The 288,358-nt window shown below is 46.8% G+C and overlaps 1 protein-coding gene and 2 long non-coding RNA genes across 4 annotated transcripts; all 3 read left to right on the top strand.

Moving 5' to 3' along the window:
* Positions 1 to 44,561: 44,561 nt before the first annotated feature.
* On the top strand, positions 44,562 to 46,433 carry LOC139054618 (uncharacterized). Its single transcript, XR_011511365.1, has 2 exons — positions 44,562 to 45,087; positions 45,152 to 46,433. It is a non-coding gene; the product is annotated as an uncharacterized lncRNA (long non-coding RNA).
* A 16,566-nt stretch (positions 46,434 to 62,999) lies between these two features.
* LOC139054619 (uncharacterized) lies at positions 63,000 to 63,962 on the top strand. The gene is made up of 2 exons (XR_011511366.1): positions 63,000 to 63,516; positions 63,581 to 63,962. It is a non-coding gene; the product is annotated as an uncharacterized lncRNA (long non-coding RNA).
* A 12,323-nt stretch (positions 63,963 to 76,285) lies between these two features.
* LOC139060026 (cysteine/serine-rich nuclear protein 3-like) lies at positions 76,286 to 214,485 on the top strand. 2 transcript variants are annotated; one of them, XM_070538729.1, is made up of 5 exons: positions 76,286 to 76,528; positions 117,442 to 117,733; positions 168,929 to 169,101; positions 180,748 to 181,017; positions 209,050 to 214,485. In XM_070538729.1, the coding sequence occupies exons 2-5, from the start codon at positions 117,490 to 117,492 to the stop codon at positions 209,707 to 209,709; spliced, it is 1,347 nt and encodes a 448-aa protein (XP_070394830.1). In that variant the 5' UTR covers positions 76,286 to 76,528; positions 117,442 to 117,489; the 3' UTR covers positions 209,710 to 214,485. The 2 variants fall into 2 exon arrangements, with proteins under 2 accessions (XP_070394830.1, XP_070394828.1); XM_070538727.1 differs by having other exon boundaries at positions 117,480 to 117,733.
* Positions 214,486 to 288,358: the final 73,873 nt, after the last annotated feature.

The raw sequence follows: 288,358 nt of genomic DNA on the forward strand, positions 1-288,358 counted from the left end.
AGAAAAAGCAACAAACACAGAAAACACACCTTAAAATGCAATGTGCAGAGTCTGAAACCAACAAAAAACCCGAGAAAGGTTTCACTAAGTCTTTCAACGATTAAAATTGTCAATCTGTCTCATCACTTCTTAATGAACCTGCACACCTGAAAAGGAAGGAAAGCCCAATAGCAGGGCTGCAGAAAATGCCACCGAATAAATATACTTTGCTTACCAACGGTACCTGTGGTTTAGTTGTGGTCTGTGTATAAACTTTTCTTGTTTAGAATGGTTTAGCGGATAGGGAAAATATGACCATAAGAGCACCAAGTGTATGCATAGTCTACGCACAAAAAGCCACTGCTTTCTTACTTTTTTCTCGCTACTACTATTCATGAGTAATTAAGTGCCTTAATAGCACTGCTAACATCCTACTGTAAAACACAAAATTGGGCAACTTGTGGCATAAAGAAAATTGCAGTTTCACTCATAATGTGAAACGATGCAGTAGCTGGTGAAATATGCAGTGTTTGTTGAAGTGAACACGTGCCAATGCAAGTCGGTAACCTCCTTAAGAAGTAAAATAAGTAAGAGTCGTATTTATTTGTGGGAGTTGTGCCTCCCAGTGTTGAAGTGGAAAGACTTGGCTTTTCTTCCTCCTCTTTCATATTCGGACTTGGGCACTGATCTACACCAAAACAACCCTTTAGCTTCTTACTGCTGAAATCGTTTTGGTTTTCTCAAATCTATATTTGGGCTACCCATTGCTAGATCTCGCGCTTTGCATGAGGAAAACAAGACACCAACAGCTCCATCCAGTAAATCTGAGAAGCCAAGCACTAGAAGATTAATGAAGCAGATGCACCCAATCATTGTAATCACATATAAGGAGAAAATTTAACATAGGACTGCCTTCACAAGTGGGAAGGTGATGTGTAAGAACTTGAAGGTGTGGATGCCAGCTCTATATACAGTACGCAGACATTAAGCAGGTGTTAGCAAAGCATGGCACCTGTTGGCTAGATCACGCTCTCCAGGATCAGTATTCACCACGACTGTACCTTCAGCAGAGTGGCTGAAATGTAGAATTGTGGACTGCCACTCTTGATCGTATGCTTGAATCCTCGCTGCACAATGAGAACCTTATTTGCAATATTCTAGCAAGAAATTTGGGAATTCCAGTGACAACACCAGTAGACATCAGAACAACCAGGGGAGTTAGCCCATAGCAGCTATTGCTGTAAAAAAGAAGACTGGCATAAGCCCAAGAATTGAGATGGGCATACTACATGCCTTTGTTCTGGCAGTGGTCTACTACTTTGGTGCTACAGTTAATGCTCTCCACTGTCACTGGACATAACAAGAGTTCCTTAATTATACACTCGTGCACCCGCCGCCTCTCAGGTCGCCTAAATGGACATACTATTGTCACGTGGTGGTGACGTTGAATAACACAGTAGCAATACTGTGAACAACAAAACTAACTTTTATTGGGCGAACCTGTGCCCACAAAACAGGCTACACTTATAGCACAACGATAGCGGCGAGCACAGTCGGCGATCGTCGAAAATCTGATCAGCGGGTCAAGCGCTACGGCTTTTATAGAGCAGTCATCGAATGTTCCAGACTAATCGTTCGGACCCGGGTGCCTTCCACAAAGTTCTACACCATTCGCGTCAGGTGATGAAATCAGATAACATAACGTTCGGCGACAACAGACAGCGGATAGAAGCATCGATAACGTTCCAGAAACTTCGGATACATACAGGCGCGTCCCACGCTGTGCGATTACATTTGTTAGGCTGCGAAACGTGGTTGCCCGATAAAGATAAGTAGACGTGTCAATACCCCCCTCTTAAAAAGCATCGTCCCGATGCTACAAATATAAGAGAGCGAAACACAAAAGGACAGTTATTAAACATAAGTAACAAAACAACGAAAAGAAACAAAGTCCAAAGGTCAGTTACGCGAAGCTCCAAAGTTCATTAACGCTGGTAGTACGGCTTGAGTCGCACAACGTGGACTATTTCAGGTCGTGAGCGGCGCCGCTGTGATAGCGAAATGCCGTCTGGCTCGACCTCATAGTCGACCGCGCCAATACGTCGGATGATCTTGTACGGTCCGAAATAGCGACGCAAAAGCTTCTCGCTCAGTCCTCGTCGGCGTATAGGGGTCCATACCCAAACACGGTCGCCGGGCTGGTACTCGACGAAGCGTCGTCGGAGGTTGTAGTGTCGGCTGTCGGTCCTCTGCTGGTTTTTGATCCGCAGGCGGGCGAGCTGTCGGGCTTCTTCGGCGCGCTGGAGATAGGCAGCGACGTCAAGATTCTCCTCGTCAGAGACGTGCGGCAGCATGGCGTCGAGCGTCGTCGTCGGGGTCCTGCCGTACACTAGCTTGAATGGCGTGATCTGTGTCGTTTCTTGCACCGCCGTGTTGTATGCAAAGGTTACGTACGGCAGGACCGCGTCTCACATCTTGTGTTCGACGTCAACGTACATTGCTAACATGTTGGCAAGCGTCTTGTTCAGGCGCTCCGTGAGACCATTCGTCTGCGGATGGTAGGCAGTTGTCCTCCTGTGGCTTGTCTGGCTGTACTGCAGAATGGCTTGGGTGAGCTCTGCTGTAAAAGCCGTTCCTCTGTCGGTGATGAGGACTTCTGGGGCACCATGTCGCAGCAGGATGTTCTCGACGAAAAATTTCGCCACTTCGGCTGCGCTGCCTTCTGGTAGAGCTTTAGTTTCAGCAAAACGGGTGAGATAGTCCGTCGCCACGACGATCCACTTATTCCCAGATGTTGATATCGGAAACGGCCCCAACAAATCCATCCCAATCTGCTGGAATGGTCGGCGAGGAGGTTCGATCGGCTGTAGTAATCCTGCTGGCCTTGTCGGTGGTGTCTTGCGTCGTTGACAGTCTCGGCATGTCTTGACGTAACGGGCGACGTCGGCGGTCAGACGCGGCCAGTAATACCTTTCCTGTATTCTCGACAGCGTCCGGGAGAATCCGAGGTGCCCAGCGGTTGGATCGGCGTGTAGGGCGTGCAGTATTTCTGGACGCAGCGCTGACGGTACAACAAGAAGGTAGCTGGCGCGGACTGGTGAGAAGTTCTTCACGAGCAGGTTGTTTTGTAGCGTGAACGAAGATAACCCGCGCTTAAATGCCCTACGGACAACGTCGGTGTTCCCTTCCAAATACTCTACGAGGCCTTTTAGCTCCGGGTCGGCTCGTTGCTGTTTAGTGAAGTCTTCCGCGCTTATTATCCCAAGGAAGGCGTCGTCGTCCTCGTCGTCTTGCGGCGGGGGATCGATGGGGACGCGCGATAAGCAGTCGGCGTCGGAGTGTTTTCTTCCGGACTTGTATATTACCGTGACGTCATATTCTTGTAGTCTGAGGCTCCACCGCGCCAGCCGTCCTGAAGGGTCGTTTAAGTTAGCTAGCCAACACAATGCGTGATGGTCACTGACGACTTTGAATGGCCTGCCATAGAGGTAAGGGCGGAATTTAGCTGTAGCCCAAATGATGGCGAGGCATTCCTTTTCAGTCGTACAATAGTTGCTTTCCGCTTTTGACAGCGACCGGCTAGCATACGAAATCACCCTTTCAAGTCCTTCTTTCCTCCAGACTAGGACGGCACCGAGGCCTAGGCTACTGGCGTCAGTGTGGATTTCGGTATCGGCGTCCTCGTCGAAGTGTGCAAGTACCGGCGGCGTCTGCATGCGTCGTTTGAGTTCTTGAAATGCCTTGGCCTGCGGCGTTTCTCACTTGAAGGCGACATCACATTTGGTTACATGTGTTAGCGGCTCCGCGATGCGTGAAAAGTCCTTGACAAAGCGCCTATAGTAGGCACAGATGCCAAGGAATCTGCGCACTGCCTTCTTGTCGGTTGGCTGCGGGAACTTTGCGATGGCAGCTGTCTTCTGTGGGTCGGGGCGTACTCCTGATTTGCTGATCACGTGGCCTAGGAACAAAAGCTCATCGTAAGCGAAACGGCACTTTTCTGGCTTCAGAGTGAGCCCTGATGACTTGATGACTTCTAACACTGTCGCAAGCCGCCTAAGGTGATCGTCGAAATTTCTGGCGAAGACAACGACGTCATCCAGGTAAACAAGGCACGTCTGCCACTTCAGTCCGGCTAACACCGTGTCCATGACGCGCTGAAACGTTGCAGGCGCCGAGCACAGTCCGAATGGCATGACCTTGAACTCGTAGAGCCCGTCTGGCGTGATGAAGGCAGTCTTTTCGCGATCTCTCTCGTCGACTTCTATTTGCCAGTAGCCAGACTTGAGGTCCATCGACGAGAAGTATTTAGCGTTGCAGAGCCGATCCAATGCGTCGTCTATCCGTGGAAGGGGGTACACATCCTTCTTCGTGATCTTGTTCAGTCGACGATAATCGACGCAGAAGCGTAGGGTTCCATCCTTTTTCTTTATCAGGACTACAGGAGAGGCCCATGCGCTTTTCGACGGCTGGATGATGTCGTCGCGCAGCATTTCGTCGACTTGTTGCCTAATAGCTTCACGCCTTCTACGTCAGCGGGTGTTTCAGTGCCGACGGAAATAATAATGCTGGAGCGCGGCGGGATGCTCACTTGATCTTCGAGCACACTCAACCCACTGGACCACAGATCTCCAGTGAATGTCCAAAGGACGTCCTACAAAGGATATTTTGATGTCCGTCGGACATCCCTAGAAGTCCCGATGATGTACTACGGATGTCCATAGGATCGTCCGACGCAAGAGAACTGCACATCCCACGAACGTCCATCGTACATCAAAATCAAATTTTCGGACGTCCGCAGGATTTTTGAAGATAATCCCATTGGAGCACCAGCGTCCTACAGATGCCCAGCAGAGATCGAAAACGGGACATTCGGACGTCCCTGGGATTGACGTTCATAGAAACGTCCCCCGAACGTCATAATGGGATATTCGGACGTACACGAGATGTTTAAATATGGATTATTCTTATTGCATAACCCGGAGTACATCCCAAGGACATTTTTGCGAGGATGTAGGACGCTTCTGGGACATTTGGTTGGGGATTGAGGATATCCACAGGGCGTCTATATTGATTACAAATTACCATAATTGGGACTTTCCTCAGAATGGGCCCTACAGTGCAGCAAGCCTGCTGCAGTTTACATACCATTAACAAAGTAAGCTGGTTTTGTGATGACTTGTAGGCAATGATGAAAAGGAACTGCATGGCTCTTGAAGATCCATCCCAGTGGTGAATTTCAATTCAAGTTTATTTTGCATCTATACATGTACAGATGACAGGAGTACAGACAAAAAGCCAAATGAATTCGGCTTCACAAGGTCTGTACCCCCTACAGAAATGGCACCGTACACGATAAAGAGAACACAAACATAACATAATGGATAAACGAGAAAAAAAAGGTGAACATTAGTGAACATTGTATAACAGAAATGTATAAGGGTAAAAAAATGAACAATAGAATGCTGCAAGAAATGATATTACAGAAAGTGAATAGTATAAAATGATACAAATAATACAGCCTTGAAATTCACATCTATAAATAGTAAGTTATATGCAAGCAGAGAAAATTGGTTAAGCATTCATGGCGTCAGTGTGTACCAGAGCAACACAAAAAATCCAGGAATCCAATAAGTCAACCAAATATTTTTGTCATGCAAAAGCTGAAGTACCAGGAGATAAGCCAGGAATGCAGCCCACCGCATCTCAAAGCACGTTAAATGAAGGCTGCAGTGCAACTAAGCATTGTGCACATGGTTCCCTGCTACGCTAAGCAAATACATTACATACAACTTGATAAAAATGCATTAATTGAAAACATATAGACATGCAACCTATACTTCTTTGTGCTAACAGGGACGAAGCTACAGAACTAAGTTCTGCAGGCTGCTGAATCATTTGACAATCTCATTAAAAATACTGCATTTATTTCAATAGAACAGTTGCAGGAAGATCACTCGTTGAACTCTAAAATGCACTAACAGTTTTTAGTAAAACCCATCAATGCAAATAAAACTCGATAATTTCATCATGCAAGTTCAGCTATTAGGAGTTATTTATACCGCACCATGGTTAGTAAACGTGCACATTATTCAAACTCTTTACAAATGCACTTTGGGTAGCAAGAAAATTTAAGAATTCGCAGTGGGGCCACTATGGAACTTATCACAAGGCTTGCTGTGGGCTCACTGTCGTGGTCGCAGGCACATCAATGAAACATTTGCTGAAATGTTTAGATATGTTAGCCACTTTAAGTTGCCAGAGCCTTTCCCTAGGCCATATTCAGTAGTTACATACACAAACACGAGGTATGCTAAATTAAGATGTCACAACTACATTAGGCAATTAACAAAATTACTCGAGGCTAGTTCAGTGGTCATCTATAGACAAACAGCTGCTGTATGATCATCCAGTTACGCTCTAAAAACAGCTGCACCCTTTGGGGTGTATATTTTCCACAGAACAATAATCGTCATCTGACTTGCCTGCATTTCCTTTCTTTAACACTGCAAGCCCAGTACTTCCATGTCACGAACGGCATGCGCATTATCAGCATGACAGAGCATTCTCGACAGGAAAGTAATGAGCGCAGGGTTTTCAAGAAAGGAAAGGCAAGACAGATGACAATTATTGTTCTGTCGCAAATTTACACCCCTAAGGGTGCAACTGTTCTTAGAGTGTAGAGCAAATGCACTGTGCATCCATAACAAGTTCTGGCAAAGGTAACCAGAGCAAACATCGACACTTTCGTGTGTAGTGACAAGACCATTTCAGTTGAGCTAATAATTCGCAGATGCACCTCGGCCAGTAAAAGAACTTCAAAAGCCCTATGCAAGGGTGGGGGGTACAAAGGAAGTTAGTAGGAGGGCTACTGTGGGCTGGCTCACTTCAACGGTCGCGGGCCCATAAATACAATATTTACTGGAAAGTTCAGAGGTGTCTTAGCCATGACGGAAGCTACTCCACTTTCTGCAGGCCTCCTTCAGCGGTTGCACACAGTAGAAGTACTACATATTTTATAGACACACTGGGCATTAAAAAAATTACTCAAGGATCACTTAAGCAGTTGCAAACACGAACATTACTGGAGAGTTCACAGATACAAAAGCAGTCACAAGACACTTGCTTCAACACAATACCAAACTGATGTAACAAGTACCAGTTACGACACTTGCTGCACTTGAGTGGTCACAAACATAAATTCACCATAAGTGAATTTGTGTTTCTGTTTCTTCTGCTTCTGTTTACTTGCTGAGAGGCTTGAAGGCCTCTAAGCAAGTAAACAGAAGTTGAATGTGACCTCTCCGTGGCCACAGCCAAATATTGCTGAAACGTCACAGGTACCCTGGCGACTACACAATTAACTAAAAACTTGCAGCATGATCGCTTCAGCATTATACGAGTTCACTCATATGAAAAGCTAATAGAGGATTTGTGTGGGCTGTCTTCAGCGGCCACACAAAAACACAATTTCATCCTAAAAATTCACGGGTGTCAGACAGCCTCGATGGAAGTTACCAGAGGCAGAGCGTGGCTGTTCTTCCATGGCAGCAGATACAAATACTTGTGAAAAGATTGCAGGTATCTTGGCGACTACCGTATTTTCCGGTGTATAAGACGCACCCTTGTATAAGACGCACTCGCCATATATGAAGGCTCTCATTGAAAAAGTTGGTATATAAGACGCACCCGTCTATAAGACGCACCCCAATTTACCCACTTAGGCTAGTCAGGGTTAATTAAACACGCTTGATCGACCATCGCGAAATGAACCATGGGTGGACTCATCTGATCGCATAAAAGCTCCGTAGAACTAAATAAAGTTATCCTACCCACCTACCTACCTATCTGTGAGAAGTTCTTGGTTTAAGGTTTATGGGGTTTAACGTCCCAAAGCGACTCAGGCTATGAGAGACGCCGTAGTGAAAAGCCCCGGAAATTTCGACCACCTGAGGTTCTTTAACGGGCACTGACATCGCACAGTACACGGGCCTCAATAATTTCTCCTTCAAAGAAATTCTAGCCGCCGCGGACGGGATTGAACCCGCGTCGTTTGGGTCAGCAGTCGAGCACCATAACCACTGAGCCACCGCGGCGGCCTGTGAGAAGTTCTTAAGCAACGCTAAGTGATCGCAAAAGGCAACACTCACGCCATACCCGCCCACGTTTTAGCAAAAAAGAAAGAAAAATACGACGAAAGAACTCTCCCATATGTCCATAACAACATTTTATTTTTACTTAAAACCATCGAAGTCTTCATCTTCGGATGCGCACTCAAAAAGCTCGCCCATTTCTGGAGGCAACGCGGCTGAAGCATTCTCTTCGTACTCAGAACCGCTGGTCTGATTGTCGTCGTGCTCGGTTGGCGATGAAGCTAGCAGGCCAGCCTTCCGGAACCCTGCAGTTATGGTTGCCACTCTAACAGCACTCCAGGCCTCATGGACCCACTTCGCAACTTCGCTGTAAGAAGCGCGCCTCATGCGTCCAGTTGCGGTGTAGCTGTGCTCGCCTTCCGTCATCCACGCCTCCCAAATACGTCGCAAAATAGCTTTAAAGCTGCGGTTGACGGAAATATCCAAAGGCTGTAGAACCTTCGTCAAACCACCGGGTATTATTGTAGGGGTACAGTTCTTCGCCTTGATTTGCCTCAGTGTCAAGTTAGTAATGTGCGCCCGCATGCTATCCATAACCAGAAGGCCTTTCCGGGAGTGAAAAAATCCATCCGGGCGCTTCGAAAAGCACTTTTCGAGCCAAACTCCCGTCATTTGCTCATCCATCCAGCCCTTCTGGTTAGTTGTGACAATACCACCAGGCGGAAAGCTTTCTTTTGGCATCGTTTTCCTTTTAAAAATTATCATCGGCGGCAGCTTTGTTCCGTCAGCACAGCACGCAAGTACGACAGTGAAGTGAGACTTTTCGTGCCCAGTTGTTCGTACTGTGACAGTCTTATCACCTTTCTGAGCGACACTTTTTGACATAGGGATGTCAAATGTTAGAGGCACTTCGTCCATGTTTACGATGTGGCTGTCGATGATGTTATTCTTTTCGACTTCCTTCTTCACAAATTCATTGAACTTCTCCACTTTCTCTCCGAAATCGTCTGGTAGTTGCTGAGACATTGTCGTTCGCGCTCTTATTGACAAGGCTTTGCGCTGCATAAATCTATAGCACCATGACGGCCCACCAACAAAATCAGCGGCACCGATTTCACTCGCCAAAGTGCGTGCTTTCAAGCGCAACTGCACGGTTGACAGAGCCCTACCTTGAGCCCGTTGTTCAAGAGCCCACTTGAGGAGCCGGTCTTCAAGTTCAGGCCACCGCGCCTTCTTCCCGCGGTCAGCCTTCTTTCCGCTCTTCATCGCCTGCAGTTTGGCGGACGACTGTCGCCACGTGCGAATCATCTTCTCGGTGACGTCGAAATGGCAGCCCGCAGCCCGATTTCCGTTTTCGGTAGCATACTCGACCGCAGATAATTTGAACTTTGCGGTGTAGCTCTTGCGCAACTTCGGTGGCATACTGTAGTAAGACCGAGCACGACAGGTGTAGGTAGTGGAAAACACACGCCGAAGTCACCAACACAGACGTAATACGTACACGGTTGCGAAGTTGCAAAGAATGACTAAAAAAGAATGCCGGCTTGGCTTGTCTTGACAATGTCGAGAAGCGCGACTGTCGCCATCTTTGGGAATTTCACATTATTTTTGCTTGCGCCTCCGAAACGACCGCGGTTTGCGATTCTGGAAGTCGTCATCCCCGCCGTTTCATGATAAAGTTCACCTAAAAAAAAGTTGCGCACGGCGGTCCCCGTATTGAAGTATTAACCGTGCTACTACCGCATCATTGGTAGTGATATTTTTTCGGTGAAAAAAGCTTGAGCATGAACCTGAGTCATTTCTGAACCCGCAAAAAAAAAACGAAAAATTCGCATATAAGACGCACCCTTGTATAGGACGCACCAGCAAGATTTTTGGAAAAAAACCGCGTCTTATACACCGGAAAATACGGTAAACATTTTACTAAGGCTCACTGCAGGCTGGCTCAGCGGTCGAAGACAACTACATTGCAGTTCACGTGTACTAAGAAATTTAGTAGGGCATTTCTGTGGGCTTGCTTGAACAGTCCCAGAGACAAAAAGTAACCCAGAGTTCACAGGTATATCAGCCCATAAGGAAGTCGCCACACGCTGCGTGAAGTCTTTCGTCCATAGTTTCAGATGCAGAACAGAAGAGATCCGGAGTACGCTACACAATTTACTAGTAATCCTGAAGGATCGGTTCCAGTGGTCGCAAAAAGAAAATACATTGCTGAGACCAGAGGTAATAAGAAGGTTAGCAGATTTCCGTGGGCTTGTTTCTGTGCTGGTCATCAACGAAGAATTATGTCGACTCAAAGTGACACCAGGCTCATGGCAGGAACACAGCATGGCTGTAAAGTATGCAATAAAAACGTGTTAGAAATGTTTACGAAAATTGCTATTTAACAACCTGCACATTTAACAGGTTCTGACAGCAACTTTGCTTCTTTGTGGCTTAATACAAACTCGTTTAGCGAACAGTTATCAGAAAAGTAATGATTTCATCTCTGTACAAAGATAAAAGGAATTCTCCTAGTCACTACGTCAGCATAGCATAGTTTCGTCCGAAAAGCGAAGCAGCGATTGGAACAGCAAATTACCAAACGGCTATACTTAAGCAGCTGTACGTGTTATCGCCACTTTAAGTTAGAGTAAACCTTCGCTTCCTTGTTAAATTAACCAACAGTGTCGTGCGCAAAGCCAAGCATGAACACATCTCCCTGACGGTAAACACGCTGTATGAACGCTGGTGTGAGGCGGTAGCAACACGCGATCGCTTCCTGCTGCTTCCAGCCACAATGCCTTTCCAGAGCCAAATTTACGCGAACTTCGACCTAAGCTGCGCGGGAACAGCGCCCACGAAGCCACTACCCATCGCGGCGCACGTCCGCGTCAGCGGAATTTCATCAGGAGTGTCCGTACAATTCCTATCGCAATAATAATACAAAAATTAGGCGATTGTCGACTATATAACTCCAGTAAATATACAATGACAACATGCGGATGCAACAGGCTCGTAATCTTGTCCAGCGCGTCGCGCACACACGTCAGCACAAACGCTGGCCCAAATGATAGCAAATGCGAGAAAACTGAAGCAGCACGGTTGGTCAACCGCCCTGTGTGCGAGGTGCTGCCATTGAAATACAAATGCCTACAATATAGTTCCGTTATTTGGAACTTCCACGATTGTATTGGTCTTGCAAACGCGATTATGCGAATAAAACTCCAACGTTAGACAAAACTTAGGCGACAGGGTAAATCACCTGACAGAGTGAGTGAACAAACTCTTATTGTGTCCAGCAAAACGCGATAAAACGCGCACCCGACAGAAATTTAATTAACAGTCAAATTAAATTATGGGGTTTTTACGTGCCAAAACCACTTTCTGATTATGAGGCACGCCGTAGTGGAGGACTCCGGAAATTTCGACCACCTGAGGTTCTTAACATGCACCTAAGTCTAAGTACACGGGTGTTTTCGCATATCGCCCTCATCAAAATGCGGGCGCCGCGGCCGGGACTCCATTACTAAAAATAGGACAACGTGCGAATTCGGAGCGATAGCCTAATAGGCGTAAACGATTCGATCGTTACAGACATCTGAGACGTAAGCTTGACCTCACCAGCATACTAGCATGCACCTGAGAACGTGTAAAAGATGTCGCCCAAAATTTCGCTATTCCCAGAAACAAACGTGTAGGGCATTGTATGACAGAAACGCGTGGGAAACTTCAGCAGCGCGGCAGGCCAACCATCACGTGCAACAAGTGCTGGGATCGCGGTAAAAATGCCCACAAATGTGTAGTTATTTCAACCGCATGCTATTTTACGATCGCTCTCGCAGTCGCAGTTACGCACAGAAAACTCAAACGGCAGACGAAGCTCAATTGGCGACACGGTTAATCAGTGAGGGCGGTGGCGTAACGCAAATTTAGCAGTCAACGAAGATCGACAAACGTTCCCCATTATTAATACGAAACAATAGGACCACGTGCGAACGAGCTATAGTATAAGTAGCGTAAATGTGTCAATCGTTACATGAAGCTGACGCCTAAGCCTGATCTTATTACCCTCATAATAGCATGCATCCGACCACATGCAAATAGGCAGCAGCCTAACAAGTTGTCCCAAAGTTTCGTTATTTCGAAAAATGGGCATGTCACAGTTTGGCACATATACGTATGCTGTACGTAATGGTGAAGTGGCCGGCCGCACTGCTGAACTTTATCACGCTTGTCTTTACGGTTGGTATACCAGCCGTAAAGACAAGCGTGGTAAAGTTCAGCAGTGCGGCCGGCCCAATTAGCCATCACGCGCAGCAAGTGCTCCGATCGTGATACAGATGCTTACATCTGCATTCCACGTCCCAAGTTCACGTACAAACGTGCACGGTTATTCCTTCTTCTGAGGTCAGCGACAAGCTGTCCCATCATACTTCAAAACCACGATTTCAACTTATTGTGTAGGATCCCACCCCTCTTTATAACGCCCTGCGTGACATTAAGAGTATTGAAATAAGTAAATTCAGTTGATCCATCCTTACGCAGTTTTTACGATTGCTATCGCGATCGTTAAGCAAACAAAACAGCAATGGCAGACGAAGCTTAAGCAACACGGTTACTCACTACGAGCGTGTGATGGAGTCAACCCTCACTAATTCTTATAATAAAGAAATTGCAACCACGTGCGAACGAGCTCATCAGCGCGCACTTTTCGTCGTTACAGAGCTGAGACGTGAATTTGACCGTAACACCATACTAGCATGCATCCGTTCTCGTGTAAATAAGCAGAAACCTAACAAGTCGCCCAGATGTCTCGTTATCGCGACAACGTGCACGACACTGTTAGCCAAAAAACAATACCAGCCGTAAATACACGAGCTGTTAAATTCAGCAGCGCGACCGGCCATCACGGGCTGCAAATTCTGAAATCGCGATACACGACAACAAAGTTCTATTATCCCGAACGAACGCAGTTTTACTATTACTTTGGAAATCCCTGTTACGCAAACAAAACGCCAACAGCACACGTACCGAAGTTTAAGCGACGCGGTTATCACTGCGAGCACGCGAAGGAATCAGTCAAGTAAGAAAAAGTTTCACTGTTACGTACTAAAAAATACGACCTCTTGCGAACAAGCCATTAAGTCTAACAGTCTAACAAGTCGCCCTAAAGTTTAGTTATTCCAAGAAAAGTGCATGCACTGTTAGTAAGAATAGAGCAGCCCTAAAGACAGGCGTATTAAAATTCAGCAGCACTGCCGGCCATAACGTGCAGAAATGTGCCCCGACCGAGATACAAATGCGTACAAAATTTCAGCTATTTCAAGCTTACGCACTTGTACGATTGATTGCTATCGCAATCACCGTTACGCAAAGAAAACGCAAACGAAGCTGAAGCAAAGCTATTCTGGACAGTGTGTGTCGGGAAGCTATTATAATTAATATTCATTTTCTTATTATTCGCCACTGCATGTTCAGTAAAAACAACGATAACTTTCGTGGGCTCATCCTGTGTCCTACAGGGGAGTTAACGGTTCTAAAGTTTCGAATTGATAATTTTTTTAGCGGATATCAGCGCTGCGCAGAAATATAGGACAAAGTAAGCTCAGAAGTTTGCGGAAAAGTAGTACGATGCGATCAAACGCAACACAATGCATGGTCAATCGCCGATTGATGTTACCGTCGCTGCAAAAGATGGGGATGTACTACAATGCCCGTCCTTCGATTATGCGCAGACACGACACTTGCGGGGCTGCTAATAGAAAAACATTGATTTCATAAACTGTCACTTACCTCTTGATAGGCGTAAGACGTACAGACGCCGCAGAAATGGAGCTCCAAAGCGCATGACAAAAACTTTCACCTGGAGCTGACCAACGCTCACCCTGGAACTCATGAGCACATGGCACAACGATACAACCACCACGTTCAAAGAGAGCGCGCGAACTGAGGGTGTGAGAGCGCGGAGCACACCAACCCAGCAACCTTTGCAAGCCTTCAGGCATTCCGAGCTTGCAAAGAAGGGTGAAGAGATCCAATAAGACCACGTCGTTAAGTCATGTGACCGACTACGCGCAAATCAGCGCAAAGCGTGCGTGTGCATGCAACAGACAGTGGTGATTCGACTGGGTAAAGACAGTCACTGCTCTGTACAACGGCAGGGGTTGCAGGCGTTGCAGAGCTTGCCGTACTCCTCTTTCTCGACATGTTCGGAGAGCGTGGGAGCATAGGACACGATTGATTCGGTTACGCGGGTTACGCTTTGCGGTAGGTGGTAATGCGCAGCTGTTCCGGCGTTCTACCTGCCGCTTTGTGACGTTTCCTCCCGATATGCTTGTGCAGTTTCGGTCGTTCATTTCAACTTCTCCATTTATCGTCTGCATTGGAAGTTTGATTATGAGTGCAGCAACTTCATATTGCTGGCTGACATGTCTTTTCGGCAGAGCGTGCGCTGAAGGCAGCCGTGGTAGAGATTTATATGCCGCGATATGATCACATAGTACGTGTTGGACTGTGTGTTGGTCCCACATAAGGCCGGTACAGGACATCCCGTTGAACACATCCTTCGGACATCCATAGGATTAAAGTTTTGGGATTTTGTTTAGATCCCAGAAGTTTAATCGTGTGGATGTCTGAAGGATGGCTTAAATACGACATCCCGAAATTAATGTCCACCTGTTATCCACTGGACCTCCTGACCGGGACATGGACGTTCGGATCTTATCGGGATGTCCAGAGGATATTCGTGGTCCAATGGGAAGGCGTGGTGACTACGACAGGTCTCCGGCGGTATCGCTCGATCTTGTGACAGCGTTATCGATTTCGACTTCAGGTCGATGACTGCACCATGTTGATTCAAGAAGTCCATGCCGAGGATGACGTCTCGTGAACACTGTTGGAGGACAATGAAGGTGGCAGGGTAAGTCCGGTCATGAACGGTAATTCTTGCCGTGCAGATGCCTGTCGGCGTAATCAGGTATCCTCCAGCGGTTCGAATTTGAGGGCCTTCCCATGTAGTCTTAACCTTCTTCAACTGGGCGGCGATGTGTCCACTCATGACGGAGTAATCAGCCCCTGTGTCGACTAAGGCGGTAACTGCGTGGCCGTCGAGAAGCACATCGAGGTCGGTGGTCCTTTGTCTGGCGTTGCAGTTAGGTCTTGGCGTCGGATCACGGCTGCGTCGTGTTGAACTGAAGTTGGAACGTCGTGTCGTCAAGTCGTCGTTCGTCGGTGTAGTCTTGCCTTCCTGACTTCGTCGGGACGGCGGCGTGTCGTTATGTCGTCGACGTCGTTTCTTCGTCGTCTTCGTCGGCGGCGGAGGATCTTCGTCAGTTCGACGAACAGCAACCGCACCTCCATCGGTTGCTGCTTTTAGTTTTCCGGATATGGGCTCGCAGAGCGGCCCCGGGCTGGGCCGGTGTATGCTCGGCGCTGCGGCGACAGATAGCGGCCTCGTGACGGCGAGCGGGACGGTCGTCGAGGGCTCCACTGAGTAGCGGCGAGGTAGTCGGCGATATCGCGAGGGCGTTCACCTTGCTGTGGGCGCGGAGCGTTGACGGCGAAACCTCGCAGTCCCATCTCCCGGTATGGGCATCGGCGATACACATGGCCGGCTTCTCCGCAGTGATAGCAGAGCGGGCGGTGGTCGGGGGCTCGCCAAATGTCCGTCTTCCTCGCGTAGGTGCGCTGGGCGACGGGTGGGCGTGCTGGCGGCGGCGGCGGCGGACGACGGAATTGCGTCGTTGCAGGGCCCTGGCGTGGTCGCGGAGGGGGACCTTGACGGCGTGCGACGGCGGCGTAGGTCATCGCTTCTGGCTGGGGCTGCGATAATTGAGGTTGCACCTCAGGAACCCGAAGCGATCTCTGAACCTCATCTTTCACGATGTCAGCGATGGAAGCTACTTGAGGCTGCGACGAAGGCAGGACCTTGCGCAGTTCTTCGCGCACAATGGCCCTGATGGTCTTTTGAAGGTCGTCCGAACCCAGTCCTTGGATGGCATACTGCGGCGTGTGCCCCTGGCGGTTATATTGCCGGGTGCGCATCTCCAGAGTTTTCTCGATCATCGATGCCTCTGCAGAAAACTCAGCCACAGTCTTCGGTGGGTTACGAATAAGTCCGGCGAAAAGTTCTTGCTTGACGCCCCGCATCAGGAAGCGAACTTTTTTCTCCTCCGACATTTCCGGATCGGCGTGCCGGAAAAGACGGGCCATCTCCTCCGTGAAGATAGCGATCGTCTCGTTTGGCAGCTGCACTCTGGTTTCTAGTAGAGCTTGGGCTCGCTCTTTTCGCACGACGCTTGTAAACGTTTGCAAGAAGCCGCTTCGGAACAGGTTCCACGTCGTTAAGGTGGCTTCCCGATTCTCGAACCACGTCCTGGCGGCGTCTTCCAATGCGAAATAGACATGCCGCAGCTTGTCGTCGCTGTCCCAACTGTTAAACTTAGCGACCCTCTCATACGTCTCCTGCCAACTTTCCGGGTCCTCAAATGTGGAACCGCGGAACGTCGGTGGCTCCCTGGGCTGCTGCAGAACTATTGGGGCTGCTCTGGCTGCCATTGGGGCTGTCTTCTTGGTCGTCTCTGGACGAACTTCTCTGACGCTGTTCTTGGTCGTCTCTGGTAGAATTCCGTGTTCCGGGGGCAGCTGCTGTAGCCGGCGGCTTGCTCGATGTTCCGGGACGGCGCTGGTATTGTCTTTGCGGTCCGGGCTTGAATTACGGCTTGTCGGGGGCGTCCTGTACATGAACGTAAAGCACCTCCACCAGATGTCACGTGGTGGTGACGTTGAATAACACAGTAACAATACTGTGAACAACAAAACTAACTTTTATTGGGCGAACCTGTGCCCACAAAACAGGCTACACTTATAGCACAACGATAGCGGCGAACACAGTCGGCGATCGTCGAAAATCTGATCAGCGGGTCAAGCGCGTCGGCTTTTATAGAGCAGTCATCGAATGTTCCAGACTAATCGTTCGGACCCGCGTGCCTTCCACAAAGTTCTACACCATTCGCGTCAGGTGATGAAATCAGATAACATAACGTTCGGCGACAACAGACAGCGGATAGAAGCATCGATAACGTTCCAGAAACTTCGGATACATACAGGCGCGTTCCACGCTGTGCGATTACATTTGTTAGGCTGCGAAACGTGGTTGCCCGATAAAGATAAGTAGGCGTGTCAATATGCTGGCTGATAGCGGCCCCCTCCCACTTTTAGTACGCTTCACCGCGTAACTAAATTGTACTGCGGCAAAGAAGCCGTACATTTGTATTGAGTGAATAAACAAATGGTTTTTACAACAGTACAGAAATGAACGCGCACCATGCATCATTCTACCACACGAAAGAGCGTCGCAACATACGGTAGCTGATTCACACAGGCCGTGTAGCCCACTTATTAGTCGTAAAGGGTATTATGGGTAATTCAATATTTCAGACACACATACGTGTTTATGTTTACGTTCGCACTCCTTGCTTAATAACACTCCCAGAACTTCCACAATAGAAAGTAATTTACAATACACAAACGCAAAGAACACAGAGATATGTCTCGCTTTCAACTCGGGCGTCATGCAAATGACATATAGCGCGGAAAAACGTGAACATGCTGTGTGTTGGCGTCGTAAACTTCATACTAGGCAAGGAGCTAGCACACCACAATCCCGCGTCAGCCGCAAATGAGACAAAAACGGGAGCACATGTCTTTGAACGCGCCAACGGAGCACCTAAGCCACTCTGCTCCTCCACCACCCCCGCTGCACGGCTGCACCACTCGTTTCAAGTACAGCACACCAAACACACATTCAACGCTGAACAGTGGGCGGCCGACGCAGTTGCATTTACATGACTTGCAGCGAGCAGCACATCCCTCGATGCCCGTTAAGCAAAGTCGGACACGGCGATGCCACATCACGGTTCGCAGAACTGCGCTGTCGAGGCGCTAGGCCACTTCGATACTTCAATTTTCACCACCGCCGGGTTCTCAAGAAAGCACGGGTCACACAACGCAGATTCTGTACTGCTGCAGCTCACCGAGGCCAAAGCCGCACTGCCGCACCACCACTACTCGCGGCTTTCCACCAAGTAACGCAGAACCTACAACCAACACACAAGCAACGCACGCACAATAACATAAGCAATGTTGAACAACGCGCGGTCCAGAGAAGGATCACGCCGAGTACAAACACGCCACGGCACGCTCGGCGCCAGCATCGCGCCTTCTCAAAAATCCCTAAACGATGCTGTCCCTAGGCACCTAGGATCAGGTCACGTGAGGGATTTTTATACGGAGAGCACCGGGAACGAGAGTTATCGCTTGGCGCCGTTGCTAGGAGTGACATCGCGGCGTCCCGCAGGCTCGTAAGCCAATAGCGTGGTGCTGCGGTTGCCATGTGTTGTACTTTCTGGATATTCCAAGTACGCCCCCCGGCGGAGGCAGCACACCTCTTTGGCCTCGGCTTCACTTAGACGGCACCCCCGGACTGACCCACCCGGGGGAAATCGGTAGTTGCCTTTTCCTGTCTCTCTCTCTCTCCCTACAACCTTCATCTTTCCCTTACTTTCCACTTTCCTGTCTTCTTCTGGCTTCCCTTTACTTCAGATTTTTTCAGGCAGCATGGGTTAACCTTGTGTGAATGGGCAACCTAGGTTATTTGATATTTGGTTATAGTGGTAATGTACAGCTGGCGTTTGCAGGCCGTGTTTCACAGGTCCTGCAGCGTCCCCTTGTACGACTCCACGGTGGGTGGCTGGCGTTACTACCGAAATCTCACATATCTCTATGGGTATCTCCTTCCCCCCACTCCCTGATCGCCCTCATAAAAGAGGGCGCACCGATGAAGTATTCCAATTTTTTGGTTGGTAAAAAGAATCTTTCCCTCGTTTCCACGTGATCCATTCTTAAAAACCAGCTGAACCAGTGCGAACAATCTCACCATTCCTTGTATCGGAGTCTCTTACCGAAGTTTTTGGTCCAGGCTATAAGGCGTCGTGGACGGCTAGCGGTGACCTCCTCTTGGAGCTCCGCGATCAGAAGCAATTTGAGAAACTGCCTAGACTAGTATCATTTGGGGAGACCCATGTATAGTAACCCCGCACCGCACGATGAATACCACCCGCGGCGTTGTCTCGGACGATGGTTTGCTGGAGGTCACTGAGGCTGACTCTTGGAGGGATTCAGTGAACAGAATGTTATAAATCTCAAAAGAATTAGGATGAGGCGAGATGGTAAAGAAATTGCGAACGAACACCTAATACTCGCCTTCAATTCAAGTGTCCTGCCCGAGTCAACCGAGGCCGGGTACATCTAGGGTGGTTGCTTGGGCTAGTTGGTAATTCATGATCAAAAATAACGTACAGCGCAAAGGACAAGGACAGTGATAGACGACATACACAGCGCTGTGTATGTCGTCTATCACTGTCCTTGTCCTTTGCGCTGTACGTTATTTTTGGTACATCAAGCTCCGTGTTAGACCGTATGTGCCAAATCCCCTCAGATGTTTCAAATGCCAACGTTTTGGCCACAGCTCGCAGAGCTGCCGAGGCCGCCAAACATGTGCGAAATGCAGTGCTCATGAACACACGTCTGAAGCTTGCGAGAACTCTTTGCATTGTGTACACCCCTGCAGGGGCGTCTGCGTCAGCAGGCGTTTGGTGTGTTGCGACACCACGTACCCGAGCACACGAGGATTGGACCCTCCCGCGTGTAGCCGTACGCGGCTTAGCCGTGTCTGGGGGAAGGGGGATCCTGGGGGTTGAGCTGATGCTGGGTGTTTGGACCTCTAAGTCCCCCCGGCAGAGGCAACACACCCTTTTGGCCTCTGCTTCACATAGACGGCACCCCCGGACTGATCCTCCCGGGGGAAAGCGGTAGTTGCCTTTTCCTGTCTCTTTCTCTCTCCAACCTTCGTCTTTCTCTCACTTTCCATCTTTTCTGTCTCCTTCTCATTTCTTTATTACTTCCGAGCTTCCTGGCAGCAAGGGTTAACCATGTGTGCTGCAATAAACTTTCGTTGTACATATTTGGTTATAGTGGAAACGTACAGTTGGCGTCCGCAGGACTTGTTTCTTTATAAAACCTGTGGCGTCCCCTTGTTGGGCTTCATGGTGGGCGGCTGCCGGTACTGCCGAAAACTGAACATCCCTTATGGATTATTCCTCTCCAAAACTTCCTGATCGCCCTCAGAAGCGAGGGCGCACCAAAGACGCATTCAAATTTTTTGGCCGACATACTGAAAACTTTTCCCGCTATCAAGTGATTCATTCTGAGAAACCAGGAAAGACAACGGGAATGATCTCGCCTTTCCTCGTATCCAAATGTCTCACTTAAACCATTGGCCCAGGATATAACGCATCTAGACTATCAAGTGGCGACCTCCTCAAGAACTGCATGACAAAAACCAGTACCAAAAACTAAGTAACCTTGTGTCTATTGGGGACACCCCTGTTTCACTTACCCCACACCGCACCATGAACACCATCCGCGGTGGGATCTCTGAGGACGACTTGATGAACCTGACTGAGGCTGAACTTTTGGAAGATTGGTTGGTTGGTTAGTTGGAGTTTATTGGCACAAAGGCAGCTAAGGCCATGGTGCGCCAGTGACAAGACAACATCTCTTGGACGTCCAAATATCAAATTATGACGTTCGGGGTACGTTTCTATGAACGTCAATCCCAGGGACGTCCGAATGTCTCGTTTTCGATCTCTGCTGGGCATCTGTAGGACGCTGGTGCTCCAATGGGTTATTTTCAAATGTCCTGCGGACGTCCGAATATTTGATTTTGATGTACGATTGACGTTAGTTGGATGTGCAATGCTCTTGCGTCGGACGATCCTATGGACGTTCGTAGTACACCATCGGGACTTCTAGGGATGTCCGACGGACATCAAGATATCCTTTGTAGGACGTCCTTTGGACATTCACTGGAGATGTGTGGTCCAATGGGTAGAACAGGACAACAAACTGCCTTTTCTCGATGTACTTGTGTGTCATTCAATAGTGGCCTGTCCTCCTCCGTTTACTGGAAAATGACCCACGCTGGCCATCACTTCGACTTTGTGTCCTGCAGCCCGATTGGGAACAAGATTTCTGTTGTCCGCATTTCGTCGTGCTATTCGCTTGTGTTCCTGTGAAGATGAACTTCAAGGAGAGCTTCTCAGGATACGGCAAGAGCTGTAAAAAAATGACTACTCCGTGGCTTTGTGCGAAGAATTGAAAAATGGGTGCTGAACCCTCAACAGTGGGAAAGCAAGCTTCTCAGAAACGGGCCAGCATTCCACGTGCCTTGCATCCGCGAAGGAACGTCAAAAATTGTTTTTCGTAAGATGAGCCACGCGTTGAACACTTGCCATCCAACAAACTCCGCAACCACATCGTGAAGGTGAACGATCGCCTAGAAGACAATAAGTTCCCGGGAGTCGCCTATATAACTTCTGTTATACTAGCAAAACGGGAAACTTCACACGACAACTGAAAGAGAGCAAATCCAATATGAAAAATGATAGCCATGTATTTGACGCATTTACAGAGCATGTGCAGAAAAGTCATCACCTCATCAGTTGGGACAATGCTGCAATCATAGCTTAAGAAAGAAACATGACGACTAGAATGCTCCTTGAATCTCTACTGATACAGATAACACCATACTATCAACCAGACAGACAGAAATTCACGCCACGTTTACGTCCACCCATTGCGTCACATACAATGCATTTAACCGAGCAACACCACTTTGCTGCATTGTAAACAAGGAAACCCTATGAGTTTTGAAATGTCACCTAACCCTTTTGGTCAGTGCAGGTGTGGTATCTTCATTTCTAATGTGCTACCTCACCAGGTAAGTGGATTTCGCCACAAATTTTATTAATTTAGCGCGACCAGCAGCCGCATGCATCTCCTGCGGTTGCCCCGCCGCCGACAAAGCGCGAATTGGCGTCATATCACGCTTGGCGCGCACGTATAGTATAGCCCCGGCGAGGCTTCCGCAGAGTGCCGTTGGCGCAGAGAATAGGGAGGGGGGACACTTGTCCACGAGTGTCTACACGCGCATTCAGGCACCCCCTGCATCCCTCGACCATTCTTGATGATAGTGATTTAAAGATGCGAAAGACGCTTGTTGAAATACAATCCCAGAAACCTCGAAACGCTTGTTTCATGCGAAGAAGAAAATGCGTTTTGAAGCGTCCGCGAATCTCTAGCGCAGTTCAAATCGCCCGCCTTCCGATCGAGGAGTGGTGACGTCATGGTCTCATAGTGACGTTGCGCCGTCGCTGACTAAAAAACTGCGCCCGCAGACGGCGCTACGGCTTTTCTCCGCAAAACGCAAACACGTGACCAGAAACAGCCAAGACAGAGCCGACAGCAGCGCGAAAGCGGAACTATGGTGGCTCGCGGAAGGGAAAGCGCGCGACGATAAGCTGGTTCTTTATTTTATGACGCCAACTTTGACGCTCGTTGCAATGGACGACCCTGACAACGACACATTGGCTCGCTATGCTGGGCTTGAAGCACTGATGAACGTGACCTGCTGCTGAGGACTCGCGCTGCAGGCGTCGTTGCGTACTAATACGATGGCAACTGTATGTCAGGGCTGTACATATTCGCACATTAGTAGCTTTTCCTTCGTGAAAACCAAATGCCGCACTCACCGCCCCGTCTTCGACCTGCAGTTATTCTTGTGCTTCGGAGAATGCAGGCAAGACCAACGGAACAGCGCTACGCGAAAGCATTGCTTTGAAAGGCACTCCACACGACTTCAGTAAGTCGGCGTTGAATTCATAAGGCTGTTTCACATGCTGCGACTGCAACGACGAAAATCGGTGCTGTCGCACGCGTCGCAATGCGATTTTTAGAGGGCTCATTTCACATGATTGCGATTTCAACAATGCGACTGGTGCGACGCTCAGGGTTGCTTACTGCCAGGTTTCGTGGCACACGCTGCATAATTCTTTTATTGTAGTGAATAAAACGTTTACACTATAATATTATTGACTTCTCTTAATTAGAAGCAAATAATATGTACGTTTACTAATTTCAAAACGTTAGTTAAGATCTGTCTTGGGGTGCGCGACGGCGGTTTCTGTAGTTCAGTGTGACATCGCGCACGGAAACAGCTGTTCGCGGGTGGTTCAGCGTTTATTTATTCTATGGTTCAGCGCTGTGTGTTGTGTTATCTACCTTCTATGGCCGTTTCGTTCTGCCTGCGCTACAACAATCTACAAGATGACCTATTGACAAGTTCATATAGCTACCCTCACCGTATGTGCAGTATTCGGAATTCGGCTGCCACGAAGTTGTCGTGTCAGCCCAACAAGGTCCTCGCGCTACCCGTGCTCGGCGTCAGCTTCTGGAGAAATGATGTCTGCATATTGCCCGTAATTGCGCATATGTGGTGCCTGCTCCTAGCCATATTCTTACGCCAAACGCAACAACAAGCACCAACCCGAACGCCCGCTTGTGCCTCTGAACGAAGCCTCAAACGATCTGTGTGATTACGACGTGGAATGAAAATTGTGTTGTGAAATTCAACCTTAGCGCTTGCCTGGTTCGTCCATCGCCGTGCTTGCGCTGCAAATATATATATGGGAGCCCTCGAGATATTTCTAAAGGCGCAAAAGCCGACGCATGAAATGTTTCGAGTAGTTACCGTCAGTTTTGTAGAAACCTGTACGTTCTAACACAGCATTCTAAAAGACACGCTTCTCGTCCACTTTGCTGTCCCGTGTCTCGCGCTGGTAGTATACTCGGAACTTCTAACAAGAAGACCATATCAATACGCGCTATTCATAATGCAGGATCGTAGGCCCACGGCAGGCGCACTTGCCGTAGAATTTTTCAGTTTTCTTCTCAGCCTCGCACGCCTCTCACGGTTAGCCTGTTTTGTGGAAATAGATATTATTATTATATTAATAATGTTATTAGATATTATAGTTTCTTCACTGTAATTCATAGCAATCATCCAGATTTCTTAAAGGGATAAAGACACAACATCTGAACATTTTACGATAATACAGAAAATGAGTCCTCAGTGTGCGAGTATACCGAAAACAAGTAGTCACTTCGCTCATTTTTCAGCGAATGGCTTTATTTTTGGCGTTTTTGTGAGCGCGCGCAACGCCGCCCGGCCCAAGCGAGTTGGAAGGCGTGACGTCACGACACCCCCGTCGGATAGCCAGCCGGCCGGCCGCGGTCATTCGAGGCGCTCCGCCGCCGCCATCGCGAGCATGGATTCGGGTTCTGGTGCTTCTACCAGCGATGAGTACACGTCTGTAGACGAGGACCGTTCCAACTTAGCAAGAAATATAACCGCTTACGGTTACGAGCCTTCCGCATCAAGCGGCGAAGAAGAGCAGGTGGCTTTGAACACAGGCAGGCAGGTCAGGCAGTCCGGGCCAGCAACATGGCAATTTCTTTTTCTAGTAAACTTGAAGTGCAGCGGCAACTGTTCGTAACGTTATGTTACGTAGGATTCAAAATGTCTAGTTTCGTGACCCGCGTTGAGGCGGAAAGGCAGCTATTAAGGCTGAATCGTAATAGCTACGGTAGCTCGTCGCTTTGTGCTTACCTACGCTGTCGGCTTTCGATCGCTGCACACTTCGTTTTTACGCGACGAGGCACGGCATGTGTAGAATTTTCCAGCCGTCTTATAGCCCTGTGTTTACGGTTACTATCACATTCACGCCATTAGAAGCCATTTACTGGTTGAACTCGTTGAGATGGGCGGCTGCGCTAGGGACCCGTCGACCAGATCACTTAGCTGCATCGATTCTGTGGCCATAGAGAAAGGAAAGTCTTTGGCTGTGACATTTACTAGGGAAATGCTGCTCGAACAACCAAGTCATGAAACCCGACGCATGATCATGCAGAGACCTGTGAAAATCCGTAATTTTTTGCTTGAGTTTGAAAAACAACGTGTGAAAAGGCAATGTAGATAAATGTGCTGCGCATTTTAGAAGACTACACATGTATGCTGTTGTCTGGCGTTCATTCACTGGCTGTGTTTTGTATATTTGATCAAATAAAATAGTGCTCGTATGCTGTCGTTCAATATTAGACGCAGCGAAAGTGTACGCAACATGACTATTTTGTTTTGCGACAAAAACATACATCCGCATCGTAAACAATTTCTGTCAAAAGCCGAGAATATCTGTGCTTGCACAGCCAATGAAAGGGCAATTTCCCTTCTTTCAGCAGGTGCTCCTGCGGTCACCGCTGCGGCTACATGCATACAGAAAGAGAGAGGGTCTGTTGTCAGAACTACAAAAGGTGGCGAGCGCAGCTAACAGTTACGAATGCATCACTAAGAGGCCGCTCTTTGAATTGTATTGCCTCAACAGGAGCCCTTTGAGCGGCATGCCAAGGCTTGTGAGCACAGCCGGGCTGGCCGCATAATCATCGTCGACGAAGTGGTCCGCGCAAATGAAGCCATTTTTAAGAAGTCTCCATGCTGGGCACGTATGCAAAGTTTACGCACCTTCTCGTCTCTGGGAAACGTGCGCGACGGCGTGTCACGACCGATAATGCTGTTGTAACAGCCATGGGAGCAGTAATGTCTGGGCATTTTCTTCCGCCGCGACGAATGCGTCAGTACCGATCGACGACCGTGCGAACACGCGTGTAAGACGCACCACCTGCATGGAGCGCTGACAGGGATAATGTTTCAGACGGACCACGTGCGAACATAGCCGACGGTGATAAACAAACGCTGCAAGGGACCGACACTCCGGAAAGACTGCGCCGGCTGTGGCTGACCTTGGCCACGCGCGCGGGCGCGCGGGGGTGTCATGACGTCAAATTTCAGCTTCTCCCGGCGGCCGCTTGGAGGAAAGGCGCAACAGAAAATCGCAAAAAAAGGTGTTTCTCATTCTTTTTTTCTAAGCAGCTTATTGTATTCGTCATTTTTAACAGTTCAACTTTTGCTCTGACGCAAAAAACCAGCCACCAATTTTTGTGTCCGTATCCCTTTAAGCTAGTCATGCATTCAACCTGTATTAGATCAACATTGTTACGACATGCTTATGGGAGTCATTTCAAACTAGACTGCTCAGCCATAGAAAGTACAAATGCAAGCCTCAATGTTTATTCCAATTTGGTATTCCTAAACAGATTATATTGGCAGAATTTTATGCCTGCTTGCATTTCCTGCAATTCAATGTTCAGAGCTGGAAAAACTGATTCCTTTTCTTGCTTTCGAATGGCTGCTTCAATGTCGATAGCAAGCTATAATTATTCATTTCGAAAGTGTTAAGCAATGACTACATGTCTAAGCTTATCAATGCGTTTTTGTTCCACGAACACAATTAAGTTTTCTCTCTCCCTCTCATTGACAGCCATGGAATGAAACCGTTCACTTTCATAAGTATCAGGATGCAAACATTCTGGAGTTTGTCCTGAGCATTTGTCTGCATCCTATAGTGTGCATGTTTGTATCATGTTCTCGTGTTACAATCGCAGTGATCTACGCATATTGTTATATTGCAACAAACAAATTTATTTCACTTTGTTTTCAAATCTACAATGTGGCCATGCAGTAACGACTGCATTAATAAGCAAAAAAGAAAACTGCAGATTTAGTGTACGTGTTGGAATCTATGCGAAGTGAAGTCAAGTGGTCAAATAAATGCTGTTAAAGTAACTGCGATATATACAATTTGTCTTATTTTCAACAATCCAACATGTCATCTTTTGCGAGGTTTGCTTATGCACCGCATAGGTCACAACATTAATGTCATGTAATCTTTATGCATTACACTGTTCACAAACCATACCGAAATGCAAACGGCAGTTAATGTAGATGCACGCTGCGAGACATCAACACAGTGACGTTTGTTGAGCAAGGAATGGTGCGAGGTGTATGCAGATGAATGAATGACGTGCTTATGTACTTATTTATTTATATACCTCGCAGGCTTCAAGTTTGGAGTATTATGCAAGGGGGAATAAAAAAGTTGTTACAAAAGGAAGAAGGGCACAACATTAAGAAAAAAACCGGCAAAAAACGCAGTACCAATACATTGCACCAACTAGCCCAACGTGTTTTACTGGCACAACATTATACAATACTTAACAAACAATAACAGATAAAGTTACTGCCCATGCACCCTGTACAGCTGTACAGACGCTAAGCCAGCGAAGCTGAAATGTGCAGCCCTGGTGTTTATCACTGGGTTAATTTCAATGGTTTATTCAAGTCTTTCTATATTATTGATTATGTCTGTGTTTCTTAATGAGGTTATTCACATGTTTGGCTTGGGTTTATCACATTGTTTGTTTGGAATGCCACACATTGCACTTTGCAAGATCACCATCGTGGAAAGTGCAATGATTGGTTCATTGTGTTAATCCAGCGGGTCCATCAAAGTCTTTCTGGATTATGTTACGCACTTGTGTTTTGTAATGGGTTAATCATAATGTTTTTGACTCAGTTATGCATTTTAGTTACGAAGTGACACACCGGGGCTGCACATTTCATTTAATTAAATACAGAGACACATTTTCGAACCTCTTGGGAAGTCGGAGAGAGACTGCTGCACGCGCACTCTGCTGCTAGAGAGAAACGACGTCACTATCGGTCTAGCCAATGGCCCACCACACCTTCGCTGCGAGATAATAATGACATCATGATCTTGTCTTAACCCCATCCCTCTCTGTGTCCCTTCCCTGCAATAATACGCAGATAAATGTATGTTTTAAATGCATAAGCATTTCTATGTCTACCCAACACGAAATGTCTCCGTCCATCATGCAAGACGAATGCAATGGCTCACATCCCCTTAAACAATGGCTCATACCCCTACACTAGGGTTTTTCGGATCGGACCATGAGTGTTTCGCCTAGGCATACACAGCTTCACTGTAAAAAGAATGAACACCTTTCTGCTAGAGACCAAGACAATCATGAGGTGTATTAACAAATGAAAGTTTATTGAACATGTCGAGTAAATGCTGTTCGACAAGGAAATCAAATTTACACAAAAAGCAGAAGCAAGATCTGATGTGTGTCCATACAGATCCCAACAGGAAACGCATCCATCTCTGACAGTGTAACAACGGCCATGCCGACACAAGATTCTCCCAGTGTATTTGCATCTACAGCATCCATAATTTCTCTAGGCAGCCGATGTCCACAGAATGCTAGCTTCTTCCTCAACAATGCACGCTCCACATCTGAGCGTGCATTGTAGAGGAAGAAGCTAGCATTCTGTGCAGATCGGCTGCCTAGAGAAATTACGGAAGCTGTAGATCTAAAAATGCTGTGTTAATCTTGTCATCAAGGCCTCCGTTAGAAATGGATGCATTTCGTGTCAGGAAACGCACATGAATTTTTGCTTCTCCTTTTTGTGTACGTTCAGTATATTGTTTTTCAGCGAGCGTTAACTCGGAGTGTACATTAAACTTTTGATTGTTAGGATCATTTCGGTTTTCTTGTTTGTCCTATGTGTTCTCTGGTGCCATTTGCAGCCAGGCTATTCGTTTTTTTTAGACTGCAACAAGTCACTTTAATGGCCCTCATGATACCTTATAAAATCTTTTATTTGGCCAATGTAGCAAGAACGTACAGTGTGAAGCAGCAGTAAGAACAGGCTATGCTAACTTCTAATTAAAAGGTTTATTGTGAAAATGCAATGATCTATAAAAGTTACCACAAAGTAGTACAACAATAAAACCTGATAAAGACTAGTGCTTGATGAAACCAAACATAAAAGCAGGAAAGGGAGAAAATACATATAGATATACATATAGATCACCAAGTGTGCATGTGGCTACCTTCCAGGAAACTCATTTTTTCCCAATGGCATGGAAATGGAAGAATGTGCTTGCATCAGCAAGCTGTCAGTCTGTCCATTGGAATAACAACAGTGTTTCTTGAAATGTGCTGGCATGCAGGATTGGCAATTGTAATGATTTTTTCCTGCACTTGGAATTTGTCTCTATTTTCTTTCTGTAGCATTTTTATTTATGTTTGGCTGCATCGAGCACCAATTTTCATCTATCTTTCAAAGATGTCTTTCTTTTTCTGGGGAAAACTCGGGGAAGGCAGGAGATGGAAATTCAAGACGATGAGCAACATGAGAACAAGGTGAAAGTAGGAGCCAACGTTTCCAAACGTGGACCTTGAAAAAGACAAGTCCACTAGTCGAGACGTTGGCTCCTGCTTTCACCTTGTTCTCGTTTTGCTCATCGTCCTTTTTTTTCTGGTAATTTGTATGACTCGCCACATTTCGCAAATGAACCTCAGTTGAAAGTTAGTCCTCATCCATATCTAGTGTCATCCTGTTGATAATGCTTCATGCTATGCACTCTTGCAACATTTGTGTGCGTGTGTGTGCACACGTGTGGATTTGGATGTGAGATCGGGCCCTTGGGCAGAGGTATCATTCTTCTCCTGTGCAGCCTTATGAATTCATTGACTATAGTGCAACAGAAATGCAATTGACAGGAACGAAGTGAACACACAGAGCACTTCGTTCTTGTCTGTTGTCTATCTGTTGCATTTTAGTTAATAATGAATACACACAAACTCATCTAGTTTTCAGTTATTATGTCAGGCTTATAAGCCCGCTTGTGTCTTGGAATATTTGCATGGCTATGTATCCTGTAATTTAATTTCTGGCGATGTGCTTGCAAGTCGCGTGTCATTCTCCTGATTTTCCTGACAATCTTGTGTGATGTGCAGGCCCAGACAGTTTCTGGTGAATCCATGCAGGGTGTTGTGCAGGGTGTAATCTGCACTACAAGTGCTGCTTTGATTGCTTTCAGTTCAGCTTTTCTAGGTGTAGGATGACCTGGAATGGTACTCACTTATATGGGGTTTAGTTTTATGTAGTGTCATACTACTGTTACACTGCTATTGCCAGATCAGTGTACTATATGTGCTGTTACGTTTCGCCTATGACGCGCGGTGTAGCCGTCGCGAATTCAACGGACGCCGGGGCTTCGTTCAAAGCGGCGGACATTTTGGCCCGTTCGGAGCGGCCGCGACGCATCCCCGCCGAGCGCGTCCCGGCATGTTTCAGTGCCACGTGTCTTCGTGTGTGCGCGTGTGTGTGTGTGCCCACGCTTGTCAAAGCGCGGCAGCCGGGGAGAGGAGCTCCCCCAGTGTGAAGCGAGGAGGTCTGACCGGCGCCGGCCCGGCTGATGCGTCACCTCCTTGTCCCAACGTGTCTCTCAGTCCGTCCGTCGCCGCTGTCACGTGGTGTCGTCCCATGACCTTCCTTCTTGCCCGCGACGCCAAGAGTATAAGAGCAGCTGCCCCCGGACGCCAGGAGAGAGGCTCCGATTTCTGCTGTTGAGTAACGTGCTCTCCCGTCTCTCTACTTCGGTCGACCTGACCGCCCGCTCTTTGCGATGCTAGAATAAACAAGTTGTTCTGTTAGCAGTCGCCTCATGCTCTGCTGGGACCTCCGGATGCTTCCAGTGTGTCCCAGGCCGCCAGGCCAACGCTACCCTTGGGGCTTGCGACCCATTTGCAACAACGGGCGCCAACGGTCCGGTTGCAACAACGGGTGTCAGCACTGAGGTTCCGACAGCTGGTGGCAGCGCTGAGATTCCAACAGCCGGTGCCATCGGTGCGGATCAAACAGTGCCTTATGTTTGCTTGCATCTTCATGATTAGCAACCTCCTCTGTGTGTTTGGCAGTTGCATATAGTCTCCTGGCCTAATCGTTTGCCCCCATATTCCACGGTATGGGCCTGTTGTGTTTCAAGTTCAGGTACTCCCGAGGTTGTGTTTCTGAAGGGAGGGGTAGTCGTCTTTGCATCTCATATTCTAGCTGGCATAGTATCTTGGGACGAGGTTCTGAGCTCTTTAGACAAAGAATTTGTGCTGCAGGCTGCTACTCTACTCTGTCTAGGTGCTTGTTCGTTCGCTCTTTCTCATAGAGGTCTTCAAGCATGGTACAGTTGGAAAGACCTGTTATTACTACCCGATGCCTGTATTCGATGAGTTGTCTTTCTTGTGTGCTGCTGGTAATTCATACCGTACCATACCTTGGACACAAGCACAGCATCTGAGATTTTCTATAGTATCCGCTCGCCTACCCCCATTATTTCGAGATTATTATTTTCATCAGGTGTGGAAGTTGCGTCCAGGCATTGCATAATTGCTTCACCCACGTGCTGGCTCTGCCGTCATGGGCTTACACTAGCTGAGGATATGTGGATGTTGACTTGCGGGCATATTTGTCCAGCTATGTGGATCACAATGTGCAATCTGGGGTAGTTCTTGATTCTAGTCTTTCGTTTTTTCCGACGTCGATATGAGCTGACTTATCAGAAAGCGAGAGGCCAGACTGGCCAAGAAAGTCTGCAGTGTTGTCGAGGGCTTGTTGCATCATTCTTGATTTCTGTATAAGATAGCTTTCACATAGACTGTAATACGCCATAGGCTGTAGTGTTTCTTGTAGTATGCCCGTGTTGTTGGTGTGTGTGGGTCAAATGTACCTCCAACTCTGACCTGGAATTTTCTGTCTTGCAGAAAGTTACTGTTTAAGTGCTGTACCAGAAATGTTTTTGCTCATCGTTCCTCTTATTAGAGCAGCATAAGGTACTGCTGTTAAAGGCCTCTTCACTCTTTCATAAGCGGTATTACACAATGTCCTGCGATAAAGTTTCTGCTGCTTATGGCCCACTCATAACTGCCAGAAGGGACAACTCTTGAAAAAGGTTTTCTTTGTGCTATGTGTGCGACGTAGTATGAGCATTCATGCCTTGACATTTATACATCTGTAGAACCAGCTTCCTGACAAAGTACTTGCTATACCTGATCATACTTATTTGTGCAGTGCTGTTGAACAATAAATATTGATGCAATGAATATTTACACACTCTAATTATCACGAAAGATGGTTGTTTTACAATTCTGCCCTCTGCTTGCTATTGCTTTTTTATTGGTGTTAGATTTTGCATAAGCATGCCCCCCCCTATGCAATAGTATTTTGAAGTCTAAGGGTTCAATAAAAGGTGATGAACTAAATCTAAGTGCAAGAGCTTTTTTTTTCACCGATGACTCCCATCGAAATGCGACTTCCATGGCGGGCAAATCAACCCCTCACCTTGTGTTAGCAGCAGAATGCTATAGACGCAGTGGCAGGTGAACGAATTGAAGAACAATATTTCTGTCTATCACTTTTTTCTTGCCTGTATGCAAGTAAAGTTTGGAATAAATTTGTCATTGCAAAAAAAAGCCCAGTTTGTGGTCCTTTATTGAATAAACCACATATTGTGTATTGTTGAAACGCAGAAATTTGTTCTAAGATCCTCGGGTGATATATGTTCTTGCAAGTAGCATGGTATTTCATTACTTATAAAGATAGTAATCGCAGCGGATATCGTTATATGGGTTTACACACTAATATATGTGATCACAAACTTATTAGAAACTTACTAGAAACATGTAAGGCATGAATGTTTCTGCACACTTGATCAGCTGTGAACGTGCAAGAACTGCTTGTACTGGCTGACTTCACTGCACAGTTTTGATTTACTTTTCTTCAGCGTGTCGTTTTATACTGTTTTATCCCCACAAGAACAGGCCGTTTGCCTGCTTTTTGCATTGTTGCACAAGTTCTACATGATTGTGCAGGAGGGTACGTTGTCACTGTGCCACTATAGCAAGCAATTTACTTAATCTACTAGCTGTACAGTTAATTACCTTGCAGAGCAAGTGTTCATACAGATGCAATAAGGATACAAAGTCCGCAACATAGTCGATGTTTATTGGTTGTTGTGCAAGAAAAAAAATTCTCCAGAAAAGAGGTGCAACTTAACGTGCATGTAATATTTTATTCGAGCCACGGATTTAATGCTATCGTAGCAAATTCATTACGATAGCCTACACTTTTGCTCTGTCAAATTTAATAAGAGGCAAGATGAGCTTTCAAGATGCATCAGGAAATTCATGCTTGAAAACCGACAAGAAAATGCAACTGAACGGTACCGCGTTCAGCGCAACACTGAAATGTCGGGTACTTTGCTGTCTTGTCATTTGCCCTTGCCGAGGTTGAAATAATTTAAGCTGCTCCGTAAGCGCGATTTTTCCATGCTACTCAACAAAACATTGTAGCGACCTCGTCGTCTGCTGGGGATCGAACATCTCTAGCTAGCACTGACAACTCGCAAAGGCGTACGAAGCAAACGTGAAAATGCACTTCATTTGCTGTGTAGCGTGCCAACAAACGCATAGAAATCGGAGAATGCAATCTGCGGTACAAGTTTTTTATTCTCCCTTCGCGTACGTACCGAATTCGACGATCCACGTCTCCGCGCATTGCACTTGTCGGGCGAGACGCCACTTTCCAAAACAAACCGGCGAAATAGCTCCGTTGACAGCTCTCCGCGCAATTTCGACGGAAAATCGCAGCGATCGGTGCGACGGTGCGACTGTGCGACCAACCGGTTGGTCGCAGCCGAAAATCGGGGGGTCGGCACTGCGACTGCGATTTTCATCGCAAACGACGGAAATCGCACTTCCGGTGCGACGAAAATCGCATCATGTGAAACAGGCTATATTCGTCTGGACGAAAGTGCAGCGAGCACACTATGCGATTTTTCAGCACTTTTCCAACGCGCTATGGCAGAGGTACGGCACCTAAACACTTCGAACGGAGAGGTTCACTCTTTGGCACACAGTGATAAGTAACGTTAGATTCGCCGATGCAACTGCCCTTGGCCAAGTTACGCGGACCGTTCGCGTATCCCACGACATCACATGGACGTGGCATTCTCGCTGGTTGTTCCAAATGTAAGTTTCGCGAGCCAGCAGAACCAGCGCAGCACGACGCGATAACGAAACAACTGAAACTCCAAAGCGCGCGCGGCGCAGAGTCGAGCGCGCAGAGTCGAATGAAAACGAAACCTTTCGACCACCCATACTACTGAAGGGTAAAGTCAAAATGTTTTTTCCTTAGAATGGAATAGTAGACAAGTAGCATTTCCTTCCGTCTTATAACCTAATGAAATGATCTTTTTATACAAGTAGTTGAGTACTAGTGACATAAATTATGATGAGGAGTGCCTTCGTCATCGGGCTAGTACCGGAATGTCGCTCGGGGGTCTCAAATCGTCTCGTGCATTTACCTCAATTTCTCGGTTACTAAAGCTCTGTTCACGATTATATTGACGCCTTAGACGTTCTAGATCATTGCTTCATCACTTTAACTTAACTTCATAGTAACCTTTAGTGTTCCTTTAAATAATGGTCATTTTCTCTATATATTTTTGCGCAATTCCAACACGACATTATTAAGGCCAGTTACCGACTGACGAAGCCAAACCTCGCCTCAAAAACTGCTCCACAGGGCTCGAATGAACTTTTCCGCGGATTTCGTCCAGTAGCGTGTTAGCCATCGTCTGCTACACCAGGGCCAGCATAAGCGGCGCCACTGTCGAGGCCAAGCTAAAACCCCTTGATAACTTGAAAGTAGCGACACTCTTTGGGAACTCTGCCGCCGCCGCGCGACCTCCTCGCCTCCTCCTCGCCCCTTGCGCGTTCCCTCGCGGCAACCAGTTTTGCCCCCGTTTTTCTGCACGACGATTGGTCTCCCTGAAATTGCCCTTGGAAACGCGTGGATCTTGAGTTTTGCTTGTGTTTTTCTTTTTCGTTCGCGCCATTTTCCTCCTGAGGACGGCTGGCTCGGCGCTTTAGCTCAGCGTAGCGAACGTTGTACGCTGTGTGTCCTGCTCTATGTGCTAGCACTATGCCGGGCTGTTCGGCATATATATAACTGCAGCAAAAAGCCTGAAGATGGTTATGCTGTTTTTATCATACCAAAGGAAAGCGTGACGGCTTGCGCAGGAAGCAGTGGCTGCATGACACTGGCCGAAAGAACTTTGTTCCGACAAAAAACAGCGTTGTTTACGAGCTGAGGCGTCCTTCTTAGAGCTCGTAGCAAAGCATCCCGTAATGCTGCATTTTTTTTTCATTCTCCCGGCCTGCTCACCAGCGTTTTTGTTGCGGTTGTCCTCAGTATGCTTAATATTCTGGGGCGGCTCCATCACCTCGCACGTCGCTAACTGTTGTTATTCAGTCGGAAGTGCGGCATTATAGATTCTGCCTTGCGCCCTGAAAAAATTAGTGACAAGTATACCCGTGGTATTGCAGGTGATGAGCGTTAGCTAGTCAACATTGAGTTTTTTTGTTTTAAGGCGAAAGCCTTTAGATCTGTTTCAAGGTCGCGCTGTAAACTGGACGTATCACGTGACCCAAGGAAGGCCAGAGGTGACCCAAAGCATGTCCACGATTACCCAAGTTAATTAATTAATCATTAGTGATTGACATAAGGTGGATTAGGGAGGATTAAGGTTGATTAGAGGGTATTAAGGAATATTAAGGTGGATTAGAGTGTATTAAGTGAGGATTAAGATGCATGAATAAAGATTTAGGTGAAGGAGGAGGATTAAGGTGAACTAGGGTTTATAAAGGAGGATTAAGACCGATTAGGGTGGATTAGGGACCATGGAGCTGGATTAGGTTTGATAGAGGTGTATTAGGGTGTATTAAGGTAGATTGGGACTGTTAAGCAGGATTAAGTTGGATTAAGGTTCATGAATAAGGATTAAAGTGGATGAAGGATGATTAAGGCGGATTGTGATGGGTTAGGGTTGATAAAGGAGGATTAAGACGATTAGGGTGGATTAGGTTTGATCGAAGTGTATTAGGGTGTATTAAGGTAGATTGGGACTGTTAAGCCGGATTAAGTTGGATTAAGGTTCATGAATAAAGATTAAGGTGGATGAAGGATGATTAAGGCGGATTGTGATGGATTAGGGTTCATAAAAGAGGATTAAGACCGTATAGTATAAGCGAAGGTGCATTAGGGTCGATGTAGGTTGATTAGGTTGTATTAAGGTGGATTAGGGTGGACTAAGGAGAGTTAGGGTTCATTGAGTATTAAGACCGATTAGTCTACCATAATCCTCCTAATGCACATTAATCCACCGAATCCACATTCAGCGACCTTAATATTTCTTCATTCACTTTAATCCACCATAATCCACGAAAGTCCTGCTTAACGCACCCTAATCTACCTTCATCGACCTTAATCTGCTCTAACCCTCCTTAATGCACTTTATTCCTCCTTACTCAACCCTAATGCTTCTGCATTCACTTTAATCCACCCTAATCCACTATATTTGTCCTTAATTCACCTTATTCCACCCTAGCACACCACAATCCTCCTAAATGCACATTAATTCTTCTTAATCCACCGTTATCCTTCATGCACATTAATCCACCCTAATCCACTATAATCGTCCTTAATGCACCTCAACGGACCTTCATCTACATTCATCGACCTTAATCAAACATAGTCCTTCTTTCAACTTAATGCACCTTCATCGACTTTATTCCACCTTAATACAACCGAATTCATCTTAATCCAATCCCTAATCAATCATTACTTTGTTAATCATTAATCATCTCTTATACGTGGCTGCACATGCTTTGGTTCGCTTCCCGCCTTCCTTCGGTCACGTGATATTTCTGTAGCTCACAACGGGACCTTGAAACAGAGGTCTAAGGCTTTCGCTTAATAAGCCACACACAAGGGGATGTGTCACAAGCAATGCTAGATCAGACGCACGAAGTAAAGCATCTGGTCATGTGGCAGAAAAATTGTCTAGAGTATAGAACTCGCCTCAAAGCTCCCTTTACATCGGTATACCCCGTTCATACGGCTTTAAGAAAAAACCAACCTCCTCATAAACTTTGCCTCCAGCATTATCGATGCTGTTATTAGAATTTCTCCAAATTTTCAACCCCACTGGGGCGCGCAAGTGGCCCAAAATAACACGCCTCCATAGAATCCTGCGGCCCATCCGCGGGAGCCCAGGAGGAAAAGCGCGCCGTGCGCACCGGCGGGCGAGGATAATCGAGGAGGAAAGCGCCGTGAGGAGGAGAGTGTCGCTACTTTCAAATTATCAAGGGGTTTTAGGCCGAGCCGAGCGCGGCTGCGGAGCGGAGGAGGAGGGAAGTGGTTGGCCCAACTTTTGGAGATTGATGGATTTCACTTCACAACCTTCCCATTCTAACCACCCTAACCTAGGCAAAGGCAAATTACAACACACAAAAACCCCCAAATTTCTTTTTCTCAACTGACGCATGCACACAAAGGTTGGGCACTTTCGAGAAAAATAGTCTCGTCTGATTAGGACGGCTCTTACAGAGTAAGAAAATCGAATCGAAGAGTCTGACCGTCCTCCACGTCCTCCTGGAGTGTCGGAAAGCCGAATCTGAAACACTTTCCCTTAGCATACCGGCTGCACATCCCCCTTCATCCTGGAATGTCCTTGGTGCATAACCGCTCTTTGACACCAACGCAGTCCTAGGTTTCGTGAAAGATGCTGTTATTAGCCCCATATCTTCGTAGCGCTTCCTCTCTTCATAGGATGCCGCTGTGATATATTGTTTCGTATAGCACATGCCTCTAGGCCCTTGTGTTTCAAGGGCTTTGGCGAGGCAGTTGTGGTTTAGGCAATTTTATCATTTCGCAAATTTTATGTATTGCATCATTCTTTCTTAATGCATTTTAGTGATCATAGTACACGTCATTAATCATTGCAATAATTTTATTACGTGTAGATCTTTTGCAATATACATCAGCTCTTTTAGGCCCCTTTACAGCCACGTCACATTAAATTCACAGAACCCATCAGACCACTACGAACACATTAACACTAGCATGGCGCTCTTTGGTCATACCTGGCCCTTGCGCCATTAAACATCAAACATCAATCAATCAATCAATCAACAAAATCCAATCTCGAAGGCAATGCTTTTCTGCTTTGCAGGCGCCAAAGCGATTGCAGTATAGTTGAGAACATTTCGTGCATAGAGTTCCTTACTGTAAGCAACGAACACGGCGCCATCACTACCAGGTCCTGTTATTCTCGGAAACCGAGCTGCCTCGAACGCATTGAGGAGACAATCCCGCAAGCGGCGGGCTGCATGCCTGCAGCCTCGCCGCCACCCCTGGTTCGACCCCCCCTTCGCTGACCGCAGGCATCTCCCTCCGCCTCGAGTCCCGCGTTTTACGACCCTGGCGGTGTACAGTAGCCTGTGTCACAGAGAGTAAAGTTGCATTTCAAAGAGAAAGGTTGTGTGTCTGCTTGCTCCCCCAAGTTCGCGAGGCGCCCTTGTTGCGTGGGAGCCGCTTGGGGCGAGTGTACGCGTGAGCTTTACTTTGCGTCGCGTTTTCTGGCCCACAGTGGCACATTCGCGGGCCGCTCTCGGCCAGAGCTAGTTTTGTAACCAAGTGCGCGGTTAGCTAGCTGAGTCAGCGGTAGAGAACCCCTTTTATGCGTTGCATATTGCAATCACTCAGTTCAGCCCTTGGGCGCGGCCGGGCAGCCACCATTGACCTTTAGCGCAACCACGTGACGTGACGTCACGACAGCCGGAGGAAAAGCTGGGCCCCAACTCGCGCAATATGCAACGCATTCTTGGCTTAAGCAAGCTAAGCCTGGCCATTTTTTTGTTTACACTCAGAAGTGGGATAATCCTAACAAGCCCGTCAAGATGAGCCAGGAAGGCGAACATCCGTACAACACACGTCTTACTGCCCAGTCACGCGCTGCTAAGGAGGTGACAAGCGCCACCGAGCTCCAACGAGACAGCAGGCAACGCAATGATCGCGGCGCACCAGACCAGCTCCATGAAAAAGTCGCCCAGCTTTCGCGACTGGAGGAGGAGATTCGGGAGCTCGGCGGCTCTACTCCTGCTTCCTCAACACCGTCGTTCCAGCCGGATTCAGGCCCGAGCAACGCCATCTTGGGACAGCTCACCGAGGCCTTCACTGCAATGGCCCGCATGATAGAGAGGATGAATGCGCCCTCGACAGCGACAACTGTTCATGTGAGTCCGGACCCCTCTACCGCAATCCCAAGCTTTAACGGAGACAGCGCCCAAATCAGTGCTGAATATTGGCTGGAAACATTTTCGCGCGTTGCGGACTTAGCCAACTGGTCTGAACAACAACGCCTAACTGCAATTCACCTCAAGCTGCAGGGCCCCGCTAAGGATTGGCTAATCTCGTCAGCAACAAGGCATCAGTCATGGCAAGAGTTCGAAACTGCATTTAAACCCGCCTTCGTGACTGAAGAAAGCTTGCCGGGCTTATGGAGGAGAATGGCCGAACGAGTTCAGAGTCGTGACGAGGAGGTGACGAAGTACGTCAGAGAAAAGGAACGAATGTGCACCAGGGTCAAGCTAAGTCTGCCGGACACAATTACCGAGATTGTCAGATGCCTCTGGTCGACTGAAATGAGTTTCGCGCTGAGGGACAAAAGCTGCAGAAGTGCGGACGAGTTGCTTCAAGCTATCAAAGCTTATGAAAATTTTACAGAAAGCCGCGAAAAGCAATTCCCATCGGCACAAAGATTCGGCAGCCGAAGCCGACCGAGCAGTGGCCACCAGCCATTTCCTTTGTCAACAGAAGTGGACGATGCTGTACGCAGCAGTACCGTGCGAGAAGGAGTGCGACACGCGTACGGAGTACGTTCTTGCAACTGCCAAAAAACGGGCCACCTGTCGCGTCAGTGTTCTGAGCCACGGCGCCCACTTCACTGCACGAAGTGCAATTACGATGGGCACAGCGCGAAATTTTGTCCGAATCAGGGCCGCTCAGAGAACGTGACGAATATTGTACGCACCACGCCTTCAAAAAGGGTGTACAAAAGCGTTTGCATTGACGGCGAATGGATGCCCGCTCTTCTCGATACGGGTGCCGATGTGAGCTTGATCAAGCTGACGCCTGCCGTGCAGCTGAACAGGGAGCTTATGGCACCTCCCGGAGCGGCCATACGCGGTGTGGGTGGACAGCGGTCATCCCTCGGCGAACTAGACTTAAGGGTGCGCGTCGATGATGTTGATCTTCCCGCCATCCACTTTTACATAGCCAGCGATGACGCCTTTGTTGGACCGGACGTCATCATTGGTACGGACGTGATTGACTTGCCCGATTTGCTTCTAGTCCGTAGTGGTGGGTGTGCCCATTTTCTAAACCAAAGGGAAGCACAAGAGCTGGCAGGTCTTGTTGCATAATTGGAAAGACCGAGTGTCGCGAAAGCGTTGAAGCTGCCCCTCGGACGGTTCTGTCTGTGTCGGGAACGCCTTCCCTTGATGAACCTGATGTTTTCAGTGACCCGGTTGCGAACTACAGCGACGTCAAGTTGCCCATAAAGCAAGGTCAAAGATTCAAGTGTACACCCGCTCCTTGCAACATGCCAGAGCAAGTTTTACTGACTGCCAATGAGGAGACCCATGCGCTGCAATTAATAAGCCGAAGTGATAGTAATGCTGGCTCGATCGTCTATGGAGAAGAGAAAACACAGCCCTGCGTGTTGTTGAACAAGCATAATAATTGTTGTGCAGTGCAAATCGAAGAACTGTGGTGCACCGGCATCGCTGAAATTAAAATCGTGGAGCTCCCTGGAAGCAAGCCGGTTTTCCAGCCACCATACCGCAGCTCTTACTATGAAAGGCGGGTACTGAAGGACATTACTGATAAGCTGAAATCATGTGGATTAATCCGTGACAGTAGTTCCCAGTACAGCAGCCCTGTTCTCGCACAGAAGAAAGGATTGCGCATACAAGAGCTAGGATGATCGACTACCGCCGCCTCCGTGGCCACAAACAGTTAAGGACACAGGACAGCCTACGAACACGCAACCTAAACACAGAGGCCCGTACATTGTTACCGAGGTGCTGCCTGCAGACACATATCGCGTCTCGAACCTACGAATATCGAAGGTGTCGACGCGGCCAGACCACGTCACGAGCGCCCATGTAAGCCAGATGAAACAGCTTAAATTGGCGTCGGACAGCGAGTGCGGAAGCGAGTGAGAATGATGAGACTCTCGGGACGAGATCGTGCAGGATGGTCGAGTGTAAGCAACGAACACGGCGCCATCACTACCAGGTCATGTTATTCTCGGAAACCGAGCTGAATCGAACACAATCCCGCAAGCAGCGGGCTGCATGCCTGCAGCCTCGCCGCCACCCCTGGTTCGACCCCCCTTCGCTGACCGCAGGCATCTCCCTCCGCCTCGAGTCCCGCGTTTTACGACCTTGGCGGTGTACAGTAGTGTTGTGTATAGGGGGCGCTGTCAATTATATCAAGTGTATATAAGCGATTGCCATGAGAATAAAGGCAGTTCCGTGGTTCCCCGTCAATGCATAGCCTTATCAGTTGGCGCTTCGCGTCACAACAATCTGGCGCAGTCGGCGAAGCTAGCAAGCTAGCGACGAACTGTTTTCCCTTACCTGGCTCCGTGCTGTTTCAAGGGGCGTCACCTACGAAATGGCAGCGTACGGACTACCGCCATTACCGCCTTTCCTGGAGACTCCTGGAGATGCCACAATTCCATGGGAGCAGTGGCGCGATGATTTCACAAATTTTCTTGAAGCGACGGGGACGGACGCGCAACCGCCACTACGGAAAAAGGCCATTCTGCTGCAATGTCTTGGGGTCGAGGGACGCCGTGTTTTTCGCACATTGGGCCCAGAGCCGGCATGAACGTCAGACACGACAAAAGCCGGGCCGGAGACAAGCAAACCAGCAGGAAAAGACAGGACGGAGGCAAGTGAAGGGGATAGTTACACGGAGGCGTTGAGCCTATTGGAGCGGCAGTTCTCAAGCACCGTCAACGTACTGGTCGAGCGACGTCGATTCATGTTACGTCGGCAACTGCCGAACGAGCCGATACGAGTGTACGTCAGTGCTCTCCGACAGTTAGCAAAGACGTGCGACTTCGGGCAATTCTTGGAAGCGGCTCTACGAGACAGGGTTGTTGACGGAGTACGGAGCACTGAGTTGCGACAGAAATTGCTCGTGAAGGGGTCACAACTTACGCTCGCAGAGGCAGTGGAAATGCTACACACGTACGAGCAGGCAGCGGAGGGGGCTGCGATCTATGACCAAGGGTCGTCACAAACGGACATAGTGCAGCATGTATCTCAAGGCAAAAGCCCAGACAGTGACGCGGCAATGACGCCGGTGCGCAAGTGTTACCGGTGCGGCTCTACAAGGCACCTAGCTAATTCACAGGAATGCAAAGCACGGGGGAAACGTTGCTCCCAGTGCCACAGAATGGGACATTTTCGAGCGGTCTGTGGCAGGTCGGCAGAGCGGGACGTGCGGACGGTCCGAAACGACGGCGCTAGCGAGGAGGACGTGCTCACTGTACTGGCGGTCAGACAAGTGGAACGAAGGACTTTGGTCGTTGACGTCGTTATTGAGAACGAGCCACTTCAGTTGCTGGTAGATACTGGGTCGTCGGTGTCTATTTTGCCAGACTACGTTTATCGAGCCAAGTTCGCCAACAGCTTTCCTTTGACTGCGGCTTCAGCGACGCTGCGGGATTTTTCACAGAAGAAAATTCCGGTCTTGGGATGGTTCACAGCCAGAGTTGTACGCGGGAACAACTCGGCTTGCCTTCGATTTTACGTTGTTCCCCAAGGCATGGCATTAGTAGGACTGGATGGGGTCCACCAGCTACAATTGCACATCATCGGTTCTACACTGGAGTGTTTGCAAATCACGGTCAGCCCCCAGTCGCTTCCTCCTGAATTATGTGAGTTTTCCTTTCTTTTCGCTGATAAGTTGGGATTAGCGAAAAACTTCGTACATTCTGTGGAGCGGCGTACATATGTAAAACCAGTAGCAGCGAAGGTTCGACGTTTGCCCCTGACGCTGCGAGAGAAAGTAGCGGCTGAACTGGCAAGATTGTTGGATGCAGGCATTATAGAAAAGGTCAGTGCTGCGGAATGGGTGTCTCCTATGGACACGTTGCAAGTGCTAGGCGGCGCCCTGTCTTTCCGACCCCTAGCGCCATCTGACGAATAGTTGGGCGAATTTGGTAGGATTGCTCACGGCGTCAGCAGCCCGCGCTGCGTGTTTGGCGTCCTGTCAAACGGTAGCGATGGCACGAAACAGCGTGCCGATATTAGTTTTAACCGGGTTTCGGGAATTACAAGATCTTCATAGCTTTTTTAGTGAAAAGATTTTAGGGAAAGGAAGTCATCTATTTGAAGTGGGGCACGTCTACGACGTGAGGGAAGTGTTGAACTCGCACTGATCGGAAGTGACTGCTAGGTTTATTCCGCAAACGAAAAATAATGCACCAGCGAGATGCGTGAAGTTCAGCGTAAGTTACTTCGTTATCTACGGTGTGGACGCATGAAATTGTAAGCGAAAGTGATTCTTGAAGATCGGCGACAGCAGACAAATCCTAGCGGGGAGCTGCGATTGCCGTGCTGGCATCGCAGGGAAGTGCAAGGACGCCGCGGTAGTTTCCCTGTACATACAGGACGGCAAATACGAATCCAAAACATCTCATCCAAGAACGTGGGGCGTACGAACGACTCGTAAGACCTACCAGAGGTATTCTAACGTTGCTCTCCCCAAACACAAAAAAAGGGATCAACTTACCAGTTGTGTTAGACTACGCTGGGAAAATATTTTCGCCCAAGTTACTGGAAGTGCGATACTTTTATGTTGCGATTTTTCAGTGCGTGCAAAGGTGAAAAGGTGACTTCGTGAAACCACGTTGTCAAAAACTTTGGTGATCTCATCTGCCCCTTCGTTGATATGCTGGGCGCAGAAGGGTGTATGCCAGCTCAGCCGGCTGCAACCCCTCCTCAAATCTCTCAGCAAGCCCTAGCGCTGTTTGAATGGGAGAGGATTGGGAAAGAGTTCCACAGCTTAACTGCGGTACAAAGTGGGAACAAACTACTTTGTTTGATGCATATCCTGGTACGCACTGCAGGCAGTGGCGTAGCAACCCAAGTAACCACGGATATCCGTGGGACGTCCGCCATAAGTCCCAACGTCCACCCATCCGGATATCCAACACGGACGTCCGTGGGACGTACAGGAGAAGTCCATATCCTGTATGGATGTCCGAAGGACATCCCACCGGGATGTCCATGGGACATCCCATTTTGAACGTCCGCTGGCTGTCCACAAATAGGCATGCCCAGGATATACACTAGTGAGTTATATATAAACTAGCATAAATATATTGCCGGAAATTTTAGTTTGTTCATATTATATTTGTTTATTTTTGTTCTCTATCGGACACAGTTCATTCTTTTTTCAAAGCAAAATAAATATATTTCCAACTTGATATAAATTCTGCCCACTTTAACATCGTAGTATTAAAATACGTTTTTTTTTCTATTGGTGGGTCATACAAACAATTTGTAGTTTGCTTTAAAAAAATACTTATGGATGACTAGCAGAATATATAAGCGCCTTTTTGAAGCCACTTAGTCGACCTAGAGCCAAGCACTCAAGTTACCCCTCATTATGAAAAGTTCCTGATCATAGAGTTTTGGTCCTGACCTCCGAACATGTAACTGGGACTTAAGCTATGTAGGTTCAGGTTTATCATTGAAACAGGAAGTAAAACACGTTGTTGGGCTAGTTGGTGCATTGTATTAAGAAAAAACCAGCAAAAAAAAAACAGACGGACACAGGAAAAATACAGAAGACAGGCCTCTTCCAGCCTCTTTCCTGTCTTCTCGTATGTTTCCTGTGTGCGCCTGTTTTTGGCTGGTTTCTTAAAACAGGAAGTAGTCTACAGTGTTCAATTGTGCATACAATAATATCATTATAGGTAACAAAAACAAATCTCAAAGGCTACGCTTTTGGTGGCTGCGTGCGTTGAAAGCGATAACGAAAGCTATAATGCGTCAGAGCCGCCATGCATTGACAGTAATCTCAAAGGCTATGTTTTTTCTGGCGCTGACAGCGTTAGCAGAAACTAAAAACTCGAAAATCAGATACCGAATATTCCCAGAATAAGTAAATATTTCACTGTGTAATAATACAATATTTTAAAAACCTATTTATGTTTGCGTAGATGCACGTGGAAGTGTTAGAACCTCGGCAAAGCAGAACGCTGCAGTCATCCAATCCAATCCAAGCTCTAGCCACCGTCGCCACGCCATTTTTCATTCTGCGATCGTTTTAAGGGTAGCGGAGCAGCGTTTGTCACCTACCGTGCCTACCGAAGTCTCCTACTCAGCTACCAAGGTATGACAGCTACATCGATTTCTTTTTTAATTGGTTTGGGTATTGAAATGTGTTTTCTTCACAGGTGCCAGACTGCGGGAGAAGCCGCACGCGCGAAAAAGATCGTCGGTGGAAACAAAGACGATGTTCGAGGACTTCGGATCTCGCACCGGCAGCCAGCAGTCAACAGCTCGAGAATTCGCAAGTCTAGAACTGTGCAGTGGCGCGTATACCCCGCACGCATGCATTAACATGTGCGGTCGGGCTGTCCCTGCAAACGTTTGTACGCCTTGTGATGCTGGTCGCTGCACCGAGGCGACATCGGAAGTTCAGGACGGTGGTTGTGACACTGCGCGCACTGAGGAAAATGTGCCTTGCTTCCCTGGTGGATATAGACACTACGTGACGCTTCGGATGGTTTACTTCGCTGTGAAAACGGAACAGGATCCCTTAGGAGAGGTGTACGCACAAGTCAATGCAGGTTCTCTGGTAAGCAGGACCCCGGAGTCTACATTTGCTTTAGCTACCGCGGACTCTTCATCGGCGCCCTTTGATTCTCCTGGCAAACAGCTTCTCCTGGCTAATGCGCTCATGATTAGAGCTGTAGCCGTGAGTAGCGGCAAGATCGCCTGCTGATCTCTACGAAAATAAAAAGCTCCTTTTAAAAAAGTGAAGAATATATTAGTTGTTTTTATCTACAAGTTTGTTTAATATCGTGAGAATATGGTCACTACGGCCACGGCGGGGACATTGTAAACGAGAGTACGCATTCGATGGCCAAGTGAGTTTTAATAATTGTAAGAACGCACTACGCCACGAGAAAGAGCTATTGTTTAAAGAAAGTGAAGAATATATTAATTGTTCTTCACTAATAGTTCGTTTAGCCACGTCACAATGTGGAGACATTGGGAACGAGTACGCATTTGACGGCAAGTTGACTTACGAGAACGCACTACGTCGCGAATAACATTTAAGCTGCAATACCATTAAGCATGTCCGTGTGGCACCCTGCGAATGACATTAAAGTTTAAGGCATTAGCCAGTTAATGTCATTTTTTGTGCCCGTGTGGCAGAGTGCTAGTGAAGTGATGTAGTCAAGATTAATTCCTTCATGTCATTTCTGTTGCTTTCGCTGCTTAATGCTAATTCTTTTTGCTCTTTCTTTTTATTCCATGCTGCAAACTCAAATGTCAAAGCAGGGTGGGCAATAAGAATTTTCGTTCTGCTGTTCTCTACCTTGTGTTGTGCTATGGGAATTGCAAGTTTTCTTCTTTATCCGTGTATTTATTCTTTGAACAGTATGCATATATCTGCTTATTGGTCTTTTTATGTATAAGGTGACAATAAAAGTTTAAGTGTATTTGGAAGTTGGTGTAAGTTCATTTCTCGTTTATTTAAAACAAGAATGCATTCAAGCATTAGACCAATGTAATATATATAATGGTCAGGTGCTTGAATGTGTCCCGGCCACTATTGTCGCTTCAAGGTATGTGTATATCTGGAATATCCCCGGGAAGACACACACACACACACACACACACACATATATATATATATATATATATATATATGTATATATATCCTGAACGTCCCCTGAATGTCCATGCTGGATGTCCGCTTCGGACGTACTACGGATGCCAAAGCGATTACCTTTGGATTTCCCAGGGACGTCCCTCGGACGTACGTCGGACATTCATGGATATCCCACGGACGTCCCGAATATCGAGAAAGGACGTCCGTCGGACGTCGCCCGGATATCCGTGGTTACTTGGGAAAGGGGTGGGGGTGGGGGGGGGGGCGTGGGCTACGGGTGCAAGAGGCCAGTGGGGTGGGGGGGTGGGGTGTCATATACGTCTGGAGACACACGGAAATTGTTGATATCCTCGCCTTCCTCCAATAAACCCGGGGGAGGGGCGGGAGCCAGAAGATCTATGGACCCCGGGTGCCAGACGACCTATAGCTACGCCACTGACTGTAGGTGTCCCATTGCTGCCATCATTGCTGTAAAAGCAAAGAATTCAGCGTTATAACGCACTTGGCATAACGCCGGAACATAAAACAGCTTATTTCGTCGGACGAGCGCTATCCAGTGTTGACGCCGTTCTGCTTGATACGGTCGGCTTGGAAACCTGTAAAACTTTGTTCCTCGTGAGTTGGTGTACGTGCTGTTGCAGCCCACTACTCAACAGCTCGGGTTGCAGTTCGGCATTTCCCAGAAAAGGCACCAGCTACGCGCGAAACAGTGCACATACAGGCTTTCCGAACGCAAGCGGGCCGGTCGTATCCTGCCGGTTCCGCGCTCGCCGCCGCGAGGGGCGCCCTAGTAGGCGCGGGAAGTACGTTCGCTACCTGCTTGTGCAGAAGAAGGATGGAACTATTCGTCTATGCGTCGATTTACGCGAGCCGAACAAAGCAGTAGTCATTGATGGGTTCCCTTTGCCGCACACTGAGGAACTGTTGCATGCGCTGAGCGGAGCAGCATGGTTCTCGAAACTGGATCTTGCTGCAGCCTACCATCAAGTGGAACTAGCCGAAGAGACATAGTTTAGTAGAACTTGTTGTTGGGCGAGTTGGTAGATATTAGCGAACATTGTTTAACTGCGCGAGCAAACGAACCACAAAGACAGCGAGCGTGTTTTTTACGGCCAAGACGCACAAAGAAGATATCCCTTTCCGGTCTATCGTGAGTGAAAGAGGAACTTGGCAGAACGAAGTAAGCAAGTTTTTGCAGAAATGTTTAGCGCACCTGAAAGTGTACGACCCGTTTGAAACAAGGAACTCGGAAGCTGTTACTAGCTTTATAGAGTCTAATGACGATATTGGCCATGCTTTTTCCATTGACATAGAAGATTTGTTTTATTCTATCCCTCACGCTGCATTGTTTCAGGCTGTTCAGAAATGTATTGAAGTTAATGGCGAAGTGTCTTTTCAGAATTCTACCGGCTTGACTGTTAATAGGTTTTTAGCGTTGCTTGAGTTTTACCTCAAATCTACCTTCATCCAGTTTAAAGAAGACTATTACGTACAGAAACAAGGTATATGTATAGGATCTTGCGTTGCTCCTATTTTGTGCAATATTTACTTATCGGAATTTGACAGAGCGGTAAACGAAGGGATCGATCGTGACCTGGTTGTTACCGTGTTCCGTTATGTTGACGATTTTCTTGTACTTTTAAAAAAGCAAGCCAGCTACACATATGACGACACCATCGCAGGTGTACTACACATTTTTCAGCGCCTTGGCAAAGGTTTAACATTCACCCATGAGCTAACAAAGGATAATAATATTCAGTTTTTAGACAACGCTATAAGCTTCTGTGACGACCATGTGTGCTGGAAATATAACCCAAGATCCCAAAAGAAATTGTTGCCCTACGATTCGGCTCATTCAAAAACGGTAAAGCGGGCAATAGCCACCCAGTGCATCATATCAGCCTTAAGGAAGTCCTGCACGCACAAAATACAAGAAAGCTTTGACAAGCAGATTGTAAGGCTGGAAGAAGCCGGTTTCCCGCAATCAGTCATTTCAGCAGTAGTGGAGGCAGTGCTTAAGAAGACAAAGACGGAAGGCAATGTTGCTGAAGACACAAGGGAGCGCAAAAATAAGAAACGGACAGTTGTACCTTATGTTCACAAGACTTCCCATAACTTAAAGAAGGTTGTGAAACGGTATGGAGTTGATATAGCGTTCTCGGCTCCCGGCAAGCTCACTGGGCTATGCTCGCGCATAGGAAGAAGTAAAAATAACTTCCAAGGGTGCGGAACTAAGCATTCCATTTCCCACGTAGTTTGCAGTGTTGGAGTAGTACACCCTTAGCTGGGTAACCCTTAGTATAGGTGCACAAATTCGCATTTATAAGGTACATTGTAACTAATATATTATAAGTTACATTGTAACTAATACAAAATATAAGGTACATTGTAACCAATATAAAATAAAAGGTACATTGTTAGCCTTGAAAAATATGCAGCTTTAGAGGTTACGCTGTAGTCCTTTATTTTCTAAAAGCAAATGTAACCTCTAAAGGATGTGTTCAATTTAGGGGTTACTTCAGCAACTTATACGGATATTTTCTTCTTGATTGCATTCTATTTTCATAGCCAAACTAGAAAATTTGCACTGTTCCACTACAAGATATTGCCATCTAGAATTGGGGCGATATTGTCATGCCTGCCAGCTGGCTATCTTCTCACCTCAGATTATAGTTATGCTGGTTTTTAAATGGTGGGACTACATAAGAAGAGACCTTCACTGTCAATGCATTTCATTAAAGCTTTAAAGAGAGCATGTAATTTTCTCGGATTGGTATCGACCCAAACATTTTTCTTTCAGTCCCATAATCCAAACTTCTACATGACAATCTGTGGAGAAAAGAAATCAGAGGCAACTGACAGGCATCACAATGTTGGCCCCATTCGAGATGCAGAACATTTTGAATTATGACGCCATGATAGATTTTATAGGTTAGCTATAACAATACAGCGCAATCACAATAAAGACATCTGAATAAATAGCCGAAGTAACCCCTAAATTTAACATAGCCTTTGAGGGACAGTTCCTGCTTGACTGCTAATATAACTCAGCTGTAAGTTTCTAACATGTACTGCCTCTAAGTTAATGTCCCTCTAAAATATGTGGAAGCCAAAAATACCTTCAGTTCCTATAGTATTACATACTTGTGCAGAAAAGCCACTATTTATTAAAAATCCATCTTCCAAAGGCACAAAATTACTTGAAGTACACTCAATGAAGAAAAACACTTGGGGAAGCAACATATGCATGAGTATTGCAGATTGGCCATAATAATTTAGTTCAGGTGAGCAAACGCATACTGCAAAGCGCTGCTGGCAATAATATTGTGACAATGAGTTGTTTTAATGTAGTTGAAGACAATGTCATTATTTCACTTCCTAACTATGCACCTAGGCTTTGTAATAAGCTGTTCCGTTTAATATTCTGTGAATGTTCTAGAAAAATAAGTTGGAGTACTCTCAGGTACGAAATTCTTTATTACAAGTTTTTTGTTCAACAAGGTCTGATACAAAAATACCATCCATGAGGCCTCCCATATACAGTCATTGAAGCACAACTGCGTGAAATGACAAACATAAGAATTGATGCTACTTAATAACTGCAATACTAGATTTCTGCACAGGCACAGAGATATATACCGATCTGCTCACTGAGCAAAGGGCAAATAGAGTGCATTACATATTGCAAAACAACCATCTACGTGGGTGAATTAAATGCTTAATCTATGTTTATAAGAAATTGTGAGGCCTATGAATACACAAATGTAATAAAATTAACCAGCCTTCACTACAAGGGAGAGGAACAGATGACTAGATCAAGTAAATGCACTGCTTCTGACTAGAAGTAAGCAATGTATGACGTGAAAAAAAACAGGTGCTTATGGTGTAATACCCCTGTCACACTGGGAGTTTTAATGTCATTCGAATCGAATGGCATTCGATGCAACGAATGTCATTCGCCCCCCGGAGCTGCTACACTCGAAAAATTAATGTCATTCGGTGGCGATATCAATGGCGATGATTACGAAAAAAACGTTCCAACTAAAATAGAACAAGGTAGGTATAAATTGCTTGCATAAGCATTCCATAACTTTAAATATATTTTTGGAACGTCACTTCACTGAAAAAAATATTTTAGTAATGCGTATAAAAAAAGTTGTTCTATTTCAGACTATGTGGCCACTATAAGCCAAAACAAGGCTTAGCCACCTGAGTAGCCGATAAATTGAAAACAAACAAAATGGCTGACATGTCGACGCTGGACGACGGCGCTAAGTTGCAGGAGGTGAAGCGATAAGTTGCGGCGTACTTTGCATTACGAGCAAGGCGTAATAATCAGAGGAAGCGATTAGACGTTCTATGACCGACGAGCAGAGTGGCGGCGCCATGGACGGCGGCATGGACGGCGGCCAGACGCTACTGAGCAGGAGAGTAACAACATTTTGCGACAGCCTGCCGCACAGATTTTGTCTCTTTAGAGTAACAAGTCCATTAAAACACGCAAACGTTATTGTTTCTATACGAGTACGGTTTTCAATTTGCAAATACTGTGTCCTGTTTTGCTTTGTTTCTGGGGTTGAGAGTACACATTCGCTCCGAGTGCGAAGCCGAATGAGTTTCTCGAACTCATTCGATTGCCGAAGTCATTCGGTGCTAATGACATTAAATATCGCTGTGTAGCAACCGCATAATGTCATTCGATGCTAATGCCATTCGGTTCGAATGACATTAAAACTCCCAGTGTGACAGGGGTATAAGCCTCTCCCACCTTTGGAGCTAACCAACCGCATTGAAGTAAATCCCACACTATATTGTTTTTTTCTTTCACTTCAGAGTTGGTGAAAAACATGGAAAGCAGCGCGAACAGCACTACACCCTAGATTACATTTTTACTGCTTAGGAGCGCGAAGAGACGTTTCGGACGGGTAGAAAGCAGTCCTTTCACTAGCTTGTCTCCTGGCAGCACAACTTTTTGCACGAGAGCAAGTATTTGGTTAAATGCAAATGGATATTCTAGGTTCTTAACATAATATGCCGAAAGGCAAAAAATAAGTGCCCGTTGTATTCCAGACGTGGAGACAGTGATGACTTCGGCTTGGCTGCCAGCAAAAATACATGTCTTGTCAGGAGCGCAGTGAATGTGAGGTGCTGTTACTTGGAGCTCATCAGCCGGCAATGCCATCTATGAAAAGAAATTAAAGATGACGTAAACCACTGCCCGAAATTTATTTATGTAGTTTAGAGCACGGCATGCATGTCGCATTTTCCCACATAATAAAACAAAGAGATGTACGAACAAGGGCAAAAGGAGAGAAGTCAGCTAGGAAAGCTGGCACTACTAAACCGGGCAGGTGTGTTACTCACAGTCAACATGCATTGACTGTGCCTTAGTAGTTTGGATTTCCTAACTCACTGAAAACAACTAACGCTCAAAACTCGCATCTGTAGCCTAATGTAGGTTGAGCCAGTTCCCCTGCGTTGTTCTCTTAAAAGTTCGTATCTCTTTACGCAAAACAATTACCACTGTCAAACGTTAAACACGAACGAGAGCACGGATACCTGTCCAGCTCAGCTGCATTGCACGGCTCCCGACGGCAGACGACGGGCGCGGCTGTGCTCGCATCACTGCCGACGGCGCCGCTAATATTAGCGTATTTTCTGCATTGTGTATAATTATTGCGAAGAGCGACAGCAACGGTATGAAATATTGCGGCTTGTGAGCGTAGGTGATTCATTCCGAAGCGCCATAAGCCTTCCCTTCGACGTGAACCGGAAATAGCCTAGCGACGATATCGGCGCCGCCGGGCGATGAGCGGCGGTAAGGCTGCCGACGTTGCCAGAACGACCACTCCTCGGTCGCTACTTCACTGTACGGATGCGACACAAATGGGTCCCCGTAACATCATATGATCGCATCCTATCTACGGCAAGTAAATCTCCCCGTTCGCGAGGAAAGCCGCGGTCGAACGGCGGCCCGCGAACGGCGCGCGGCCGCCTGCCGTGCCGGTAACGTGGACGAGCCCTAAAGTGTCGTTTTTGAGCGTGGAAGAAACACGGATGCATTTCCGCGCAAATCGCTGCTTACCCCTTTGCTTTCTCTCTCTCTCTTTTTTTTTGCACTTCCCTGACCTATAATGAAAGAAAAGCTGCAGCCTAGCTATATGCTGAATACAGACAAAGCAGTACAATGCAAGAACACTTACCAAGTTCGTCTATTTTCCCATGCGATCCGGGGCTGTGGTCGCAGTAGTCACAGCGAATGTTCGCCGAAATGAGGACACTGAAGCGTTCACAGTCACAAAATGGCTCTTTGCAGCGGCCGCGCATTATCCCAAACAAAGTCTCTGCTCGTCACTGCCATTGCCACTGACAAAATTGGCGCCGAAACTAGCAACAAAGTACACATACACAGCTCACAACGCCATGTTTGCAACTACTTCCCATCATGCAATGCTAAAGCTATATACGGAAACGCGGAGAGATGACATAAAACATGGCCGCTGCTTCTGTACTGAAGTACAGTAACTGAAGCACGATTCGGACATTCTGATCCGGCTGCACATATTCAAACGAAAACAGGTTCGTTGAGGGTAAAACAAAAACACAAGCTTATGGACATAGTTCGCTCTTGGAAACAATGCTGCTGCATTGAACATAATTATTCTTTATAGCTATCGTGGTGGTAGAACTTCAGCCAACTGTACTTTTCATCTGTCTACACGGCTCCGCGGTAATGGAGCGGCTGTATGCGGCTTTTCCGTGCTTGGTTTGCTGCGCTGACATGCATTGGCGCGTTGCATCAACCGTGTTGCTGCTGTACAATATTGGAAAATGTGGCGTGTTGCAGACGTTGGCTCGTACCGTTGCTGAGTGCACAAAAAATAATGGGAGAAACGTGCCAAGCGTTTTAATGATTGCATTTTGTTTGCTCCGAATTCGCACCTCGGCTGCAAAGATTGTTTGCTAAAATGCTCAGTTAATATATCTTCCGTTGGGGCAACACTCATTAAATTCTTTGGACGCTTTCTATGCAACGACGCATTGCGCTGGATGGCTGTAATATGAGGAAAATATTCGTACATCAGTCTGCGATTGAGCTTGCTCCTTGAATGCACCCAACCAAATTCGCACTGAGCAAACACGGCAAAAGGCCCTTCCAGGTTCCTACCATATAATAATAATAACCATGCTTCTTTTTTCTCCCCTCATGAAGAAGGCAGAAGTGTCAGAGGAGCATTATTTTATCATGTTATAAGCTAAACGTATGTCAAAAGGGCTCCCCAATCCGTGAATGTGAGACCCATAAGAAACAACAAAAAACACTTGCGGCGGCATGTGTCGGCAGCGGCATGCGACGGCAACGAGATAGATTTCTGCAGGACACATGTAGGGTCTGTGAAAAGCGCTAATTGTATATAATACTTGCTCAGTCAATGGTTGTTGAAAAAGTTGAAACAGCGCGTTAAGGAGCAGCAACAACGAACAAAAAAGTACACCGATGAAAAACGAGGTGCCAGAGCGTCTACCATTGAGCCAGGAGATTTCGTAAAAATAAAGCAAGGCGGACCAAAGACGAAACACAAGTTTTCTTTGCCGATCCAGGTGAAGAGACGAGTGGGCACGAATTCGTTTTTGCTGGCAAACGGTACGAAATGGAACGCATCAAAATTAACAGTAATTGGTAAAGTTGGAACAGGACAGGCACTAGCTGACGCGGTTACAGCGCAACGCAGTGCGGCCTCGGGGTTTTCCTGCGACCTGGATCTTCACATAGGGAAGATGGCGGAGCAAAATACCCCTACTACAGTCGAGAATCAATCTGAAATGGTGCCATCAGAAGACATCCAGAGAAGCGCCAGCCATTCTGACGGTGCACAGCCCACAGTAACGGAGTCTATTCTAGAGGTTCCCGATCAGCAAGACAATTCTCGATCGCAATTGGCCACAACCACAGCACCATCTCGCACCAGGCCGGAACGAACAAGAAGAGGGCCAGCGCGACATCAAGACCGGCTTACCAAGCTTACCTGACAGTAAGAACGTCGTTCGTGTCATGTGATGTGAAGTGAGTGCGCGAAAGTGGATTGATTTTCAGGAGAACATTCATTTGGGCTATATGGTGCATACTTGATCATAGTACCTTGCTGGTGAAGCAGCGCACAAACACGGACACAGTGAAGACAAGCAGGAATAGACGACACTCACCAGCAATTGGTACTATGATCACTCAGCAGCGAGTGTCGTCTATTCCTGCTTGTCTTCACTGTGCCCGTGTTTGTGCGCTGCTTCACCAGCAAGGTACTATGATCACTCACTAACTAGCCCAACTTTCCACGTTACTGAGGTGCATACTTGAATTAGGAAGGAACAGCGCCAACTAAGACGATCACAAGAGGGGAGAACGACGCATTACGTCCTGTGTCATTCTCACCTCTTGTGATCGTCTTAGTTGGCGCTGTTCCTTCCTAATTGAAGGATTGATTTTATTTCCTTTCTTTTCTTTATGAGGGGGAGTGTGTTGTGTATAGGGGGCGCTGTCAATTATATCAAGTGTCAATACAATACAATAGCTTACAATACAAGGCCACGAAATACCCCGAGTGGCCGAATACAAGTATCTCGGGGTATGGATAAACAAAGGGCAGATGTACACGGAAAAGCACGAACAGTCTCTAGTAGCAAAAGGGCGAAGAGATGCCGGGATAATGAAACATAAGGCATTGTGGGGTTACAACAGGTATGAGGTATCGAGGCATTTGGAAGGGAGTAATGGTGCCGGGGCTTACTTTCGGGAATGCTGTCCTGTGTTTAAGGGCAGAGGTTCAGTCGAGACTAGAAGTAAATCAGAGAGCTGTGGGAAGGTTAGCACTAGGTGCCCACGGGAAAACCACAAACGAAGCAGTACAGGGAGATATGGGCTGGGCATCATTCGAGGCACGGGAAGCTCAGAGTAAAATCCTATACGAAAAACGTCTGAGGAAATTGGATGATAACAGGTGGGCAGCTAAGGTGTTTAAATAGAAAGAGCGTTGACTCACAATGGCGGAAAAGAACTAGGAAGCTAACCAGTAAGTATGCCAGACACGAGGACGGAAAAGGACAGAGCATTAAACGACAGGTTAAAAATGCGGAAGGTAAAAATTGGATAAATTCAATGGAAAAGAAGCATATAGTAGAACTATATCGATACTGGAAACAGCAGATCAGGAAGGATGCGTTTTATGATAACTCAAGAGGCAGTGTCCTACTCTTTGAAGCTAGATCAGGATGTCTAATTAGAACGCGGAGCTATAAAAAGAAATTTAACGAAGAAGAAGACACATGTACTGTGTGTGGTAAATATGTAGAAACAATGGAACACCTCATACTAAAATGTGATGGTATCAATCCCGATGTCGATGCGGCCACAGTCACCCTTCCTGAGGCCCTAGGGTTCAGAGATAATGATAGTCATGTAAATAAAGGTGCGGTGGAAATTAGCAAAAGGCGATTGGAGGATTGGTGGCTCAAAAGCAGAGAGGTGACATAAGGTTAAAAGGGTAGAAAGACGTATTTAAAGAAAATCGAGAAATTCAATAACACACAACACAGATAAAAATAAAAGGCAAAATAAAAATCTGAGCATGGTGGCAGCCGCCATCGCCCCGTTTCAAAGGGGACGCTCCTACCTTCCATCCATAGAGTTAGTAGAATAACTCTAGAGGAAAAGCTGGGCCGGAAAAGTGGGAACCTATAGGGCGCCGCCCTGTTGCTACTGGTCAATGTGGCCAGCGCAGAAACTATTGAAAGAGCTGAAAACAAGTACAGGTCACCTTATGCTTTGTCATCTAAAACGCATACCTGATAGCTTTATGAAGGTGGTGCGTTAATATTAAGTTTACAGAAAACGATCGCTAAGTCCGTGAAATCACGATGTACGCATTCATGCAATAAAGAATGACGCGAATTTCGGTTTCGAATCTGTTTTTTGGATGCGTAGTAGTTTCGTATAGTTTAGGTTTGACATGCGATCGCGCGACGACATCGGACGCTATGGCACACTCGTGCCTTATGTGCCACCGAAGCCCCGAAGTGCTCTGGCATATACCTTCACATGTAAGTAAACGCATGTATCTATTGTTGAGCATATAACGCGAGTAGGCAGCTCTTGTGGTGCATCACAATCGTTTGAGAAGCGTCACAGTAGAGCATTTTTCTACATGCGGAGCGGTGTTTTTATTTGCAGGTTTCCCTTCAGTAGGAAATTGCTGGACAGACGGACCAGCGCACCGGAATTGTACTAGCGAAGCTACAAGCAGCTCAAAGAATCTGTTTAATTGTTGCACTTTGAACAGTCATGCTTCTACAAAGGCCACAGAAGAAAAACAGCCTGATGCCGAGTATTTCTGTGCCACGAAGTAATCAAGAGGCGAGTGCCTAATGCGGACGAAATCGAGTGCATCGAGACTTGGAACGACAGAAAGCTGAGCTAGTTGGTAAGCATTCATTATGCAAAACAGATGTGAGGCGTGCAGAGAGGACACAAGAGTAGAGAAGTGGGCGGCGCTCGTGTTGTTTGCTTGTAAATACTGTACTCTTGTGTCCTGTCTGCACGCCTCACCTCCGTTTTGCATAACGAGAGCATCAACCCACATATTAATAGCGTAGGCGTTTTGTTAACTGTGCAATATTTTCAACAGTTCGTTGCACGCCATTTCATGTGGAATATCTTTTCCGGTCACAAATTTGTGCAGCGAATCTATTTGCATGATCGACTCCGGGTCTGTGGGACCGTTCACTTGCACTTGATGCTGAGTCTTTTACATGTATCCATAAACTGCAGATGTGCACATCAGATCCCTGCGAGCATTTTCAAAATTCAATTATTTTAGACAACAGGCACATATGCAATACTGACATCATCTCAAATACCATTAAGCAGCTGGGACACATTTTTGTTGATCATACTCGCAGGTAAAATAAGAAGATCATGTGGACAGCTCCGGCTCATTTTCCTTAAATCAGTGTGTAAAAGGGGTATGCAAAAATAATTTTTTATCGCGCACCGATGATTTTGCTGTATAAGCAAGAGAATCCACCACGTTAGTGTAACGTATCTCGTACATCACACTAATATGTGCTTTAATTTACTAAGTGAGATGAGTTACTTTTATGGCTCATTCAGTCATATCACACTGCAAGCTGCATTCATCAATCCTCAATTGGATTTTGCAAATGTTTAATGAAACATGTTTCCCTTTTATGCAGATATGCAATGGCAAGCCCTTCCGTGTGTTCCCAAAGTAAAATTTAAGCTCTAAATTAAAGAAGATATTTCTAGTCAGAAACAAGCAAAAATGGTGACTGCAGAGTATCAGAAGCCCAAGGTACAGAAATTATGAGAAGTGTCGAATGATTTTAAGGAAAGAGTCGTATTTCAAAATGCAAGACCCTTTAGTGGAGGTCAAGCAAGTCAATATAGGTAGAATACTCTGCAAAATTATGCGAGTGAGGGGATGTCAAACAATAGGTCAGGAAATGCATTGTTTTTCTGCAAAACAAAAGCTGATTGCCATTACATAAGTCACTTCAGCATCATGATAACTTCAGAAATAAACCAAAAAACAAGACACGCAAAAATAAAAAAAACCATTTAATGATATTCCAGCAGAACTTTTTTTCGGGGGCTAGTTGGTGCATATTACTGAAGTACTATAGCGCCAAACAGACGATACAAGAAGAAGAGACACGGACCTAAGCGCTCGTCCGTGTCTCTTCTTCTTGTGTCGTCTGTTTGGCGCTATAGTACTTCAGCCATTTAATGATGCTCTCTCCACACTGGGATAAATAAAAACAAACACATCACATCTAATGTGGACATATCAGATGCCTTGTGAAACACTAAAGGAACAATTCAGTTTCGAGCTATGGCACTTGCCGCATAGATGTGGGGGGCCTTGCACCAATAGTGATAGTTACCACTGCATTTAGAAATTGAAAGCATTCGTGCAGACAAGGATGATTCTTTATATTTTTGGCTACCACTTCAAATGCCTCCACCAAGTGTTACAATGCTGCACGCAGCCATACTAAGGATCTCGCAGCAACACCTGCAGGTAAAAAGCAGAAGCAGTCAAAGTGCTGGCGTGTTCTGGTCACTATGTTTGAAAACGTTTAGGCAAGAAGAGTGCAAGAAGCAGACATAACAACTGCATTTATTTCCATAATTCCCCATTTAAATGGCCTTTTCTTTTTGCTTAGACAATGCCTACGCCTAGCCACAGCAGCTCCCTCATACAGACTCCGCAAGCCAAGAGGCCGTGGAGGCAAATGCAGGTAAGAGGCAATAAGCAATAGCACTGGTATTGACATTCATCTAATTTCTTTTTATTTCGTTTAGGCAGCCAGCACACCTCGAACAGCCACCTTGACTGCGGGTGTGTCACCCTAGTTGCCAAGGAAACATTTGAGGGAAAGTGACAGGCAATGTAAACAGCCACTTCTCCATGTAATCAATACTCTGTCTCTCGGATGACTCCTACGCCTCGCCACGCCAGCAAACTTGAGCACAAAGATGCCACAGAGGCACATGCAGGTCAGAGGCAAGAAGCAGTGGCACTGGTGTCGACATTTACCCAATTCCTTTTTCTTACACCGAGGCAGCCAGCACACCTCGAACAGCCACCTTGACTGCGGGTGTGTTAGTAGATTCCTGTTGTACATATGCTCATAATAAACTTTAGTAAACTTGAACTTCATAATAAACTTGAAGGCAAATGGGACATTGATGCATTGTATTTTTGAACATTTATTGTACACATACTGTACACATACAATATATGTTATACTTTGCAGTGCTACAGAGCGTATTTTGAAGCTTCCCCCTATATTTTGCACCTTTAATTACGTATGTGTTGTGTGGCCCTCAATGCAGTTCATGTTGTAGCAGCTGCTTTGTCTGTGTATCGCACATTGGCTTAAGCTCGTGAAAACCACATACTTCTCTCACATATACAAAATAAAGTTCTATGTAGTCCTCAGTGTTACAACAAAAAATGAAAGTAAACAATCCGATCGTGGAATTGTGTTTATTACAGTGATTCCTACGACAGTTACTGACAAGTTGACAACTTGAACTGGTCAATCGGTCCATAGCCTCCTCTATTTTTCAAAAATAAAGGAGGCTATGATCCGTCATGGCAAGGAATTGTATGTATACATAAAAAAGGGGGTATGTGTGTGTTTGTAGTGGGGGTATAGGATTAGGGCGGTACAAAAAAATGTACCAACACCGTCCTCTAGACCCATTCCGTTAAGGTACCGTAACAAAGCGTATTATGCATAAAGTTCATACAACCAACTCTGATATTACTACAGACGCCAGGCGACGCGAGCTACATTTGTCATGATGCATTCGCGACTGCACCGGATGCCCTCCACATTATTCTCGTTAATCGTGCTCACTGCGCCGAGGCAAAAGAAAGATCATGGGCGCAGGTGCCTTTAAGGTATCTCGACCTTGCGAGGCACTGCTGCGCGTGCCAGGGGAGCTGTCCGTGCGAACACTCCCTGGCACACACATGCCTCGGCGGCCCCAACCTACGTACCGTTCTGCTTCGAGCTTTGATCCCCCCACTGTCCCTCGGGTGCCCTGGAGTTCCTGCGCCGCCTGCTCTACTATCATCTCAGGTGCTCTCCTGATACTTCCGCTTGTCGGTTACATGTGCCCTACAGCTGGATCATTGCTTATAATAATAAAAAACGCGATCTATCGTCACGACGATAGATCGCGAAAGCGGCTTTTGCGACATAGCGCGCCCGTGCGAAGAGAATTACGGAACGCCAACGAGGAATCAGACCACAGCTTCGAGCTCGTAACGTCGTCGAGTGACACTCCTGCAACAGGCGTGACCGCTGAAAACCGCATACCGCCAGAAACTTGAACAGGATCATCCCTCGGTTGCATAACTGCCAGCTGTACGGCCAACATGGACCACACCCACACCATCCCGCAACAAAGAATAAAGAACCGACTTATAAAGCCCAAACACACGGCTGCACGCACACATCACAGCACTACAAGCGAGACGCCATGCTGCTACGCTGCTACTGTTGCCGGATTAAAACTGACTACTGTCACCAAGTATAGCAAGCGTCTCAGGAGCTGGCAACCTCGGCGCGTAGCAACATGGCGGCGCTCTTGCGGTTCCCGATTTTAATGCATGGGCCCTATGGGTAGCTTGTCCTCTAGAGTGGATGGATGGATGGAAGTTCCATCCATCCATCCAGTGTATATAAGCGATTGCCATGAGAATAACGGCACATAGAGTTAGTAGGGCAACTCTAGAGGAAAAGCTGGGCCGGAAAAGTGGGAACCTCTAGGGCGCCGCCCTGTTGCTACTGGTCAATGTGGCCAGCGCAATTACTATTGAAAGAGCTGAGAACAAGTACAGGTCACCTTATGCTTTGTCACCTAAACGCATACCTGATGGCTTTATGAAGGTGGTACGTTAATATTAAGTTTACAGAAAGCGATCGCTAAGTCCGTGACTTATGTAAATCACGATGTACGCATTCATGCAATAAAGGATGACGCGAATTTCGGTTTCGAATTTGTTTTTTGGATGCGTAGTAGTTTCGTTTGACATGCGATCGCGCGTCGACATCGGACGCTATGACACACTCGTGCCTTATGTGCCACCGAAGCCCCGAAGTGGTCTGGCATATACCTTCACATGTAAGTAAACGAATGTATCTCCTTGTTGAGAATATCACGCGAGTAGGCAGCTCTTGTGATACATCACAATCGTTCGAGAAGCGTCACAGTAGAGCATTTTTCTGCATGCGGAGCGGTGTTTTTATTTGCAGGTTTCCCTTCAGTAGGAAATTGCTGGACAGGCGGACCAGCGCACCGGAATTGTATTGGCGAAGCCACAAGCAACTCAAAGAATCTGTTTAATTGTTGCACTTTGAACAATCATGCTTCTACAAAGGCCACAGCAGAAAAACAGCCTGATGACCGAGTATTTCTGTGCCACGAAGTAATCAAGAGGCGAGTGCCTAATGCGGACGAAATAGAGTGCATGGAGACTTAGAACGACAGAAAGCTGAGCTAGTTCGTAAGGATTCATTATGCAAAACAGAGGTGAGGCGTGCAGACAGGACACAAGAGTAGAGAAGTGGGCGGCGCGCGTGTTGTTTGCTTGTAAATACTCTACTCTTGTTTCCTGTCTGCACGCCTCACCTCCGTTTTGCATAACGAGTGCATCAACCCACATATTAATAGCTTAGGCGTTTTATTAACTGTGGAATATTTTCAACACTTCCTTGCATGCCATTTCATGTCACAAATTTGTGCAGCGAATCTATTTGCATGATCGACTCCGGGCCTGTGGGACCGTTCACTTGCACTTGATGTTGAGTCTTTTACATGTATCCATAAACTGCAGATATGCACATCAGATCCCTGCGAGCACTTTCAAAATTCAATTATTTTCGACAACAGGCACATATGCAATACTGACATAATCTGGAATACCACTAAGCAGCTGGGACACATTTTTGTTGACCATACTCGCAGGTAAAATAAGTACGTCATGTGGACAGCTCCAGCTCATTTTCCTTAAGTCAGTGTGTACAAGGGTTATGCAAAAATAATTTTTTTCTCGCGCACCGATTATTTTGCTGTATAAGCAAGAGAACCCACCACGTTAGTGTAACGTATCTTGTGCATCACACTAATATGTGCTTTCATTTACCAAGTGAGATGAGTTACTTTTATGGCTCATTCAGTCATATCACACTGCAAGCTGCATTCATCAATATTCAATGGGATTTTGCAAATGTTTAATGAAACATGTTTCCCTTTTATGCAGACATGCAATGGCAAGCCCTTCCGTGTGTTCGAAAGGTAACATTTAAACTCTAAATTAAAGAAGACATTTCTAGTCAGAAACAAGCAAAAATAGTGAATGCAGAGTATCAGAAGCCCAAGGTACAGAAATTATGAGAAGTGTCAAATGATTTTAAGGAAAGAGTCGTATTTAAAAATGCAAGACCCTTTAGTGGAGGTCAAGCAAGTCAATATAGGTAGAATACTCTGCAAAATTATGCGAGTGAGGGGATGTCAAATAATGGGTCAGGAAATGCATTGTTTTTCTGCAAAACAAAAGCTGATTGCCATTACATAAGCCACTTTAGCATCATGATAAATTCAGAAATAAACCAAAAAACAAGACACGCAAAAATAAACAAAACATTTAATGATATTTCAGCAGAACTTTTTGTTGGGCTAGTTGGTGCATATTACTGAAGTACTATAGCGCCAAACAGACGACACAAGAAGAAGAGACACGGACATAAGCGCTCGTCCGTGTCTCTTCTTCTTGTGTCGTCTGTTTGGCGCTATAGTACTTCAGCCATTTAATGATGCTCTCTCAACACTGGGATAAATAAAAACAAACACATCACATCTAATGTGGACATATCAGATGCCTTGTGAAACACTAAAGGAACAATTCAGTTTCGAGCTATGGCACTTGCCGCATAGATGTGGGGGGGCCTTGCACCAATAGTGATAGTTACCACTGCATTTAGAAATTGAAAGCATTCGTGCAGACAAGGATGATTCTTTATATTTTTGGCTACCACTTCAAATGCCTCCACCAAGTGTTACAATGCTGCATGCAGCCATACTAAGGATCTCGCAACAACACCTGCAGGTAACAAGCAGAAGCAGTCAAAGTGCTGGTGTGTTCTGGACACTATGTTTGAAAACTTTTAGGCAAGAAGAGTGCAAGAAGCAGACATAACTGCATTTATTTCCATAATTCCCCATTTAAATGGCCTTTTCTTTTTGCTTAGACAATGCCTACGCCTAGCCACAGCAGCTCCCTCATACAGACTCCACAAACCAAGAGGCCGTGGAGGCAAATGCAGGTAAGAGACAATAAGCAATAGCACTGGTATCGACATTCATCTAATTTCTTTTTATTTCATTTAGGCAGCCAGCACACCTCGAACAGCCACCTTGACTGCGGGTGTGTCACCCTAGTCGCCAAGGAAACATTTGAGGGAAAGCGACAGGCAATGTGAACAGCCACTTCTCCATGTAAACAATACTCTTTCTCTCGGATGACTCCTACGCCTCACCACGCCAGCACACTTGTGCACAAAGATGCCGCAGAGGCACGTGCAGGTCAGAGGCAAGAAGCAGTGGCACTGGTGTCGACATTTACCCAATTTCTTTTTCTTACACTGAGGCAGCCAGCACACCTCGAACAGCCACCTTGACTGCGGGTGTGTTAGTTGATTCCTGTTGTACATATGCTCATAATAAACTTCAGTAAACTTGAACTTCATAATAAACTTGAAGGCAAATGGGACATTGATGCATTGTATTTTTGAACATTTATTGTACACATACAATATATGTTATACTTTGCAGTGCTACAGAGCGTATTTTGAAGCTTCCCCCTCTATTTTGCACCTTTAATTACGTAGGTGTTGTGTGGCCCTCAATGCAGTTCATGTTGTAGCAGCTGCTTTGTCTGTTTATCGCACATTGGCTTAAGCTCGTGATATCCACATACTTCTCTCACATATACAAAATAAAGTTCTATGTAGTCCTCAGTGTTACAACAAAAAATGAAAGTAAACAATCCGATCGTGGAATTATGTTTATTACAGTGATTCCTACGACAGTTACTGACAAGTTGACAACTTGAACTGGTCAATCGGTCCATAGCCGCCTCTATTTTTCAAAAATAAAGGAGGCTATGATCCGTCATGGCAAGGAATTGTATGTATACATAAAAAAAGGGGGTATGTGTGTGTGTTTGTAGTGGGGGTATAGGATTAGGGCGGTACGAAAAAATGTACCAACACCGTCCTCTAGACCCATTCCGTTGAGGTACCGTAACAAAACGTATTATGCATAAAGTTCATACAACCAACTCTGATATTACTACAGACGCCAGGCGACGCGAGCTACATTTGTCATGATGCATTCGCGCGACTGCACCGGATGCCCTCCACATTATTCTCGTTAATCGTGCTCACTGCGCCGAGGCAAAAGAAAGACAATGGGCGCAGGTGCCTTTAAAGTATCTCGACCTTGCGAGGCACGGCTGCGCGTGCCTGGGGAGCTGTCCGTGCGAACACTCCCTGGCACACACCTGCCTCGGCGGCCCCAACCTACGTACCGTTCTGCTTCGAGCTTTGATCCCCCCATTGTCCCTCGGGTGCCCTGGAGTTCCTGCGCCGCCTGCTCTACTATCATCTCAGGTGCTCTCCTGAGACTTCCGTTTGTCGGTTACATGTGCCCTACAGCTGGATCATTACTTATAATAATAAAAAACCCGATCTATCGTCACGACGATAGATCGCGAAAGCGGCTTTTGCAACATACCGCGCCCGTGCGAAGATAATTACGGAACGCCAACGAGGAATCTGACCACAGCTTCGAGCTCGTAACGTCGTCGAGTGACACTTCTGCAACAGGCGTGACCGCTGAAAACCGCATACCGCCAGAAACTTGAACAGGATCATCCCTCGGTTGCATAACTGCCAGCTGTACGGCCAACATGGACCACACCCACACCATCCCGCAACATAGAATAAAGAACCGACTTATAAAGCCCAAACACACGGCTGCACGCACACATCACAACATGACAAGCGAGACGCCATGCTGCTACGCTGCTACTGTTGCCGGATTAAAACTGACTACTGTCACCAAGTCTAGCAAGCGTCTCAGGAGCTGGCAACCTCGGCGCGTAGCAACATGGCGGCGCTCTTGAGGTTCCCGATTTTAATGCATGGGCCCTATGGGTCATAGAGTTAGTAGAACAACTCTAGAGGAAAAGCTGGGCCGGAAAAGTGGGAACCTCTAGGGCGCCGCCCTGTTGCTACTGGTCAATGTGGCCAGCGCAATTACTATTGAAAGAGCTGAGAACAAGTACAGGTCACCTTATGCTTTGTCATCTAAAAACGCATACCTGATGGCTTTATGAAGGTGGTACGTTAATATTAAGTTTACAGAAAGCGATCGCTAAGTCCGTTACTTATGTAAATCACGATGTACGCATTCATGCAATAAAGGATGACGCGAATTTCGGTTTCGAATCTGTTTTTTGGATGCGTAGTAGTTTCGTTTAGGTTTGACATGCGATCGCGCGTCGAGAGAGAGAGAGAGAAACAACTTTATGAGCCGAGCTCGACATCTTCTTAGACGCCGTCGATGGAAGTGGTTCCCTCTTCACGGGACCCATATGCTTCCCTAGCCGCCTGGCCCCTGGAGATCAGGACGAGCTGGTCTTCCAGGGCGGTGCTGGTTAGCAAGGTCTCCCATCGCTCGGTAAGGGTGGATGAGGCATGGGGTAGGGTAGTGGGGCAGTTAAGAGGTGGGGGGATCGCCTTGATGAAATTGCATACTCCAATGACGTGTTGGAGCGTGCCTAAATGAGTTTTGCAGAAGGTACAATCCTTCTCGTACCTTTCCGGGTACATCTTGTTTTGAAGGTAAGGGTGCGGGAAGGATCCTGCCTGTAATTGCCTGTAGATCACTTGCTGTTCTCTGCTAAGCGATTTGTGAGGATCGGGGTAACGGCGCCTCTCCGTCTTATAATGGTTCGTAATGTCTCTGTAAGTAAATATGGACTGTGGCTCATCTTCCTCAACCCGGTGTTCCATCTCTCGGGCGAACTGGTGGGCAAGTTCGTTGCCCTCCAGCCCAGAGTGAGCCGGTGTCCATATTAACTCAACTTTCCTTTCAGGTACGTCGCGTTTACTTTGGAGAATATCTAGTGCCGCAAGAGACACCCACCCCTTCCTGTAGTTGTTATACGCCTTTTGCGAGTCGGTGACAATTCTTCCCACCTTGGGCTGCGCGAGTGCTAGCGCTATAGCGGCCTCTTCTGCCACCTCTGGAAAAGACGTCTTGATGGAGGCGCAGGTTACGAGCACATCCCGCGTCGTAACTGCCAGCGTTGCTTTCGATGAATACTTGGGTAACGAAGCGTCTGTGAAGAGAGTGACCCCCTCTTCCTCTTCTACTATTTGACCCAAAGTCTCCGTCAAGGCCGCTATACGAGCTGCTCTGCGGCCGTCGTTACGACCCGACCTCATGTTTCTAGGCAGTGGCTTACTGTGGATTTTATGCACCCACAACCTGGGTAACGGCCCCGTTTCCTTCCGCTCTGCCTCTTGCCAGCCCAGCTTGGCAAGAACGCGACGTCCCGCCGACGTCTGACTGAGCCGAACGCTTTGATTAGATAGATGAGCTTCTATTAGCTCTTCGACGACGTTGTGCTTGGCCATGCCGAGAAGCTTGTCGGTCGAAGAATGCTTCGGAATGCCCAGCGCCATCTTGGTTGCCTTTCGTATAATGACGTTCAACTGGTCCCTGTCTTTTTTCAGCAACTTGAGGTACGGCGCCGCGTAAACGATGCGCGACGTCAAGAAGGCCTGGACGAGCGTCAGTAAATCGTCCTCCTTCAATCCCCTTTGTCTGTTTGTGACTCTTCTGATCATGTTCGAAATTTGTTCCGTTGAAACTTTGATTTTGTCGATCGACGCTCCCGCCTTGCCATTGTTCTGGAAGATGACACCCAGGATACGTGCTTGCGTGGTTGGTGTTATGGTCGTCCCGTCGATGGTGATGCGTACGTTCTCTTGGTCTCCTTTCTTTCTTCTTGGCTTGATGACGAGTAACTCGGACTTCTGTGGCGAGCAACTGAGGCCGCACGATTTAGCGAACTCGTGCACGGTCTTTGCCACTCTCTGAAGGGTCTCCTCCATCCAACTCTCCGACCCTGCCCTCGACGTCCACACAGTGATATCGTCTGCATAGAGAGCGTGATCTATGCCCTCTATGTCTTGAAGCAAAGTCGGGAGAGGGAGGAGTGCCAGGTTGAAGAGAAGCGGCGAAAGAACCGATCCTTGCGGAGTGCCTCTGTCTCCCAGGGCTATCGGTTCCGACTTCTCCTCTCCAATTTTGATGGTTGCCGTTCTATTGGTTAAGAAATCCTGCACATATTTGAATGTCCGCTTTCCGCATCCAGTTTGGTGCAGGTTACGAAGAATACTTTCGTGTGTGACGTTATCGAAGGCCCCCTTGAGATCGAGCGCCAGGATAGCTCTTGGCGTAGGGGTCTTCGCTTGCTTGATAACCAGCTCGTGTATTTGCACCAAGACGTCTTGCGTGCTCAGGTGCCTCCGGAATCCGTACATGGTCGGTGGCATCTGATCAGTGACATCCAAATGTCTCTGTAGTCTCTTGAACACCATACGCTCGACCACCTTCCCTACACATGACGTGAGGGAGATGGGGCGTAGATTGTCGACGTGGGGTGGTTTCCCCGGCTTGGGAATGAAATGCACCTCCGCTTCTTTCCATTCTTTTGGTAACGAACCCTTCTCCCAGGACGCGTTGACGAGGGTTAGCAGTTCTGCTCGGCTTTTGTCGCCCATATTTTTTAGCATCTTGTATGTAACGCCGTCAATTCCCGGTGCGCTGCCTTGATTACTTTCATCGATGGCCGCAACCAGCTCCAGTTCGGTGAAGGCTTCGTCCATCTCGACGTTGCTATCGCCTTCATACTCGTGAGTCGGGTTACCGCTCTTCTCGGTCTTGAGGTATTTACTTGTGAGTTCACGAATGAGCTTCTCCCCGTCACCGTCGTAACTGTTGATCGTTCTTGTGAGATCTCGGACGCATGCGCTCTTGCTTTTTAATGGATCTATGAGGTGTCGCAACAGCTTCCAAGTCTTCTTCGTAGACAGTGTGCCTTGCAGGTCATCACACATCTTCATCCAGTTTTCCCTGCATAGTTGTTCCGCATACTCGGACACTTGCTTGTTGAGCGCGTGTATACGTCTGCGAAGCTTCTTGTTATGTCTTTGCCTCTTCCACCTTCGAGTAAGACCGTGCCTGGCCGCCCACATGTGACTAAGCCTGCTGTCTACGAAGGGTATTTGCGTGGTAGTAGTAATCTTCTGCGTAAATTTCTTTACAAATTCGCGTTGCTTTTTGGCCCATGCCTCATACGTCTTGGTGTCTTGGTTTTCATCCTCGCCTTCACTGTCTGCGCTTCTACGTAAACGGTCCCAGTCTGTAATGTTGGCTTGACCCAGTTTCGCCTTGATGTCAGTCCCCCCGAGGGTTACACAAATTATATCGTGATCCGAGCCAAGATTTTCCCCCGTGTTACGCCAAGTTACGTCGAGGTTCCCCCGAACTAGCGTCAGATCAGGTGTGGTGTCTCTGACCGTGCTAGTGCCTGTCCTGGTTGGTACACCCGGTTCATTAACCACCTCCATGTCGTGGTCCTCTATAGCTTTAACCAATTGGTTTCCTCTTTTGGACGAATATTTATAACCCCACATCGTGTGGGCGGCGTTAAAATCTCCTAGCACTAAAATCGGTCTTGTTTTTGCTTCTTTAATGCAGTCCAATATGGTGCCTTCAAAGTCAATGACCCTGCTGGACGGTCGGCAATAAGCATTCAGGACGAAAAAGTTCTTGTCCCCCCCCACTCTTCTGCTGTGAATTTCGATGAGCGTATGCTCGCAGCCTCGCTGAGCGGTCACGTGTTGTGTGGCCGCCACGTTGCTGCGGACCAAGATCGCAGTACCCTTTTCGCTAGGGTCCGTATACGTAATGTATCCTGCGAGCTTGGCCCGGCCGTTGGTCTCTTGTAACGCTATGATATCCGGTTTTTGGTCCAATTTATCAACGAATAGTTGTAACTCCCCTATCTTGTTTCTAATACTCCTACAGTTCCATTGAAATAACATCGCAGTCTCTTTCTGCTTCCCTTTAGTCTTCGTCATTTTCTGCTTTTTGAGCGGTAGATTTGCGCACGGAACCAACTTTTCGCGGCCTGACCCGTAGATTAAGCCGTGGTGACTTCATCTTGGCAACGGTGAGATGCTTATTTTTCGCATCCATCGTCATGACTCTAACGGAGAGTTGGCTGCACTTGGCCTCCACATTATCTATTCTTACTGTTAGATTGTTCACTTGCGCAGACATTTGGGAAACTTGGCTGGAGATTTGCGTAAGCATTCTCATGACCGACTCCATTGTCGGAGCAACGGCGGCCTCAGCCTTCTCTTCCTCCATGGCAACCACTGCCGTCTGTGGAGTTTGAGTCACTGACTGTGTCAACGCCGGTGATGTGATCTGCGCCGATGACGTGATCAGCTTCGTCACCGCTGGAGTAGCGCTGGTGGTGTCTCTCTTGGGTACTTTCCTTTTAACTGCAATGACGTCATTATCACTGTTTTTTGTTCTACTGAGCGTCTCGATACGCTCCATCATTGCTTTTATCTGATTGTTTTGGTCCTTGATTTGATTGTTCTGCCTCTCTATCATCTCCTTGAGTTCCAAACAGTGTCTACACTCGTTGTCTTTGGAAGGGCGGGAGGAGGGGAGGGGAGGGAAATTGCTATTGTCGAGAGCGACGGGAGACCCCGCTGCCCAGCCCACCTGTTTCTCGGCGCCGTTGCTCCGCCGGGTCTTCGACTTGGACCTCGAACGAGATTCTCGCCTGCGAGCCCCAGCTGCCGATGGTGACCTGGTATCGCTCGTGCTTCTCCCTCGCCTGGTCTGGGAGCGGCTACGACGCCCGCTCGGTGGCTGCCACGCTGTCTGCTGCCACGCTGGCCCCCTCGGCTGCTGCTGCTGCTGCTGCACCTGTTCTCGTTGCTGACGTTCCCAACGCCGTTTACGAACGACGTATGGCGTCTTGAACCTCGCTGTACACTCCTTGTCCGCGGTGAAGTGGTTGCCCCCGCAGAGGCTGCACTTGGGGTTACTGCAAACATGGCTTTCTTCAGGATTCTTCATGCCGCAACCGCGGCATATCTTGTCTTCGGGGTTAGGACAAACGTCCATCCGGTGACCGAGGCGACCACAACGGTAGCACATATCGATCTGCTTGCGATACAACGAACACTCGACCAGCAGGTTGCCGTATCTGATGTAGTTCGGGACCTTGTCGCCGTCGAATGCGATGACCACCGTTGTCGTCTTGCCGATGCGGTTGGCTTGCATAGCAGTAGGGTTATACTCTTGAACGATGTAGTCGTTGATTTCTTGAATAGTGTCCGTCATCGGGACACCCCTGATGACGCCCTTAACGGTGCCGTGGGGGGCGGTCTCGTAGGCGCTGACTTCGTGTGCCGTGCCGTTGATAGTGATGCTTCTGACTGCCGAGTAGCGGTCCGCGTTCTCTCGCTTAGGCGTACTGATAACAACTATGTTTTGCTGTTTGTTCGGGCAAACAACATCTTGCGTCACCTCCTCGCCACTCACATTCGCAGCTGCGACGATGGCTCGGCTGATCTCGAATCTAGATACTTCCCCAATGTCCAGACCTCCCCTGGGACGCATGACGATCTTGATATCTTGCCTCGGCAACACAGGCATCCTCGCTGCCTTGAGTAGCTTGCTCTTGAAATTTTTCCGCTGCGGGCGACGATGCCCGGCAGCCGCCGGCCCCCCGTTGACCGGGGTTAGACTTAGCTTGCTCTCTTGCTCTTGGGTCTTCTTCTCACCGGCGACGCGCCAGCCAAACTTCTCGGAAACTTGCTCCGGCATTATTTCTTCACCGTCCACTTCCACACGCATAGCGGACGCCATTTTCTTGAAGCACGTCGCCTCTAAGTCCCCGGCAAGGTCGATGGCCCCGCCGGACCACGCCTATGCACGGCCGCTAGGTCCTGCTTTCTTCAGGCTTAGCTCGCAGTGACACTGTGTTCGTAGAAAAAATCCTCCTAAATCGGAGAGAAATGGTTTCGCACCTCAGATTTCGGTATCCACACGGTCCTTGTAACTTCACGGATGCCGCTGTGTGAGACCTTGCATGAGCTGGGGCGAATTACCGGGCCTTTTGCCGAAAAATCGAGGAGCACATGTGAGACACGTCAGCACACACCATGGCTCATACCCACTCCGCGCGTCGACATCGGACGCTATGGCACACCCGTCATATCACTCGTGCCTTATGTGCCACCGAAGCCCCGAAGTGGTCTGGCATATACCTTCACATGTAAGTAAACGAATGTATCTCCTTGTTGAGAATATCACGCGAGTAGGCAGCTCTTGTGGTACATCACAATCGTTTGAAAAGCGTCACAGTAGAGCATTTTTCTGCATGCGGAGCGGTGTTTTTATTTGCAGGTTTCCCTTCAGTAGGAAATTGCTGGACAGGCGGACCAGCGCACTGGAATTGTACTGGCGAAGCCACAAGCAACTCAAAGAATCTGTTTAATTGTAGCACTTTGAACAATCATGCTTCTACAAAGGCCACAGCAGAAAAACAGCCTGATGCCGAGTATTTCTGTGCCACGAAGTAATCAAGAGGCGAGTGCCTAATGTGGACGAAATCGAGTGCATCGAGACTTCGAACGACAGAAAGCTGAGCTAGTTCGTAAGGATTCATTATGCAAAACAGAGGTGAGGCGTGCAGACAGGACACAAGAGTAGAGAAGTGGGCGGCGCTTGTGTTGTTTACTTGTAAATACTCTACTCATGTGTCCTGTCTGCACGCCTTACCTCCGTTTTGCATAACGAGTGCATCAACCCACACATTAATAGCTTAGGCGTTTTATTAACTGTACAATATTTTCAACAGTTCCTTGCATGCCATTTCATGTGGAATATCGTTTCTGGTCACAAATTTGTGCAGCGAATCTATTTGCATGATCGACTCCGGGCCTGTGGGACCGTTCACTTACACTTGATGCTGAGTCTTTTACATGTATCCATAAACTGCCGATATGCACATCAGATCACTGCGAGCATTTTCAAAGTTCAATTATTTTCGACAACAGGCACAAATGCAATACTGACATAATCCCGAATACTACTAAGCAGCTGGGACACATTTTTGTTGACCATACTCGCACGTAAAATAAGTACATTATGTGGACAGCTCCAACTCATTTTCCTTAAGTCAGTGTGTACAAGGGTTATGCAAAAATAATTTTTTTCTCGCGCACCGATTATTTTGCTGTATAAGCAAGGGAACCCACCACGTTAATGTAACGTATCTTGTGCATCACACTAATATGTGCTTTCATTTACCAAGTGAGATTAGTTACTTTTATGGCTCATTCAGTCATATCACACTGCAAGCTGCATTCATCAATCTTCAATTGGATTTTGCAAATGTTTAATGAAACATGTTTCCCTTTTATGCAGATATGCAATGGCAAGCCCTTCCATGTGTTCCAAGAGTAAAATTTAAGCTCTAAATTAAAGAAGATATTTCTAGTCAGAAACAAGCAAAAATGGTGACTGCAGAGTATCAGAAGCCCAAGGTACAGAAATTATCAGAAGTGTTGAATGATTTTAAGGAAAGAGTCGTATTTGAAAATGCAAGACTCTTTAGTGGAGGTCAAGCAAGTCAATATAGGTAGAATACTCTGCAAAATTATGCGAGTGAGGGGATGTCAAAAAATGGGTCAGGAAATGCATTGTTTTTCTGCAAAACAAAAGCTGATTGCCATTACATAAGTCACTTTAGCATCATGATAAATTCAGAAATAAACCAAAAAACAAGACACGCAAAAATAAAAAACCATTTAATGATATTCCAGCAGAACTTTTTGTTGGGCTAGTTGGTGCATATTATACTGAAGTACTATAGCGCCAAACAGACGACACAAGAAGAAGAGACACGGACATAAGCACTCGTCCGTGTCTCTTCTTCTTGTGTCGTCTGTTTGGCGCTATAGTACCTCAGCCATTTAATGATGCTCTCTCCACACTGGGATAAATAAAAACAAACACATCACATCTAATGTGGACATATCAGATGCCTTGTGAAACACTAAAGGAACAATTCAGTTTCGAGCTATGGCACTTGCCGCATAGATGTGGGGGGCCTTGCACCAATAGTGATAGTTACCACTGCATTTAGAAATTGAAAGCATTCGTGCAGACAAGGATGATTCTTTATATTTTTGGCTACCACTTCAAATGCCTTCACCAAGTGTTACAATGCTGCACGCAGCCATACTAAGGATCTCGCAGCAACACCTGCAGGTAAAAAGCAGAAGCAGTCAAAGTGCTGGTGTGTTCTGGACACTATGTTTGAAAACTTTTAGGCAAGAAGAGTGCAAGAAGCAGACATAACAACTGCATTTATTTCCATAATTCCCCATTTAAATGGCCTTTTCTTTTAGCTTAGACAATGCCTACGCCTAGCCACAGCAGCTCCCTCATACAGACTCCGCAAGCCAAGAGGCCGTGGAGGCAAATGCAGGTAAGAGGCAATAAGCAATAGCACTGGTATCGACATTCATCTAATTTCTTTTTATTTCGTTTAGGCAGCCAGCACACCTCGAACAGCCACCTTGACTGCGGGTGTGTCACCCTAGTCGCCAAGGAAACATTTGAGGGAAAGTGACAGGCAATGTGAACAGCCACTTCTCCATGTAAACAATACTCTTTCTCTCGGATGACTCCTACGCCTCACCACGCCAGCACACTTTGCACAAAGATGCCGCAGAGGCACGTGCAGGTCAGAGGCAAGAAGCAGTGGCACTGGTGTCGACATTTACCCAATTTCTTTTTCTTACACTGAGGCAGCCAGCACACCTCGAACAGCCACCTTGACTGCGGATGTGTTAGTAGATTCCTGTTGTACATATGCTCATAATAAACTTCAGTGAACTTGAACTTCATAATAAACTTGAAGGCAAATGGGACATTGATGCATTGTATTTTTGAACATTTATTGTACACATACAATATATGTTATACTTTGCAGTGCTACACAGCGTATTTTGAAGCTTCCCCCTATATTTTGCACCTTTAATTACATATGTGTTGTGTGGCCCTCAATGCAGTTCATGTTGTAGCAGCTGCTTTGTCTGTGTATCGCACAGTGGCTTAAGCTCGTGATATCCACATACTTCTCTCACATATACAAAATAAATTTCTATGTAGTCCTCAGTGTTACAACAAAAAATGAAAGTAAACAATCCGATCGTGGAATTGTGTTTATTACAGTGATTCCTACGACAGTTACTGACAAGTTGACAACTTGAACTGGTCAATCGGTCCATAGCCTCCTCTATTTTTCAAAAATAAAGGAGGCTATGGTCCGTCATGGCAAGGAATTGAATGTATACACAAAAAAAGGGGGTATGTGTGTGTTTGTAGTGGGGGTATAGGATTAGGGCGGTACGAAAAAATGTACCAACACCGTCCTCTAGACCCATTCCGTTAAGGTACCGTAACAAAGCGTATTATGCATAAAGTTCATACAACCAACTCCGATATTACTACAGACTCCAGGCGACGCGAGCTACATTTGTCATGATGCATTCGCGACTGCACCGGATGCCCTCCACATTATTCTCGTTAATCGTGCTCACTGCGCCGAGGCAAAAGAAAGATCATGGGCGCAGGTGCCTTTAAAGTATCTCGACCTTGCGAGGCACTGCTGCGCGTGCCAGGGGAGCTGTCCGTGCGAACACTCCCTGGCACACACCTGCCTCGGCGGCCCCAATCTACGTACCGTTCTGCTTCGAGCTTTGATCCCCCCATTGTCCCTCGGGTGCCCTGGAGTTCCTGCGCCGCCTGCTCTACTATCATCTCAGGTGTTCTCCTGAGACTTCCGTTTGTCGGTTACATGTGCCCTACAGCTGGATCATTACTTATAATAATAAAAAACCCGATCTATCCTCACGACGATAGATCGCGAAAGCGGCTTTTGCAACATACCGCACCCGTGCGAAGAGCATTACGGAACGCCAACGAGGAATCTGACCACAGCTTCAAGCTCGTAACGTCGTCGAGTGACACTCCTGCAACAGGCGTGGCCGCTGAAAACCGCATACCACCGGAAACTCGAACAGGATCATCCCTCGGTTGCATAACTGCCAGCTGTACGGCCAACATGGACCACACCCACACCATCCCGCAACATAGAATAAAGATCCGACTTATAAAGCCCAAACCACGACCGGCAAAGCCGGTCGTGGCCCAAACACACGGCTGCACGCACATATCACAACAACACAAGCGAGACGCCATGCTGCTACACTGCTACTGTTGCCGGATTAAAACTGACTACTGTCACCAAGTCTAGCAAGCATCTCAGGAGCTGGCAACCTCGGCGCGTAGCAACATGGCGGCGCTCTTGCGGTTCCCGATTTTAATGCATGGGCCCTATGGGTAGCTTGTCCTCTAGAGTCAGTATAGTAACTCTATGCTATGGGTAGCTTGTCCTCTGGAGTCAGTATAGTAACTCTATGTAAAGGCAGTTCCGTTGTTCCCCGTCAATGCATGGTCTTGTTTTATCAGTTGGCGCTTCGCGTCACAACAAGTAGCCTGTGTCGAAGAGAGTAAAGTTGCTTTTCAAAGAGAAAGGTTGTGTGTCTGCTTGCTCCCCCAAGTTCGCGAGGCGCCCTGGTTTCGTGGGAGCCGCTTGGGGCGAGTGTACGCGCCTTATTTTGCGTCGCGTTTTCTGGCCCACAGTGGCACATTCGCGGGCCGCTCTCGGACAGAGCTAGTTTTGTAAGCAAGTGCGCGGTTAGCTAGCTGAGTCCGCGGTAGAGAACCCCTTTTTGTTTACATTACGGAATGATTTCGCGGCCATGATTGCCCCTTACGGCATCTATAGATGGCGCTACCATACACAGTGAATCTAGACGTAGCGATGGCTTCTGCTTATCCACAATATCTTTCCAGACTCTTCCAACGCGTTATAGCTTACGACAGTTCTGTTCCCTTTAGGTATGTGTTTTCTACTGGCGAACATTCGTGATTCGGTCGCCATTCATTCCCGTGGAAGCTTAAACCCGTGAGGTGTTAGTCGTGACCCATTTATGCGTCTACCAGTCTGATCACAACCTTTTTTCAATCTCATGATCCCATACATCGAGGCCACAACCAAGGTGCTGGGAAAGCCGAAGATGCACTTTTAGAAAGGTGAGTGGCTCCAACGTTTCGTGCCGTTTTCCAGCGGTCGCATTTTGGCCTCTAGGAACTGCTTTTCGTACGATTGAGTCTCGGGTGGCGCGAGCGCGGATCGTGTTGGCCTGTAGTTTGTCCACGCTGGTTTCGTGTAGGGTTCGAAAGGGAGTGGCTCGTGCGACGATCGACCAAGCCGAAGCGCTCCCTTCCCGCACACACGGGCGCGACCATAACAGTGGTGAGCTGTCGAACAGCCCAAGGAGGGCGAGGGGTGGCGGCGGATGTCGCAGCTTTCCGCTAACTTTTCGCACGCATGGCAATGAGGCCAGTATAACCGTGGCTATACGAGCCTCCTGTTTTCGTGCTGAAGGCGAGAATCGCGACGTCCCAGTTTTGATCGTACGCCTTGCGCGTTCGGAAGCAACGAGCTTGAGTTCGTGTACTGCTCGGCGAAGTCCATCGCCGAGGATGATTCGAACCGTTGTTCGAGCTCAGTCGTGATTTTCAAGTGTGCGATTGTATCACTACCCATGGAGCGCCAGCCGATTGCGACATTCTGACTGTGGAACGCTGATATCCTGGTCATCGGTCGGTTCTCCCATCGGTTGCCAGCCGATTGCAGTGAACTTGGGACGCTGATCCCAGCCAGCGGTTGGTCGCACTGATCGTACTGTGATGCCGGTATACCTAGAATCCCTAGGCATACCTGCCGATGCAGATGGTGAAATGTCATCGTATGCTGCGGGGTTCGTTGCAGCGAATGGCGGTGTAGTCGCTGACCAATCACTTTATTGAAGTGTCGGGACAGACGCATCGGCAGTCGGTTAGTGGCATCAGGGTGTGATCAGTAACAACAGACTATTTCGGGCGAAGGGCTACAAAGGTATTCATGCCTGTCTCCGTTGTACTCCTTGTTATCGAAGATCGTTGCTTAGAGCTCGTCCAGTTAGCGCTAAGGCATTGAGTTGCGATCACATTCTCTAGTTGCGGTCTCACATCCGGCCAGCTACTTTGAATCTCGCGATTTGGGTAGGACGGTGTAGATCACCCCGTTGATGCGGATTCAGTCGCGTGTTCGCGACCTCCTAGTACTGAGCATCTCTCGTAGCTGTCACTACTTCTGAGCCATATAAAGAATGATACATTTGTGTCGGAATACTACTGCACGCCGGTCAGCAACTAAAAGGTGTTGCTGACAACACAATGCTGCCGGCACCATCTTCTAGTGCGCCAGCAAGTAGCCGTTTTAGTGTGGCCAGTGCTGTCGTGTGCAGGGCACGTGTAACTGTCAGTTAACACGTGCCCTGGACCCGACGTTATGCTTTTTTCTGTTGTATTGCCATCAATTTTGTTATTGTTTTTATGACCAGCGGAGCCCAATGTTGATTTGCACACACAATTAAAACCAGAGAACAACTGCGAGAGAGCAGACCTCTCAGTTTATGTCAATCTAACCAAACATGCATATTCGTGAAACAAGTGTAGTACTTGCGTCAAAGGGCATTGTGCCGCTTCAACTTTTGAGCATGAGGAGATACTGCTGCAGAGCCTAGGCAAGTTTATAGGAAGCATGCATGGTATTTATGTATGCTACTGCCTTGGGCTGTAACACGAGCACTTCAGTTTTGGGTAATGTGATGCCAAATTATCATGTTCATGAAATGTTTATGCATATGTGCAACCATTTTTGTGCGCACAAGTCAACAGTGATACTGTATGTTGCAGGATTCATTTGCCCACTGTATTAAGAGTCCATGATGCCAGCGTTACATCTCCATGACATAACTTACATGGAAAAACTATCATTAACATTCACTGGCCTCCGCAGGGGCGTCTGCATCAGCAGGCGTTTGGTGTGTTGCGACATCACGTACCCGAGCACATGAATGTTGGCCCCTCCCGTGTATAGCTGTATGTGGCTTAGCCGTGTCCGGGGAAAGGGGGATCCTGGGGGTGTAGCCGATGCTGGGTGTTTGGACCTTTAAGGACCCCGAGCGGAGGCAACACACCCCTTTGGCCTCTGCTTCACATGGACGGCACCTCCAGGCACCTTGGGTATATTATATTAGGTTATAGTGGCTGTGTACAGCTGGCGTCTGCGTTTCATCCTGGACGTGTGACGTCCCCTTGTTGCGCTCGGTGGGGGGGTCAGTTGGCGTAGCTACCGAAATTAAATGAATTCTGCATGGCTAAGACATCATTCCCCCCCCCCCCCCCCCCTTTCTGATCGTCCTCTTTCAAAAAGAGGGCGCACCGAAGAAACTTTTCAACTATTCAGCCAGCTCAAAGAAACTTTCCCCCACTTCCATTTCCTCCATGTAATACACAGTCCAGATCCCGAAAAGACAGTCAGAACTATCTCACCTTTCATCGTAGCTAAATGCCTTACCGACACGCTAGGTGCTGACTACAAAGTGACGAAAATAAGCAGTGCCATCCTTCTTCTTGAGGTCCGCGACACTCTACAGCATGGCAAACTCTCAAGTCTCTTAGCATTCTGTAATGTGGCAATCACTGTTACCTTCCGTCGATCATTGAACACATGTAAAGGAGTCATCTCTGATGAAGATCTGTTGAGCCTAAGCGAGGAAGAACTCCTGGAGGGCTGGAAAGAACACAATGTTATTCAAGTGCAAAGAATAAAAATGAAGCGAGACAACCAAGATATCTCACCTAAACATCTCAGCCTAACCTTCGTGTCCAGCGTTCTACCAGAAACCTTAGAAACGAGATATACCAAAATTCGAGTCTGGCCTTACATCCCAAACACCCGAAGATGCTTCAAGTGTCAGATATATGACCATGGTTTGCAAAGCTGCCGTGGCCAACTGACCTGTGCAAAGCGTGGTGAACACGAACACGAATCCAACAACTGTAATGGCACACACCACTGTCCCAACTGTGACGGTAGACACGCAGCATACTCTCGAACCTGCCCCACATGGAAAAAAGAAAAAGACATAATCACAATGAAAATCAAAGAGAACAATTCATTTCAAGAAGCGCCGAAACATGTTTCCTTTTTCCATACCTCAGGGTATGCTGGTGCGGCGCACAAGGGGGCAACGCCGCAGCAGATTCTGGCTCTGGCCCAGCCCGCAAAGAGTGTGGTTGCGGCTTTGCCACCAGCCCCCCTGGCGTCAGCAGCCAGCGCTGCTGCGCTGTCGCTGAAGGAGGGCCCATTGACTTCTGGGTTGGTGGCCTCCAAGGCCCTGCTTTTCGAGGCATGGCCTACGGTGAAAACACCCTGCTCGTGTGAGCGGAAGTCCAGTGGCTCCCAAGAGTCGATGGACACAACCCCGAGCCAGAAGGCGCATCTAGCGCCTCGGGAGCGGCGCGAGTCTCGCGAACCCTCCAAAAAAGACAAAACCCGTATCATAATCACGGGGCCTGAAAAGGCTCCGTAAGTCATTTCTCTAACTTGACTCCTCTGGACACACAGCATAAAAACACGAACAATATGGCTACACAAATAATACACTGGAACATTAGAGGTCTTATCCACAACCTCGATGACATTAAAGAACTTTTACACAAATGAAACCCAAAGGTGCTGTGTGTTCAGGAGCCACATCTTAAAACGTACGCTAACAAACTTTCTTCATCAGTACACCATCTATCGTAAAGACTGCAACGAGGTGAATACCTCGTCTAGCGGTGTAGCAATTGTTGTGGACAAGTCCGTAGCTTGTCATCACGTCGCCCTTCAGATGCCTCTTGAGGCAGTATCAATTCGGGCAATTCTCTTTGATAAATTGATCACAGTATGTTGCTTATACGTACCCCATAATTATCATCTCATGAAAAGTGATTTTTATAAACTAATTGATCAGCTTCCGGACCCCTACATACTCGTAGGCGATTTTAATGCCCACACCACCATGTGGGGAGACTCGCGATGTAACATGAGAGGCCATTTCACTTAAAATTTTCTAGTGAACTCTGTCCCCGCAGGAGTGTCTGCGTCAGCAGGCATTTGGCGTGTTGCAACGCCACGCACCCGAGCACACGAGGGTTGGACTCTCCCGCGTCTAACCATGCGTGGCTTAGCCGTGTTCGGGGAAAAGGGGATCCTGGGGGTTGAGCCAATGCCGGGGGTTTGAACCTTTACGGCCCCTCGGCGGCGGCAACACACCCCTTCGGCCTCGGCTTCACGCAGACTGCACCCCCGGACTGAACCACCCGGGGGAAATCGGTAGTTGCCTTTCCCTGTCTCTCTCTCCCTCCAACCTTCGTCTTTTTCTCACTTTCCATCTTTCCTGTCTTCTCCTAGCTTTCCTTTACTTCCAAGTTTCCAGGCAGCAAGGGTTAACCTTGTGTGAATAGCCAACCTGGGTTATTTCATATTTGGTTATAGTGATGATGTACAGCTGGCGTTTGCAGGACCTGTTTTACAGCTCCTGTAGCGTCCCCTCGTAGGGCTCCACGGGGGCGTTATTGCCGAAAACTATTTTTTTTTTTATTTGAATATACTGCAGGCCCTTCACGGCCCGTGCAGGAGTGGTACAGAGATGCAATGAAAAAAAAAATCACGATGACAAGTCAATACATTGAATGCAGTTAATAAAAGAGTCGATGTTATTGCAACACACAATATCGTTAGTTAACTTGTTCCACTGGGAAATGGCTGACGGAAAAAGGGAATGCTTGTGAACATTAACGTGACTTGGGGGAAGATAGATTGTTTTGGAGTGATTAAGTCTGGTTGAACGTTTTGGAGGATCTTGGAGGTAATGAGAACGTGCTATTTGGAAATGACCATGGTATAATTGATAGATGAATTTTAGTCGCGAAATTACTCTTCTCTGCGAGAGGGGTTTTAGGTTAGCCCTTGCTAGCAGACCCGAGACGCTGGATTGCCTTTTGTAGTCCGAATATACAAACCTAACTGCTAATTTTTGTATGCGTTCTATTTTGTTTATAAGGAATTGTTGATGAGGGCTCCAGATTAGATCAGCGTATTCTAGGCATGGTCTTATTAGTGTTTTGTACGCGTTTAGTTTGAGGTGTGGTGGTGCTGCGCGCAGTCTCCTTTTTAAAAAGGTCAGTTTGCCTATGGCTTTTTGACACATGGTCGAAATATGAGGCTCCCAGTTAAGGTTAGGCGTGAGTTTAATGCCTAGGTATTTTACCTGGTTGCTTTTGTTGATTGTTGACCTTCCGATCGAATATGAAAAGTTAAGCGGGAGTTTCTTATTTGTGAAAGACATGTAATGTGTTTTTGATGTGTTTAGTTTCATGCCCCAAGTGTTGCACCAAGAGTAAATTGTTTGAAGTGAATTATGAAGTTCTATTTGGTCTTCTGGGTTGTGTACGACTGTGTACACGACACAGTCATCAGCAAACAGGCTCATCTGAATTGAGTTTTTAATGCAGAACTGGATGTCGTTTATGTACATCAAGAACAAAAGTGGTGCCAAAACTGATCCTTGAGGTACTCCGGAGTAGACTTCGAGTGGTTGTGAAAGATTGTTATCGATTGAAACGCTCTGTTTACGATTGGTTAGAAAACTATTGATCCAGGATATTATTTTATTACTAATACCGAAAGCCGATAATTTTGTGATTAAATCATGGTGCGGAACTACGTCAAACGCTTTAGAAAAGTCTAAAAAAACTGCATCTAATTGGCCATTATTATTAAGTACGTTAGCTATGTCATGAGTTAACTCTGCTAGTTGGGTTATGGTTGACAGGCTTGTTCTGAAACCATGTTGTTGTTTATATAGGAGTTCGTTTGTTTCTAGGTGAGTTATTATGGCCTTAAATATTACGTGTTCCATTATTTTGCAGCATGAGCTTGTTAATGACACTGGGCGGTAGTTATTTAAATCTAATTTCGAGCCCGATTTATGTATTGGAATTATTGCAGCCTTGCGCCAATCGTCTGGTAGCACTGATGTTTGAAGAGAAAGAGTGAATATTTTAAATAGATACTTTGATGTCCAACTTGCGTATCGACTTAAGAATGAGTTAGAAATTTGATCGGGGCCGGTAGATTTTTTACGATCGAGTTTATGCAATAGAGACAGTATACCCTCTTCACTTACAGTTATTTCTTCCATTGGTATTTTGACATCGTAAGGTGTTAAAGCTGCATTTGTAGCATGTTTCGTAAAAACTGTCTGAAAGAAGTTATTCATCTCTTTAGCAATGTGTTCAGGGTCCTGAATAACATGATCCGAGATTTTGATTTGCGTTATTTTTTCTCGTTCATCTGACAAATATCGCCAGAATTTGTGAGGGTTATGCGCCATAAACGAAGGTAATGTAGTGTTGAAGAAACGGGCTTTTGCTTCCGATATTTTTTGTTTGAATTTACCGATAAGATCGTCTAACGTGCACGTGATTCCCTTTTTCCGCCGTCGTTTTATTTTTCTTTTTAGTTGGATGATTTCACGTGATATCCACGGGTATTCTCGGTTAACGCGTTTATTTTTATTAGGAATGAAGGTGTTTTCGGAATAATTAACAATATTTTTAAAACGTGTCCAGAGTTCTTGTACATTTGTTAGTTCATTGAATGAATGAAACTGGAATTCTAGGAAACCTAGTACCTCAGGATCATTTGCGCGTGTGTAATCCTTAAAGTATATAGGTTGTGGTTTTTTGTGTTTTCGCGTCGTTGATTTTTCTATGGCAAGTTCCTTTCCTCCACTTCCTGATCGCCCTCAAAACGAGGGCGCACCGAAGATGTGTTCCAGTTCTTTGGACGTCAAAGGCTGAACTTTCAGCGATATCATGTTACCACTCAGAAAAATTTGATAAGCAAGGACGAAATATCCCATGTTCTAGTTTCCAAGTCCCTAACTGATGTCCTTGGTCCAGGCTAGAAGGTATCAAGGATGGCAAGTGGTGATCTCCTCTTAGAGCTGCATGATCAGAAACAACATGAAAAATTGCCCAGTCTAGTGTCATTTGGGGATGTTCCATTGACAGTAACCCCACACCGCGCTCTGAACACCACCCGCGGCGTTGTCTTGGATGATGATTTGCTCCAGCTGACAGAGGCTGAGCTCTTGGAGGGCTTCAGAGAGCAGAATTTTGTCAAGTCAGAAGAATTAAAATGAAAAAGGATGGCAAAGAAATTCAAACGAAGCACCTAATACTCGCATTCGGTTCAAGTGTTCTGCCTGAGTCTAGAGGCCGGGTACATCAAGCTCCGTGTCAGACCATATGTGCCAAATCCCCTAAGGTGTTTCAAATGCCAGCGTTTCGGCCAAAGTTCGCAGAGCTGCTGGGGCTGCCAAACATGTGCGAAATGCAGTGGCCATGAACACGCAACTGAAGCTTGTAAGAACGCCCTCCACTGTGTGACAATGAACATTCCTCCGAAACGTGCCAGAACACTGCACATTCTGTCAACTGTGATGGGGAGCACACCGCGTACTCGTGGTCGTGCCCATCCTGGAAAAAAGAAAAGGAAATTGTAACAATAAAAGTAAAGGAAAATACAAGTTTCAAGGAGGCACACAGGCGGGTATCTTACCTGCCCAAGAAAACCTTTGCCGATGTGGCGCCTCAGGGGGCAGCGCCACAACGGTCTCCGGCGGCTGTCTGACTCACACCCAGTGAGGCGGCAGTGACGCCATCCGCCCCCCCTGGCGGCTGCAGCTAGCACTGCTATGCCAACCGAGCAGACGGTGCCATCGAACCCGAAGGTGGGCGCAGCCTAGGCTGTTCCAACCTCCCCGGCCCCTTCCAGCGCTGGCAACAGCCGGCGCAGCCAAATCCCTCAGGGAGCCCCATCGACCTTCGGGCTGGTGGGCGCATGGGTCTTGCCCTCCAAGGTGGGACTCTCTCGGGTAACATCTCGCTCGCAACAACACGTGTTTGGCACCTCACAAGAGGCTATGGACACTACACCTATCCTCAAGGCGCACCAAGCGCCTAAGGAGCGGCGAGGCTCTCTCGAACGCTTCAGAAAGGGCAAAACCCCCATTACAGGGCCTTGAAAGAGCTCTGTAATCTAAGGCATCACTTCCGTTTCCGTACACACAGCACCGATTTTCTTTAAATATGGATACACAAATTATTCAATGGAATGTCAGAGTTTTTTGTAAATGTCAGTGTTTTTCGTAAAGATCGTGATGATGCGATCGGGTCATCTGGCGGTGTAGCCATTATACTCGACAAAGGTATAGCGTGTCAACATATACAACTACAAACGCCCTTAGAGGCAGTGGCCGTTCGAGTCGTACTTCTAAACAAACTTATTACCATCTGCTCTCTGTACATATCCCCGCATTATCAGCTCCATAAACATCAATTCCATACATTAAAAAGCAATTACCCCAACCCTATTTGGTTCTAGGAGATTTAAATGCACACAGAAACCTATGGGGTGACTCTCATTGCGATGTGCGAGGTCGACTGATTGAAGAGTTTCTCTTTTCTTCTGGTGCATGTCTTTTGAATAGTAAGGCACCTACATATTATAATACTGCACATAAAACCTATTCCTCTATAGACCTCAGTATTGCATCTCCCACCCTTTTACCTGATCTTAAATTGAAGTTATTAGAAATCCATATGGGAGTGACCATTTCCCGATAGTTCTGTCTACACCGAAGATTAATGAATGTCCCCCACAGTTTCCTCGGTAGAAAACTGATTCAGCCAACTGGGAACAGTTCCGAAAAATTACTCGCATATCATGGGCTGACATTTCTGCCCTAAGCCCGGACGCCGCAGTTGAATACTTCACCTTTTTTTTTATTGATGCCGCGACCAAATGTATCCCAGAAACAAAGGGATCATCTAAAAAGCGCTGTGTTCCGTGGTGGAACGAGGAGTGTCGTAACGCGTGTAAAAAGCAGAACAAAGCATGGGGGTTGCTCCGCGATTCTCCGACTGCAGAAAACCTTGTTAATTTCAAGCATGTCAAATCTCGGGGAAGGAGAACGTGCCGACAAGCTAGAAGAGAGAGTTGGCAAAAATATATATCAGGGATTAACTCTTACACGGATGAGACAAAGGTCTGGAATAGAGTGCACAGAATAAAAGGTCGACAACCTTACTCGCTACCCATAGTAAATACACAGGGAGATAGTATGGAAGACCAGGCGAACTTTCTAGGTGCACATTTTGAACACATACGCAGTTCGTCGCACTACTCTGACACATTTCAAAGACAAAAAACACGAATAGAACGGCAGCCATTAGTACGAAAAAGTGCAAAATGTGAGGTATACAATAGACCATTTGGCATAGCAGAGCTTCAAGCAGCACTAAACAGCTGCAACAAACCTGCCCCAGGCTCTGACCGCATAATATATGAAATGTTAAAGCACTTGCCATCTGAAACACAAAAAACCCTTCTTTTTCTTTACAATGGTATATGGTCTTCCGGCCAGATTCCCTCTGTCTGGAAAGAGGCCATTATAATTCCCATTTTGAAACGGGGTAAGGACCTTTCCTTGGCAAACAGTTATAGACCGATAGCGTTGACAAGCTGCCTATGCAAACTCTTTGAAAAGATGGTGAATAAACGCTTGCTCCACTATCTTGAAACCAACAAAATATTAGACCCATACCAATGCGGTTTCAGGGAAGGTAGGTCGACGACAGACCAGCTTGTCAGCTTGGAAATGTACATCCGTGAAGCCTTTATTCACAAACAGCTTGCCGTATCTGTATTCCTTGATATGGAAAAGGCATATGACACTACGTGGCGCTTTGGGATCCTTTGGGATCTTTCTGGAATGGGTATACGTGGCAACTTGCTGACCATTACTGAGAGCTACCTGTCTGACAGTACATTTCGCGTTAGAGTTGGCACTGTGCAGTCTCGATCATTCTCACAGGAGACTGGTGTACCGTAGGGTGGAGTGCTGAGCTGTACACTCTTTATTGTGAAAATGAACTCCTTACATACCACCATACCTCGCACACTCTTTTACTCGGTTTATGTGGACGATGTACAGATAGCTTTTAGGTCGTGCAATCTTAGCATCTGCGAGAGACAGCTACAGCTTGGCCTAAACAAACTCTCAAAGTGGTCAGAAGAAAATGGTTTTAAATTTAACCCCCAAAAAAGCACATGTGTTCTCTTCTCAAACAAGAGAGGCGTCACCGGAACCCACCATTGACCTTAACGGAGAACGACTATCGGTCAGCCTTGAACATAAATTCTTAGGTATTATTTTGGGCACAAAACTTAGTTTCATTCCCCACTTGAAATATGTTAAAGCGAAGTGCCTGAAGACTATGAACCTGCTGAAGCAACTTTCCCGAACAAACTGGGGCAGTGATAGGAGGTGCTTGCTTAGCCTTTATAAGAGCCTTGTACGATCACGCCTTGACTACGGTGCCGTGGTGTACCAATCCGCATCGGACACTGCTCTCAAAATTCTCGACCCAGTCCACAATCTAGGTATACGGCTGGCAACAGGCGCATTTAGGACAAGCCCCGTGGAAAGTCTGTATGTGGAGGCGAATTAATGGTCGTTACATCTGCGCAGAAGATATCTAAGCTTCTGCTACTTTTTAAAATATAAATTGAATAATGAACATCCGTGTTACTCAACTGTACTTGACTTGTCTTCTGCAAGACTTCACCGTAACCGCCCATCTGTTCGAGCTCCTCTGTCTGTGCGCTTAGAACAACTGGCTAATGAAACTGGCATTCAACATAGAGAAACAGTCCTAATGACTTCCACTAACCTTGCACCATCTTAGGAATGGCAGACTATCCAGTGTGATATGTCTTTCGTCGCAATAACAAAACATGCGCCTGAGGTGCATATACATTCACAGTTTCTCGAACTCCAGGCGAAGTACTCCTGCGCGGAGTTTTTTACAGACGCTTCAAAGTCTACTTATGGTGTAGCTTATGCAGCGCTCGCACCTTCATTTTCAACGTCCGGTGCATAGACCTCCTGTTCTTTTACAGTTTTCCTTACTTCCGCAAGTTCGAGGTTCTCTAGGAGACCTAGCTCACGATCTGCAGGAAGTATGGGCGCTGTACCCGAAGTTACAAAATGAGGGCTGCAGCCTAAAACCGTGGTGTATGATCTGTTGTGATGTTTCACAGCGGCCTCGAGACAGCACTTCCAGCCACCGGCAAAGTCTGGATACATCTTCAGATACTGTTTGATGTCTCGTATGGCACGTTCCGCTAGGCCGTTTGCTGCCGGGTGGTATGGAGAAGAATACTTTATCATTATGCCGTGCTCCTGTGCCCACTCTGATAATTTGGCACTCCGGAAAGCCGGCCCGTTGTCGCAGACGAGCGTCTTTGTGTGTTTAAAACATTCAGCTTTGAGGAGGTCTATTACGCTGTTTGCGTCTTCTTTGCCAGCTTTAGCCGCAATCGTCCTTGTGCACTCATCTATGGAGAGCAAGAAAGCTTGCGTTCGCTTGACTCCTTCCCCCTTCTTTTTGAGCTCCGCGAAGTCCAAATGAATTACTTCAAACGGGACGCTTGAATATTCAGGGTTTGTCATAACGTCTGTCGATTGCTTGAATTTAACTTTGTTCACCTGGCAGAGGTGGCATGTGCGGATGTAATGGCTGATGTCGTTTTTCATGCCCGGCCATGTGAATCTCATGAGCAATTTCTTATAAGTGCGCCAGAAGCCATCATGTCCACCCGATTCAGGGGTGTCGTGGTATAGATGAAGAATCCTTGGAATCATAGTTGGTGGTACGTGATACCTTTCATTGATAAACTGGAGCTCTTCTGTACCTTCCTATAGCTTAATATGATTGATTGTCTCTGGATTATTGCTTGATTCCTGTACAAGTAATCTTGATAGTGCGTCAGCGTCAGTGAGGAGTGGGCCAGGACGGTGCGAAATTACGAAATCCAATTGTTGCAGATAGTTCACCCATCTAGCAATGCGGCCTCTTGGCTGGGCCATGCTCAGAAGTTGAGTCAGTGCTTGATGGTCCGTGAAAAGTATGAATTTGGCACCTTCTAGGTAAGTACGAAAGTACTGCACAGCTTTTAAGACAACCAGAGCTTCCTTTTCCGTGGTACAGTAATTGATTTCGGCGGGTTTCAGGGTATAGCTGTAGTACCCCACAACGTAGTGTTTGGTTTGATCAGCTTGTTTGGATGGCTTCTGGTATAGAACTGCACCGGTAGCATAATGTGATGCATCCGTGTTCAGCACGAAAGGCAAAGAAAAATCTGGTATTCTCAAGATGGGGTCCGACGATATTACTTTTACAAGCTCACGATAGACAGCTTCGCACTTCTCGTCCCAATGAAAAGGCACGTCTTTCTGAGTTAAACGTGTGAGGCACCTTGTTCTCAGTGCGTAGTCTTTGATAAATGCCCGGAAGTGTCCTGCAAGGCCAAGAAAAACGCGCAGGGAGTGCACATCATAAGGCTTTACCAGCTTGGAGATTCTCTCTACCGATTCTTGCTTGGTGCTTTTAGTCTGTCCATCAAACACCCTGCCAAGAAATACTACGGTATCTTGAAAGAACGCACTTTTCTTGAAGTTGACTTTGAGTTGGGCAAGACTGAGGGCATGAAGAACTTTTGAAAGATGACTACGGTGTTCGTCCTTTGTCTTTGAGTAGATGATGATGTCGTCGATGTACACATTGCAAAACATGCCCACTTAAGGTTTCAGAATGTCCGTCATAATCTTCTGAAACCACGCAGGGGAGTTTTTCCAACCAAATGGTAGGCGGTTGTACTCAAGTCAAATGGGGTTATAAACGCGGTGTACTTCTTCGTTTCTTCACTTAGTGGAATCTGCCAAAAGCCCTTGCAGAGATCTATTCGTGAAAAACAATGGCAACCACCGGTTTCGTCAATGATGTCGTCGATTCTCGGCATTGGATAAGGTATCAATTCAGTTTGACGATTGAGAGCCCGGTAGTCTGTGCAGAGGCGGAATGTCCCGTCTTCTTTAGGTGCAATAGTTATAGGAGAAGCAAATGGTGATACAGAAGGCCGGATGATACCTGCGTCTAACATTTCTTGCAACTCCTTTTTCAGCCGCACCTTTTTATCTCTGGACATATTATAGGGCGTTCTACGAACCACTGTTTTATCTGCGAGCTCGAAAGGAACGACATGGGATTTCATTGCTGGAGGGTAGCTTCCCATGCATATAAGCTCTGGGTACTTATTCTTGATGTCTTCCTGGTGAAAAATTAGCCTTGATACACTAGGTTCTTCACCAGGATCTTCTGTTCTTATCGTGTCTTCGGCCATTACCTTGTCATCCCAATAGAGGTTCATCTTAAGTTTTTTCATGTCTGGACGGGACAAAAAAAAATCGTAGGTGACATTGGGAATTGCCAATACGTCACTGGTAATAGCATTTCCTTGAAATTGAATAGCCAGGGTTACCCATTTGCTATGCATGGTCACTGACCCATCGTAGGCTTGGACACGCAATGTTCTACCAGCGTGCAGACAACTGGCATCCACTCGAGTCTTGTTGATAATAGATACCGAAGCTCCACTGTCAACGAGAGCCTTCATTTCAATGCCATCTACCTTAATGGGGGCATACAATAAGCTTGACGACACCAAATACACTGTCTCACTGAAGCTCTTTTTCTGGGGCTTGTGATGCACGGTAGACAGATTATGTGGAAGTAGGTTGCCGTGAACTGCGGTAATTTGTTCTTCACCATCCTCACAGTCATGATTTACGCTTCCTAGAGATTTGTTTATGAAGCTGTGTTCACATTCAGTTGACGGCAACGACTCTAGATGCTCACTCAGCTCACGAGAATCAAGTTGTGCTGTTCTACCATCTGGCTGTCTTCTCGATGTAATTCTTGGCACTGAGGTCTGTAGAAAGTTCAGAAGGTCATCAAACGTTCTTGGACCTTTGAGCTGGACATGACTACAGATCTCGATACACAACCCTTGCGTTATCAAAGCTACAACAGCAGAAGACGACAGCTTCGGTTCTGCAGAAGACAATAGACGACGCTTCTCAAGACAGTACTCAAGCAGAGAGTCACCTGTATAACTGAACCGTAGAGCCGCATCCCATCTTTCTACTGCGTTGCCTTCGAAAGCCCCTAAAAAGTTGTTTTTCCACAGTTCCCAACATGTTGTTCCATGATCCATGAGTTGCATGTCATACCATTTTCTGGCTATACCACCCAAATAGCGGCGCATATGCAAAATCTTTGTGTCGTCGCAGTGCCACATATTCTTGTCACAGGCGTACTCGAAAAACCACAGCCAGTAGTGTGCATTTTGCGAGTTTCCTTCAAAAATATCTGGTTCAACAATGCTTCGTGCTGACTGGTCTCGACTAAGCGCTTGGATGAAAGTTCTCATTATTTCGATCTGTTGTATAATGTTCCTTTGCAGTTCCATAACAGTCAAGTCTAGGCTCACCTTCCCGGCAGGCGTTTCCTCTTTGAGGGTGCCACGTCGTATGGGTTCCAGAACGTGTTCGCTCAGTGTCTGCAGTTGTAGATTCACTGTCACCGATCCTGTTTGCACGAGGGCTTGGCGGCTGATTGCAGCTTGTTGCAGCACCACGTTGATCAGCGCGGTAGAACTAACTTCAAGAGGAAGGTCCGTCGCTGGCTCACCGTGCACTTGGTATCGGGTGAACACAACAGACTCCGATGACGCCTGGTCGACGAAAAACGTCACCCGCATGGCTGGTCTTCGAATCCTGTCGGCTGCACCAAAATGTAGCGTTCCTAACTAGAACGGCAACAGAAATGACATAATCTAAGTGAGACGGGTGTCGTCCGCCATTTTATTCCTACTTCTTCCTTCTCACTTCTCCCCTAGCCCATTCCTTCGTCTTCTTTCATGCGTCCAGCGCAGACCGCTTCAACTAATACCATAGAAATCATTTGGCCAGGCTATTTGTAGCACAGCCTCTGCTTAGAGGCTGTAGCTGCAATGAAATCACTTATAGAGCACATGCCTTGCAGCCCTTGCGGTGAAGGGCTCTGCAGAGGCACTGGTGCTGCTATAAATTAACACGTTCTAGTATCTCTGATTCACAACATACTTTTAGAACCATAGGACTCACTTCTCATTGACAATATCTTAATAGATACATATTTTACACCATTTACAGCGAATATTTTAGGCCAATATACAGCCATTTCATTACTGCCATATTCAACGATACTCATTGCCATTCATCACATGTCATGGCACTCTTTGGCCATTTCTGGCCCTTGCACCGAGAAACAATATCCATCCATCAATCAATCAATCTAGTGAACTTGGGTGCATGCCTCTTCAACAAGAAGTAGCGAACATATAATATTCATCATAATTCTGAAATAAATAAATAATTCATATTCATCAATAGACTTGTCGATTGGCTGTTCTTTCAATTTTCCCGGACCTGCAATGGCATGTCACGGCCGCTCAATGGAACGCACTTGGTGCGGCCCATCGCATCGGCCGAGAGAGGCGTGATGCGCCTAGTTCCCATCGCCACCGCCGCAGCGCCACTGCTCCGGGACAGTTGCGGGGGGAGAGCTGTGCTCTCCGCCTGCCGCGGCCGCGCGGTCAGCGCTTGATTTGTTCCGATAAAGAGCTGTGTAGCGGTGTTTCACAAAATATTGTTGCAGGAAGAAAGCAGGCCCACGAGTGTAAAATAACGTATATTTACAACTGGCATATATGGTGTTCAGGCAACTGCCAGACTTCATCTTCGTCTAGTCCAATCCAACTTCTTCGCTCCCTTCACCGTAACATCACCCTCCCAGTGGAGTAGCTCCGTCCCGGTGCAAATTATAGAGCCTCACTTAATGGGGGGACATAGGGCTTAAGCCTGGCGACGTGAACAACATCGCTGGTGACGTTGCGATGTTGAAAATGGTAGTCTCGGTGCCGAAGGTCGTAGCATCGCTTTTGAGAAGCTTGCGAGACTGTGAGGCGATGACGGGCGACATCTTGGGCCTGGGCGGCTAAGTCAATAGCATCGCGAGCGTAACCAGTGCTAGGTGATTGTACTGCGGAAGGTAGCAACGTGTAAAAGGATCAGGTGGGGTCGCGGCCATACTAAAGGTAAAATGGTGAACATCCGGCAGTGTCGTGATGGGATGAGTTGTATGCGAAAGTGATGTATGGTAAAGCGACGTCCCAGTCACGGTGATCGTCGGAAACGTACATAGCCAGCATTTCAGTTAGCGTGCGGTTGAGTCGCTCGGTGAGGCCGTTCGTTTGAGGGTGGTACGTGGTAGCAATCTGGTGTTCTGTTGCGCAGGAGCGGAGCAGGTCATCGACGACCTTCGATAAAAAGTAACGGCCGCGATCCGTCAGCAACTGGCGAGGGGCGCCGTGGTGCAGGATGACGTCGTATAGTAAGAAGTCTGCGACATCTGTAGCGCAGCTGGTTGGTAGCGCTCGCGCGATGGCATATCTCGTGGCATAATCGGTTGCTACAGCAATTCATTTGTTGCCTTTGATAGAAATTGGAAAGGGGCCCAGGAGGTCTAGGCCCTCACGAAAGAAAGGCTCTGTGGGAATATCGATTGGGTGAAGCAAACCAGCGGGAGGCGTAGCAGGCGTCTTGCGATGCTGACACAGGTCGCAAGAAGTGACATAACAGCGCACAGAGCGATAAATGCCAGGCCACAAGAAGCGGCGCCGCAGGCGGTCGTATGTAAGAGTGATGCCCAGATGTCCAGCAGTAGGAGCGTCGTGAAGTTGCTGGAGCACGGCTAGTCGAAGGTGCTTGGGAACGACTAGGAGGAGCTCCAGGCCGTCAGGACGAATGTACGACGGTATAAAGTTCCATCGCACAAGGTGAACATGCGGAGGGACGGGTCATTGGGCTTAGGCGTTCCATAAGTGTTCGAATAACAGGATCTTTGCGCTGCTCGTCGCCAATATGGAGGAAGTTGGAGATGGATAGAACACTGATGTCAGAGTCTGCATCGGTATCGTCCGGTTGATCCACGGGATTGCGGGACAGGCAGTCAGCGTCTTTATGCAGGCGCCCTGACTTACACATAATAGAAAATGTATATTCCTGTAGACGCAATGCCCAACGTGCAAGTCATCTAGTTGGGTCCTTCAAAGAGGAGAGCCAGCAGAGGGCGTGATGATCGGTTACGACGCAGAAGCTCCGACCGAAAAGGTACGGCCGGAATTTTGCGACCGCCCATACGAGCGCGAGACATTCTCTCTCGGTAATGGAGTAATTTCGCTCGAGCGTGGAAAGAAGGCGGCTAGCGTAAGCGATGACACGGTCGTGGCCCTGTTGACGCTGAGCGAGGACAGCGCCGATGCCATGACCACATGTGTCTGACCCTTCTGCGCCCACTGAAGTACGAACTAAGTGTGACAGAATTGGGGAAGTTGTAAGCTGCTCAATCAGGGTAGAAAAGGCTTTCCCCTGCAGAGGTCCCCAAGAGAAAGAGACGTCTTTCTTAAGAAGGTCAGTGAGAGGGTGAGCGATGTTGGCAAAATTTTTCACAAATCGCTGGAAATAAGAGCATAAGCCCAGAAAACTACGGACATCGTCTGTTGAACAAGGTACAGGAAAATTTCGCATGGCGTGAACTTTCTGTGGATCAGGTTGGATTCCAGCGGCGTTTACGAGGTGGCCGAGCATGTTAATTTCACGGCGACCGAAATGGCACTTGGAGGAGTTTAGCTGAAGGCCAGCCCTGCGAAACACGGAGAGTATGGTTGTGAGGCACCGCAGGTGGCTCTCAAAGTTCGGCGAAAACACAATCACATCATCGAGGTAACAGAGGCATGTAGACAACTTCAAGCCACGCAAGAGAGTCCATCATGCGCTCGAATGTAGCTGGCGCATTGCATAATCCAAACGGCATGACTTCAAATTGGTACAGACCGTCCGGTGTTACGAAGGCTGTTTTCTCGCGGTCCATCTCATCGACGCTAATCTGCCAATAGCCGGAGCGGAGGTCAATTGATGAAAAGTATTGGGATCCGTGAATCCAGTCAAGAGCATCGTGAATGCGCGGCAGGGGATAAACATCCTTCTTTGTTATCCTGTTGAGGTAACAGTAGTTAACGCAGAAGCGCCACGAGTTGTCTTTTTGCTTTACTAAGACAACCGGTGATGCTCACGGGCTACTGGAAGGTTCAATGATGTCCTCGTCCATCATCCTGTCTACTTCTTTCTGTATGATGGCCCTTTCTGTTGCGGAGACACGATATGGCCGCCTATGAATGGGGCTGGCGTCACCGGTGTTGATGCGATGCGTGACAACAGATGTCTGGCCAAGTGGACGGTCGTCCAAATCAAAGATGTCCTGAAAAGATGACAGGAGGTGACGAAGAGCTGTTGTTTGCTCGGAAGGAAGGTCGGGGGCGATCATCTTAGAAACATCGTCCGCAGGCGTCGAGTACGAAGGAGTGGATGACAAAGGTCCGTTCGTACTGAGGAAGGATTCAGAGGTCAAAAAAGAAATCTCAAATTCTTCCAAAGGAGTGATATGCGCTATGGCGATACTGTGTGGCAGCACATGCGACGAAAATCCAAAATTGAGGATGGGCACGCGAGCGCAGTTTTCGCGGATCCGGATTAAGGTGCTCGGTAGGGCAATATTGCGCGACAAAACCATGTCAGGAAACGGCGACACGACATACTCACCATCAGGTACGGGAGGACAGGACGTCAGGAGGACATTTGTAGCCGCTTGTGGAGACAGCCTTGCAAACTCAGCAGAACATAAGCGGTGTGAAACACAAGTTGTTGCGTCGGCAGGAAGCGGCAGATCCAACTGTACAACACCTGCGGTGCAGTCAATTCGGGCAGAGTGTTTCAAAAGGAAGTCGAGGCCGAGAATTAGGTCGTGTGGACAATGTTCAAGGACGATAAATAGAACAACGGCATAATGGCCTCCAATGGTCACACGTGCTGTGCACATTCCAAGGACAGGTGAAGTACTCCCATCGGCGACTCGCACAGTGCACGGTACGGCGGGTGTCAGAACCTTTTCGAGCCTTCGGCGGAGAGCATCGCTCATAACTGAAAGCTGCGCTCCTGTGTCAACGAGAGATCTAACAGGAACGCCATCAAGTTCAATGTCCAGTAGGTTTCCACATGTAGGCAAGGTCAACAGAGGATTTGTGGGCCGGGTCGGAGTTGCAGCTTCACCTCCGGGAGCTGCACCGCCTAGTTTCCCGAAGCGAAGCGACCGGTTGCAGAAGGGGACGAAGAGCGGTGAACGAGAGGCGAACAGGACCTACGACCTTGCGGAGACGGGGAGCGGCTGGATCTTGGTGGCGCACTGCCTGCGTTGATGTTCCTAGTCGGCGTATAGGGCAAGAAAGTACGATTGTCTGGTACTTGGCGGTAGTGACTCGGAGACGACCACTGAGGAGGCGACAACCAGTGGTTGCGGCAATGACGGGCGATGTGTCCAATACCGGAACAATTAAAACAGATAGGTTTATCATCCGCTGTGCGCCAGTCAGCTGGGTTGCGACGAGGGGGCGGAAAGCTTTGCATCTGGGAGCGAGCGGCCGGAGAAATCTGGTAGGTGTTTGTATGGCGGACCGAGCAGAGAGATGGAATGCCCAAACTTGCCATTTCCTCCTGAACGACCGCTTGTATAAAGGAGATAGCGGGCACGCTTTCCCGACAGTCAGAACGGACTGGAGCCGGAGCTATGGCCTCAAGCTCACGGCGAACGATGCGCGTGATTTCTTCCGGTCCTGTGGGCTGAACGAAGCACGGTGGGTCTTCGCAAGAAGATGTCGCGGCGGTATTGGGCAATCGGTCAAAAGTCTGAGTGATGCGGCGGCCCTTCGCTTGTTCGAAGCGCCGGCACTCCTTTATAATTGCATCCACAGTGGCACAATCCTTGCACATCAGGAGATTGAAGGCATCGTCTCCAATACCTTTCAATATGTGACCAATCTTGTCTGCCTCGGTCATGTTGTTATCAGCCTTGCGACAAGGGGCCAGCACATCCTGTATGTAGACGACATAGGATTCTGTGGACATTTGAGCACAACACGCAAGTTCTTTTTTTGCCGCCAGCTGACGACCGACAGGTCTGCCAAACAGGTCTCGCATTTTTTCTTTGCAGACATCCCAGCTCGTTAGGTCAGCTTCGTGTGTGTCGTACCATTGCCTCGCAGTTCCTCTTAGGTAAAATATGACGTTTGCTAGCATCATTGTTGGATCCCACCTGTTGTTGTCGCACACTCGTTCGTACATCGTAAGCCAGTCCTCGACATCGGCGTTGTCCGTGCCACAAAATGTCCCGGGGTCCCGCGGATGAGTGAGGATCACCGTTGGCACGGGCTGCTGAGGCTTTGTCGCTTGTGTCGGTTGATTTGCCATTGTGGAGGCAGGTAGATGACGTCCGCTGCGAAGTTCCGTGATTGTACCCAGCACCTCCGCCAAAATGTTGCAGGAAGAAAGCAGGCCCACGAGTGTAAAATAATGTATATTTACAACTGGCGTATATGGCGTTCAGGCAACTGCCAGACTTCGTCTTCGTCTAGTCCAATCCAACTTCTTCGTTCCCTTCACCATAACATCATGAATGGTAATGTCAACTGGCGATTTGCTACTGATAGCAGTACGTCAGCATCGCTGCAGTTGACAGCGATAGTTAGTTAGCATAAAAATGCTCGTTTTAAGAAGTCCGAACTCTGATCAGTCTGGTCCACAATTAGAGCCGATGATTAACACTGTTTTACGTTTCTGGGCATGCAGAAATGTACTGCATTATAGTTCAGCCGGTTCACGGGTATATGTGGGAAATATTTTGCAAATGGGCACTACTAGGCTACATCAATGGTCGGAAAGAAAACAATAAAGCCAGAAGTCAGTAGGTTGAGTCCAGTTTTTCTTTTCATTTCAAAGTTCATGTACACAGAATCTGAAAGTGTTACAAGCGCAGAACTTTCCTTGAGAGAGGTTTATGTGTAAGCAAAATTTTTTCCACTGTCGAATTCAGGCTGCTAACCCAGTTTGTCAACAATGGTCTTATGAGCTTGCTCAAAAATACTCTGCAGAGGTCCTCAGCATGGTTGTGATCCTCTTTTTCACAAGTCAGCGCCGGACATTGTGTGAAATGAGGAAGTAGTGCTGACATCAAGGTGTTGCATAGCCTGCTGGTTCGTCTCACGTCTGAGCACTTCATGACCTTGGTGACGAAGGTGCATACAAGCTTACACAGGCCAACTGCTTCTATTGTTGGGTACCTTAGCCATCCATCATCAACGTTGCGGGTCAATCTATAAATTGCTTCAGCTGGCCTCGCTGCTTGAAAAAGGAGTTTGCAGGAATTACAAGCCACCTGAAGACGAGCATTACAATTTAGCTTGAAAAACGGTACTAAAAGAACATAATCTATTATATTTGTAATTAAATCAACCCCAGACATATTTTAATATATGTATATATACATGTGTGTGTGCGTGTGCGAATTAGTCGCTTAAACAAAGGACAAAAGAATGCACGCCTAATCCAATTTTTCAAACTTGTAAAACAACTGTACCTTTTCCTCACATGCAATGTAGCTGGCCAGGTATGCAATTGGTGCTAACTCTATGTCAGCTACTAGCTCACTTCAAATAGTGATGAATTCATGCTCACTCGAGAGCTCACTGGCTGCAGATGAGATGGCAGCTGGCAAGACAAGTTTCACCATCCTGAATGGGAAGTTTAATGGCTGTTTTCGCCAAACATGGCAAAACCATGTTCTTCAACCATGCTGCCCGCCATTGAGGATCACACGGAAATTCATGATATCGGATCATCGGATCTTTCCTTGCATTGGTGCTGCACAGCGGCACACGGCAGTTGCGCGGCATGGCACTGTCTGTGCCAACGTCTTCTGTTCACACCGTTCACGATCACACGTGCGCAGATCCAGTAGGGCAGTCGTATATCATAAAGAAACGCGCTGCGATGCGTGAGACCCACTGGCTCTGCAGTGCTCGGGCGCTCTTCCTCCTGCTAAGCGTCCCGGAGCAGTGGCACCCCAACGGCGGAAACTGTAAACTCTCGCATCATGCCCTCGCCCAGTAAAACCGGTGCAACGCGCAGGCCGCACCAAGTGCATTTCCATTGAGTGGCCGTGGGCATGTAATCAAAAATCCCTATGGAAGTGACCACTTCCCTGTAATTTTAAATTCAATGCGTCAACATGAATGCCCCCTACATACACCCTGGTGGAAACTAACTAGCCTCCGCCGAATGGAATCATTTTAAGGAATCAACTTACTTATCACGGCATGTTATCACTGATTTTGGCATAGATGAAGCAGTGCCATATTTTACTGCTTTTATTCTTGACACAGAAGAAAAATTCATTCCACAAACACAAGGGCTCTCAAGTAAAAGACGGGTCCCCTGGTGGAATGAAGAGTGCTGACTCGCACGAAAGAAACAAAACAAAGCGTGGGGTTTGCTGCGTCGCTCCCCGACTGCAGAAAACCTCACAGAATTTAAACTGGCAAAATCACAAGGAAGGCACACACTGAGACAGGCAAGGAGGGCTAGCTGCGAGAGGTTTCTCTTGGGCATCACTTCCTACACCCAAGAGTTCAAAGCATGGAATGGTGTAAGAAAGCTAAAGGGGCAACAAATCCACCCTTTTCCCTTAGTGGACGACCAAGTGCTTACCCTGAAAGACCAGGCCAACGCTCTAGGCGAACACTTTGAACATGTATCAAGCTCCACACATTGCACAAAATCATTCTTCAAATATAAACAATTAGCTGAGCTTAAGGCACTGGATCGTAAATGCTGTCCGGATGAACCATATAACCGTCATTTTAATATTGCTGAGCTTAAAGCTGCATTGAGCATGTGTACAAGCTCTGCACCGCGAGGTGATAGAATCATGTATGACATGATTAAGAACTTACACAAAGACACACAAGTGACATTTCTGGCACTTTTCAACTCTATCTGGGCTGCCAAATACCTTCCATCTTCATGGAAGGAAGCTATTGTTATTCCTGTCTTGAAGCTGGGTAAAGACCGATCCTTGGCGGCAAGTTATCGCCCGATAGCTGTTACAAGTTGCCGGTGTAAGCTATTTGAAAAAAATGGTTAATCGTAGATTAATACACTTCCTTGAACTGAACAATATGCTTGATCCCTATCAGTGTGGCTTCAGAGAAGGGCGGTCCACGACTGATCATCTTGTTTGCGTTGAAGGAAATATCCGCAATGCGTTTATACATAAACAGTTCTTCTTATCGATATTTCTCTATATGGTAAAGGCATATGACACAACGTGGCGATGACGGCACCCCCGGACTGACCCATTTGGGAGAAATCGGTAGTTGCCTTTCCCTGTCTTTCTCTCCCTCCAACCTTTGTCTTTTTCTCACTTTCCATCTTTCCTGTCTTCTCCTAGCTTTCCTTTACTTCCAAGTTTCCAGGCAGCAAGGGTTAACCTTGTGTGAGTAGCCAACCTAAGTTATTTCATATTTGGTTATAGTGGTAATGTACAGCTGGCGTTTGCAGGCCGTGTTTCACAGGTCCTGCAGTGTCCCCTTGTAGGACTCCACGGTGGGTGGCTGTCATTACTGCCAAAATTACAATCTCTTCTGGCTTCTTCCTCCCATTACCTGATCGCTCCCTCAAGAGGGGGCACGCCGATGATGTCTTTGAGTTTTTTACCCGTCAAAAAGAAACTTTCCCTCGCTTCCATGTAGTCCACTCCGAAACACCAGACAAACCCGTGCGAACAATCTCACCATTTCAGTGTCCAAGTCTCTTACCCAAGTTTTTGATGCAGTTTATAAAGCATCCAGGATGGCAAGTGGCGTCTGTGGCGTCTGTGTCAGCAGGCGTTTGGTGTGTTGCGACACCACATAGCCGAGCACACGAGGGTTAGCCCCTCCCGCGTGTAGCTGTGCGCGTCTTAGCCATGTCTGGGGAAAGGGGTATACTGGGGGTTGAGCCGATGCTGTGTGTTTAGACCTTTAAGGCCCCCCGGCGGAGGCAACACACCTCTTCGGCCTCTGCTTCCTAAGATGGCACCTCCAGACTGACCCCACCTGGAGGAAATCGGCAGTCGCCTTTTCCTGTCCTCCTCTCCAATCTTCGTCTTTCTCTCCCACTTTTCCATCTTTCCTGTCTTCTCTTCACTTCTTATTACCTCCGTATTTCGTTGCGGCAAGGGTCAACCGAGCGTAATATATCCTGTATTGGGTATATATATATTAGGTTATAGCGGCGATGCATGGCTGGCGTCTGCAGGTATTCCAACCTTGTAGCATCCCCTTGTTGGGCTCGGTGGTGGGTGGCCACCATCGCCGCCGAAATTTCCAATGCTATATGGCAACCAACTTTCCTCCGCTACCTGATTGCTCCCTGAAGAGGGGGCGCACCGATGAAACATTCACTTTGTACCAAAGTACCACGTTGTACATAGTCAGCACGATAAGGAAACAGAATGATCTCGCCATTTATTGTAGAGAAATCTCTCACTGAAGCAATTGGCCCAGGCTATAAAGTAACGAAGATGGGAAGTGGTGATCTTCTCGAACTTCGCGACAAAGCGCAATATGACAAGCTCTCGAAACTTGTAGCATTTGGGGAAATTCCAGTCTCAATGGGCCCATACAGATCCATGAACACAATGCGCGGGGTCGTCTCGGAAGATGACCTTCTCGAACTGAGTGAAAGCGAACTACTAGAAGGATGCCAAGACCAGAAGGTAGTAAAAGTGCAAAGAATAACATTAAGGCGAGATGACAAACAAATACCGACCAAACACATAATCATTACTTTCGGAACCGGCAACCTGCCCGAAACAATAGAAACCGGTTACTACAAGCTTCGTGTTAGACCATACATCTCAAATCAGCGTCGATGCTTCAAGTGTCAGCGTTTTGGGCATAGGTCGCAAACCTGCAGAGGGCGTGATACTTGTGCTAAGTGTAGTTCTTCTGAACACGCTTCTGACATCCGTACTTCACCAAACCACTGTGCCAACTGTAAAGGAGATCACCCCGCCTAGTCGCGATCATGCCCCTCATGGAAAAAAGAGAAACAAATAATAGAACTGAAAGTGAAACTGAACCTATCTTTTCCAGAAGCACGTAAACGTTTCGCTCTCCACAACCAGTCTAGTCCTTCCTACACCGATGTGGCGCGCCGAAGGGCAACGCTACATCCTTCGGCGGCCGCCCAAGTAAGTCACACGGAGTGTGACGGCGGTCACGCCATCAGCCCCCCCGGCTGGAACAGCCAGCACCGTTCCAGCCCCCGCAAAGGAGGAACAGCAGACCCTTGGGCCTGTTGAACCCAGGGCCACTGCCCGTGCAGATATCCCATCACCCCTGCGAACGTGCCCGCTCCGCCGGCACTATCCACCGCCTCAGACGAAGTGATAGATAAGAGTACAAATCCGGCGTCTCAGACGCTCAAGGAACGGCGCAGCTCCCTCGAGCGCGTCCGGAAGATAGAGAGATTTCATTTCATGGAGCCTGGAAAGGTCTCGTGAGCTTATATAATCTATATTTCTTAGACACACAGCAAAACACACATTTATTATGGATACACAGATAATACAATGGAATGTCAGGGGTTTACTCCACAACCTAGACGACATTAAGGAACTCTTAAATACGTACTATCCAAAGGTGCTGTGTGTCCAAGAAACGCATCTCAATCCTTCACACACGAACTTTCTCCGGCAGTATGCCACTTACCGAAAAGACCGTAACAACGCCCTTGCCTCGTCTGGCGGTGTGGCAATAATTGTAGATAAGGGTGTTGCTTGCTGGCAATTACAGCTTAAAACACCCCTAGAGGCATTTGCAGTCCGTGCGATACTGTTTAATAAACTAGTAACAATTTCCTCACTATACATCCCCCCGAACTACCGTCTTTCAAAAACAGAATTCCAAAGTTTTATGAATGAACTGCCCGAACCTTATATTGTCATCGGAGATACTGATGCACACAACACCCTTTGGGGAGGTTGTCGTTGTGATGCCAGGGGACGCTTAGTAGAAAGCTTCCTCTACACTACAGGTGCCTGCTTACTAAATAATAAAGAGCCTACATTCTATAGCGTGGCAAACAAAACATATTCATCGATCGATTTAAGCATTGCATCTGGTACACTCGTACCGTATTTAGAGTGGAATGTGCTTAAAAATCCGTATGGGAGCGATCATTTTCCTATAGTCATAAAATCAACAAAACGTGATGAATGCTCTCCATGCATCCCCCACTGGAAAGTCGAGCCAGCCGATTGGAAACGTTATAAAGAACTCACCCGCATGACTTGGGAAGACATTTCTGCACTTTCTGTTGATGATGCCGGGGCATATCTGACAGCATTTATTGTTTATGCAGCGTCACTATGTATCCCTGAATCAAATAGATTGCCCTTCAAACGACGTGTTCCCTGGTGAAAATCAAAATAAGGCTTCGAGTCACCTTCGCGAATCTCCAACTGCCGAGAATCTTATCAATTTCAAGAAAATAAAGTCACTAGGTAGAAGAACACGCCGCCGGGCTAAATGGGAAAGTTGGCAAAAATACATCAGTAGCATCAATTCATATACAGATGAACGGAAAGCCTGAAATAGGGTCAACAAAATAAAAGGCCGCGAAACTCATCCTCTACCTTTAGTAAACATACAAGGAGACACTGTTGAGGACCAAGCTGATTCGCTAGGGGCACATTTTCAGTACATCTCGAGTTCATCCCATTACTCAGATACATTTCTAAGATATCAGCGACAAGCAGAACGACAGCCTCTGAACCAGAAAGGAAATAAAAATGAACCATACAACCGACCATTTAACATGGTGGAATTTCAGGCTGCACTGAAGTGTTGCAATAAATCAGCTCCTGGAGGCGATCGAATAGTTTATGAGATGATTGAACACCTACATGCCGAAACACACAAAACACTACTATCACTCTTTAATTCCATATTCTCTGCCAGTTACACTCCATCTGCCTGGAAGCAAGCAGTCGTAATTCCTATTCTCAAAGAGGGCAAGGATCCAACTTCGGTCTGCAGCTACAGGCCTGTAGCCCTGACAAGCTGCCTATGCAAACTCTTTGAGAAAATAGTTAACAGACGCCTAATTCATTTTCTTGAAAGCAACAAAATACTAGACCCCTTGCAGTGTGGTTTTATGGAGGGTAGATGTACGATAGATCACCTTGTCCGCATGGAGGCAAATATCCAAGATGCCTTCGTGCACAAGCAGTTTTTATTAGCCGTATTTTTAGATATGGAAAAGGTATACGACAACCTGGCGTTCTGGAATTCTTCGTGATCTGACTTGTATGGGTGTTAGAGGCAATCTCTTGAACCTGATTCAAAGCTACCTCGCTAATCGTATGTTCCGTGTGAGGGTTAGTAAAGTGCTATCTCGTCAATTTACGCAGGAAATGGGTGTGCCACAAGGTGGTGTGCTGAGCCGCACGCTCTTCGTAAAAATGGATTCCCTCCATTGCATCATACCACGAACAATGTTTTATTCAGTGTATGTAGACGACGTACAGATAGGATTTAAATCATGCAATATTTCTATCTGTGAGCGACATATACAGCTTTGCCTAAACAAAATATCTAAGTGGGCTGACGAGAATGGATTCAAGTTAACCCCCCCCAAAAAGCACATGCATTCTATTCTCTAAAAAGAGAGGTATATTACCTGCCTCTGTTAACCATCTTAATGGACAGCCACTATCTGTCAGCCATGAACATAAAATTTCAGGAATCATCTTAGACTCGAAACTAACATTTGTCCCTCACCTTAGGTATCTGAGAGCGAGATGTCTGACGACAATGAATTTACTAGAGCTCTTGCCCCGCACATCTTGGGGAAGTGACAGGAGATGCCTTTTGAGCCTCTACAAAAGCCTTATGCGGTCCCGCCTCGACTATGGAGCAATAGTATATAGCTCTGCTGCGCCTAGTGCTTTAAAGATGTTAGATCCCATTCACCACTTGGGTATACGCCTGGCTACAGACGCGTTTAGGACAAGTCCCGTACAAAGCCTATATGTGGAGTGTAATGAATGGTCATTACATCTCCAAAGGACATACTTAACTTTTTCCTAAGCTTTCAAGGTTAAATCAGACGTGCAGCATCCATGTCACTCATCTATTCGTGAAGTGTGTACAGGCAGATTATTTCGTAACCGCCCAGCTATTAGAGCTCCGTTGAACCTTCGTTTGATAACACTGGCAGAAGAAACAGGTGTCTTAGTCCGAGAGAATGTCCTCTCTCCCACTCTCCTGTTCCCACCATGGGAATGGCAGACCATTGAATGCGACGTCTCTTTCGTAGAAATATCTAAGAGGACGCCAGAAGGACATATACAATTCCATTTTCGTGAATTTCAGGAGAAGTACTCCTGTACAGAATACTATACAGACGCTTCCAAGTCCTCTAAAGGAGTTTCCTACGCAGCTCTGGGACCTTCATTTTCAGTATCCGGGGCACTAAATCCACACACAAGTATCTTTACAGCGGAAGCCTACGCTATACTATTGGCTGTTCAAAACAAAAGGCTCAGAAAACTTGCTAGGGCTATTGTGTTTACAGATTCGTTAAGTGTAGTCAGAGCCCTACTTAGTCCAAGAAAATATAAGAACTCAGATTTTAGTGAGTTGTACAGTCTGTTGTGCTCCCTATATATGTGCAATCAAGTGATTGTCATTTGCTGGGTACCTGGTCACAAAGGTATAAAAGGCAACGAAGCTGTTGACCAAATCGCTAGGTCAGTAACATTTAGCGATGCCCCGCAGGGGCGTCTGGGTAAGCAGGCGTTTGGTGTGTTGCGACACCACGGACCCGAACACACGAGGGTTGGACCCTCCCGCGTGTAGCCGTGCGCGGCTTAGCCGTGTCTGGGGAAAAGGGGATCCTGGGGGTTGAGCCGATGCTGGGTGTTTGGACCTTTAAGGCCCCCAGGCGGAGGCAACACACCTCTTCGGCCTCGGCTTCACATAGACGGCACCTGCAGACTGACCCACCTGGAGGAAATCGGTAGTCGCCTTTTCCTGTCCTCATCTCCATTCTTCGTCTTTCTCTCCCACTTTTCTATTTTTCCTGTCTTCTCTTAATTTCTTATTACTTCCGTATTTCCTGGCGGCAAGGGTTAACCTTGTGCATTATGCCCAGCCTCGGGTATAGGTATTTGGTTATACTGGGGATGTACTGCTGGCGTGCGCAGAACTGGATACTTACCGTCCTGTGTCGTCCCCTGGTTGGGCTCCATGGTGGGTGGCGGCCATCCCTGCCGAATATTATTATTACTTATGGAATCAAATTTCCCTCCACTCCCTGATCGCTCCTTCAAGAGGGGGCGCACCGATGATTCCTTCAACTTCTTCATGAGTCACAAAGAAACATTCCCAAAATACCATGTCATTCACAGTCAACATGAAAGCAAGACAGTCCGAACAATATCTCCTTTTGTTGTGGCAAAATCATTGGCAAACTCCATCGGCCCAGGTTACAAAGTAACTAAAATGGGAAGCGGCGACCTTCTTCTTGAACTTCGTGACAAGACACAGTACAGTAAATTGTCAAAACTAATTGCTTTTGGGGACATTCCAGTTTCAGTAGGCCCACACAGATCTTTGAACACTGTCCGCGGTGTCGTCTCTGAAGATGACCTGCTCGATCTTAGTGAAAGTGAGCTACTTGAGGGATGGCAAGATCAAAATGTAGTAAAGGTCCAGAGAATAACAATTAGGCGAGACGGCAAGCAAATCCCCACAAAACACATAATCTTAACTTTTGGAACTAGCAACTTACCAGACTCAATAGAAACAGGATACTGCAAACTCCGTGGAAGCATCGGCGTGGGTTAGGAATGTATGGCCTTAAAGTGTCAGCGGTTCGGGCACGGTTCACAAAGCTGCCGAGGGCGCACTAGTGCAAAATGTGCATCAAACGAGCACTCATCTGACACTTGCACTTCCACCACCCATTGTGCTAACTGTGACGGGGATCACCCAGCGTACTCCCGTTCTTGCCCATCCTGGAAAAAAGAAAAACAAATCATCGAAATCAAAATCAAACTGAACCTTTCCTTCCAAGAGGCGTGCAAGTGCTTCACGATGAACCAATCTAGCCCGTCCTACACCGATGTGGCGCGCCGGGGGGCAGCGCTACATCACTCGGCGGCCGCCCAAGTCACACAGAGTGTGACAGCGGTCACGCCATCAGCCCCCCCGGCCGGAACAGCCAGCGTTGTTCCAGCCCCCGCAAAGGAGGAACAGCAGACCCTCGGGCCTGTTGAACCCAGGGCCACTGCTCAGGCAGATCGGCCCACCACTCCCGCGAAAATACCCGCTCCGCGGGTAGTATTCACCGCCTCAGACGAGGTGATGGACACAAAAAATACAACTCCGGCGTCTCAGACGCCCAAGCAACGGCGTAGCTCTCTTGAGCGCGCCGGGAAAAAAGAAAAATTCCGTATCACGGGGCCTGGAAAGGCCTCATGAGCTAATCTAATCTACATCTCTTAGACACACAGCACAAAACATATATAATATGGATACACAGATATTACAGTGGAATGTGAGGAGTTTACTCCACAACCTAGACGACATTAAGGAACTTTTACATGGGTACACCCCAAAGGTGCTGTGTGTCCAAGAAACACATCTTAAACCTTCACAAACAAACTTTCTCCGACAGTATGCCATTTTCCGTAAAGACCGCAACGAGGCCCTTGCCTCGTCAGGCGGTGTGGCAATAATAGTAGATAAGAGTGTTGCTTGCCGGCAGGTACCCCTTAAAACGCCCCTAGAGGCAGTTGCAGTCAGAGCAGTGCTTTTTATTAAGCTGCTGACAATTGCATCATTATACATTCCTCCCAATTGTCAACTCTCCAAAACTGAATTTGATAGCTTTATTGCGCAACTCCCGGAACCCTACATTGTCGTTGGAGACTTAAATGCTCATCATACCTTATGGGGTGACTCTCGGTGTGATGCCAGAGGACGTCTGATTGAAAACTTCCTCTTCAATACAGGGGCATGTTTGCTAAGTAAGAAGGAGCCAACTTTCTACAGCGTTGCGCACAAGACATTTTCATCTATAGATTTATCCATTGTTTCAAGTACAGTCGTGCCGTACTTGGAGTGGAAGGTACATAAGAAACCATACGGGAGTGATCATTTCCCGATTTTATTAAAATTAAGGAAATGGGACGAATGTTATCCACATGTACCCCAGTGGAAAGCTGACTCGGCGAACTGGCAGCGATTTGGAGAGCTGACATATATGACCTGGGATGATATTCGTGCGCTTAGTATCGACGATGCAGTGTCATATTTAACCGCATTTATTGTCGACGTAGCGTCGATATGTATCCCGCAAACAAATGCATCGCCTAATAAACGATGTGTTCCCTGGTGGAATGATGAATGTAAAGAAGCACGAACGAAACAGAATAAGGCTTGGAATCAGCTCCGTGACTCTCCGACTATCGAAAACCTTATCAGCTTTAAGAAAATCAAATCAGAAGGCAGAAGAACACGCCGCCGTGCCAAAAGGGATAGCTGGCAAAAATACATTTCCGGAATAAACTCTTATACAGACGAAAGAAAAGCCTGGAACAGGGTAAACAAATTAAAAGGCCACGAAACTCATCCTCTACCATTAGTAAACACACAAGCAGACACTATTGAGGGCCAAGCTGATTGTCTAGGAGCACATTTTGAGCACATTTCCAGTACGTCTCATTACACAGAAACATTCCTAAAATACCAGCGACTAGCAGAACAGCTGCATTTCGGTTGGAAAAGCACATCAAATGGAACCATACAATCGTCCATTTAGTATGGCTGAGTTCCCGGCTTCACTGAACTGTTGCAACAAGTCTGCTCCAGGAAGTGACAGAATAGTGTATGAGATGATCAGACATACACCCTGAAACCCAAAATACACTGCTGTCACTCTTCAATTCCATGTTCTCTGCCGGTTACATTCCTTCTGCCTGGAAAGAAGCAATCGTAATCCCCATTCTAAAAGAGGGCAAGGACCCTTCCTCACCGAACAGTTATAGGCCTATAGCTCTGACAAGCTGTCTATGCATACTATTTGAGAAAATGATTAACCGTCGCCTCATCCATTTTCTTGAAAGCAACAAGATACTAGATCCCTTTCAATGCGGTTTTAGGGGGGGTAGATCCACAACAGATCACCTTGTCTGCATCGAGACAAATATCCGAGATGCCTTTGTCCACAAACAATTTTTTCTATCAGTATTTTTAGATATGGAAAAGGCATACGACACAACCTGGTGCTATGGAATCCTCCGTGACCTGTCTGAAATGGGAGTTCGAGGCAACTTGGTGAACGTGATTCAGAGTTACCTCTCCAATCGCACGTTGCGTGTTGGAGTTGGTAACGTTCTGTCTCGTCCATTTACGCAAGAGGCTGGTGTTCCGCAAGGTGGTGTGCTAAGCTGCACTCTTTTTATTGTCAAAATGAACTCGATCCAGACTGCCATACCACGTACTATGTTTTATTCTGTATATGTGGATGACATTTAGATAGGTTTCAAATCATGTAACCTAAGTATCTGTGAGCGGCAAGTACAGCTTTGCATAAATAAATTATTTATGTGGGCGGACTAAAACTGTTTAAAGCTAAACCCACCAAAAAGTACATGCGTCCTGTTTTCTAACAAGAGAGGTATACTTGCGGACCCCGCAATAGATCTAAATGGAGAGCGGCCATCTGTGAGCCATGAACACAAATTTTTAGGAATCATTTTAGACAGTAAGCTGAATTTTGTACCACACCTGAAGTATCTGAAATCAAAGTGCCTCAAGACTATGAATCTGCTGAAGCTCTTATCACGTACATCTTGGGGAAGCGACAGACGGTGCCTTCTAAAACTTTACAAAAGCCTAATATTAACCCGGCTTGACTACGGAGCAATAGTCTATAATTCTGCCGCACCTAGCGCTTTGAAAATGCTAGATCCTATTCACCACTTAGGTATCCGCCTTGCTACAGGCGCCTTTAGGACTAGCCCTGTGCAAAGCCTCTACGTCGAATCAAACGAATGGTCATTGCACTACCAAAGGACATATTTAACTTTGTCCTACGCCCTGAAAGTTAGCTCAGATGTTAAACATCCTTGTCATTCCACTATATGCGACTTGTCCACTGCTAGGCTGTTTCGTAACCGCCCGGCCACTAGGCCTCCTCTGTTTTTCCGGTTGGAAGCACTCTCAGAAAACACAGGGTCCCCTCTCTTACACAATGTCCTAATGGCTCCTACATGGCTTCCACCGCCTTGGGAGTGGCAGACTATAAGATGTGACATCTCTTTCTTAGAGATATCGAAACAAGCACCTGAAGCTCACATACAATCGCATTTTCTTGAACTTAAAGAAAAGTATTCCTGTGACGAATATTGCACAGATGCTTCGAAGTCTCACGCTGGTGTTGCTTACGCAGCTATCGGACCCTCATTTTAAACATCTGGGCCACTAAACCCACACACTAGTATCTTCACAGCAGAAGTGACGCTATACATTCGGCAATTAAAAACATAAGGCGCAGAAATGTCGCTAAGGCTGTTGTATTTACAGACTCATTAAGTGTCGTGAGAGCCCTAATTAGCTTACGAAAGCATAGTAATCCCATTTTGAATGAGCTGTATAGCTTGTTGTGCTTCGCATATATGTGCAACCAAGCGATTATACTATGCTGGGTGCCTGGCCATAAAGGTATAAAAGGCAACGTAGCTGCTGACGAAAACGCTGCGTCAGTGAGTTTTAGCGACACAGATGGAAATATCCCCATTCCTGCCACAGACCTAAAGCCCTTTCTGCGCCGCAGATTGAGGAACCATTGGCAAGCAGAGTGGGATACACAAACTTTGAATAAGTTACATGTTATAAAACCTAGATTGCGGAATTGGATAAGTGACAAAACAGCACGGTACAAAGAAGTACTTCTTTCCCGATTAAGAATAGGACACACTTACAGTACTCACTCCTACCTCTTGACTGGCGGGGATCCTCCTACTTGTAGTAGTAGGTGCGGCGATAGCCTGACAGTCCTCCATGTTATTGTCCAGTGCCCTGCAATAGAAACAGAGAGGAAAAAGTATTTCCCTTCTGCATATCGGGAAAACATACCACTTCACCCTGCATTTTTTCTTAGTGATGAACCGCTTTTTAAACTGCAAATAGTTTTAGATTTCTTAGCTGAAATTGACATTCTGAAAATAATTTGGCCAGGAAATTTTAACACGTCATTACCAGCCCTTGCATTCGAGGGCCGCCTTGATGATTTAGTGTAACTGTTGTCTCATTTTCATAAGTTTTTTATCAAAACACAACTGCCATCGTCCACGTCCATAACTAATCAGTGTCATTATTTTACTAGCTATATATTTACGTCATTTACAGCGAAAGTTTTTAGGCCCTTATACAGCCATGTCACACCTACCATAATAAATTCGCTGTCCACGCCATTCAGAATAAATCCTTTAAATTACCATTTGTCATGGCGCTCTTTGGCCATAACTGGCCCTTGCACCATTAAAAACCACATATCATCATCATCAACTTTTAGCGATGCAGATTCAAATATCCCCATCCTTGCCACAGACCTAAAGCCTTTTCTACGCAGTAAATTGAGGAATCATTGGTAAGGCGAGTGGGATTCACAAGCAATGAATAAGCTTCACATAATAAAACCATAACTGGGGAACTGGATAATTGGGAAAATAGCATGGTACAAGGAAGTACTTATTTGCCGATTAAGGAGAGGCCACACATACGGTACTCACTTTCATCTCTTGACTGGGGGCGATCCTCCAACTTGTGTTAAGTGGGGCAATAGTCTCACAGTCCTCCATGTTCTTATTCAGTGCCCTGCAATAGAACAGAGAGGAAAAAGTATTTCCCTGCTGCATATCGCGAGAACATACCCCTTCACCCTGCATTTTTCTTAGCGATGAACCGCTTTTTCATCTGCAAGCAGTCTTAGAGTTTTTAGCCGAAACGGACACCCTGAAAATCATTTGGCCAGCCAACTTTTAGCACACGACTAACGGCCCTGCATTCAAGGGCTCTCTTGAAACTCTGGTGTCAGTGTTATGTTTTATTGCATCATGTTTTAACGAAAGCCCATTGCCATAGCCCACATCACATCCTAGTCACCGTCATTATTTTAGCACCTATATATTCTATGCCTCTTACAGTGGAAGTTTTTCGGCCCTTTTACAGCCATATCACATCTACCATGATGAGTTCATTGTGCACGGCATCCACAATACATCGTCAACATTACCACTTGTCATGGCACTCTTTGGCCAAACCTGGCCCTTGTGCCATAAAACACCACACATCATCAGGATGGCAAGCGGTGATCTCCTCTTGGAGCTCCGCAACCAGAAACAATATGAAAAGCTACCCAATCTAGTTTCATTTGGTGACACCAAAGTAACAGTAACTCCACATCGTACCATGAATACCACCCGTGGCGTAATTTCCGATGATGATCTCTTGGAGCTGACTGAGGCTTAGCTCTTGGAGGGCTTCAGTGAGCAGAACGCCATCAACGTTAAGCGAATTAAGATGAGGCGTGATAATAAGGAAATACAGACCAAACACCTGATACTTACTTATGGCACAATTCCGCCCGAGTCCATCGAAGCCGAGTATATCAAGCTCCGTGTTCGCCCATATGTTCCTAATCCCCTGCGTTGTTTCAAATGCCAGCGTTTCGGTCACAGTTCACAGTGCTGCCAAGGCCGCCAAACCTGTGCGAAATGCAGTGCTCATGACCACACCTCTGAATCTTGTGAAAACTCTCTCCATTGTGTAAACTGTGAAGGGGAGCACGCTGCATACTCGCGGTCGTGCTCAACCTGGAAAAAAGAAAAATAAATTGTGACGATAAAAGTAAAGGAAAATATACGTTTCAAGGAGGCATGCAGGCGGCTATCCTACCTGCCCAAGAACACATTTGCCGAAGTGGCGCGTCAGGGGGCAGCGCCACAACGGTCTCCGGCGGCTGTCCGACTCACGCCCAGTGAGGCGGCAGTGATGCCGCCTCAGCTAGCGCTGCTACGCCAACCCAGCAGAAGAGGCCATCTACCTCCGGGCAGGTGACCTCAAAGGCCTCGTCCAACGTTCCGAGGCCTTCACGCCAAACAAAGCGCTCGGAAGAGCGCGCGTCCAGTGCCTCGCAAGAGGCGATGGACACAGCCACCAGCAAGACGGCACTACCAGTGCCACCAGCGCCACCAGCGCCTAAGGAGCGGCGAGGCACTCTCGATCGCTCCAAATAAGACAAAACTCCCGTCACGGTGCCTGAAAAAGGCCTGTGAGCTAATCCTCGTCTCTTCCACACACAGCTCCCAACACATATAGCATAATGGATACACAAATACTGCAGTGGAATGTTGGGGGACTTCTCCATAACCTCGATGACATTAGCGAACTACTACACAAACACAATCCCAAGTTGCTGTGTGTTCAAGAGACACATCTAAAACGCACACAAACAAACTTTCTTCGCCAATACACCATCTTCCGCAAGGACCTTGATGAGGCTAACACCTCATGCGGCGGTGTAGCAATCCTTGCAGACAAGTCTGTGGCTTGTCGCCAGGTAGCCTTGCAGACGCCCTTCAAGGCAGTGTCAATTAGAGGGATTATTTTCGATAAGTTGGTGACCGTCTGTTCCATTTATATACCTCCAAGCTATCACCTCCAAAAAACCGATTTCTATAACCTGATAAATCAGCTCCCGGAACCCTACATGTGGGTGATTTTAACGTCCACAACACGTTGTGTGGAGACACGCGTTGCGACGCAAGAGGCCGACCTATTGAAAATTTTATTTTGACCACTAGTGCCTGCCTATATATATTTAATAAGAGGGAACCAACATATTACAGCCTTCAACACAATTCATATTCATCCATGGACCTAGCAATAGGCTCTGCTTCCCTCCTGCTTCCTCTTGAATGGAATGTGATCAAGAATCCTTTTGGAAGTGACCACTTTCCTATAACTTTAAAATTAATAATGCAGCATGACAACCCTCCCCAGTTTCCCATTTGGAAATCAGCATCGGCTGACTGGAGCATTTTAAAGAATCTACTCATTTACCACTTGATTTTATAAACAATTTTAGTATAGATGAAGCTGTCGCATATTTTACCGCTTTTATTATTGATGCTGCTGAAAAGTTTATCCCGCAAACAAATGGGGGTTCATCTAAAAGACGTGTTCCCTGGTAGAATGATGACTGTAGAAATGCCCGAAAGAGGCAGAATAAGGCATGGGGAATATTGCATAGGTCGCCAAATGCAGAAAATCTTATTGAATTTAAGCACATAAAGTCACAGGGAAGGCGCATACAGCGTCAGGCGAAGAGAGAAAGCTGGGTGAGGTTCCTCTCAGGTGTCAGTTCTTACACACAGGAGGCGAAAGTTTGGAATGGTGAAGGAAGCTAAAAGGGCAGCAAATAAATCCGTTGCCTTTGCGGAACGATCAAGTAAATACCTTGGAAGAGCCCCCGCAGGGCCGTCTGCGTCGGCAGGCGCTTGGTGTGTTGCGACATCATGTACCCGAGCACACGAGAGTTGGCCCCTCCCGCGTGTAGCTGTGTGCGGCTTAGCCGTGTCTGGGGAAGGGGGGATCCTGGGGGTTGAGCCGATGCTGGGTGTTTGGACCACTAAGGCCCCCCAGTGGAGGCAACACACCCCTTTGGCTTCACGTAGACGGCACCTCCAGACTGACCCACCTGGAGGAAACCGGCAGTCGCCTTTTCCTGTCTCTCTCTACCCTCATCTTCGTCTTTCCCTCCCACTTTTAACGAGAAGATAGAGGGTTAACCGAGGGGCTCGATTTTTATTAGTCATATCAGAAGAAGCCAACAAACACTGACACCAAGGACAACATAGGGGAAATTACTTGTGCATAATAAATGAAATAAAGAAATGATAAATTAATGGAAATTAAAGTGGATGAAAAAACAACTTGCAGCAGGTGGGAACTAATATACTAATACTAATATTTGAGAAACATGACCTTTGAATATTGACTTGAATAACGAGTATTTTCTCGTTACTAAACAAAGGTAAATATGAATTTTGCATTGTAGTCCGTCTAGTTAAAAGAAGATTGTTCACATTATTCGTTGTATGCCAGTAATGTTCTTCACAGAAACTGGATGTGTCCAGAGCTATGGAGCTTGTATGTGATCTTTCAGTTATTTGGTGCACCGTAGCAGTGTAATTAAGCATGAGAACAGCATGCTCGCCCATTTTTGTACACTGTCAAGTTTGGCGAAGAATTGAACCGTGGGGTAAATTTCATCAAGTGGTAATTAAAGCTTATACATACTGCACGTCAGTTTAAATACTAGAATGAGATTGGTCATATAATGCTTTGGCCAAATCGACAACAAATTCATAGGATGCCTAAATGTGAAGCATTCTTATTGAGTGTCTGGTTGTACAAAAGTTGCTGCTCCATGTCTTCGCTGAGGACTTCTTGTAGGGACTGGTGGTTGGGGTCACACAGAGGGTTAATCTTAGCATATGCTGCTGGTACGTCTTGAAAACAGGTGGCTGGCCTACGCTGCTGAGGCACCACACAAAAGCAGGGCGGGGTGCATGATGACAGTTGCCGGCTTGGCAAGGCATATGAGGTTGTAAAGTTTCCCTACTTTCCACTGTGTGAACATGTTCACGTTGTGTTCCTTGTAAAAGCGAATATATAGTCGTAGCAAGAACTGCATTAAAAAATTTCAACGTTTTCCAGCTGAGGGAGAAGCAATCTAGCTATGACATGCCACAGGTAATATCAGATGAGTGACCTTATATGTGTTGGCATTCAGGGGTTAAAAACATTAATTTTCTCAGCTCATATGCATACATGTCACATACTTCGAAGCATGCACCTAATTGGCACCGCCATGATCTGTGCTAGACTGCTGATTGATTGATGTAGTTCCAGTAGTGACACAGCCGCAGTTGGGGCCTCCGAATCAATTTTAACCACCTGGGGTTCTTTGATGTATGCCCAGTGTTTGGTTCGAATCGAAATGCAGCTAAGTATCGAAGTCACAATCTGCTAGCATTTGCAGCTGTATGGTGCGCTCACCCCCACCTGCTTGTAGCACCTTTGCTGCTGCCGCTAGTCACAGCCCAGTGTGTTATCGTGTGCATGAACATGTTGCAGTAGTAATCATGTTCCAAAACGCGCCTTTCAGTCTCTAGTTGCAATGCTTGGCCCAGGTGCCCTCGTAGGTTACCCATGGAATGCCACGTGCCTGTAGCTGCCCATATGCAGCAGGAACATGCCTGTTGGTTGGGAGGACGCAGAGCAGCGCGTGCCATCGCTACTTGTTTCCGAGTAAACTTAGCCTCTCATATGCTTCCCAAACGTTAATTTGCAGCTGCTTCCGTGTGCCGTCGTATGACACAGGCCATATGCGATCCCATGTTGTGCAATCTAATGCATAACTGTGTAGAGAAAACCACAAACACAGAAGGCAGACAAATCTGTGACCCTCTATTTATTATTCTGCTCCATGCGTGACCTCCATACTTCGTCTGCACTCAGGTGATCTTTGTCATTGCCAGCACTGAGTTGTCACCACAGCTCCCCTGCCTGCCACTAAAGACTGAGTCATGCCATTGGACACTTTTGGATGACGCTGGCAATGGGAGTTGTTGGGAATGTGCCATTTCCAACTGCTCATGGAACCGACTTGTACAGGCTGAAACGTGGTTTTGGGTGCCAGGTTCCATAAAAGCAGGTTTCAGATGGTCGATGGAAACAACTCCGTCATGGCCATTAATTTGTAGCATAAAAGTATTTAGTTTAGGCCGTTTAGCACGGACTCGTATGGCCTGTAAACTTTTGCTGTCAACTGTACCTTGCACTGCAAACAATGGCTTTCCAATGCTTTCAGTGTTCAAGTTCATGAGGCCATGATAGAACATTGGAATCTACAGTATTGCCACTCTTTCAATTTTTGCATCGCAGCCATGCATTTCACAACACATGAAAGATATTCATACTTTGTGAAGACATACTTGAGGTAGCAGCCAAAAACAACAGTTGCATGACCAAAATGTAATAAGCCTGCAATCTTCTGAAAGAAGTGGGATGGTCACATGTTGCTGGCCATATAGGTGCTGAGGGAGCATGCTGCAAGTCTGAGGTATATACATTTCATTTACCTCACACTCTGAACTTGACTCTGAATTTGCAACAGATGATTTATTCATTATATTTATTGTACCTTAAACTTATAGGCGTGCACAGATGGCAGTATTTTGTGGGTCTAAATCTTGAAAAGTGACTGAAAGAATACAAACTTTTTGAACTGCAGCATAAATTCTGCTTTCAGAGCAGAATATTGCCGTGTGTGCATTGCTCTGTGCACCTAGTCTTTCACCACTAGAATGTCTTCTCTGTTGCATGCCAAGGGTGCAACAGCGGCCACTGGTTATGCTATTCATAGCACTGTCTGGTGCCATGAGGGCATGGTGTCTACTTCTATGACTTTCCGAGCAGAGGGTTGCCATGTGTGCATTGATTTATTTCTTTGCCAGTGAATAGATTCACAGAATAATCATTATGTTATTGCACTTGTGTTAAATGCAATTGTTGGACCAGAAACTTTGTTCATGTTTCCACCAATTCACTGGTGACACAGGCTTGACTACTTGACTCTATGAATGACATCACTAGTGTAGTGCAATCTCAAAGCTATGTAAGCACCATTGATTGCTCTAAGATGTATTATTGTGCTCAGTGCGAGCTACTATGCATGACCACTTTGCCAGACGCTTTTGCATTGTAGCTCATAGTGATCATGATAGTACAATGATGCATGCATTAATAGCAGACAGGCTCAAGCAGTGGGATTCAATTAGACAATGACTGATCAAGCCTGCCACTATTGTTGTCGCTTAAGTGTTGGTTTGTCTTCTTTGCACAAGTTTTCCTAATAAAGAGCTGCATCTCGAATTTATTATTTGTGCTAATGTTTCTGCTCTGGTTATCATTTCAGTGGTGTTGTCCTGATAGAGTGGTGCTGTTTGTGTCCAGGGGTGCCTCTATGTCTGAAGCCATCCTGGGTCTGGAGTTTGGAAAGCCACAGGCCCCTCCATCCATGAATGGGGGGGACAACCCTGACAACAATGAAGATCAAAGGCCAGAGGAGGCAGATGATGAGGATGGTCCACCCCCGAACAAGCGCAGCAGGCATCGAAAAACCGTCGGCTTTGACAGCGTCACTGTTTACTACTTTCAGCGCATGCAAGGCTTCACATGTGTGCCCAGCCAGGGTGGATCCACACTGGGTGAGCAGCTTAGGTTCTCATGGATGTTTTTGCAGACAGAAAGTCGCTCCGGGCCCAAATATAGTAACAATTTCTTATCAATTGGCCCTTCATTGCTTGCACACCTTTGTGCCATTATCATCACTGGCATGAGACACTCGTTGCTACAGCTGAGAAGGAAATAAGCGAAAATAATTCTTGCAAAATATGGCTCCAGAACATGTTAGTGCCAATGGAAGTGAATCACTGTGCTGTTACTAAGCTTGAAGGGGCACTGCAATACCTTCCCTTCAGCACTGAGAACACACTAGAATGAGTGAGAAGCTCTGCAGTGAAGATACAGTCATACCTTGTTATAACAAAATAATGGATATAATGACGTAAGTGAAATTCCCCTTGAAATTTCCGTATAGGTCTATGCATCTAACGTCTTGTTCTAACAAAATAAAATTGCCCTGCCAATGGATGTAAGTATATATTGAACTAGATTTGTCTGGGAAACTAAAAAATACTCGAGCCTTACACGCCAAATATATCGCTTTCAGCGGGGTTCGACACGCCTTCGGTGCAGAAGTTATAAAAGCTCCAGCGTCCAAGTGTTGAACATGCCGTTGAGCCACGCTGGTCTTTCTTACTGCTGCGCATAAGCATCAGCTCATTATGGCCATTGCACTTTGCTCTCTCACTGCAGTGCTGTGCAGGTTGGTGCAGCTAGGCACGGAGGCTGTCACGTCAGGTGCTATGAAGTCGTATGTTGCGCAGGCCAAATATTATTTTGCTATTTTGTTAAAACTTCATCACATGCGTGGTTGTGTAGCAGTTCTGCAGGATGCAAAGCCGTTTTCTGTGAATGTTTGAAGTTGTGCACCCCATTGGGCATATATTGCAGTAAAAGGCAGTAATGAATCTGTACCACCCCCGCAGCCATAAACAACTCGTGGGGCATCCCGCGGGCCTGCCGTGGACGGATTTTTGTGAGCGCTCACGCCAGGCACAAAGACACTATGGCTGTGCCGAACGTCGTTTAGTGTGTGAGCTCCCTTTTCCCATTACTTTAAATACTGCTTTCCTTCCACACTAGGTCTGCACACCATACTGCTCTCTGCTCCTCTTCCCTCTCCTTTCTCTCTAAAGCTCTTGCCACATCAATTCACTCTTTCTTGAACAGAAATAAACTAAACCTTGTCGCTGAAAAGACATGTGTCCGTCTTGTTCACCACGACTCCACAGATATAATAATCTTGGCTCCCTCTTCATATTCAATATAACTTGTGGACATCCTTGTGGACATCCTTGTGGACATCCAACGACGCCGTCTCATCGACTCCGTGACCCAGCTATCCGTTCCTGGCGTCCCATCATCAGGCACGTCGCCCATAGCGCCCATTTCTGCCATGTTGAACGAACCTTTCGCCGCGCTCCTACGAGAGTTTCCCACTTTGACGCGCCTACCAGACTGGACGCAACTGGTACAACTTGACGTGTGCCATCACATCGTCACCTCCGGCCCACCGGTCTATTTCCGACCCCGGCGTTTGTCCCTGGAGAAACTCAATATCGCTCGCGCGGAGTTCGAACACATGCTGCAACTTGGAATCATCCGCCCTTGCTCCAGTAACTGGGCATCACCACTTCACATGGTGCCTAAGAAGACGGGAGACTGGCGCCCATGCGGCGATTACCGGGCACTAAACAACATCACAGCTCCTAATCGCTACCCTCTACCGAACATTCAGGACTTCACGGTAGCGTTGCACGGTGCGACGATCTTTTCTAAGATCGATCTCGTTTGCGCCTACCATCAACTACCGGTCGCTGAAGAAGACATTCCCAAGACCGCCATCACCACACCCTTCGGTCTTTTCAAATTTCTCTGCATGCCTTTCGGTTTATGGAACGTGGGCCAATCCTTTCAGCGTTTCATCGATTCCGTCACCCGAGGTTTGCCTTTCGTTTTTGCATACATTGCCGACCTGTTGCAAGCTCTTCGGCAGAAGAACATCTTCACCACTTGCGGTTGTTGTTTTCACGCTTTGCCAGTAAAGGAATTGTCATCAACGCCGCCAAGAGTGAATTTGGTCAAACCGAACTCAAGTTCCTCGGTCATATCGTCGACGCTAACTGCATTCGACCAGTGCAGTCCAAGATTCGCGTCATCAAAAATCTTCCCCGACCGACCACACTCACCAAGCTTCGCCAATTTCACAGATTCGTTAATTTCTACCGCGGATTCATTCCCGAGTGTGCACGACTTATGGCTCCACTAGACGCTCTCCTGGTAAACAAACGCAAACAAGTGCTTCAGTGGAGTGAAGAGGCCACCGACGCTTTCACAGGAGTCAAGTCTGCCGTCGATGACGCCACGCTGCTTAGACACCCAAAGCCAGACGCAGCAACTGCCATCATGACCGATGCTTCGAACACTGCCGTTGGTGCCGTTCTGCAGCAATTCATCGACAATGCGTGGCATCCACTCGCTTTTTTCTCGAAGAAACTGAAGCCTGCGCAGTCCTGCTACAGCGTGTTCGGCCGTGAATTACTCGCTGTTTACCTGGCTATCAAGCATTTTCGCCATTTCCTCGAAGGCCGTGCATGCACTGTCTTGACTGACCACAAGCCCCTTGTGCACGCAACGAATCGCTCGGCGTCCTATTATTCGCCCCGTGAGATTCGACACCTTTCCTACATCTCTGAGTTTACAACAACATTCCGCCACATCAAGGGCACCGACAACGTTCCAGCCGACGTTCTGAGTTGTGTCAATGTTGTTTCCATGTTGACATCGGAACCTTTCATCATCGAGGCCGACTTACTCGCCAGTCAACAGCGTGACGACACTGAACTTCCTACACTCCGGAATTCGTCAACGTCCCTGAAATTGGAAGACATCGTTGTGACCCCAGATGGTACATCCGTCGTCTGCGACACTTCTAACAACACACCTAGACCATACATTCCGGCATCCCTTCTCAGACGTCTATTCGAAACCGTACACAACCTGTCGCACCCTGGCATACGCGCGACACAGAACCTTCTTTCCAGTCGTTTCGTTTGGCCCCGGCTAAACGCGCAAGTTCGCGATTGGGTTCGCTGCTGTTTGTCGTGTCAACGTTCGAAGATCCAGCGTCACCCGATTCCGCCTGCCAAGTCTTTTCTTCCACCGGATGCTCGTTTTGACACTGTACACCTCGACCTCATCGGCCCTCTCCCACCTTTGAAAGGTTACTGCTACATACTGACATGCATCGACCGTTATACACGGGGGCCAGAAGCTACACCTATATCTGACATCTCAGCGCCCACTGTTGCAGCAGCTTTCGTGTCTACGTGGATCGCAAGGTTTGGCTGCCCATCCACAATAATCACAGATCGCGGTCGGCCGTTTGACTCAGCACTCTTCAACGAGCTACTCAAACTACTCGGAACGACACGTTTTCGCACAACTGCTTACCACCCGCAGTCCAATGGACTAGTTGAACGTTTTCACTGGCATCTCAAGGCCTCCCTTATGGCACATGAATCGCCGGAGAAGTGGGTCCTACATTTGCCTCTCGTTTTACTTGGCATCAGAGCCGCACTCAAGAGCGACCTAAGTTGCTCCTGTGCTGAGCTAGTTTACGGCACTCACCTACCGTAAAAACCGGAATATAAGTCGAACTTTTTTCAAAAAACCACTGCGAAAAGTCGACGCTCGTCTTATATACCCGACATTGGCGGAAAAACTACGGAAGTCTTGCAACAAAGAGCCGCCTTTGCCATCACCATCAGCAGTAGCGCGGCGTGGCGACATTGTGGCACCGCAAATTTGCATTTACATTGTTGCAAAGTTATATTGGTTAAAGGCTGCTTTTTCACATTTTGTTTCAAAATGAGCGGAAGCTGACGGCAATTCACGGTCGCCTTCAAGAAAAAGGCGATTGAGTGCACGGAAGCCCACGGCAACCTCGCGGCACAGCACAAATTTGGAGTATTCGAAAAGAGCATTCGGTACTGGCGGAGGCAGAAGCAGCAAACCTACAGAAAACGTCATTCCATGGGCGGACCGCAGAACTGGAAGACAAGGTTGTGGAGTTCATCTGAGAGCTGCGTGTAAGATCGCTGCCTCTGACTGCCGAATGCATACGTTTTAAAGTGGTAGAGATCGCCACGCCTCTGGACTGGGCAGCGAGAAGCACTCGTCATCCGACTCTAGTTTGGACGACTCTGATCAAAGGCGTTGCTCTGATTCGGAGTAGCGCTTGCGCACTTCGTGCCCTTCTGCGTACTGTACACCCTGCCAATTTTTAACAGTATTTCGCCACCATCGACCCGCGTGTTTGTCAGCACCTTATCATCACGGCACAGAGAGGCGAAAAAGCAAAAGTAAGTGCACATGTACACAGGCGCTTATCTCGTTTATTTCGCTACTCAGCGCCATAATAAGGTGCTGACGAGCATGCGGGTCAATGGTCGCGCGATACTGTTAAAAATTGGCCGGGTGCACATGTGAGCAGCATTTAAATAAATAATGTCACTATTGTGCATGAGTCGTATTTGTTTCAAGGTAAGGGTGTGTGTCGGTACTTTTGCCATTGAAAAAGATTTTTTTCATTTTTAGAATTCGTTAGTTGGGGGACCGACCTATATTCCGGTCCGACCTATAGGGCGGTTTTTACGGTACGCCTTCCGTGCGATTTCTTTGTCGCCACCCCCAAAACGCTTATGCCATCACCTGCCGAATACGTCGCGGAACTGCAAGCCTTCTTCAGCCAGATATGCCCCGTGCCTACACGTTCACAAGAAGCAAGGTCCCCATACGTTTCTCCCGCACTCACCTCTGCTACCCACATTTTCGTGCGTGACTGTGCCGTGCGGAAGCCTTTGCAACCGCACTACTTCGGGCCATATTGTGTTCTAGAGCGTCGTCCGACGACGTTTGTTGTGAATGTCAATGGCCGATCAGACACGATTGCCCTGGAACGTCTCAAACCCGCCTACATCGAAACACCCGCGCCATCAGCTCCACCAGTATGCGACGCGATCTTGCTGCATCCTTCATCGCCCCCTGTGCACGGGACACCCAAGACCAACGCCAAGAGACGCCGCGTCACATGGGCTTTCCATCATTCGTCGAACTTTCCTCATCTCTAGGGGGGAGCCCTCTGTAGCGACAGCAGCATCAGCGTCGCACGAGAGATGACGTAGACGCTCGCGTCTACACGAGGCTCGAGCAGCTGGCACGCTCCGGCACGGGCTAGCGTTCCGAAGGAGATCATTAAAAGAATGCTACGCTAAGAGATTGAGTGTCGGTTCTTCCTCTTCTGCGAGAGCCCGAGACTTGACCGGTCTACGTGGTCGTTCGTCGCCACAATGGTTTTGCTTTATTCTAAAGGAAAGTTTTGAAAGGTACCCAATATGATTGAAGGTATAAAGAAGAGTGCAATGTTTGCCCATTCCGCCTCAAAACAGCATTTCCTCTTAGCAGCACAGATAGCGATGCCCTGCCTCTAGTGCTCCTTTCTTACTTTCTGCGGTGCCCTGATGGCGTCTGACCTAGGTACACGAGAGTGACCAAGGAGCAGTGACTGCACCAGTGGCTTTCTGTTTGCTATACTAGATGTAGATGATTGGAGGGGGTGTGCATGAGGGCTCATGGTCACAAACAATTGCCCAGTGCACAGCAAGGGGGGGGGGGAGGTGTCTTGGCATCATAGATGGGAGCGTAAGAGAGGGGATGCCGTGAGCGATCTTTTAATGTGTCTCTGCTGCATGGTAATATCCGGCTTTCCATGTTCATGACAGTATTTACTGTGTTGAAGGTGTGTTGCAGTGCGCCTTCAGTTTTCTGGTTTTGAAACCTCAAAAAAAAGGGGCACAGACATACTACTATCATTCTTGATGTAATAGTTCTGTGGAAACCTGCAAGGTGGAAGGAAGTAATTAAAAAGGAAAAATCAGACATCCACCCAAACATAGCTAAGTGCTACAAAGGACTATTTACTATCATTCTTGCACACACTTGTGCTTCTTGCTTTTCTATGATCTGATGTTTGCCTCACGATTGCGTTTTGAGGACCTGCTTCAGGTGCCTGCTATGGTGACTAGCATCTGCTAGTAGAGGGGCTGATGTGTTCAACTGTGGCGAGCATAGAAAATTGAACAGCACAAACCACATGGGACATTGAAAGAAGGTGCAACATGTGCTGCTGCACTTCATGAGTCAGCGCTTGTTGCAGCTATCTGAGTAACCGACACTTATAAGTAGTAGTGCTGTTTCCCATGCAGCATAGTTTGGAGCATAGGTTGCAGGAATTGGGTACAGCCAAACTTTAATTTAACACGGTCAGTAGGAGCTGAAAATTATTTCATTAAGTCGAGAAGTTCAATTAACAAAAATTTAAACACTTGTGCAAAGAAAATTTAATTCAAGAGCAAAAAAATTTTTAATTTTTGCCTGTATATGGACTTATTGTCAAAGAGCTAAGCTTGGAGCTAGTTGGTTGTACATGTTGAATGATTGCAGCATGCTACTGTGAACGATTTGGGCACAGAGAAAGGACGGCACTGGACAGGCAAAAACTAACTGTTTATTTCATGCAATCCTTGAGTATATATGAGCTGGTATCAGCAAGTCAATACATGGCACACATAAAAATTACAGGACATTCACTAAAGAACATAGACAGGAGAGGATCCATTCTGCGTCTCTACTCATATGCATGTTACTGATACCAACTATCGTCTTTTTCCCCAAATAAATGGGACCCCATCCTCCGTGAGTTGAATTGATAGCACACTGTTGCACATGTCGTCACCAATCTGCCACTTTGTGAAGGCTTCAATAATTTCCTTTTCTCTTGTGTCTCTTGATTGGGAAATTATACTTGTGCACTCAAAATTTGGTTTGCACTTGCATGTGCTGCAATGTATAGCTATGTTTCCAGTATGGCTGATTTGCTTACAGTTATGATTGATTATGTTGGCGCAGGCGTGTGTTAACGCATCTGACCGACAGCACAGGCATGGCATGGCACGCATATGTAAGTGTGTGCGTCCTGGCTCTCTGCGCAAAGTGCACCTAACGTAGAGGTGGAAGATTAGGAACCTGTGGACATTATGGACATTTTTGAAATTTTTGGACAGGAAAGTAAAAGCCATGCACTTTCAGAATACGTGACCAGGGGTGATAAATGCTTTTTTAAGCTACAACTTGGAACACTATAAGTTAATAAAGAGAGTAGCATAGTCAAGCATGCTGAACAGTTGCAAAAAGTCCTGTGGCCGTGCTGTGGCTTGTAGTTTAATGAACCAGATTGATAGACTGAAAAAAAGTGGGTACCCTGATGCCTTGATTGCATCCTTGGCTGAAAAGCTCTTAAAGAAAGTAAATAACAAACAGAATGCAGATAACGTTTCCAAGCAAAAACAAAAAAGTGGCCTGTCAAAATACCATATGCTCGTATAAAGCCAACAGACAATTAAGCCAAGGAAAGCATTGGGGAAGTTAACTGTAGCTGAAATTGAAATGTAGAAAATAATAAAGAGAAATGAAAGTGGACGAAAAGATAATGTGTCGCCGGTGGGAGCCTAACCCATATATTCCCTTTCTTTAGCTGTAATTGAAATTGAAATGTAGAAAATAATAGTAATAGTAGAAAATAATAATAATAATAATAATAATAATAATAAGTCCCCGATGGCTTCCTTGGCTTCAGTGTCTGTTGGCTTTATATGGTCATGATTAACAAAATCGAGCCCCTCGGTTCCCCTCCTTCTCTTGTTTGTTCAATGCCAGGGTCACGAATTTGGCAGCCTTAATGTGATTAGGTAGCATTTGAGGATTTATTTGCCATGCGCCTGCTCTCCTAAGGTCACGTGTTACGTGACGCCATTGGGCAAAAAAGGATGTTCGACAACTGTTCACTTTGGCTCTAAGTGGCGCTGGCTAACACTCCTACTAAACATAAATACCCAGTTAGTGGACGAATTCGGGGCCATCGCCATAGCACAATTGGTAGTGCATTGCACGTGTAATGTGGAGGTTCTGGGTTCCACTGGCGACACATTATTTTTTCATACAGTTAGATTTCCCATTTCTTTATTATTTTCTACATTTCAATTTCAACCATAGCTAATTTCCTCAATGCTTTCCTTGATTTCATTGTCTGTTGGCTTTATATGGTCATGATTAACAAAAGTGAGCACCTCAGTTCCCCTTCTTCTCTTGCATATGTTCATAATGTGTCTCATGGGCTAAAAAAGATCGCAAACAGACAGAATTCCTATGGTTTTCATGGCACCTAACAAATGAATTGTCCTTTGTCATGGAGTTAACAACGACAACCAGAAATCTAACCATGAAGAGCCCAATGTGAAGCACGTTAAACGATTTGGGGCATTCAATAAAGAAATTTAGTGTGTACCACTCTCCTGTGGTAACCAATACATTAGACAGACCAGGAGTTGCATCAACATGTGCCCGTGCCAGCATAATCATAACTGTAAGCAAATCAACCATCCCGGAAACGTAGCTACACATTGCAGTGACTGCAGGTCCAAACCAAATTTTGAGTGTGCAAGCATCGTTGCTCGATCAAAAGACACAAGAGAAAGGAAAATTATCAAAGCCTTCACAATATGGCAGATTGGTGACATGTGAATCAGTGTGCCATCAATTCAACTGACTGAGGATGGGGTTGCGTTTATTCGGGGAAAAAGACGATGGAAGGTATTGTAGTGCAGGACCCGAGCCCGGCTGAAAATCAGCAGAAAGAAGTGAGTGATGCGTCCCTGAAGAACAAGCAACAGCTGACTTTATTTTTGTGTTTGTTCAGCCTCTATGGCTCAGTTGCACAACCTCGCACCACTTCCCTTTCCCGCACACTCCACGATAATATTTTATCGAGTCAAAAGGGGAAAGGGTGTCTGGCTGCTGCTGTGCAACCGTGAGGCCGCCACATCACTTCCCCTCCTAGTGAGTTAGTGAGCATTCATAGGACGATTTAAATTGTTCACAAGTCCATACGATGGGGCGCGCGCGCTGGAGACTCGTCCACCGCGTGTCCTTGTGACTTGGTGTGTTTGGACGAGTAGAGCCTTGGAGGGTTGTCTCAGAGATGACAGCGCATGTGAAACGGTGTCTGCTTCTTCAATGTGCGCTGGCTTCAGCCGATCGAGTGATACCACTTCGTGACGACCGTGTGCGTCGATAGTGAACTGCTTCTCACCTTGACGCAGCTCTAGGAATGGCCTGTTATACGGTGGTTGGAGTGGCCGATGAACTGCGTCATGGCCCTCAAACACGTGTGTGCACAAAGCGAGTTCTGATGGTACGTACACCGTGCGTGGCGCTGCCCGTCGCGGTGGCGTAGTGCGAAGGTTTTCCGTTATGTCTCGTAGCCTAAGTGCGTAGGCTGCGGTGGCTATACAGCCGTCTTGCGGGCTGCCCGTGAAGAATTCTCCTGGAAGGCGCAATGTCGTTCCGTAGACCAGTTTGGCTGCGCTGCAGCCGATGTCTGTCTTGACAGCTGTCCGGATTTTCAATAGGATGAGTGGTAGTGCCTCCATCCAGCTGCGCTCTTCTGTTGTGGAGAGCGCAGACGAGCTGGCGGTAGAAAAGCTCTACCATGCTGTTGCTAATCGGGTGGTAGCATACCTGCCAACCCTCCTGATTCGCCCGGGACACTCCTGATTTTTTACTGAACTTTCCGATTGTACGATCACTGTCTTATATCTCCCGAAAAGTGGTCTCTGTTTGCACAATGTTTTTTGCGAAACCGGCACTGCCAAATTTAAAGCCACATCGTAATCGGCAGCATCACCAACAACGGCCGCACTAGCACCATCGGTATCATCGACTAAGCAGCCGACTACGGTGCCTAGTAAGCTGACCAAAGCCAGAGCCAATGTAGCTCTTGCATTTCATGCAGGCCTTCCTCCACGGTGCATCTTGTTGCTGCTGCTTGCAAGGCGTTGCTGCTTGTGTGTATGTTAGTGTTGGCCAGGCTGTGTGTATGCGGTGCACCGTGTAAAGTTACAATCCTCGTGTGCTTGATGCCATGGCATGCACTATCAAAGCCCAAGAAAAGGTATTTGCAGAAGTTTTGGCGAACTCTGAAACGCAACTCGGAAGAATGCGGAGGTGGCCAACCTGAAATTTATTTCACAGGCATCTTTCTCGAGTCTTCGTTTTTTTATTCAGAGGTGTCACCATCATGGCAGTGGCAGCTCGTGGAATGTGACATGTCGTTTATAGAAGTCAGTAAGCGGGCTCCTGAGATGTATATTCGAATGCACTTCCTTGAACTTCGGTCGAAGTACTGCTGCCCGGAGTATTACAGCAATGCATCTAAGTCACAAGCCAGCGTCTCTTATGCAGCAGTTGGTCCGTCCTTCTCTGTCTCTGGCATCTTGCATGCGCAGACAAGTATCCTTACGGCTGAGGAATATGCATTATTATCGGCTGTGAAACACATAAAACAACTAAAACTCGGAAAGTCAATTATATATACCGACTCTCTGAGCGTTGTTAAGGTGTTAGTATTGCTTAAAAAGCACAAAAACCCTGTAATTTATTTATTTATTTATTTATTTATTTATTTAGTCATACTGTTAACCCTCACTTGAGGGTCGTTACAGGGAGGGTCAGTAATACATAGAACAAATATTGAAGATCATTTGTAGTAGAACATTTGTAGAAAAAGAACACACAGCTACATGCAAGGAACAAATATAAGCTATACAGTGTGAGCGAAATACTTGTCAAGGCCAACCTCAAAATCACTCATAGCATTTTTTTGTACCACATCATTCGGTAATTCATTCCACATTTTAATAGCGTCAGGAAAGAAAGAAAAGCGGAATAAGTCTGTTCGAGCTAATATTGGTTGCACGAATGTACTGCGTGTTGTTCGTGGTAGCCTTTTGTGAAAGAGCGTCAGATAATCATCCTTGTTTATTTTCACATCTGCGTGTAGTATTTGAAAAAGCAATTTCAATCGCTGCTTCTGCCTTCTTTAATCTTTATATATATCTTTATATAATCTTTATAATCTTTATATAATCTTTATAATCTTTATACGCTCTTGTGCGCTGTTTATGCATGTAATCAATGTGTCATTATATGCTGAGTGCCAGGGCACAGAGGCATTGAGTAATGTGCTCGCTGACGAAATCGCCACATCCACAGCAAAAAAAAAATTTGAACTGTTCCATAGCTGTCTCCGCCATAGATTTGAGACCTTTTACTCTGAAAAAATTAAGAGATTATTGGCAACGCTTGTAGGACTCGCAAACCTCGAATAAACTTCACTTATTCAGGCCACATTTAGGCACCTTCCCATCTATAGTAGCATTACGAGAGACTGATGTCGCATTCTGTTGTCTAAGAATAGGGCAAGCATACAGTACACACAACTTCTTGCTGACTGGTGAGGAAGCCCCCGCAGGGGCGTCTGCGTCAGCAGGCGTTTGGTGTGTTGCGACACCACGTACCCGAGCACACGAGGGTTGGACCCTCCCGCGTGTAGCCGTGCGCGGCTTAGCCATGTCTGGGGAAAGGGGGATCCTGGAGGTTGAGCCGATGCTGGGTGTTTGGACCTTTAAGGCAGAGGCAACACACCTCTTTGGCCTCGGCTTCACATAGACGGCACCTTCAGACTGACCCTCTTGAAGGAAATCGGCAGTCGCCTTTTCCTGTCCTCCTCTCCAATCTTCGTCTTTCTCTCCCACTTTTCCATCTTTCCTGTCTTTTCTTCACGTCTTATTACCTCCGTATTTCCTGGCGGCAAGGGTTAACCGTGTGTAATATATCCTGATATATATTAGCTTATAGCGGCGATGCATGGCTGGCGTCTGCAGGTATTCTTCCAACCTTGTAGCGTCCCCTTGTTGGGCTCGGTGGTGGGTGGCCACCATCGCCGCCGAATTTCCCTGCTCTATATGGCAAATAACTTTCCACCATTACCTGATCGCTCCCTCAAGAGGGGGCGCACCGATGAAACTTTCACGTTTTTCATGCAAACAAAGCTATCTGTTCCTAAATACCACGTTGTACATAGTCGGAACGATAGCAAAACAGTCAGAATGATCTCACCATTTGTTGTAGCAAAATGCCTCACGGAAGCAATTGGCCCAGGCTATAAAGTAATGAAGTTGGGAAGTGGTGATCTTCTTCTCGAACTTCGCGACAAAGCGCAATATGACAAGCTCTCGAAACTTGTAGCATTTGGGGAAATTCCAGTCTCAGTGGGCCCATACAGATCCATGAACACAATGCGCGGGGTCGTCTCGGAAGATGACCTTCTCGAACTGAGTGAAAGCGAACTACTAGAAGGATGCCAAGACCAGAAGGTAGTAAAAGTGCAAAGAATAACATTAAGGCGAGATGACAAACAAATACCGACCAAACACATAATCATTACTTTCGGAACCGGCAACCTGCCCGAAACAATAGAAACCGGCTACTACAAGCTTCGTGTTAGACCATACATCTCAAATCAGCGTCGATGCTTCAAGTGTCAGCGTTTTGGGCATAGGTCGCAAACCTGCAGAGGGCGTGATACTTGTGCTAAGTGTAGTTCTTCTGAACACGCTTCTGACATCTGTACTTCACCAAACCACTGTGCCAACTGCAAAGGAGATCACCCATCCTACTCGTGATCGTGCCCCTCGGGGAAGAAAGAGAAACAAATCATAGAACTGAAAGTTAAACTAAATCTATCTTTTGAAGAGGCACGTAAACGTTTCGCTCTCCACAATCAGTCTAGTCCTTCCTACACCGATGTGGCGCGCCGGGGGGCAGCGCTACATCTTTAGGCGGCCGCGCTACATCTTTAGGTGGCCGCGCAAGTCACACAGAGTGTGACGGCGGTTACGCCATCAGCCCCCTTGGCGGGAGCAGCCACGGCTCTTCCGCCCCCTACGACGAAGGGCCAGCAGACCTCCGAGCCTGCCGGTCCCAGGGCCACTGCTCGTGCAGACAGGCCCGGAAAACACCAGCGCGTGCCCACTGAGCAGGCATCATTCAGCACCTCTGACGAGGCGATGGATGTAACAAAAACTTCTCTGGCGTCTCAGACGCCAAAGGAATGGCGTTGCTCCCTGGAGCGCGCCAACGAAAAAGAAATACCCTGCATCAAGGGGCCTGGAAAGGTCCCTTGAGCCAACCTAAGTGATATCTCTTGACACACAGCACATAAACACAAACAATATGGATACACAAATATTACACTGGAACGTGAGAGGTTTGATCCACAACCTCGACGATGTCAAAGAACTCTTACACAAATACAATCCAAAGGTGCTGTGTGTTCAGGAGACACATCTGAAACCTACGCAAACAAACTTTCTTAGGCAATACGCTATTTTCCGGAAAGACCGAGATGATGCTGTTGCATCGTCCGGTGGGGTAGCAATAATAGTCGACAGAGGCGTTGCTTGTCGGCAACTGCAACTCCAAACTCCTCTTGAGGCAGTTGCTATTGAAGCAGTTCTATTCAATAAACTAGTTACCATCACGTCTGTATACATCCCCCCAAGATATCAACACTCTAGCACAACGTTTCAAAGCTTTATTGATGAGCTGCATCACCCTTACATAGTCGTCGGTGATCTAAACGCGCATAGCACAATGTGATGCGAGAGGACGGCTTGTAGGAAACATCCTATTCTCTTCAAGTTCCTGCTTGCTGAACAAGAAAAAGCCAACATTTTACAGCTCTACACACAAAACATTTTCTTCAATAGATCTAAGCATAGCGTCTAGTACAATTGTGCCATATCTCCAGTGGGATGTCATTAATAACCCTTATGGCAGTGATCACTTGCCCATCGTCCTAAACCTTAAAGAACAGAGTGAGTGTCCTGCACATGTTCCTCGATGGAAAGTTGATTCAGCCGACTGGACGAAGTTTCGTGAACTAACGCAGCTGCCCTGAAATGATATCTGTGAACTTATCCTAGACGACACAGTAGCATACATAACAGTGTTCATTATTGATGCTGCATCAGTATGTATCCCCCAAACAAAAGGGTCGCCCTCGAAACGACGTATTCCATTGTGGAATGAGGAGTGTAGGGAAGCCACGAAAAAGCAAAACAAGGCTTGGAATCTCCTCCGTAACTCACCAACCACAGAGAATCTAATTAATTTCAAGGCGTCGCAAGGTAGAAGAACGCGCCGCAGCGCTAAACGGGAAAGTTGGAAAAACTACATAAGCAGCATCAATTCATATACAGCCGACTCCCGTTAATACGAAGTTCACGGGGACCGCAAAAAACTTCGAATTAAGCGAACTTCCAATTAAGCACAAAACACAAAAAACAGCACTTTATTTGTGGCGAAATCGAGTATTTTCTCGATCGAGTAAGAAAAATAGTCGGTCATCTTGCTTTGCTTCTTCTTGCCGAATCGCGCTGCTGAAAGCAAGTTCTGCAGGCTGTAGATGTGGCAGAACGCTTCTTCTGTGTTACCTTCAGCGGGAAAGAAGCGCTCCGCGAGAGCAAGGCCCGCAGCTACATCGGCAGCCTTAGGTTGCGGCTCGCCTTCAACGTCATCGTCGCTTTCTTGGGTCGCTTCCGGGGGCCGAATAATCTCTACAATTTCGCTATTTGTCAGCGCACCGCACGTTTTGACCGCCTTGTCTTCGGCGACGTAATCTTCAAAATTGACGTCCCCGAGAGCATCACCAAAATCAGTGCCGTCAAGCTCGCTTGTTGACGCTTGCTCCGCTGAAATTTCAGAGGCATCCTCCGAAGAAGCTGCCACAAAACCGCAAGCCCTGAAGCAGTTTGCGATTGTTTCTTGCTTCACACGATCCCATGCTCGCGCCAACATGTGGATGGCACTAAGCAGGCTCACCTTGTACTTTGTGGAGCTATCCATACATAAAATCATGCGCTCGAGGAGGTGCCGTCTGTACAAGACTTTAACATTCTTGATGATGCCTTGGTCCATTGGCTGCAAAACAGCCGTTGTGTTTGCAGGCAAAAATTCGAGGCGTATTGTACTCAAGGCTGGCACATTCACGTGAGCACTGCAGTGATCGACAAGGAACAACACCTTGCGGTTCTAAGCAGCAAACTTGCGGTCCAATTTGCTTATCCAGCTCTTGAAGATTTCGGCCGTCATCCACGCTCTTTTGTTCGCCTCATAGTCCACAGGCAGCCTTCACGCCTTTAAAACTTCTCGGCTTCGCGGTTTTCCCGATCACAACTAACCGACATCGTTCCGTGCCAGTCATGTTTGCCGCGATCAGCACAGACACTCTCTCCTTGCTGCGTTTGCCCCCAGCACAGTCATCGTCCTTGAATGTCAGGGTCTTCTCTGGTAGAAGCCGATAGAAGAGTGCAATCTCATCTGCATTGAAGATGTCTTCCGGTCTGTATTCGGTGAGATATTCACGCAGCTTTCCGTCCTTCCACGTGGCACATGTTTCCTGGTTAACGGACGCCTTTTCACTACACACGCTCTCGACAACCAGGTCATGGTGATCTTTAAAGCGCGTCAGCCATCCATCTGACGAAACGAAGTCATCGATCCCCAACATTGCTGAGAGGAAGTTTGTTGCTACTGGCCTCCCTAATCCAAACCAGCAGAGCCTTCTGCAACTCTGGGTAAGCGCCGGTGCGCATTCGCTTCCGAGAAGTCTTGAACTTGTCGTTCTCAAATGCATCCATTATTGTGCGCTTGTTCTTGATGTAGTTTGAGAGCATGTTCGGCTTGATCCCGTACTTCCGCGCTATGTCTTGTTTGGCGGCACCTCCCTTCTCAACTTCCTTCAAAACCTCGACTTTCGTTGCCAGGTCGAGCATGCGATAAGAGCCACGGTTTGCCATGGCTATAAACTGCGCGACTAGGTACAGTCAATTCCGAATCACCCATGGTACAACCTAGCCTACGAGCTTCGCACACAAAGGCGCTCGACCAACACACGCCTCGACATATGCTGCGCACGCTGCAAGACTACTCGCACAATCTCGCCACTGCCAGTAGGCAGCGCTGCGTGCACCTATGGCACCCGTGTGGCCTCCGCGATCAGCTCCAGCCACGCGCGGCAGCCGCGCTAGGCCTCCGGCGGGAGCCGCTTCGCCTCCCGCCGGAGTTGATTGCAGAGGCCACAGCAGCCGTAGCAATGAATAATTGCGCCGCTCCAAGAAGGATGGCATTACGGGCGGCTGCGGTGGCGATGACACCATCGCGGAGCACGGAACTGTTGCAACACTTGAAAAATTGCCCATTCTACCAAAGAATGACGGTCACCTCGAGGAGCCCGGCTAAAAATGAACTTCCAATTAAATAATATTACTGGATGAGGACTTCGAATAATTGAGCGATTTCTTCTATAGGATTACATGCAAAACTGACGGGACCAGCGCTTCACTTCTAATTAACCAAAAGTTCCAATTAAGCGGCTTCGAATTATCGGGAGTCGACTGTACAGACGAACGAAAAGCCTGGAACAGGGTTAACAAAATAAAAGGCCGCGAAACTCATCCCTTACCTTTATTAAATACACAAGGAAACATCCTTGAGGATCAGGCAGATTGTCTAGGAGCACATTTCGAGCACATTTCCAGTACATCTCATTACACAGATACATTCCTAAAGTACCAGTGACTAGCAGAACAGATGAATTTGGGTCGGAAAAGCACATCCAACAAAGTATACAATTGTCCATTTGGAATGGCTGAGTTCCAGGCCTAACTGAACTGTTGCAACAAGTCTGCTCCAGGAAGTGACAGAATAATGTATGAGATGATCAGACACTTACACCCCGAAACCCAAAAAACACTACTGTCACTCTTTAATTCCATGTTCTCTGCTGCCTACATTCCTTCTGTTTGGAAAGAAGCAGTCGTAATCCCTATTCTCAAAGAGGGCAAGGACCCTTCCTCACCCAGCAGTTATAGGCCTATAGCTCTGACAAGTTGTATATGCAAATTATTTGAGAAAATGATTAACCGTCGCCTCATCCATTTTCTTGAAAGCAACAAGATACTCGATCCCTTACAGTGCGGTTTTAGAGAGGGTAGATCCACAACAGATCACCTTGTCCGCATCGAGACAAATATCCGTGATGCCTTCGTCCACAAACAGCTTTTCCTGTCCGTATTTTTAGATATGGAGAAGGCATACGACACAACCTGGCGCTTTGGAATCCTCCGTGATCTGTCTGAAATGGGAGTTCGAGGCAACTTGCTATACGTCATTCAGAGTTACCTCTCCAATCGCACGTTTCATGTTAGAGTTGGTAACGTTCTGTCTCGTCCATTTACGCAAGAGGCTGGTGTTCCACAAGGAGGTGTGCTCAGCTGCACTCTTTTTATTGTCAAAATGAACTCGATCCAGACTGCCATACCACGTAGTATGTTTTATTCTGTATATGTAGATGACATCCAGATAGGTTTTAAATCATGTAATCTAAGTATGTGCGAGCGACATGTACAGCTTTGCATAAATAAATTGTCTAAGTGGGCGGATGAAAATGGTTTTAAGCTAAATCTGAAAAAAAGTAAGTGCGTCCTGTTCTCTAATAAAAGAGGGATACTGGCGGACCCTGTAATCAATCTCAATGGAGAACGGTTATCTGTGAGCTGTGAACACAAATTCTTAGGGATCCTTCTAGACAGTGAGCTAACTTTTGTGCCACACCTGAAGTATCTTAAGGCAAAGTGCCTCAAGACTATGAATCTGCTGAAGCTGTTGTCACGCACAGCTTGAGGAAGCGACAGGAGATGCCAATAAAGTTGTACAAAAGTCTAATATTAACACGCCTTGACTATGGGGCCATAGTCTATAATTCTGCTGGACCTAGTGCTCTAAAAAGGCTAGATCCTGTCCACCACTTAGACATCCGCCTTGCAACAGGCGCCTGTAGAACTAGTCCTGTGCAAAGCCTTTACGTCGAATCTAATGAATGGTCCCTATACTACCAAAGGAGATATTTGTGTCTTTCGTATGCCTTGAGGGTAAAATCAGCTGTGGATCATTCATGTCATTCAATTATTCACGACTCCTCCACGGCCAGGCTATTCAGTAACCGCCCAGGTGTCCGGCCTCCTCTGTCCCTCCGGTTGGAAGCACTCTCAGAAAAAAACAGGGGTCTCTCTTTTAGATAATGTCTTAATGGCCCCCTCTCGGCTTCCACCGCCTTGGGAGTGGCAAACTATCCAATATGACATCTCTTTCTTAGAATTATCGAAGCAAGCACCTGAGGCTCACATACAGTCACATTTTATTGAACCTAAAGAGAAGTATTCCTGTGATGAATATTACACAGATACTTCGAAGTCTCCTGCTGGTGTTGCTTATGCAGCTCTCGGACCCTCATTTTCAAAATCTGGGCCACTAAGTCCACACACCAGTATCTTTACGCAGAAGCATATGGTATACTTTCGGCTATTAAACACATAAGGCGCAGAAATGTTGCTAAGGCTGTTGTCTTTACAGGCTCATTAAGTGTCGTGAGAGCCCCGATTAGCTTACGAAAGCATAAGAATCCCGTTTTGAATGAGCTGTATATAGCTTGTTGTGCTCCGCATATATGTGCAACCAAATGATTATACTATGCTGGGTACCTGGTCATAAAGGTATAAAAGGCAACGTAGCTGCTGACGAAAATGCTACGTCAGTGAGTTTTAGCGACACAGATGGAAATATCCTCATTCCTGCCACAGACCTAAAGCCCTTTCTGTGCCGTAAATTCAGGAAACATTGGCAAACAGAGTGGGATACACAAACATTGAGTAAGTTACACATCATAAAACCAAGACTACGGAATTGGATAAGTGAGAAAACAGCACGGTACAAGGAAGTGCTTCTTTGCCGATTAAGAATGGGACAACTTACAGTACTCACTCCTACCTCTTGACTGGCGGAGATTCTCCTACTTGTAGGAGGTGCGGCGATAGCTTGACAGTGCTCCATGTTCTTATCCAGTGCCCTGCAATAGAAACAGAGGAAAAAGTATTTCCCTTCTGCATATCGGGAAAATATACCACTTCACCCTGCATTTTTTCTTAGTGATGAACCGCTTTTTAAACTGCAAATAGTCTTAGATTTCTTAGCCGAAACCGAAATTCTGAAAATAATTTGGCCCGGAAATTTAAACACGAGATTACCAGCCCTTGTATTCGAGGGCCGTCTTGATTCTCTATTGTAACTGTCGTTTCGTTTTCGTATGTTTTTTTTTAAATCAAAACACAACTGCCATCGTCCACGTCCATAACTAATCAGTGTCATTATTTTAATAATTATATATTTAGTCATTTACGGCGAAAGTTTTTAGGCCCTTATACAGCCATGTCACACCTACCATAATAAACTCTTTGTCCACGCCATTCAGAATAAATCCTTTAAATTACCATTTGTCATGGCGCTCTTTGGTCATAACTGGCCCTTGCGCCATTAAAAAAACCACATATCATCATCACTGGTGAGGAACCTCCTACATGTGGTAGATGTGGTAAAAGACTGACGGTCATCCACGTCCTCGTGGAATGTAGGGAAATAGAATGCGAGAGGAAAAAGCACTTTCCCTTGGTGTATCAACACCATATCCCATTACATCCAGCACAATTTCTCAGCTCGAACCCGTTATTCGACACCACATCAGTTTTAAATGATTTAAATGAGATTCAAACATTGCACATTATCCGATCAAATGTTGCGTAGTACGGCTTCTTACCAGAGGCTGCTGCTGCGTTTGTTACATTAGCATAGTACGTGGCTCCAGGCCCTTGCATTCAATGGCCCTGTTGAGACATCAGTGCTGTGTTCACAACATGTTTTGTTTCATCATCCGCGCACAACATGGCAGTTCCATAGTTCACATCTCTGGTCATTGTCATTGTTTAATACTTATATATTTTACGCAATCCAGAGCGACTGATTTTAGACCTATTTACAGCCATGCCACATCCACCATTCGAAGTACATGTCTTCACTTCACGAACAATTCATTGAAAACCGATCACCATGTGTATGGCGCTCTTTGGTCATATCTCGCCCTTGCGCCATAAAACCCCATACATCATCAGTTTCCCTCAGCTACTGCCCTGAGATTCCAATGAATCTGCTGAAGACGCTTTAGATGCTCTCGAAGCGGAGTTTTCCACACTACCGGCGTACAGTCTTCAAGAGCACGTTCTGAATGAAGAAAGGTGGGATGTGCAGTGGTCTATGGTTGGAAAAAATGAAAAACACTGATGGAAAACATGTTTCACCGAGTTGCTAAGGTGATGCTCGAATTACTCGTGATACCGCATAGGATTTTAGCACGGCGTGAAAAACTAGGACTGAATTCCACTCATCAGTGTGCAACACAACCCTCCAACACCTGCTGCTATGAAAGGCCGTCAGTCGGGACCATGTTTTGAGCAAAGCTACTCGGACAAATTTTTGAAGTGAGCAAAGCCTGCTACTGCAAGGTCCCTGCAAACGGACTCGTTGAACACTGCCTGAAAGTTTGAACGCCCCCCCCCCGGTCTCACCGAAAGTTGAAACAGTGAATGCAACCCCACCCTCTCCCCTCCTTGTTGGCGCGATAAAATGTCTCCCGATTTTTGATCTCGCCAGGTTGGCAGGTATGTGGTAGGCGGTTGCTCTGATGCGAGAAGCACCAACGAAATGCGTAATGCTGAGGAAAAGTGATGATTCGAACTGCCTTTCATGGTCGGTTGTTATTATAGACGGTGCACCGAAACGAGCAACCCAGTGGTGCAAGAAGGTGCGGGCAACCGTGTCGGCTGTGATATTCGCTATTAGCGGCGAGAATTAGGAGTGGCGCCCTCTCGCGAGTGACGTCACGGCCAGGACGCCGCTCGCTCCGGCTCGCTCAGCTGCCGCGCGCGCTCGTTCCCTTCGTGTATGCTTGGGGTATGGGTGGCTCGAGCCGTACGTATTGAAGGATACGTCGTCTTCTTTCAGCTGCCATACCTTAACCACAGTTTCTTCTTCAAAAGCGTGTGAGTCGAGAAACTTTGCGGCTTGGATATCGCAAGCTAAGTAGCGTTAAAGAGGTCTACTAGGTTTTGCAATGCATATATGCGCCGTGTCTATCTGTAAATTTTGACTAAGAAATGAATATCTGCAAATTCAACGCGCGAAGTTGTGTATGATGCTTCGCTCAACACTTGACATTCCTTTAGTATTTAGCTATGAGAGGCATTGCATTTTACGTGGAAGAAAAATTTGGTAATTGGCGTCAACATGTTATCCGATGTTAGAAAGACACTGCCCAGCGAAGCTGTCATCATGATTCCTATTACTCTGGTGTGTTCTATTCAAATATGGCCATTCATTAATGCATAAAAAAATAGTTAGGCGCGCATTTCTTATGAAAAAAGTTTGCTGCTACTTTCATCCCTCTCTGAAACAGGCCTCCAAAAAACGAATTGCTCATGGCTGTTAACACGACGGTGTGTCATGTAGAGTATTTACATAGTTAATTCACAAACACCATAGTAGCAATCACCTGAGAGAAAAGTTTCGTTGTTAAGATCGAGAGCCACTCAATTGAAAGTGATGAAATGTTTCATAGTGGCCCTCAGTAGCCTTTATCGACAATATGGCACACCCCTGATCACGTAACGGTAGCAATCGACTGTCCGTATGGCGAGGCACGCTATGTTCGCGAAAGCCATCAGTTCACTACAACTTCGAATTAAAACCATAAAGCATTTTTTTACAGCGCCAACTGGAATGGCTAAAGTATTCTCGAGCTACTACACCGCAGCTTAGATTGCCTACAAAAGGAAAATTCAAGCACCTTCTGTCTCACCATGTCTCGACCCAGCGTTATTTAATTATACAAACGGATAACTATTGGCTTCGTCGCTACATAAAAGAGAACCTTGCAGGCTAAATTAAGTTTGCTCCAATCCAATCGCAAACATTCATAAAGAAAGCACCACAAGCCTTGCATATACTTTCACTTGATTTTTGACCCTCCACCGGGGGAATTTCTATATCTTCAATATGTCCCATACTACTAGTCATCGACGCTTCGACTTCTTTCTGGCTGCAGCTATGCGGTCAAGCAGGCATACTTCACTAAAAAAATTGGGCCGAGCAGCCTGTGTCAGTTCGCCAAACAGATTCGTCATGTATATTCCTCAAGCAACCAGCACCAGTAAATTTCCCAAGTGAGTTTGATTTGATTTGCTTTATTAATTTCCATTCACACACACACATGTACAGAGGAGTGGTAAATGGAGGTGGATGAGGGAAAAAAGCCGCACAGAAGCAGCTTGAGGTATACCTCACCCCGTTAGGTACAATATGGCTGCATGGAGTAACACATCAAGCGCCATATAAATTACATTTATATAGTGCCCATAAAACATTGCAGTTATACAATATATGAAAAGACAGTGAAATATTTCCGCAATAACAATGCAAAACACACTGCGGCATTGAAATAAATAAATGATATACACTTGGTAACATAGACAAAAAAAGAGGAACATAACATACATTATTAATCATTAACAAACGCGCTCTAAAGAGGTGAGTTGAACGTGTAGCACGGAAAAGGGAATATATATTGGTACATTCCTATTTGTACTCTGTAAATAGCTGTAAGCCTTCATTAACATTACTTCAAATTTCCGCCGCTTAAGAAAAATAAACACGTGAAGAACTGCCTAATGTTGGCAAGCAGTTAAAGAAGCAAGTGAGGCGTGTAGAATCTAAGCTCCAGTATTAGTTAAGTCCCCGTGCTACTGCCGAGCGTTTCTGTGAGGAAATGCAAAAATTCGATATTATACCATGAACTATTCGTCGTGAGCAAACCTGTTTTAGCGGAATAAAATCAACGTAACTGCTGTAGAAGTCACATATAGCCAGCTTTCTGACATACTTGTTGCACCGCGGCAGGTATGGTATCATAACTGGATTCCTATAGGCTATGCTTTTGCGATTGTCTATCCGCGTATGGAAAACCCGCAATGGGCTGGTCTGCGTCACTTCGGCTGGCACTGTAGCGTTGCCTTCGAGAGCTGCATTGTTGTCTAAGAAATTAGCTCTTTGAATAAGTGTTCGCAAAGGAAGACGTCGTAAAAATATATTTGAGACGACCACCATAAGTATACAAGCAGAGAGAACGAGGGCGAACAAACGAAAACACCGCAGAAAGCGCCCGGACAACGCCCGAACTGTAGCAGACGACAGGCATGAGTCCGTGCCCTGACGTCACGCGAGCGGCGCTCGCAGCGCCGCTCGCGTTCGTTCTCGGGGCTAATAGGTATGGCCTCCGCTCAGCCCTTGAATCTGTCAATGTACATCAGTAAATAGGCATTCTCTTGGCAAGGCGGCAGAGGTCCGACAATGTCGAGGTGTACGTGGTCGAAATGCGTGTCTGGAGGCGAGAACGTTGCCAACAGTATGTCAATGAATTTTGCCACGCTGACACGGTATGCATCCTCTTACCCAGCAACGCACGTCTCGGTTGATACCTGGCCAGATGAACCTTGCTGTGAGCAACTTTTGCGTAGCTTTGATTCCAGGATGCGATAGCTTGTGAACAGAAAGGAAAATGCGGCGACGTAGATTAGCAGGCACGAAGGGGTGTGGGTTGCCCGTGGAGGTGTCCCAGCAAATCTGGTCACCTTATCCCTGAATCTGCATCCACTGTAGCTTGAGGGCCGTTTTTGTTAGGAGGCTTTTTAGCTCTTCGTCTTCTCTTTGGACTGCCACCAGCACATCTAAGTAAACTCCTTCTGGAGTGTTGACGATGTTTATAGCGCTCCGCGACAGGGCGTCGGCAACGACGTTGTTGCTCCCTTTTACGTGGCGGACGTCTGTCGTAAACTCGGAGATGTATGCCAGTTGCTGAAGTTCACGGGCCGTGTGCATGCCACCGTCTGAACGCATAGAGCAGCGGAGAGCATAGGTCAGCGACTTATGATCGGTTAAAATGAAGAACTCGACGCCCTCCAAGAAATGCCGAAAGTTATGTATACTCAAGTAGATGGCCAGCAGTTCGCGCCCGAAGGTGCTGTAGTGGCGCTCAGTAGGTGTCAGCTTCCGCGAGAAGAATGCAGTTGGGTGCCATTTTCCGTCACTCAGCTGTTGCAACACGGCGCCGATGGCTATGTCTGAGGCATCGACCATTAAACACTAGGGAATTTCTGGCCGTGAGTATGCCAGGAGAGCCGCATTTGCCAAGGCCTTCTTGCTTTGGTTGAAAGCCTTTTTCGCTTCTTCGCACCAAGGCAAGTCATTCGAAGATCCTTGCGTTGCCTTGAGCAGTCCGTGAAGCGGTTGTATGATATAGGTGCATTTAGGCATGAAGCGGCGGTAGAAGTTTAGCAATCCGAGAAATTCACGTAGTTGGCGCTTCGTGGTTGGCAGTGAAAAATCTTGTATGGCCTGCACTTTAGAAGGGTGTGGCCTTACTCCCGAGCTCAAAATGATGTGGCCCAGAGATAACTCAGGCACGCCGAGTTCACTCTTGGCCGCATTGACGACAGCGCTGCGCTCAGATAGGCGCTGAAAAACAATCCGCAGGTGCTCTTCATGTTCTTCTGGGGTGGTGCTCGTGATAAGCAAGTCGTCCAGGTAAGCGTGACAAAATTGAGGCCCCGTAGAACACCGTTGATAAACCTTTGGAACGTTTGACCCGTGTTGCGAAGGCCGAATGGCATGCGCAGGAATTCGAATAGACCAAAGGGTGTATGTAGTGATAGCAGTCTTGGGGATGTCTTCCGGTGACACAGGTATTTGGTGGTATGCCTGCACGAGATCAATTTTTGAAAAAAGTTTGGCCTCATGCAGACCTGCCAGTATGTCGTGAATATGTGGCACGGGGTACCTGTTGGGCCTGGTGACACTGTTCAGCACTCGATAGTCCCCGCAAGGACACCAGTCACCCGATGATCGCTTATGAACCATGTGAAGGGGAGATGCCTAAAGACTGGAAGAAGGTTGGATGATGTCCAACTCCAACATATGGTCAAATTCTTGTCGTGCTACCACCGGTTTCCCAGGCGACATTCGACGTGGTCGAGCATGAACCGGTGGTCCAGTAGTAGTAATGTGGTGAAACACGTCGTGTTTTACTGGGGATCCCACTTGGTGCTGGTGTGTCAGGTCAGAAAATTCGCTCAGTATGGAAGTGAAACAAACGGCCTGCTGGCTTGTTCAGTGTAGGGCTGAGGGGCGTATGTCTTGAAGGCTTGCCTTTTACATCGCTTTGTGACACAGGGTCCTGTAACCTCTGGTTACGCACGTCGACTAACAGTCCGAACTGGCACAGAAAATTCACCCCGAGAATGGCAAATTTCACGTCGTCTACTATGAAAATCCATCGTAGCATTCTCTGCAGGCCCAGACTGACGGTTAGGGAGCGGTTTCCATACGTGGCGATGGCCGTGTTGTTGACTGCTTGCAAAGGCGATGTGTTCGGGCGCTTTCGGTCCATAGGCGATGCTGGAAGTACGCTCACTTCGGCGCCTGTGTTGACGGGGAAGTGGAAACTGCTATTGCAGTCGGTTAGGAAAAAGACTGATGAGCGACGTTCTTGCATGGCATAAACGCTGGTTGCCCTCAGCGCCTGCCCGGTGTTTCCCGAGAACTTGCAGGGTGGTACACATTTGCGTGCAGCATTGCCGAACTTGCGATGGTACCAACATACGTTTGGGCATTTCATAGGCGACTGCACAGCACTCTGGCTGGTTGACCGTGATGCGGTATGGAGGGTGGCCACAGAATCCTCGAGACGCGAGATTTCGTTATTCATCTCTTGAAGCTGCTCATGTGGAGACGGTTCGCTTGTGACGGCTGCGACAGCTGACAAGCTCATAATGGTAGCTCCCACATCTAACTCAGCCAGCTTGGATAGATCGTTCTCATTTGAGGCAGTCATGACCATTCTGACGTTCGGTTTCTGTAGAAATATTTCTCGGGGCAGCAGGCTATCAAGACCATCCACTTTGCCGCCCAATAATTGCTGCATATGACGCAGCAGCTGGCTTGGCATCCTGTCGCCGAGGTTGGCTTCGTGGAGAAGCTGTTGTAGCCATTGGCTTTCGGGGGGCGTGATCCTGCGAATGAGTGTTGCCTTCAGCGTCTCGTAAATGTTGTCTGCTGGTGGGGAAAGCTGCAGGTCTCGAATTTCGCTAGCGGTTGATGGGGGCAGACTGCTCACCACATAATGGTATTTCGTGGAATCTGCTGTGATGCGCCGCGCAGCGAATTGTGATTCTACCTGAATGAACCACAATGCAGGGTCCGCAGTCCGAAATGGAGGCAGTTTGACGTCAACGCCAGAGAGTGTCGGAATTTCGGTGCCTTGAGGTGTGTCCATAGCGCTTTTTGCTCGTCCTGGTCACCAGTGTAGTGTGGGACGCGAGCGTGGCTGGAATTAAAAAAATGAAGCGCCAATGGTAATGGCACACAAAGAAGGAACAAAAGACAGGACAAGATGCTACTTGCAACTGTTTATTGAAGTCAGAGGTGGCTGATTATGTAGCCATGGGGAGAGGGCGACGAAAAAAGAGGGACACTGATTATGTCAATGCGCACATGCGAGAACACTGAAGATATATTCGAAGGGAATCGCGAATAATCAAAATCTAGAACTTATCAAAAAATGGCTGTGGCTTAGGTAAGGTTAAGCCCAGGATGCGAAGCATACTAGCCTTTATTTTAGTTGTTGAACCACTGTTTAGCCTGGTGAACTGCTGTTGCTTGGCTATATTTGGTTCGGCTAGACGAAGAAACAACTCATGCATTACTTCTTCGCCTTCAAGAGTGGAACGCGACAGCGTTCCCGTCGACCCGCCAAGGGGTGTAAGACAATGGGCTACAGGGCAGCGACTACGCGTCCCGCATTGGACGCGGTGAGCGTCGAGCAAAGCAGCGTTCGGCGCGGCAACGAAATGTGCGCCTGAGCAAGAGACGCACGCCTTAGAAACAGCGCGTTTCTAAGGCAACACCGCATTCACTAGAGGCGCTTTTGTACCGCTTTGAAGCGTTGTACTCGTGGCTCAGTGGTAGCGTCTCCGTCCCACACTCCGGAGACCCTGGTTCGATTCCCACCCAGCCCGTCTTGCAAGAGTTGAGCCAAAGCCACTTCTCCTCTGTCGTGACGTCACGGTGTCACGTGATTTCATGGTCACCGCCGCGCCTGAGGAGCTGGGTTGAGCCCTCGTAATATGCTTCGCATAAAAACATGCTTTCATTGTTATAAATGTTCAGAGACGGGGTGCTCACACAGGCATCCCCTCTTTTCTTAATCTGGTTGGCCTCAAACAATTCACGCACCACAGAATCTTTACTTGTAATGTGACTGTTATGTCATGAAGCCTTGCTTCACATACTTGTTTGTTCTCATTCCCGCAGGCCTTGCAGTGAAGCGGCAAGTTTGAATCATAACTGTTTTTTAATGAACGCCTGCTAATGAAAGCAGGCGTTCATTGATACATCGGCCAGTTTGGCCGATATACTCTTTCCCACACTTGAGAGGTATGCGGTATACAACCCCTTCTTCACACTTAACAAAAGGTTTCTTGTTAAGGTAACTCTTGTTAAGACAAACTTGGTTAGGCTGAATTCTCGTATATAACGAACAACATGGGAACATTTGTTTGGTTTTCCATAGACTCGATGCAAAAGAAATCCGCTTAACACGAACCACCTCAGACATACTCTTCGGTTAATACGAACATTTGGTGTGATTGCCACTGCTACCAATCCTAGAGGTTAGGGTGCCTCAGTGCACCGAAACCGAGGGCGCACACATTGAGGCATCCTACTGGAGGCCTGTGGTGCACATCACCCTTGGACAGAGGCAAAAGCAAGAGGAAGAAACAAAAAAAGTTAGTGACGTTTCATTTCATTAACGTGGGTCACGTGCAAGCATATGGGTGCTATGGCGCACATGAGGCTATCGGCTTTTGGTGCGCTTAGATACCTACACTGTGCACATCGCAGATCGTATTCAGGACAGGGTTCACATGACCGCGCCATGTGCAGCAATCGCTGGAGTAGAATGGCCCCTTGTAAACATTCGCTTACTAACTAGACAGGCATGGACACATCAAACTTGATGACGGCGGACACCCTGCCAAAACGCTGCCATGAGAAATCATGGCAGCAGCCACGAGCGAAGTGACCTTCAGGCTGTCTATAACGTCAATGCAAACTGAGCGGCGAGAACACAGTGTGCGCAAAGCTACGAGCCATCAGCCCACCTAGACTGTGGCCCTTAAGCATATCACTTTCAAGTAAAGCCCGGATGACCACGCGCGGCCGAAGTGCAATGCCTCCTTCCCTCTCTTCTGGTGCCATGCACGCGATGGAAGACAGTGCGCTTCCTTCCCCCTTTCCTTTCTTGCGCAAGCGAGATTGTGCTGCTATCATTCGCTCACCGTCGCGCGCTTTCACTCGTACACACAGCGTAGTGCATGTGAGGACGATGTTATCACGAGATGAACCCAGTATGTCCGTCGTGTCGCAAACAAAACCTATAGCAATGGCTAGTGTAGGATCAGAAGGCCCATAAAGAATTACCATTTATTAAACAGATGACTGCGTTGATGTCGTGGCTACCATCGTGGAGCCTATATGCCTGATGGCGCGAGTCCAGTCTCTTCTCTACCTACCGTGGGGCTCTATGTGTACTGTCCACTACATGGCCCCCCCCCAACGATGAAGGCACTGCCGTCGAGTGGTTTAAGTTGTGGAGATGGCACTGCCAGAGTCTAGATGAGCTGGCTTCGAGCGGTCGATGGAAGTTGTCTCTTCGCGTCCATTGACAAGAAGTGTGAAAAACTTGGTAGACATGTCGCATATCACTGTCCTGCTGTTAAAGGGACACTAAAGGTTACTATTAAGTCCCCGTGGACTGTTGAAATACCATCCCAGAAACATCCAAACGCTTGTTTTGTGCAAAGAAGAGACTTATTTAAGAGAAAATGCATTCTGAAGCGTCCGCGTACCTCTAGCGCAGTTCAAATTGCCCGCCCTCCGATCGAGGAGTGGTGACGTCATGGTCTAATAGTGACGTTGCTTCGTCGGTGAGTAAAACGGTGCCCGCAGACGGCGCTACGGCTTTTCTGCGCAAAACGCAAACGCGCGACCAGAAACAGAGCCAAGACAGAGCCAACAGCAGCGCGAAAGCGGAACTATGGTGGCTAGTGGAAGGGAAAGCGTGTGACGATAAGCTGGTTCTTTATTTTACGACGCCAACTTCGACGCTCGTTGCAATGGACGACCCTGACAACGACACATTGGCTCGCTATGCTGGGCGACTTCAGTGACTATGCGACTTCAGCGATTTAAGCACTGATGAGCGTGACCTGCTGCTGAGGGCTCGCGCTGCCGGCGTCATTGCGTACTACTACGACGGCGGCCTGCTTTGAAAGGCACTCCACACGACTTCATAAGTCGGTGTTGAACTCATAATCGTCTGGACAAAAGTGCAGTGAGCACACTATGCTATTTTCGGCTCTTTGCCAACGCGCTGTGGTAGAGGTATGGCACTTAACCACTTCGAACGGAGAGGTTCACTCGTTGGCCCACAGTGATAAGTAATGTTGGATTCTCCGCTGCAACTGCCCTTGGCCAAGTTCCGTGGACTGTTCGCGCATCCCACTACATCACATGGACGTGGCATTCTCGCTGCTTGTTCCAAATGCAACTTTCCCGAGCCAGCAGGACCAGCGCAGCACGACGCGATAATGAAACAACTGAAACTCAAAGCACGCGCAATACAGAGTCAAGCGTGCAAAGTCGAACGAAAATGAAACCTTTCGACCACCCATACTACTGAAGGGTAACGTCAAAATGTTTTTTTCTTAGAATCGAATAGAAGTAGACAAGTAGCACTTCCTTCCGACTTATAACCTAATGAAATTATCTTTTTAATACGAGTAGTTGAGTACTAGTGACATAAATTATGATGAGGAGTGCCTTTGTCATTGGGCTAGTACCGGAATGTTGCTGGGGGGTCTCAAATCGTGTCATGCGTTTACCTCAATTTCTCGGTTACTAAAGCTCTGTTCGCGATTATTTTGACGCCTTAGACGTTCTAGAGCATTGCTTCATCACTTTAACTTGACTTCATAATAACTTTTAGTGTCCTTTTAACAGCGCGAAACGTAGACTGGACACGAGACGAGAAGACATTACAAGCGCTGTGGTGTCTTCTCATCTTGTGTACTGTTTACGTTTTGCGCTGTTAACACCAGGATGGAAAAACAAGCCCTAGCTGCTATTCTAGCATATCTCTGTGACAGTGTAGCCAGGCAGTACGATATCTTCGAAGCGCAGAGAATCGTTGGCAATCTGGAGGGTTAGAAGTTCACGGTCTGTGCGTTGAGTGGTAGCAGGGCGGACAAAGTCAATGCCGAACGATTTACTTGGCTTGCATTTATGTGAATCTGTGACAAAGCGTCAGCAACAGGATTATCGGCACCACTGATATGCCGAATATATAGTGAATTCAGAGATATATGCAAGCTGGCGAATTTCGTGGGGAGTATGCAAGGAGCTGTTGGAGGTAATAGCAGAAATGAGTGGTTTGTGGTCAGTGAGAATGGCTGTAGCGGGTTTCTTGCGGTGTCAGCTTCCTTGAAAAAAAAAAAAAAAAAAATATATATATATATATATATATATATATATATATATATATATATATATATATATATATATATATATATATATATATATATATATATATATATATAGGCTGCCATGTCTTGCCAACCAGCAACCAGTTGTTGAAACACCGCGCCAACAGCTATGTTGGCGCGGTGTTGTCAGAGGTGCCTGCCATAACAGACATTGGAGCATCTGGTTGTGGGTGTGCCGGTGGAGTAGTGGTAGCAAGGGTGTTCTCGGCAGAGATAAAATCAGATTCAGCAGCATTAGTCCACGATATAGGCATGCTAGCTCATGGTGTGCCAGAGAGTAGAATCTGCAGAGGCAGCAAAATTGAAGCACAATGAAGAATAAAACGGCGATAGTAATTGATGAGGCCCAAAAATTCTCGTAATTGCTTGGTGAAAGACAGACGTGGGAAATCTTTAATGACTTAGCCACGGGTTGGTAAGCGCTGGATGCCATGCTCGTCTACACGACGGCCCAGGAAATCGAGAACCCACCGTGGTTGCTCAGTGGCTATGGTGTTGGGCTGCTGAGCACGAGGTCGCGGGATCAAATCCCGGCCACGGCGGCCGCATTTCGATGGGGGCGAAATGCGAAAACACCCGTGTGCTTAGATTTAGGTGCACGTTAAAGAACCCCAGGTGGTCAAAATTTCCGGAGTCCTCCACTACGGCGTGCCTCATAATCAGAAAGTGGTTTTGGCACGTAAAACCCCAAATATTATTATTATTATTAGGAAATCGAGAGAAGCAACGTCAAACTCGCTCTTTGAGGTGTTTACAACCAGGCCATATTGACGGAGGGGTTCAAACACCTTACGTAGGTCAGATTCATGTTCCACAGCAGAGCGACAGAGTACAAGAATGTCGTCTAAATAGACGAAGCAACAAGTCAGGCTGCGGAGTAAAAAAGCGAAATCAAAAGCGAAAGCAGGTACACACACAGACTAGCCGAAAGAGAGGGTCCTGGAATAATTGTCTTGTATATAAATAGCTCAATAACATCCAAACGAATGTGGGATCAGGTTCGTAAGTTTAGAGGCGACTACGCTTCTTATGCTATCCCCATACTATCACCTCCAGGCATGCAAACAAATATAGAAGAACAACCAGACATTTTAGGGCAACATTTCCGTGATATATCAAGCTCAGAGAACTACTCTGCTGCATTTCTAAAACATAAGCAATTAGCAGAAAAACTAAAGCTTCCGACCACAGGAAGTTCAGAAAGACTGTATAATGCCGCTTTAACACTTCCATAAATCAACAGAGTCCTTACTAGTGGCAAAAAAAACAGCACCCGGTCCAGACAGGGTACACTACGCAATGCTAGCTCACCTATCCCCTAAAGCAGTTGAGACCTTGCTTCATTTCTTCAACATGATTTGGGAAACGGGAAAAATGCCCAAAGAGTGGAAGAAAGCCATCAGAATCCCTTTCTTGAAAGCTGGAAAACCTTCCACAACAGCAACCAGTTATAGACCCATAGCACTCACAAGTTGTCTTGCAAAGTCCTATGAAGCCATCATCAACATAAGATTGACATACGTCCTTGAAACGGAGAACCTGCTAGATAACCATCAGTGTGGATACAAGAAAGGTTGCTCCACAATAGACCACCTAGTCCGGCTAGAAGACGAGATACGTGTGGCCTTTCTAGACAAGCAATATTGTCTCACAGTTTTCTTTGATCTTGAAAAGGCGTACGACACAACATGGAGGTTTGGTATCTTAAGGGACTTAGCAGATTTCGGAATCCGAGGTAGAATGCTCAATTGTCTAGCCGATTTCATGTCGGACAGAACATTCCAGGTGCATTTAGGAACGGCGCTGTCACGTGTATTCATTCAGGAAAATAGTGTGCCACAAGAATGCGTACTAAGCACAACACTCTTTATAGTAAAAATGTACTCTGTTAAAAAAGTCATTCCCCCGTCTGTTATGCACTCCATATACGTCGCTGATCTGCAAATAGCATGCCGCACCTCAAACTTACATACATGTGAAAGGCACCTCCAGATAACAATGAATAAACTAATGGACTGGGCTGAGAAAAATGGCTTCCACTTCTCTACTAAAAAAACTGTTACAGTGCTATTCTTCCAAAAACGAGGATTGTACTTAGACCCGGTTTTAAAATTGATTATGTTGCACTGCTGGTAAAACAAGAGTATAAATTCTTGGGAGTAATCTTTGATAAAAAACTAAACTTCCTAGCCCTCATTAAAACACTAAAGATTAAGGCAAATAAAGCATTGAATATCCTAAAAATTTTATCTCATAAGCACTTGGGTTCCGACCGAACCTGTCTTGCGTATTTACCGGTCTCTTGTGCGTAGCCTTTTAGACTACGGCTCCGTGGTTTACGGCTCAGCCAGGCAGTCCTACATCCAACTACTTGATCCAGTGCATAACCTTGGATTGCAACTGGCAAGTGGTGCCTACAGAACATCACCCATTCAAAGTTTATATGTTGAGTGTAATGAACCCTCATTACAGCAGCGCAGAGCATTACTCACATTCTCTTATGTACTCAGAATTCAGTCATCACTGCAACACATATGCTACAACATTGTCACACAGTGCAACTCACGCTTACACTACACAAATAAACCGAATATGATTAGGCCACTTGTCCTGCGGTATGAGCAATACTGTCGGGATTATGACATTCCCCATGAAGTCCTCCAGGTTGCCAAGAAACCACAACGGTTGGCCCCGTGGTACGATTTCACACAGTTGTGCGATTGGACAATGACACATTTAAAGAAGAAAGACACCCCACACGAACACATTATACAATTCCGTGCACTTCAGGACAAATATCAAAATAACATGCAATATTACACTGATGGCCCTAAAACAAAAGATCACGTGGGTGTGGGGGCCGTAACAGAAAATTGGAAAACAAGTATTCGATTGCCACAACACGCTTCTGTTTTCACTGCTGAAGTTTATGCTTTATGGGTTGTTAAAAAGATTATCACTGATAAACACAAAAAAACAGTCATATGCACTGATTTCTTAAGTACACTGAAGGCTCTAAATCTGAAATCTGAGGGTGAACCCCTGTTAGGAGACATACTAAACATGGTCGCGCTTAACAAATACAGGAGATCAATTCATTTCTGCTGGGTACCAAGTCATGTTGGGATACCGGGTAACGAAGCAGCAGATAGATGTGCATCGATGGCAGCATACAAAGACATAATAAACGCAACACTTCCACATAAAGATAATATCCGTGCCATTAGGAAGGCCTTAATGTCAAAGTGGCAACACGAATGGGACCATTGTAGAGGAAACAAGCTATATTTCACTAAACCCGTACTTGGTGAGTGGAAGTCGTGCAACCACCAGGAGCGCTTCTTTGAAGTAGTTCTATGCCGACTACGCATTGGGCACACACACTTAACACACAATTATCTACTTACAAAAGAAGACGTGCCAACATGTGAAAAATGCCAAGAACAACTAACAGTCATGCATATATTACTCTCATGCACACACATTAAAGTACAAAGACGAAACTTTTTGCACAGCCTATATCAGATGCACATACCTTTGCATCCCGCTTTAATTTTAGGAGATGATTCGATAATCCCATTACCTGACCTGCGTAATTTCCTAGACGACACTGGCTTTTTACACAAAATATAGACTAACACAGCCTTTCTCCTCTTAAATAGTATTATAAAACACCTCGTGTTTGGCGCAGCATAGCCTTAGCCACTTTTGCGCCACTAAACCACATTTAACTAACGTTTTCGTCATGCAAGCGATGCCGCTGCTGATGGTTATTTGCCCGAAGGCATATGGCAGCCTACTGGTTAGTTAGTTCCTCTATTTGCACAGCAAGGTGCGTGCTTGAACTGTCAGGTTCATCAAAGTGCTGCTGTAACTGGGGTTGTGTCGCAACGGGTGCATTATAATGGTAAACAGTGGATATCACGGAATGGAAAGAATCCATAATCTGGTCTGCCATCGTCGCTAAGGCCTCGACAGACATCATAGTAGGTGAGGCACACAAAATCATGCGTACCTGGTTCGGTAGACAGTGTAAGAAGAGCTCCCGAAGAATTTTCGAATCTGTTAATGATAGAGTGGTTCCCAGGAGTTGTGTAATGTGGCGAATCAGCTCAGTCAGTTTTCTGTCACTAAGTTCCTCCGATGAGAGGAGCTGTTGAATCCGTCACGACTCAGAGTCGGTGGTGTGCCGTAGTAACTCCCACTTAAGGGTATCATACTGATCATCGGGCAGAGGAGCTAGCAAAATGTCGCGGGCCGAAGCTGCAGTGGTCGGGTTAAGCACACTCGTGACGTTGTCGTACTTGGCCGCCTGAGATGTGATTCGGTGACGGCGAAACTGAGGCTCGATGTGGACAAACCAGAGTTCACAGTCTGAGGGCCAGAAATCGGAAAGTTTCAGTACGGCGACGGAAGACGTTCCATTTTCTTCTAGATGTCGTTTGATGGCCGGTTCCATGGCGTCGAGAAGAAACTTGGTAGACGTATATCGTTGCAATGTGGTATCACGTCCAGGTCACCAACTTGTAGGAACAGAAGACCCACAAGGAATTTGCCATTTATTAAACAGATGATGGTGTTGACGTCACGGCACCATCGTCCAGCCTATATGCCTGATGGCGCTAGTCCAGTCTCTTTTTCTACTGCGGGGCTCTACGAGTACTGTCCACTACACTAGAGGAAGTCAACATCTAGACTTTCCTCCAGGTGGCGTTTCTTTGCCACGTGCTCTAAAGCCCCTCAAGATTAAAAGTAGTGCCACTCCGCCACCCTGCCCCGCTTCGCTCTCGTTTCTCCTCATGCGCTCTTGCCCTTCGATGGTGGTGCCCTCTTGTCCAATGCAGCATAGCAGACGATGCCATGCGTTAATGCGAGCGGAATGACAGCTTTTTAGTTTGGCGCTTTTGTTTTAGCTCCTGTTTATTTCTTGTCACACTGAAATTACATCCGAGTGCCTTATTTAAACCCTGGGAAGAAGAAAAAGCAGTACTAATGAAATTATAGGGGAAAAACGTAAAAATATTTGTGCTTTCGAGTTACAACAGGAATAACATGGGAGCACATGTGTGCGTCTTTGTACGGGTTTTTGCTGTGTACGGTTTGTGAATCGTCGCAAGTAGCTGTGAACCATGGCTGCCTCAAAATGTTCATGAGAAATAGAAGCTACGAATCTGTTTAGGTACTGCTGACAGTAACTGCTCAGTTATAGAGCTACGTTGTTAGGCAGATGTAAGTGGTGACTGAAGCCACATCAGCCATTCGGGCATGATTTGACTAGAGCCTGGAGCCTTACAATGAAGATTAAAATTTATTACATTGGCACTGACTGTGCTCTGGCTGATAACCTTGGAGCATGCTGGGTACAGCGTTCGACTCCAGCTTCTTTTTGCCCAAATTGCGCATAATCAAAGGCTCAAATTCGTCATACAAAAAAATGATCCTAAATATTAAACAAAAGACAAAAAACATCTTACATGAATTAAACATCTTATATCCCGAAAACGATTCTTTGTGGACAAGCATTAATGAAAAAACTCGGTAAGGATATAGTAAATTTTGATCTAATGAGTAGCGTTTCCCCACAGAACTTTCAAAGCTGAAACACAATTTTCTTCCTAAAGTATTATCACGTGCAAGTCTTATTTGTTTCTTGATATTAGAACAGTTTAATTCATGCTGTATTTTTTTCCATGGCTAAACACACATGCTTAAAGATGCAAATTTCAGTCTTTGAGTGTCACTGCAATTTTCTTGGATCAAAAAGCATGCAGAAACTCCACTGGAGTCATCTAAGTATCTAGGTCCTAAGTGTCTGGGTGTATGCGTAAGCATACCCCCAAATTTCAGTTGGCCCACCCCCAAAATTCAAGTTGGCCCAACCGTACTCTTAGCTTCCCCTTGCATTTTCCATGGAGCCCTTTGTATCCTATGGGTATTCTTTCCGATCATTTTCATTTCTTTTTTGGTTCCAATTGTTCCATATCGCTTATAAAGCTACCAATAATCTATATTTACACACTTTTATAACAATTAATTGTCATAACTTCACAAATTACGCGTTTTTGTCCAGATATAAGGCATTACACTTTTCGTGTGACGGACAAATTTTCCTGTGGTATTCGCCAAAGAATGCTTATGCATTAAAAAAAGTGTGCACTACTGCTCAAGGAAGAAAAACTGTGTCGACATGGCGCACAACGAAGGAGCGCACGACATCCGCGGTAGCATCGCATGGCGGGAAAACTTGGCAGTAAATACCTTGGCTGCACTGTGTTATTTAGAAACCTCCGACTTACCTCACAAAGGCGCACGGACGGTGGCCTATCGAAGTTTGCACAACTGATCCGGTGCATCCGTATCTTTCTTTGCTCCACATCATGCTTGCCGCACGGCAGTGTAAAAAACTTTTCCCTTCATTGAAGCGATTACGGCAACCATAGGTGCATCGACTCATGACGAGGAGTCGAAACATTGCCAAAAAGATATCTTTTCTTAATGACGTGCTCAAGATGGAAGCTACTGTCACCATATAAACCACATGCTACATGCACTACGGCGCGTATTTATTCATTGCATCAAAAATGGCACCGGAGAAATGTCTCAAAGTGTGTGGTTTCTTTTTGGATGAAAAAACAACAAAATGGAAAAGTGTGCACAGTCACGTGATGGCGGTAGTCCAATTGAAACGCGGAGATGGGTGATGGAGGGCGTGGGTAAGGGAGAAAGGCAGAGAGCCCATGCAGCGGCGGCGGAAAAATTCAAAGGATGTTGCTACTTTTAAACATTGAGGACTTTAGCGTGCTCAGCGTGCTCCTTAGTACTTTCGCTAGCTTGGACCAAGCCTGCACCGATGACCAGTGACGTGGCAGATGCTTGCTTGAACTCCCTAGTGAATGTTTTCCAGTAGCAAGATGGCGCAGAAGGATTTTTAAGGTCATTAGGTGAGATGACGTCGTTTGTGGCTGCTCGCCTATTTGTACAGAAGTGACAAACATCCATCATGGACTGGATGAAACCAAGCAAGAGTGTCACTTGAAAACAGTTTTCTATCAAGTTCAGCTAAATAAATGCTTTTTATGTCATTTTTATGCCATTGTAAGTCTTCGCTCACCGTTTTGAAGTAAAATATTTGGATGCACCTGGTCATTTTGCCAATTATTCTTCTGATAAGAAGAACATATTTATTATGGCCCCTTCGAGTTCGTCTTAAAGGGAGTCTACTGTAGTTAGGCAAAATAAAAAAATAGTCCGACTTGCTCCAAGCGACGGCAAACATTATCTTGGTTCTGTCCAGCTATATGGCACCTGCGTATTTTAAAATTTGGGCTCAAGTTATGTGGGATACCCTCTGTGTACTCAATGATTGTGTGAAAAAAACAGTTGTTAGTTTATGCTTATCCAGTGTCATCTTTGTGCCTTACCTCACAGTAGCATGCTGCAATCATTCAACTTATTGTATGAGATAATGAGCCTATTGAACTGTCTTATGTTCCTTCGTGCAAGGGGGCTAACCCTTTATTCAACAAATCACTGTGCATCCATCACCTGGTGAGAACTGGCATACCTTTGTTTCTCCCCCGTTGTTGTGCGCTTCCCTGTGGTCTGTGGACTGATGGGCTTCCCTGTGGTCTGAAGAATCGTATCTAACCTTCTTATGCACTGGTGAACCCGTTTTATCTTGCCTTCCACTTTAGTTCGCATTAATTTGCATTCAATTGAAGCGACAGCCTGCATGACATGACCAGAATTAGAAAGCTAAAGTTGCAGGGCCTTTGCTTTAAAGGAAGATTTGGGTTTAATCTCACTTAAGAGATTGGTTCGTATCAAGTTTCTTTCATATTTCTCTAGGTCCATGATTTAGGCCGGTTTAATCTCACTTAAGAGATTACAACGCCCACAACACCATGTGGGGAGACCCGCGATGTGACACGAGAGGTCGTATTATTGAAAATTTTCTTCTGAATTCCGGTGCATGCCTCTTCAACAAGAAGGAACCAACGTATTTTAACAGTTATCATAATTCATATTCCTCAATAGACCTGTCAATTAGCTCTGCCGCAATTTTCCCTGATTTACAATGGCATGTAACCAAAAATCCCTATGGAAGTGACCACTTCCCTGTAACGTTAAATTTAATACATCAACATGAATGCCCTCCACACGCCCCCTGGTGGAAACTAGCCTCCGCCGAATGGAACCATTTTAACGCATCCACATACTTATCACATCACGGGATTTTATCAGGAATTTTAACATAGATGAAGCAGTAGTATATTTTACTTGTTTTATACTCGACGCAGCTCAAAAGTTCATTCCACAAACACAGGGTCTCTCTAGTAAAAGACGGGTTCCCTGGTGTAACGAACAGTGCAGACTCGCACGAAAGAAACAAAACAAAGCGTGGGGTTTGCTGCGTTGCTCCCCGACTGCAGAAAACCTCATTGAATTTAAACTGGTGAAATCGCAAGGAAGGCGCACCCGGAGACAGGCAAGGAGGGCTAGCTGGGAGAAGTTTCTCTCGAGCATCACATCTTACACTCAAACGTCTAAAGTCTGGAATGGCGTACGAAAGCTAAAGGGGCAGCAAACCCACCCATTGCCCTTAGTTGACCCCCAAGGGACCACCTTGGACGACCAGGCCAACGCTTTGGGTGAACACTTCGATCATGTATCAAGTTCCACACACTACACAAGATCGTTCCTCAAATATAAACAATTAGCTGAACTTAAGACACTTGATCGTAAATGCCATCCGGATGAACCATATAACCATCCTTTTAATATTGCAGAGCTTAAAGCTGCATTGAGCACATGTAGAAGCTCTGCACTGGGAGCTGATAGAATCATCTATGACATGATTAAGAACTTACACGAAGACACACAAATGACACTTCTGGCACTTTTCAACTCTATCTGTGCTGCCGGATATCTCCCATCCTCATGGAAGGAAGCTATTGTTATTCTTGTCTTGAAGCTGGGTAAGCACCCTTCTTTGGTGGCAAGCTATCGCCCAATAGCTCTTCCAAGTTGTCTTTGTAAGCTATTTGAAAAAATGATTCATCGTAGACTAATACATTTCCTTGAACTGAACAGTTTGCTTGATCTCTATCAGTGTGGGTTCACACAAGGGCGGTCTACCACTGATTATCTGGTGCGCATTGAAGGAAATACCGTGATGCATTTGTACATAAACAGTTCTTCTTATCGATATTCCTTGATACGGAAAAGGCATATGACACAACGTGGCAATATGGGATCCTGCGAGACTTATCGTGAATGGGCATCCGTGGAACTATGTTAAACATACTAGAAAGCTATCTGTCCATACCTACATTCTGCGTGAAAATTGGCAATATTGTCGCGACTTTTTATACAAGAAACTGGTGTACCCCAAGGAGGTGTGCTTAGCTGCACGCTCTTTATTATGAAAATGAACACCCTTCGTGCTGCATTACCGCCAGCGATCTTCTATTCCGTTTACGTCGACGACGTACAAATAGGTTTCAAATCCTGCAACCTTGCAGTGTGTGCGAGGCAAGTACAACAGGGCTTGAACAAAGTATCTAATTGGGCAGACGAAAACGGATTTAAAGTGAACCCGAACAAAAGTTCTTGTGTGCTTTTCACAAGAAAGAGAGGCCTCGTTGCAGATCCCAATGCCGAAATGTATGGTCAGCGAATAGCTGTGAACAAAAAACACGAGTTCTTAGACATCATACTTGACTCTAAACTAACATTTATTCCACACATAAAGTATCTCAAGGTCAAATTCTTAAAAACAATGAACTTACTGAAAGTTTTATCCTACACAACATGGGGCAGCGACAGGAAATGTTTAATTAATCTTTACAAGAGCCTCATTCGATCACGGTTGGACTACGGTGCCATGATCTATCATTCTGCCGCCCCAAGCGCGCTTAAGATCTTAGATCCGGTCCACCATCTAGGAATCTGACTGGCCTCTGGCGCTTTCAGAACAAGTCCCATTGAAAGTTTGTATGTAGAATCAAATGAGTGGTCACTTCATCTGCAGAGAACATACATCAGCCAAACATATTTTCTGAAAGTTCACTCTAATCCTCAACATCCATGTTTTAACACCGTTAACGATATGACATATGCTACACTCTTTCGCAATCGTCCCTTTGTAAGACAGCCCTTTTCACTTCGTGTGAGAGAGCTTAGTGTTGAAATGGATGTTCCACTCATCAAACATTGTTTAATGCCTCCACCTAAGCTGCTACCTCCTTGGGAGTGGCAGCTGATACAATGTGATATATCTTTCCTACAAGTAACAAAGCACGCCCCAGATATCAAAATCCGAATGCGTTTCCTGGAACTCCAGTACAAGCACTTCTGCACAGAGTTCTGCACAGACGCATCGAAGTCACGCGAGGGGGTGTCCTATGTAGCCGTTGGTCCATCCTTCTCGGAATCCGGTGTACTGCATCCGGAAACAAGCATTTTTACGGCTGAGGCCTACGCACTATTGTCGGCTGTGCAGCATATAAGGAAAGCAAAACTAAAAAATTCTGTTATATATACCGACTACCTAAGTGCTGTGAAGGCCTTAATGTCATTTTGTAAGCACAAAAATCCAGTAATCAATGAACTATATTCCGTCCTATGTAAAGCGTATATATGTAACCCGCATGTCATCATATGCTGGGTGCCGGGTCATACGGGCATCGAAGGTAACGTTCTGGCGGACCAGATGGCCACATCAATTGCATCATATTCTGTTAATCCTACCGCTGCAGTCCCTGTCACAGATCTGAGGCCCTTCTTGCGCAGGAAACTGTGAAAGTACTGGCAACGCTTGTGGGACATGGAAACAAATAATAAGCTGCACGTAATAAAGCCCCAATTAGGGTTCTGGCCTTGTGCAACAAAATCACGCTGAACAGATGTCCTATTCTGTCGTCCAAGAATGGGACACACATTCGGCACCCATAATTTTTTACTCACTGGAAATGCGCCTCCAACCTGTGGGAGATGCGGGGAGAGGCTGACCGTCCTCCACGTCCTCCTGGAGTGTCGGAAAGCCCAATCTGACAGAAAGAAACATTTTCCCTTAGCATACCGACAGCACATTCCCCTTCACCCTGTAATGTTACTCGTCCCAGAACCGCTTTTTGACACCAATGCAGTCTTACGTTTCTTGAAAGATGTTGTGTTACATGTAATTAGCCCTATACGTTCGTAGTGCCTCCTCTCTCCAGAGGATAGCGCTGTGATAGTTGTTTCGTATAGCACACGCCTCTCGGCCCTTGTGTTTCAAGGGCCCTGGTGAGGCAGTAGTGCTCTTAGACAATTGTAGCATCTCACATATATTGTATATTGCATCATTTTTTCCCAATGCATTTTAGTGTTCATAGTACACGTCATTAATCATTGGCATAGTTTTATTACACGTAGATTTTATGCCATTTGCAGCAACGTCTTTTAGGCCCCTTTACAGCCTCGTCACACTAGCTTCACAGATCCCATTAGACCACTACAAGCTCATTAACACTAGATTGGCGCTCTTTGGCCATACCTGCTCCTTGCGCCATTAAAAATCAAACATTCAAGAAGGAAACTGCGAAACTACTGACCTAGCTTGTGGGACCTGGAAACAAATAATAAGCTGCTTGTAATAAAGCCACAATTAGGTTTCTGGCCTCCTGTAACGAAATCACGCCGGACAGATGTCCTATTCTGTCGTCTAGGAATAGGACACACATTTGGCACACACAACTTTTTACTCGCTGGAAACGAGCCTCCAACTTGTGGTAGATGCGGGGAGAAGCTGACCATCCTCCACGTCCTTCTTGAGTGTTGGGAAGCCGAATCTGAAAGAAAAAAACATTTTCCCTTAGCATACCGGCAGCAAATCCCCCTTCATGCTGTTATGTTGCTCGGTGCACAACCACTCTTTGATACCGACGCTGTCCTAGGTTTCCTGAAAGAAGTTGTGCTATATGTTATAAGCCCCATTAGTTCGTAGCACCTCTCTTCAGAGGATACCACTGTGATAATTATTTTGAATAGCACACGCCTCTAGGCCCTTGTGTTTCAAGGGCTCTGGCGAGTCAATAGTGCTCTAAGCAATTTAGCATCTCGCATATTTTATATAATAGATCATTTTTTCTTAATGCATTTTAGTGATCATAGTACACATCATTAATCATTGCCATAATTTTATTACGTGTACATTTTATGCAATTTACACCAACTGTTTTAGGCCTCTTTACAGCCACGTAACATTAAATTCACAGAACCTATCAGACCACTACATATTCATTACCACTAGCATGGCGCTCTTTGGCCATACCTGGCCCTTGCACCATTAAACCTCAAACATCATCATCATCATTTAGTTACCTTTGTTCCTCCAATTTTCACTCCTGTATCACTCTCTTCCAAATTACTTTGAATACAAATTCCAGGGTGTCTACCAACCGGGAAAACCGGGAATTCTCAGGGAATTGGAACAGTCTGGAAAAACTCAGGGAAAACTCAGGGAATTTGTGCTTCTATCAGGGAAAATTAGCTGTAACTTTATTGAAAGGGAACGAAAGTCGTGTTAATGCTGGCTCCAGTAACAGAGGAATCGCAACGAATCGTCATTGACGCCGTGTCATCGGCACGATGTATTGCCAGAGTATTTAACGACCGATTTTCTAGACGCCCGATTTTTCGGACATGCCCGATAATTTGCACGGTTTTGCGGCACCACCACGTACTCCATATAGTCAATGCATATTGCCCTGACTGCAGGTCTGAAATGGCATCAATCAAAGCCGCCACCGCCCCTATTTTGATTATCTCGCCGCCTCGAACCGGCACTCTCGCAGGCAGACCCGCTGGCATCCGCAACCACCACCGCGGCAACGTTAGGCCTAGCTGCTTCTGTGTTCGCTATTAGGCTTCTTGCCGTGCGGTGCCGTGTTTTTCATTGAAAGAATTCGCCGCTATCACCAATGGCACCGACTCCGCCTTTGTAATCCTCGCGATTGGCTTTAAAGCTCGCAGAGCACAGCGCGTTGCGTAATGCCAGTCTCTGAAAGTTAGCTTCGCCTCAGTACACTTGTGTTAGGCGGTGAAGCATAAGCGTGGGAAGGGGGCAATTGCCATGGGACACAGTATGTATTCCTTAATTACACATGCGTGCACCCCGTCTCCTGTCACAGTACAAGCCCTGATATGCCTAATAAGCGTACTGGCAGGCCTCCAGAGCTTTTTCAGACGTGCCTGTGGTAATTTTAGCCCTTAAAGGCAGTTAAAGACATGCATTAATTTTTTTCAGACTGCCCGTTTTTTTTTCAATTTTTTTTTGTGGCCCCTCGGAAGTCCGAAAAATCAAATGTTGACTGTACAACTGACCAAGAGGATGCTTCAGATGATCCATGTGGTGAAAGCGTGGTAGAAGGAGGATGAGAACAGAAAGGGCCTACGCACTGAGGAATTAATGGGAAAGGAAGGGTGCCACCGCCTTTTTGAAGGAGCTTGAGCTAAAAAAACTAAGTGTCGGCTGACGCTGCGACACAGGTGTCCCTCATCCAAACCAAAATAAATTGTTTAAGCAGTGAAACCCAACACTGAGATGTTGTGTACTGGCTGAGAGTATGTCAGGACAGTTGAGGTTGACTTCCCAGCTGCTGAGAGAGAACCTTAGTTGTGACAAAGTTCAGGACCTCATACAGATGAGCTTGCTATCAGCTGATAGAAATAGCTGATATTAAAAAATATTTACTTATGTATGCATCTCCTTTTCATTCGTTTTTGAAAATGTTCGACTCAATTTGGAATGGGCTTTACCATTTCTTTCGCTGTGCATCTTACTAACACCTTCCTTCTGTTTTCTTTTTAAATAAAATAGATGTTACTCCTTACTATTCAAACCGGATTAAGTCATTTTTTTGTTTCAGCATGCTTACTAGAGAGTGACAGCATCGGGCAAAGTGGTGTCAGCCTGTCTTGACATAAAACAGCGTTCTGGCTCATTCAGGGAATTTCGCAAAGGTGCTCAGGGAAAACCTGGAAAACTCGGAATTTGGAAATGTCAACTTGGTAGACACCCTGAAATTCTGTATATATTAAATAACTATGGAAAGAGAATACAACATTGCCTGACACCTTTTTGGACCTTGAACCAGTCTGTGCTATCAACATTCATCTTAACAAGCACTTTTTGACCTGTGTAAAGGTTTTAAAATAGAATTACGGGGTGTTCGGGAACTCTCATTTTCCTAAGATATACCCAGAGCTTGGAGTGATCAACTGAGTGAAATGCTTTGCTATAGTCGATGAAACAAAATACAAAATGTTCTAGTATTCTTTGCAAGCTTCCATCATCCATCTCATGTTTCTGATGTGGTTCCTGATACCACACCCTTTTCTGAACCCCGCTTGCTCTATTGCCATCTCTCTTTCCATGTTCTCTGTGTTATTTTGAGTAGTGGTTTACTTGTGTGGGATATTAAGATAGTGCTTTTATAGCTTGATAACTGCATCTCCTTTTTTATGCAGTGAAATAAAATAGATATCTTCCAGTCTATTGGCCATCCTTCTGTTTTTCAAATTTGTTGGCATAATTTAGTGATGACATTTGTTTATTCTAATCCAGTCTTCTTTGACGATTTCAACAGAAATATTGTCTGGACCATTTGCACTTCCTGTGGGTAACTGCTGGAAAGGCCATCTAACTTTGTTCTCTGAAACTGTTGTTCTAGCTCATATTCAATATCTACACAAGACTATTTCCCGATTTCATTTTTCTTAAACAGATTTTCTGTGTATATCTTCCATCTTTGTCTTCCACCATCGCCAGATGCTTTCTCTGCATGTTAATGATATTATTTTTAGTTTAAAAAACACTTCTAAGTTTTTTTGTTTTAGAGGTCTCTTCTTTCTCCGTTCAAATAGTTTTCCTCTATTTGTTTACACTGTGCCCTCAAAGTCTCTTGCAGGGAATAATAAGTGCAAGCTTCAGACAAGACAGTGAGACACACAAAGGACAAGTGCACACTGTCCCATCTAAAGTTTGCACTTATTATTCCACGCAAGAATGAACTGACTAGCCAAGCAACATGTTGTCTATCCTTGTGTTTTTGAAACATGGCAGTTAGTGTTCTTGTGTATGCTGCATCACCCTTCACTTTGCCAACCTCTTTCCTTGTGCTATGCTAACTGCTTCCCTCGAGAGCCACAGAGTATTTTCTCTCATTTCCTTTCTAGGAATGTCATTTTCTGCTTCTTCGGTAACAATATTTTAGATATCATTCCTAAGTTCATATGGTACCCTGTCAACCAGATCCAAATGTTCAAATTGATTGCTGACAGCTGGTACATGCATTATATTCAGAAGGTATAGAATCAAGGTTGTAACGAGCAGCCATAGCTCTTTTTATTCTTTCTTAGTCTAATATGTGTCTCTGCGATTAGTAGATGACAGTGTGACTCTCAATTAGCACCAGGGAGTGTATTAATGTTAAATGGACTGACAACTGACCTGAATGTGTTGTGAGACTGATCGAAATTAAATGGCCGTGATTCATAGTGATCGAATCCAGCACGCTGTTCGTGATTTAAGTAGGAATCACAATTTTAAATTGGCAAAGAAAGTCTCAAAAGCCCGTAAGTGGCAAGACCTGACAGTGAAATCTTGGTACTTCGGATGTAGTCTGTGAGATTACTGTACATAACTTGGCTGTTTTAAGTACAACATAATTATTGCCTAAAATAGTAGTTGCTGTATTGTTAGGCTTTTGTGCTTTATTCAATGCTTCTGAAATCAAAACCGCACACATGGCCATGGCAACACCCTGAACTGCATGCCACATGTAAAAAAATCATTTCGTTTTCGATCCAACTGGTTTCGCTTTGACTGCTTAAACACTAAAGCAGTTAAACAGGAAACCACGAAAACATGTAGCTGTTATCGCAGAAATACTTCAACACTTTGGAAAACATGAATCGCAGGAACATCAACTTAATAAACAAAATAATACTTTCTCACAGTTACGGCCACACTTGTCGTTGCCTTCCACTAATGCTGGCATATAATTGCTATCGCACTCACCTATCACCGTTTTCAGCATGCTTCCAGTGAACGACTACATCCTCACTGCAGATCGAAAATTTCTGATAAAAGATGTTCAACGCCGTTTTGCGCATTATCAATTCATGATTAGACACTCTGACTGGTAAGCTTGCCATTGCATCAAAAAAAATAGGTGCCATAAAAGTTGGTTGTCAGTCCCTTTAATTACTGAGCTTGTTTATCTGTTACATGATTGTGTCTAGTCAGTATGATTTCTATACCAACCACCAGCAGGAGAGGTCCATGTGTATAGGTGGTGTTGGTGCTGCTTAAAGAAAGTATTACAGTCAATGACCGATTTTCCGGACACCCGATTTTTTGGACATGCCCGATAATTCAGACGCCTTCGCGGCACCGCTATGTACCCCATAGATCGAGTCAATGAGTAAGGCCCGCAGGGGCGTCTGCGTCAGCAGGCATTTCAGTACAATAACCTGACACATAGTGAGGCCTTGGCAGCACCACTAGAGGGGCATAACTGTACTCCTAAGCAGTGTGTCAGAACGGAATGAAAAAAAAAAAAACTTGATATTTTTGATCAGAATGAAAACATAACTGAACCATCATCTATTATCTTGTTTCGGAGTCCAAAATCAAAAAGGGGCTGGCAGATGGAATAGCACACTGTGGTATGAAGGTTATAAACAGGGATAAGGTGCCTCAGAAAGGCTGGCCAACGTTTCGATAGGAGGACCTATTTTTGTCAAAGGCGGCCTCGTCATCCTCGTCATGTTAGTTTTAAAGGGTAAGAACAGTAACGTCACACGTGGTTGTCGGTGGAGGCTGGTTGTAAAGGGAGAGACTTCAAAAAGACTGAGTGCTGTCGCCTGACGTCTGTGAGCATGGTTCCCAAGATGCGGGGGCAAGAGCGGGAGAGTGGGAAGGCGGGGAGAAAAGAAAAGAAAGAAAAGGAGAGAAAAAGAAAGAAGACACCAAGAGGGGAAAAAAAGAACACGAAAAGAAAAAGAAGGGCATGGGAGGGTGTTGGGCAAGCGAGAGATTAGGGAGCATTCAGGGCTGTCGTTGGCGGCATGTTTTTGTGACTTTAAAAGAGCCGGTCAGGCGGTCAGTGCTCCAGTAACAAAAAAGGCTCCAAAAGACATCAGTTGAAAGAATGACTTTAGTAGGGTAGCAGCAATGCGTTGAGTAATTTTGAAGGAGTTAAGATGGTGACGAGTCTGGGGTGCAATGCATGGGGTAACTGGAAGGCAGCGGCATGGTCTTTAAGGGATGTTAGCTGCAGTACCTCAACATAGGTGTCGTTACGGCGGCATACAGAAGTGGCGATACCCTGTGTGGCTGAGGCACTGAAAAAGGTATCCTGGCATCTGGGACTTTAGAATGTGTTGGTGGGGATGTTTAAAAAATATATATATATAATAAAAAACAGAAAAACAATGGGGGGGGTGGGGACCGAAACCGGAATAACAAATAGGAGGGTGACATGAGCTGAAGCAGGCGGGGGCAGGTGTACTTGGGAAAAAGGGGTCATACAGTTGATATAAACGTAAGAACATGAAAGAGTATAATAAATTTAGTAGTAGGCAGGAAAACAAAAATTCAGAGACGGAGGAATAGGTGACGTGAATTAAGGTTAGCTGGTGGCGTAATGTGTTTTGTGCTGTGGTTGACGATATGAGAATTTCAGATTTAAGTTACCCCTTTTAAAGATTCTAAGTTGCCGCGTGCCAAATTAATTCCTGTCGGGTATAGGCAATTAAACTTGTGTATGAGGTATGATTCCATATATTTCCTTTCGTGAGGTGAACGAAAATTTGTTTGTAATATATGGAGCCTTGCTTTGTCGAATATGTGACCATGTTCATTAAAGTGGCTGGCTACTGCTTTAGGTGAATTGTGTTTTGTATCCGCGCGGTGACTGTTGAGTCTTCTATGAATGCCTGAGATGACATCGGTGTATAAGTAGTCCGTGAAGCACAAGTCTACAAGGGTTTCAATTTCTGGTGTAACTCTTGTGGGCATATTTATAACATTTTTACTACAGAAACTAGCTATTTTATCAGTTGAATTCCTGCTGGCTGTACTCTCAGTTGAAGTCACCAAGTATAAACAGGTTTTTGTTTGCATGTACCAGGAACTGCAACGTTTGTTCAACATACCATAGAAAATTGTTCACATCACCCGAAGATGGTCGGTACACTAAGATATATATGAAATTAGATGATTCAACAGCTAACACTTCATAATTTTCATTCACAACAGAATGCCACTCCAAGAGATTATACAATATATATTGTGACGAAAGTATAGAGAAATACTGCCACCTCTATGGTTGTTTCTAAAGAGTGACACATCAGAATACCGATAAAATTTAATTGCATCCTGAGCATCATGAAACCAAGTTTCTGTGAATGCAAGTTCATCAAATGGGCTTCCAAGGGAACGTAGGTAAATAAAAATGTCTCCACTTGCATATCTCAGGCTTCTGGCATCAAGACAAAATACTGAGGTCATTATGGTTGTATTAGTTTTCCTATGTGTTTGCAAAAGAACTCCGTACTGCAATAATTTTCTTGGAAAGGTACAAAGTCACTAGCCATCGTATCAAGTTAACATGGCCATATGCACTATCTATTCATGAGCGACCACCAGAAGCACTGCTCAGCCGCTGATTGTTTAGTCCTCACTTTCGATATGCAGGGCCCGCTCGCCAGGTGATCTGTGTATGAGAACTTTTCCTGCCAAGCAAACCGATACGCTGTTTCTGTTGCCTTAGAACATGCCATGCTTGTTTCTTGGTGTGAGGTTATCATAGAAATGAATGGTCTATTTACTTTGTCTGAGCAGCTTTGCCTTGCCAGATTTCTTTTGTTTTGCGCGAGACATACCATATCAGCACAGCAGGTATTCTTATCACCTTTCGCCACCATTTGGTATGTTCCATCTATTTTCTGCTCTGTCAAAGGGGACACACCGAAAGGCATCGTGAGCTCATTTATCTTGTCCAGCAAGTCCTCATTCTCACTGTACAAAAATTCATGTATTCAAGGTTGTGTCTCCGTCCGTACTGTTCAATGTCATTCAGCTGGTTTTCCAAATCGACTATTTTGTTTTCAGCTGTGTAATTTTCCACCCTACTTAAGTGTGCCGTAATCTCAGTGATATCTTGAGACTGGTTGACCAGGTGCTTATTCACTTCATCATATTGATTAGACAAATGTACTGCTGAAGCCTTCAAATCAACTGCTAACTCATTTAACTGGAGAAGAAAATCAACGTTCACTGCCTGAGTCAGCAATGCAAATAACTTTGCATTCGTAGCTTTCATTTCACTAATGAAGTAATTCTGTTCACCTGAAGGTGCTCCTTTGTCAGTAATGGGCTCGTAGGAGTGCCCGCCAGCCTTGCATGCTCGACGCACCCACTGCAATAATCTGCCATTAGTTTTCATGGTGTTGAAAGTCCTAGCTTTCAGGCCTGAGCAGTTACCATTGTGATAGCTAAAATCACATACAGAGCAGACCATTGACAAAACACAAGTAGCAATTTCTTGGTGACAGGCAAGACAGTTGTCAGATTCGTCAGCCATTTTGAGTAAGTGGGTGGAAACACTTGCACTCGGCAGCAGCAACAGTAGTTAGTGAAATAAATTTAAAAGCACCAACCTGCAAAACAGAAAAAATGCTGCTTAGATGCGCTGTACGTGAAGTTGACCATGCTGCTGCTACTGCCAAATGCGACTGTGAAAGTGACGCCCAGCAAACACCGACGAAAGCTTGTAGAAAACGATGACGTCGTTGACAGCCGATAGCGGTCATCCAACCATCCAGCGCAGAGTACAGCTGTCGGGTTTATCTTGATGGGCTTGAGTGTCTGGCCAGAGGCAAGTCATGGCAGCAATGAGATCTAGCGAGCCACATCAACCTCCATAGAACACTGCATTTAGTCCACAGAATCTGTGTGAAAAAACTGTGAAACAGGAGAAACGCTGCTTAGATGCACTGTACGTGAAGTTGACCATGCGGCCTTACTGCCTGATGTGGCTGACTTGGAGGACTGAATCGAATAGGACAATACTCGATTTGGTATTTGAAAGTGTTGAATGTTTGCACACCCCTATAAATATGTAATCTTCCCTCTCCTGGGCTGCTCAGATGAAGTTTTGCTGCAAATCGAAAGTTAATTTTTTCTTTCTTGTTTTTAGATGCTCTAAAACTTGTGAGGTTCCTTGAGGCCTTGCAAGGATCCATGTACTTTCCACTGTTCTCAGGATCTACAGTAATTGATGTTTCTGCAGGCACTGTGGCCACAGCTGCTGTACATAAGATTGTGGGTCTGGTTCCTGGCTGCTGTGGCCTAATTTTGACAGTGCATGAAATTCCCGTGCACTGGTGGTCAAAGCTAGTCCCTCGACTGCAGTGTGCAGGTTTAGCTTGGGGCGTTAATACCCATCACTTACCACAGTGTGTCCTTCTGGTGTTCTTGCCCGAAACAGAGCGTGTCAGTTTACATACCATGTTATGAACAGTGCATTTCTGGGCTGTGCGCAGGAATGAGCCCCCTGCACGTGGAGAAACGCACATTCAGTTTGCGGCAGCATGCCCACGAGCGCCGCAGGCTGCAGTTTGGCGAGGTTGACTGTAGCAACACATCGTCCTCTAGCTCTCCGTCTCCAGATGACGCTGCTGGGTCTTCAGCCGGGGATGGTGGCAATGTATACCAGGTACGGCCTTTTCTCTCTACTTGCTGGTGGCACTCAAAGCTGGTTCTCTTGGAGTTCGTGGGTTGTGCACCACAGTGTTGAGCCTTGTGTATAGCAGCATGTCCAACGACGATGTGGACAATGAAGGAGAAATTGGCCTTGTTTGGTCATGGTCAAAGAAACTGGACCTTAGCTTTGTATGAGCTTGTCGACCCACCAGAAGCAGATCGGTTGTGTCTGTGTTCAAAGGTATTTACAGCAGTTCGAAAATATTTCACTGAAAGTGTGCATTTGTGGCACACTGCTGGAAGGCTTGCCAACATAATGGCATGCAGAGAAGGATGTTAAAAAGAAAGATTGGCTATGCATTTTACTTGTGTATCTGACTGCTGTACTGTGGTGCCCTCCTCAGTTATACAACTAGTTGGGCAAGCTGGTTTCTGTTCATAATGAAAGTAGCACAAAAGATTTCTCTCTCTCTCTTTCATTTTTGTAATACATCTGGATCCGTTCCTCAGTTTTGGCACCATTGATTGTGCTGATGATGGCTATGTTGACGAAGGCACTGTTGTTTGAGGCACATACTGTGATTGATTTTTATGATTACAGTTCTACAAAAAAGAACACTCTGTTAGTGTGTGACCATCTCGGCAGAAGAATGTAAATTTATGAGCAGCTGAGAAACTGTCTGGCAAGGGAGGCTCATTCACTCTTTTTGACAGAGCATGTGGTGTCTGTCGTGCGGATCGTTGCGGCATGAGACGCTGATGCGTGTCGACCTGGTGGTGCTCCGGCGGCCCAAGATGCGTTTTGTTCTTTTCCTATTGCATGGTGTTTTGAAAGCGCGACGGGAAACCGAAACGAAGTCGAGCTGGTGGGCGCCGCCTGATGCCCCCGAGGCAAACGTGATGCCCACATCACGCTGCCTGCAGCAGGGAATGGCGATGCGTTTGGATTATCCTGTACTGAAACAGTACACTGCCAATGGCACTACACACTACGTGTTGTAAAACAGATAGTTAAAGATGCTTATTGCAATAGGTTTGGCGGCGATAGCTGTGAATGCAGCATGCGACGACCGCAACGGAGATTTGCTGGTACCGGAATAAGAAACTGCGTGCGTCGTCGTTTTCATGCGAGACGGGTGGGCAAGTATTGCACCGAAGCTGCCGCTATGGGCAGCTGTATACTGTTCTCGATCACGCGTGCCGCACCCATTTTCTTGTTGGATCTAGCGGCCGGAACACGTATCATACAATCGCAATTTGCCGACGTACTCAATGTTGGGGCTGAAAAATCATTTTTTGACCGTAATCTATTGCGTCATTTTTTTGTGTTTTTGATTGCGAACGTTGGCGCCGAGAAAACATACAATGTGGGAGCGTATCAACGAGGTTCTACTGTACTGTACTTGTGCAGTGTTTATAATGGTTGGGAAGAGAGTAATGTATAGGTAATTGTTCAAATACTTTTGTGGGGCGAGTAATTACTCACTGTAATCAATTACATTTCCGATTAAAGTAATTGTAAATTGGTTACTTGTTTTCTGTAGTATGTACAATCTGATGTGTGCATAGAAATTTATTATGCTTTGGTCATTATGAGCATGTAAAAGAACAGAGGTGCTTACATTATAGTAAATATGGCAGTTCATATGGCAGAGGCCTACACATTATGATCGGCTGTAAAGCATATACGGAAATCAAAACTCCAAAGAGCCGTAATATATACAGACTCCCTAAGTGTGGTGAAGGCCTTAATGCCACCCTACAAAAAGAAAAATCCTGTACCTACAGAGGTCTATTCTCACCTGTGCAAAGCTTATCTAGCCAGCATGTCATCATATGCTAAGTACCTGGCCACAGGGGAATCGAAGGTAACGTTCTGGCAGACCAGATGGCTATGTCAATTGCACCCCCTGTTGGTAATAATACTGCTTTGGTACCTCTCACAGATCTGAAACCTTACATATGGAAAAAACTGCGAAACCACTGGCAACGCATGTGGGACGCAGAAATAGATAATAAACTACACATTATAAAGCCACAGTTAGGTTTTTGGCCCTCCCCAACAAAATCTCGGCGAACAGATGTCCTATTCTGTCGCCTCAGAATAGGACACACATCGGGGACCCATCATTTTCTACTTACTGGAAGTGAACCTCCAACTTGTGGTAGATGCGGTGAGAGGCTGACCGTCCTCCATGTCCTCTTGGAGTTTTGGAAAGCCGAACCTGAAAGAAAGAAACATTTTCCGCTTGCATACCGTAATTACATCCTTCTACACCCGGCTATGTTTCTTGGTAAGGAACCGCTTTTTAACACCAAGGCATTCCTCGACTTTTTAAAGGATGTAGTTCTACACGTTATTAGCCCATTAAATGCGTAGAGCATCCTCGCTCCAGAGGTTGCCGCTGCGATAATTGTTTTGAATAGCACATGCCTCCAGGCCCTTGTGTTTCAAGGTCTCTAAGGAGGCAGTAGTGCTCTAGCATATGTTATATAACCTGATATATTTTTAGACATCATATCATCCTTTTTAAATGCATCTTAATGTACATAGTCATAATGTAATGTCATAAGTCATCGCCATAATCTTATTATACAGATTTTACGCACTTTAGCGCGACCATTTTTAAGGCCCCTCTACAGCCACGTCACACCAACTTCATAGAACTCATGATTACACAGCAAACTCATAAACACGGACATGGCGCTCTTTGGCCATACTTGGCCCTTGCACCATAAAACATCAAACATTCATTCATTCAGTTCATATCTGAGTTGGCATGTGCAGCATGCACATCACATTGCATGTCAGTGCTGTGATAGCAAAAAGCTAGCAAATGTGCTAAATGATATTTGACACTTGCAACACAACTCTTCATGGCTTGTTACAAAAACAGCTCAGTGGCCTTGGCATTTTATGGCATACAAAAATTGTTTTTTCATGATCATTATTAAATTGACACTCAAAACACTGTTGACTCCCTGAATATTCCTTGTGCCTCTTCATCATGGCAGTTCTGGTGCTGTTGCTGCTGGAGGAGGAAAAAAATAAGTGTACGTGTGCAGAAGTGTGGCAGGATCTCCACTGACAGAGCTGCATTGATGGAAATCTCATGCAGCAAATCTCAGGTTCTGTGGCTGAGAAATGGTTGCGTTTATCAGGACTGTGTGGTTGCTGCACCTTTGAATATGTACTAGTCTGCACACGAGCTTCCAACATATTTTAATGTTCAGTACCAAACATAGTTGCCAGTGAACGTAGAGTTCCTGATTGTATTACCTTGAGGGAAAGCGGGCACTATGATGCTGTTGTATGCATGGCAATGTTTGGATGTGATGGCTTCAATTTGGCATTATTCTTGGAGAGCCAGGAAACCTTGAAGCAGGTGCACCTGGCTGGCAGCATGTCATCTGTCACAATAGTTTGTTTTCTACTTGAAACAGCACACAAAGGGCTGTATTATTTTTATTACTCAAAAACACTTTTTATTTAGTCACGAGCACTTGTGCTTGGATGTACAATTATATGAAATGTAAAAAGTTCCAGTGTGCTGCTAAAGTTGGAGAACAGATGGCCAAGTCTACGCTTGCTGTGCGACAGTTTGTCTTCTGTTTGTTTTCCTCACGTATGCACTACACATGAGTAAAATTTACTGAAAAATGTAATACAGGAGAATGAGAACCTTTCAGCAAGATTTTTTATTTGAAGAAATTTTCATCATTGCATCCATGATCGTGTTTTAGACCCGCAGGGGCGTCTGCGTCAGCAGGCGTTTGGTGTGTTGCGACACCACGTACCCGAGCACACGAGGGTTGGAGCCTCCCGCGTGTAGCCGTGTGCGGCTTAGCCATGTCTGGGGAAAGGGGGATCCTGGGGGTTGAGCTGATGCTGTGTGTTTGGACCTTTAAGGCCCCCCCGGCGGAGGCAACACACCCCTTTGGCCTCTGCTTCACATAGACGGCAGCCCCGGACTGACCCTACCGGGGGAAATCGGTAGTTGCCTTTTCCTGTCTCTCTCTCCCTCCAGCCTTCGTCTTTCTCTTACTTTTTCATCTTTCCTGTCTTCTCCTAACTTCTGTTTACTTCCAATTTTTCCAGGCAGCAAGGGTTAACCTTGTGTGAATAACCAACCTAGATTATCGCATATTTGGTTATAGGGATAACGTACAGCTGGCGTTTGCAGGACCTGTTTTTACAGTTCCTGTAACGTCCCCTTGTAGGGCTCCATGGTGGGTGGCTGGCGTTATTGCCGAAAATTACATTATTCTATGGCTAGTTCCTTCCCTCCCCTCCCAGATCGCCCTCAGAAAAGAGGGCGCACCGAAGATGTATTCCAGTTTTTTGGACGACAAAGACCCAACTTCCCATGATTTCACGTCATTCATTCGGAAAAGTCAGATAAACAAGTACGCACAATCTCCCCATTTCTAGTTTCGAAGTCTTTAACTGAGGCTCTTGGTCCAGGTTACAAGGCATCAACGATTGCAAGTGGAGATCTCCTTTTGGAGCTCCGTGATCTGAAACAATACGAAAAGTTACCCAATCTAGTGTCTTTTGGGGACTTTCAAGTGACAGTGACTCCGCACCGCACTATGAACACTACACGCGGCGTTGTCTCAGATGATGACCTGCTTCAGCTGACAGAGGCAGAGCTCCTAGAGGGCTTCAATGAACAAAATGTTGTTAATGTGAAAAGAATAAAGATGAGGCGCGATGGTAAAGAAATTGCGACCAAACACCTAATTCCCACCTTCAATTCAAGTGTCCTGCCCGAATCAATCGAGGCCGGGTACATAAAGCTCCGTGTCGGGTCTTACGTGCCCAATCCACTCAGATGTTTCAAATGCCAATGTTTTGGCCACAGTTCACAGAGTTGCCGAGGTCGTCAAACCTGTGCGAAGTGCAGTGCCCACGAACGTACTTCTGAAACTTGTGAGAACACTCTCCATTGTGTAAACTGTGAAGGGGTGCATGCCGCATACTCGCGGTCGTGCCGATCCTGGAAGAAGGATAAAGAAATAGTCATGATCAAAGTAAAGGAAAACATAACTTTCAAGGAGGCACGCAGGCGGGTATCTTACCTGCCCAAAAACACATTTGCCGAAGTGGCGCGTCGGGGGGCAGCGCCACAACGGTCTCCGGTGGCTGTCCGACCCACACCCAATGAGGCGGCAGTGACGCCATCCGCCTCCCTGGCGGATGCAGCTAGCGCTGCTACGCCAATCCAGCATACGGGGCTATCTACCTCCGGGCAGGTGACCTCGAAGGCCTCGTCCAACGTGCCGAGGCCTTCACGCCAAACAAAGCGCTCGGAAGAGCGCATGTCCAGTACCTCGCAAGAGGCGATAAACACAACCACCAGTCAAACGGCGCCACCAGCGCCTAAGGAGCGGCGAGGCGCTCTCGACCGCTCCAAAAGAGATAAAACTCCTGTCACGGCGCCTTCAAAGCGCCCGTGAACTAATCCGTTTCTTAAACACACAGGACCAAACGCATTTACCAATATGGAAACACAAATACTGCAGTGGAATGTACGAGGACTTCTACATAACCTCGACGACATTAGAGAAATAATACACAAACATAATCCGAAGCTGCTGTGTGTTCAAGAGACACACCTGAAACCTACCAATACAAATTTTCTTCGAAACTACACCATCTTCCGCAAAGACCGTGAGGAAGCTAATGCCTCCGGCGGTGTAGCGATAATAGCCGACAAGGCGGTAGCTTGCCGTCCCGTCGCCCTTAACACGCCCCTCGAGGCAGTGTCAGTTCGGGCCATTCTATTTCATAAATTAGTAACAGTTTGTTCCATTTATACACTGCCAAACCAGCGTCTCGAAAAAACAGACTTTTATAACCTTATTGACCAGCTCCCCGAGCCTTACATACTCATGGGAGATTTTAACGCACATAACACGATGTGGGGAGACTCGCGATGTGACGCGAGAGGTCAACTTATTGAAAATTTCCCTTTAACCACCGGTGCCTGTCTCTTTAATAAGAAAGAACCAACGTATTATAATCCACATCATAACTCGTACTCATCAATAGACCTGGCCATCGGATCCGCTTCTATCTTTCCTGATTTAGAGTGGCATGTAATTAAAAACCCATTCGGAAGTGATCACTTCCCAGTAACACTGAACTCCGTAAACAAACAGGACTTGCATCCACACTTCCCTCGCTGGAAACTGGCCTCAGCGGACTGGGAACGTTTTAGGGAATCCACCCACACATCACGAGATTTTATAGATAATTTTGCTATAGATCATGCTGTTTCATACTTCACCGCTTTTATCATTGATGCCGCTAGCTAAAAGTTAATTCCTCAAACAAGAGGCACTTCATCCAAAAGACAGGTCTCCTGGTAGAATGACGATTGTAGAGAGGCGAGGAAAAGACAAAACAAAGCTTGGAACAAACTACGTGACTGTCCTACAGCAGAAAATCTTATAGAATTTAAACAGATTAAATCACAGGAAGGACACGACGACTGGCAAAGAGGGCAAGCTGGCAGAGGTTTCTCTCTGGTATAAATTCATATACTCAAGAATATAAAGTATGGGATGGGCTGAAAAGGCTTAAGGGGCAAGAAATTCATCCGTTGCCCCTAGTAAACGGCGAAGCAAACCGCTTGGAAGACCAAGCTGACGCCCTTGACGAACACTTCCAACACATTTCCAGTTCTAACCATTACTCCAAGGCGTTTCTAAAACACAAACAAGTAGCAAAACACAAGGCTATCGACCGCAAATGCAGACAGAACGAACCCTTCAACGCGCCTTTTAACATCGCCAAGTTGAGAGCCTCCCTGACTGCATGTCAGAGCTCCGCGCCTGGACCAGACAGGATCATGTATGACATGATTAAAGACCTCTCCAGGGATACTCAAATTGCTCTGCTAGCACTTTTTAACACAATATGGGCTGCGGGATACCTCCCTACCGCATGGAAAGAAGCGTTGGTTGTTCCGATTCTTAAACAGGGCAAAGACCCCACATTAGTAACAAGTTATCGCCCGATTGCCTTCACAAGTTGTATATGCAAACTTTTTGAAAAAATGATAAACCGTCGACTTTTACACTTCCTTGAATTAAATAAGTCTCTTGATCCGTACCAGTGTGGTTTTAGAGTAGGACGATCTACAACCGACCATCTAGTGTGCATGGAAGCAAACATTCGCGATGCCTTCGTACATAAACAGTCCTTCTTATCCGTGTTTCTCGACATGGAGAAGGCGTACGATACAACTTGGCGCTACGGTATCCTGCGTGACCTATCGACGCTGGGCATCCGCGACACTATGTTCAACATTATAGAAAGCTACCTGCAAAACCGTACATTCCGAGTGAAAATAGGTAATGTGCTGTCGCGAGCATTCATACAGGAAACTGGGGTACCCCAGGGAGGCGTACTGAGCTGCACACTCTTTGTAGTTAAAATGAACGCGCTTCGTAAAACATAACCCACATCTATTTTTTATTCCGTCTACGAAGACGACATACAAGTGGGTTTCAAATCCTGCAACCTAATAGTCTGTGAGAGGCAGGTACAACAGTGCTTGAACAAAGTCTCCAAGTGGGCAGACGAAAACGGGTTCAAAGTGAACCCCAACTAAAGCTTTTGCGTTCTTTTCACCAGGAAAAAAGGGCCTGCTGCAGATCCCACTGTTGAAATACATGGGCAACAAATACCCGTAAACAAGGAACACAAATTCTTAGGTGTTATACTTGACTCCAGGCTTACATTCGTCCCACACATAAAATATCTTAAAGCAAAATGTCTTAAAACAATGAACGTACTTAAAATCCTATCCCACACAACATGGGGTAGCGACAGAAAATGTTTATTTAATCTGTACAGGAGCCTAGTTCGATCACGACTGGACCATGGTGCCGTGGTTTACCACTCTGCCGCCCCGAGCGCGCTAAAAATGTTAGACCCCGTTCATCATCTGGGTATCCGCCTCGCCACTGGCGCATTTAAAACAAGCCCCGTCGAAAGTCTATATGCAGAGTCAGACGAGTGGTCACTACATTTTCAGAGAACATACATCAGCTTCACCTACTTTCTTAAAGTGCGCTCTAACAAGGAACATCCGTGTTTCACGACAGTGAACCACTTAACGTGTGAAACACTTTTCCGTAACAGACCCTCCATGAGACTTCCTTTGTCGCTGCGTGTAAGAGAACTTAGTGAAGAAATGGATGTCCCAATACTCGAACATCGCTTAATGGCTCCTGCTAATCTATTACCGCCCTGGGAGTGACAGGTGATAGAATGTGACACATCCTTTGTAGAGGTCTCGAAGCACGCTCCTGAGCTTGAAATTGCTATGCATTTTCGAGAGCTTCAATCGAAGTACTCCTGCTACGAATTTTACACAGACACGTCCAAATCCCATGCTGGCATATCCTACGCTGCTGCTGGTCACTCTCTTTCTGAATCTGACGTGTTGAACCCCCTAACAAGTATCTTCACTGCAGAAGCCTATGCAGTACTGTCTGCAGTAAAACATATAAAGACACTGAAACTTGACAGAGTAATGATATTCACAGACTCGTTAAGTCTTGTGAAAGCACTAATTTCTTTACAAAAGCATACAAATCCTGTCTTCAATGAACTGTACACACACTTATGTAACATTCACTCATCACACAGACATGTAGTAATATGCTGGATTCCTGGCCATAGAGGAATCCAGGGAAATGTGCTTGCTGACGAGATGGCCAAATCAATGGCATCGCAGGGTACTCGTTCTGCTGCAGTCCCTGCCACAGACATAAAGCCTTTCCTCAGAAACAAACTGTGAAGCCACTGGCAACGCTTGTGGGACGCAGAAACGAGTAATAAGCTTCACGTAATTAAGCCTAAGTTAGGTTTCTGGCACCCAACAACGAAAACATGAAGAACAGACGTCCTGTTCACTAGACTAAGAATAGGACACACGTTCGGCGCTCATAACTTTCTCCTGACTGGTAACGAGCCTCCAACCTGTGGTAGATGCGGCGACAGGCTTTCTGTCCTCCACGTCTTCCTGGAGTGCCGGGAAGCCGAAAGAGACAGGAGGAAACATTTTCCTTTTGCATACAGCCATCATGTTCCTGTGCATCCGGCCATGTTTCTTGGTGTAGAACCGCTTTTTAAGACCAAAGAAGTCCTCGCTTACTTGAAAGATGTTGTGCTACACGTGACAAGCCCAATTATTCCGTAGTGCATCCTCTTTCCGGAGGATACATCTACGATAGTGTTCTTTGTATAGCACATGCCTCTAGGTCCTTGGCTTTCAAGGGCTCAGGTGAGGCAGAAGTGCTCCAGACATTTTAGCATTTCCTGTATTTTATATATTGCATCATTCTTTCTCAATGCCTTCTAATGTTCATAGTACACATCAATAGTCATTCCCATAATTTTATTACTCCTACATTTTATGGAATTTGGATAAACTCTTTTAGGCCCCTTTACAGCCACGGCACATAAAGATCACAGAACCCATCTGTCCACTGCGAACTCATTAACATTAGCGTGGCGCTCTTTGGCCGCACCTGGCCCTTGCGCTATTAAACACCAAACATCATCATCATCGTGTTTTAGTCGAAGCCACGCCTGAGACAAAATCTCACACACCCATATACAGTCAAACCCCATGATGACAAAATCCCAAGACAGTGAAATTCTTGCCACAACAAAATACTTTTGTATTCCTGGCGAAAACTAGTTGGATTCAATGCATTTCAAATTTATAGACGAGAAAACGTCACTAAATTGTAAACGCGCATCAACTAAATCTGCTGGAACATTAGTCCCCATATTATCTACCTGTGTAGTGCTAACAGAGGATAAAAAGGGCTCCAATGCATTTTCTTCCCACCTAAATTACGTAGAATGCCATCACAGTGCACTTGCAAGGCCCCCGCCATTTTCGTTTACAAAAAAAAAAAAAGGAACCGCAGGACACTTAAGCTTTTCTTATGAGTTGTGTATGTGAAAGAAGTAATGTCCAATTGAACGCCTCTGAGAGGTCTTTCGAGTTATTAACTTCTCGCGGGCAAGTGGGCACATTGAGACACTTGGCCAACGCCTCCTAGATAGCACAAGGTTGGTGCACTTCAATCCATGATGTCATGCTACCTCGCCTGACTGCCATAGAATCCAATGGGGATGTTCCCGAGTAAGCTGTGGTGATGCTGACGTCACAGTTTCTGTCACGCCGGGCTTGGCAATGGAAATGTTCGTCCAAGTAGCCAGATGTCATGAAGCAGAGTGCACTGGCCAGCAGGAGGCGCTGGTTTAGCCCAGTGTGTAAGACACTTGCCTTCTGAGTGCGGGGTTCTAGGTTTGAAACTCACTACCGGCAACAATTTTTATTTCAAATGTATTGTATTTTTATACAATAATTTCTTTATACCAATTACCAAGGTGAAATTAGAACGTAGGCGATAGCTTGCACGGACAATGTACACGTGAATTATGCGGGCTTCCGAGAGTGAGGGTGACGTGCAACACCCGGTGTGCCAGCATGGCAGCAGATCTTCCCTTTCGCCCGCTCTGCTCCGTCGAGCTGCGCATGCGACATGGCATTGCTGCCAGTGAGAATTTCGGTGCCATTTCGCTGCTGCAGATGCCGGCTTTTCCGCTCAATGAGCCATTTGGTGGTTTCACATCAAAACAGCGAAGCAACAGAAGCAATTGCATTTCCCCTGAAACATGTCATGGCCACCATCTTGAGTGTTGATCACTTGTTTCAAGTGGCACAGCTGCATTTACCGACATGTGATCACTGTTTTTGCGTTCCTAGCACGGTAAATAGTCTGCATGGTAAATAGTGGGAAAAGTGCAGCAAAAACAATGAAATCCACATTACACTGACATGAACTTGTTTATGTTGCTTGAGATAGTGTCCGCATCATGGTCTGCCACGCCTCCGGTGGTGATTGAGTGGTCGTCCAAGAATGCGCGTTGCCTGCTTCAAGAACGCAAGTTTCAGTACCACCTAACAGGCGTCGCATGGGGATTCAGCATCACCGCACATAGATTTGCCTGAAGGAGCAGTATGCTCAGTTAATCGCTTTCGGGTATATGAAATACGATCACTTTCGCTTTCAGAACAGCATGCATCGGCATGTATGGGCGATAGCATGCACTGGAGGAACGATGTTGCTCCGCTTATGGTCTGGTGCTGAGCTATACATGAAATCTTGCAAAAATGATTGTATCCCTGAAAGTGATTGACCGACAATACCGCTTCATGGCAGTGCCACCATCACTGACTGGTGCATGGGGCGCACCTTTTGCTGTTGGCAATGAAGTTTTATAGTCTCGAGCAAGGCTTTCGAAAGTAGGCTAATGGAATTTTGACAGTACAGTTTCATTTTGTGACACATTCCTTCTCTGTGCTGTCTCATTTCGAAACAACGAAATTCTCGCAAATGAAAATTTTGTCGCCTTCCCCGCCAATATTTTTATTGCAGTATTCAACTGTACTGGCATTCCCAAGGTGGCACAGTTCCCATTAGTAAACTCTCACATAGACGGTGGTACCAGATTTCCCTCTGGGTGATATTGTAAGCTCTATGGCAGTGCCCACATTTGCAGGTTTCCTCATATTTCTACGTTGAAGCATATGAGTGACATGTAGCATGTGATCTATGACAGGGTGGCAGTTCCACTCTAGGAGCTGGCGAGGACACTCCAGAGGAAGACGATGGCGATGATGACGATGGGGAGACGCTGAGTTACTTGCAGCCTGTACCGACACGTCAGCGGAGGGCACTGCTGCGTGCCAGCGGGGTGCGCAAGATTGATGCATTGGAAAAGGAAGAGTGCCGTGACATCCGGGCATCGCGGGAGTTCTGTGGCTGTGCCTGCAAGGGTCGTTGCTTGCCAGAAACCTGCTCCTGCTCCATTGCAGGCATCTCCTGTCAGGTGGGGGCAGTGCTGCTTTATGCTTTAGTTGCTCTGTCACTCTGTGCAAATGAAGGCCTCATTGAATGTATAGACCAAAGGGGGAAAACATTCACTCAAAATTTACGAAGCTGAGGATGAGGGCATGGTAGTTACATGATAGATGGCGGGGGGGGGGGGGGGGAGTAGTGGATTGGCACAAAAACAAAAGGCAATATGCTGCCAGTGAGGATTAAGGTTGTGGCCTTCACCCCCCATATTATGCATCACTTCCCCAAACAGGCCTTAAGCCATCATTTCAATATATGCTTGCTGTAAAAACAGCCCAACTTTACAAGGACAGAGAAAGAATAGAGACACACTGGCACTGACTCGCTAGTAAACGTTTGTTAGAGACATAGCAACATATATATTAGTCATATCATAAGAAGCCAATAAACATTGACACCAAGGACAACATATGGAAAATTACTTGTGCCCACAACCTTCGCAACTTGCCACAGGTGGGATCGTTCTCCACCTGCGGCAAGTTGTTTTTTCATCCACTTTCATTTCCATTAACTTATTGTTTCTTCCTTTCATTTATGAAGCACAAGTAATTTTCCCTATGTTTTTCAGAGATCATATAGCAGTTTTACATATTTCCTCAAAGTAAATTCTAACCGCGAACTCCCCTCTTTTTCATGCATAAACAATATGACCGATGCCATACTCTTCAATAACCGACCTGCAGCGAGAAGACCGTTCTCTTTGCGTGCAAGGAACCTCAGTGAGGAAATGGGTGTTCCGGTGCTTGAACAGTGTCTTATGGCTCCAGCGAAACTGTTAGCGCCATGGCAGTGGCAGCTGATAGAGTGTTACACATCCTTTGTAGAGGTCACTAAATATGTGCCAGAGACACATATCAAAATGCACTTCTTGGAGCTCCAGTACAAGTACTCGTGCACAAAGTTTTACACAGACGCTTCTAAGTCGCATGCCGGGGTGTCCTACGCAGCCATTGGTCCATCCTTCTTGGAATCCGGTGTACTGCACCCTGAAACAAGTATATTTATGGCTGAGGCCCATGCACTATTGTCGGCTGTGAAACATATCAGAAAATCAAATGTTCAAAAAACAATTATATTTACAGACTCCTTAAGCGTCGTAAAAGCCTTGAAGTCACTCTGTAAACACAAAAACCCCGTACTTACTGAGCTCTATTCCATTCTCTGTAGAGCGTATATATCTAATCAGCATGTCATTATATGCTGGGTACCTGGCCATAGAGGCATTGAGGGGAATGTACTAGCTGACGAAATGGCTACATCAATCACCTCGCAAGCTATTATTCCTACGGCTGCTGTCCCTGTCACAGATCTGAAGCCTCTCTTACAGAAGAATCTACGAAGCTACTGGCAACGCTTGTGGGACACAGAAAGTACGAATAAGCTTCACTTGATTAAGCCAAAGTTACGTTTCTGGCCCCCGAAAACGTAAACACGACAAACTGATGTCCTGTTCTGTCGACTCGGGACAGGACACACCTATGACACCCACAATTTTTTACTGACCGGAAATGAGCCTCCTACGTGTGGTAGATGTGGTGAGAGGCTGACCGTTCTCCATGTCCTCCTGGAGTGTCGGGAAGCCAAAGCTGAGAGAAAGAGACATTTTCCCCTTGTATATCGCCAGCACACCCCTCTCCATCCAGCAATGTTTCTTGGTGAAGAACCATTCTTTGACATCAAAGCAGTTCTGGGTTTCTTGAACGATGTCGACTTGCACGTTTTTAGCCCTGGAAATTCATAGCACATCCTCTGTCTAGAGGATGCCGCTGTGATGGTGGTCTTGCATAGCACATGCCTACAGGCCCTTGCATCCAAGGACTCTGTTAAGGCAGTAGTGCTTATTGCAAAAAGTATATCTGTGAGATATTTCACTAAATCATCATTATTTCACAATGTGTATTTCGTGTCCATTGTACAGCCCATTAACCATCGGCATAGTTTTATCTTGTATAGGTTTTATGCACTATAGAGCGACTGTTTTTAGGCCCCTTTACAGCCACCGTGACATCTGCCCTTCGTTATTCATAGCTCCATTGTGAACGCATTACCATCGGCCTGGCGCTCTTTGGCCACATTTGGCCCTTGCGCCACAAAACACCACATTCATCTTTATCATTTCCATATGTTGTCCTTGGTGTCAGTGTTGGTTTGCCTCTTATGATACGACTAATAAAAAAAACGGGCCCCTCGGTTAACCCCCTTTCTTCTCGTTTATCTATATATATATATCAAAGGCAACAACCTATGAAATGTAATCGCACCCCCTACCGCTGTGTACTGGTATCAACGCTTCTTAAGGTCATGTGTTCATGCTATTAAAATTATTGGTGCTTATCAAGGAATGCTATTATGCGAAGCATATTACGAGAGCTCAACCCAGCTCCTCAGGCACGGCGGTGTCGCCTTCAATACCACGTGACACCATGACGTCACGACAGAGGAGAAACGGGGCTCCAACTCGCGCCGTTGCTCGCGGCGTCGCGGCGGTATATAAGCAGGTGCGCTTGCCTCTGCTAGACACTCACGAGGTGAGATGCCTCCTGGAGACAGAGCTGCTCGTTGGAATGAGAAGCGAAGGTTGCGGCGTGCTACAGAGACTGATTTTCTAGGTGGCTTTGGCTCAACTCTTGCAAGATGGGCTGGGTGGGAATCGAACCAGGGTCTCCGGAGTGTGAGACGGAGACGCTACCACTGAGCCACGAGTACGATGCTTCAAAGCGGTACAAAAGCGCCTCTAGTGAAGGCGTGCATCGCTTGCTCAGGCGCACATTTCGTTGCCGCGCCGAACGCTGCGTTGCTCGACGCTCACTGCGTCCAATGCGGGGCGCGTAGTCGCTGTGCCGTAGCCCATTGTCTTACACCCCTTGGCGGGTCGACGGGAACGCTGTTGCGTTCCACTCTTGAAGGCGAAGCAGAGTAACGCATGAGTTGTTTCTTCGTCTAGCCGAACCAAATATAGCCAAGCAACAGCAGTTCACCAGGCTAAACAGTGGTTCAACAACTAAAATAAAGGCTAGTATGCTTCGCATCCTGTGCTTAACCTTAGCTAAGCCACAGCCATTTTTCTTTCTCAGTTGAAGAGATCGATGGATGACTGATGCATGCACCTTTTGTTTTTTGAATATGATATGCTTCGGTCATAAGGCGAGTTACACTGTTCTTATGTTGCACAATGATACTAGTATTGGCATGGTCCAGTGTACACCCTCATGCATGGTAGAGCAGGTAGAGGCGAGCAGTGGCGTAGCTAGGTCGTCTGGCACCCAGGGCCCATAGGTCTTCTGTCACCTCCCCCCCGGGTGTAGTCGAGGAAGTCGAGGATATCAACAATTTCCGGGTGTCTTCAGACGTATATGACACCCCACAGGCCCCTTGTACCCGGGGCCCACGGCCCCCCCCGCCCCCACCCCCCCTTCCGTTGCTACGCCACTGGAGGCGAGCCTGCTCATTATTATTTGTATTTTTTTTCTTTTACTCTTGCATTGATGCGCCTTTATGGCTGTCCCTACACAATAAGTGCTGTGGGCTGCGACTTGAGGGTGGCCTTGCAGATTCCCTCACCCTTCACCCTGCTGCTGCAGTAGGGGAATCAACTTGCCCAAATGCCAGCTCCAAAAGGGGTTCACTTTTTGAACAGAGTGAGAAAAGGTGCCTGTTTACAAGGCTTCTGTGAACACTTGAGCGCAAATATTGTTGCGGTGCATGCAGCAGGCAATTTGCAGTCTAGTGTCAAAAGCAGTGAAAAATTGTTTGCTCTCTTTACTATGTTGTCATGCAGCATCATCACAAGCAGCGAAGCCCACACTCGCTATTGGCTGAATTTCCAGGTTGTGAGAACATTCTCAGTAATACAATTATTGCTCATTTGAGTTCAATAAATAAAAAATATGTATGTCTGCAATCTCAAAACGACAGGAAAATAATTTCATCTTTGCACTGCCGGTCTACACACTGCTGTGCGTAAACCGGCAGTGCAAAGTGGCGTGTTGCTGCATTGGCTGCGCGTGGCCCCAGAGATGAAAGGCACTGCTGAGATGTTCAAACTTTGGGCGGGGCCAGCGGGTCATTTTTTCCTTGCGGCTCCTTGCAGTCTTCCCTGTGTAGCTTCCAGCACGCTAATGGAAACAAAAGGAGAGAGAAAGCCGCTCATTGGTTCAATAGCTTAACTTCGGTTTATTACCTTAAAGGCACCGAGGATTGGGGGTGTTACATAAGGGGTGGGTCGCAAATATAAAAGAAGTTAAATACACAAAGAAAATATGTTTAGGTACAGTGAAACCTCCTTAAACCGTAGTTGGCCGGAGCTCGGAAAAAGTACGTACTAAACGGTAGTACTGTTTAACCGAATAGCATGAGATCGCCCACTTACCTGTCGAAAATGCAACTCGGAGAGAGTGCGATGAAAGGAAAAAAAAAACACATGCAGTATTTATTCACTTCGTGCGACAAAAGTGTTATTTTCGTTTGATGCCGCGGCAGCCTAGCACGACGACGACAGCGGCCTCAAACTTACTGAAGCTGCGTGCCAGCTTTTCAGCCAGCTCCCTCTTCTCGGCAAACACTCGCATGGCAGATCCCTCGTTGGCGTTACGTATTCTCCGTGCACGTGCGCAGTAGTGCTGCAGATGTCCCGGGGGCGCCTTTTCCATTGCCGGGTGCCAGAGTTTCGAATACTTTTCATTTGGAATAGAGTTACGTTATCACGCCCCTGTTCTCGTCGCGACGATTGCATTCATGAGGCTGACGTAACGCGTAGCTTATGCCACTGTCCGGCCTGAATCGCCCGTGCTGTCGCTTTCCATGTCGTCCTCATCACTGTCGCTAGTCGACACTTCGGCAACAACACAGGTAATGATGGCGAAAAGTCGAACCTCGTAGCCGACATGTCTTCGCCGTCACAGCAGCGCTGCTGAGCAGCTTCGTCGCATTCCAAATTTATTTTATTTATTTTTATTTGTAAAATACCTTACAAGGCCCCTACATGGATATTGAGTAAGGAGTGCATACAGTACATACAATAACAATAATAACGATCAAGTACATACAATAACAATAAAAAAAAAACAGCAGCCAAGCGCACAGCCTAAGAGTCAGAGAAACATTAGCTATATAAAGCTGCATATGAGTACAATAAAAAGGAACTCTATAAGTTTGTTACAAACGTATAACATTGCAAGAAAAAGGTAGAAAAATATAACACAGAACAGTGAGTGTGATATTAATGGTTAACAAGGGTTAAGCGAGTTCAGTGAGTGCTTGAATTTTTCGCGGTCAGTTTCCGCAACTATGTTGTCGGGAAGGTTGTTCCAGAGTCGAATGGCACGTGGGATTGCAGACCAGCCTCTGTTTTGCCATAGATGCGCGTGAAGCTATGATGATTGTATAATCTGTGCGACGTGTGCGATGACGTTTCTAGGTGTAGGTAACGTTTGTTAGTGTGGTCGGCGTATTTATGAAATAATGACAAAAGGGCTATGTCGCGACGATTACTTAGCAGCTGAAGTGAAAGGTGAATCTTTGAGTTACGCTAGAACGGTAGTCATAATTTCGGAAAATGAAACGTGCGGCTCCATTTTGGGTTGATTCCAACATGGTAATTAAGTAATTTTGGTGGGGAGACCAGACTGGAGCGGCGAACTCAAGTCGAGGGCGAACAAATGTTTGAAATGCCAGTTTGCGGATAAGTGGAGGTGAGTTCCTAAGGTTACGTCGCAGGTAACCCAGTGATCGAGAAGCACTGGCACAGATGGTGGTAATGTGAGAAGTCCAGGAGAGGTTTGTTGAAAGATTTACGCCTAGATATTTAAATGATGAGGTCCGAGATAATGGGACATTTTTAATACAGTAAGAATAGTCTAAGTTGGTGTGTTTGCGGGTGGAGGACATCACTTTACATTTTGATGAATTTAAAGTCATTAGCCAGGTGTCGCACCAATTAATAATATGGTTAAGATCATTTTGGAGGGTCAGGTGGTCATCGGAGGTGTTAATAGAACGATAGATAATGCAGTCGTCAGTGAAAATGCGCATTCATGATGATAAGTTATTAGGTATGTCATTAATGTATTTCAGAAAGAGTAAGGGACCAAGAACGCTTCCTTGTGGTACACCGGATGAAACATCTGAAAGGGGCGAGGAGAAGCTGTTAGCGAAAGTAAACTGCTGTCTGTTAGAAAGAAAATTTCGAAGCCAGGATAGAGTTTGTGAATCAAGTTTTAATGATGATAACTTCAAAAAGAGGCAACAATGAGCTACGCGGTCAAAAGCTTTAGAAAAATCCAGAAAGATGCTGTCAGTTTGAAGGTTTGAGTCCATGTTAAAATGTAAATCTGTCGTAAATTCAAGCAGTTGCATTTCGCATGACAAACCTCTCCTGAAACCATGTTGATTATGAAAAAAGAAGTTGTTCGACTCTAGATGTTGGTAAACGTGAGATGCAATAATATGTTCCATCGTTTTACAGCATATGCACATTAGCGATATCGGTCGGTAGTTCTCAACTAAGTTCCTGTCAGCATCTTTGAAGATGGGTATGACTTTGGCTGTTTTCCAATCTTGGGGTATCTGACCTGTCATTAAAGATTGGTGGAAAATGTGAAATAAAAACTTGCTAGATACTGATACTGTATTTTTTAGTAATTTAGAATTTATATTGTCAATACCTGCTGGAAGACGAAACTTTCCAGTTTATTAGCTTAACAATACCATCAATAGTAATGTCAATAGGTTGCATGTACTGGTAATCTAGGTCTTCAACAATGGGCAAATTAGTAATACTTTCGTGAATACGGATGAGAAAAATTTATTAACAACTTGAGCGCACTCACTGTTAGGAATAGGAATGTTGTTTTCTTTATTGTGTAACGAGATGTCATTAGTATTGCTTAGTATTGCGGAGCAGTAAGAACTTAAACAGTCAAGATACCTTTCCCAAGCTGACGGGGTGCCGGTTCGTTTTGCAGTTCTGTATGAACGTTTCTTTTTGTTTCTGAGTAAATGAAGGGACTTAGTGAACCACGGTTTGTTTTTGTCTTCAGTTATTCTGATTAAAGGAATGTTCTGCTCAACCAATGCGCATAACTGTGAACATGACCCAGTTATCATGAACAGACCTACCTAGTGTGGAACGAGGGTAGAAAATGATGTTCAAGAAACGATTCTAGCTCAATGATGATTACTTCATAATTTCCCTTGTTGTAGTCACGAATTGTCTTACTTAAGACACCTGTAAATGGTAATGGGATACTGATGGATACATTCAGTAATCTGTTGTCACTGAAACCATCCGAGCACGTTACTTGTTCTATAGTTTCTGGGGCGTTAGTTAGTATAAGATCTAAGATGTTAGAGCCATGGGTAGGTTCTTTAATGATCTGGAACAGATTATAATGTAATGTTAGGCTAATGAATTCTGATGAAAAACTGCAGGATGACGACAAGTTTGGCCAATCAATGAGAGGAAGATTAAAGTCGCCAATAAGGTATGTGAACTCAGTTGGACAGAGCTGGGTGGCTTTAGCAATGCTGTTGCGCAGTTCATCAACGAAGCATTGACTATAATTTGCAGGGAGGTAACAAGCGCCTATTAAAACTTTAGCAGAACGGCAGCGGCATGCGGCCCAGACAATCTCTAGATCTGAAGATGTGTCAATAATGTACGATGCGATAGTCTTTTTAATAGTGAGGAGGACGCCACCACCTCTTCTATTGGAGTGATCGGAGCGATAAATATTATAGGTTAGCTTAACGGGAAGAATTTCGGGATCGTCTAACTCGGGGGAAAGCCAGGTTTCGGCGAGAGCAAGAATAGTGCAGTCGCAGTCTTCAAGATAAGATGAGACGAGTTCGCGTTTCGACATCAGGCTTCTAATATTAGTGAATGATATTGTTAATGATGTAGCAATGCGATGAGTTAGCGGCGCTTCACATGTGTCTTGGTCTAGCTATCTGCTGATTTCTATTACTGAATGCTTTGTGGCATCATATGCATAAGATTTGTTATCAATGCGCAGTCGGTCAGCTGAAAGTTTGAGTGGTTTATTTATTGTTTTTGCATGATTGATCAATTGTTTCTGGCTTGTCATGTCGAAAATGAAAAGTCCTCTCGAACATGAAAACCAGAACCTCTTAGTTTGTGCACAGCAGCCAATATGCGTCCTTTATACATAGTGTAGTCAACAGCAGATCCCTGTTGCATGCCGGTGCCGTCTCCTTCGTGTCACGTTCGATAGCATAGACAATGTCTAATTTTTCTTCTATGCTGAGCACCCGGCGTCTTTTTTATCCGAGCTTCGCAACGACGCGAGTCCTCGCTTGCACGACGCCATAACGCTCTCTGGCATGGCGTCGAAATGATGTTGATGTTGATGCGGCTTCACGCACAAACGCACGGGGCGCTTGGAGGCCGTTGTTCCGATCTCTGAGGCTTGTTGTTCTGCCGGGTCGCCCGATGGAGACGGTGCAGCACCGTGTTTGCGCGACGAAAAGTTCAAACGCTACGTTTTAACCGATCCGTACGCAATAAGCTGGTACGGTTTATGCGGATACAAAACACATTATGTTCAATGGCCGCTGAATTGGGGATTTGACTTTGCTACTTTTAAAACTAAACTACTGTTTAAGCAGGTACAGTTTAACGAGGTTTTACTGTACACATTTGCTCGCTGTTAAATATGGTAATTATTCAGTTCAAGAACGTGGATGGTGTGGCATTCAGTTTCGTTATTCATTTGAGTTCTTTATTCCCCAGGGGGCGCTTCTGTTCTTCGTTATATATATGGTTGTATGTGTTCAGTAAATGGCTTTTTACATCGGGATGGCTGGAGTCTTGATTCCAACCTTCGAAAATACCACATTGGCGACGAGGATGTTGTGAACGTACCCCCAGCCCCACTGCACCATCCGGATCCGCCCACCATGAGCTTCACCGGGCTTGCTCCGCCACCGTTTTTCCTTCCGATGCCTGGCTGTCCGTCATTGCCATGGGAGCAGTGGGAGATGTTCAACATGTACTTGCTGGCATCCAGAGCCGCTGCATTCAAGCCGGAGCAACGCAATGCTATTCTTCTGCGTTGTTCGGGGGCGGAGGGCCATCATATTTATCAGACTTTACATGCAGGGACGAGCGCCACAGCACCGGCAGCACCAAGTGCTGCAGTACTCGCTGATGACAAGTCTGTCATGGCCCCTCCTGACGAATACGACTCTGCACTCGCTGTGTTACAGCACCAGTTTTCGACGTCATGCAACGTTATCATCGAGCGTCATGGCTTTCGTCGCCGCAGCCAATACACAGGCGAGTCCGTTCATGACTTTGTTGCCGCTCTACAGGAGCTAGCATCACATTGTTCATTTGCCTCGCAAGATGATGCTCTGCGGGATCAATTCTTTGCCGGCGTATCTTCCAATCGCGTACATGAGCGGTTGTTGCTTGAGGGTTCCACACTTTTATTCGAGAATTCAGTTCGAATTGCACTTCAGTTTGAGCAGGCAGCTGAAGAGCTAAAGGAACTGTCTGCTTCGGTCGAGGCAATTTCATTTTGGCAGCGTCGTAAACCATCCTCGCATTCTTCGAAAAAAAAAGTATTCACAACTGGCAGCCACCTTTCAGCAGAATTTAACGAGGAGTGCAAGTGGCTCACGTGCGCTGCAGCGGAACTGCACCCCTGAGCGGAACCGAGAACAGAGTAGCCGCTCCGGTCGCCACATTGTTTCCGATGCAGCTAGCGGGACCACTTCGCATCAGCGCTGCAGTGCCCAGCGCATGGCAAGACTTGTTCGTTTTGCGGTCACAAGGGCCACTTTCAAAGGGTATGCAACCGCAAATGAACTCAAATGCAAGGCGGAGTTCGTGAAGTTGACTTTCATGAAGATGTTTCGTCATCTAGCAGAGCTGAGCAAGTGTTGTCTGTGCAACGTTCCGTGCATAGCGGAATTTGTATTCAAGTGCAAGTCACGAATGTCACTTTGACATTCCTTGTCGATTCAGGGTCGTCTGTTTCAATCCTGTCGGAGCAAGAATTTAGTCGATATTTTCAGAGCATTCTGCTCCTGCCTGCTCCGCATGTTACTTTGTGTGACTACTCTCAACGGCCGATTTCCGTGCTAGGTTGTTTTCAGGCAGACGTTCGGTTTAAGGGCCGCATAGTGTCGCTTTGCTTTTATGTTGTTCACCGAGGAACTTGTCTGATCAGTCTTGATGGCATTAAAGCCTTGAACCTTCGCTTTGAAGGTTCCACTCTCAAGTGCTTATACACGTCCGGTGTTCCGCTTCCAACTGTCATTGACCCGCTATCCTGTTCCGTTTCCACACCGTCAAGTGCGCAGCCCCGTGACAAAAATCCTCTGCCAGCCTTTGCACATGAGTTCAGTTCACTTTTCAGTCCCGAGTTGGGTCTTGCTAAGGGGTTCATGTATTGCATCAAGACGCGGCAAGGCATGCAGCCTGTAACTTCGAAGCTTCGCCATCTGCCATACTCTCTCCGGTCACCAATTTTAACTGAGCTTCAGAGTTTGCTGAGCCTTGACATCATTGAGCGCATCGATGCTTCTGAATGGGTGTCCCCCATTGTTGTTGTTGACAAGAAAGATGGCAGTATCAGGATACGTGTAGAGCTTTGAGAGCCGAACAAAGCTATTGTTCCAGACAGTTTCCCGTTGCCCCACACAGAAGAGCTGCTTCACGCTTTTGTAGGTGCTACGCGCTTCTTAAAACTTGACTTGGATTCCGCTTACCATCAGGTTCTCTTGCACCATGACAACAGGGATCCTACAGCTTTCATCACTCATGACGGCCCTTTCTGTTTTAATAGAGTTTGCTTTAGGTAGGTTTCTGTCCCAGCGGCATTTAAAAAGATGATGGCGACAATCCTTCACCGCTGCCCTGGCGTGTTGTTCTATGTTGATGATGTTATCATTTTGGCAAGACTGCAGAAGAGCACCTTTCAAACTTGAAGGCCGTGCTGCAAAAGATAAAAAACGCAGGTCTGAAACTGAACAACAAATGACTTTTCGACGTTCCAGAACTTGTGTGTCTAGGGCACAAGGTCACTGCACGTGGTATCTCGCCACTTCCAGAAAAGGTAGACTCCATAGTTAACACACCAGTGCCAACTGATGTTGCCACCCTTCGTTCGTTCCTGGGTCTTATAGAATACTACTCCAAGTTTGTTCCACACTTGGCACAAGTGGTTGAGCCTATGAGAGTCTTACTTGGCAAAAATGAGCCATTCATCTGGTCTGCTGGAGCAAACAGCAGTTTCAGGAGGGTCAAGGGAATGCTTTCGTCGAGTACAGTCCTCCAGATGTTCGATCTGTCATCGCCAGTCATTGTGTCGACCGCCGCGTCTGACTGTGGGCTGGGAGCACTCCCGCAGCAACAAAGTGGCCACGAGCTCCGCACAGTCGCTTTCGCATCTCGTTCACTGTCGCCTGCGGAGAGAAAATATTCACTTGGTGAATGAGAAGCTCTTGCATGTATTTGGGCATGTGAGTGATTGCACACATACCTTTGGGGTCGCCATTTCACAATTCGAACAGACCACCAGGCACTGGTGTCCTTGCTGTCGTCACAAGGACATGGAAGACGCCCACTCCGAATCGCACGCTGGAGTGCACGACTACTTTGTTACAATTTCACTGTTGAATACCGCAAGGGGTCCACAAACACTGTATCAGATGCACTTTCTCGGCTGCAAGCACTTACCTCGGAGGCAGAGATTGCTAAGGAGGAAGAAATTGTCTCGTTCATTGAGCCAGCCTGCGTGACAAAGGAGAAGTTCAGGCAGGCCGCCCTCAATGACAGTTTCCTCAAAACCATTAAATAATTTGTCCTGAGTTCCTGGCAGTCAAAGAAATCCATACCAGAAGAGGCAAAACCATTCTACACCATTCAAGAAGAACTTTCTGTTGTCGATAACCTACTACTGCGTGGAGAGCACCTTGTTGTTCCGTCCTCCCTCACGGCTCAGATCATCAGCACTGCGCACGAGACGCATCGGGGTATCACGAGCACGAAGGCGCAACGGCGTGAGCGGTTCTGGTGGCCACGAATGGATAAGCAAGTGGAAACGGCAATGCCTGGCAGTGCAAACGTCAGTGCCACAAACGGCTATGCCGCATCTGCCTGGAGGCAGATAAGTCTGTGAAAACATCACCAGCACCGTTGCAACCTGTTGAAGGGCGTGAGCGACCGTGGCAAAAGCTTGGCCTAGACATTGTTGGTCCTTTGGAGCATGCAGCTCACAACAGCAAATTTGCTGTAACGCTTGTTGACTACCATTCTAAATGGCCAGAGGTGTATTTTTGCAGTGAAGTGTCCACGAGCACCGTGAAAGACTTTTTAACAAGTGTTTTTGCCCGTGAAGGCTACCCAGAAGAGATCGTTTGTGACAGTGGACCTCAGTTCACTTCACTTGAATTCATCACTTTCCTACAAAACAGAGGCATCAGTGTTTCACATTCTTCGGTGTACTACCCTCAAGCCAATGAGCAAATAGAACATTTCAATTGTGCTTTGAAAAACTTCATTCAAGTTGTACTCCTCGAAAGATGACCACTCCGGCAAGCTGTCACAGAATATCTTGCCATTTACCGCTGTACTCCGCACGCCACCACTGGGGCCGCCCCAGCAGTTCTGCTGCATGGCAGAATGCCCCGAACCAGGCTGGATGTCGTCGGTTTCTCAGCACCAGCATTTGCGGAAGACCCAGCCAAGGAGTCGGCGCGACTTCGTCAAAGTTTTCGGCATGAACAGCAGAGCAGCAAGCACTACACGGTCAAGAGGAGAGCTGCCAAGAAGACGAAGGTAGCCGTAGGCAACTTTGTCCTTATCAAGAAACCTTCCGTTTGTTTCAAGGGAGTCTGCGCCCTTTCTTCACCAACTAAAGTGATCGTGAGCAGGAGACCAGCCTCTTTCAGACTTGGAGACAGCCATACGTGGAACGCCTCCAAGCTTTCCAGGGTTCTGGAGAGGGGCACCTGTGAACCAGGCCAATTTAGTGGCATACTGCAGCCTGCCACGCCACAGCCGCGGTCTCCTGATGCGCTGCAACCTGCCACGTGGCAGCCGTGGTCTCCCGATGCACTGCAGCCCGCCACGCTGCAGCCGCGGTCTCCTGATGTGCTGCAGCCTGCCACACCGCAGCCGCGATCTCCTGGTGTGCTGAAGCCTGCTGTGCTACAGCTGCCTTCCCCCAGGACACAGGAGTGGTCTCCTGGCATACTGCAGCAGCAGTCTACGAGCCCATCGCCAGTGCGACGTCCGAAACGACCGACCTGAGAGCGCCAGCCACCGGCCTGGCTCCAAGACTATCAGACCAACTAGTTGGCGGTCTGACGTTATATGAATACTCTGTAAATATGTGTAAATAAGTACAGTGTGCATGCCTTGGGGTTTCCTTACTAATACTTACTAACAACTAATCACTAAAAATAAGGGAGGGAGCATGTTGTATTCAGTTTCGTTATTCATTTGAGTTCTTTATTCCCCAGGGGCCCCGCAGGGGCGTCTGCGTCAGCAGGCGTTTGGTGTGTTGCGACACCACGTACCCGAGCACTGAGGGTTGGACCCTCCTGCGTTTAACCGTGCGTGGCTTAGCCGTGTCCGGGGAAAAGGTGATCCTGGGGGTTGAGCCAATGCCGGGTGTTTAGATCTTTACGGCCCCTCGGCGGAGGCAACACACCCCTTTGGCCTCAGCTTCACATAGACGGCACCCCCGGACTGACCCACTCGGGGGAAATTGGTAGTTGCCTTTTCCTGTCTCTCTCTCCCTCCAACCTTCGTCTTTTTCTCACTTTCCATCTTTCCTGTCTTCTCCTAGCTTCCCTTTACTTCCAAGTTTCCAGGCAGCAAGGGTTAACCTTGTGTGAATAGCCAACCTAGGTTATTTCATATTTGGTTATAGTGATGACGTACAGCTGGCGTTTGCAGGACCTGTTTTACAGCTCCTGTAGTGTTCACCTATTCACCTTAATGGAGAACGACTGTCGGTCAGCCTTGAACACAAATTTTTAGGCATTATCTTGGACACAAAACTTAATTTTATTCTGCACTTAAAATATCTCAAAGCGAAGTGTCTGAAGACAATGAACCTGCTGAAGCTACTTTCTCGAACAAACTGGGGCAGTGACAGGAGGTGTTTGCTTAGCCTATATAGGAGCGTTGTACGATCACGCCTCGACTGTGGAGCCGTCGTGTACCAATTTGCATCAGATAGCGCTCTCAGAATTCTCGACCCAGTCCACAATCTAGGCATACGGCTGGCAACAGGCGCATTTAGGACAAGTCCTGTGGAAAGTCTGTACGTATGTGGAGGCGAATGAATGGTCGTTACATCTGCGCAGAACATATCTAAGCTTCTCCTACTTTTTAAAATGTAAATCGAATAACGAACATCCATGTTACTCAGCTGTACTTGACTTGTCTTCTGCAAGACTTCACCGTAACTGCCCATCTGTTCGAGCTCCTCTGTCTGTGCGCTTAGAACAACTGGCTCATGAAACTGGTATTCAACATCGAGAAACAGTCCTAATGACACCCACTAACATTGCACCACCTTGGGAATGGCAGAATATCCAGTGTGATATGTCTTTCGTCGCATTAACAAAACATGCGCCTGAGGTACACATACATTCACACTTCCTCGAACTCCAGGTGAAGTACTGCGTGGAGTTTTATACAGACGCTTCAAAGTCTACATATGGTGTAGCTTATGCAGCTCTTGGACTGTCATTCTCAACGTCCGGTGCATTAAATCCAAACACCAGCATTTTCACAGCGGTGGCATACGCGATCCTCTCTGCTGTGAAACATATAAAACAAACAGGTATAATGAAGGTTGTCATATTCACAGATTCATTAAGCGTTGCTAGAGGCATATCAAGTCTACGAAAACACAAAAACCCTATCCTTAATGAAGTCTACAACCTTCTATGCTCAGCATACATGTCGAACCAAATAATTGTTCTTTGTTGGGTGCCTGGCCATAGAGGCCTAGAGGGCAACGTAGCTGCTGACGAAAGGGCTACATCTGTAGCCTTTTGTGATGCAAACTTCAATATACCTGTACCCTACACAGACCTTAAGCCTTTTTTACAATATAAACTACGGAAATATTGGCAAAGGCAATGGGACACTCAGGTATCCAACAAACTGCACCTAATCAAACCAAAGATAGGGAACTGGATCTCTGAGAGAACAACAAGACACCAGGAAGTACTGCTCTGTAGATTAAGAATTGGGCATACCTATAGCACTCACTCGTATATTCTAACTTGAACTAACCCTCCAACATGCACTAGGTGTGGTAGTAGACTTACAGTCCTTCATGTTCTCGTTCAGTGCCCATTATTAGAAAGAGAGAGAAAAAAGTTTGTCCCTTCCTTATACCATCATAATATACCTTCATACCCAGTCTTCTTTTTAGGCAATGACCCTCTATATAATTTTAAATTAGTACTCAAGTTCTTAGAAGAAACTAATACCATAGAAATCATTTGGCCAGGCTATTTGTAGCTCAGCCTCTGCTTAGAGGCCGTAGCTGCAATGAAATCACTTACAGAGCACATGCCTCGCAGTCCTTGCGCTGAAGGTCTCTGCAGAGGCACTGGTGCTGCTATAAATTAACACGTTTTAGTATCTACTGATTCACAACGTACTCTTAGAACCATAGGACTTCATTGACAATATTTTAATGGATACATATTTTACACCATTAGCAACGAATATTTTAGGCCAATATACAGCCACTCGATTTCCACTACATTCAACTATCCTTGTTGTCATTCATCACCAATTGTCATGGCGCTCTTTGGCCATTCCTGGCCCTTGCACCATTAAACATCAAACATCATCATTGTAAATCTGTTAATAAAAGTCAAATCAAGCTGTCTATGCGCAGTGCAGATGCATTCCGAGTACTTTAAAAATATAGCCATCGATGGCGGGGAGGGGGAATATCCTTTCCGGGAAATATTCTGCCTCCTCCCCCTTTCCCGGATTCCGGATTTGGTTTCTTCGAACTTGGCAGATATGGGTATATCAGGATCTGTTTGGCCTAGGACAAAAATAAGTACATTTCTAGAATCAGCACACCGATATACACACAACGTGCAAATTTGGTTAAGATCTATGCATAAACAAAAAAGTTGCATTTCAGGTGTAGCCTCTGTAACAAGCTTGTTACGCCCCCTCAGGCATAATTTTGGTTGGCCCGCCAGGCTCGGTAGGCAACATTTGTCACCGCACCAATAAACACCAACGAGCACAGCTGCTCGGCGGTCAGTCATCGTTCGGCACCATCACGCTGCGGAGTGTCTAACGGAGGGTGCCTCGAACCCTCCCTCATTCACGAACCTGGGCCGATCGTGACACTGGCGACGAGTACCCGCGGATTGTCCCACGTCACCTCGACGGCGAAACACTACCCCCCATTGCTGCCGCCATGCAGGCAACATTTGTCACCGCACCAATAAACACCAACGAGCACAGCTGCTCGGCGGTCAGTCATCGTTCGGCACCATCACGCTGCGGAGTGTCTAACGGAGGGTGCCTCGAACCCTCCCTCATTCACGAACCTGGGCCGATCGTGACACTGGCGACGAGTACCCGCGGATTGTCCCACGTCACCTCAACGGCGAAACACTACCCCCCATTGCTGCCGCCATGCCGCTGTACTGAAGGCATGAGCCGTTCGAGGGAGGTGAGTCCGCCTGGCCAATTTACGAGGAGCAAGTCCACATCTTCTCCCGGGCAAACGACACACTCGATGTGTCCTTTGCCCGAGGCCAAACCGAGGCCATTTCGCCGAGGCCAAGCAGTGGGCCATTTTCCTGGCCAGCTGCGGGTCCCGCATCCTTGTCTCCTCCTCGACCTGCTCAAGCCAGCCACGTCGCATGTTAGGACGCTGGGTGAGCTGCTCGCCATACTGCGCTCGCATTTCAACCCAGCACTGTCCACACTAATGGAGCGTTTCCGCTTCAACAGCCGGAGCTGCCGGGAAGAAGAGACCCTCGGGCAGTTTGTTGCTGCTGTACGAGGGTTAGTGAGTGCCTGCGCCTTCGGGGACCAGCTGGACTCGCTGCTGCGGGACCGTTTCTTCTGCGGCATCAACAACCCCACCATGCAGACGCGACTCCTGAAGCTTCCCGACCCCTCACTGGACGACGCCGTTAAGGCAGCGCTGGCAATAGAAGCTGCTACCAAGGATGCCGGCGAGATTGCCCGTGGGACTGGCTCACCGTCGGCGGAAGCAGTGGTCAACAAGTTGGCCACAAAGGGCAGTACCTGCGGTCGCTGTGGTGGTGCCCACTCCCCCTCACAGTGCCAGTTCTCTCAAGCACAATGCTTCATGTGCGGGAAAACTGGGCACCTGGCATGGGTATGCCGAAGGGGGAGGACAAACAGCAAACAGCAACAGCAGGCTGGTTCAAGCCCAGGTAACACACAAGCCCATGGCCAGGGTAGTCGTCACAAGGGTACTCGGCGGGGGCGTGCGGCAGCAGGCTCGAGTTCTTCCGAGGCCAGGCTCCACGTCGTGGCCGAGGACCTGCCGATTTTCGACATGTGGCACACAGGCTTTGTTCTATTCTCTGTGCCACTGTACATGCTGACTGTCAAAGTCTGTGGGCACCCTATTTCCATGGAGCTGGACACGGGCCAGCATGTCAGTAATGGCCGGCAAACTTTTCCAGCTTACTTTGCCCAGCGTATCCGTCGAGGCTTCGGGCTTGATGCTGCACAGCTACTCTGGGCAGCTCTTTTAGGTCCAGGGTCAGGCACCGGTCGCTTTGGCAACAGGGAGGCAACCCTTTCCCTTTACTTAACCAAGGCGGCGTCACCGACGCTTGGCCGAAACGGGATTCATGCACTGGGTGTTCGTCTGCCAGAATACCAGGAAGCCATCCAGCATGGGATGAAAGACGTCCCCAGCCTCCTGACCAAGTTCAAGTCCCTGTTCCAGCCAGGGGTGGACACATTCGCTGGCATGACGGCTGGCATCTATGTACCTGAGAGAACCCGGCCACATTTTTTCAAGCCTCACCCACTGCCGTTTGCCCTGAAGGACGGGGTCACCCAGGAGCTGCAATTGCTACAGCGAGAGGGCATCCTGGTGCCTGTCAAGACGTCGGAATGGGCCGCTCCCGTCGTACCAGTCCTCAAGCGGGATGGCAGTGTCAGGATCTGCGGAGATTTCAAGGTTACGATCAACAGCGTCGCTACCGTCGACAAGTACCCATTGCGCCGGATTGAAGATCTCTGGTCAGTGTTGTGCGGTGGACAGTTTACCAAGCTTGACCTCAGAGATGCTTACTAGCAGCTGGTGCTCCAGGATGCCTCCCGGAAGTATGTCACAATATTGACAACTTTGGGGCTCTTCCAGTACATGCGCTTATCGTTTGGCGTGGCCTCAGCCCCAGCCATACTTCAGAGGGAGATGGATAACCTCTTCAGGGGCATGAGGCACGTGGCGGTGTACTTGGATGACATGGTTACTGGCAGCGACAACGGGGACCATCTGCAGAACCTGCACAACGTCCTGGCACGACTGCAGGACGCCGCTCTCAAGCTCAAGCTGGAAAAGTGCATTTTCCTGGCCCCACTGTTGAGTACTTGGGACGTCATTTCCCAGGCTGGCCTAGCCCCAACTGCCCGCAGAGTTGATGCTGTGCTCAAGGCGTCTAAGCCCCTGAATAAGAAGGAGCTTCAGAGCTACCTCGGCCTCGTCAATTTCTACAGGAGTTTCCTGCCGAACCTGTCGGAGCATCTACAGCCGCTACATCTTCTGCTTTGAGATGGTCAGCAATGGGTGTGGAAGAAGAAGCAGGACAGGGCATTCCAGCACAGCAAGCAGCTCATCACGAAGACTACAGTGCTGGTACACTTCGATCCTGCCAAGCCTGACGCCCTGATCATAGATGCGTCGCCGTACGGCGTGGGAGCCGTCCTGGTGCACCGAGACAAGGATGGCCAGGAACGCCCGCGCCATCTGCTTCTCGTCGGCTTCATGCTGCAGAGCAATGTTACAGCCAAGTGGACAAGAAAGGCCTGGCCCTCGTGTTCGAGGTCAAACGCTTCCACCAGTACCTGTTGAGCAGGAAATTCGAGATGGTCATAGTCCGCAAGCCACTGTTGGGGTTGCTGGGGCCTGACAAGGTGGTTCTCGTACAGGCATTGCCCCGAGTGGTTCGCTGGGCCTTGAGGCTGGCAGCCTACAGCTACCAGCTGGTTTACCGTCCGGGAAAGGACCTGGGACCTGCTGATTCCCTGAGCCGCCTGCCCCTGCCAGAGGTGCCTGATGCTCTTCCAGAACCTGCTGAAGTGTTCATGCTGGAGCACACGTACCCAGAGGTACTCTTCAGATCTGCGGTATTGCAAGCGACCAGCCGGGACCCAGTCCTGTCTCGGGTGGTCAAGGCAGTGTCCTGTGGGGAGGAATTGGTCTAGCAGGCCTATAGCCACAAGGCCGCCAAGCTGAGCTTGCAGCAGAGCTGCCTACTGTGGGGTTCCAGGGCGGTGATCCCACAACGTTTCCAGTCCAGGGTCCTGCCGTTGCTGCTTTTGGGTCATCCTGGCGTGGAAAAGACCAAGGTGGCGGCCCGGTCCCATGTTTGGTGGCCTGGCCTGGACCAGGACATCGCTCACATGGTGCAGAGCTGCCAAATCTGCCAGGAGCACCAGTGGGCCTCACATGATATGTAAATCACCCCCTGGCCGTTCCCACAGAGACCTTGGTCCCGCCTGCATGTGGATTTTGGGGGGCCCTTCAAGGGCCATTATTCCTGGTGGTGGTGATGGACGCCTTTTAGAAGTGGGTGGAGGTTCTACCTGTCACCACTCCATCAGCAGGCGCGACCATAGCAGAGCTATGACAGGTCTTCGCCACCCAGGGGTTGCGGGACGTCATAGTGTCCGACAATGGTCCTGCTTTCGCCAGCACAGAGTACCTGGCCTGGCTGACGAAGAATTCCGCCATACCATCCTGCTTCAAACGGTGCAGCCGAGCATTGGGTGCAAACCATCAAGGACAAGTTCAAGAAGAGCCAGACTGGCGATTTTCGGATGTAGATTGCCCGGATACTGTTACAGTCCTGGACCATGCCCCACAATGTCACTGGCCGTGCTCCCTGTAAGCTCCTGCTGGGTCGGATGGTCAAGACGCCCTTGGACGTCTTGACCATCCGATCCACAGTGCTCCTGAAGCAACTGAAGCAGAAGCTGGCTGCTGACCGAGGGTGCCGTCCCAGGTCTTTGCCAGAGTTGGGAGCTGCAGTTTTCACCAGGAGCTTCCGTCCTGGCCTACCCTGGTCCGCTGGACAGGTGGTGTCTCTTGCCACCGCCTCATCGCTGCTTGTCCGCATGCCAGATGGGGCCACGTGGCACAGACACGCCGAACCTGTTGGGCCTTGCCTCGGGACCTGGCCAGTACCCTCGACTGCCACTTCAGAGTTCCAGCCCGCAGGAGGACTAGCGGCAACACCAGCCGCTTCCAGCGGAGCACCGCCCACCTCAGAGGCGGAAAGCGTCACCAGTGGTGCGGTGCTCATTGGGCCGGTGTCAACTTCGGCACCACTCACAAGGCTGACCACTGCGGAACCCTCCAGACGGAGCGAGGCTGGCTCAGGCAGCACCTGGCATTGCCACACCCCGCCCGTCAACACCGGTGCCCAGGCGGAGTACTCGACCACGGAGACCGCTGGACCGTTACTCGCCTGGATAGGAGGCACCATCGACTTGGTGGGGACGGTGGCGGAGCCTTATGCTCTGAACATGGACGTTTGTTTGTTTTATTTAACAAACAAACTGGGGGTAAGGGGCTGTAACAAGCATGTGATGCCCCCTCTGGCATAATTTTCGTTGGCCTGCCAGGCTCGGTAGGCAACATTCGTCACCACACCAATAAACACCGACGAGCACAGCTGCTCGGTGGTCAGTCATTGTTCGTCACCACCACGTTGCAGAGCGTCTTGTCTAACGGAGGGTGCCTTGAGCCCTCCCTCGTTCACAAACACGGGCGGATTGTGACAGCCTCCCGTCTTGATGTCGTCTATGAAGAACCACAACATGTAGTCCTCCATATGGTCCATTGCACATTTGATATTCTGTATTTATCAAAGGGCTCCATAACAATTGCCAAGGCATGGTTGCCCATGCCTAGACTCGCCCTGTAGTAATCCATCGTTGCCATCTTGTGATGGCAATGATGATGGCACTCATAGGCTGGCTCTGGCGTTGTGAACATGGTTTCAGTTTCATTAATCTCAAGTTTCGTATTGGAGTGCGCTGCCCAAGCAATTTCCAGATCAATTTCTGTGGGGAAGAAATAAAGAAAGGTGAACACTAGAATTGGGTCAATAGAGTCAACGTATGGGGAGGGGGGATTTTTTGGATTCCTTATGGGCTGCAAAAGCATACGAAAAATTGGTCAATCAGAAAAATTGAATGCATGCCTTTTACTGCTGCCAGGGGCTCAAACCACCACAGACAGTTCCAGCACGACTCTGGAGGCCTGCCAGTGTATTAGGCATATTGGCGCTCATGCTGTTACAGGAGGGCACGCTTGTATATTTAAAGGGACCCTGAAACGATTTTGACAATTTTGTACAAACATGCCGAGTCATTAGGGTAGGTCCTCTTCTGATCATTAAGTGACGCATCTAAGTGCTCTGTATAAAGCGTGTCATTATAAGGTTTTAAAAATGTACCTAACTACTGATTGCAGCATGCCACTTGGCTGAGTTTTCAGCCACCCTTGACCAGGTGACGCGAGGTGACCATATGATGCCAGTAGGGCAAGCTATCCAATTGGCTACCCAGGGTGTGTCATAGATAATTTTTCCAACTCGAACAAATGTTATTCGTAATAGTTGGAATGTTGGTTAATTTGTTTCTATATAAAAAAAGAAAGTAACAGAAAGAGTATGCACAAGAACAATTTGTCACACACTCAAGTCTTCCGGCACACAGCAAGTGCCGTCTGCTTGGGTTAGAATGTGCTCCATGTTGACGAGAGCTTCGTGGTCAGTGTTGGTCTCAGTTTTTCCTTTCACGGGCACCATGGTTCGCCCTTGTTACATTGTGGGATGCAAACGTAGCGAGTGGCGATATGCCAAACTGCAACATTGTGTCCCTCTGCAAGGCAGCAGACGAGCGGAGTGGCTGCAGCGCATCAGACTGTCGGTGTTCGATCGGCAATGAAATTTGCGTGTTTACGGCCATCTCTTTACGCTGGAGGATTACTACCGCAATAGTGTTTCACGAGTCCGGTATTCAGGTAAACGCAAGCGCAAGGGGACTGGATGTGGGCATTTGACGGGATGAGCGGAGGTGCAGTGTGGTGGTAGCAACTTTATTTTTGCAGGAAGAGGAGGAGGGGGGCCAGGCCGTAGGAAGGGCCAGGTTGTGGCCCATGGGGCCACAACTTTCGCCACCTACTCTGCCAGCCTGGCTCAAACGTGAACAGTGCAGCCAGTGGGTGTCACAGAGCTCAACCAAACACAGATCTAATATAGCTGTAACAAAGTGTATTCTACTTTGCTGTTGGTGTAAATTTTTGGTAGAAGGGTACTTGCGAACACATTGTTTTTCTAAATGTTTAAAATGTTTTACACTTGGTTAGAGCAATATTAGATCTTTGTTTGGCTGGTTAAGCTCTGCGCCACCAGGTGGCTGGACTGTGCAAACCGATCAGGCCGCTCACATACGTCTACGCTAAAGCTCCTTCATCACAGCAGTAGTAGTATGGAGGGACTTTAGTTTACGCTTCCACCCATTTGTCAAAACACCCATCTCGCCTGTGGTTATCGGAATACTGTACACACTTGGCATGGCGACAGAATGCTCACAATGCACACTGCTTCGATAGCTCTCGCTTGTGGTCGCCTGCCAAGCAGCTGGCAGAGAGGTTGGAGAGGCTTCGCGCACTAGCTCCAAGACAACCGGAAGTAGATGACACGACGTATCATCATGACGCACAGACAGTGAAGGCGGAGCTTAGCCCCGATCGCTCAGCGAAAGAGTTGAGGAGAAAAGGACGGCTATAAAGGACGCTTCTCACAAATTGTGGTGCGAATGATTTACTGCAGCTGTACCCTATGCGTCTACAAAATTTATCCAAACCGTTTCAGGGACCCTTTAAAGAATATATACGGTGTGCTGTGGCAGTGGCCCCGTTCTGCTCTTGGTATGCTTCATTGCAATACATTGCTTATGCTTAACCGCGTAACTTCGTTGTAACGCTTGACCGTTGCTGTAGTTTCTGTGCTTCAGTGCCATCAGCGAGGATGACAAAGTCGGTGCCATTGCCGACAGCGGTGAATTGTTTCAAGGAAAAACGCATAAAGGAACAGCAGAAAGCTTGGCAGCGAGCATTGCTAGGCCTAGCGTTACTGTGGTGGCCGCAGCTGCTAGCGAATGGGCGTGCAAGAGTGCTCTTCGATGTTGTGAGATAATGAAAATGACAGTTGTGGTGGCTTTGATAATTGTCGTTTCAGACCTGTGGTCATGGCAAAAAGTTCGGAAAGTTGGACAGCAAAGAGTTTCAGCGTGTGATGCTGCGAGATGATCAAAATGGCCGTGTTGGTGGCTTTGATTGTTGCCATTTTGCACATGCGGTCACGGCAAAAAGTCGCACGGCTAGGGATTTCAGTGTCCGAAATTTCAAGTGTCCTTATACATTGGCTCTATGGGGTACGTGGCAGTGCCATGAAGGCATCTGAATTATCAAGCATCTGAAAAATCCGTGGCTGACTGTACTGTAATAATTCATTGTGAGCTACCATTGTTGCTTCCTGAGGCATGCTGAGGCAGGCCAGAAATCGTCTTTTGTTGGAGATGACACATGTTCGATACATTCCCCGTACCTCTTAAGTGCTGCCAAGACGGATGCTGCCGCTATTGGCATCACCATTGAGGTCAGGTGCATGTGTGATGAGTAGCCAAGTTTGAATTAACCGGCAACGGCTAACTTCAGCATCGAAATAATAGAACTTTGGTCCCATAGACATGTATTGGCTCTGACCGGGACCTTCGATCAGGATTGAATGAGCCAAAAAATCAAAGTAACCAGAGTTGAATTAACGGAAGTCTACTGTATCAACTAAAATATCAGCCACACCTGTCTACTATCTAATTCACACCTCAATGTTCCTATCTCTTAATTTTATATCTATAATCTTTCATTCCATCACTGGTTGCACAGTCCTTAACTTCTTCTTAAGCATCATTGTTAATCTTCTGTTCTGTTCTGTTTGTTCCACTTCATGTGCGAGTGCAAGCAGAAAAGTTTGGCTATTCGCTGAGTGTCAGAATATTAAACGTGTTGTCTTCAGTATGCGGATTGACAGGAAAAGTGACCTCTCGTCGGCCCAGCAAAGCCCCATAAGGCAATATCTTACACAATACAGCTTCTGCCTTTCAAATCTTGCAAGTGAATGCCACGCCAATTTTCTATCATGAGAACGGGCTACACAGATCCAGTACATAAAACAGGTCATTGTTTGTGAACAGCTTGTAGTGCGCGTTTCAGCCCTTATAGTGCCTAAAATGAGGATATAAGTGCCTGTTTTAGGTGCCTAAACCCACATTTTTAGTGCCTAAAAATTTGCCCTCTAGTGATAACATTTTTTTTTACATTTGCAATAGTAACAAAAATTCAAATGGCATTAAGTTTATTCATCGTGAAAAATTTCGTCAAGGTAGGCACATTTGTTCAAACGTAGGCTCTCAGGGTAGCATCCCCCTTGGAAAGTGCCATTGTGCTAAACCAGCCTGTTTGTGTTGAAGACGTCATCTTAAAGGCCTGCGGACAGGAAGTTATTGTCTCATTTTTATGTCGTTTTTGGATAGCTGTTGACTCTGTAAATAAATTTGAAGCCTCAGTTCATTGAGAGCGCAACAAATAATTACTTCAGTTGCCTCTTAATGTGACCAGTTCAAAATGCATGCCAAGTGCAGTGTGGTTTAGGATGTGAAGCAGGACACTCATCATGTCATAGAACCCTGTTGGAGTGGTATTGTGGTACCAGGCACTACTCACATGCACACGCGTGCGCCCACACACACGCACTCGCACACACGAATACACACACAGACACACACACACAGTGACACACTGTGGCCATGCTCCCAAATGCACTCCACTCCATTCAGCGCTTGACAGCACAAGAGCAGAGAGCAGGTTCCCGTTTTTTGTTTTCAAGAGCACAGAATTGGAAGGGCCGAGTTAGCAGCTTTCGTCAGACTAGTACGCAACAAATTATATGGAATCAGTTGCTTGTCATCAGTTACATTTCTTGGTAATATTGTAATTGATTGATTGGTTTCTTTCCTCGGTAATGCTCACTGAAGTTCAACTACTTGTTTTGGTAACCAGTTACCATGTAACCCATTACAGCCAAAACCTGTAATAACAAAATCACCGGAAAAAGCAAAAAGTTTTGCTTTTATGGGAATTATCTTAGAGCGAGAATGAGAAAGAAAAGACTTGCAAGAAAAATGTATTGCCAAAAGTCAGTATGCTTACTTTGCCAAGCCTTGTATTGCAGCAATTTGACAGCTCTGAACTTGCACTGCAAAAAGTAGTCCATTGCCACATTGTCGCGGTGCTTGCTGAAAAACAAACGAATTTTGCCAAAGTTGTTCAACTCATCCTGTGGGTTTGTCATCTTCTCTTGATTTGGCTTTTGGTGGTCATCAGCGTCATCAGGTTCACACACGTTGCTTATGATGGCCTCATTGGTGGTCATCTCTTTGTGCATGACGTCTTCATCCACATGAACAAACTCATACATGCTGAGGCCATCTGGAACTATGTTTGCCACGCACAAAGTTCACCCCATACGTTGGTCAGCAATGGCAGCACTGCGCTGTCAGTATTGTCATCGAGTGCTTCTTCGGGCAAATTGTCCTCCAGTGCTGGTGGATCAGCACATGATGCCTGCTGAGTGGCAATGAAGCCTGCTTGTTTAAAACAATTTGCTATCATGGCTGGACACATCGCAACCCATGCGGCGGCCACCATCTCAAGTGCCATGAACATGTCCATGGCGGTGGGTCACTTGAGCTGGAGGATCAGCAGCAGACATTGAGTCAACTTCTCTCTGTAGGCACACTTGACGCTGCAAATGACACCTTGATCGAGCGGCTGCAGCACGGCAGTGCAGTTTGGTGGGAAAAAAAAAACAAGCGCATGTTTCCAAGCTCCACATCATAAACATGATGGATGCTGCAATTATCAAAAAAAAAAAAAGGCAGACCAACCTGTCTGTCTTCCGCATTCCACATGCTGTCAGCATCGAAAGCCTTGAGCCAGCTGTCAAATATGGCCTGGGTCATCCATGACTTCAGGTTCGCGCTGTATTGTATGGGCATGCAGCCTACGATTTCCCTCATTCTCGCCTCTTGCTTCTGCCAATTACAAGCAGTGGCCATTTGTCTGTGCCATCCATGTTAGTGCACGACAAAATTGTTACATGCCGCTTGCTGTGTTTTCCCCCGAGGCATTTGTGGTCTTGTGAGTCCAGGGTCTTTGATGGAAGCATCTTATAGAATTAAAAAAAAAAAAAAATGTCCAAGGGCTTGTACTGGTTCAGCACTTCTTTGATGGTCAGCAGCCTCGACGATGTTGCCACAGGGTTGACAGCTGCTGCCTCCCGGGAAATGACTTTGGCCGCTGTGTCGTGGTGGGCTTTGAAACAGCTCAACCAGCCAGGGATTCCCTTAAAGTTATTGTGCTTGAGCATGCACGCGAAGTATAGCACCTTCCGCTGAAGCACTCTGCCAGACAGTGGCACTTTGTTGGCACGCAATAAACATCAATAAAGGTTAGGAAGAAAGTAATGTAAAAGTAATCAATTACATTTGAGTAGTTGCTCAGTTACTTTAATGAGGCAGCAGTTGGTCAATGCAGCCTGTTGCATTATTTAATGAATTGTAATCAGTTACATTTTTTTCTCTAACGTTTACAAGTCTGGCCTTTGGCAACGTGGTCATTGTATGGCTTTCAACCACTGCACCGGGCTGACGGATGAACTGTTCGAGTTGTTTGTGTGACCACTAACTCCGTTTTCAGTCGCATGAATAGTCTCCTTTTTTTGCATCCAAAGCGTTGCTGCACTTGGCAAATGTATTGAACGGGTTGCATAAAGGTGCCATAATTATTTGTGATGTTGTTGAGGAACTGAGGCTTTGTACTATTATGAAGTCAACAGCTATAAAAAAAAGCAAGAAAAGTGGGGCACAAAATAGTTGTTAGTGCTCTCTAATAATACCATCTCCCTGTCTTAATCAGCAGCAGTTTGAATAATACTTCCATCAAGACTGCCGTCTTGAACATGATTTGTTAACTTACCACTCCTCTGTAACACTGTAGTGGAATTGAGAGTATTTCAATAAATGCATAAAAAATCCTTGAAAATGAAAGTACAGTATATAATTGTGTATTAATGTGGTAGTACTAGCCCGTATGCCTGAAACTTCAGAAGATGTGGACTGCACTTTGAGGAAAGGAATGAGAAATGATGGTCGTTAAGAGACAGAAGACAGTGGTGTAGATTAAGAAGCAAGCACGGGCAGTTGACATTAACAGGAAGGAGTGGCAGGGCTTGCAGTGCATATTGTGTGGTCTACTAGCGTAGCAGCATTGGAAGAATGTCAAGGGAAATGCAGTCGAGGATTAGGAAATTTGCAAGGTGGAGTCATCTGACCTTGAGAGGCCCTGCAGTGGACATAAAATAAGGTTGTGATGATAAATATGTCATGGCAGCTGAAGTTGCTTTCTAATTTGTGGAATTTCTTTTTTTTTTCTTGAATGTTGACAGGAGGAGCTGTTAGGAGCACTAGGCTCTTTGTAGTGCCAGCACTGCCTCCACTTGTTGCTCCAGATGGTGTTGTGTCAATGACGGGTGGTTCCTATCGTGGCAAGTGAAGTACTCTTGGAGATGGTTGGGTGCGTGTGTGATGGAAACATTTGGGCCAACAACTGTGGTGACCTTCTCTTATGCTCAGGTGGACCGGCTTTCGTTCCCATGCGGCTGCACCCAGGAGGGCTGTGGCAACACTTCAGGCCGTACCGAGTTCAATCCAGTACGAGTGCGTGCCCACTTTGTGCACACGCTCATGCGGCTTGAATTTGAAAAGCAGCAGGCGGCGGGCAACCTGGCCGCTTACCAATGTGTCGACCCACACCGGCTGATCTACTACAATGCAGCTGCAACGGCGGCTGCATCTGTGAATGGGACTGCAGCACCTGGTGGCATGTCTCTTCCTGCTGCAGCATGCCATTACAGCTCAGAAGAGGAAGACGAAGATGACAGTTCTTACTCGGAGAACTCTGACTACTCTACCGAGGAGGAGGAGGGCGATGGTACTGATCTGGCTGATGGCAGGCCTAGCTCTCCACACCGGGACTACACGGACCTCAGCTGTGCAGTGGCCAGGGGAGGTGGAAGCCCCGCACTGGCATCGCGCGGTGTCGTGCCAGTGGACCCTGTGTTTGTGGGTTGTGGAGACTGTGCCACTGATGGACTGCTGGTGTCCCCAGCGGAAGGGTCTCAGGCGGCCTCTTCAACATCAACCACTGAGGAAGGATCCTCGTCAACAGCAACTACGGACAGTACATTTGGCGAGATCATCAAGGCGTCACTGGGCGAAGTGGCCACCTTGTGAAAGACGCCAGGACACTTTTCCCGTGTGAGTGCGAGAGGACCACCACGTGATTCCCCATTGAGTCTTCAGAAACTGGGTGTGCTGGACTTGCCATTCGCATGCAGCTTGCAGTGCCCATTTACCTCAGGCACGCCCATGAACATTTCTTTTGTTTTCCTGTTTTTGTTTTCCTTAGTGTTGTTTGTGTGGCTTTCCCTAATTGCATTCTTATGGTCTAGAAACCGTATCTGCCTTTGGCAGTAGTCAGTCAATAGCTTGCTGTTTTTTGTCCAGCAAATGTGCAAGTTGTATGTGAGAGGTCTGTGTCCCAAGTACATGCATTATATGGTGTAGTATAGTTCATGTACTTGCATGTTCAGTGCATGTCTGTAGAGTGTGCACAGTATATATTATACTGTGTACATTGTGGAGTATACAGGGTGCAAGGAATGGTGTGTAGGTGCTTAAAAGAAAGCCACCCAGTATGAAAAGTCAGAGAGTGACACACAGGCAGCGATGCTGTGCCATTTCTTTGTTTCCTCAATAATGCCCGCAGATGCAGCAATCACAAACCATTTTCACAAAGAGCAGGATGGTCATTTGTGGTATCGAATACGGCTAGCATATGCGCCTCTGGCATTACTCACTGCCAATGCTGTGAGCAGAGTGGACTTAGTAGCATAAGTCTGAAAGCTTGTGATGGCAATGACTGCAGCTCAATGCTCGTGGCGTAAAAATTGATCTCTGTCATGCTAGCTAGCAAGTCTTGGCAGTCATAACTGGTGTTACAGTAATGGAACTCTCTTGGACATCACGGTAGTCGCAGAGAGATGCTGAACTTGCCTTCGAGAACGAGTGAAGTTGTTCGGGAAAAGGCAGGTGCCAGGGAATATTGTTCTGGGGGGGGGGGGGGTTCTTTCCAGCATGCCACAGTTGTTAAAAATTTAAATAAATTTATGCGTGGAAGGGCTTATTAATCACAAGTAGCAGAAAGATAACATATAGCCAGGGTTCATAGTTCTCAGTGTGTTGTTTCTTGGATGTTTGGCATACTTTATTTTTAATTTGAAAGAACAATTTTCAGTTTTTTGTTTTCTTCTGTGACTAGTACTTTAATTTTCATCGAAGCTTACATTTTCTTTTTTGCAGCTGTTGATGTTTCCAGATTGGTATTGCTGCAATATTTGCCACCACATGTTTAACAGTACCTGGTTTCTTTTTTTTTTGTTCAAGTGAGTGGGAAAATGTCTTAATTTGTAAATGTGCCACAAAAAGTGTATTGTTATGTACAGATGTGCACAGACGGGTGTTCTTTAAAACAGTTTTTTACACCTCGCAGGAATTTCTTTTGTGGTTTTTGGTCCAACTGAAAACTGAACCCTAACTGTAGTAGCAATACTCGCTGTACTGCAGTACACACTAGGTATGGGTACCTCATAAATGATATACAGAGAAATGAACTCCTCCATCACACTGTGTCAATCTTCAAAGCATGAAAGGCTTTCCAACGACATCCCATAATAACATGTACTTAGTGCCAGGAAAGAAAAAAAAAATCAAATTTGTGCCTGTCCATCAGTGGAAGTGATTAGAGTTGCCCTGGACCACAGTTTTCCAGAACTACTTTAGGAAGGCAGCATTGAATTTTCGGATGTTTTTGGTTCATGGAAAGTATCACAAATCGACCAATGCTTGCTGCCAAGCACCTGACAACCCTGCTATTAGATTAGACTGCAGCTTGCAACATCATTAATTGCTTTTATATGTTGTGGCCTACACTGTGCAGTGTGTTTCTCTTCCTTACTGTGTCATCATTTTACAGTGCACATAGTCCATGCAGTACAGCTTCCTTTTTTGCCATTAATGCTGTCTGCATCTGTGTGCTAACAGCAGTTTTGCTACTAATGCTATGCACATCTAAGCACACATTACTGAAGAAAGGAAGTGCATGTAAGAACGGTGGTTATTATTGTCATGACATGAGAGTTCATCCACTAAGGGCGTAAAATTTTTTTAGAAAATATTCCCCAGCTCAGTCTTTTGTGTGAGAGTCATAGTTAAGGGGATTGATAGTACTGCAGTTCAGTGGCAGTAATAATGGTGGGAAGGGAGCATGGGTGCAAGTTCTGTGCATTCTTGCGCCATTTTGCAGGTCAAGAATTCAAGCGCACAAATCACAGGCAACCTCAGCCTTGTGTGCAATTGTTTAACTGTTCTAGCTGGGCATCACTAAGGCGTAACTATGGTGGCGATGCCCACATATGTGTTGTCAAAGCTTGACTTGGAGAGGAGTCATTTCATGCTTCATACTTACCCTTGACCGTGTGGCAATCTGCTGATTTTTTTCCCTTTTGTGTCTGTGGTGTTTCATGCTCAAGAATGCTTTAATGTCAAACATGCCAGTCATATTCTATCGGACAAAAATGCCTGGTAGTACCAGGAAAACCGGATTAACTGTTGCTAGTTCCTTACTATTGTGAGTGTAGTCGGGGATGCTCACAGAATCGAGTGTTGTTCAGGGGATGTACAGTTAACGCTCTTGGACAAGGGCTACTTTTTTGAGCATTACTTTTGCGGAGTGTGTAGCTTCACATGGATAAGTAGTAACCTAGAAAAGGAGTGAGTTTGTAATGGCGCCATTATGTTGTTGCCTTTATCGTAATTTTCTCGCTTTGCACACTTTTGCCATCTATTGTCATGGAGACCACCTAAAGGTGCACGTTCTACCAATGTGCCCTCATTTTGCCATCACAACGTTACATTTTCAAGATGTGCTCGAGTGCATGTGCTTTGTTAATGCAGACTGACACATCACCAATCTGTGGTTAAGGTAACCTATTAGCTGGCAACAGGGCTTCACTAGTACCTTTACCATGGGTTTTAGTGATGCCCTTGCAGTGGAGGCCAGTGCTGCTTACCATAATGTCGCATATTTGCTGCCTGTCAGATGAGCACTGCCAACCCATCAAGTCAATCCTGCCCATCTTTCAATCCGGAAGCTTCCTGTATGCCCACAGTCCTTTTGGAAAATGTGCTTATTCATTTACATTGAAACAGTATATTTTTAACTGAACAAAAATTGTCAAATTAACTACACACAGACCTGTTTAAATTAAGAACAATTATGGGAGACCTCAAGCAGGTTCTCTACACTGCTCAGAAGCTCTCAAACTATTTTGTAACATGTTGAGCCTAAAAATGAATGGATATGAAGCTTTACATTTAATTGAACTAATGTCTGTGCATGGAGCAATCAAATCAGTATAAGCACAGAGAAGGCTTTTCCCCCACTCGCATCTAAAACATTCAGATGATAACAGTGCAAATCAAGTTGGTAGAGTGTCCCAATCTGTGCAGATCATTGTTTTGCTGGGAACATTGCCTCAATAGTGAAAGGTTCAGCACTTGAGCATCATGTAACTTTAACCCCCTCCCCCCTCAATTCTTAGGACTGTATTTCAAAAGGAAAATTTGACCTAGGCATGCTTTAACCCTTCTTTTCTACTTCAGGGATTGGCTGTTTGGAAGTGAGAAAAGGTTGCTTAGATTTTGCATAGTAGTAGTGTTAATACATAGCATTTACATAGACCACTAACTTGCCATTTGTTGGCATTTATTGGTACCTGTCGAAACCATTTTCTGAAAGAACTCTGCATTGTCTTACAGTAGGTTAATGTTATTAATGAGATGCTTTGTTGTTGCTGTTCATGCTCTTTCTTTGTATACGAGTGATAGCGTGCATGGAGCCTTTCATTCTGAGGGCACAGCATCCGTCCATTAGCCACTAACTGTGCAGCATGCCTTAGGGAAGGCCAACTAAATGTCCTCTCAAACACAAGCCTGCCATAGGAAGGCCACACATCCAAGTGGAAGCACCACATATTCACTGAAGGTGTGAGCAGACTCCGTTATTCCAAGCATTGAAACTAGCAGGCCATATTTTGCAACCCATATAGATGTGCAGTGTGGATGTACCAAAGTGAAAGTGGATATATATTTGCTTCTGTGAGCTTTCCCATAAAATTTTAATAAAAATGAAAAAAAGAAAATATTGTATTTGTAACATGAATTTGCAGCTCAGAAAGCCTGACACCATCCTCATTTGCCAGGATTGGCAAGTAATTTTTTTATTCGGCAAGAAAAAAGAAATAAAGAAGAGAAAAGTTCACAATTCCTTTGCAACAAACTGAGCACTTGTTGAGACTTGAAGAGATTCAGTGTGTTCACTAGGTTTGACTAACAGAAAGCAAGCATTTGAGATTCCCCAGTTTAGGGGAACAATAGGGTTGGCAGTGCTGCATCAAGCAGCCTGTTATTCCTACTCTCTCTCATTTTCCCCCATTGCGTGTTACCTCGTCTATCTTTTCCGCATCTTTACACCATTGTCTGCCATGTGGAAAGCTTGTTCCATGACTTCAGTGGTGGTGTGTACACTGCTGGTACTTGAGCAAAACTGTGATGATGGGGCTCCTTTGTGTTGCACTTAGTTTGAGACTTCCAGGGCACACAATAGAAGCCACTGGTTCAAAGTGAAGAGCCATATGATACTGTCTTATGCTGCACTGTGACCAAGCCCCTCCCCCCGATACACACAAAAAGGTCCCAATGCTATTGCAGGTATTTGATGTTTGTTTTCCATTCAGGCTTGTGCGTTTTTTCTTTTTTTTCCATAATGACTCTGAAGGAATTGCAGAGCATTTATTTTGAATATGTGTGCAAGCAGGTTCAGTACAGTGTCCTAAGTGCAGCGACGCTGCTTCTGTACGATTCATTGCATTAAAGATTGCAGAAGAGTTCTGCACTGAGATCTTTCTGAAAAAAAAAAATTACAGTGACATTCTTAGCTTTTTGGAATGGAAGAGGCGTAATGGCAGTAATCGAATGGAACTAGTGTTTCCTCTCATAAATGCATTTACACAAGCGCTTTATGATGCATTTGTCATTTATAATGTCACACAACACTGCAGTGTATATGTTGGGTGTCTCGGCTAGCTTTACCAAAGGCTTAAAAAATATGTCGAAGCACACTAGGAGTACGCAACGAAGCATATGTTGTTGGCTATTGTATCGAGTAAGTTGCACTATTTTTTGCATTCTGGTAAATTGCCTAATTAGTCAAAGAATAATCAACCAACTTCAAAAGCAATAACATTAGACCAGAACTTTTCAATCAGAAAGTTGTGCAGTGTTCTATGAAGCATCTAATTCAGCAGCTTCAAACTTTCTACTTGTTGCATAATCATTTTTTCTGTACCATAAAGAAAGCCAGCGAAATATGAAAAAAAAAAATCGCGGGACATGGCCGCTTGTGCGTTGCGACTGCAGTGCTTTCAACCATGCCCCATCGAACAGCGGGTCCATAGCCTGGCGCAACCCAAGAAGGCAGTAGCCCCTCAAGGAGGAGGAGGAGGAGGAAAAACGTTTATTTAGCTCTAGAAAATACTATGAATTTCGCGGAGTCAGATGGTGTCTTCCATCTTCTTGGCAATGGCCGTCTGCCCCTAGTCCAGGGCTCCGCTGGATGCCGCTGCCAGCTGGGCCTGTCGGATCAGCCCTAGTTGGACGTCCTGACGGTCTCTGGAGAGCATTCCTTCCCATTGCTCCGCACTCGGGTTTGGTATTATTGGTGCCACATTTGTTTTCTGGCAGGCCCACGTTATATGGTAGAGCGTGGGTGTGTCCTGGCGCCATGGGCATTTGTCACTGTATTGTGTGGGTTGTATTTTGCTGAGGGTGTTTAGGTTCGGATATGCACCCGTCTGTAGCAGCCTCCAAGCTACGGAGTCCTCTCTAGTGAGAGACCTATGCGGCGAGGGGTACCGCTTCCTGCTGCCCTTATAGTGATTCAGGGATAGCCGAGTATTCTCTGGGGACTGGCTCGGTTTCCTCGAGGTCATTGGCGGAGGGTGCTCGGTATGCAGTGTATCCTCGAGCTACCCTCTCGACCTCACGGTTGCCTTCCACGTCCGTGTGACCCGGCGTCCACATTATCGTGTGTCTAATTGGTTGTTCTTTTTCTGGGTTTTTTGTGTGGGGATCTTCTGAGCGGAGTATGCGGAGCGCTCTGTGACCTATTCTGCCGAACATGTTGTTTCGGCATGCTGTTTGGGAGTCGGTTAGTATTGTTAAGGACCGCCTAGTCCGATAGCCCTCCGCTGCCGCTAGAGCGACGGCCGCTTCTTCAGCCTCGACTACCGTGCAGTAGTCTGTCGACTACCGTGCACAGGGGTCTGTCTTGGGTCCTTTGCTGTTTGTAGTCTATGTAAATGATGTCATTGAAGTAACCGCGGGCACTTCTGTCAAAATAAGACTATATGCTGATGACTGCATCCTTTATTCTACTATAAGTAGTAATCATGATCAGTTAGAGCTGAATGAAGTCTTCACCCGTTTTTGCGAATGGAGCAGAACATGGCAAATGTCACTTAATTTTAAGAAAACCGTATCAATGACTTTTTCAAATAAAAAACAACCATTACAATTTACATATTTTAATGAAGCGCACAAGCTTGCAAGCGTCCACACGTTTAAATACCTTGGTGTTACTTTCTCCCCTGATCTAAAATGGCATGCTCACATTAACTGTATAACCAACAAGGCGTTGAGAAAACTGGGTTTTCTTAAAAGAACCTTACGAGATGCAACTAAAGAATGTAAATTAACGGCATACAGATCACTAATAAGGCCTCTACTTGAATACGCGTCGGTAGTGTGGTCGCCACATCATTCCATAGACATAGACATGCTTGAGTCTATTCAGAAAAAGGCCATAAGGTTTATATATAATCGTTATGACCGCCATTTCTCACCGACATCACATGCGAGCAAGCTACTACTAAAGCCACTGGCCCATAGACGTACTTGTGACCGTGTTGTTCTGCTACATAAAATTGCTCATGGGAAAACTTATGTCAATGCACCTATTGTTTTCACTAACCCTTCTTTTCGGCCCACCAGAAGAAGTCATCATCTTAACATTGTTTCTTTGAATGCAACGATTGATTGTTTTAGGTTTTCCTTTTTTCCGCATACAATTGTGATTTGGAATGGCCTTGAAGGGTCCTTGCGCGAGTTACCAAGTGATGTATTTGCCAACCTATTACCTAATCATGTTCATTAATCAACTAGCTATTCCTGATATTGTTTTTTCTACTGTTTGTTTTCTTTTTGCCACTCAAATGTATTCTTCAACTGATTGACATATGTATGCACTCACTCCTGCAAGATGGCAGTATATGTAAATAAATAAAAAAAAGGTCCCGTAGAGATGCGCTGACGATTTCTCGCACATCCGAGTTTATCACCACCGCTACTGCGTTGGGGTTGGTCTGTCTCGCCCTTCTGGTGTATGTGGCTGCGTCCACGTATACCGTTGTTGCCTGGGAAGCTAGGGACTTTTGGATGTATTCGGCTCTCGCCTTCCTGCGTTCTTCGTGTAGGTTGGGGTCCATGTTCTTGGGAACGGGAGCCACCTTGATTGTTTTTCGTATATTGTCCGGGATAGTCGCGGTTCTTTGGGTTTCTTGTATCTGTTCGCTGCATCCCAACTTCTGCAGAAGTTCCCTGCCAGACGGAGTCTGTTGAAGTCTGCGCAGCTGAGCAACATGTTGTGCCTCTCTGAGTTCTTCGAATGTGTTATGATTCCCTAGTGCCAAGAGCTTCTCCGTGGATGTGCATTGTGGTAGGTGGAGCGCGGTTTTGTATGATTTGCGTATGATCGCGTCTATCTGCTGAACCTCGCTCTTCATTGGGTTGTAGTACGGGAGACTGTAGGTAACCCGGCTGATCACCAGACTCCTAACCAGCTTTAGCATGTCTTCCTCTCGCATGCCTGAGCGTCTGTGGGAGACGCGCGTTATCATGCGAGCGACTTGAAGAGTTGATGTCTTGAGTAGAGCGAGAATGTGTGAGCAGCGTTGATTTGACTGTATCCACATGCCCAAAATTCTTATGAGCGTTTTCTCCGGTATTAGTTTTCCCTCGAGGTAGACGCCAAGCTTGAGCTCGTCGCTAGTCGGGACCGTGCGATTCTGTTTCCCTCTCCAGACTCAGCAGCTCAGATTTCTCGGTGGAGCAGGCTAGCCCTCTTGCCGTCACGTAGTTCTCCACGCAGGTCGCAGCCTCTTGCAGTCTTTCTTCTTTTTCTTTAAGTGATCCCGTGTTGGTCCAAATGGTTATGTCGTCGGCGTACATGGCATGGTGTATGCCCTCGATCTCTTTGAGTTGTTTCGCAAGGCCGATCATTGCTATGTTAAATAGTGTTGGTGAAATGACCGATCCCTGGGGGGTTCCTTTGTTGGGGGTATGGAACTTCTCCGAGCGGAGTTCTCCTAGCCCTATCGTGGCTGTTCTGTTGGACAGGAAAGCTTTGACGTAGCCGAAAACCCTCCTGCTGCAGTTTAGGTCGTCCAGGCCCGCTAGGATGGCTTCATGGCTCACGTTGTCAAAGGCTCCTTTAATGTCCAATGCCATTATCACGTTCTCTCCGTTCCTGAGAACGTTGCTTAAGACTTCTTTCTTGATTTGTAATAGTACGTCTTGGGTCGACAGCTTCGCCCTGGATCCGAACGTACTGTGGGGGTATAATTCGTGATCCTCTATGTAATGTTGTAGCCTTATCGTGACCACTCTCTCGTACAACTTGCCAAGGCATGATGTGAGGGAGATGGGTCTTAGGTTTTCGATTTGTAGCTTTTTGCCCGGTTTTGGTATCATAACTACCTCTGCATGTTTCCAGTCCTCGGGGACGGTCTCCGCTGCCCAGTGCTTATTGAGAAAGTCGGTTAGTTCTGCAACTAGCTCGTCACTGAGATTGCGGATGAGTGCGTTGTTGATTTTGTCCGCACCTGTTGCCGTGTTTCTAGTTGTGCTTCTGATTGCTGCATAGACCTCTTCACGAGTGATGGGTCTGTCTAAGCTTGGATTTTCTCTTCCCCGGTAATCCCCTGTATATGCCGCCGGGTTCGTGTCCCCGAAGCATTTGACACGCACTTTGTCCAAGAGTTCCTCGTCGGTTCCCTCGAATCGGTGGATTAGCCGGTATATTGATTTGTTATTCTCTGCCTTGGTTTTAGTCGGATCAATGAGCGCTTTCAGGATATGCCACGTCCTAGCTGTGCTCAGGGTTCCGTTCAGGGAGTCGCTGAAGTGTTGCCAGTTCGTTCTCGCCAACTGTGCTGCGTACTCCTCTGCTTTCGTTGTAATTTCTGCTATTTTAAGTCTGAGCTTCCTGTTGTGTTTCTGCTTTTTCCACCTCTTGGTTAAGCCGTGTCTGGTTTCCCATAGCCTAAAAAGCCTGGCATCCACCTCGGGTGTCTGCGTTGTTCTTTTGACCTCTTTGGTGTGCTCGCCTTCTCTCTGCTTGAGTATGTTTCCCCATTCTTCAATTGATTGGATTCCTCCCTCGCTGAGGTGTCCGTCACATGCTTCCCTAAATGCGTTCCAATCAGTGATTTTGACTGTTCCTAGCTGCCGTTTAAGTCTGTCTGAAGTCACTTGGGTTTTGAGTATGTAGTGGTCGCTCCCCAGATTTTCCATCAGGTTTTCCCATTGCACCTGCCATGGTCCTTTGATGAAGGTGAGGTCCGGACAAGTGTCGGTACTGACGCTGTTGCCTATTCTGGTCGGAGTTTCCGGGTCTGTGAGGAGGATGTAGCCTGCATTCTCTGCCGCTTCCGCTAGTGTCTTTCCTTTAACGTTGAAATTCTTGTATCCCCAGCTCTTGTCCCTGGCATTAAAATCGCCTAAGACGACTAGCGCGTTGCCCTTTGCCAGTTTGCTGGCGCCTTGGAAGAGCTCTTGGAATTTGGCTTTCTTTTGTTTCGGCGGGCTGTAGGTATTTACGATGAAGATGCTGCCCCCTTTCTTCTTTTTCTTTGGGATAATTTCTACGATCACGTGCTCTATGTCTGTTTCGGCTATCCTATTGTGGCTTATGGCTATGATCGCTTTGCTGACTAAGATTGCCGTCCTTCCTTTTTCCTGGGTTTCGTAGCACGTGTATCCTCCTAGGGTTGGTGTGGTGCCCGTTTCCTGAAGCGCAATAATGTCGGGTACCGTTTGTTGTGTGTGAATATATTGTTGAAGTAGGCCCTGCTTCCTTCGGTAGCCTCTGCAGTTCCATTGCCATATGTCTAGATTTTCTTGTTTGCTTAAGGTTTTTCTGGCCATGTTAAGCTTCTGTGTTGGTCGTGGTCGCGTTGGCGAGGGCTGTCAGTGCGGGACGGTGGTATGCCTTCTCTCTGATGTTTTCGGTGAATTTTTGTTTGCGGATCGAGCTGCGTAATTCCGTTATTTGCGCTTGCGTTTGTTGTGTTGTTTGTTGAATCGTCTGTTGCATCTGCTGCATCATCTGCTGCATTTCGGCTTTAAATTTGTTAAAGTTCTCGTTGCTTGCCTGCGACGAGTGCGGCGGTAGGGTTAGGTCGGGTTGCGGCTGCGGAGGGCTGCTCGGTCTCTGGTCCCTAACTGCCTTCGTGAGCTCGGCCACCTGGCGTTCTAGCTCGCTCTGTCCGACGCAGGCAAGTTCTAGTTCGCGTCTTAGGGCTGTGATTACTTTGCTCGCATCTTCCTGATGTTTAGGCGCGTTGTTGGTATTTGTGTTTGTGTCCTTTTTAACCTCCCCTCCCGAGTGCGGAGCAAACCAGGGATTTCCTGCTCCCCAGCTCACCTTGACTCCGGTCTTCCGTGCGGGTGTCTTCTGCTTTTGCTGCTGCTGCTGCTGGCCATCCAGGGGCACCAGGGGCGGGAAGGACCGTGAACGGCTCCTCGACCGGCTCCGTGACGCCCGGGATCTCGAACGGCTCCGCGAGGTCTCCCCCTCAGAGCTGAACCACCGCAGCTTCTTACCGCGGTCGTCCCGGCTGCGGCGTCTGCTGTCGTGGCTGCCGCCGCCGCCTCCCCTGCCGCCGTGGTTGCTGCGCAGCTCCCTGGCTTTCTTTAACTTGTCTTGGCATTCTTTGGATCCGGTGACGTGGCTTCCGCCGCAGATCAGGCATTTGATCAGGCATGCATTGGTGGCCCTCCGCCGGGTTTTGCGTACCGCACTGCTTGCACGCCCTGGCTTCAGGATTGGGGCACACGTCGGACCGATGACCTTGTTGACAGCAGATATAACATACCTGCCTCGTGGGACGATACGCGTAGCACCACATTTCGCCTCCGTAATAAATGACTTGTTTCGGGACTATGGGGCCGTCGCCCACGTATCCGAGCACACGAGGGTTGGACCCTCTCGCGCGTAGCCGTGCGCGGCTTAGCCGTGTCCGGGGAAAAGGGGATCCTGGGGGTTGAGCCAATGCCGGGTGTTTGGACCTTTACGGCCCCTCGGCGGCGGCAACACACCCCTTTGGCCTCGGCTTCACGTAGACGGCAACCCCGGACTGACCCACCCGGGTGAAATCGGTAGTTGCCTTTTCCTGTCCTCTTCTCCATTCGGCGTCTTTTTCTCTTCCATTCAATCTTTCCTGTCTTCTCGTCTCTTCTATTTACTTCCAACTTTCCTGGCAGCGAGGGTTAATCTTGTGTGGGTGGCCAACCTTGGGTACTCCAGATTGGGTTATAGTGGCACCGCACAACTGGCGAGGGCTTGTCTTACTCGTAAGACCTGCTCCGTCCCCATGTTGGGCTCGGTGGTGGGCGGTTGGCGCTGCTGCCGAACTCATTACCTCTATATGGCTTCTAGTAAAACACTTTCTCTTGATCGCCCTCTAAAAAGAGGACGCACCGATGCAACCTTTCAATTCTTTTTGAAAAACAATGAAGAAAATTTCCCAAAGTACCATGTAATCCATAGTGAAAGCAACACGAGCGTACGTAAATTCTCCCCCTTCTTGGTGGCGAAATGTCTTCGCAACACGATAGGACCTGGCTACAAAGCCACAAAAATGTCTAATGGAGATCTGCTCCTTGAACTGAAAGATAAATCCCAATATGAGAAAATGAATGACTTGAAATTCATAGGCGATGTTGCGGTCACTGTGTCCGCACATCGAACCATGAACACGAGCCGTGGAGTAATCTCCGAAGACGACTTCATGGACCTTACTAACGAAGAGCTGCTTGAAGGTTTTCAGGACCAAAATGTCATCAAAGTAGAACGAATTCTAATCCGCAGGAATAACGAACAACTTCGAACAAAGCACATTGTACTAACCTTTGGTACCAGTGTGTTGCCTAGTACAGTGGATGCAGGCTATATCAAAGTACGTGTAAGGCCGTACATTCCAAATCCTCGACGGTGCTTTAAGTGCCAGAGGTATGGGCATGGTTCCCAGACATGCCGAGGACGGCAGACTTGCGCGAAATGCAGCGCGAACGATCATGCATCAGACACTTGCGACTCATCTCCACATTGCGTGAACTGTGACGGAAGCCATCCAGCTTACTCTAGAACGTGCCCTAAGTGGAAGAAAGAAAAAGAAATCATTACATTAAAGGTCAAAGAAAATATAACATTTCACGAAGCAAGAAAACGTCTGTCATACCTGAATCACACGAGCTTTTCCGAGGTGGCGCGACGGGGGGCAGCGTCACAAATCCCTCAGGAGTCTACCGCGGTCACTGACAGTGGCCCGGTAATCACTCCGCCTGCCCCCCTGGTGGCTGCAGCAAGTGCTGCTCCATCAACATCGAAAGTGGACCTGCCGACTCCAGTCCCGCAGGCCCCAAAGCTAATCCGAACTCCACGGCCTGGGACGCGAGTTTCAGCGCCTAGTTCACGATCCTCCAGCACCTCGGAAAAGGTTATGGAGGTCGATCAAAAATCCCCGGCGTCATCGACGCCGAAAGATCAGCGCTCTCAGGAGTGCGCTAGGAGAGATAAAATTCCTGTAACTACTCAAAGAAAGGGACCGGTAACCTAAGCGGTTACCGCCCTAGTATACATATCCATCTATCTTTACTACGTGCTCTTGAACACAGACAACCAAAATCTTCCTCGATATGGCTACACAAATAATTCAATGGAATGCCAGGGGCCTATTTCACAATCTAGATGATATCAAAGATCTACTAGCGGAATATCAGCCACGTCTGTTCTGTGTTCAAGAAACACATTTAAACTCTACACACCAGAACTTCTTAAAACAGTCCATAGTTTTCCGTAAAGATAGAAATAACGGTAGTTCTTCTTCTGGCGGTGTGGCAATCATAGTCCAAAAGTCAGTTGCATGCCAGCATGTATCACTCCAAAGTTCATTTGAAGCAGTGGCTGTTCGGGCTATATTGTTTAACCAACTTATAACTATTTGCTCTATATATTTGCCGCCTGATGAAAGGTTTGATATTGCTGAATTTGAAAAGCTGATTGACCAGCTTCCCGAACCTTATATAATAATCGGAGACTTCAATGCTCACAGCACATTCTGGGGTGACTCAAGATGTGATGCGAGAGGACGGGCAATAGAGAACTTCCTTCTTTCTTCTGGAGCCTGCCTATTTAACAAGGCAGAGCCAACCTTTTACAGTTCCACACACAACACGTTTTCATGTATAGATTTAGCAATAGGGTGAGCGTCACTTCTTCCATACCTGGAATGGAGAGTTATCAGTAATCCATATGGGAGCGATCATTTTCCTACACTCCTAGAAACAACGAAGTGGCACGATGGACCAGCTTACCCCAAAAGTGGAAAATTCATAGTGCAGACTGGTCAAAGTTCAGAAACATATGTAAACTGTGCCTGGAAGATTTGGACCACCTAGGTGTAGAGGAACTGGCCAGCTACATCACTGAACATATCCTCTGTTCTGCTAAAAACTGTATACCTCAGTCCTGCACAGATAAACTCAATCCGAAGCCGTGGTGGAACAAAGACTGCGAAACCGCAAAGAAATGCCAGAACAAAGCATGGAGTAGATTTTCATGCTATCCAACCACAGAAAACCTAATAGAATTTAAGCGCTGCAAAGCAAATGGACGCCGTATCCGCCGAATATCCAAAAGAGAAAGCTGGACACGCTACATATCCTCATTAAACTCATACACGGACGTTAGCAAAGTATATAACAGGGTACGTAAACTAAAAGGACAACGTCCAAATCCTTTTCCTCTCGTCAATAGCTCTGGTGAGTCGATAGAAGATCAAGCAAACACTCTTGGCGAGCACTTTGAGAGAGTATCAAGTTCAGAAAACTATTCCGAAACTTTCTTAATGCATAAAAGAATAGCTGAAAATATTCCTCTGTGTCCAAACAAGTCATCAGAAGGGTACAATAGACCGTTAACATTCCATGAACTCAAGCTTGCCCTAGGCTCTTGTGGTAGCTCGGCTCCAGGTTCTGACGCAATAACTTATGAAATAATCAACAATCTGCCTCATGAGACCCTAAACTGCCTGTTAGGCCTTTACAATAAGATATTTGCTACTGGTCAAATACCTTCATCTTGGAAAGAAGCAATAGTCCTACCAATACTCAAACACGGCAAAGACCCTTCCTTAGTTAACAGTTACAGACCTATTGCACTCACTAGCTGCTTACTTAAAGTATTTGAAAAGATGATTAACCGATGCCTTGTCTTCTTTTTGGAATATAATGCTATATTGGATCCTCGCCAATCTGGCTTCCGAAGAGCGAGGTCTACTACCGATAATCTAGTTCTCCTTGAATCATATATACGTGATGCATTTGTACATAGCCAATACTGTCTATCTATATTCTTTGATCTTGAGAAGGCATATGATACTGCCTGGCGATACGGTATTCTGCAAGACCTGTCTTCCTATGGAATTTGTGGTAGTATGCTGAATATTTTGCAAAATTACTTATCTGAAAGGAAGTTTCGCGTTAGAATTGGCAATGTACTATCGCGCACTTTTATTCAAGAAAACGGTGTACCACAGGGAGGAGTGCTAAGTTGCACACTTTTTATAATCAAAATGAACTCTCTCCGCTCTGTTATACCTTCAATGGTATCGTATTCCGTCTATGTGGACGACATCCAAATCAGCTTTAAATCTTGCAACCTGTCCATATGTGAACGCCAGATACAGTTGAGTGTTAATCGGCTCACGAAATGGGCAGACGAAAACGGGTTTCGATTCAATGCAGAAAAGACTTCCTGTGTGCTGTTTTCCAGACGAAGAGGTGTATGTCCTGACCCTTGCATTAGCATGCATGGGAGAAACCTGGTAAATAGAAAAGAACAAAAATTTCTTGGTATAACATTCGATAGTAAGCTACCCTTCACGCAGCATATAAAATAGTTGAAGCTGAAATGTCTTAAAACCATGAACCTTTTAAAGATTTTGTCCCATCAGTCGTGGGGAACAGATAGGTATTGCCTCCTATCTCTTTTTAAAAGCCTTGTGTTGTCACGCATAGACTACGGATGTATTGCTTACCAGTCTGCTCCAAAGACAACACTTAAGCAACTCGATCCTGTCTATCACTTAGGTATCCGCCTAGCTCTTGGTGCCTTTAGGACGAGCCCCGTCCAAAGTCTATACGCAGAATCGGATCAGTGGCCGCTGCATTATCAACGTACATATCTGGGAGTCACCTATGCAATAAGAATCATGTCACTAAAACACCACCCATGCAAAGCACTCATAAGTGATCAGTCCACAAACCAGTTGTACTTAAACAGGCCTTCACACGCCCCACCGTTCCCGTTGGCAGTAATATCTGTTGCGGAAGAACTCGGAGTACTTTTCACAGATCTACAGGAAAGTGACAATGCTGAACCTATTCCACCCTGGGAACAATGTACAGTTACCTGTGACTTGTCCTTTAGAGAACTGAACAAAAAGAGTTGTCCAAGTGCCCTCATCCAGCAACATTTCGTGGCCCTTGAAGACAAGTATAGGTCAACGGCATTTTTCACTGATGCTTCGAAGTCGGCAACTTCGGTATCATGTGCAGCCCATGGCCCAAACTTCTCCAACGCTAAAGCCTTACATAACCATAGCAGTATTTTTACAGCCGAAGCGTATGGTATCCTGATCACTGTTGAATACATAGTGCAGCACAAGATACAAAAGTCCATAATATACACAGATTCCTTAAGTGTTGTCACAGCCCTGTCCTGTGGCAAAACAAGCCGAAACCCTGTATTAAACATGCTCCTTAAACACATTCACCTAGCATATAAACAAAACCTAGCTCTTGTTGTATGCTGGGTGTCAGGACACTCTGGGATTGCAGGCAATGAAATGGCAGACAAGAATGCTGGACAAGCGGCTCATCGGGATATTATTGATGTAAGCTGGGTACCTGGTGTAGATATGAAACCTGCTGTACAAAAGGTGCTTCATAACCATTGGCAAGCTGAGTGGGACAAGCAAGTGGGAAATAAGCTGCACCTGCTTAAACCGCGATTAAGCAAACCTTTCCCACTGAAGCTTGATAGGCACACCGAAGTCGTCCTAGCACGACTCAGAATAGGACACACTTATAGCACACACAAACACCTATTGACTGCTACTGACCCCCCGACGTGCACACGCTGCGGTGAGAACTTAACCGTCCTACATATCCTCATTCAATGTCCCGAACTTCACCAAGAGCGATTAGCTCATTTTAAGGAACTCTACACACACCATATACCACCCCATCCCCCGATGTTCTTATCAGAAGATGCACTTTTTAACTTTAAAAGAGTGCTTAATTATCTTGCTCAAGCTAACTTTCTAGATATCATCTCATTCCATGCTAACCATCAGACTGTGCCTCACAGGTGAAGTACAGTCTGATGCACATAAGTATGTCTGAGCTCTTGCACTTCTTGCGTAGGCAAGAATTGTACAGCAAGGGACTCGGGCAATCCGCAACAATTTACCATGTGTCCCTATAACCTATAATTTTAGAATTCATCCACCAGTATTTATAGATTTCTTTTACGTGTAGGCCTCTATACAGCCTCTATTTTAAGTCACAGCACCAAACCCACAATTTTACTAAACAAAAACATATGTCCTGGCGCTCTTTGGCCTTAGATGCCCTTGCGCCATTAAACTCCAATCATCATCATCATGGGGCCGTCGAAGGTGATGACAGCCGACTTGGATTTTCCTAGCATTCGGGCGCTGTGAATCTTGACTCCTTGAGTCCGCACCCGCAGGTTGGCTTTCAGTTCTTCCGGCGAAGTCCCGGAGTCCACTCCGTGAATCACGCCGCGGCGGGTGTCTTCCGGAGCTGCCACGTAAGCATTGACATCGTACGAGCGTTCCCGAACGTGAGGTTGGAAATGCGTCTCACGTGTTGGGCGGCCGTCTCGCTTGCCGTGCTCACTATTATGATGTTTGATCTCGTGCGAAGTCTGATGATCAGATCTCCTTTACATTGGTGGTTGCACGCTGCCGCTACGGCGCGGGCTACTTGGTGGGTCTGGAGCGATCTGATTACGAGTCCTTTCGGCCGCAATATGATTTTCAAATCGTCCTTGGGGAGCGGGGGCAGCCGTGGCCTGGGTCGCCGCATCGCTCCTCTCTTGACGCTATTCGAGGCGGCGGCGGCTGGCGCGCCAGCTGCCGGCGGAGCAGTGGCCGGAGTTTTTCCGCTGGGGTCACCTTGAGTGGTTGGGCGGAAAATTCCCGGGAGCGTTGAGTTCCATCTTCCTTTGTCGCCTCTTCTGGCGTTTGGACAGGGCCAATTCCCAGTTCGATTCGTCTTCTCTCTGGGCTTCGTGCTGCTGCTCTCGCATGGCGGCATCCTCGATCCCCCGTCTACCGAGTTCTCGGAGTCGGTGGTGCCGAGGTAGTCCTCGTCCATCTCCTGGGCTTCCAATAAATTCTGGGGTAGTCCGCTCGTTGTTGGTTCAAAACTTGGGTAATTCGTAGGGCGGGGGTCCGTACCGGGCTGCATCATTGCCTCGAAGCGAGCCGGGGTACCCGCGAGCGCCCGTAGGTGAGCTAAGCCCGGTTAGGCTTAGCGCCCGCTCGGCCACGCGGAATCTTCCAAGTGCGGTAAAAAGCCAAAAATTGGTCCTACCGTCTTGAATTCGGTATCCAGGTGGTCCAGCTTGTGTGTCCTCTAAGCTCCAAACAAAATTTGGGGGCTCAGTGGATTGAGAACGTCTGGGGGGGCCAGAATGGTCAGAGCCCATTCGACGCACGTCCGCACTTCTCCCAGCCCCTCAAAGGCTGATGCACACGAGCTTCCACCAATGGGCGCACACCCTAGCCAAGCACCAAACGGCTGGCCACCTCTCTGACGGAGTCTGCGCTTCGAACTGGGCCAAGTCGTGTCAGTGGGACTATTTCTTTAGTTTTTTTTATTGAAACATGAAACGTTTATTCCAGACAACCAGTGTGCATAGTTGCCTATAGGGGATCAGCATAAAGGCACAGAAAGCCTGACAGAGCGCCGATCACCCACTTACACACCAGTGATAGATAAATATGAACATAGGTTGGAAAGGAAAACACATCGTGATTTTTAAGCAAATCATGCCATTCGACACAAAATATGTATATTGATATGATTTGCACATAAAAAAAATTATACACAGCTAAAGCTAAAAAAAAACAGACAAGTGTAGCATATGCAAGTTACATAAGATAAAGAAAGGATTGAAAGTGGTGTAAAGTTAGCTTTGGATTTTTAAAAGGTAGGCATGCATCTTCTTTTTAAAGATATGAATGGAAAAGCTTTCTTCAAAGAATGTCATTACAGTGAAGTGTTTGTTAAGGAAGTCAGGAATTTGGTATGTTTATTTTTGTGTGCTGTAGTTAGTACGAAGCATATCTTTCTTGTAGATGATGTGGCGTAAATTGTGGCTGGGATCTTTCTTAAGAAATTTCGTTAGAAATTCAGTTGGGTTAGATTTAACTTCGTGGTATACAACCACAGCAAAATTTTTTTATCAGATGTTATTAATTATTAGCAGTCCATGCTTTTTGAAAAGTGGTGCTGTATGTGGCTGAAAGGGCAGCAGTTCAGTTAAGTGCAGAGCTCTTTTTTGTAGTAAATGTAAATAGCTGAGGTTCGTTTTTGACATTGTCCCCCATATAAGAAGGCAGTAGTGAAGGTGTAAATGTATGGTTGTGTGGCAAATCTGTTTTTTAGAGCCATAGTGGTAATAAGTGACATAACATGCAGAGTGTGCCAACTGCTCAGGTGATGTTTTTTCATAAGTAGTTGATGTGAACAGACCAGTATAAATTTTTGCGAAAAAAGACACGGAGGAATTTGTGTGACGTAACGCAATCAATAGGCTGTCCCTGAACGCTAATAATATTTTAGCTTGTATATGTCTTATTACGGGGTCTAAATACAATATACTTTATTTTCTTAGTGCTTAAATTTAACCTATCTCCCCTTAGCCAGGTAGATAGATTTTTTAACCACAGATTGGCCTGCGACTTAAGGACATCAGTATCTGGCCCAGAGTAAAATACATTGGTGTGGTCTGCGTACAAAATAATGCCAGGTGTTGGAGGTATTTCTGCTCTAGGTCACTAATGTATATCGTAAATAGTAGAGGGCCAAGGATTGACCCTTGCGGCACTCCGCATGCAATTTCACCGAAGTGAGATTTCGCGATGGCAATGTTAGTGTATTGTAAAGGCTTTTCTAGTTAACTCCACATTGTCTAAAGCTGTCCCTTTAACACCGTATCTGGATAGTTTGAGCAGTGGAATGTCATGTTTGACAGAATCGAAGGCTTTGCTTAAGTCAAGAAACATTCCTGCAGTAACTTATTTTCTACGTTGTCAATTTTATCCTTAATGTCGAGTAAAACCATTTCTGTGGATATTTTCTTTTGAAAACCATATTGATTTTTGACGATGTTCTTTTGCTGCAACAAATGAGTAAGTCGTCAGTTTATCATTTCTTCTATAATCTTAAAAAACATAGGTAAAACAGAGATTGGCCTGTAATTACCAAGATCGTTTTTATCTCCTCCTTTGAGAGTGATTGTTACCATCGCAATCTTAAGTTGGTTAGGAAAAGTTCCAGAGCTTAAAATAAGATTGCATATGTGTGACAGTGGTAAACAAATAGCATGGGTGACTGCTTAGGAGGCGCTGCCTTAATTTCGTCTACACCGAGGCGCTACTTTCGTTTTTTTACCAGTTCATGTATTTCTTCTGTTGTAGTAGGCAATATCTAGCCTAAACTACTAATGTAAGATCTGCAGCTAATACTATTGGTTGGCGAAGAGGTGCAAACAACTGCCTCTAGGAAATATTCATTGAATTTGTTTGCCAGGCAACTAATTGCCTAAGTATGCTACGCCCTCAATTAATATTTCTGATATTCATTCTCTCTCGTTCTTGTTCCATAGTTCATTTACGCAATTCCATATTTTCGTTGAAGCATTAGAAATACTAGTAAACCTATTCTCGTAATACAAGTTTCCTGTACGTGCAATATCGTATGTTAATTTATTTCTTATATTTTTGTACTCTGCTACTTGATCAAGATTTCTGGTTTCTATAAATGATGCTTACAGTTGATGACAACTTTTTATTCTCTTCAGTAAAGTGGCATCAATCCATGGTTTCTGGATTTTTTATGCGTTTTCAGCTGTTCTGTGGGAAAAAGGTGGTATCAAATCGTTGCGAACTAAACTGCAAAGACACTGGCAACGCTCGTGGGACAGCGAAACAAATAATAAGCTACATCTGATTAAGTCAAAGTTTGGTTTCTGGCCCTCCGTTACTAAATCACAAAAACTTGACGCCGTATTCTGCCGACTCAGAATAGGACACGCAAATGGTACTCACAATTTTCTATTGACTGGCAATGAACCTCCAGTAGAAGGATCGACATTTGGGCGAGTTGGTACTGGTTGAACATCTTGAAGGGGCAGCGCAAAAAGACGATGACAGAAGGAAGGAAACACACAGGACAGCGCTGAACTCACAACTAACTTTATTCGAAGGCATACATACACTTATGTACACAACCCATAGCCACGTGCTCTCCCGTCCATGGCGTCATTATCAGTGCGCAGGCAAAAAACACGAAACACTATTTAATCTAATGCTACGTTATGAAGCGGCTTAAAAATTCAAATTCGCTATCATGCAAGTTTATCGATGGCATGCTTACACAACGCGACCCTTTTTTTTCTGATATAGAAGGCCTCAATAATCTCCCTCGTAGTCTGATTTTTGTGCGTGGAAAGTATTGTGGTGTTTTTATATATTGGAGTGCACCCATGCTCAGAGCAATGCCGCGCGACATGCGAGTAGGCATTACCCGTTAGTGAGAGCCTATGTTCAGATAATCTAATATTGAGGCAGCGACCTGTTTGACCGATGTATACGTGACCGCAGGAAAATGGAAGTTCGTAAACGACTCCCATTCTACAGTGCACAAACGGGGAAGTATGCTTAATATTGCAGCCTTTCCCAGCATGAGTGGAGGCAGCCTGGGCCAATTGCCTATCGATCTTACCACAAATTTTGATCAACTTGTTAGGGGCGGAAAAAACAACCTTTATATCAAATCTGCCTGCTATATTCCTGAGATTATGTGATAGTTTATATACATATGGAATTACAACCAGTTTTTTCTTCTTGTCGGCATGCTCAGGATTATTCATTCTTGTGGGTGCTCCTAGTTTTACACGTTTGACAAGCTTCTGTACTGTCATGCGGATAGCATCCTCTCGAAAACCTGCCGCTCTCAAACGTTCCAGTTGTGTTAAGAAACTCTTAGACGTGTTGTGAAAACACGATTTAGAGAGTGCGGAAAATAGAACCGAAAACGCAATGCCGTTTTTTACCACCTTGGAATGTGCGGAGTGAAAATTTAAAAGTGATTTTTCTGACCTTGGACACATCCAGCACACATGCGTATCAGTTAGCTTGAGCCTAGTATCTAAAAATTGTAGTTCATTCTTATCCGGCACTTCATGTGTGAAAACTAACCCTGAGCCACATTTGTGGAATATTTGAAGTATATTATGAACCATTTGTTGGAAATTAGTACTCTTCACAAAGATCAGAAAATCATCAACATATCTTAGCACTTTCAATGTTCGGTCATCTAGGTTACTTTCTATATTTCTGTCTATGCTACCTAGGAAAATGTTAGTTAGTACCGGTGCAACCTTGGACCCAATGCAAATTCCAGATTTTTGTCGGTATAAATTTCCTTTCCATTCAACAACAGTTGAAGCTAAATAAAAAGAGAGAATCTCGAGAAAACTGCTGACTGATACACCACACATGCTAGAAAATTTAAGCTCATCATTGTCCTCGGTGATACAAAGTTTAACGCTTATCATTTAGTTCGTCATGTGGAATGTTATAGTACAAGTCTTGAACATCTGTGCTGAAAATATTACAATTACCAGGATTAGATTGAATGAGGAAGCTGATAAGATCATCCGAGTTTTTTACCACAAAGATCAGAAAATCATCAACATATCTTAGCACTTTCAATGTTCGGTCATCTAGGTTACTTTCTATATTTCTGTCTATGCTACCTAGGAAAATGTTAGTTAGTACCGGTGCAACCTTGGACCCAATGCAAATTCCAGATTTTTGTCGGTATAAATTTCCTTTCCATTCAATAAAAAGAGAGAATCTCGAGAAAACTGCTGACTGATACACCACACATGCTAGAAAATTTAAGCTCATCATTGTCCTCGGTGATACAAAGTTTAACGCTTATCATTTAGTTCGTCATGTGGAATGTTATAGTACAAGTCTTGAACATCTGTGCTGAAAATATTACAATTACCAGGATTAGATTGAATGAGGAAGCTGATAAGATCATCCGAGTTTTTTACCACAAAGATCAGAAAATCATCAACATATCTTAGCACTTTCAATGTTCGGTCATCTAGGTTACTTTCTATATTTCTGTCTATGCTACCTAGGAAAATTGTAGTTCATTCTTATCCGGCACTTCATGTGTGAAAACTAACCCTGAGCCACATTTGTGGAATATTTGAAGTATATTATGAACCATTTGTTGGAAATTAGTACTCTTCACAAAGATCAGAAAATCATCAACATATCTTAGCACTTTCAATGTTCGGTCATCTAGGTTACTTTCTATATTTCTGTCTATGCTACCTAGGAAAATGTTAGTTAGTACCGGTGCAACCTTGGACCCAATGCAAATTCCAGATTTTTGTCGGTATAAATTTCCTTTCCATTCAACAACAGTTGAAGCTAAATAAAAAGAGAGAATCTCGAGAAAACTGCTGACTGATACACCACACATGCTAGAAAATTTAAGCTCATCATTGTCCTCGGTGATACAAAGTTTAACTCTGATCACCAATGATTGCAAATGCCTTTGTAAGTATCCCGAGACCACTCGCTGCCAAGTATCCTTTTCCGTGACTATTGCTCGAAATGGAATGTCCGGTTTGTGGGTCTTTGCTGCGAAGAATAAGTCCAAATTAAGATTTTTAGCCTTTTTTACTGACGAAGCTATTTGCTCTAGGTTGTGGTTGTGCAACAGCGACAGTGCGCGCTTCTTAACTTCAGGGGGTTTTAGATCTATCGCTCTGAAAGTGTTTTCTATTGCATCTTGCGCTTTTTTGCAGAAGATATTCTCTGGCACTACAACAAAAAAGCCTTCCTTATCAGAGGTCAAAATATGAAGGTTTCTACTCACAGCATAATCTACACAATTGTTTACAGTCTTATTTTTCGAGCGCCTCGCTCCTGATCGTCCCAGCGCGTCCACACACTCTGCTATGAAGCGTGGTCTTTCTTCGTCGGACCCCCGGTGGGTGACTGTCCTAGCCATAGTGACCTTCTCCGCCGGGGTGAAGCTTGGCTCGTAGGTGAATTTCGGGCCGAGACCAAGGGTTCTTCTGTGCTCTTCTGGTAGACTTTCGTCGCCAAGAACCAACACTTTTGCTTCGGGCATCCTCTTCTTTTGTTGTTTTGGAAGGGTACTGTAGGGCACTGTAGAATGGGAGTCGTTTACGAACTTCCATTTTCCTGCGGTCACGTATACATCGGTCAAACAGGTCGCTGCCTCAATATTAGATTATCTGAACATAGGCGCTCACTAACGGGTAATGCCTACTCGCATGTCGCGCGGCATTGCTCTGAGCATGGGTGCACTCCAATATATAAAAACACCACAATACTTTCCACGCAGAAAAATCAGAATACGAGGGAGATTATTGAGGCCTTCTATATCAGAAAAAAAGGGTCGCGTTGTGTAAGCATGCCATCGATAAACTTGCATGATAGCGAATTTGAATTTTTAAGCCGCTTCATAACGTAGCATTAGATTAAATAGTGTTTCGTGTTTTTTGCCTGCGCACTGATAATGACGCCATGGACGGGAGAGCACGTGGCTATGGGTTGTGTACATAAGTGTATGTATGCCTTCGAATAAAGTTAGTTGTGAGTTCAGCGCTGTCCTGTGTGTTTCCTGCCTTCTGTCATCGTCTTTTTGCGCTGCCCCTTCAAGATGTTCAATGAACCTCCAACCTGTGGTAGATGTGGTGAGCAGCTCACTGTCCTCCACTTCCTCGTGCAGTGTTGGGAAGCCGAAAGAGAAAGAAGGGAACACTTTCCTCTAGCATACCGCTATTGTCTCCCTCTCCATCCTGCTATGTTTATTGGTAAAGAACCCCTTTTTACCACCAAAGCTATCCTAGGTTTTTTAATAGAGGTGGTCGTGCATGTTAATAGCCCAAAGGTTTCGTATTGCATCCTCTCTACAGAGGATGCGCTACAGAGGAGGCTGCTGTGATAGTGGTCCTTTTATAGCACGCGCCTTCAGGTTTGCGCTTCAAGGACTCTGTTAGGGCAGTAGTGCTTTTAGGAAGTTTTTAGCCTGCGATCAATTTTAGCACATTGCAATTCTTTCACAAGGTATCTTTCGGGTCCTTGACACCCTTCATAGTCATTGTCATAATTTTAATACATGTATTCTAACGTCTTTTAGGCCCCTTTACAGCCCTGTCCCATCTTTTGTTCGTAATTTATAGCTCCACATTGAACACATTCACATTGGCTTGGTGCTGTTTGGTCATATTTGGCCCTTGCGCCACAAAACACTATACTCATCATCAATCGTAGTCCTTTAAATATTTTAAGAAATAAGTCAAAGGAAACGGTAGGATCATTTATCTGCATTAAAGAGTCCTAGCTAGTTTCTTCAATCAGCTGCCTAAAAAGGTCACTCTTTTCGGCAGATGTCCTTCTATGTAGAATAGGCGAGTGTTCTGTACGTTGGTTGCTTTGGGTCATGTAGGGCGTAAAAGAACGGCATGTAATCACTTACGTGTGATATTAGCACTCCGGCATCAGTTTGATCCATTTCATTGTTTGTAAAACATACGTCAAGTAAAGTTTCGGACGTACTTGTTATTCTTGTTGGTATGTCAATAATACTTGCACAGCCAAAAGAAACAAAAACATCAAGTAGGTTTAGAACAGATGATTCTATCGAGAGCAAGTTAATATTCAAGTCACCACTACGGTGGGTAGACCAACGCATAAACTAATATAAAACATGCTCCAAAAATTTGATAAATTTGGTTATAGCACCATTTGGCGGTCTATAAAGGACTACTAACATCGCGTTGAGGCACTTCACAAGCACGTATTCGTAGTGGACATCTGTGAATGAGTATCCTGAAACCACTTCATAATTGTAGTTACTTTTGACATATATAGCGAGGCTCCCTCTTTTGTTAGATTGTGACACTGAAATGCAGTTTGACGTACCCTAAAAAGTTTACATCAGAGTATTCATTGGAAAACCAGGTTTCAGTGAATGTTAACACGTCTAATTGATGACCTAAGGTGTCTAAAAAAAGGTTAACAGAATCATGGTTGTTTCTTAAACTTTGCACGTTAAGGTGAAGCAAACAAAATTGTTTGGTACTGCGCAAGGCCTTAAGATGCCTAATGAAGAAGCATCATTGTAACTTCATGTTTTATCGTGTGTAACTATTGTGTAACTATATGCTTATACGGTGCAAGAAAATTAGTGAAATTCCTGGTGCTGTCTTATTTGTTCGAGGTCACTGGTTGCCTTAATCCTCGGTACTCTGTCACGTTTACTGCACCGAACAAAGAATTTATCATTCTTGACCCAGGCGAACTGGTATTCCATTTCTCTTGCCTTTGTTTTCGTCTGCCAGAACAAGCATTTGTTCTGAGCAGTCAAATTTTCTTTGATGAAAATGTTTTATTGCTTTCTTCTTAGTTCACCTCTCTTGCAAGCTAAGCGTCACGAGTACAGCGGGCTGAAAAGCGCACTATGATAGGCAATGGCTTATGGGTCCCGTTTGTGCCTGCTCTAGGGCGCAGCCAGTGGGCGGCTTCAGTATCTTTTTGAGATAGTCTTGGAAGCTCCAGGTCATCAGCCAAAAGATTAAGCTTTTCTACCACTTTTGCACTTGTTTGTTCAAGAAGTCCATGGATTTCTAGATTAAGACATCTGCTATATTGATCAAGGTTATTAACTTCTTGCTTAAACATTTATACATCTCGTTCATTTGTCTGCACTTCGAGATTTGCCATGCACTTTCTTAAACTGGTCACATCAGCACTCTATCTTTTCATTTCGGCAAGCACTTTATCATACTTGCTTGACATGTCCTGTAATGACTTTTCAATGCCACACACGGTGGCAGCCACGCCTTCCAGAGCGCCTACTTGGGATTTCATTGTAACGACAGTTTTCTATGAATTTCACTTATTTCTTTTGTAAGATTTATTCCATGTTCCACATTTTCCAGTTTGGTGTTCTGACTGCATCAAGCTTTCGACGTTTTACATGTTACACAGTTCCACGAGTTCTTCGTTGCTGTAGATTTCTTTTTATATGCTGCTTCTGTAACTCCGGAACATGCACCTACATGATACCTGTATGTGCACTCTGAACACGACAAAAATGTTGTGTCCCCCACAGATTCATGACAAGAAATGCAAGTATCTGCCATGTTGGTCATTCAGCAGCAGTGGCAAATCGTGTGCTCGACTGACATACGCTAAATGTGATATATAGGCAAGCACCAACCTGGGAAAAGGAAGATGGATTTTTTTTAGGAGCCTGTCGGTGAACCACATGGCTCCACTGCTGCTGAATATTGTCACGAGAGGAAAAGACAAGCAGTCAGTTCCAAGCGAATGGTCGTTTACTGTTCATTTCTGCAGCAGCTACCACACACTTCTTCATCCTCGGCTTCCAGTGTCACTAGCTAGTGGCATTACCCCTCCCTCCCCCAAAAAACAAAAAGAGGCTACTCGATGCGGCTACACAAAAGTTAGGCCAAAAAAAGTTGGGGACAGGTTAAATGCCACAAGGAGAAAATAAAAAAGAAATAAGAAAGACAACGGACATGAGCAAAGGGACCACACCACAAAGTTTGTAAATGGGAGTCGGCACGAGTGGTAGGACTTCATCCTGGTAACGTGAACAATGTCAGAGGAACGTGGTCTACGGGAGTGGTGCAATGTTTCGGATGGAACAACTTTGTAGTTGACAGGACTTAGGTGATGTAAAACTATGCAGGGTCCAAAGTATCTGCGCAATTTTTCTAAGTCGCCTCATTGACGCATAGTGGTCCAAACCCATACGAGATCTCCCGGGTTGTATGTCGCATCTCGGTGGCGTATGTTGTATCGACAAGCACCTTGACTTTGTCGAGATAGAATTCGTTGCCGTGCAAGGTGCCGTGCTTCTTCGGCACGCTGAACATAGGCGTCTGTATCTGGTGTGGTAGGTTGAGACGAAGTTGGTAGGAGCATCACATTGAGCATAGTGGTGACGTTGCATCCGTAGACCTGACGAAAAAGACGAAACCCGGTGGTTTCTTGTAGTGCAGTGTTTTACGCGAATGTCGCATATGGGAGCAGTTCGTCCCAATTTTTACGATGCATGGCGACATACATAGAAAGCGTATCTACAATCATTTTGTTGAGACGCTCAGTTAAACCGCTAGTCTGCGGGTGATACACAGTTGCCTTACAGTGTGTTGTTCCACTCAGCTGCAGAGTATCTCGGACCAACTGCGCAGTGAAGGCCATACCACTGTCTGTGATGATGATAGCAGGAGCACCATGTTGAAGGACAATATTTTTGACAAAGAAGTTGGCTACGTCTGAAGCAGTAGCTCGCTGAACGGCTTGTGTTTTGTAGTGTCGAGTGAGGTAATTGGTGGCAACAACGATCCAGTGGTTATCATCCGAAGATGTGGGAAAGAGGCCAAGTAAATCCATCCCGACTTGTTCAAAAGGTGAGCAAGGAGGTCGTACAGGCTAAAGCAGGCCGGCTAGTTTCATTGGTGGAACTTTGCGATGTTGGCAATCTCGACTACGTCAGACGTACTGCTTCAGGGTTTTGGCGAGTTTTTGCCAGTAGTACTTCTGCTTGATCCTCGCCAGAGTACGCGTGAAACGAAGATGCCCGGACGTTGGTTTGTCATGGCGTGCACGTAAAATGTCGTCGCGGAGAGAAGCGGGAACAATGAGCAGTCCAACGGTTTCCATAGAGTGAAAGATGTCACTGCGTAGGCAGAAAGAAGACAAGTGACGTGCGAACTGCCACGGGGTTGTTGGCAGCTTCCTTCAAAGTATTTAGTCAAGGGTTGCAGCTTGGAATCTTGGCATTTTCTGTTGAGCTAGGTTTAAAGATGGAAGAGCACAAGGAAAACCACAGTCGTCGGCATCTAGTGGTGCAGGTTTGGCGGGGGCGTGGGGGACACAGACGGTGTCTGTGTGTTTCTGACCAGACTTGTAGACGATTGTCACGCCAAGGGTTCTTCTTGCGAGACGGCGTGAAGGATCTTTGAGATGCGCCAGCCAGCAGAGAGAGTGGTGGCCGTTGATGACGCGAAAGGGGCGTGCGTACAAGTATGGCCGGAACTTCTGAATAGCCCACACGACTCCAGACATTCTTTTTCAGTTGCTGAGTAGTTTTTTTTCAGCAGCAGACAATGTGCAGCTGGTATAGGCAATAATGCGTTCAACACCAGCTTAAAATTGTATGAGTGTCACTCCAAGACCAGCGTTGCTAGCATCAGTATACACTTCTGTGTCGGCCTCTGTGTCAAAGTGACCAAGGATCGGTGGTGTCTGTAGATGTTGCTGAAGGTCATGGAAAGCATTGGATTGTGCAGGGCCCCAAACAAGTGTGGTGTCGTTTTTGATAAGTGGTTGCAAAGGTTCGGCAATCTCACAAAAATTGGGCACACAGCGGCGGTAATACGCACAAAGCCCTAAATATCGGCAGACATCATGCTTTGTCTTCAGTATCGGGAACGGAGCAACTACCATAAGGTTTTCACAGTCAGGGTGGACACCGGTGCTGCTGACAATATGACCCAGAAATTTGAGCTCCTTGTATCCAAAGTGACATTTTTTGGGCTTCAGAAACAGGCTGGCGGTGCGAATGGCCCGAAGAACCGCCTCAAGCCGCTTGATGTGTCGCTAAAACGGGGTGGAAAAAACAACTACATTGTCTAAGTAGACTAAACACGAGTGCCACTTGAAGTCGGATAAAACTGTGTCCATCATGCGTTGAAATGTGGCCGGAGCGGAACACATTCCAAAAGGGAGGACCTGAAATTCATTAAGACCGCTGGGTGTTATAAACACTGTTTTTATCGGTCCCGTTCGTCAACTGCCAGTACCCACTACGCAGATCCATTAAGAAAAGTAGTGGGCGTCGCAGGCGATCCAAAGAGTCGTCAATCCGAGGAAGGGGATAAACATATTTTTTCGTGATCTTGTTCAGTTTGCGTTAATATACACAGAATCATAGTGAACCGTCTTAACTAGTACAGCAGGTGAAGCCCAAGGACTTGTCAATGGTTGAATGACATCATCATCTAGCATTTGTTTAACTTGATGGTGAATAGGATCCTTTTCTCTCTGCGACACACGGTAAGCGTGTTGGCGAACAGGTTGGACGATTGGTTCAGGGATGATTCCGCGTTCGGTTAAAGGAATCTGCGTGACCTTCGACGTGGTGGCAAAACAGTAGCTAAATGATAGTAGACTGAGGAGCCTCTCCTTTTCGGGTTGTTCCAGCTGTGGATTGACGATGTGACTGGTCAAGTCCACATCGCTGTCTTCCTGAATCAAGATTGTTTTACCGAAGCACAGGTGTCGGACTTGTCCACTGTTTCAAAGTAGGCCATGGTGGGATGCCTCATCAAGTACTTGTATTCACCACTGAAGTTGGTAACTGGGATCCTGATTTGCCTATTTTGGAGCTCTAGGAGACCTCGTGTGACGCCCACTTCCAAGATAGAGCAAAATGGTGAGGTTACCTTCGGCGATGCCTATTCTTAATTGGTCTTGGGGGCATTCAACGACGACGAAGATGCTCCTTCGAGGCGGTAACGCCACGCAGTCATCGACCATGCATAAAGCCGGGCAATGATGTTGATCCTCCACACTCGAATCCAAAAAAGAAACAGTTAGAAAAATTCCCGAACAAGTCACGCAGATTAATGATTGCCCCATATTCCTGAAAAATATCCATGCTCAATAGAACCAGCCGAGAACACTTGGGCAGCACAAGAGAAGACGCTATGAAGGTCGAAGTACAAATTTCATGTAATAATAATAATTATTACATGAAATTTGTCTGAAAACATGAAATTTACAAATTTCATGTCTCGCGGGGCATCGTCCAATGGGTGACACGAGGTGTCCTCCAGCCGTAATCAGATGTGGGCCATCGCACGCTGTCAGCACCTTGCAAAAGGATAGACAGTTGGGCGAGTTGGTACGGTAACATGATCTTGGCTTCTAGTGCGAAGTGAAACATGGACACAGAAAGGAGCAGACAGGACGAGCGCTAACTTTCAACTAAATTTTTATTAAAACGAAGAACATGTATCTAGGTGATTGCAAAAACCATAGCATAAGAACATGTCAAGGTAAAAAACATCAGTTAAACATATCAGGGGGTATGGAAGTCAAAGAACAAAAAAAAAAAAGATTACTTCAGATTAGTACACGTATTGCGAAGGTACTGAAATTCACAATCTAACAGAGACAACGAAGCATGGCTGACGCAAGTGTCTCCTAATCTTTTTATGTGGAATGCCTCGATAATTTCCCGCGTGGTTTGGCATCTGTGTCTAGAAAGAATTTTTGTGTCTTCAAAGAAAGGTTTGCAACCACAATCGAAACAATGTGCCGCTAAATGATGCATTAGGGTTGTTTAGGTAATGTTTGTGTTCTTTTAGTCTAATCTTAATGCACCTGCCGCTCTGTCCAATGTAAGCTTTGTAAGTGCGGGAAAGCTTACATTGGACAGAGCGGCAGGTGCATTAACATTAGACTAAAAGAACACAAACATTCACTAAACAATCCTAATGCATCAAACCACGCGGGAAATTATCGAGGCATTCCACATAAAAAGATTGGGAGACACTTGCGTCAGCCATGCTTCGTTGTCTCTGTTATATTGCGAATTTCAGTACCTTCGCAATACGTGTACTAATCTGAAGTAATCTTTCTTTTTGTTCTTTGACTTCATGCCCCCTGATATGTTTACCTCATGTTTTTTACCTTGTCATGTTCTTATACTTCGGTTTTTGCAATCACCTATATATATGTTCTTCGTTTTAATAAAAATTTAGTTGAGAGTTAGCGCTCGTCCTGTCTGCTCCTTTCTGTGTCCGTGTTGCACTTTTTGCTAGAAGCCAAGACCATGTCAGCACCTTGCATAGCCGAGTGGCCAGTGAGGCATTCATAACCGAGTAATCAGCTCCCATATCGACAAGTGCAGTTACCGAATAACTGTCGACGGAAACAGTAATAGCAGCGGAAGTTCTTTTGGCAGTTTCGAAAGAAGGCGTCAGCAGGACCTACGTCGCGAGGGGGTGGCGTCAGGGGGGGGGATGAAAGTTGACGGTTCGCACGACAGCTGGCCTCACCCCCGGAGGTTACCGTTTTCAGTTTCCCCGGCGCGGGCTTTCGCCGTTGACTCCGGTGGAATCAAAGGCGGGTCGAGCGCGGTTTGGTGACGCGTGCCGACGAGGTGATGGCGACCGTGGCTGTCTTCACTGCGAGGCAGGAGGAACACGGTTGCTTTCCAAGTACTCCTTGGTTTCGTGCGGGCGTTCGCCGTAGCGCGGATAACGGGCGTTCGGTGTTGTCCCCGCAGACCAATCCGTCCGTACTGGCAGTCGCGATACAAGTTTCCAGCCTCCCCACAGTGGCAGCACGTGCAAACGGACTGCTGTCGGGAGCGCGCTATACCGTAGACCTGCATGGGCCAGGATGAAAGGCTGCTTGCAGAGTCGTGCGGTGGTTGGACTTGGAAAGCGTCAAGGAATCCCATCAGGCGGCTGTGAGAAACAGGCCATCGACGACGCAGAAAGCCGAAGAGCGTCCGCGTACTCTCGCGGAGTGCTCGGTACGTGTTGGTGGCGAGGGATGAACCACCTGCCTGATTTGCTCCCGAATGACGTCCGTAAGAGCCGCGGCACTCGGAGGGGCCGGAACTCATGCACAACACTTCTGGAATTTTTCTCGAACAATCTGCCGTATTAGTTCGGTAAGGGACTCCCTGTCATAATTTGCAGGTACAAGCGACCCTGCAGCAGTCATGGTGGTCTGGCGTTCGCACTGCAAGAGGCGCTGCCGAAGCATGTGTTCCATGACTGTTGCCTCACGAACGAACTGAGACACTGTTGTAGGAGGATCGCGCATGAGGCCCGCAAAAAGCTGCTCTTTTACGCCTCGCATTAACAGACCTAAGTAGATGTATTCCCTTACCACGTGCGACAGGTAGTGACCGCGGATCCGGATCATGAGACTGAAATAATCAGAAAAATAAGAATGGGCTGGGGTGCGTTTGGCAGGCATTCTCAGACCATGAACAGCAGGTTGCCATTATCCCTTAAGAGAAAAGTGTATAACAGCTGTGTCTTACCAGTACTCACGTACGGGGCAGAAACCTGGAGGCTTACGAAAAGGGTTCCACTTAAATTGAGGACGACGCAACGAGCTATGGAAAGATTGATGGGTGTAACGTTAAGGGATAATAATAGAGCAGATTGGGTGAGGGAACAAATGCGAGTTAATGACATCTTAGTTGAAATCAAGAAAAAGAAATGAGCATGGGCAGGGCATGTAATGAGGAGGGAAGATAACCGATGGTCATTAAGGGTTACGGACTGGATTCCAAGGGAAGGGAAGCGTAGCAGGGGGCGGCAGAAAGTTAGGTGGGCGGATGAGATTAAGAAGTTTGCAGGGACAACATGGCCACAATTAGTATATGGCCGGGGTAGTTGGAGAAGTATGGAGAGGCCTTTGCCCTGCATGCAGGGCAAAGGCCTCTGCAGTGGGCGTAACCAGGCTGCTGCTGCTGCTGATGATTAACAGACGCACCTTCTTGTCTTCTGGCATTAGTGGGTCAGCCCGACGAAACAATCGCATCGTGTCTTCGGCGAACATGGCGACGGTTTCGTTCGGCATTTGGAACCTCGCATACAGTGCTTGCTCGGCTCTTTCTTTCCTTTCGGGGGTGCTGAAGGCTTTGCGAAGCAGTCGGTAAAGCTCCTGCCAGCTGGTAAATGAAGCTTCGTGGTTCTCGTACCACACTGTTGCCGCGTCTAAAAGGGAAAAGTAGACGTTCTTCAACTTACGGCAATCTCAGAAACGAGGGCTACATAGCGATCCAGTCCTAAAATTGAACGACACCATACTGCCGGTCAGTGGCGTAGCTAGGTCGTCTGGCACCCGGGGCCCATAGGTCTTCTGTCATCCCCCACCCCCGGGTGTAGCCGGCGGAAAGAGGGGTGTCTTCAGACGTATATGACACCCCCCCCCCCATTGGCCCCTTGCACCCGGGGCCCACGGCCCCCCGGCCCCCCCTGTTGCTACGCCACTGCTGCCGGTGAAACAAGACCATAAGTTTTTAGGAGTAACGTTTGACACCAAACTTAACTTCCTAACTCACATAAAAGCACTAAAGATTAAAGCATATAAAGCTCTATATATTCTTAAAAGTTTTGTCTCATAAGCACTGGAGTTCCGACCGAACGTGCCTTTTACGTGTTTACTGGTCTCTTGTGGGTAGCCTTTTAGACTACGGCTCCGTGGTTTACGGCTCAGCCAGACAGTCCTACATCCAACAACTTGACCCAGTACATAACCTTGGACTGCGACTGGCAAGTGGTGCCTACAGAACTTCACCTATTCACAGTTTATACGTCTAGTGTACAGCGCAGAGCATTACTAACTTTTTCTTACGTACTCAGAATCCAGTCATCACCGCAACACATATGCTACAACATCCTCACACAATGCAACCCACGCTTACACTACATAAATCGAACATGATTAGGCCACTTGTCCTGCGGTATGAGCAATACTGTCGGGATTATGACATTCCCCACGAAGTCCTCCAGGTTGCCAAGAAACCACAACGGTTGGCCCCATGGTACGATTTCACACAGTTGTGCGATTGGACAATGACACATCTAAAGAAAAGACACATCCCACACGAACACATTATACAAGAATTCCGTGCACTTCAGGACAAATATCAAAATAACATGCAATATTACACTGATGGCTCTAAAACAAAAGATCATGTGGGTGTGGGGGCCGTAACGGAAAATTGGGAAACAAGTATTCGATTGCCACAAGACGCTTCTGTTTTCACGGCCGAAGTTTACGCTATCTGGGTTGTTGTTAAAAAGATTATCACTGATAAACACAAACATGCACTCATATACACTAACTATTTAAGCACACTGAAGGCTGTACAGCTGAAATCTGAATGTGAACCCCTGATAGGAGACATTTTAGACATGTTGGCGCTTAACAAATACGGGAGGTCAATTCGTTTCTGCTGGGTTACAAGCCATGTTGGGATACCGGGTAACGAAGCAGCTGATAGATGTGCATCGATGGCAGCGTACAAAAAGATAACAAACACAACACTTCCATACAAAGATAGCATCCGTGCGATTAAAAAAGCCTTAACGGAAAAATGGCAACGCGAATGGGACCGTTGTGCCGACAACAAGCTACATCTCACTTAACACATAGTTGGCGAGTGGAAGTCACGTTATCATCAGGAGCGGCTCATCGAAGTAGTTTTATGCCGACTAGGTACTGGGCACACACACTTCACACACAATTATTTACTTACGAAAGAAGACACACCAACATGCGAGAAATGTCAAGAGCCACTAACAGTTGTGCACATATTACTGACATGTACGCATATTGAAACACAAGACAAGCACTTTTGCACAAATTATATCAACTACACATACCTTTACACCCTGCTCTAATTTTAGGTGATGATCCGCTAGTCCCATAATGTGACATCCGTAAATTTCTAGATGACACTGGCTTTTTACATAGCATATAGATTATTAACACAGCCTGTTCCTTCACAAACTGGATTTGAAAACACCTCGTGTTTGGCGCAGCATAGCCTTAGCCGCTTTTGTGCCATAAACCCCATTTAACTAACTAACTTACGGCAATCGTCCCAGTCATTAAAGGCGGCGACCCGGTCGAAATGGTCCAACCAGTCTTCAGCGTCCTCGAAGGCGTCGCCGTGGAACGGATTAGGCGTGCGAGGCGCTTTGGCAATGCATGGTACAGCAGCATTTGAGATCCCCTCGGTTTGGCTTGCGGTTGTTGACATCTTCCTCGCAGAGCTTGCCAGAGGACCGTATTGCGGTGGAAGATCTTGGAGGCGACGGCTGCTTCGATAGATTTCTGCCGTCCCCGAGGTACTGGCGTCGGTAGCTTCTGGTTTGCAAGACCAGTAGGCGTAGGGTGTATGCGTACCCAGCACCTCCACCAGTTTGTCGCGAGAGGAAAAGACAAGCAGTCAGTTACAAAAGCGAACGGTCGTTTACTGTTCGTTTCTGCAGCAGCTACAACACAGACTTCATCCTCGGCTTCCAGCGTTACTAGCGCGTGGCAATATGTGTCTGTGAGGACATACAGTGTCTTCTCCTTTTTACCTTCTTGAGGATGACGTCAGGCTTGTTATCCGTCGTGGGCACCACTGGTCGTCGCATCGATGGATGATAGCTCTGAGTTAGTTGATACACATCGATTCCTGGGAAGAGGAAGACGGGATTTTAGAGCGCAGCTCTTTGGCGTCCGTTCCTGGGTTTCGCGTCGTCGTCGGCGTTGTCGTCGGCCTCGTAACCAGCTCCGCCCCCCTTTCATCCCCCCAGCGCTAGCAGCGACCGACTGATACCGCTGGATGCCGCTGACGCCGCTAGAGAGTCAAGATAACGTGACTGCATAGAACACCGTCGCCGCCATGCAGAAAGAGGAGGAAAGGGTCCCCCCCCCCTGTTCTTGTGTGGCGGATAGGGTGCTCTTCAGTTGCCGACGCGCCGGTTATTTCACGTAGGCCCTGGCACGTCGACGAATACGTGACCACCTTCCCACGGCTAGACCTGGTTCTTAGCGCTGCGGAAGCGAGGGTATCATATTGTTTGTGTCGGCATCGGCGGCGTTGTCCCTGAAACCAACTCCGCAGCTGGGGTTGACTCACTATCGGCGTCAGCGGCATCAGTCAGTCGCTGCTATCTCTTCCCTCCTCCCTTTATCGTGTTGTCCGCTTGCTGCGCGCGCTTCTGCCCCCATCGTTTGCCGCTGGGTGTACACGCCGTCCCCCTCCCCCCTCTTCCTGCGAGTCTCCGGTTGTCAAAGCGCCGGCTCGAACTTAATTCCTTTCTTCGCTCCTCCTCCAATGCAACCCCTGTGCGGTGGCAATCAGAGAGCCAGATCGGTGGCGGCGGATCTGTATATGTGCACCGGCCGAGCCGAAATTGCCGCTGCCGTTCGCCCTGTGCGGTGGCAATCAGAGAGCCAGATCGGTGGCGGCGGATCTGTATATGTGCACCGCCCGAGCCGAAAGTGCCGCTGCCGTTCGCCACTGCGAAATTATCTGCCAGTTCTTTCTGAGCCATGAGCGAGACGACCGATGGAAGTCCTCCGTCTGCTGCTGCTGCTGCTAAACGAGCTGCCAGAGCAGAGGCCCAGCGCCGTCGCCGTCAGAATCCAGAGGTGCGTGCCGCCGAAGCAGAAGCTTACCGTCGCCGCCGTCGAGATGATCCAGGAGTACGCGTCGCCGAAGCAGAGGCTAAGCGCCGCCGCCGAGAAGACCCTGCCGTTCGCGCCGCCGAAGCGGAGGCATACATGTGTTGCTCGATTTCTTTGCCTCAATCTATCGAAAAGGTGAAACAGCTTATTTGCTGCGCTCAAATTTCGCATTAGGAAGTAACGTAATCGTCGGTAATTTTTTTTTAGGAGCCAGTCGATGAACCATAAGGTGCCACTGCTGCTGCTGAATATGTGTGTATTGTAGGCAACAGAGTTGCGGAGGCAATCGGCTGTTGTGCTTAGGTCTTCTAGGCGAGGCCTCTCCTGCCTCTTTAAGTGCTGCAGTGCTTAAAGTCAGGGCGGGCTCAGAGGGGCTTGGCCCCCCTTGGCTACGGGCACGGGCATTTCATAACTGCACACAAGAGCCCTCACCTGCCAAAATGCGAGTGCTGCGGCGTCGTTACGATATCCATCTGCGATCGCTGCTGGCTCCAGCAGAGGTAATCCGCAAGCACCTTCGACTGCACAACACACTCATATACTGCGTACACGCGCTCAGAGGCGCCTTCACTGGGCAAGCGATGACAAGCGATGAATTGTGTCGCTGGGAAGCACGAACTTTTTCGCAATGTATCGCAGAGGCTTCGCGCACAACGATAAACTGGTACGTTTTCACTGAACTGCGTCACCACGGGCCCTAAAATAACGTACTGCCATTTTGCAGCGACAGCCGTTGCCCGCGCATCTATGACCAATGTGTCGTTTTTAGTTGGTGAAGCGGACCTTAATAGCCTAGTGAAACGCCTGCGATGAACAGCCGTACCGCGGCGCTGCGTTTCTATTCCCCTAATCGAAAAAGAGTGGTCATGACCCTCCACGGGTCATGAGTGACATTTTTGAGAATAGCACTGCAGCGCCCCTATGCGAATTCTCACCGAGTGAACTCCCTCGTGCGCGCGACCCTCTTCACAGTATCCGCTTCTAAGCTTTCGCCTCACGGTCGCCATTCGCGGCAAGAAGTGCAAAATTTAATAATTTGCACGATCTCCGCTTGTGATCAGAAATTTCGAGCGCTGAGAACGAAAAACAGATCATCATCATCATCAGCCTGGTTACGCCCACTGCAGGGCAAAGGCCTCTCCCATACTTCTCCAACAACCCCGGTCATTTACTAACTGTGGCCATGCCGTCCCTGCAAACTTCTTAATCTCATCCGCCCATCTAACTTTCTGCCGCCCCCTGGTACGCTTCCCTTCCCTTGGGATCCAGCCCGTAACCCTTAATGACTATCGGTTATCCTCCCTCCTCATTACATATCCTGCCCATGCTCATTTCTTTTTCTTGATTTCAACTAAGATGTCATTAACTCGCGTTTCTTCCCTCACCCAATCTGCTCTTTTCTTATCCCTTAACGTTACACCTATCATTCTTCTTTCCATAGCTCGTTGCGTCGACCTCAATTTGAGGAGAACCCTTTTCGTAAGCCGCCAGGTTTCTGCCCCATAGGTGAGCACTGGTAAGACGCAGCTATTATACACTTTCCTCTTGAGGGATAATGGCAACCTGCTGTTCATGATCTGAGAATGCCTGCCAAACGCACCCCAGCCCACTCTTATTCTTCTGATTATTTCTGTCTCATGATCCGGATCTGCCGTCACTACCTGCCCTAATTAGATGTATTCCCTTACTACTTCCAGTGCCTCGCTGCCTATTGTAAATTGCTGTTCTTTTCCGAGACTGTTAAACATTACTTTAGTTTTCTGCAGATTAATTTTTAAACCCACTCTTCTGCTTTGCCTCTCCAGGTCGATGAGCATGCATTGCAATTGGTTCCCTGAGTTACTAAGCAAGGCAATATCATCAGCGAATCGCAAGTTACTAAGGTATTCTCCATCAATTTTTATCCCCAATTCTTCCCAATCCAGGTCTCTGAATACCTCCTGTAAACACGCTGTGAATAGCATTGGAGAGATTGTATCTCCCTGTCTGACGCCTTTCTTTATTGGGATTCTGTTGCTATCTTTATGGAGGACTACGGTGGCTGTGGAGCCGCTATAGATATCTTTTAGTATTTTTACATACGGCTCGTCTACACCCTGATTCGTAATGTCTCCATGAGTGCTGAGGTTTCGACAGAATCAAACGCTTTGTCGTAATCAATGAAAGCTATATATAAGGGTTGGTTATATTCCGCACATTTCTCTATCACCTGATTGATAGTGTGAATATGATCTATTGTTGAGTAGCCTTTACGGAATCCTGCCTGGTCCTTTGCTTGATAGAAGTCTAAGGTGTTCCTGATTCTATTTGCGATTACCTTAGTGAATAGTTTGTAGGCAACGGACAGTAAGCTGATCGGCCTCTAATTTTTCAAGTCTCTGGCGTCCCCTTTCTTATGGATTAGGATTATGTTAGCGTTCTTCCAAGATTCCGGACACGCTCGAGGTCATGAGGCATTGCATATACAGGGTGGCCAGTTTCTCTAGAACAATCTGCCCACCATCCTTCAACAAATCTGCTGTTACCTGATCCTCCCCAGCTGCCTTCCCCCTTTGCATATCTCCTAAGGCTTTCTTTACTGCTTCCGGCGTTACCTTTGGGATTTCGAATTCCTCTAGACTACTTTCTTTTCCATTATCGTCGTGGGTGCCACTGGTACTGTATAAATCTCTATAGAACTCCTCAGCCACTTGAACTATCTCATCCATATTAGTTATGATATTGCCGGCTTTGTCTCTTAACGCATACATCTGATCCTTGCCGATTCCTAGTTTCTTCTTCACTGTTTTTAGGCTTCCTCCATTCCTGAGAGCATGTTCAATTCTATCCATATTATACTTCCTGATGTCAGCTGTCTTACGCTTGTTGATTAACTTCGAAAGTTCTACCAGTTTTATTCTAGCTGTAGGGTTAGAGGCTTTCATACATTGGCGTTTCTTGATCAGATACTTCGTCTCCTGTGAAAGTTTACTGGTATCCTGCCTAACGGAGTTGCCACCGACTTCCATTGCACACTCCTTAATGATGCCCACAAGATTGTCGTTCATTGCTTCAACACTAAGGTCCTCTTCCTGAGTTAAAGCCGAGTACCTGTTCTGTAGCTTGATCTGGAATTCCTCTACTTTCCCTCTTACCGCTAACTCCTTGATCGGCTTCTTATGTACCAGTTTCTTCTGTTCCCTTCTCAGGTCTAGGCTAATTCGAGTTCTTACCATCCTGTGGTCACTGCAGTGCACCTTGCCGAGCACATCCACATCTTGTATGATGCCAGGGTTAGCGCAGAGTATGAAGTCCATCTCATTTCTAGTCTCACCGTTCGGGCTCCTCCACGTCCACTTTCGGCTATCCCGCTTGCGGATGAAGGTATTCATTATCCTCATATTATTTTGTTCCGCAAACTCTACTAATAACTCTCCCCTGCTATTCCTAGTGCCTATGCCATATTCCCCTACTGCTTTGTCTCCAGCCTGCTTCTTGCCTACCTTGTCATTAAAGTCGCCCATTAGTATAGTGTATTTGGTTTTCACTCTACCCATCGCCGATTCCACGTCTTCATAGAAGCTTTCGACTTCCTGGTCATCATGATTGGATGTAGGGGCGTAGACCTGTACAATCTTCATTTTGTACCTCTTATTCAGTTTCACAACAAGACCTGCCACCCTCTCGTTAATGCTATAGAATTCCTGTATGTTACCAGCTATATTCTTATTAATCAGGAATCCGACTCCTAGTTCTCTTCTCTCCACTAAGCCCCGGTAGCACAGGACGTGCCCGCTTTTTAGAACTGTATATGCTTCTTTTGGCCTCCTAACTTCACTGAGCCCTATTATATCCCATTTACTGCCCCCTAATTCCTCCAATAGCACTACTAGACTCGCTGCACTAGATAACGTTCTAGCGTTAAGCGTTGCCAGGTTCATATTCCAATGGCGGCCTGCAGCACCTGAAAAACAGATACTTGAGACATAAAAATGTTCTTCATTTTATTTGTTGTATTTTAACGCATTCGTTTGAGTGTAAGTGTAGGTGCAAGAATGCGCTGCATGTACCTTGTTCGCATTCGATGGAGGATAGAAAGATAGTCCCCGAAAGAGGAGATACGCCCTTGACGCGCCCGGGAAAGGCATGGCAAGTGGCTCACGGCAAGTGCGCAGACAGACAGCGGAACAGTAATGGCATTGCTGAGTTGCGATAATCTGTTGATAACAATACGCGGCGCTGGCGCGTTTCGTTGTGCAGCCTTCTGTGCTTGGAACGTGGATGTAGCGTGCCGCGCAGGGTGTGCTCGTATTGTCATACGCGGCTTTCTGTCTACATACTTTTCTGCCTGTATCTTTCGCGCGTTCCACGCTATCTCCGTTCACTGACTGCCGTCGAGCAACCTCGGGTAAAACTCGGGTGAACGAGAAACTCGGCTCATCCTGCATAGCACCCTTGTTCGGCATATTAATGTATCTTTAACGCGTACACGTCACTTTCCCGTGGTGCGTTTTCGTGCTTTTGTGACGTTGTGGGACAGGCAGGTGAAGTAGGTGCAGCCCGAAATCTTTTCACGAATAGCCGTGGGCAAACGACGAAGAGGCAGTCAAATCAGAAATAACAATTTTTCTTTTGTTCTGTCAAATCATGCATAATCAGCGTGTACACGTCATATCAGATGGGGAGCTATCGCGGTTTTCATGACGTCGCGTGACAGAAGGGTGAAAAGGGGCTGGTCGAAAATAATTTTCAGCAATCTCGCAGGGCTGATTGAAGAATTAAAATAGAAAAGTTTGGAATAGTTTTACGTTATAGTGCCCCTTGTGCGTAAATCGAGCGGCTCGCATGAAAGCCACGAAGTGTTTTTCTTCCACATTCTGTTGTCCATGTCCTCGCTTATCAGGAAGCATGCCATACCTGTGTCCACCTCAAACTGGGCTGGCTTTCCCTCTACTCTCAATAACAAGATGAACTTGGGGCAGTGTCTATGTACACTCAATGTGTGCAGCTTGCAGCAGGATTTGCTCACAGGTGGTGCGTTGACACTGTGTGCCCGTAGATGGTAGCCAGCGGGCTTCGCACGCTGGCTACCATCTTGTCAGCTGATATAATTATTGTAAATATTCTGTAAATACTCGTCTGACTGTTTTCAGCCCCATAACATTTTTGGTGGAGGTTTTGGAATCTTTATCAGATTGGGATACTAACACTCATTTTTCTATTAATGATTTAATAGCAATTAATCGGTTGATCTGGCATGATAAAAAGCAGATATCGTCATACTGCTGCATGCATTTCCCCGAGGCACTGCACATGACGGCCACCGCCCTTTTTCGGCTAAGATTCTTGGCACAGCGTGAGCGCGTGAAGCTACCTGCTTGTGAATTACGGAATGTTCACCTTGGTTTCCTTAGATTACCAGTTAATTTTCATTCATTCATTTGTGCATTACGAGTGCTGTGCTGTACCAAAGACGCATGCATTTTGTCCGCTTTTGTGGGTAAGTAGGCGTGAAACCATCAAATGTATTATTGTTGTACTGCCTGAGGTTGTCAATGAAGCAAGGCAACTAATATTCTATGATGCAGCTAGGCTATTTGCTCTGAGATCACATACCTTTAATACTTTACTTCCCGAATTACAAAAAGAAAAGGTTTCCCAAATGCCAATTTTTTAAAGTACTTGGTTGAATCGGCACATAAATGCCCAAAATACACTCAGAATAATATATTTGCAGAACGCCCATCAAAATTTATTTAATTCGAGATTAAGGTGGCTTCACTACACCTACTTGATGTTGGGTGTTCCGGCGCCAAATAAGTAAAGAAAAAATTAACGTCCCAAACAACTTCTGTGGCCTTTGAAAGTTGGGACGAAACCAATTGTCATGTAAAATCACATTTAGTCATGTAGGAACGCCCTAGTACGGTGTACTAAAGATAATTTTACTAACGTTTCGGCAGGTGGTCCTGCCTTCGCCAGGGTTGACTTTAAGCATTGCGGCACTTAAAGAGGCAGGAGAGGCCTCGCCTAGATGACCTAAGCACAACAGCCGATTGCCTCCGACACTGCTATCATCCGGTATATATATATATATATATATATATATATATATATATATATATATATATATATATATGTATATATTGACACGGTCTGGCAAGGTAAAGGTTGCAGGGGACCTGCGGAACTCTGAGGAGGGGTCTTGCGGCGTTGACACGTAGCGCATGAACGGACGTACTGGCGAACGAATGTGTACAGACGGGAGAAGATGGGAGTATGTTTTTGAAGACGCCAGCGTGGCCGCATTGGGCGTCATCGTAAAAACCCACGAAACACAAAACCTCTTAAAAACTTCGTGAAACGGCTTCAAACGGCTATAGACGTCTTGGTCTATGATAAGACTGAAAATAGAATTTCTTCTAAACAAAACCTCAGCACTTGGAATATGCTAGTATATATTCTACATGCGGCAAAACCCACTACTGGTGTCACTAGAGTCTATTTTGGTGAACACATTCAGAACGTCTAACTCAAGAACTTTTCTAGATCTTTTTGTCTAAAAGTGCATAAAATGACAAACGACGTGTTAAAAGTGCGGTTACCGTCTGCTGTCGGCGTTAGCGAATAAAAAACGCCACAGACAAATCGAACTCGTTGGAAGCAACATGACTTAGTTGGCTTTAATATTAAATAATTTCACACCAGAACGTCAACAATCAAAGGCGCGTTATTGTTTTCCATACGGGGCGCGCACGCGACGCCTGGAAACCATTCTATGCTCGCGCAGCAGGTATTTACAGCAGCAAGAGCTAAACGCCGGTGTTGCACAGCGGTGTCACAGAGCCACAGCGCTGCGATAACTTCGGCGGTGTAATCCAAATTTGTCAGACATCTCATTCTGTGCTGGAAACACTGGGAGGCAGGAAGTTTGAAAAAACGGCCACTGCCGCCCGCTATGTCTCGGTCGTGGGTTAGTTATCCTGTTGTGCGTCATTCTAAGCCGTTCTGTACGTTTATACTGGATATTAACTGGAGTCATTTATGTGTGCTGATGCTGTGTGCTGTGTGTTTTGCATCAGTGCTTCGTGACATAGGCTTTATTGCGTGTTTTCGCCGACGGCTTACTACCACAATGGCGGGATCTGCGTTCGCCGCCTTCGTGTCTCGGTGCGTCTTTGTACGTCGCACGTTCGTATAACACTTTTTCCGGTAAGTGAAATACATTGCGCTCCGTTTTTCGTCAACAATGTGAACATATTTAGGTGTTACCAGCGACAATTCTTGATATATGGGCTCTTCTGCCCTGCGAGTTTTCGTCATTACTTTTATACGAGGGTTCTGCTTGTGTTCAACCGTTCAGCACTACCGCGCTCCACGACTTCCGCAACAACAGTCAGAACTTTGCCCTGCTTGTTGGTCTTTGTGGTTAACGTAGCACGAACCAACCGAAAGGAGTGCATTTGAAGACGACGCGCTGGCTGTAATGCTGAACGAGACTGAACTCGCCCTATTTTGTGTCCTTTTGTTCTTACGTGTGCGCGCGTGTGTGTCAGTGGCTATGCAGCTAGTAGCGTTCCCACTTTATAGCAAAACAAAAAATATAACTGCAGTGTTTACTTCATCTATACAATTCCAAATTAAATCGTCTGCTGATGTACAAATTTCACTTGTGTTTTGTTCTAAATAAGCAGCAAAACCTTTAACCTAGTAGGTGCTTCATCTGGGAGTGAAAGCACGACAGCTTGGCATTTATTAATGAATGACTGTGACTAGGTCACCTTATTTGTAATTGCAAATCTGCCTTTCAACTGACTTGATGCTATCTTATTTTGTCCCTTTCACTCTATAGACGGCTGGACATCCTTCTTGTACCTTGGCGCTAGCTGGATGACGGGACCTCATCATGATCAGTGTAAGCCAATGTACTGTACCCTCTCTGGTCCTCCCAGTGCTTTTTATATGGGTTAAGGCCAGGGAGTGCTTCGTGGTAAAATAGCTAGTTGGTGTCTCACAAACGGCCATTTTTTTGCACTGGTCTATTATAAGCTGCCACTATTATAACCAATTTCTCAGTGCCAGTGTACATACACAGTTCTACTAATAATTAGTTTCCCTAAGCCTTACAATATTTACGTGTAGGTAGTAATTGCTATGTAAGAACTCACAAATTAACTCTGCTGTGTCATATAAGTATTCCATACACCAGTAAACATTTTCTACAACAGTGTACATTACACCTTGCTTCCCTAATGCACAAATGTATTCAAGCCAGTATTTGATTAGTTTGGTATTCTAAATGTTTTCTGTGTGATTTAGTTTCTTTACAGGAACTTACTGTACAGCATCAGCAAGCAGTCTAAATTAAGATTCATGTGTGCTGTAAAAGGTGTGCTTTGCCGCTAGAATTGATAAAACATGGGCCAAGGCTTCCATACAAGGACAAACTTCAATTTCGCTCTACCACCATCAGCACTTGGCTGGCGCTTGCAAAATGAATCACATCACGTAGCTTGTGCCAGACTGTTTTCTTAACCTTATTGTGAGGAGATCACAAAGTGATCTGTGGAGGCGCCTGCGTCTGAGATATAGATTGCGCTGCAACATATGTGCGTGTAGAACAGGCATGATGCTGAGGGTTCCAACAGTTTGCAGAGGTGCTTTTAAAATTTTGTCATAACTGCAATTTTACCTGTGCTGTTTTTTATCACCTATTTCAATAATATCATTGGAGGTGTTATCAGAATTTATCAATCTATTTGCTCTGGCCCATTAGCCTGCCACATTTGCCTTTTCACTAGGTGGGCAATTATTCTGCATGGACATGGACTTGCATGGACTTGAATACACCTTTTTGTGTGCAGTGGCTTCTCAGTTGCAAGTCAGCATAGATGCTCAGAATTACCTGAGGCTATAGATACACTGATGAATTTGCCACCTATACGAATCACTTTGCACTTTCTCATGCAAACAGCATGTTAACACTTCCAAGTCAGTGGGCAATGTTTTCGTTTGATCACATCATGAGATACTTTCAACTTTGTATGACGCATCATCCAAGGTGTTGCGTCATTTGTGTGAGGTATTGCCCGAAGCCAATTAGGGTCACATGAAAATATATCAACAAAAGTGATTGATCCAGCTAGGAGTGTTGCTTTGGAACACTACTTTATCTCCAGTCCTCCTTTGCATGCTACCTGCTTGCTCTGTACTGTGTCATGTTTAAGTTTGAAAGAAAGGCAACAGCTAGGCAGCGCAAAATGCCAAACTTGCTTTTAGTTCAACAATATAAAACGTTATGTAACTTTTTAATTAAGTTAGTACATCATTTACCTGCAGAGTGAATTACTGTTTTAAACTAATTATATTTCACAGGAAGCTTCTCAGACTTGTTTGACAGGTTGATAAGTGGCTTTTTAGCCACTAAACACCATACAATAAATTAAAGGCTGACTTTGACTCTGCTATGCAACTTAATGACTATATGCCAGGAACAAGGTCTCTGAGTTGTGGCGCTGGCTAACACTCCCAGCCTTCTACTAGGACACACAAATACCCAAGAAAGTGAATGGGACAACGATGCCGCTGTAGCTCAATTGGTAGAGCATAGCACGCGAAATGTGAAGGTTGTGGGTTCGGTTCCCACCTGCGGCAAGGTGTTTTTTCATCCACTTTAATTTCTATTAATTTATCGTTTCATTTAATTTATTAAGCACCAGTAATTTCCCCTATGTTGTCCTTGGTGTCGGTGTTTGTTGGCTTCTTATGATAGAAAATGTACTAGTCATTTTAAACATCATCGCATACATAGCTTAAGATACCCGTAGTTTAAGAGAAAGGAGTGCTTAAATTTATTTTTAATGTGAGCCAAACTTCTTACTTAGCACATATTGCTAATTTAAGTTCCAATTTCAACATTCCCATTTCTTCCCTTGCCATTTTTTTCCTGTTCTGTGCAGGTATTGCTTTCCTATGTCTACAAGAACCGTCAAGCGTGGCCTGTGACAGCAAGCTTTTGTGGGCAGCCAGTGCTCTCCTACGAAGGCTGGCCTACTCTGGCAGCGGCGGCAATCATCTTCAAGATTTATCCATGTTCACCTTTGCTGCTATTTGTCACTCTTGTTAATTACACTTCCTGCATCTTTTCTAATTTATTAGGTAATAAAGTATGAGTATGTGACATGGTGTGAAGTTGATGCCTTGCTGCATTTTCGCTTCAATCACCTTTTATGCATGAAAAGCTCATCATACAGTTTATGAAAAAAAATAACAGCATATTATGATTTATCTTTCAGTTCTTGTAACATGCAACGTACAAGGAATTCACTGATGGATGGTATACCGAAGAACTGGCCATTATTTCTGCATGATGCTGTGCAAGCATGTGGCGTTACCTTACAAGAGGCACCCAGAAAGTAAGTTACAATTTACTTTTAAATGAAGCATGGACATCAGAAAAAATATATTTATATTGCTAGTTAGAGTGGTTCGCAGAGTGTTTTTCCAGATGTGTACTATCCTTTATTTAACTCATTGCAGCACAGTGGCTATTGTGCCCCCTGTAGCTGAAACCAGGATGTAATTTTTGCCTGAACTGCAGCATCACTGACAATATTTTTCTTTGCTAGAAACTATTTCAATTTGGTGGAGACCCAGCAGGGCGAAGTTTTGCCAATAATGACGTGTTTCACGCAGAGATGTTCTTGTTTAGGTCAATGAGGGAACATGGAATTATATCAGCATACAATACAGATCTTGTTTTATTTGCAAAATAATTCTGACAGGTGACATTCAATTGATTGGTCTAATTAAAAAGCACAAATTGACCAATGAGGCTGTACTACACTTCCCATGGTTCACATCTGGAAAAACTATGTCTGCATCACTCTATCCGACAATATAGAGTTTTTTTTTCTGATGCCCATGCCTCATTTAAGATAAATTGTAACTGTGGGCAAACGTCGTGTTACTGGAACAGCTGCCGCAAAAATTTGAGGGAATGTCTAATAAAAGTCTTCAGTTGTTCTTGTAAAGCTGTCCATTAGCCAACTTTTAGCGTAACGTTAGCAGGGCTTACTGAAGTACTTCTAGATGTCCATGGCTACAAAATGTCTTGATCAAGACAGCTACTAGGCTTTTGAATTAGCCGTTCAAGACATCTTTTAGACATCAAATAGCTGCTTGCGTGTTTCGTGGGAAGCTGCGCAGACGTGCGAACGTAGGTGACAGAGTATAAGGAGGAGCTACCGTCGGCGAGGCAATGCCGGTGATATAACAGATCTTCGCGGATGGCAAAGTGTCGCGCTTGACGACGAACGATCCGTGAGAGAGACTCAGGTGAGCGGTGAGACGAGAAATCGAGCAGTAAAGAGATCCAGGGAGCTTTACGCTGCTCGGCCGGTACGTCGTTGAAAAAAAAAAGGGCTCACAAATCACAGGTTAGTGAGCAAGCAGGGTCGGAAAGCAGCGTAGAACAGGATAGAGCGTCGGCATCTGAGTGTTTGCGTACAGAGCGATAAATGACACGTATGTCACACCCTTGAAGGCGTAAAGCCCAACGAGCAAGGCAGCCAGTGGAGTCTTTCAAGGATGATAAGTTGATAACTAGGATAAGTCATGATGGTCAGTGACAACGTCAAACTGACGGCCATAAAAGTAAGTACGAAATTTACCAATTGTCCAAACAATTGCCGAACATTCTTTTTCAGTCACAGAATAGTTTCATTCTGCCTTCGTTAGAGTACAGCTGGCATATGCGACAACGTACTCGTCAAAGCCGTCTTTGCTTTGGGCGAGAATGGCGCCAAGTCCGACACTGCTATCATCCGTGTGAATCTCGGTAGGCGCATTGGGATCGATGTGGTGCAGTACTGCAAGGGACGTGAGGAGCCGGCGGAGTCTCGTAAATGAGTCGTCACACTCTGAAACAAGCCGAGAGGTCAGACGTGCCCGTATGAAGCTGCGTCAAGGGGCCGATGAATGAGGCGAAGCTAAGGTTGAAACGCAGAAAATGGGAAAACATACCGAAATACATATGAAATAGGAAATAGGAAAACAAACCGGTGAAGTTTCATATAGTGCCTTTAGAGTATAGTGGGCCTGGGGTACTCGGCAACGGTGCGAAATTTGGCAGGATCTGGCAGAATACTCTCCTTCGAGATGTGGCCTAGTATCGCAAGCTTAGGGCACAAAATGACATTTCTTCTTTCAAGTTTAGTTGCAACCCAGCTGTCACGAGACACACAAGAACTTGGTCGAGGCGGGTGAGGTGCAATGCGAAATCTGCAGAAATGACCGAAATGTCGTAAAAGTAGCAAGGACCTGTGCCAATTAATGCCCGCAGTGCCGGTATGGGCCTTTAGGGTACTTGAATAAACAAAAATTTAAGACCGCTGAGAATAGCATCCATCATTCTCTCGAAAGCGGAAGGCGCACTGCAAAGGCCGAAAGGCATTACATTGAACTCGTATAATCCATCCAGAGTTACAAAAGCTGTTTTTGGACGGTCGGCTTCAGCCATCGGCACTTGCCAGCACCCGGAGCGCAGGTCCAGCGAAGAACTCAACTCCTTGTAGGCAATCCAGGGCCTTGTAGGCAATCCAATGGTCGCTGTTTATATGTGTTGACGACGAGAGCGCAAATGTGTTTCACTCGTGCTAGTTTCATTTAAATTTATATTTGCTGTTTCAAGCTGTAACTTAGCGCAACAATCATGCCAACTGTTGAGGAAGTAGAACTTTATTGCTTATGATATCGCACGTCTAGTAACTCACGACAAAAGGTGCATCGTAAATAAATGTGCCGTTTTCCCTAAATATAAATCAACTTACTGCACAGTCCAGAACACAAAAATAGCAGACAATTTATCGCAGCAAGATTGTAAGAGGCAGATACATGAAAACGGGAAGAAACAGCGAAATTCAAGTAATACGGGTGTCACACAGCGCACTTTAAAACGCGATCAAGCCCAATCCGATTTGAATTTCTCGGTCGCGGTCGGTTCATTTGCGCAAGCTGCGCGATGGATAGCCAATGGATTTAGCCAATAGCAGTCGAGAATTTCAATCCGGGTCGAACTTGATCACGATTGAAAGTGGTCGTGTGACACCGGTATGATGGAGAATAGTCGGAAATTAATGGTGTGATGGCAATAACTATGCACAAGCAAAACACATAGAAGACGTGTTGCAACTATCGAGGTAATAAAAAAAGCTGCACATTGTTAGGTATGGCCGTACGTCAAGGGCCCCGTGGGTGCTACGTCATCCCTTTCCCCTTTCATGGTCGGGGCCCGTGGGTGCTGCGTCATCCCCACGCTACCGGACAGGTCACTCACCCGACGCACTCCCCGGATTCGTTGAAGAGAGGTCACTCACCCGACGCTCTCCCCGGATTCGTCGAAAAGAGGATCGACATCCCCTTCACCAGTCTCTTCGGGGCCCGTGGGTGCTTCGTCATCCCCACGCTACCGGAGAGGTCACTCACCCGACGCTCTCCCCGGATTCGTCGAAAACAGGATCGACTTCTCCTTTCCGTGCCTGGTATTGCAGGAGGAGGGGCCTTCTCTCTGTGCCTGTCACGTCTCATCGACGAAAGCAAGATCCCGCCCACACGATTGTAGAGAGCCTATTTAAGGGGCTCTGAAATGTACTTCATACTTCATTCTCTTATTTTCTTTCAACTACCTTTGATAAACAATGCAAGTTTCGCACTAGCAAAAACGTCGTCTCGCCCTTGCTCGGTCGCCATGGTCTACCGGATGCCTGCAGCTCGCCGACAACGCCACGCTACCCAATAAGTAATGTCGGTGGAGCTTCGAAAGACAGGTCGCTAGCAGTGGGATCGCCTACAAATGCAACAAACTGGTTGCTAACGGAGGGATCGCCCTGAGGTGCAACAAACTGGCTGGCAGCGATTGGGATACGGAAACCTGGAGACCCCAACTTGGACAACTACGAGATCGTAGCCTCTTCGTCCTGGCAACAACGTTCGGAAAGAAGGTGTCTGGCTCATGACTGCATATGGTGAGTGCATGGCTTTTCTTCACTGAGATATCACTTGGGTTTACGTATTTTTGGAAAGTACATTGCAGTGATTTTTCTTTAAACCATTGACGGAAGTTTGAGTACGTCAAGGTTGTATAGAATGAAGGTTTAGCAGCACTAAGGGCAGCCATGAACTTGAAGGCATAAAGAAGCCGGAATTGTTGAGCTTGGCCAAAGAGTTGGGCCTTCAAATTGCCGAATCAAAGAGAAAGCCGGAGATCATTGAGGCGATCGAAGCGACCGGGGCAGACGACGAGGAACTGATGGAATGCCTCCAGAGCATTAAAGAGACAGACGGAGAGCGTAAGCGCCTAGAGGAAAAAGAAGAGCGCAAGCGCCTAGAGGAAAAACAAGAGCGCGAGCGCAAGTGCGCTGCACGTGAAGAAGAAGAACGTGGGCAAAAGCACGAGAAAGCGTTAGCGGCATTGGACAAACAGATACAATATTGGCAGCACTTAAAGGAACAAAGACAACGCCTGTCTGAAAATTCTGTAGCCAGTACAGAGCAAAAGAATGAGAATGTATCTAGCCGACTTTCGCCAAAAGCCGACGAGAAAAGTATTGCCTGTGAGATTAGCGGCCCAGTCATACTCGAACGGAAAGGGCTAGCTGCTAACGATGCCTTAGTGACAACAGAGGCCTTTAAAATACAGAGTAAGAGCGACGAGGTGCTGTGCCAACAGAGGACTGTGGAGACAGCTAGGTCAGCTGCGAACAAATTGGCACAGTTACCGCACGTGTGCGTCGCATCTCATGGTAGCGAGGTCATTAGCGAGATGCAGAATACTGCGGACTTGACAGACACGAGCACCTATGTCAAGTCAGATCTGGGTACCGAAGTGAGGTGCCAGCTGGACGATGCAGTTGAGAGTAGTTCTCGGGATGGCGAGCTCCGTAGCTCACGAGAGAACAACTGCATGGTTCAGGGATCTGTGCGGTTCTCCGCCAGTCTAGGTAGCCTTGAGATGGATGATTTAATTAGGAATCATTCGGACTGTGCGTGTGAGACAGCGCTCGAGACCGACGGGCTGTGTGTCGATGCACAGCGTGAGCTGGACAATGCAGTAGATGGCATTTCGCAAGAGTGCGAGTTGCATAGCTCGAGTAAAGCCTGCTGCACTGTACCAGAGTCGGTTGAGCTGTCCGCCAGTTGAGGCAAAGATAGAGTCCATTTAAATGATAATCACTCAGACTTTGCGGGCAAGAGACCGATCCGGGCCGATGAGATGTGTAACGGCCAGCACGAGGCGCCAGAAGGCGACATGAAGGAGCATTCAAAGAGAAAGCGCCGCAGAAAGAAGCCCCGTAAGGATCGGAATGCGGTGGCTAAAGTAGCGAAGCCAGAAGGCGACATGAAGGAGAATTCAAAGAGAAAGCGCCGCATAAAGAAGCGCCGTAAGGATCGGAATGCGATGGCTAAAGTAGCGAAGCCAAAGACGGCAACAGGCGCGAGAAGGCAGGGCGCAGCGAAGAGAAAGGTGCGGTCGTCACGGACGATATTGACACATCAAACACGTTCGAGCCACCGGTGAAAAGGGGACCGAGAAGCATATTCTGCACGGACGCGGAAAAAGGGCACGGGGCAGTTAAATTCCTCGTCGTTCCGTCGTTCTTTTCGAAGCTCTGCGTGCAGTACGAAGAAGCGCAAGGTGGCAAGACGAGACCAGGTGGGGAGTAGTGACGCGGTCAATCGAGGTCATGCTGAAAGCGGGGCGCGAGGACGCAAATTGGCAGGGGACTCTAACGTCTTGGGGGAGCTGATAGTGAGTCAGCCCTTTTGTTGTTCCTCCGTAGCCAGAGTAGCTTTCGGTCCGCGACCTCCTCGAGTATGGCTCAAAAGTACGAGTCAGTCAAAAACGTTTGAAACGGGAGACCAAGGGAGCTTCCGTAGAAAGGAAGTGTTTTGTTTTATTTTTGAACATTTGGAAAATTTCGCGATTTGAGACTAGAGTTTCTTTCAATGTGTAAGGTATGAGCTCTGTTTATGTTTTGTTAGAGAGGCTCGAGATTTGTAAGACGTGGTTTTTGTAAACAAGTAGTATCGCGAGGTGTTCAATAATACCTTAAACCTGATGGTAGCGCTAAAAAGGAACGGACACACGAAGAAAAGACGACACGACGACGAAGAAACGCTACTGACAACTGGTTTATTTTTCGCAAAAATTCTATATTTAAAAGAATCACAACACATGCGCACAACCGAAGTACACCAGCCTCCTTTATCGCCATATCAACAAAAACAATGTCATGCACGCGAAGCGAGATGATAAAACTCCCGAGCAGCAAGAAGTGAAGACGTGACCAATTGAAGAAAAGCCATACCGTTATGGTTTTTCCAATTTCCCCAGAAGTGAGCGCTCAGCCGAGTACAAGTTTACTGAAGCATCGCTGATGCACAGACCCGCCTTTTTTTGTATGTGGAAAGCTTCCAGCAAAACTCTGGCTTTCGCACTTGCACTTCTGCCCAGAACCTTTGCTTCTTTAAACCGTGGCACGCACTCGCAAACCATCACATGCGAAACTAAATTCGCAAGTTTGTCTTGTTTTGTTATGTTTTGAGAGTGTTCCCTTAAGCGGTCATTGAGGCAACGCCCCGTCTGCCCGATATAGCACTTGCCGCAGGACAGGGGAATAAGGTATACCACTCCTAGGGCACACCTGACGAAGACATCTTCATGCTGCTTTTTGCAACCGCGCTCACCTTCACCGCAGATGCGGGGGCACAGCCTCGCCAACTTGTTTGGCGCAGAAAAAACAAGCGGCACGTTCTGCGCCAAACAAGTTGGCGAGGCTGTGCCCCCGCATCTGCGGTGAAGGTGAGCGCGGTTGCAAAAAGCAGCATGAAGATGTCTTCGTCAGGTGTGCCTTAGGAGTGGTATACCTTATTCCCCTGTCCTGAGGCAAGTGCTATATCGGGCAGACGGGGCGTTGCCTCAATGACCGCTTAAGGGAACACTCTCAAAACATAACAAAACAAGACAAACTTGCGAATTTATTTTCGCATGTGATGGTTTGCGAGTGCGTGCCACGGTTTAAAGAAGCAAAGGTTCTGGGCAGAAGTGCAAGTGCGAAAGCCAGAGTTTTGCTGGAAGCTTTCCACATACAAAAAAAGGCGGGTCTGTGCATCAGCGATGCTTCAATAAATTGGTACTCGGCTGAGCGCTCACTTCTGGGGAAATTGGAAAAACCATAACGGTATGGCTTTTCTTCAATTGGTCACGTGTTCACTTCTTGCTGCTCGGGAGTTTTATCATCTCGCTTCGCGTGCATGACATTGTTTTTGTTGATATGGCGATAAAGGAGGCTGGTGTACTTTGGTTGTGCGCATGTGTTGTGATTCTTTTAAATATAGAGTTTTTGCGAAAAATAAACCAGTTGTCAGTAGCGTTTCTTCGTCGTCGTGTCGTCTTTTCTTCGTGTGTCCGTTCCTTGTTAGTGCTACCATCCGTTTTAAAGAATGCATCACCAACTAGCCCAGCACCAAGTTTCATTAATAAGTAGATAGGCCAAGGTAAATGTACCTGGTAGCGAAGCTTCCATAGGAGCCCATACGTTCAAAACATGGCGGTCCATCGGCAGTCCATGGGGCTTAGCGCCATCTGTATGTGGTGGGAACACTTCAGGCGGAAGAAAAAATAATGTGAGGCCATGTCCGTTAAAAGCAGATGTGACGTCATTTGGTTTTCGAAGGCGCGAAATTTGTTTTGTTGTTCTACCTTTGGAGCTATGTATTCAAATGCCCTGCCATTCGACTTGATGGGCGTTGCAAGCTTTCAGCGCGGAAAGCGATGCAGGAAAAGGCCAGCCGTACGGTTGTCGAAATCGCATCCCTGCACAGAACATACTTTCTTTGGAGGCCGACGAAAGCTTTAGGTGTAGAGTGCTGATCCTATTGTCGGTCAGCCAGCGCGGTCGCACGAAAACAACTACACAATTATCTGGCGGTCGTAACTCACTACATTTGACTGAACAGATTAAGAAGCAATAAAGCTACCCGCGTCACCAAATTCAGAGAAACTTTGACAAGCAAGAAAGCACAAACTGTGAGGGGGGCGTATTTCAACAGGTGATACGAGTGCGCCTTTCTGCCCATTTCAAGACGTGCATTGCATTGCGAGTGATAGTGGTGCCAACGCCCCCTGTAGCGATGGGCGCTTAAAAGAAATGCATTTATTAATAATAATAAAATTAAACTTGTATTTTCTTAACTCGTCAAGAATGTATAAAATTGTCTAGGAATTTTATATTCGTTGAATTAATCTAACTGTCTCTCGTTTGAATTAAAAAACGCCTTTTTCTTTCGCAATGTTTGTTCCCTCCAAACATAGTCGTGCTTCAATCGCTGCTCCCATAACCCCCCATGCTGATGTCGGTGACAATCTGTACTGAACCGCTTTTCGCCCGAAGCTTCGCGACCTATTTGAATCGACCTTGGATAGGCTTTCAAATTTTGTGTGTAAGTAACCTGAATGTCAAGGTTATCGTTGAAAGGCCTATGGTAACGCGTGTGTGTTTTAGTGAACCTTGTTCTTTTTATGGGTTTTTTTATTTCTAAGGTTAAGCGCGTAAGTTTTCAGTGGGTGCATGATTTGCACCGAGAAGCGTTTTTAGTTCCTTTAGCGTCTTTCCTGTGTGGACGGAAGGAAGCAGAATTATGACTGGGTTGCTCGTGTGTGTTGAGGGCAGCCGTATTCTGACTTCTTTGGTGAGCGTGCGTAGAACGAGTTATTAGCAGACGCAATTTGTTAAGGGTTCTGCGGAGTGCGTAAATTACGCAATTTTAGTTGCTCGTTTAAGCTACGTGTTCTGTAGGGACTAAAGGAAGAAACGTGAGTAGGCATAATGAAAAGTTTGCCTACGACGCAAGTACGCGTTCTGAATAGTGACCACAGGGCTAGCGCGCTTGTGATTACGTGCTTGTGAAGATGGCCAGACTGTTCAGTGGCACCAATACGTGCGATAAGTACGCCACTGCGATAGGTTGGAAACATGCGGTTCGTGTAGTTTGGGCGGTGCAGAGGCTGGCTTGCAATATTGTTACAAGAAGGGTAAGCTTAACGGCAATGCCGACGGTTTAAGTCGTTGCCCCTAGAGTATCGGAAGCCTCATACTCATCCGGGTTTCCGTGGCATTTTTTTTGTTTCGTGCATTCATATGTTTTCCGAAGTGAAGCCGATGGTTAGCTGATTTTAATGACCACGTCCTAACGCTTTCAAGAAATGGCTGTTTTTAGTGTTGAAAGGGGGGAGGACGCGCGTAGGAAATGGGAAAGGTGCAGCGGGCTTTCTTTGTTTTTAAAGCCGGGTGTGTCTTGGGGGAGAGTGGCCTTGTGCTCGCTGCTTTGTGGTTGTGGGTCCGGCACTGTTCTGTGGTGATTGCTTGCCCACGCAGGGGACGAAAAATGGAAAGACCAACGTCACCGGACCGGACTAGGCAGAAATGTCACAAGAGCGCCACGTGGACGGATGACTACTCCCCGGAATCTACCTGCTACGAACGAAAGGTTCGTGACCTCTACGGAGAATCCTGAACCGAAACGCCGATCCCTCGTACAGCGGCTGCTGGCCCCTACACGTCGGGATCTTAGTCCCCGCCGGAGAGTCTGTTAGGTATGGCCGGACGCCAAGGGCCCCGTGGGTGCTACGTCATCCCCTTCCCCTCTCATGGTCGGGGCCCGTAGGTGCTCGGTCATCCCCGCGCTACCTGAGAGGTCACTCACCCGACGCTCTCCCCGGATTCGTCGAAGAGAGATGCACTCACCCGACGCACTCCCCGGATTCGTCGAAGAGAGGTCACTCACCCGACGCTCTCCCCGGATTCGTCGAAAAGAGAATCGACTTCTTCCCGTGCCTGGTATTGCAGGAGGAGGGGCCTTCTCTCTGTGCCTGTCAAGTGTCATCGACGAAAGCAAGATCCCGCCCACACGATTGTAGAGAGCCTATTTAAGGGGCTCCTAAATGTACTTCATACTTCATTCTCTTCTTATTTTCTTTCAACTATCTTTGAATAAACAGTGCAAGTTTCGCACTGGCAAAAACGTCGTCTCGCCCTTGCTCGGTCGCCATGGTCTACCGGATGCCTGCAGCTCGCCGACAACGCCACGCTACCCAATAAGTAATGTCGGTGGAGCTTCGAGAGACAGGTCGCTAGCAGTGGGATCGCCTACAAATGCAACAAACTGGTTGCTAACGGAGGGATCGCCCTGAGGTGCAACAACATACACGACAGTAACCGCGCAAACGACAACGGACGAAGAAGTGAACACACTGCACATGCGCAGAACATGGAAAGGAAGGAAAAACAGTGCCCATTGAACTAGAAAGTAGCATATGTAACTGAGAAAGGCGGGCTAGCTGGTGGTCCTTATTTGAATGCATAATGTAACCGCGCAAACGACAACGGACGAAGAAGGGAACACACTGCACATGCGCAGAACATGGAAAGGAAGCAAGAACAGTGCCCATTGAACTAGAAAGTAGCATATGCAACTGAGAAAGGCGGGCTTGCTGCTGGTCGTTATTTGAATGGATAATGTAACCGCGCAAACGACAACGGATGGAGAAGGAAACGCACTGCACATGCACGGAACATAGAAAGGAAGGAAGAACAGGGCCCATTGAACTAGAAGGTAGCATATGTAACTGAGAAAGGCGGGCTAGATGCTGGTCGTTATTTGAATGCATAATGTAACCGCGCGAACGACAACAGACGGAGAAGGAAACACACTGCACACGCGCGGAACATAGAAACGAAGGAAGAACAAGGCGCATTGAACTAGAAAGTAGCATATGTAACTGACAAAGGCGGGCTAGTTGGTGGTCGTTATTTGAATGCATAATGAAACCGCGCAAACGACAACGGACGAAGAAGCGAACACGCTGCACATGCGCAGAACATGGAAAGGAAGGAAGAACAGCGCTCATTGAACAAGAACGTAGCATATGTAACTGAGAAAGGCGGGCTAGCTGGTGGTCTTTTATTGAATGCGTAATGTAACCGCGCAAACGACAACGGACGAAGAAGGAAACACACTGCACACGCGCGGAACATAGAACGAAGGAAGAACAGTGCCCATTGAACTAGGAAGTAGCATACGTAATTGAGAAAGGCGGGCTAGCTGGTGGTCGTTATTTGAATGCATAATGTAACCGCGCAAACGACAACGGACGAAGAAGGAAACACACTGCACACGCGCGGAACATAGAACGAAGGAAGAACAGGGCCCATTGAACTAGAAAGTAGCATATGTTAATTAGAAAGGCGGGCTAGCTGGTGGTCGTTATTTGAAAGCATAATGTAACCGCGCAAACGACAACGGACGAAGTAGGAAACACACTGCACACGCGCGGAAGATGGAAAGGAAGGAAGAACAGCACGCATTGAACTGGAAAGTAGCATACGTAACTGAGAAAGGCGGGCTAGCTGGTGGTCGGTATATGAATGCATTATGTAACCGCACAAACGACAACGGACGAAGGAAACACACTGCACATGCGGGGAACATAGAAACGAAGGAAGAACACGGCCCATTGAACTAGAAAGTAGCATATGGAACTGAGAAAGGCGGGCTCGCTGGTGGTCGTTATTTGAATGCATAATGTAACCGCGCAAACGACAACGGACGAAGAAGGAAACACACTGCACAAGCGCGGAACATTAAAAAGAAGGAAGAACAACGCGCATTGAACTAGAAAGTGGCATATATAACTGAGAAAGGCGGGCTAGCTGGCGGTCGTTATTTGAATGCATAATGTAACCGCGCAAACGACAACGGACGAAGAAGGAAACACACTGCACACGCGCGGAACATAGAACGTAGGAAGAACAGGGCCCATTGAACTAGAAAGTATTATATGTTACTTAGAAAGGCGGGATAGCTGGTGGTCGGTATTTGAATGCATAATGTAACCGCGTAAACGACAACGGACGAAGAAGGAAACACACTGCACATGCGCAGAACATGGAAAGGAAGGAAGAACAGCGCGCATTGAACTAGAAAGTAGCATATGTAACTGAGAAAGGCGGGCTAGCTAGTGGTGGTTATTTGAATGCATAATGTAACCGCGCAAACGACAACGGTCGAAGAAGAAAACACACTGCACACGCGCGGAACATAGAACAAAGGAAGAACAGTGCCCATTGATCTAGAAACTAGCATACGTTACTGAGAAAGGCGGGCTAGCTGGTGGTCGTTATTTGATTGAATAATGTAACCGCGCAAACGACAACGGACAGAGAAGGAAACACACCGCACATGCGCGGAACATAGAAAGAAAGAAAGAGAGCAGTGCCCATTGAACTAGAAAGTAGCATATATAACTGAGAAAGGCGGGCTAGCCGGTGTTCGTTATTTGAATGCATAATGTAACCGCGTAAACGACAACGGACGAAGTAGGAAACACTGCACACGCGCGGAAGATGGAAAGGAAGGAAGAACAGCACGCATTGAACTGGAAAGCAGCATATGAAACTGAGAAAGGCGGGCTAGCTGGCGGTCAGTATTTGAATGCATAATGTAACCGCGCAAACAACGGACGAAGAAGGAAACACAATGCACATGCGCGGAACATAGAAACGAAGGAAGAACACGGCCCATTGAACTAGAAAGTAGCATATGGAACTGAGAAAGGCGGGCTAGCTTGTGGTCGTTCTTTGAATGCATAATGTAACCGCGCAAACGACAACAGACGAAGAAGGAAACACACTGCTCACGCGCGGAACATAGAAACGATGGAAGAACAAGGCCCATTCAACTAGAAAGTAGCATATGTTACTTAGAAAGCCGGGCTAGCTGGTGGTCCTAATTTGAATGCATAATGTAACCGCGGAAACGACTACAGCCGAAGAAGGAAACACACTGCACACGCGCGTAACATAGAACGAAGGAAGAACAGGGCCCATTGAACTAGAAAGTAGCATATGTAACTGAGAAAGGCGGGCTAGCTGGTGATCGTTATTTGAATGCATAATTTAACCGCGCAAACGACAACGGACGAAGAAGGAAACACACTGCACCCGCGCGGAACATAGAACGAAGGAAGAACAGTGCCCATTGAACTAGAAAGTAGCATATGTAACTGAGAAAGGCGGGCTAGGTAGTGGTGGTTATTTGAATGCATAATGTATCCGCGCAAACGACAACAGTCGAAGAAGAAAACACACTGCACACGCGCGGAACATAGAACGAAGGAAGAACAGTGCCCATTGATCTAGAAAGTAGCATACGTTACTGAGAAAGGCGGGCTAGCTGGTGGTCGTTATTTGATTGAATAATGTAACCGCGCAAACGACAACGGACGAAGAAGGAAACACACTGCACACGCGCGGAACATAGAACAAAGGAAGAACAGGGACCATTGAACCAGAAAGTAGCATATGTTACTTAGAAAGGCGGGCTAGCTGGTGGTCGTTATTTGAATGCATAATGTAACCGCGCAAACGACAACGGACGAAGAAGGAAACACACTGCACACGCGCGGAACATAGAACGAAGGAAGAACAGGGCCCATTGAACTAGAAAATATTATATGTTACTTAGAAAGGCGGGCTAGCTGGTGGTCGGTATTTGAATGCATAATGTAACCGCGCAAACGACAACGGACGAAGAAGGAAACACACTGCACATGCGCAGAACATGGAAAGGAAGGAAGAACAGCGCCCATTGAACTAGAAAGTAGCATATGCAACTGAGAAATGCAGGCTTGCTGGTGGTCGGTATATGAATGCGTAATGTATAACCGCGCAAACGACAACGGACGAAGAAGGTAACACACTGCACATGCGCAGAACATGGAAAGGAAGGAAGAACAGCGCGCATTGAACTAGAAAGTAGCATATGCAACTGAGAAATGCAGGCTTGCTGGTGGTCGGTATATGAATGCGTAATGTAACCGCGCAAACGACAACGGACGAAGAAGGAAACACACTGCACACGCGCGGAACATAGAACGAAGGAATAACAGGGCCCATTGAACTAGAAAGTAGCATATGTAACTGAGAAAGGCGGGCTAGCTGGTGGTCGGTATTTGAATGCATAATGTAACCGCGCAAACGACAACGGACGAAGAAGGAAACACACTGCACATGCGGGGAACATAGAACGAAGGAAGAACAGGGCCCATTGAACTAGAAAGTAGCATATGTTACTTAGAAAGGCGGGCTAGCTGGTGGTCGTCATTCGAATGCATAATGTAACCGCGCAAACGACAACGGACGAAGAAGGAAACACACTGCACACGCGCGGAACATAGAACGAAGGAATAACAGGGCCCATTGAACTAGAAAGTAGCATATGTAACTGAGAAAGGCGGGCTAGCCGGTGTTCGTTATTTGAATGCATAATGTAACCGCGTAAACGACAACGGACGAAGTAGGAAACACTGCACACGCGCGGAAGATGGAAAGGAAGGAAGAACAGCACGCATTGAACTGGAAAGCAGCATATGAAACTGAGAAAGGCGGGCTAGCTGGCGGTCAGTATTTGAATGCATAATGTAACCGCGCAAACAACGGACGAAGAAGGAAACACAATGCACATGCGCGGAACATAGAAACGAAGGAAGAACACGGCCCATTGAACTAGAAAGTAGTATATGGAACTGAGAAAGGCGGGCTAGCTTGTGGTCGTTCTTTGAATGCATAATGTAACCGCGCAAACGACAACAGACGAAGAAGGAAACACACTGCTCACGCGCGGAACATAGAAACGATGGAAGAACAAGGCACATTCAACTAGAAAGTAGCATATGTTACTTAGAAAGCCGGGCTAGCTGGTGGTCCTAATTTGAATGCATAATGTAACCGCGGAAACGACTACAGCCGAAGAAGGAAACACACTGCACACGCGCGTAACATAGAACGAAGGAAGAACAGGGCCCATTGAACTAGAAAGTAGCATATGTAACTGAGAAAGGCGGGCTAGCTGGTGGTCGTTATTTGAATGCATAATTTAACCGCGCAAACGACAACGGACGAAGAAGGAAACACACTGCACACGCGCGGAACATAGAACGAAGGAAGAACAGTGCCCATTGAACTAGAAAGTAGCATATGTAACTGAGAAAGGCGGGCTAGCTAGTGGTGGTTATTTGAATGTATAATGTAACCGCGCAAACGACAACGGTCGAAGAAGAAAACACACTGCACACGCGCGGAACATAGAACGAAGGAAGAACAGTGCCCATAGATCTAGAAAGTAGCGTACGTTACTGAGAAAGGCGGGCTAGCTGGTGGTCGTTATTTGATTGAATAATGTAACCGCGCAAACGACAACGGACGAAGAAGGAAACACACTGCACACGCGCGGAACATAGAACAAAGGAAGAACAGGTCCCATTGAACCAGAAAGTAGCATATGTTACTTAGAAAGGCGGGCTAGCTGGTGGTCGTTATTTGAATGCATAATGTAACCGCGCAAACGACAACGGACGAAGAAGGAAACACACTGCACACGCGCGGAACATAGAACGAAGGAATAACAGGGCCCATTGAACTAGAAAGTAGCATATGTAACTGAGAAAGGCGGGCTAGCTGGTGGTCGGTATTTGAATGCATATTGTAACCGCTCAAACGACAACGGACGAAGAAGGAAACACACTGCACATGCGCAGAACATGGAAAGGAAGGAAGAACAGCGCGCATTGAACTAGAAAGTAGCATATGCAACTGAGAAATGCAGGCTTGCTGGTGGTCGGTATATGAATGCGTAATGTAACCGCGCAAACGACAACGGACGAAGAAGGTAACACACTGCACAAGCGCAGAACATGGAAAGGAAGGAAGAACAGCGCGCATTGAACTAGAAAGTAGCATATGCAACTGAGAAATGCAGGCTTGCTGGTGGTCGGTATATGAATGCGTAATGTAACCGCGCAAACGACAACGGACGAAGAAGGAAACACACTGCACATGCGGGGAACATAGAACGAAGGAAGAACAGGGCCCATTGAACTAGAAAGTAGCATATGTTACTTAGAAAGGCGGGCTAGCTGGTGGTCGTCATTTGAATGCATAATGTAACCGCGCAAACGACAACGGACGAAGAAGGAAACACACTGCACACGCGCGGAACATAGAACGAAGGAAGAACAGGGCCCATTGAACTAGAAAGTAGCATATGTAACTGAGAAAGGCGGGCTAGCTGGTGGTCGGTATTTGAATGCATAATGTAACTGCGCAAACGACAACGGACGAAGAAGGAAACACACTGCACACGCGCGGAACATAGAAACGATGGAAGAACAAGGCCCATTCAACTAGAAAGTAGCATATGTTACTGAGAAAGCCGGGCTAGCTGGTGGTCCAAATTTGAATGCATAATGTAACCGCGGAAACGACTACAGCCGAAGAAGGAAACACACTGCACAGGCGCGTAACATAGAATGAAGGAAGAACAGGGCCCATTGAACTAGAAAGCAGCATATGTAACTGAGAAAGGCGGGCTAGCTGGTGGTCGTGTTTTGAATGCATAATGTAACCGCGCAAACGACAACGGTCGAAGAAGAAAACACACTGCACACGCGCGGAACATAGAACGAAGGAAGAACAGTGCCCATTGATCTAGAAAGTAGCATACGTTACTGAGAAAGGCGGGCTAGCTGGTGGTCGTTATTTGATTGAATAATGTAACCGCGCAAACGACAACGGACAGAGAAGGAAACACAACGCACATGCGCGGAACATAGAAAGAAAGAAAGAGAGCAGTGCCCATTGAACTAGAAAGTAGCATATATAACTGAGAAAGGCGGGCTAGCCGGTGTTCGTTATTTGAATGCATAATGTAACCGCGTAAACGACAACGGACGAAGTAGGAAACACTGCACACGCGCGGAATTTGGAAAGGAAGGAAGAACAGCACGCATTGAACTGGAAAGCAGCATATGAAACTGAGAAAGGCGGGCTAGCTGGCGGTCAGTAATTGAATGCCTAATGTAACCGCACAAACGACAACGGACGAAGAAGGAAACACAATGCACATGCGCGGAACATAGAAACGAAGGAAGAATAGGGCCCATTGAACTAGAAAGTAGCATATGGAACTGAGAAAGGCGGGCTAGCTGGTGGTCGTTCTTTGAATGCATAATGTAACCGCGCAAACGACAACAGACGAAGAAGGAAACACACTGCACACGCGCGGAACATAGAAACGATGGAAGAACAAGGCCCATTCAACTAGAAAGTAGCATATGTTACTTAGAAAGCCGGGCTAGCCGGTGGTCCTAATTTGAATGCCTAATGTAACCGTGGAAACGACTACAGCCGAAGAAGGAAACACCCTGCACACGCGCGTAACATAGAACGAAGGAAGAACAGGGCCCATTGAACTAGAAAGTAGCATATGTAACTGAGAAAGGCGGGCTCGCTGGTGGTCGTTATTTGAATGCATAATTTAACCGCGCAAACGACAACGGACGAAGAAGGAAACACACTGCACACGCGCGGTACATAGAACGAAGGAAGAACAGTGCCCATTGAACTAGAAAGTAGCATATGTAACTGAGAAAGGCGGGCTAGCTAGTGGTGGTTATTTGAATGCATAATGTAACCGCGCAAACGACAACGGTCGAAGAAGAAAACACACTGCACACGCGCGGAACATAGAACGAAGGAAGAACAGTGCCCATTGATCTAGAAAGTAGCATACGTTACTGAGAAAGGCGGGCTAGCTGGTGGTCGTTATTTGATTGAATAATGTAACCGCGCAAACGACAACGGACGAAGAAGGAAACACACTGCGCACGCGCGGAACATAGAACGAAGGAAGAACAGGGCCCATTGAACTAGAAAGTATTATATGTTACTTAGAAAGGGGGGCTAGCTGGTGGTCGTTATTTGAATGCATAATTTAACCGCGCAAACGACAACGGACGAAGAAGGAAACACACTGCACACGCGCGGAACATAGAACGAAGGAAGAGCAGTGCCCATTGAACTAGAAAGTAGCATATGTAACTGAGAAAGGCGGGCTAGCTAGTGGTGGTTATTTGAATGCATAATGTAACCGCGCAAACGACAACGGTCGAAGAAGAAAACACACTGCACACGCGCGGAACATAGAACGAAGGAAGAACAGTGCCCATTGATCTAGAAAGTAGCATACGTTACTGAGAAAGGCGGGCTAGCTGGTGGTCGTTATTTGATTGAATAATGTAACCGCGCAAACGACAACGGACGAAGAAGGAAACACACTGCACACGCGCGGAACATAGAACGAAGGAAGAACAGGGCCCATTGAACTAGAAAGTAGCATATGTTACTTAGAAAGGCGGGCTAGCTGGTGGTCGTTATTTGAATGCATAATGTAACCGCGCAAACGACAACGGACGAAGAAGGAAACACACTGCACACGCGCGGAACGTAGAACGAAGGAAGAACAGGGCCCATTGAACTAGAAAGTATTATATGTTACTTAGAAAGGCGGGCTAGCTGGTGGTCGGTATTTGAATGCATAATGTAACCGCGCAAACGACAACGGACGAAGAAGGAAACAAACTGCACATGCGCAGAACATGGAAAGGAAGGAAGAACAGCGCGCATTGACCTAGAAAGTAGCATATGCAACTGAGAAATGCAGGCTTGCTGGTGGTCGGTATATGAATGCATAATGTAACCGCGCAAACGACAACGGACGAAGAAGGTAACACACTGCACATGCGCAGAACATGGAAAGGAAGGAAGAACAGCGCGCATTGAACTAGAAAGTAGCATATGCAACTGAGAAATGCAGGCTTGCTGGTGGTCGGTATATGAATGCGTAATGTAACCGCGCAAACGACAACGGACGAAGAAGAGAGAGAGAGAGAGAGACAAAGAGGAGGAAAGACAGGGAGGTTAGCCAGTGTAAGTACTGGCTGGCTACCCTGTGCTGGTGAAAGGGGTAAAGGGAGTAAAAGGAGAAAGAAGAACAAGAGGAGAAAAAAAAATTAAGGAAATTCACGCAGTACCGCGATACTACACGATACAACACTCAAAGGCGATCGCACAATTCGCAAGTCCTTAGATACTTCAGCAAAGCCTTTAAGGCCTTGAGTGCCGAAGCCCGTCTGGACCAGTGTCCTAGAGCCTTCTCCTCTGTAAAGGGGCGATTGTCCAGTTTTTCGAGCGCGGTTACGAGCACTGTTCTTGGCACTTTGTAGCTGGGACAGTCACAAAGGAGGTGCTGAATCGTCTCCTCGCAGTCGCAGGTTCCGCAAGTAGGGCTGTCGGCCATTCCAATACGGAATGAATAGGAGTTCGTGAAAGCGACGCCGAGCCACAGGCGGCACAGAAGTGTTGCTTCCGCTCGTGGTAACCCTGGTGGTAGCCGGAGTTGCAGACATGGATCCAGTCTGTGGAGACGTTCGTTCGTGAACTCACTGGTGTTCCACAGATTCTGCGTAAGCTCGCGGGCGAGAGAGCGAAGACTTGTGGCTGCGTCTGTTCGTGACAGTGGTAGTGGTACAACGCGGGCACCGTCGTGGGCCGATCGGGCGGCGTCATCCGCATGATGATTGCCCGCAATTCCGCAATGACCCGGTATCCACTGGTAGATGACGTTGTGCCCTTTGTTGATTGCTTGATGGTGGAGTAGTCGGATGTCTGCCACTAGTTGCATATTTGGTCCGTGGTTGAAAGGGGACATCAGACACTGGAGAGCTGCCTTCGAGTCACATAAGAGGGACCATGACTGTGACGATTTGTGACTAATAAACTCTAAAGCAGCACGGATAGCTGCGAGTTCTGCAGCCGTCGATGATGTTACGTGAGACGTCTTGAACTTGAGGGTGACAGACTCTGCGGGAATAACCACTGCTCCAGCTGAGCTATTAGAGCAGACAGAACCATCCGTGTAAACGTGGATGCGTTCTTTGTGTTTGTCATGAAGGAATGAAAGCACGGTTTGTTTGAGGGCAAAAGATGACATCTCCGTTTTCTTTTTGATACCGGGAATATGAAGAAGAGCCTGGAGTGGATGAAGGCACCACAGCGGTAGAGATGGTCGTGCTGCAGGCGTGAAGCTTGATGGTAAAGTTCCGTGGTTGGCGGCAATAATCCTGCTAAACGCTGAACGAGGTCGAGTGGCAGGAAGGGAGGCGAGATGATGCGATGGAAGTCGCGCGAAGTGTCTGATATGCATCCTTAAAGCGTCGACTTGAAGATACGTATCGATGGGGTGGTCGTGCGCGATGGCTATTGTTGCTGCCGTGGATGCACATCTGGGAAGTCCAAGGCAAATTCGCAGAGCTTGAGCTTGTACAGACTGGAGGGCACGGAGGTTGGTCTTACTGGTCCCACCCAGTACAGGTAAGCTATAGCGCAGGAAACCGAGGAACAGTGCATTATAGAGTTGGAGCATCGCACTCACAGACGCACCCCACGACTTTCCTGCAAGAAATCTGAGCACGTGAGTCATCATGAGTAATTTCCTTTTTAGGTACGAGACATGAGGACTCCAGGAGAGGTCTCGATCTATTATCACCCCTAGAAAGCGGTGCGTCTTCTCGTAGGCAATCGGATGTCCATTAATTTTGACAACGTACGGTTTCATTGCTTTGCGCGTGAAAGCGACCATAGAGCACTTCTCGGAGCATACCTCCAGGCCTCGCGCTCGAAGATAGCCTGATGTTAGTGTGGCCGCTTTTTGAAGTCTGGCGCGCACCTGGGGACGCGTCGCTCCTGATGACCAAATGCATATATCGTCTGCATAGATCGACACATGGACGGACTGCGGAAGGATGTGAACCAGGTCGATGAGCACGAGGTTAAATAGAGTGGGGCTCAAGACTCCACCTTGTGGTACGCCACGGCAGGTGTTGTGTTGTGATGACGCACCATCCTCTGTTTGCACAAAGAAAGACCTGTCCTTCAAGAAGCTGAGTATCCACCGAAAAACAAGGCCGCCTAGGCCGACATTGCCCAGAGCGTCTAGGATGGCTCGATGGGTTACGTTATCATAAGCGCCTTTAACATCCAGGAACATTGCCGCTGACAGCCTCCTTAGGCTTTTTTCGTGCTGAACAGACGTGACAAGGTCGATGACGTTGTCTATAGAAGAGCGTCCGCGTCGAAAGCCTGCCATAGCGTCAGGGTATAACCGGTAGTGTTCTAGATACCACTCTAGCCGCGTCAGCACCATCCTCTCCATCACCTTTCCGAGACAACTGGCCAGAGCAATGGGACGATAAGACGCCACGTCTAGGGGTGATTTACCTGGTTTGAGCAGAGGCACAAGGCGGCTGGACTTCCATGCAGCAGGAACCAGTCCTTCACGCCATGAATTATTGTACACGCCTAGAAGAGCATGCCGGGCTGTTTGACCGAGGTGTCCGAGAGCTGCGTATGTCACCCCGTCAGGCCCAGGCGATGAGGAACGTCTGCACGCTGCCAACGCCGCCTGCAATTCCTCGATGGTAAACGGATTGTCCATACGTGAATCCCGCGAGATTGGAACATCACCGGGATCACGTGTAACGAACGATGGCGGCAGACCAGCAACCTTGACACAGAAGTCCTCCGCTACGTCGATCTCTCGGCGACCTTGGTAGAGAGCCAGACATTTGAAGGGGTGGCGTTGTTGCGGTGACGTTCGAAGACCACGCACCGTTCTCCAGATATGTGACAGGGGTTTATGCGGATCAAGGGAATCGCAGAAGGTTTTCCATCTGAGAGACTGCAGGGAGTTGATCCGACGCTGGATCTTCTTCTGTATTCGTCTCGCCTCCCTTAGGTCGTAGATGGACTTGGTGCGCCTGTACCTTCGTTCCGCGCGACGGCGGATTGCTCGAAGCCGCTCCAATTCTGCTTCGAAATGGGAAAACATGGGAATAGGCCTAGAAGCTCTGGTGGCTTCTTGAGCAGAGGCGTTAATTAGCTTTTCGATGTTGCCAGGTAGACAGTCCTGAATCTCTTGGCAATTCTTCTCCATGAGCAGCGTGTATTGAGGCCAGTCAATGTGACGAAGAACTGTGGTCGACTGTGTCTTGCGTATGCCGTCAATTTTAACATATGTTGGGACGTGGTCACTACCATGCGTTTCGTTGTCCGTGAACCATTTCACACTGGCGCTGAGGCACCTTGAAACAAAAGTCAAGTCCAGGCAGCTGCTGTATGTCAATCCCCGCAGAAAAGTAGGACTGCCATCATTTAGGCAGCAGAGCTCATGGTCCGACGCGAAGGATAGTAGGCGTCTTCCTCGGCAATCCATCTTTAAACTTCCCCATAGCGGATGATGCGCATTGAAGTCGCCGGTAATAATCCATGGTCCAGCTGTCGCTGTTAAAATTGCACTTAGTCTCGCGTTGTCAAATCGACTCGAAGGTGAAATGTAGGCACCTACGAGCGTGAGTGCGACGTTCTTGCATTTTATCGTCAAACATACGTACTGATTGTCGTCATCAGGTGCGACTGGGTGTGAAACATACGTCAAATCGCATCTGATATAAACGATGACTTTGCTGCGTTCGCTACAGGTAGCAGACATGAAAGCTTCATATCCTGATAGGCGGATGCCGTTGTCAATGTTTGGTTCACAAATGACGATATTGGAAATTTGTACTTAAAGACAAACGGACGAAAGTCCGAGATGCGGGATTTAATGCCTCTGACATTCCATTGGAAGAGAGACGCTTCCTTGACCTCCTTAATGAACGAGTGTAGAGGAGCAGCCATGGTGCTTCTCAAGACCGGACAGTACTGGATTCAGGGCGTCCAGTATTTGAAGTGCGCCTCGAGCCGCCGGAGTGTGTATGGCGGTCAGTAGTACTCGTAGCGTGTTCATAAGGGCCCTTATCATGGTGACAACTTGTTTGTCGTCGTCTAGGGTGCTACCTGAAGGTGAAGCATATGTAACTGGTAACGCTCACGGACGAAGAAGGAAACACACTGCACATGCGGGGAACATAGAACGAAGGAAGAACAGGGCCCATTGAACTAGAAAGTAGCATATGTTACTTAGAAAGGCGGGCTAGCTGGTGGTCGTCATTTGAATGCATAAAGGAAGGAAGAAAAGCGCGCATTGAACTAGAAAGTAGCATATGTAACTGAGAAAGGTGGGCTAACTGGTGGTCTTTAATTGCATGCATAATGTAACCGCGCGAATGACAACGGACGAAGAAGGAAGCACACTGCACAAGCACGGAACATAGAAAGGTAAGAAGAACAGGGCCCATTGAACTAGAAAATAGCAAATGTAACTGAGAAAGGCGGGCTAGCCGTGGCCGCCATTGCCACGGCTAGATCCACCAGCGGAGCGACAGGATGTAGCACGCTCACGGACGAAGAAGGAAACACACTGCACATGCGGGGAACATAGAACGAAGGAAGAACAGGGCCCATTGAACTAGAAAGTAGCATATGTAACTGTGAAAGGCTGGCTAGCTGGTGGTCGTTATTTGAATGCATAATGTAACCGCGGAAACGACAACGGATGGAGAAGGAAACACACTGCATATGCGCGGAACATGGAAACAAGGAAGAACAGCGCGCATTGAACTGGAAAGCAGCATATGTAACTGAGAAAGGCGGGCTAGCTGGTGGTCTTTATTTGAATGCTTAATGTAACCGCGCAATTGACAACGGACGAAGAAGGAAACACACTGCACACGCGCGGAACATAGAAAGGAAGGAAGAACAGGGCCCATAGTACCAGAAAGTAGCATATGCAACTGAGAAATGCAGGCTTGCTGGTGGTCGGTATATGAATGCATAATGTAACCGCGCAAACGACAACGGACGAAGAAGGTAACACACTGCACATGCGCAGAACATGGAAAGGAAGGAAGAACAGCGCGCATTGAACTAGAAAGTAGCATATGCAACTGAGAAATGCAGGCTTGCTGGTGGTCGGTATATGAATGCGTAATGTAACCGCGCAAACGACAACGGACGAAGAAGAGAGAGAGAGAGAGAGACAAAGAGGAGGAAAGACAGGGAGGTTAGCCAGTGTAAGTACTGGCTGGCTACCCTGTGCTGGTGAAAGGGGTAAAGGGAGTAAAAGGAGAAAGAAGAACAAGAGGAGAAAAAAAAATTAAGGAAATTCACGCAGTACCGCGATACTACACGATACAACACTCAAAGGCGATCGCACAATTCGCAAGTCCTTAGATACTTCAGCAAAGCCTTTAAGGCCTTGAGTGCCGAAGCCCGTCTGGACCAGTGTCCTAGAGCCTTCTCCTCTGTAAAGGGGCGATTGTCCAGTTTTTCGAGCGCGGTTACGAGCACTGTTCTTGGCACTTTGTAGCTGGGACAGTCACAAAGGAGGTGCTGAATCGTCTCCTCGCAGTCGCAGGTTCCGCAAGTAGGGCTGTCGGCCATTCCAATACGGAATGAATAGGAGTTCGTGAAAGCGACGCCGAGCCACAGGCGGCACAGAAGTGTTGCTTCCGCTCGTGGTAACCCTGGTGGTAGCCGGAGTTGCAGACATGGATCCAGTCTGTGGAGACGTTCGTTCGTGAACTCACTGGTGTTCCACAGATTCTGCGTAAGCTCGCGGGCGAGAGAGCGAAGACTTGTGGCTGCGTCTGTTCGTGACAGTGGTAGTGGTACAACGCGGGCACCGTCGTGGGCCGATCGGGCGGCGTCATCCGCATGATGATTGCCCGCAATTCCGCAATGACCCGGTATCCACTGGTAGATGACGTTGTGCCCTTTGTTGATTGCTTGATGGTGGAGTAGTCGGATGTCTGCCACTAGTTGCATATTTGGTCCGTGGTTGAAAGGGGACATCAGACACTGGAGAGCTGCCTTCGAGTCACATAAGAGGGACCATGACTGTGACGATTTGTGACTAATAAACTCTAAAGCAGCACGGATAGCTGCGAGTTCTGCAGCCGTCGATGATGTTACGTGAGACGTCTTGAACTTGAGGGTGACAGACTCTGCGGGAATAACCACTGCTCCAGCTGAGCTATTAGAGCAGACAGAACCATCCGTGTAAACGTGGATGCGTTCTTTGTGTTTGTCATGAAGGAATGAAAGCACGGTTTGTTTGAGGGCAAAAGATGACATCTCCGTTTTCTTTTTGATACCGGGAATATGAAGAAGAGCCTGGAGTGGATGAAGGCACCACAGCGGTAGAGATGGTCGTGCTGCAGGCGTGAAGCTTGATGGTAAAGTTCCGTGGTTGGCGGCAATAATCCTGCTAAACGCTGAACGAGGTCGAGTGGCAGGAAGGGAGGCGAGATGATGCGATGGAAGTCGCGCGAAGTGTCTGATATGCATCCTTAAAGCGTCGACTTGAAGATACGTATCGATGGGGTGGTCGTGCGCGATGGCTATTGTTGCTGCCGTGGATGCACATCTGGGAAGTCCAAGGCAAATTCGCAGAGCTTGAGCTTGTACAGACTGGAGGGCACGGAGGTTGGTCTTACTGGTCCCACCCAGTACAGGTAAGCTATAGCGCAGGAAACCGAGGAACAGTGCATTATAGAGTTGGAGCATCGCACTCACAGACGCACCCCACGACTTTCCTGCAAGAAATCTGAGCACGTGAGTCATCATGAGTAATTTCCTTTTTAGGTACGAGACATGAGGACTCCAGGAGAGGTCTCGATCTATTATCACCCCTAGAAAGCGGTGCGTCTTCTCGTAGGCAATCGGATGTCCATTAATTTTGACAACGTACGGTTTCATTGCTTTGCGCGTGAAAGCGACCATAGAGCACTTCTCGGAGCATACCTCCAGGCCTCGCGCTCGAAGATAGCCTGATGTTAGTGTGGCCGCTTTTTGAAGTCTGGCGCGCACCTGGGGACGCGTCGCTCCTGATGACCAAATGCATATATCGTCTGCATAGATCGACACATGGACGGACTGCGGAAGGATGTGAACCAGGTCGATGAGCACGAGGTTAAATAGAGTGGGGCTCAAGACTCCACCTTGTGGTACGCCACGGCAGGTGTTGTGTTGTGATGACGCACCATCCTCTGTTTGCACAAAGAAAGACCTGTCCTTCAAGAAGCTGAGTATCCACCGAAAAACAAGGCCGCCTAGGCCGACATTGCCCAGAGCGTCTAGGATGGCTCGATGGGTTACGTTATCATAAGCGCCTTTAACATCCAGGAACATTGCCGCTGACAGCCTCCTTAGGCTTTTTTCGTGCTGAACAGACGTGACAAGGTCGATGACGTTGTCTATAGAAGAGCGTCCGCGTCGAAAGCCTGCCATAGCGTCAGGGTATAACCGGTAGTGTTCTAGATACCACTCTAGCCGCGTCAGCACCATCCTCTCCATCACCTTTCCGAGACAACTGGCCAGAGCAATGGGACGATAAGACGCCACGTCTAGGGGTGATTTACCTGGTTTGAGCAGAGGCACAAGGCGGCTGGACTTCCATGCAGCAGGAACCAGTCCTTCACGCCATGAATTATTGTACACGCCTAGAAGAGCATGCCGGGCTGTTTGACCGAGGTGTCCGAGAGCTGCGTATGTCACCCCGTCAGGCCCAGGCGATGAGGAACGTCTGCACGCTGCCAACGCCGCCTGCAATTCCTCGATGGTAAACGGATTGTCCATACGTGAATCCCGCGAGATTGGAACATCACCGGGATCACGTGTAACGAACGATGGCGGCAGACCAGCAACCTTGACACAGAAGTCCTCCGCTACGTCGATCTCTCGGCGACCTTGGTAGAGAGCCAGACATTTGAAGGGGTGGCGTTGTTGCGGTGACGTTCGAAGACCACGCACCGTTCTCCAGATATGTGACAGGGGTTTATGCGGATCAAGGGAATCGCAGAAGGTTTTCCATCTGAGAGACTGCAGGGAGTTGATCCGACGCTGGATCTTCTTCTGTATTCGTCTCGCCTCCCTTAGGTCGTAGATGGACTTGGTGCGCCTGTACCTTCGTTCCGCGCGACGGCGGATTGCTCGAAGCCGCTCCAATTCTGCTTCGAAATGGGAAAACATGGGAATAGGCCTAGAAGCTCTGGTGGCTTCTTGAGCAGAGGCGTTAATTAGCTTTTCGATGTTGCCAGGTAGACAGTCCTGAATCTCTTGGCAATTCTTCTCCATGAGCAGCGTGTATTGAGGCCAGTCAATGTGACGAAGAACTGTGGTCGACTGTGTCTTGCGTATGCCGTCAATTTTAACATATGTTGGGACGTGGTCACTACCATGCGTTTCGTTGTCCGTGAACCATTTCACACTGGCGCTGAGGCACCTTGAAACAAAAGTCAAGTCCAGGCAGCTGCTGTATGTCAATCCCCGCAGAAAAGTAGGACTGCCATCATTTAGGCAGCAGAGCTCATGGTCCGACGCGAAGGATAGTAGGCGTCTTCCTCGGCAATCCATCTTTAAACTTCCCCATAGCGGATGATGCGCATTGAAGTCGCCGGTAATAATCCATGGTCCAGCTGTCGCTGTTAAAATTGCACTTAGTCTCGCGTTGTCAAATCGACTCGAAGGTGAAATGTAGGCACCTACGAGCGTGAGTGCGACGTTCTTGCATTTTATCGTCAAACATACGTACTGATTGTCGTCATCAGGTGCGACTGGGTGTGAAACATACGTCAAATCGCATCTGATATAAACGATGACTTTGCTGCGTTCGCTACAGGTAGCAGACATGAAAGCTTCATATCCTGATAGGCGGATGCCGTTGTCAATGTTTGGTTCACAAATGACGATATTGGAAATTTGTACTTAAAGACAAACGGACGAAAGTCCGAGATGCGGGATTTAATGCCTCTGACATTCCATTGGAAGAGAGACGCTTCCTTGACCTCCTTAATGAACGAGTGTAGAGGAGCAGCCATGGTGCTTCTCAAGACCGGACAGTACTGGATTCAGGGCGTCCAGTATTTGAAGTGCGCCTCGAGCCGCCGGAGTGTGTATGGCGGTCAGTAGTACTCGTAGCGTGTTCATAAGGGCCCTTATCATGGTGACAACTTGTTTGTCGTCGTCTAGGGTGCTACCTGAAGGTGAAGCATATGTAACTGGTAACGCTCACGGACGAAGAAGGAAACACACTGCACATGCGGGGAACATAGAACGAAGGAAGAACAGGGCCCATTGAACTAGAAAGTAGCATATGTTACTTAGAAAGGCGGGCTAGCTGGTGGTCGTCATTTGAATGCATAAAGGAAGGAAGAAAAGCGCGCATTGAACTAGAAAGTAGCATATGTAACTGAGAAAGGTGGGCTAACTGGTGGTCTTTAATTGCATGCATAATGTAACCGCGCGAATGACAACGGACGAAGAAGGAAGCACACTGCACAAGCACGGAACATAGAAAGGTAAGAAGAACAGGGCCCATTGAACTAGAAAATAGCAAATGTAACTGAGAAAGGCGGGCTAGCCGTGGCCGCCATTGCCACGGCTAGATCCACCAGCGGAGCGACAGGATGTAGCACGCTCACGGACGAAGAAGGAAACACACTGCACATGCGGGGAACATAGAACGAAGGAAGAACAGGGCCCATTGAACTAGAAAGTAGCATATGTAACTGTGAAAGGCTGGCTAGCTGGTGGTCGTTATTTGAATGCATAATGTAACCGCGGAAACGACAACGGATGGAGAAGGAAACACACTGCATATGCGCGGAACATGGAAACAAGGAAGAACAGCGCGCATTGAACTGGAAAGCAGCATATGTAACTGAGAAAGGCGGGCTAGCTGGTGGTCTTTATTTGAATGCTTAATGTAACCGCGCAATTGACAACGGACGAAGAAGGAAACACACTGCACACGCGCGGAACATAGAAAGGAAGGAAGAACAGGGCCCATAGTACCAGAAAGTAGCATATGCAACTGAGAAATGCAGGCTTGCTGGTGGTCGGTATATGAATGCATAATGTAACCGCGCAAACGACAACGGACGAAGAAGGTAACACACTGCACATGCGCAGAACATGGAAAGGAAGGAAGAACAGCGCGCATTGAACTAGAAAGTAGCATATGCAACTGAGAAATGCAGGCTTGCTGGTGGTCGGTATATGAATGCGTAATGTAACCGCGCAAACGACAACGGACGAAGAAGAGAGAGAGAGAGAGAGACAAAGAGGAGGAAAGACAGGGAGGTTAGCCAGTGTAAGTACTGGCTGGCTACCCTGTGCTGGTGAAAGGGGTAAAGGGAGTAAAAGGAGAAAGAAGAACAAGAGGAGAAAAAAAAATTAAGGAAATTCACGCAGTACCGCGATACTACACGATACAACACTCAAAGGCGATCGCACAATTCGCAAGTCCTTAGATACTTCAGCAAAGCCTTTAAGGCCTTGAGTGCCGAAGCCCGTCTGGACCAGTGTCCTAGAGCCTTCTCCTCTGTAAAGGGGCGATTGTCCAGTTTTTCGAGCGCGGTTACGAGCACTGTTCTTGGCACTTTGTAGCTGGGACAGTCACAAAGGAGGTGCTGAATCGTCTCCTCGCAGTCGCAGGTTCCGCAAGTAGGGCTGTCGGCCATTCCAATACGGAATGAATAGGAGTTCGTGAAAGCGACGCCGAGCCACAGGCGGCACAGAAGTGTTGCTTCCGCTCGTGGTAACCCTGGTGGTAGCCGGAGTTGCAGACATGGATCCAGTCTGTGGAGACGTTCGTTCGTGAACTCACTGGTGTTCCACAGATTCTGCGTAAGCTCGCGGGCGAGAGAGCGAAGACTTGTGGCTGCGTCTGTTCGTGACAGTGGTAGTGGTACAACGCGGGCACCGTCGTGGGCCGATCGGGCGGCGTCATCCGCATGATGATTGCCCGCAATTCCGCAATGACCCGGTATCCACTGGTAGATGACGTTGTGCCCTTTGTTGATTGCTTGATGGTGGAGTAGTCGGATGTCTGCCACTAGTTGCATATTTGGTCCGTGGTTGAAAGGGGACATCAGACACTGGAGAGCTGCCTTCGAGTCACATAAGAGGGACCATGACTGTGACGATTTGTGACTAATAAACTCTAAAGCAGCACGGATAGCTGCGAGTTCTGCAGCCGTCGATGATGTTACGTGAGACGTCTTGAACTTGAGGGTGACAGACTCTGCGGGAATAACCACTGCTCCAGCTGAGCTATTAGAGCAGACAGAACCATCCGTGTAAACGTGGATGCGTTCTTTGTGTTTGTCATGAAGGAATGAAAGCACGGTTTGTTTGAGGGCAAAAGATGACATCTCCGTTTTCTTTTTGATACCGGGAATATGAAGAAGAGCCTGGAGTGGATGAAGGCACCACAGCGGTAGAGATGGTCGTGCTGCAGGCGTGAAGCTTGATGGTAAAGTTCCGTGGTTGGCGGCAATAATCCTGCTAAACGCTGAACGAGGTCGAGTGGCAGGAAGGGAGGCGAGATGATGCGATGGAAGTCGCGCGAAGTGTCTGATATGCATCCTTAAAGCGTCGACTTGAAGATACGTATCGATGGGGTGGTCGTGCGCGATGGCTATTGTTGCTGCCGTGGATGCACATCTGGGAAGTCCAAGGCAAATTCGCAGAGCTTGAGCTTGTACAGACTGGAGGGCACGGAGGTTGGTCTTACTGGTCCCACCCAGTACAGGTAAGCTATAGCGCAGGAAACCGAGGAACAGTGCATTATAGAGTTGGAGCATCGCACTCACAGACGCACCCCACGACTTTCCTGCAAGAAATCTGAGCACGTGAGTCATCATGAGTAATTTCCTTTTTAGGTACGAGACATGAGGACTCCAGGAGAGGTCTCGATCTATTATCACCCCTAGAAAGCGGTGCGTCTTCTCGTAGGCAATCGGATGTCCATTAATTTTGACAACGTACGGTTTCATTGCTTTGCGCGTGAAAGCGACCATAGAGCACTTCTCGGAGCATACCTCCAGGCCTCGCGCTCGAAGATAGCCTGATGTTAGTGTGGCCGCTTTTTGAAGTCTGGCGCGCACCTGGGGACGCGTCGCTCCTGATGACCAAATGCATATATCGTCTGCATAGATCGACACATGGACGGACTGCGGAAGGATGTGAACCAGGTCGATGAGCACGAGGTTAAATAGAGTGGGGCTCAAGACTCCACCTTGTGGTACGCCACGGCAGGTGTTGTGTTGTGATGACGCACCATCCTCTGTTTGCACAAAGAAAGACCTGTCCTTCAAGAAGCTGAGTATCCACCGAAAAACAAGGCCGCCTAGGCCGACATTGCCCAGAGCGTCTAGGATGGCTCGATGGGTTACGTTATCATAAGCGCCTTTAACATCCAGGAACATTGCCGCTGACAGCCTCCTTAGGCTTTTTTCGTGCTGAACAGACGTGACAAGGTCGATGACGTTGTCTATAGAAGAGCGTCCGCGTCGAAAGCCTGCCATAGCGTCAGGGTATAACCGGTAGTGTTCTAGATACCACTCTAGCCGCGTCAGCACCATCCTCTCCATCACCTTTCCGAGACAACTGGCCAGAGCAATGGGACGATAAGACGCCACGTCTAGGGGTGATTTACCTGGTTTGAGCAGAGGCACAAGGCGGCTGGACTTCCATGCAGCAGGAACCAGTCCTTCACGCCATGAATTATTGTACACGCCTAGAAGAGCATGCCGGGCTGTTTGACCGAGGTGTCCGAGAGCTGCGTATGTCACCCCGTCAGGCCCAGGCGATGAGGAACGTCTGCACGCTGCCAACGCCGCCTGCAATTCCTCGATGGTAAACGGATTGTCCATACGTGAATCCCGCGAGATTGGAACATCACCGGGATCACGTGTAACGAACGATGGCGGCAGACCAGCAACCTTGACACAGAAGTCCTCCGCTACGTCGATCTCTCGGCGACCTTGGTAGAGAGCCAGACATTTGAAGGGG

The sequence above is a fragment of the Dermacentor albipictus genome, chromosome 1, assembly GCF_038994185.2.
Source record: "Dermacentor albipictus isolate Rhodes 1998 colony chromosome 1, USDA_Dalb.pri_finalv2, whole genome shotgun sequence".
Classification (NCBI taxonomy): Eukaryota; Metazoa; Arthropoda; class Arachnida; order Ixodida; family Ixodidae; genus Dermacentor; species Dermacentor albipictus.

Excerpts from the sequence above, each read along its gene's own strand:
- LOC139060026 (XM_070538729.1), top strand. The coding sequence starts at position 117,490 with ATGTCTGAAGCCATCCTGGGTCTGGAGTTTGGAAAGCCACAGGCCCCT. Across the intron at positions 117,734-168,928 it reads CCAGGGTGGATCCACACTGG|GAATGAGCCCCCTGCACGTG; the intron begins GTGAGCAGCTTA and ends GGCTGTGCGCAG. Across the intron at positions 181,018-209,049 it reads TTGCAGGCATCTCCTGTCAG|GTGGACCGGCTTTCGTTCCC; the intron begins GTGGGGGCAGTG and ends TCTTATGCTCAG.